Source organism: Carassius gibelio, chromosome B4 (assembly GCF_023724105.1).
Source record: "Carassius gibelio isolate Cgi1373 ecotype wild population from Czech Republic chromosome B4, carGib1.2-hapl.c, whole genome shotgun sequence".
In the NCBI taxonomy this organism is placed as follows: Eukaryota; Metazoa; Chordata; class Actinopteri; order Cypriniformes; family Cyprinidae; genus Carassius; species Carassius gibelio.
In genome coordinates this window covers 13,576,137-13,817,399 of record NC_068399.1, presented here as the reverse complement: position 1 = coordinate 13,817,399, position 241,263 = coordinate 13,576,137, and the positions used below count along the sequence as shown (strand labels likewise).

At 36.4% G+C, this 241,263-nt stretch overlaps 4 protein-coding genes and 1 long non-coding RNA gene across 19 annotated transcripts; 2 read left to right on the top strand and 3 right to left on the bottom strand.

Annotated features, from left to right (window-relative positions):
• Window positions 1-4,340: 4,340 nt before the first annotated feature.
• LOC127956482 (guanine nucleotide-binding protein G(i) subunit alpha-1-like) lies at window positions 4,341-25,110 on the top strand. Its single transcript, XM_052554422.1, has 9 exons — window positions 4,341-4,743; window positions 14,768-14,810; window positions 14,894-15,035; window positions 15,847-16,004; window positions 20,013-20,141; window positions 21,195-21,324; window positions 21,737-21,890; window positions 22,886-23,093; window positions 24,059-25,110. Exons 1-8 carry the CDS (start codon window positions 4,626-4,628, stop codon window positions 23,074-23,076), a joined length of 1,065 nt encoding a protein of 354 aa, XP_052410382.1. The 5' UTR covers window positions 4,341-4,625; the 3' UTR covers window positions 23,077-23,093; window positions 24,059-25,110.
• LOC127956483 (uncharacterized) lies at window positions 15,946-34,755 on the bottom strand. Its single transcript, XR_008153571.1, has 5 exons — window positions 34,459-34,755; window positions 30,794-30,906; window positions 29,163-29,310; window positions 26,899-27,040; window positions 15,946-16,095 (listed from the first exon to the last, which is right to left on the bottom strand). It is a non-coding gene; the product is annotated as an uncharacterized LOC127956483 (long non-coding RNA).
• A 1,954-nt stretch (window positions 34,756-36,709) lies between these two features.
• Window positions 36,710-45,813, bottom strand: LOC127956797 (nuclear pore complex protein Nup107). Its single transcript, XM_052554997.1, has 25 exons — window positions 45,669-45,813; window positions 45,027-45,112; window positions 44,714-44,806; window positions 43,851-43,960; window positions 43,614-43,743; window positions 43,395-43,498; window positions 43,054-43,181; window positions 42,775-42,823; window positions 41,341-41,412; window positions 41,167-41,255; window positions 40,803-41,086; window positions 40,511-40,590; window positions 39,804-39,863; window positions 39,586-39,731; window positions 39,444-39,492; window positions 39,293-39,362; window positions 39,091-39,206; window positions 38,777-38,966; window positions 38,588-38,700; window positions 38,396-38,498; window positions 37,758-37,918; window positions 37,539-37,664; window positions 37,343-37,456; window positions 37,064-37,231; window positions 36,710-36,928 (listed from the first exon to the last, which is right to left on the bottom strand). Exons 1-25 carry the CDS (start codon window positions 45,674-45,676, stop codon window positions 36,821-36,823), a joined length of 2,757 nt encoding a protein of 918 aa, XP_052410957.1. The 5' UTR covers window positions 45,677-45,813; the 3' UTR covers window positions 36,710-36,820.
• Window positions 45,814-47,861: 2,048 nt separating this feature from the next.
• On the bottom strand, window positions 47,862-232,887 carry LOC127956348 (membrane-associated guanylate kinase, WW and PDZ domain-containing protein 2). Of its 15 annotated transcripts, none has more exons than XM_052554195.1 (24): window positions 232,359-232,887; window positions 184,425-184,541; window positions 125,227-125,346; window positions 117,666-117,881; window positions 114,939-115,143; window positions 111,372-111,451; window positions 99,287-99,344; window positions 96,457-96,578; window positions 92,949-93,083; window positions 91,406-91,588; window positions 85,608-86,225; window positions 74,476-74,507; window positions 70,206-70,374; window positions 67,159-67,200; window positions 66,294-66,409; window positions 65,962-66,154; window positions 63,669-63,932; window positions 63,157-63,342; window positions 61,621-61,906; window positions 60,330-60,546; window positions 60,031-60,174; window positions 57,755-57,893; window positions 56,031-56,119; window positions 53,009-53,215 (listed from the first exon to the last, which is right to left on the bottom strand). In XM_052554195.1, exons 1-24 carry the CDS (start codon window positions 232,639-232,641, stop codon window positions 53,156-53,158), a joined length of 4,074 nt encoding a protein of 1,357 aa, XP_052410155.1. In that variant the 5' UTR covers window positions 232,642-232,887; the 3' UTR covers window positions 53,009-53,155. The 15 variants fall into 15 exon arrangements, with proteins under 15 accessions (XP_052410149.1, XP_052410150.1, XP_052410151.1 ...); XM_052554196.1 differs by having other exon boundaries at window positions 53,009-53,212; XM_052554197.1 differs by having other exon boundaries at window positions 66,318-66,409.
• LOC127956350 (zona pellucida sperm-binding protein 4) lies at window positions 225,493-227,507 on the top strand. Its single transcript, XM_052554205.1, has 8 exons — window positions 225,493-225,836; window positions 226,113-226,297; window positions 226,366-226,463; window positions 226,535-226,692; window positions 226,775-226,967; window positions 227,035-227,182; window positions 227,254-227,326; window positions 227,398-227,507. The coding sequence occupies exons 1-8, from the start codon at window positions 225,521-225,523 to the stop codon at window positions 227,472-227,474; spliced, it is 1,248 nt and encodes a 415-aa protein (XP_052410165.1). The 5' UTR covers window positions 225,493-225,520; the 3' UTR covers window positions 227,475-227,507.
• Window positions 232,888-241,263: the final 8,376 nt, after the last annotated feature.

Genomic DNA, 241,263 nt, shown 5'->3' with positions numbered 1-241,263 from the left:
ACAATGACCTATCTGTCTGTATTACAGTAGCTTATATTTGATTTATTTATAGAATAACTTTATTAGTGTCCACAGAACTATTATTTCTAGAGTTTAACTTCCCAGCTTGTATAGCGGCATTATTTATCGATTTATTTATTTATTAATAAATAAAACTACATTCGTTGGCTTTCACTATTGTTGAGATATGCTAATTATATTTTACCCATTTATGAAAGATTATTTATGAATACATTTATAAAATATATTTTTTTAAATGCTTACTCTTTAAAACAAGATCTCATTTGTTAATGTTATTAATACATATTTGATAATGTTAGTTAAAAATGAGCTGAAATGCTATGTTTCATGTTAGTTCACAGTGCATTGATGTGAATTTTAGTTTTTAAAAATGTATTAGTTAATGCTGAAATTTACATTAACTAAGATTAATAAATGCTCATTGTTAGTTTATGTTAACTAATATAATAACAACAAATAAAAGGGGTTATAAAGTGTCATATTATGTAAAACATTGCCAAATACAGTGTCAATCACAGTTTTGATAGATTTATTTTTTGATAGACAAAAATGTTTTTATTTGAAAATGTTGCATTTTTTTCTAAAACATACTAGCTAAATTGGCAAAAGTTACCAAAAAAAGTTTAACTCACTAATTAACACATTGTTATGTTCAGTTCCATAGTTTTGACAAACGCATTATTTTTTTTTATCACCTGCCTCGTGTACTCACTGAACTGTAGCAGACAGTCACACACACTTTGCATACAAGCTGTAATAGCCTCATGTGACATGTAAATGTGTGGGTACAGTGTTGTAACCCTTGGAGATCCAATGCAAATGCTCACTCAAAGCAGTTGTGTTTTTTCAGCAGCTCAAAGCAACTGTAAGGTCTGAGGTCACTTCCAAATTGATCTGCTTAAACCACACAGACAGTCGTGCTTGCATATTAAAAGGCTGATCCTTGACCGAGGAGTGATGGTGTAATGATTTTTGAGGCTCTTTCTGCAAGCTACGCAGGATTGTCAGCAGTGTTGATGTTGCAGTGAGATGTGGTCACAGTTCATTTGACCTTGGAACATATGGTCCATTGTGCAACTGGCATCTGTGATGGATCTAGGACAAACTCATGAAACTGAGAAGACACAACTGGGACACTGAGATGAATAGAATAGAATAGAATAGAATAGAATAGAAAATCCAGTAAACAAGCACATGAGCATGCATAATGAAATGCATAAACATGCATGCAAGAACATGCATAAAAATACTTCATTCAAAGTTTGCTTTGTTAATATATTTTAACAGCTTACAGAAACAGCTGCCAATATTTCTCCTTATGAATGAATGAATGATATATTGAATAGGGAATGAAAGGAATGAAAAACAGAAACAACAAAATAACAAATATTTGCTTTATTGTTGTATTTAAACAAAATGACTAATATTTCAAGCAAATCTACTCATTTGAAGATATAATATCATTTTTAAAGAAGAGAGGGTAAGTTTTAATGTTCTAGCTCAAAGAGGCTTACAAAAAGGGTTTTGTGATTTGGTCCCATTTACCTTCTTCCCAGCATGCACTGGAGCATGAATAATTAATATGGGTGCATTGTTTGACCACTTGACGCTTTTATTTACACTGTTGTTGATTTAGTTGCCACGTTTAGTTTACATTCCCCTTGTCAGTTTGATTACTGCACCCTTGTTGTGTTTAAGTCTTGAGGCCTGATTGAAGTAGATTTAAGTTATTGTTTTTTGTTTGTGTGTGTGTTTGATGAGTGTTTATGTGATGTTGTTACTCCATAAACCCTGACATACAAATAAATAGTAGTCAAAAAGATCAAAGACTTTGAAATGGAACTGTTTATTGAATCTTAGCTTGTTTATTGAAAGTTTACAAATGTGTGTTTTGTTTTGTATTGTATTTGATATATCAGGCTTTTATGGCCCACATGAAAATGTGGAGATTACACTCAGGGAGTAAAAATAAACATTCATTTTTATTTAAAGGCACAAACTGAGCAATTATTGTGTTTTTATTGGCAAAAAGTATAATGAAATGTAATGCAATAAAAAGATTAAGAGATAGCCCATAAATGTTACTCAAAAGCCAGATGTTTATATGTATATATATATATATATATATATATATATATATATATATATATATATAATTAAATAAATAATTGATCAATTGATCAATTATTGATCAATTATAATATACCTGTAGGCTTTATAGGGTTAAGACATGTAGCATGACTCTCAATGGCATGAGAAAACATATGATGAAGTACCAAATATTGGATTATTTAAAACCATGGCGCTGTTTGGCTAGAAACAAATTAAGAAATCTTTTGCTTGAAAATTTTAAGCTAAACAAGTAACTATTAAGGCAGGTTTTAAGTCATTAAGACAGTTTAACATGAGTTCAGCCAAGATATTTACTTAATACAACAACATAATACAACTAATTTTAACATAGTCAAACCAAAATGTAATTATAGACACCAGATATCATTTTTGATCTATATACAGTTGCAATCAAAATTATTGACCTGCAAGACGTTTTGCTACGGAGAACAACATTTTATGCAATCAATTCAACAAAGGCATCAGTAAAGTATTAGAGAAAGCTTGTTAATACATTTTTGAGTGATTCTGAGAATGGAGCATTGATGAATCGTAATAAAATTCAAAATGTCTCTAAACAGCCATGTTCAAAATTATTCAACCAACCCCCTTTGTGCAGAATCTTTTATTCTTTAAAATCTCCAATAAACGCTGTCTGTAAGTGTTCAGAAGCTTCTGTCACCTCTCTACTATAGTCTCGGCTCATTCCTCGCCTGAAAAAGCTTTCAGATCACTGATCATCTTTGGTTTCCACATTGCCACTGCTTTCTTCAAATTCCACCAGATATTTGCAATGAGAATTAAGCCTGGAGACTGAACAGGTCACTCAAGTACATTCTATGACTGATTCCTGAACCAAGGAGAAGTAGATTTGGATGTGTACTTTGGGATGACTGTCCTGAAGGAAAGACTATTGATCATCAGCTTCAGTTTTTGCACCAAAGTCATCACAATTCTTGTCAAAATGGCCTGACACTTTAAAGAATCCATGATGTCCTTCATACAGTCATGATTTCCACTTCCTTCTACAGTAAAGAAACCCCATAACAGGACTGATCCACCTCCAAGTTTGATGATGGAGATGGTGTTCTTCTGCTTATGAGCTTTGCCTGTTTTGCAGCAGACATACCACTAACTGTATGTGTAACAGCTCAAGCTAATTCTGTTTTTAATAGTTTCTAAAGGCTTAATTGTGTTTTATTCACCACCATGCAAATAAGTGATTTAAAAACAGCAATGTTGAATAGTGGTTGAATACGTTGAATGGGGTTGAATAGTTATGACATAGCAGTATTATTAAAAAATCTTATAAAAATCTTATATCATATATTGACAATAAAACTTTTAATATGCCAGTGAACTGTTATAGATGCAATTTTTATTTTATCCTGGATCTTCAGAAAAGCTTGTATTTGTAAAGTACTGCAGTCTCTGAGGGGTTGAGTAATTTTGATTGCAACTGTATATATGCCTATATACTGTGTATATATATATATATATATACACACACACACACAGATGCTTCACAATGAAATAGAATGTTGTTTATTTATTTCAGTAATTCAACTCAAATTGTGAAACTTGTGTATTAAATAAATTCAGTGCACACAGACTGAAGTAGTTTAAGTCTTTGGTTCGTTTAATTGTGATGATTTTGGCTCACATTTAACAAAAACCCACCAATTCACTACCTTAAACAATTAGAATACTATATATATATATATATATATATATATATATATATATATATATATATATATATATATATATATATATATATATATATATAATGTAAGTGTGGATAGCAAAATAGAGTAATCTGTGACATATTATACCCAGAAATTCTTCATCCTAATTTATTAAATACTTTTCTATCAAAGCTATCTGACATTATCAAGATTAAGTTCTTGTTATATTGTATTACCATTTCCTAAACTATATCAAATAAACTGTGATCATGTGAAAAATATTGAAGGTGTCTAAATAAATTTTTGGTTGACTGTTTAGGATAACCCCCCAAAAATGAATTGAATAGCTCCCATTCATCCTGCGAGTCTGTTTGAAACTGGACTCAGGCCAGAAGGGCAAAGCAGCAGTTCGCTGGCACCAAGAGATGCCCGGATCATTCATGCCATTTACTGCTGATGCTGAGGCCAAGCGCGCGGCCCCGCCTCGACACGCGAACGCGCCTGCGTGCACGAGAAGTCGCGAACAGGAAGCTGCGCGTGCCCGTGAACTGGGGAGCGGATCGCGACGCGTTTAACGTTACGGACCTTTTTTCATCCCTTTGAAGGGATTCACGGTGAAATAACGGGGGCGAACGGAGCAGTCTTGATCAAACGAGGCAAGAGCCAGACCTTATTCTCTGTCTTTTGATTTTCAAGACCCTCTTTTGCGCTCGGTTCTTGGCTTTCGTGTCTAAAGAAGGGCGTGTGGTTTCCCGGAGAGAGAGCTGGTGCATGTTGATTTAAACGGTTCGGATCGTCGCGAGGATGGGCTGCACGTTAAGCACGGAGGACAAGGCGGCGGTGGAGAGGAGTAAAATGATCGACAGAAACCTGAGAGACGACGGAGAGAAAGCGGCCAGAGAGGTCAAACTCCTGCTGCTCGGTAAGAAACAATTCAACAATACAGATATGAGAGACCCAAACTGTCCCGTTTCTTTGTTATAACCGCATTACACAGTCACTAAAACTGTATTACGCTGTAGTTACAGTTAAAAAAAGTGACGGGGAGTTACTCTTTTGATGTCCACCCTTTAGGCGACTCAACCCTTGATAGTATACTATATGGTTTTATTATGTTTATATTGTTTTATATGTTTTATAACCGTTGAAACAGTAAACGGTTTACTTTGTTCCGAATTATTTTAAATGATTAATAACAAATCATTTGGACTGAAGGCGTTATCGATCGTCCCAAATAGGCTAAATGGCCACAAAGTAACCGAGCTGTCATAGAAAACTGTCGCAATGCACTCAAAACAGATCCATACACACACCACGGGATGAACGGGAAGCTAAAAGCACAGCTTTGAATGGGCGGAAATGCATTTTTTGAAGGGTCCTGTGATGATGGTGTATATGTGGGAGGGGTCTGACAATGGCGACCTGTTGCTTCATTCTGGTCTTATTGTGAAATCATGGTAGATTTGATCATGATGTCTCACGCATCTGCGAGTTTCCTGAAATGTCACAACATGTGTTTAAAGCAGCACATGTAAATGTGATAGGTTAAATAAACATTTGAGATTAACAGCATCTATCATGGTTCATGACAGATGAAGGCAAGTCTTGTTTAAATGGGGCGTATTTGTGGGCGTCTTCTGGACTGATGTAGCAAACCCTAAAACCATACCCAGAACTAACCAGTCCCCTTAAATCTAACGTGTATCCCAACTAATCCCAAACTCTACCCATAAATATCCAACTCTAGCCTATGAATCAACTATAAAGACTGTGAGAGACTTTGGAGCCAGTTAGCTGTTCATATTGGGCCAGAATTTTGAACACATATATCATATAACCAGCTAATTTTCCTTTGAAAACAAAAAACAAAACCATTTATACGTCTGAAAAAATGTACAGCAATACATTATTATATATATTTGCAATATTAAATGGTGAATGTAAAACTGAAGAAGTTTAAATTTGAAAATGCAGCATTCATATGTATGAAAAATATTTAAATTAAATGTCAAAGTTAGAAAAGCGGAATTTGAAAATGTAGCTGTAACTGGTACAATTATTATTATTTTTTTTATAAAATACATAATTTTTCTAAACTTCTCACAAAAAAGTCGTGGTATCTGTGTCTGTAACAATCCAACCCTAATCCTGACCTATAAATACTAACACCAGCCCTCATTTATTAATAAGCTGTTAACTGTTATGGGCGGTTTTTAAGTATTCTGCTATAAAATATACATTTTTTGAAAAGCCTTTTTATGAAGCAGGGATAAAATAGCAGTATGGTTTATGACAGTCAGGCTAGCATAATAGAAACAATTGAATTAAATGAAACATTTATCTGTTTTCATCTCTTTGTACAATACACATAATTCAGCCAATGGTAGTGTGATGTATTTGAGGGCTACAAGATAATAGTTTTCTATTCTTGAGTGAGCGTGAAAAGGCAAAATAGATGGCTAGATATCACAAAGACGCCAGCCAACAGATACATCATTTGCATTTTTCACAGTGTGCGTTTGTTGCATTCATCTGTAATTTAATGTCTGAAGTCATCCTGACCTCAATACACACCGCTTCCACCGAGATGTTTGCGAGATGGTATCTCAAAAGCTGTCACTCGTCTCCAGGCAACACGCAGACGCACACACACACACACACAAACTCAATGTGTTCAAATTACCCATAACAGTGGCACCAATGGAGTCTGGTGAAAGGAAGGAACCAACACACACACACACACACACACACACACACTCTCTCTCTCTCTCTATCTCTCAGAGCATTAAATATGGAGAGCCTGTTTGGTTTGCTGAAATGACCAGCACATGGAGGGTTTGGTGTCTTCATGTGTTTGTCTCAAACACAACCGTACCAGGCACAGGGTCGTAGTGAAGCCTGTGAATATCTCGCTAGGGTTCGTTGACACCTGACGTGGTTTAGCAGCAAGAACACTCACACGATGAAGCAATCGCTCAACGTGCCGAATGTTTGGCCGTAAAATGCTGCAATATGAGCGTTTCAGTAATCGGTTCAAGTGTGATACGATCCAATAATATTGTAAATCTAATCCATTAGAAAAAAAAGAGCCGTTTTATATTTTTTTCATTCATAGCAAGATATGAGATTTTTAGGCCAGTAATCTTGTAGATTTATATGAAAGTAATTCATCATACATACATTGCACATTTGCACAAGATTTGCGGTGAATCGAATATGATTTTCTTTTAGTGTCAATAATCATATCTAGATAAGATGGTCACCGGTGAATATGTTGTTGTTTGCATTCTTTGGTGGAATATTTTAAATATTCTTTCTCAAATAATAAAAAATAGCTAAAATATAATTAAATTGGTAACACTTTAGAATAGGGACCAGTTCGCACTATTAACTACTGTAGTTGCTTATTAGCATGCCTATTATGAACATATTAGCTGTACATTAGTACTTATAAAGCACATTTTCTGCATGAGCATATTCTACATCCCTAATCCTATCCAACACTTAAACTTAACAACTACATTACTAACTATCAATAAGTAGCTAATTAGTTTATTGAGGCAAAAGTCAATGAGTTTGCTAAACACATTTTCAGTTGGTTATCACAAAATATGCAAATAAAATGTTTTGCAATGTTAATCGGCTGACTGTTTATTATAATTTATGTAAAATTATAATATATAGGTTAAATTATATAATCTGGTGATTAGTGATGATCAGTTTATTTAGGCAGTGTTTTCTCAAAATGTACTCAAAATATATATATATATATATATATATATATATAAAAACATTATCCTATTTAAAAAACAAAGGTTAGTCCATTAACGAGGCTGGATGTTTACAGAAAATTCTTAATACTTTTCAGAAGCCAAGTGTGTCCAGCTTTTGGCGGATGAGTTTGGCTGAAAAGATCAAATTAGCCAAATGCTGAACGATTCATTTTTTTTGGCTGATATGTATCAGTCTATCACCAATCTCCAGTGATGTTTTTTTCCAGTTGGTGTTTGGGTTGATTTTCATTACATGTTGTTTTTGCAGCTTTTGGCAGGAAATGGCTAGTGTTTGCACCCCATAGAGATCGGGGTGGGGTGTGTTGCGGATCATAACCTGAAGCTTGTGTGTGTGTGATAACACTAGCTGATTGCTGGACAGCTGGTCTCACGGAGGTGTGTGTGTGTGTTTGGTGTTTGGAGCTACGGAGGTGAAAACAAACTGACTGGGCCTAATGTAGCAGAACTAATGTCTAAACCATGCAAACCTCAGACCATCTCCCTCTTGATCACTTACACACACACACATACACACACACACCACTATACCCTTAAATATCTCCTTTAACGAAGAGCCTATCAGTCATGGAAAAGCTGTTTCAGTTTGGTCATTTTGTTAGTGTATAGTGTTACTATCTGTTATAGAGCAGTTACAGAGTATGTGTGGGTGAGTGAAAATATAGGTTGTTTTTGGCGCGTCACGGTTTGAGGGACTTTAAGAGGATGTGCATACCGTTCAAATTCCAATGATGTCATCGGAGGGAAAGTTCAGAGGTCAGTTCAATAAATTAACGTCACAAAGCACGTCAACACTACAACATATGAGTGTTTTGCACTAATTTAACGCTTTTTAAAGTCAGCACAGAATCAAAATCAACCCTATGATTACTTTATTTGTTCCATCAAACACAAAAGGAAATGTTTGAAAAGAATGTCAGTGACAGAGAGCATCGGTAACCAATTCATTCTGCATTTTTTTCTTCCAAAAAATGAAAGTAAATTATAACTATCTTTCTTTCTGCCTGACATTTCATTTTATGTTCACTTTTTCTGATTTTTTTAGGGCTAAGAATATAAGCATATTTGTTTGACCATTGTTCACGGATTGACACCTAACTGATGGTGTGAATGATTGCACCTAACATGATTAATTACAGAAAACTGTGATTAGTTACGTCAACGTTTTAGTTTATTTACTTCCCATTTATGCATTCTCAGCTACTGTAATGCAGTCTTTGTAAAATCGCTTTTAAGTAAAAGTAAAAAAAAAAAAAAAAGAATTCTCTTTGAAAAAAGCCAAAGAATTCCTGTGAGCGTCTGCTGTTTGATGAGTCAGTGTGTTTTGTGAGATGTGAATTCAGTGGAAGATGTTTTGGGAATACCAAAAGACATTGTTAATCCTCATTAGGTGTTTACGTGCTCAAATTAGTGTGCGCGTCATGATTTTATTGGGCTCCAAAAGAACAAGCTTTTTATCTCGGGTCGTCTAAGAAACTCTTTGTTTCAGAAATGTGTGTGTATGCATCAGTGTAGCTCTGTCTTTCTCGCTCTCGTTCCCCTGGATGGGTAGATTTATAAGTCCCTTCCGGGCTACAGGCCTCCGTGGTGAAACATAATTAAAATAATGTGTCCTCTCTATTGCTGTTCTCTTCCTTCTGAAGGAGACTCTCCAAATACAGGTGTCTGCTCATCTACGTCCCTGCCAGGTCAAATGTTTACATTGAGCTGTTACCGAAAGTAACAGAGTAGCTACAGTAGATTGTGCTTTGGGATTTAAAGAAGTATCATTTTTTTCCCATTTAAATATTGTTATTATTTGTATCCAAGTCAGCTGTTTGTATGTTGACTTGTAAAGAATGTAAGCACCATGGCTCTGTAGTGCTTTCAAAATATCGCTCTGTTTGTTTAAGCAGTTAAACTTATGATTTAACCAATGGTGTGAGTTTAGGGTGGAGCTATCTGTTTTTCAACCAATGGTAGACGAGGTGCTGGTCAGAATTTTGTTCTATTGGCCTGCCAGTGTTTTCACAAATGCTAAATTAAGACAGTTCCATCAACCTAACCAAAATGTAAAAAAAGTCTTGTGAATTTTTGCAATTCTGTTTTAATACACAAGCCATCTTTACACAATTGCCAGTGAAAATTCTGGCTTAAAATGCTAACAGATCTCACCTGCAAAAACAAGATGTGAAAAGTAAACGTATCTGCATGTAAGGTTGATTAGAAGGGCTTGAAGTGTGTAATGTAATATGTAGCGTGTGTTTGCTGTAATCTAATAAGACTGGGCAGTGCGACAAAGCATTGCATTAGAGTTGTCACATGGCGTCAGTGTGTTGGGACACGTTGGAGTTGTGTTTCACTGATAAGGCAGTGATGCAAGCCTGTTATCGATTGCTAACTGTCCAAAAATGGGGAGAGGGATCCTGGGAGGTCCAGCAAGAAATAGTCATTATGTCAGCGGTCCCCCCTCAAAATGAATATTATGTCACCGTTTACTCACCCTCATGTTGTTCCAAACCTGTATGAGTTTCTTTCTTCTGTTGCACACAAAACAAGAAGAATGCTGGTAACCAAACAGTTGCTGATAGCCACTGACTTCAATAGTATGGAAAACCAACAGCAACTGTGTGGTTACCAGCATTCTTCAAAACATCTTGTTTTGTGTTCAACATAAGACATTTAGGCCTGTACAGGTAAAAAAAAACAAAAAAAACATGAAGGTGATTAAATGTTGCTAGAATTTTTATTTAAGGAAAGTTCGTGAATGGAATATGGCAATTATGAAGCGTGACGAACTTGAGGCCTGCTATCAGTTATAGAGATTAAACTATTCATAAAATATTTGATTAGTAGACTAATCAAAGGAAAAATACTGAGTGGCTTACATAATCACATAGGAGCCGAAAAGAACAGATGTACTTTAATGATGCTTGAGGTGAAATGCAGTGTATGCATAATAAAGAAGTAGGAGAATAGATAATGTTTTTCTTCCTGCAAAAGGCGGCAAACAAGCATAACAAGGTGTGTTCCTTTGTTGTTGTTCTTAATAAAACCATGAAATCCAGACTTAATCATTACCTGCACATATTTTATTGGCAATACTTTACATACAGTTACATAAACAGAATTAGCACAAATCTCTAAACATATTTATAATTAACATATTGGCAGGTTATTAGTACTTATAAAGCAGATATTCTGCATGACCATATTCTACATCCCTAGTGTAACCAATACCTAAACTTAACAACTACTTTACTAACAGATTAATAGAGATTTTTTGAGGCAAAAGTTGCAGTTAATGGTTTGTTAATAGTGTGAATTGGACCGTAAAATGAATTGTTACTTTACTTTATACATTGGCAAATCACAATTTTTTTCTTTTTTAAAGTAGCTGTACAGCAAATCATGTCAGGTGCTTCGGGGTAAACTGTGGCAGTGACTCAAATAAAGGTGATCATGAGATTTGCCTCCAAATTAGGAAATAGATGCACTATTGAAATTTTTGAAATGTCAGAAATAATAAATCTTAGAAAGTCGAAGGTATTTACAAGTCTGCTGATTTGTCTATTACAGAATCAGACATATAATTAATATTTTATAGATAAAATCATGAATGCTTTTTTACAAAACAAGTAGTTTCCAAGACAATGTAAATGTAATAATTTTTATTTATTAAGATACTGTATGTGTATTCTTGAATGGGATCTCACCGACCAAAAAGGCATTGTGGACACTTTTTACTGCATAATTATTTCTTATTTTGTTTTCTTTAATTTTGGAGTGAAAATAACTCAAAAATGTCTCTGTGAGACACACTAAAGAAGGAAACGGTTCATCCAAGGCAGTTCCAGCATATGTTGATATTTGTTTATTATGCCTCGGCGGGCTTGCTCACAGTGTCCCGACAACTTCCACCTAATTTGTAAGTTTACAAGGTGTTCAGGTGTATCATGGTGGGTGTTCGCTTGATTTGTTCAGTCCACCAAAGGAAGCAATTCATTATCAGCCAGGCAGATTAATGTTGACATTTTCTCATTTTGGTACTGCAGTCATTTTTTAGTACCATGCAGATAAATGGCGAACCAAGTGAAGCTTTTCTGATGCTTGCTCTCATTTGGAATCTTGATGTCAAAACTCACAGCTAAAATCTTCTATTAGAACTAAATTACTAATTAATGTCCGATTAAATGTGCATCCTTTTTTATAGTTTCAAACGTAATGGTCTTATATCAACAAATCATTAAAGTTCCAACAATTTACAATGCATATTTACATCCAGACCCTTGAACGTACAACAGAAGAGGTTTATCTGCCATAATGAAATGACATGCTTTATGCACATAATCAGCAGGAAGCCAAGAGCAAGTTACTATGACAAACAGGGGGTTATCGTGCATTACTGGAAAGGCATGCATATGAGCGATACACTGCAGAGCTGCTTTTCGCTGGCAAGCGCCCATCAGGTCTCTGAGCCCTCTTTGGCAGCACGTCCTCAGAAACAGGTCTGGTTGCTATGGTTGTGTGACGAGAGTCTGGACTCGAGCATGCGCGTGTACAGATAGATGCGTTTGTGTGCGCGATCACATGTGTCAAATGGACAAAAGCTAGATGAGTGTAACTGTGCCACGGCTAACAGCTTCTCCACAGTTCATTTTCACGAATAGAAATTGGCTCGCTCCTGGTTCCTCTAGTGGCACGTTTCACTGTTTGTCCATTGCTTTATTAAGATCTCTCCCAGGTTGCTTTAGCCCTGGAGGGCTGTTTTCAGCACTGCTCATAGTTATAAAAACATGCACCTCCATTTTCCGATTCAGTGGTTTAATATAATTCTTCCTTTACAGGTGTAATAATGTTTTAGCTTTTAAAAACAGTTGGACAGAAATTAAATGTCTGTTTTGTTTTCCATGGCAGGAGCTGATTTTACACACAGATAACAGGAAGCAAAACACACAAGGGTGTGTTTTAACCCTCATTTTTTCCTGTCTAATAATTTATTCAAAAATACATTCAAATTGTAATTCATACATTCAGTGAACTGAGTTGTTATCGACTTGTTACAGTATACTAAAAGTAAAACTATATATATAAAAAAAATAATCTTTTTACTAATTGAAATAAAGCTGAACTAAAATAAGATATAATATATTTTCTTGGCTGAACTGACAATTTTAAGTTGGTGTATTAAAACTGTAACTTAACATTACTTACAAATAATATACATGTATGAATAATAATATAAAATATTAGACAATTAAAAAGACAAGTAGTAACTAAATAAGTAAAAACAAAAAATATGGAACAAAAGTAAAAATGTACACTATAAATAATATTATTTGTGTGTGTGTGTGTGTGTGTGATAGGGAAAAAAAATCAGATATCATAATGAAGAAAAGTGTTTGATTAAACAGAAAATGTAGTTGAGCATACACTTATTTGAATAATTTTTTTGTAAAATATTTTGGTCACACTTTATTTTAGGGTCCAATTCTCACTATTAACTAATCATTAACTATGACTTACGCCTCAATTAACCTCTTATTTGCTGCTTATTAATAGTTTATAAGGTAGTTGTTAAGTTTAGGGTATTGGGTAGGATTATGGATGTCATGCATTATATGTACTTTATAAGCACTAATAAACAGCCAATGTGTTAATAATAGACATGCTAATAAGCAACTAGTTATTAGTGTGAATTGGACCCTTTACTAAAGTGTTACCAATATTTTTTATATTTTAAACACTGTATTCAGCCATATGTAAATTAATTGAATATGTGCTACCTTTGTGTATTGTGTTGTACCAGAACAATTACTGTCCACAAAGTGATGGTCTATTATTTGATTCTATTGTGCTGAAATAGCAACCCAGATTGTAACCCATCACGCTTTTCAGATGCTGGCATTTGTCAAAGAGCTGTACACACTCTACTGAAAGTACCTTGACCATTTAAACTTGGTAACGTTTGAATAATAAACGCAACAATATCAGAAAAGCATGTGGTGTGGTGAATTTCATCTACTTAGAAGGGTGGACCAACCATTAAAAGTCCATTTTGACAACTATAATATCTAATTTATGTACTGACGAACACATTCCCCATCAGCCATTGGTCAAACAAATAGATTTTTTCCCATCCAAAAATGCAATTGAAGATATTTACAGAAACAGATTCTTAAAAATAAAGTTTCATTATTGGCATCTATGGTTGCATGAAGAACCTTTAACTTCACACTAAATGTAAACACAAAAAAATGGTTCTTTTAAGAACTCATCACTCACAGAATGGTTATTCTGCTGTGACATCAATGCGAAAACACCCTTTTGGAACCTTAATTTTTTTGTTCATTTAACTCTGTAGGGCTTTTCTGTTCAGATCAAGACAGCACACACATAGCTAGGGAACGATATCCCAGTAGTTAAGCTGGTTGGTTAAATTGGATTCTATAAGTGGATTCATTATTGAACTAATCAATGCAGCAGTAGGAGGTAACAGAGTTTACCAGAATTGCACATTTATAAACATACAAGGCACTTGACTTATAGGTGTGGTCCAATGATTTTATCTACTCAGCATTATATTTATTCACCCTTATGTCAAGCTCAATGCCCATGCCCAGGCCTTCTTTCTTCACAAATGGAGATTTTTAGCACAATGTTCACACTGCTCTTTTCCATACAATGAAAGTAGATGGGGACTGTGACTGTTCAACTCCATAAACATTCTTTGAAACGACTTCACGTAAGTTAGACAGCCATACATGCTCAGAATGACATCAGGAGTACATGTTGGAGAATTAAAGTTTTTAGATGAACTATTCCTTTATCCACCACTCTGAGAAGTTAATGAAATATTCAAAGGCAATAATGAAAGCATTAGAATGACTATGTACAACAATGTTCAGTGTCTTAGATCTTGTGTTTTCAGGATCTTGTCTACATCGCTCTACAGGGTTTTAAAAATTCACGCTTGCTTCTCAGCAACAAAGCACCAAACTGAAACTTTCAAAGGCTTCTGAATCGCTCTTTTTTTCATTTTCATTTTGTCTTGTGGGGCTCATACATTAACTAAGACATTTTGTTGTTCTTAAAGTTCATTATGTTCAGACACTTGCGTTACTTTTATTGTTTGTAGGCAAATAAGCTAACTCTTACACAACTGCTCTTTGACAGGTGCTGGGGAGTCTGGGAAAAGCACAATAGTCAAACAAATGAAGTAAGTGCTCTAATTAGTACGCTAATTACACTTCAGTTTTATGCTGAATATGATTTACTGGTTACTCATATCTCTTTATATAGAATCATCCACGAGGCAGGCTACTCGGAGGAAGAGTGCAAACAGTACAAAGCTGTTGTCTACAGCAACACTATTCAGTCTATCATCGCCATCATTCGTGCCATGGGGCGACTCAAGATCGATTTCGGAGATGCAGCACGAGCGGTGAGTCACAGGAATCGGTGGCCTGGTGCGCTTCATGATGCCTACAGCCCACTTGTGTAGATTCACAGACACTATAAGAATGTGAATGAACGGCAGAAACTGTAACGGTCCATTTGGAAGTTAAATAAATTAAGCATCTTTGATATTGGATGTTTAGTCCGTAAATTGCAATTGATTAAAAATTTCATACAAATGTGCAATGACTGAAATACACTTAAAAAATAAATAAAACAAGACAATTGCTATGTTTCCATCTAAAGTTGCGAATTTAACTTAAGCACAAATCTAGAATATCGCATAAAACATTTTCGAATAAATTTCATCTAGTGAGTCAAAGAGAACAAAATCATCACTTCCTGATAAACTGGCACTAAATGATAAATTAATTGCACCTCAAGAGCGGGCAAACTAAACAAAAACCAATGAGGTGGATGCCTGATGTTGTTTAAAACAATTATACAGAAATACTTGATGACAGACTTTGCTCAAGCATTTCAGAACGAACAAAACAACATTTCAAATGTTGTGACCGAGATCGGTCTGCCAGTTAGTCAAGTTATCCCTTAGTCCAAAATCCATGATTTTTTGATGCGCATTGTTGGAATTTATTTTTCCATTGTAGTTTAGTGCAAATTTTTTTCTACTCAATTGTGCACATTTTTAGAATTTATTGGCATCTTGGCATTTCCATCCAGTGTTCTTTTGATGCAATATTCCAAAATGCATATAAAAATAAGTGGATGAAAACATAGCTAATGGCAATTGAATGCATGGAAGAACTGAAATCTGCTGTTCTCTCTTTGCGTCTCAGGATGACGCGAGGCAGTTGTTTGTGTTGGCGGGCAGCGCTGAGGAGGGTTTCATGACAGCCGAGCTGGCTGGAGTGATAAAGCGTTTGTGGAAGGATGGAGGAGTGCAGGCCTGTTTCAGTCGATCCAGAGAGTACCAGCTCAATGATTCTGCAGCATAGTGGGTATCTTTGTCTTCCTCTACACATTTAAGTCCCCATTCTGTTTTCCTGTCTGCCGCATGCATCCTCTGCTTCACCTTACACCACATCCTAACCAAGTGTGAAGAGATAAAGTACAAAGCGATGAATCACCCCACAAGAAACAGAAAAACCACAACCAAGATTTCTTTAATATTTCAATTGGAGCGCAAACTGAAACTTCAGCATCTGTGATAATGAACCTAGTAATTTGTGTCTCTTCTAGGGTTTCAGAATGTATCATACAACTAGCACACCAAAGCCTGCAATCACAAGTTGGATAACTCAATATGATCTCAACTTTTCTAAATACATTCCTTCGAAACCAAATGATGAGCTATACTATCCAAATATATCATTATATGCATTATTTAATTCTTATAATGTGTCAATCGGTTTTTACATCTTCTAACAGTTTTAAGAAATTTTATCACAAATCTGCTGCCACTGTCTGAAAACAAATGACGACAAAATATTAAAATGAACGGACTGGACGAAAACGATCGCCAAAAATGCACGCGTTTGCAGCGAACACTTCTTATCAGAAAAGGTTCAATAAACTATTGTCTTTTGTTGTTATGGGTGTGTCTAAAGATTTCTTACGCATCTCACGTATATGGTTCGGCCGTTAAAGTTAACCTTTTTCAAAAAACAATTATATTCCCAAACAATGAGTGAGCTTACATATGGTGGTAAAATTGGATTTTCGCCAGTCATTCTTAAAAAACAAGCTTACAAATTTCGTAGCTAGCGTTAGTGAAGCGTTCAGGGGAATCTTTCTGTCTCCACCTAATCTGTGTTTTTAAGATGTGATGTGTATTTTTTTTTGTATATGTGTATACACATTGCGGTCGCACTTTATTTTAAGGTCCGATTCTCGGTAACCATTAACTACGACTTTTGCCTAAATAAACTCCAAATTTGCTACTTATTAATAGTTAGTAACGTAGTTGTTAAGTTTAGGTATTGGTAGGATTAGGGAAGTAGAATGTGCTTTATAAGTATTAATAAAAAGCCAATAAGTTTATAATAGGCATGCCATTAAATGTAAGGTTATAAAAATTCATCAAAACAATATGAAACCAAAATGAATACATAGGGAATATTTAAAAAAAAAAATGTTTTTAAGATAATGCTTATTTTGTAAACGTATATAAGTGTAACAATAAATTTTTTATATTTTAGGTTTTAATTCAATTACATCTTTAACAATGGGACTGTAGCTCTACACAGTCTTGTACCTTTTGTGATTCACCTCATAGCCGGTTGGTTTGGTTCATAGCCTGTAATTTTTTTTTCCATATACCTTTTTTAATATCCCAAATGGAATGAAAAGCCTTCCAGAACCAAGGCAGCTGAAAAAGCGGTCAAGCAAAGTTGCACTCTATTTGAACTGCTCCTCTCACATTGAAATCTCATTGGTCCAAAATTCAAATATGTAACATATCATGACTTTAAGTCCTTATTAGCTGTGTTTTTTATACCGTCACACTGTATTTTCTTTGGAGCTGAGTTGGAACGGAGATGAATCACCTCATAACTTTTTGTTTTTGTCTTCTACAGTCATTCTTTATTTATCTTTCTTTATCTGTCTACCTCACATACCATCCTCCCTTCCTATCTCTCTCAGCCCGTTCACCTTTCTGGGTGCTCAACCGTTCATTCCTCCTTCTGTTTTCTTGTTCCCTCCCCTTCTGTTTTTCTCGTTCATCGAACATCAGCCATTGCCAAAACAGCAAGTTCAAACAGCTTTATCCAGTACACGGAGATCTCCTGTCTTACCGTATCCAGACTCTTACTGTTTGAGCCTTGAACGAGCTTGTCAATATTTGCCCCACTGTAGCTGCCTGCTTCTAAGCACATGCTGTTACCCTCAACTCGGAAAACCCGCCACACGTTTACGATGTTGATTTCATGTGAGAAAAATGCCCAGAAGAAAGTGTGTCACATGCGACAGTTGAAGCATGCAAATATGTGTGGGTGCGTGTTAACGTTTCATGTTGCATCAAACCATTGCTAAAGATAAAGGAGTTAAAGATAGCAAACAGATAACAATTATGTAGTGTACTCAAAAATTTCCATTTCTCTTAATCAAATAGAAATGCCAGTGCTGTTCTCGTACAACTGTGTGTGTGTGTGTGTGTGTGTGTAACCATCTACTGTCTATTAGACACAGTTGACTTGCAACGTGGCTAAACATGAACCCATGAACCCTCCCCACTGCCCCGCTGACCTGCACTCACATCGTACTTTAACAGGCCTGTGCATGCTAACGTCATTACGATGCAAGTGCAAAAAAAACAGGAAGAAAAGCATTCGAGCTCAGCACAATGGAGTCATAATGGTAACTTTGTGGTTTATTATTTTGAGTGGTTTGGGGTGCTGTGACACGTGGGCCTCTTGCATGTGTAATATATGTTACTTAATTATTCTATCGCATATGTCATCCAGAATGACTTTAAAGATCTATGGTTATTTAGTTCAACTGAACCAGTATGGTATGGAGCGTGTGGGACAAATACTTTTAAGTAGAACCCATTTTTTATGATTTCTTTTTCCATTCATTCATGTTCTAAACACTTGTCTCAGGTATCTATAGGCAGGTCATTTTATTAGGAGGTTCTTTTTAATCATTTACATAAAATAACAAGGCTAAATGATCAACAGGTTGTGTAAAATAATATGGATTATGAATATTTATTATTATTGATAACGCTTTATTTTAAGATCCAATTCTCACTATTAACAAACAATTTACTATGTTTGCCTCAATAATTTATTAATTTGCTGTTTATTAATAGTTTGTAAGATTGTAGTTAAATTTAAGGATTTAGGGATGTAGAATATGATCATCATGCAGAATATGTGCTTTATAAGTACTAATATAAAGCTAAAATGTTAATAATAGTCGTGCTAATAAGCAAGTAGTTAACAGTGAGAATTGGTCGCTATACTAAAGGGTTACCATTGATATTAGTACTAGTATTGGAATAATTCAAATAAACAAAACAATTGATTTGTATTATTTTAGTATTATGTCTAACTTTATGAATCAAAGGCAAAAGCATATCATGAAAGTAATATTGAATAATTTAACACTTTAGTATAGCAACCAATTCTCACTGTTAACTACTTGTTTATTAATATGACTATTATTAACATTTTAGCGGTATATTAGTAATTGTAAAGCACATTTTCAGCATGATCATATTCTACATCGCTAATCCAACAAATATCTAAACTTAACAACTACCTTACTAACTTAATAAGCAGCAAATTAGTACTTTATTAAGACAAATGTTCTAGTTCTATCGAGAATTGGACCTTAAAATAAAGTGTGAATTTTTCTTATTGAAAATATCTATTTCTGCTGTTCTGTTCTCTCTTTACGTTTTTAGTGGGGAATTCCGGGATTCCTTCTCTTTTACAAATACATTTGAATGCGTTTTAGAATTCATCTAAAATGAAGTGCCCTATAAGGTTTCCTTTTAGAAAGGTGTTTGCGTCAGAAACATAAATGTGGGTGAGTGGGTAGCTAGCTAGGTTGTGGAACAGAGCTTCTGTGCAAATTTGTGTGTGTGGTTGATGTCTCAGTTGTCTATTTGTGAGTGCGTAATGGGGTTTGGCTTTTGTTTACGCCGTTACTTAGCATTACCAAATCGCGAGCTAAACTGTGGCCTCTGTCACACCATTTTAGTCAGGACCGTGAACATCATATGAAGTGGGCAGTTGGCAGACGTTACGGTACATTGTTTGTTTTTTAGGAAATGGTCCTGCTGACTGTTGTGCAATTGTTTTTGAGCGGCCTTGTGTGTGTGTGTGTGTAAAAATATGTTTTAGCAGGGATCATCTCCACCCAGTGATTGCCGGTCTACCCCTTTTCCCATCTTGTGAGAAACCTGCCGGGATTTTTGGGCCAAGAGTTTTACTGAAACCACAAATTTCATTTCATTTGAACTAACCCCTTACTTCCTGTTATTTCTCTACAGCTATCTGAATGACTTAGACAGAATATCGCAGGCCACCTACGTACCCACACAACAGGATGTGCTGAGGACCCGAGTCAAAACCACAGGCATCGTTGAGACACACTTCACTTTCAAAGACCTCCACTTCAAGTGAGCACTTCAGGTTGCTTTATTCTAAAACTGCCAAAAATATATTCTTGGTTAATCTTAGTTCAACCCAAAGTCACAAGAAAAATTGATTACATTTTGCACAAAAATCAAGCCTATTTCATTAAGACACTTTTTGTTCTCCAATTCACAATATTTTGCAATAAAATCTTTTTTGTTGTTGTTGTGAACGACATGAGGGATAGTACCTGATGACCATTTTTTAGGGGGTTAACTAGCCTATTCCTTTAATGGTTCAAAAATCTTTTTATTATTTTTCTTTTATATACACAAACATATATGCACACACACACACACACACACACACATGCTTCTCTTTTCTGTAACTCTTGCACATGATTGCAGTCCCACAGTATTTGCACAGTCAACCAAGATTTGACATCAAAACTCAATACAAATGTTATGAATTAGTTCCTGTCATGAAGCAAATGCATATCATAGTATATATACTATGCATACTTCATTATGGGGTCATATTTGTGGGTAAATATGCTTCATAACAGGAACTAATTCATAACATTTGTATTGAGTTTTGATGTCAAATCTTTGTAGACTGTGCAAATACTGTGTGACTGCAATCATGTGCAAGAGTTACAGAAAAGAGAAGCAGAGAGAGAGAAAAATAGAGAAGTGTCACTCTCAAACTGGCTTGCACTCTGATTCAGACAGGAAGAGGAAGTACATATCGTCAGTTTCTTTGCCCGTTTTTAGCTACAGAACTTTCAGAGTTGAAAACTGATGTCCAACTCTATATCCGTGCATATGCTCTGTATTATTATGGTTATTAGAGCATCACAGCAGAAGCATCGCAACATGCTAACACCAAACTCTAATAAAAGAAATTGTGAGAGGAGTCTATGCTATTTTTAGGGGGGCACACAGAATTGCAGTCTATGTAGAGATTACCACATCAATAATTTCTGTGGTTTCATTTCAGCTAGTAAGCCCCTTGTTAATTTAGCAAGGCAGCTCACTAGTTTCGAACTGACTTACAGAAACTTGATGATAAGCATTTTAAAATGTCATGTGTTTCAGGATGTTTGACGTTGGGGGTCAAAGGTCGGAGAGGAAAAAATGGATCCACTGTTTTGAAGGTGTAACTGCCATCATCTTCTGTGTGGCACTGAGCGATTATGACCTGGTGCTGGCCGAAGATGAAGAGATGGTACGCAAATACTTCCTGTTATTTAAAGAAAATACAGAAATACAGTGTATACAGAAAATGTGACTCTGTATTGGATGAATGAGGGGTAAACTAAGCCTGCATTTATCATATAATCCATGTCAACGTCATATTGATCCAGTTCGAGTCCTGCTTTATTACGCGTTCGCAAACATGTATTGATTGATTTAATGGTAAATGGCAGAGGGCTAAAGTACACTGCGTTGAAAGGCAACTCGATACAAAGCTCGGCATGCAGTCATTAAATGATCACTGAGTAGACCGTGTACGTTATTGTGTAATATAATATGCTGTTTAAAGATGCTTCTAAGCCAAGATGCTCTATCGACACCCAGTTTCTAGTTCACTTAGTCCTTATTTCTTTTGTTCCATCAAACAATTTCTTTTTCTCTAGAACCGAATGCATGAGAGCATGAAGCTGTTTGACAGCATCTGCAACAACAAGTGGTTCACGGACACATCTATCATCCTGTTCCTCAATAAGAAAGATCTGTTTGAGGAGAAGATCAAGAGGAGCCCACTCACCATCTGCTACCCAGAATACGCAGGTCAGACCCTGATACTGGATTACACACACACACACACACACACACACACACACACACACACACAAATATATATATATATATATATATATATATATATATATATATATATATATATATATATACACACACACACCCACAAACATATTGTTAGAATTCTATAACTAAATAGAAAAATAAAGTGCTGTTTTGTTATTTTGTATCATTGATATACTAATATAGTTTTTGTTAATATTTTGAATTAGATTTTTTTGGAATTTTTTTGGAATTTTTGTAATGTTGTTTTGTCTTTTTTTTCGTTATTTTCACATAATTTATGTTCTGACTGTTAATAATTTAAGTTCTTATTGTAATCTTAATTAAATTACAGTTGTAAGTAAACGAACTAATTAACTTTTTTTTATGGTTTTGGTTAGTTTTTAGTTGACAGTAATAACCCTGGATAAAATGTTGTATAAATTGTGGACAAAGCTCTAAATTATTATTCAGTACACACACACATATATGGGCCATTCTACAGATTTGGTACAAACTGCTGTGCCACATCCAAAAAAAACATTTAAAAACCATTTAAGTATTCAGATCCTCTGTTATATACTATTATATTAAAATTATCTATTGAAACCCATGATAATATTTAGAATACTAGTAAGATTAATATATATAAAAATCATCATTTATTGGGTACTTTCAATTGGGACGTGGCTGTCCCGAACCCTAACCCCTACATTTTCTTATAACTTTATTGTTATAACTATACAGAATTTCTCTTTTTTTGTATGAAATATATATATGTGTGTGTGTGTGTGTGTCTGTGTGTCTGTGTGTATAGTGTTAAGGGGTTGATGGCCAGAGCGAAAATCCCAACATTAATCATTATGACTGGAAAAAAATGTCTGTGTTCATTTATACATTACATTGTTTCTGGTTATTTTATGTCTCAGGAACAAGTGACATCACTTCCTCATATTGAAAAATATTTCCTGTCCATCTCACAGGGTCAAATACATATGAAGAGGCCGCTGCCTACATTCAGTGTCAGTTTGAAGATCTGAATAAGCGGAAAGATACCAAGGAGATCTACACTCACTTCACCTGCGCCACCGACACCAAGAACGTGCAGTTTGTCTTTGACGCAGTGACCGATGTGATCATCAAGAACAACCTGAAGGACTGCGGACTGTTCTAGAAGCTGGCCTGGATCTGGTGAGAATCAGCTTACTAAATGTCATGTGTGCCATGATGGCATGCTGGCCACACAGTGCATGTTTATATAATCTATGTTCATATTGCGGATGAAGTCACATACTTTTCCTGGAGCCATAATGGAAGAAACATTACAGAACAAATGTGTTTGAAGGTCAGGTGTGTAGGCTAGTTGATTCAGTGTTCTGGTAAAGAATGAACATTTTTTGGTGAACTGATTATTCATGGCATGAGTTTAGGGCCGGACTACCTCCTAAGGGGGTAACAGCTTTTTAAATTATATAATTTTATGCAACAAAGTTGAATTCAGATGATAAAAACACTGACAATTATAATAAAAAATGTTTCTTGAGAGCCAAATCAGCATATTAGAATTTCTGTAGCATCATGTGACTGTCTGAAGAATTTCAGCTTTGATAGAATTAATTACATTCTTAAAATATTATAAAACAGAAAACAGTTATTTAACAGGAATAATTATAGTAAAAAAATTCCAGCCTTAAAATCATACCAATTACAAAGTGTTGAATGGTAATCTATCAGTTATCGTAAAATTATGCTTATTCATTTAATTGAGTCAAAAACAGTGACAGCAGTTAACTAAAGATTTTCCTATAGAAAAAGAAAAGTTAATATGCTTGGAATGAATAATTATCACTGGCTCATGTCTCAACAAACCAGTTCACAAACATGAATTAGACTAGTAAAGGTTCTTTCTAGAAAAGCATTTTTTGGTAATTTCTTCAGTTGGCTCGGCTATATAAGTTCTGCGTGCAGTAAAAATTAACTAATGTCAGATTCATCCTGAATCTGAATATTTTTGCTTTTGTTTAGTGTAAAAAAATTTCTCACTTCACTTTTAAACCGTGTTGAATACATAAAATTTGCAGTAAGTAGTTTACTCTTAATGCCTTGTTTATCTGTTTAAGTCATATTTAAGTAAGTTTTTTCTCCCCCCTTTTTAGGTGAAATTGATGCCAGTTTTGATGTGCATTTTGTTGGAGAAAGATTACAAGACCAAGTATGGAGAAAATTGGTCTTGGACCAGTGCTGTACATTATGCCACTTTTGACAGCTTTATTTATGGTTTTGTCTCTGGAAATGTTAAAACGTAGCATTTAAAAATGAATTGTGTCGAATGTTCGTATAGTCCTTTGCTGTCACAGCCATGTTGTTTATTTTTCACCCTGACACAAGTTTGTTTCTTTTAAATGAGGGATTTCTTATTATTTTGCTTTCTTGCATCAGAGGAGTTCCCCTTTTACTTGTAAAATGTTTTTTTTTTTTTTTTTTTTTGCCTTTGCGGTTGTTGCTATGGGGAGAGAGGAAGATTTTGCTTCTCAATCCGGTTTGTTGGTCCTCGTGCCTTCGCATGCGTTTCTGCAGTCTTTGTCCATTTGCTTGGGTTTGCCTGCTGGATATCTCTCCAACGTGAAAAAATATCATACTGGATGTTACTAATCTGAGAGCACAAATCCTCATATGCATCGAAAGTGAGCGTGTGTGGTGTGAGAGACAGAGAGCGTGCGTGGATCTGTTTGCGTGTGTATGTGTATATAATACGCCAATGAAGTGCGAGCTAATGGTTAATACAGTGAGCGGTGGTCCAAACCTTCTGAGTCTCTATAGGAACAAGAGTAGACTAAACAGCCCCTTCAGATGGAGATGAGTCCTGTTCAGCTGTCAGGCGCTGAGACGCTCCGCACGCAGGACTTGGAATCGCTCTCTCAAGCACCTGTCATCAGACACTGGCCGCCATTTTAACGGCTTACTGCTTGGAGAATTACACGTCACCAAGGAACACCATTGTGAGACGAAGGGACTGACAAGGGGTTCGGGATTTCACGGAGAAAAATAAAACAATACGATATTGTCTGCTAACAGACATTTGAGGCAAGCGATACTGTTGAGTGATTTTGAAGAAAACTGCCACCTCTGTCTGTGTGTTCTCCATATTGGGGGAACATTTGTACACTCATTTCCCTTATTTTGCTAATAAAAGGCATTTACTTCCTGAGTTGTATTTTTTGTAGTCCCTCTACTCATCCCTGTATTCACACTGGCTTGACAAAGACATTCTACAGTACCTGCACATTGTGGAGAAAGCAATCCCGAAATGTATTGGCAGACACAATATAAATACATTTCATTCCGTACCAAAATGTATTGCTGATAGTAATGGTTTAGTGTATTTTAAACTATTGCACACACACGTGCGTCATGGTACTGTTGTGAACGCATGTCGAAGACTGACATAAAAGAAGAAATTATACTAAACGGTTCACTCCTATTGCTTATGAACGGGAGACACTGCAACATGCAATATGGCAAAACATGTCACCCTTTTAAATGAAAGAGCAAATCCTTGATTGGTAAAGACATTGTGTCACTGCAGCTGATCTGAAATATGTAATTTAATATTTGAGATTTCAGGATTCCCCCATTTATCCATTGTCTTGGATGAGCTGCCCAGATGTGTAACAAATATGGCTGTCTAGTGAACAGAATTTCCTCGAAAGGGACTTTGATATAATGGCCTTCATATCCTCATCAGTCAACATAAACATGTCACAATTCACTGTACTTTGTAAAGTGTCTTTCCGAGTGAAATGGAAAATATAATATACAATGAAGCTTTATTCATTCTTTAGTAACTGACTGGATCATAAAAAAGTGGATGTTCCAAAGAAAAATGCAGCCAGTTTTGAACAAGAGTTTGCTAAAACGATTCCCAAATAGCTGTCTCGCTATTGGCTAACATTATGACTATCTGACTAACAAGAAAAAATTTTATGAAATCAGTGTGCATATATAAGCTTCAGACAATTATAGCCCCCTGGTGCCTCAGATAAGACCCAGGGTCTTTTCCTAACCTGTTTCTAGTAAAAGCATGCTATCAAGTTTAGTTGCTGGATCCATAGCTGGGCAAATGGAAACACTGAAGATTACAAGCTACTCCAGGGCATTATGACGAAAACCTGGCATGAATATAGGTCACAAGCCAGGGGGCCAGTAGAGGAGAATATAGAAAATAGCCTCAGTTTTGTTGAACAGGGAAATCCATTTGATACTTTTTTCTTTCCGAGAAAGGGATGTACATTTCTAGGAGATTGAAACTAAAGCCGTAAATAAAATGTGCGATCAAATGTCTGTCATTTAACCAAACGTGTTATTATTAAAATGTGTTATATATTTGTTTAAATGCTTTTAAGACCCCTCTTAACAAGCACTAGCAAAACTTATATAATCATATAATAAACATATGTGAGAATATTTCGAATATATAAAATGTGCACTTTTGAGCAGTGCTGTCAAGCGATTAATTGTGATTAATCGCATAGAAAATAAAAGTGATTGTTTGCATAATATATATATATATATATATATATATATATATATATATATATAGATGTGTGTTCTGTGTATATTTATTATATACACACATACAGTATACATTTTGAAAATATTTAGATATATTTACATGTCTATATTTATATTCATATAATTTATATAATAAACGTATTAATATATACACATTATTTTTTAAATACATATACATGCATGTGTGTATTTGTATATAAATAAATTATACACAGCACACATACATTTATTATGTAAACAAAGACTTTTATTTGGAAGCAATTAATCGCGATTAATCGTTTGTCAGCACTACTTTTGATATATTTATTCTAGCCTGTCCAAAAGGTAGTGCCAAGTCATATAGTAGGCCATTGCTAACATAATGTGCTATGTATAGCTAGACGCATTGGTGCTCATGTAAATATTATTTTATTTTTGTGCTCACCTGAATATTTTCACGCCTACGTCATCTTCAAACCCCCACCTTCACACAGTCAGCTAAACCTCAGTGCAGATCCAGCTCGCTCTTTCTTCAACTTCAGGTCATGGATGACGTTCTGAGTGCTATATTTATGAGGCTTTACTGCCTGTGGAGGAAGAACAAGACAAGAAAAGATTATGCTGTATTTTTAGACAAAAAAAAAGAGCCTGGGAAATTAGTGACGTCGTCATACGTCATACACAAATGATGATGAACGACTGATGTTTTGCAGAGAACAAAGAACATTATTGTAGTGCTTTTTTCTCTCTATATATATTAGTGTGTGTGTGTGATGTTTGTTAGAGCAGTGATAAAGGGCCTTATCAGTGTTCTTCCAGCTCTGTACACAATGTCAGAGTCATGCACCTTATTTAACACAAAATGAATGCCTTTGGCCTTACTGTGGTTTCAAAACAGCTTTTGTGTGTATTTCTACATTTTGAAATCACGAGGGGGGACTTCATGTACCCGAATGAAAGACTCGTTTTTATTCGAGATATCCCTTTAAGACCCACATGAACTGCGTTATATAACCACTTTTGGTGGATCCTAACTAATTGATAGTAGTTTCTTTGGCACATGAGTGTGTCTAATTGTTGCATCTATTGAGCACTCAGTGTTCTCTGTTGAGCGTGGGAGACGAGAAGCACTAGATTTTCCATTAGTGACCTTCTCATGCATGTTGTAAAGCATTCATTTGATTAATAGATAGCACTTCCACCCAAGCAAGATGCTTTTGAGCACATCCAACCAGACAGCTCTGCGTTTGGGTTTATATATAGGCTACCCAGATCTTTTTAAACTTGATATTATTCACACAACCCTAAAACCCCCACATTTATGTCAGCTGTGTTTAATGCACGTTCAATATCTCCTCTTTCTCAGTAACCAGCAGCGTCTCTTTCATATTAACGCATGCCCCGTGATGTCATCAACTCTGGACTCCATAGCAACAGAGATATTCCTCTGGTCTTGTGATCCCTTCACCAGTCGGTTATTAATAGCTCCTGATGTTTTCACTGTGACATCGGACAATGCCTAAAGATGCACATGTATGCATTGTTCTGCTATTACAGCTCTTCTCAGAACAGATTTTTTACGTCAAGTGTGGTTCCTCTCAGTTGAACGGTGACTAATTTTGAGCATTTTTAGAAAACGGCTACTTGGAAATAGGACTGAAGAGTGCATTTAAAAAAACATAAGCATTCATCGACAGTGAAAAGAGGCTGTTATCATTTTCCACAAGCTGACAACAAACAGTTAAAGTGGGTCACAAAGCGATTTTGTCGCTCAATCTGTGATCTGTTTGTTTTTCGCACTCCCTTTATGCTCTTCATTGCTAATTTCTCACATTATGCACACATTCATCCCACATCTCGCTGCCTTAGTATGTAGTACAGAGTCAGTGCTCATATCATATTAGGAAAACTCAGCAAAAACAGTTTATCTGTACAGACATGAATAACATTTGAAAGAAAGAGTTGGACTGATACATTTTGTCTGGCTGACAATATATTAGATGAAAATTTCTCATATAAATTCTCATATAAGACTACAAGGTGGGACTTTTTGCCATGATTTATTGTATTTTACTGTATACAAAATTAAATAAAAATGTAATAACTATTTTCTATTTTAATAAATTGTCAAATGTAATTTACTTCTGTGACGGCAAAGCTGAATTTCTCTGAATGTCACGTGATCCTTCGGAAAGTACTTTAAAATACTGATTTGAAACATTTCTTATTACTAAACAAAGTTGAAAAACATTTGTGCCACTTTTTTTCCATATTTGTGGAAACTGACTTTTTTTTAGGTTTCTTTGAAGTTTTTTTTTCCAGCATTTCTTTTTATTATTTGTTACATTAAAAAGTCTTACTGTCACTTTTGATCCATTAAATCATCCTTTCTGGATATAGCAATGAATTAATTTTAAATAATTTAATATTTAATTTCAATCTTACTGACCCCAAGCATTTGAACAATTACATTCTAAAAATAAGCGTCTAAACCCTTAAAAGACATTTACTGTACGACCGACTGATTCAACCGGCACACTTACGCAGTGTTTTCGCAGTGAATGCACATCCTGCATCTTAAGAATTTCAGTCCAAGCTCAAATATGAAAACAATGAATATCTGTTATATTTATGCATTGTATCAGAAGATGAGGAGTGTCTGGATGTAGCAGCATGTGTTTGTTGGGGTAGATGTTTGTGTTTTCTCACCGAATCGAGAGATCCTGTGGGCAGAACGACGCTGAGAGTACTTGGATGAATCATCTAAAGCATGGCCTACATTTCTGAGTCTGAGTTCATACTGTGACATAAAGACACAATTCATATGCAGAGCAGCTGCCTACAAACACTCCTGCATCTGTAAACAAGGAAAAAGAAAATACAATGCTGTTACTCAAACAAAAATGGTACTCCTTGGTTGCACCATTTTAACCATGGCTGATGAATATTGAGCATGTCAGTGTTTAGCTAGCATAGTAACATCTGTCCTTCAGTCATTAAGAGTGGTTTGTTTCCAGCCCACCACAGGGAGCAGGACCACTGCTAAAGCACTTAATGCATGATGGTGAGCAGCACTCCAGCTCCGTCATATATATTTAATCAGTTAATTAGTCATTTAGACATGCGGCTTTCAGAAACTCTTTATCTAATTTATAAGATGAGAAATGCACATGCATGCTATATGTGGATGAGCATTTTTTTTTGTTAGAATGATGGTAGCTTCATTTATTTGGACTTTTTGCCAATAAATATTAATGTATTATTTGTATGGTATATATACACTACCAGTCAAAAGTTTTATGATTTATTAATTTTTTTAAAGAATTTTCTTCTGATCATAAAGCCTGCATTTATTTTATCCAGCAACAGCAGTAATATTGTGAAATATTTTTACTATTTCAAATAACTGCTTTCTATTTGAAAATACTTTCAAATGTAATTCATTCCTGTGATGCAAAGCTGATTTTTCAGCATCATTCCTCCAGTCTTCATGTCACATGATCCTTCAGAAATCATTCTTATATGCTGATTTACTCTTCAATAAATATTTGTATTATTATCAATATTTAAAACAGTTAACTACATTTATAGAAATAGAAAAATGCAAAGATAAGCATTTATTATGAAATAAAAGGCTTTTGTACCATTATAACATTATAGCATTCAAAACCTTGGAGTGAGTATTTTTTTATTTTTTAAATAAAGAAATTATAACTTTATTCAGCAAGGATGCTTTAAATTCATCAAAAGTGATGATAAAGACATTTATAATGTCACAAAAGACTTCCATTTCAGAAAAATGTTGTTCTTCTAATCTTCAAAGAAACCTGAAAAAAATCAGCTGTTTACAACATAATAATAATAATAATAATAATAATAAATGTTTTTTGAGAGCAAAACAGAATATTAGAATGATTTCTGAAGGACCATGTGAGTGGAGTAATGCTGATAAAAATCAGCTTTGAAATCACAGGAATAAATTACTCCGATAGAAACAGTTATTTTAAATAGTCAAATATTTCAAACATTTTTGCTGTACTTTTGGTTCAGATAAATGCAGGTTTGTTGAGCAGAAGAGATTTCTTAAAAAAAAAAAAATGTTCAATGTTCAAAAACTTTTGACTAGTAGTGTTAATCCATATAAAATAATCATTAATAATATTAATAATAATAATAATATTCTGAACATTTTGGCAAATTAATGTAGCCATAGGAGACAACGTTTCATATAAGCACACAACAACTGTAAAAAAAAAAATAATAATAATAAAAAAAAAAATCTAATCACTGCAAACCGCAATCGGAGAAGCTGGTGGAGTCAAAGCAATAAAAAAACAAACCCCAAGCTGTTCCGTTCTTCATCCTGATTTATTGAGTGATACACGCTGTCCTGTATCACAGCGCCACCCAAAGGACACAGAAGGAGTGACTTGTTCAATGCCTTCTTAAGGGTCTGCATACACACACAAACACACACACTTTATGAGATTGTTTTTTTATGCATATTCCTACTATAGCAGACATCAAAAATCTAATACAAGTACTCTAGGTTAAGTAATAAAGTCATTAAATAAACAAAATAGGTTAATGGTGAAATACATATTTTTCTGACAAGAGTGTGCATTCATTTAGAGTCGTGGGATAGATTAATTAATTCTCAAAGCCTCTGCTGTTTCCTGTGTGGGAAAGCAAAGCTCTTTAATGCTAACCGTGGAGTCAGTAATCAACACATTAGGCTGAGTGCACACTCATCCAGAACAGAGTGGGAGCAATCAGACGACATGATGCTGTCACTGGAAAATATCCAGAGACATATTTAGTATCTGAAACAGTACTATATGTGCAGTCTAGATGTTAGGGGGGAAAGGGATTATATTATATAAATTTGAAGCATTTCATATGGAAAAATCAACTCGAGCCATTCTAAGTATAATGCATAATATGTATACCAAAAATGACATTTCAAAAATGTATATAATGCTTATATAATGTGCGGTGTTTATTCACTGCAGTTCAAAGGTTTGGGGTCAGTAAAAAAGTGAATTAGTCTCTAATGTTCACCAAGGCTGCATATATTCAAACAAAAATACAGTAAACACACATAATAATATAATTGACCATAACTGTGGCCTATTTGAATATATTTTAAAATGTAATTTATTCCAGTGATGGCAAAGCTGAATTTTTAGCATCATCTTGTCAGTCTTCAGTATAGTGCATCCTTTCTGAATAAAAGTGTTATTTTTATTAAAAGTAATTTAAATGACCAGTGAAGCCAATTGAGTGCTGTTGAGATATTATAATGAATAGAAAAAAGAAAAGACATCACCTATTGGGACGCCTCCATTGTCAAGTGGGCTTCTGTCTCAATTTAAAATGCCTATCTGCTTTCATTTCTTCATGCACCATATATATTAACACTTTTTAAATGAACAGTCTTTACTAATTAGAGCTGCTCAAACACACAGGACATGCTTTAACATTTCCTGTGGCGAGATCAAACACATGAAGCAGTACGAGCCTTATTAACACCCAATGAAGAGCGGGAAACAGCCTTTAAAAGAGCCCTAACAAACTTGTCAAGCCTCTGCTGATTTTGAGCGAGGGAGAATCTGCTAGATTAAAGACACGCCCCCGTATATCTAGATTAAGACACGCCCCCACATGTCTATATTAAGACACGCCCACATATGTTTATATTAAGACACTACCCGTATGTCTAGATTAAGACACGCCCCATATGTCTAGATTGAGACACGCCCCTGTATGTTATATTAAGAAACGCCCACGTATGTCTAGATTAAGACGCCCCCATATGTCTAGATTAAGACACGCTCCCGTATGTCTAGATTAAGACAGGCCCCCGTATGTCTAGATTAAGACACGCCCCGTATGTCTAGATTAAGACAGGCCCCCGTATGTCTAGATTAAGACACGCCCCGTATGTCTAGATTAAGACAGGCCCCCGTATGTCTAGATTAAGACACGCCCCGTATGTCTAGATTAAGACAGGCCCCCGTATGTCTAGATTAAGACACGCCCCGTATGTCTAGATTAAGACAGGCCCCCGTATGTCTAGATTAAGACACGCCCCGTATGTCTAGATTAAGACAGGCCCCCGTATGTCTAGATTAAGACACGCCCCGTATGTCTAGATTAAGACAGGCCCCCGTATGTCTAGATTAAGACACGCCCCGTATGTCTAGATTAAGACAGGCCCCCGTATGTCTAGATTAAGACACGCCCCCGTATGTCTAGATTAAGACAGGCCCCCGTATGTCTAGATTAAGACACGCCCCCGTATGTCTAGATTAAGACAGGCCCCCGTATGTCTAGATTAAGACACGCCCCGTATGTCTAGATTAAGACACGCCCCCGTATTCTAGATTAAGACAGGCCCCGTATGTCTAGATTAAGACACGCCCCCTTATGTCTACATTAAAACAGGCCCCCGTATGTCTACATTAAAAAAGTTAACAGTTTAAGTCATTTGTGGATCAATGCTTATTGGAGACGCAAACCGTTTCAAACGATTCAGTTCGATTTGGTGAACTGTTTCAAAAAGATCCGGTTACATCGAATGATTCGTTCCCGAACCGGATATCACAAACTGCTTTGTTTTTAACTGTCTTACAACAGACCCGGAAGAGAAGACAATGCTAAATAAAGTCGTCGTTTTTGCTATTTTTGGACCAAAATGTATTATCGATGCTTCAAAAAATTCTAACTGACCCTCTGATGTCACATGGACTACTTTGATGATGTTTTTCTTACCTTTCTGGACAGTAGACCGTACACACAGATTCAACGGAGGGACTGAGAGCTCTCTGACTAAATCTAAAATATCTTAAACTGTGTTCTGAAGATAAATGGAGGTCTTACTGGTATGAGGGTGAGTTATTAATGACATATTTTTAATTTTTGAGTGAACTATTCCTTTAAGACACGCCCCCGTATGTCTAAATTAAGACACGCCCCAGTATGGCTGACACTGATCTCGATTTTACAAGTTATTTGAACTCAGACAAAACAACTGACCGGTATGTTACTCAATTCTAGCTTTTTCAGAACAACAGAACTCTTGCCTGTGAAACTGATTTTGTTTACTGATGACTTCATTAATGTTAAGAAGCGTCAGTACGGTGTATCAGCATCATGATGTCATTGACTGAACCTCACACGAATCCCATCTGAAATGCAGGTCAATCACTCATCCATCCATCCCATAATGCCTCTCTTCCACTTTTACTGGAGGGAGGGATTGATTGGTATTTATTTGTTTTGCCTAGGTTTATTAACCGATTTCTGTTGAGCAGAGCAACTCTACACTTCTACACACTGCAAAATGTGCTTTAATTTGCATGTTTTAACTTAATTTACACTCGGATTGAACTGAATTGCGGTTCTCAATCTTTTTGACTCAAAGGCTCCCCTCAGATTTTAGTATTTTTGTTGCAATTAAGACAAATCTGCTTTTTCATTCAACTGAAATTGAGAATATTGATATTAAATGAACCGTCATTTATTATACGATTACAGACATTTTTAAGAACTGAATGTCCTTAAAAAAATGTTATTTTGGGGTATTATTATTATTATTATTATATATAGAGTTAGATTATTTTACATTTACATTTAGTCATTTACAAAAAACAAAACAAGCAGTGACCCAGAGCAACCCAAGATATAATTTGATGTCGAGAAGCTAACAAGGTCAACAGAGGTATTTCCCTTTTGACGTGACTGGATCAGTATTCATGCTGCACAAATAAATACAGTAAATACCATACAGAAATAATGTGAAGGCTATATGAAAGGTGCGCTTTACTTTAAGTAATTGGTTTACTGCTGTAATTTTTTTCGAATATTGTTTCAAATAAGGTGTTTCATTTCAAAGTCTTGTGTTTGAGTGCGAAACATGGTTGTTTTCAGACAGCGTGAAGTTCAGTGAAACCCAAATACTATTACCAAAGTAATTTTAGCGTGTTATTTTTCAGTAACTTACAGATGCGGAGATAATGTGAGTTGTGTGCCATCTGCAGGTTTGAGGTCTTCTCTTTCTTTCTTCAGTTTAGTGGTCTGACTCAAGCGCTTACCTGTCACGAAGCTCGAGTCGTTTAAATTAATTAGGATTTGACGGATGAACTCGCGCCTCCATTGGACAACTTTGATAAGACTATCCAATAACACGGGTGTCCGCGACCTTTATGTTTACTTTTTTATTTCACTTTATGCCACTATGGTCGGAAAAGTTAAATAAACAACTCAGTAAAGTCGTGTGACTAGTGTTTCCTGCCAGCTGTTAACGATGCCGCATTGGCGAATGAATCATTCTTTTGAATCGATTCTTTTAATGAATCTATCATACGGGTCAGCCATAGACATCATATAAGTAGACGCCCTATTGGCCGCTGGGCGACGAGATTTGCGGCCGCCATCTTGAACCGGTCGTACTCCTAGTTTCGTTGCGTAGCAGCAGTTAAGATGCCAGAGCACTGTGCAGCATTTTCCTGTTCTTATCGGCGGAGCATCGCAAGTACGGCTCGGGATTATTTTTCACAAGTAAGATTTAACATTACTATTGTACTATTGGTTTTAGTTTGTCCTTAAATCCAGAGAATTGAGAAGGAGCAAGGATCTTTGATAGTACTGTACTGAAAGCGTAGCTAGCTAACATTAGTTAGACTATGTATCTCAACTCAAGTGTTTCTCACATAACTTACTATTACTATTCAGATCAGAAAGAAGTTCGAAAAAACACTTGTTAGATGCACGAAACTTACTTTTAGCGTTAGGTAACGTTAAGTGCCTAATACCAACACAATCCAATCTGAGTACATACATTGTTCGACAGAACATAATAACTGTTATTTGGGTTTGCGCACGTGATATCAGCAAGTAATGTATATTAAGGTTTCTTTGTTCATATTTTCTCTGTTCTGTATAGTGTATTTGAGTACTGTGTAAAGCGCTAATAAATATGCATGATTTGTATTCTTATTATAAGGTGCTGAGAGCTGCAGAGAGGGTGATCCGCCAAGCTTCAGCAATACAAGCTCCCCAGGTGTCAACAGTCACAGAAGAGAGAGAGAGAGTGTGTGTGTGTGTGTGTGTGTGTGTGTGTGTGATGGAGAGGGAGGGAGAAGAGTGTGTGTGTGTGTGTGTGTGTGTGTGTGTGTGTGTGTGTGAGAGAGAGAGAGAGAGAGAGAGAGAACCAGAGTGTATATGTCACAAATTATAATAAATTGTTTCTTCAACTTATTAAATATCTTATTTTACTGCAACTATCTGTTTATGCTTCTTTATTATATATTTATAGTGTGTGATTTATAAATATTTTACCTCACATATTTATATTTTGGGCGTCTGGTCATTTATATCTTCTATCAGAATAGAATATGTAACTGAAAAGCCTATTATGAATATTAAAATACGCCGAATCGTGTGTCCTATATCATAACTGCATGAATGACCTTTGCAGCAAAAAAATCCGCGTCAAAATCAGTTAGGAATTCAGTGAGATATGATTAATTTAATGCGCTGACAGCTCATTGCACCTGACAAACAAGTTACACTGAGTGGAGCTGGCGACCGGTCCAAGATGGCGGCTCCACGGCTCGTTCGTGCCAATAGGCAGTAGCGTTCGATGGGGCGTCTACCTATATGATGTCTATGGGGTCAGCAAACAGATTTGAATCGATTTGAGATTCAGTCTGAACGAATATATGGCGTCCTTGTGCAATTAATTTTTTTGTTGAAAGAAAAATTTGAATCGTTTCTTGACGAGTACGGTCACATTTTATTTTAAGGTCCAATTCTCGTTATTAACAAACCATTAACTATGACTTTTGCTCAATAAACTACTATTTTGTTGCTTGATAATAAGTAGTTTTTAAATGTAGGTATTGGGTAGGATATGCTCATACACAATGTGCTTTATAACAGCATATATGTTAATAATAGGCATGCTAATAAGCAACTAGTTAATTATGAGAATTAGTCCCTTTTCTAAAGTGTTACTGATTTTGTTTATGCAGTTAAATTTTAAGAGGAAAACTGGATGAAATAAACAACTTCCCTTGATACCACTGATGATAAAATAGAACTAGAAATTCAAAATAAAATGATTAAAGAATGGAAGAAATTGTCTGGTATTCTATTTAATATGGAAGACTTGACAAAAACAAAAAGGTTCCAATGGAAAGAAACGCATTACTCTTGAAAAAGAAAGATGAAATATCACTCTCCACAAACAATTCACCAGATTCAAAACAATTCATCTTTATTCCAATACAAAATTACAAAGCTTTTTTTTTTTATTCTTTTTTTTTTCTGAGCACATAAACGGCATGAGAAACAAACAGTGTCTAGGGCTGAATCTCATATCCAAGCGGATCCAGCCCTTTATCCAGCAGGAGCAGAGAGGATTCCCTCATCTTCTGGAGGAACTTCTGCAGCTCGTCTTTAGAGAAAACCTGACAAAAAGAAAGTCAGGTCAGATGAATGAACAGCATCATATTTAACACGAGCACTCCGAAGAGATCTCAAGCAAATGGAGTCAACATAGTCTTACTGACATGCAATACTCATGTCTATATTTACAATCACACCTCATAGAGTCTGTGCTGGTCAGACGCCACGATGTCAGCCAGACGCAGGCTCTCCTGGTGGCGCTCAGTGCGCTGCAGTACGGTTAACAGGAGGAAAGACATCATGGGCAGACACAAACGCCGCAGCAGAGTCATCTGATGAGCGCGCTCCGAGTCTTCCTCAGTGTCCTGCCAAACACACACACCATGAATCCAGAACCTCCTACACTCAAAATGCATTTGCTGAATTTAAAAATATGTAAACAGCCAAACCGGTGAATGAATAGAAAACATATTGACCTCTCTGACATCCACCATCCAGCCTCCATCAACAAACAGCAGCACATTATAGATCCTCTCCTTCACATCCTCTGTCAGCGCTCCCAGACGGCCCTGCCAGTTCTCATACTCCATCTGGAGGACGTGACACAGAAAAGCCATTAAAGAAAAAAGCGAGAAGTGTTCACGGTACTGTGAGAACGGTCCGTTTTCTGACCTTGTACTCTGCTTCTTTCATCTCATGGGCCACCTTCTCTGTAAACTTCGCTTGAGCAGGTGCTGTGGGTTTCACCGGAGGACAGTTCATGTGCTTGAACCACTCATTAAACGCTTCGTGAGCTTCCTGTGGGAGGGGAAAAACAGAGTAAGATCACCTCGCGGTAACTACATTCAGTACAGTGACAATTCAGTGTTGCACAAAGCAGCTGCTCCTCACCAGATAGGCACGGATGCACAGATGCTCACGGATAGCATTCTCCTCCTCTGCAGGAAGGGGCGTGTCCATGCCCTGCTCCTCCCACTGGCGGTAGATTTCCCGCATGGAATCTTCCGGCACTTTGGCGAAGACCATCTTAGCAGCGTCATGCTTCTTAGATGCTACGGGAAATGAGGAACATTAGATGTGAATAAATAAAATACCAATATCGCTAATCTAAGCTAAAGTGACCTAACTAAGACCTAGGAGTAAACTAACCTTGAAAGCTGGTTTAAACTACTGTATTTCCCAGATAATGCACATTTTTATTATTACATTCAAAAATATTGGCAAATAAACCAAAAGTACACATTAATAAACACTATAAGCATGTATTTTAATTCCCTTCGCTTCACAACAAATCGTACAATTTTAAAGCTATCTAGAATAGACCAACAATGAAAAATCTAAAGTATAAAATTACACTGCCCTGCATCATATCTGCAAAGACATGAATCTTGCCTTCCTCTGAGCCAAGTTAAAACTCTCCGTTAGATTCTCGCATGTATGAACGATCCTGAAGACATTATTTAAGGTCTAATCTGATTTCAAGGTCAGGATTACGACAAGTAACAGAGAGGATGATGCAAAAGTCTGACCTAAGAACTTCCTCATGATGGCATTGCTCTGTTTGAGGGCTTCGGCTCGCTGGGCGGCATCAAACACCAGCCAGTCAATGACATCAATCTTCTGCTGATCCTCCTGTGTAGACAGATGAAGAGTTGGGTGTTAATTCCATTGCTGATTGGATAAAGATTTATAAATGAACAGAGTTAGCAGGTCATTTGTACCACTGTTGTTGCTGCATCTAGTGCAGGGGTCAGGTCATGGTGGGAAAACTCATCTGTGTCTCTCTCTCTGATGGTCTCTACTACCATTTTTGTGATGGCTGCTACATCCAAACCTAAACTCCACAAAAATATCAATGTGTAATAAACATTTAAAAGCACAGATCGTGATACAAGACCCTTTGTCCTCACCTGCTTGGGTTGCCAGCTCCAGACAGTGTTTGCGCTGCTCAGTCTCAGTGACTTCCTCCAGGAACTGAGCATATTGGGACACGGCCATGTCTGCAGGAAGGTGACTGACATAAAACGCAATGAGGTCCACCTGCTTTTCTTTCACTAACAGTGAGATGTAGGCCTTCAGGACATCTACACACACCTCCTCCTGACAAACACAGATCATAGCGGTGAGTCTGCATCAAACATGTGATGTATGAAGCAATAAGCTAGACACATGAAGAGAAATATAATCTAAAATGAACTAAAAAAAATGCATTTAATGTACGTACCTTAAGTTGCATGCCCAAACTGCGATAAAACAACACTAAATGTGACATGAAGCGCAACAGATGAGCTGGCAGAGCTGTACTTCTTCCCAACCAATCATTGAACTCCTCCAGAAGACCTTTCAAAACAAGTTAAATGAAACATTAAAACTTTTCAAAAAGCAAAAGTGAGATTTTTTTTTAAAAATCCGATCTCAAAGCATACCATCAAGATCTCCGAGAATAATCAACTTCTGAATCAAATGGTAATGCTCCTTAGTTGCATCCAGAACCCTCTGTCGACATAACACACAAGTGTGAAAAGATTTCCATCAGTTTAGTCTCTTACAAACGAAACCTCATCCATTCACTCTTACTTTGGATTCTGTTGCTTGAAGCTCTTCAAAGACTTTCTCCAATGTCCAACTGAAAAAGCCACATGATGGAATTAATCACTTACTGGAAAAGGACATAAAGACTGTGTGTATGATGGAAATTAGAGGGTGTTTCTAGCCGTACTTGGTCTCCAGGAACTCTCTGGGCAGCTCCTCCAGCTCTTCACTGCCCAGACCAGAAGAACAGATCTCCTGCTCTACCAGAGTGTCCACCATCACCCGGAAATACGCCCACACCGTGTCCTCCCACGACTCACACACGGGTAACAGCTGCAGGGAAACAAGGACATATTCAAATAATGACTAAAAAACAAGAGTACAAACAGCTCGATGACTATTAACCTGTTTGAGGTTTCCACTCAGGGCAGCATAGATGGCTCTTTCATATTTGTTGAACTGCTCCTGAAACAGCAAAACAAAGCAGAGGCTTTCAGAACGACAAACAAAATGACTCAAACATTCAGAGAAACTGTGTATTAAATAAAGACATTTCACCTAATTTATTCATTGCTAATTTCTTGAGACTTGATGTTACCCAGTACAAGGTATAAAACATGTTTTGCTGAATTAAAAAAGCCTATGTCAGAGTACTTAAAGGGATAGTTCACCCCAAAATTAAAATTCTGTCATTAATTACTCACCCTCAAGAATTTAAATAAAAGCATGACTTTATTAAACAATTTGTCTCCTTTTGTGTCAGGTGCCAAATTGAACTGTTGAATTAAGTCGTTTGTATTTTCTTTGCGCACAAAAAAGTAGCTTTTTAAAATTCCAGTTGAACCCCTGATGTCACATGGATTATTTTACAGATCTCCTTGCTACATTTCTGTGCGTTGATCGTGTTAATTACATTGCTGTGTATGGGAGGGTCAGAGAGCTCTCAGAATTCATCAAAAAAATCTTAATGTTCTGAAGATGAACGGAGGTCATGAGGGTGAGTAATTAATGACCGAATTTTATTTTTTGGGTGAACTATCCCTTTAAAGACAAGGGGGGAAAAAAAGACATTTTTAATTTCAATTAGATCAACAGATCTAGAGTTTCCTCACCTCCTCTGCCATTCTCCAACAGCAAACCTTCCACACGCTTCGATGAGGATTCCCCTCCACCGCCTGAAGCTCTCCACCTCCTAAACACAAGGATTGGATCACATGGATTGTGCGGTTTAATAGTTGAAGCATCTGGTTTCATTAAAAATATCTCAATCAAATAAGAATGAAAGTTTAATGGCAAATGAAGGTGAGTAAATGATAACAGAATTTTCATTTTTGTTTGAACTATCCCTTTAAATCCTATTGAACTTAAGTATTATTAAGGTAGTTAGTATGTGCGTGTGTTGACCTCCGTTGATGTTGGGGTCGTGATACAGTTTCCAGCCTTCCAGAGTGGCAGCACGCCAGGCCTGACCACAGCGCTTACACAGCCTCTGAGCCTCATCAGTCATGCCAGCTCGGATGAGGTTAAAGAGGTTTTTGAGCAGGCGAGTCTCGTCCTCTCGGTCCAGGTCTGCCAGTGGTCTCTTCTGTCTGATAGGAGCATCGGGATCCAGTTCTGTGACCAGTGGCCTGCTAAAACCACCGCTGGACTGATTCCTCCTCAGCTTCAGGGTGTGAAGTGTGTTCTCCCTACACATCAACAAACCACCAGAACTCAAATCAGAGTTTTGAGATGGTCAATAATGTAAATAAGCAGTTATATCACTTACCAGTACACAGATTTGGCATAGTACTCAATGTTATCAGAGAAGTCTCCCATCTCATCTTTGGCGATACTCTCCAACCAATCCACCACCAGCTAAATAAACACACACACACGGTCCTGAGCTAAGTGTTTTTTATGCAGTAACAAGCAGGATGGGTGTAAATGGATGCATGTGTACCTGGCTCTGTCGCACCACACTGCCCTTCTGGAAGAACTGCTCCATTACTGCCTTCTCACTCTCAGTGGGCATCTCCAGAGAAAATACAACCACAAGTTCACACACAGTGGCTCCAAAAAATATACATGCTTAAGTCACCATTAAATGTATGGACGTCACTGCAATGAACAAAAAATATCTCACCAAGAGGCAATGGCACAATGTAACGACATTCTAAAAGTTTTTGAGCACGGTTTGTTCATTTTGGACAGTATGTCTACTGTTTTATCATTTAAACCCCAACATGCTACATTTTGCTAAATCTTTCGCTTGAACAATATGGTTATGGTTAAAGGTATGCGATATTGAAACAACATCTCAATATTTTCTGGGATTTTATTGATAACGATAATTAGACAATATTTTGCTGTGTGTGTTATTGTTTTCCTAAAGTTTTTGATATTCTTCAAACTCTGTGTTGTAGTCAGTTCACAATGATAAATATTAATCTTTTCCAATGAGTTTTAATTGATTTTTATCTTTGATGGGCATTTTACCTTTCTAAAGTGTGTGTTAAATTTTGAATCAAGTTACCGCATTTAATCAGTCAATTAGAATAATAAGACAATTATAAGAATAAGAAATAATAAGAATAAGAAAATTCATCTTTGCAATGCAGAGGAAACAGAGAAACTGCATCTGAAGTGGCATTTACACACTATTTAATGGAGGACACATTTGAACACATTTAACCTGCAATTACAAATGCATGAATCATGTTTTGATATATAAAACAAACCGTTGAATATTTATGGTTGAAATTATTTAAATAATAAAAAGATACTTTGAATGTCAATTAGCAGGTGGCAGCAAGTCACTGTTAATAAGCGATTCAATGCGACTGAACTGAATCATTTAAACAGTTGATTCATTCAGCAACAAAACACTGCCATGTTGCTCAGAGAAGCAAAACAGTGCTGTGGCTGGGTTTGGAATTATTTTTGTTGTCAAAATAGCGCAAAAACCGGAAATATGGTATCTAAAATGCAAGTCTCTTAATTAAAATCTTATTTATTGAACTGTTGTAAAAAAACAAAAATCAAATCAATATTACATTCGTAAGCATGGTAATTTTTTGGAGAAGAAACGGCACTGTTCATGTGAAATTGATTAACAATATGAACTGGTATAAAAAAAATATAAATTGAATTTGTGATCTTTCTAAATGCATTTTATTAGACTGAATCATGTATTGAAAGAATGCACTCTGTAGAACTGTTTTGAATGGTTTTTGAAAAATACTTGATAATAATGTCAAATCACAAATCGAGAATTACGATATCATCTCAAACGACACATACCGCACACCCCTACTTGTGCTATAAAGTTTGACATTTTGTAATATAATGCAATGACATTCATGTTTTTCCATCTATGCACTACAAATGCACTTACAGTTATATCCATCATGAAGTCTTCCTCTAAAACGGTTTGGATTCGGTCTCTGTATATGAGAGAAGTATAACAATATGTAAGCAGTTGTGTGGCTTAATACTTTAGAGCAACCCGTGAAACAATCATTTTCAGGATCTAATGATGAATAGAAATCCTTAGAAACATTATAAATGCCTGTATTGTCACTTTTGATCAATTGAATGCATCCTTGCAAATAAAAGGATTGATTTCTTCATTATACGCCGAACCCTTGAACAGCATTGTATGAGAGTGTTGCACCTGTACAGTGAAGTGATGAGTCTCCAGGTTACCATCTCTTGCTGCAGCAACCAGGTAATGCTGACCGTCTTGGAGGATTTCTGCTGACCCGGGGCCGACCGAAGAACCATTTTCTGCAACATACTAACCTACAATAAAAGTCAGCGCATTACAAATCTCGGGAAGGATTTGTTTTCAGTTTGGCAACAATTTCATTTAGCCACCATTCACAACATTCCTTTTGTTCTAATATAACTTATACTATATATTCATTTTGTATTGTAAATGATTACTCATTTCTACTTAATGAAACTCTAACTTAAATCCCATGATTCTGAAATTCCCATGAACTAGTTATGTACCTTATCTTGACAGAGAGCCTCATACTCCTCTAAAAGATCAAACACATCTGTGGATGCGCGGCGTAAATATGACTGCAGAAAATCAGGAAACAAACTGAGAGAAGCTGCGAGAAGAAAAAGGGAGAGAGAGAGAGAGAGAGAGAGAGAGAGAGAGCTGCAGATCATGTAAACCAGTCACTTCATATGTAGTGATAATGATTACGTATCAGGATTATTTACCCGCCTCTCCGGGATCATCTTCCTTTAGCATGAGAGCGCTCATGTTGACATCCTCAGTGAAGCTGGTGTCCACCAGCCCAGACAGAGGAGACGGGAAAAGACTGTTCGTCCAATCACTGTCATCCAAGTTCTGAAGTGTCAACAAACAAAACAAAACAGTTACCACTTACATCAAACCAGCTAAATATATGGAGTCAGGAGGAATAAAGGATGTTTGTATGAATTCTGGTCACTCACCATGCTCAGACTGCCTTTAGTACGGGGCGTGTTAACGAAACGAGGAGTTCTGCCTCCTGTCCCGAGGATGGCTGACACATCTGGGTTCCTGAGGGCACTTCTTGGAGTGACTGCTCATAATTAGTCAAACCCAAAAAAAAAAAACAAGATTCAGACATCAAATATATATATATATATATATATATATATATATATATATATATATATTATTTTTTTTTTTACTAGTGGCTGCAGGACACTTTATGTAAATGTGGATAGCAAAATAAACGGTGACATATTATACCCTCAAAAGTCTTCATACAGTGGACAACCAGTAAAATTTGGCTCCAAAAATAATTCAGACACTTTTAATTGACCGTGTTTTTCTTTAATTGCTAATGTGACCCTTTTTACACCACAGACTGAACAAAATCAAGCATTGCTTTGTAACTGGTCGACATAAATTAGTATTATCAAATTTTTTGTATACTTAATTTTAACAGCTGACAGTTATACAACCTAATTCATTGCATACCTTTCTATCACAGCTATCTGTCATTATCGAAATTCATTTGTTCTGACGCAGTTTAACACAGAGTTCTTGTCATATTTTATTACCATTTTCTAAACTATAGCGAATGAACGGTAATAATGTTTTGGTTTGACTCTAAAAGAGAGTTGCACATCAATACAGACCACTCTACATGAACAGAAAACAGTACTAAAGGATTCAGCCAGTTCATTCAATGCAAGACTGACTCACATCACCAATGATTGTGTTGCTGAAATTCTTTTTAAATGATTTATTGGTCATTTCTAAATTGGAGTGTTTTTGCATGCAGCATCTATATCTTTACAGACGGAGAGCAAATCGGTTTCCTTACGAGTTTGTCTGAGGAGGGATCCAGGTGTCTGGCGCAGTGGTGGTCTAGCAGGGGTAGTGCTGGTGCCAGGAGTCTCATCCTGTGCCGGTGGGACTGAACACACAGTAAAGGGAAAAAAAACAAACCTTCCTACATGTTTATAACAGTTTCAGCACAGATATATTGTTGGATGTAGGATGTATTCTGTACCATTAAAAAACAACGCTATTTGACTGTTTATCACTGTGAAGCTGTTTGAAACTATCAGCATTGTAAAGTGCAACATAAATAAATGCAAGGACTTTACTAAGGTTTGTGATTTTGGTAAGGATACACGCAACTTTTTTGTGTGAGCTCTTTCTGCGGGCAGCACGGGTCACCTCAGTGTCCCGAACCGCTGGACTCATCCAGGTCTGATTCCTGCACAAAACACACACACCACAACTACATTTTCAAGATCATTATAACATTGGGTTATTAACATTATTCATGCCACATGCTCACAGATACAGTGGAACACAGATTCTTCTGTCTTCAGACTAAAAACTGTAACATTATATATATATATATTAACAAAGACCCACACTCACACACAAACCTAAACGAACTCGACGTGGCCTGTAAAATATATTCATAATTCAAATACAGCTATTAATTAACGGTAACGTTAGCTATGAATTGTACTATTAGCTATGAAAGAACTATAACTATTTTTAAACAATGTAAAGTTCTGTCAATGCTGTATTGACAGAAAATAACATCAAAGTCACATATTGTTTAGCAATTAATAATAAATAAAAAAGCTAACTTGTGTTTTCTTTTATTTCGTGTATTATTATATGGAAAGTGTCGACTGCCATGTGGAGCCGTTCCTACGATAACGTACATTAGAACAAATCTCGAATCAAATAAAATAGCTAAAATAATCTGACATAATTCATACATCAGTTACACTATAATAAAACGTAATATTTACCAGTCCATGTTGTCTGTAAAGTCACAACTGCTAGCCAATGATGCTAGCAAACGGGATTTGCGCCTTCACTTCTGAGGCTCGTCGTTCTTCCTCTGAGCTGCGCTTCTCATTACTCCACACTGCCCTCTATTGGGGCGGAGGAACGAGTGATTACTAACATACCACCGTCTGTCAGGTGCTGCCATCTACTGGCTATAGAAGGAATCACATGCATCGCAATGGGCCTTGCTTTTTTAATTGTCACATAATTGCTATTTTAAGAGAACATTTAACATTGTTCTGTTTATATTGCATTAATATCTTTAAAAATATATTTCCAATATAATCCAATTAAACTTGTATTTATTGCATTAGTGGCACGTGACATGACAACTGTATGATGGGATTATTTTTACATTTAGGCTATAAATAACTTGAAATGTCTTGCCTCATGTCATGAGTGGTATTCGGTGGCTAGTTAACGGATTCTCCGTTCAAATGTCACGTAGTTATGAATGTCTATAATGATATGTCAAGTAATTCTTTCTCATATAAAAATGGCAGGGGTTAGTTGTAAAACCTACTCATAATTCAGTGCATATTTCTTCGGGTTTATTTTTGAAAGCCAATTTCCATATCTACATGCCTTAAAGACTTTGCACTGTTATTTTCCCTGATCGGAGATACTGAACACAGAAGATAATGAATTAAGCCTGTAATGGCTTGATGTCAATTAATGGAACCTGGAACCTTTTCAGAAAGATTTAACCAAAAAGACGACGCAAAACCAAGTCTGTGTAAATACAGCTTTTTGCTAGAGGAAGTACAATGGTTTCTTTCTTAGCACAGCTAGAGTTAGCAGGACTAAAGGATTTCAGGATGTAAGAGAATGTTCTGAAACAGAATGTAAGGACTTCTCTTTGTGATCTGAAACTTGAAAAGAAAGAACTCTTGAGTTAGCCAAGTCCACCGCTTCATTGGAATGCTTTTGTGAGATCTGAAGGCCTTTCAACCAAGACATTGACATTTACTCATGCTTTAACAAGAATATGCCTCAGCACAATAATTCCAAAGTTTGGGCTCAGTGAGGCTTTTTCAGATATAAGTGATCTCAATGTTTTCCACTCACAATTTTGAAAAATTTCCCTCCTCAGAATCGTGAGATAAGTCAGATTTGCGAGATACTAACTTGAAATTTAGACTTTTTTTCAGAATTGCATGATTTGTTCTTGCAACTTAAAAGTCAGAATTACGAGATATAAACTCGTAGTTCTGAGATAAAAAGTCACATTTCTGAGAAATAATCTCACAATTATGATTTCTAAAGTCAGAAATGCAAGATATAAACTTGCAATTCTGCCTTTTTGGGGGGGGGGGGGGGGGTTATATCTTGCAACTATAACTCACAATTGAGAGAAAAAAGTCAGTATTGCGAGATTTATATTTTAAATAAATCATCTAAGTGGTTTTGACATTTATATTTCTTAAAGAACCCTGATTCCGCAAAATATATTGAGCAGCATAACATTTTTCAACACTAATAGTAAGAAATGTTACTTGTGAGCAAATCTGCATATTAGAATGACCTTAATATTAGTCATTATGTGACATTGTAGTTATGAAGTACTAACTGCTGAAATCCAGCTTTGCAATCAGAGAAGTAAAATTGTGTTAATCCACCTTATTTTTCAATGCGGAAGTAAGTCTTTTTTTTTGTGTGTGTGAATGTGCAAGATTTCTGGTTCATTAGCCACTGTAGCAATAACGAGAAGAATAACAACATGCTGTAAATGCTAAAAATGTTTGCACTACAAACCAGTGTACGTGTGTTCATAATTAAAATAATACATTAAAATAATATGGTAAGACACCAGTTTACAGTATCAAGAAGCCAAACGAGCTGTTTTTACAGCTAATTTGTAATTAAATGTACAAATTTAAGCACCCACCCACAAAACAAAATTGTAGGTAAACTGGTTCCTTTGACATGTAGTGTTTTGCACAGTAACCAAAGTTTGGCTTGTGAAGTTTATTTTGTGTGTGTGTTTCTTTTCAGTAAACGTGTAATTATGCCACCGCTACCCTGCATACACTTCAGCATCTCCTTTCAAATAAAGACCATTTAACCACTGGTTGCATAATCACATGGTTAATCGTGCAGAAGGATAATGGTGTAGACCTGCAATTAAATAAAACACTCACAAAACACTTGCATTTTACTTTGAGTACTTTACACCATTTCAAGGTTTTATTTGACAGTATTTCAGTAAATATCATACAGTAAACAAGAGCTCTGCAAAAGTAAGTATATATCCATTGAGTTGCATTTCATAAAAATATCTCACTTACAGTTTTTGTAACTAGGTCATAGTGTCATATTTATAGTTTTTTAGCTGTATACAGGATGAACCACGCGTTTCCTTCAGTTCTACACAGTGATAGAGAGCCCCTTTTGAGCATTGCGTTGCCTCCATGGCTTTACTGATTAATCATCTTACTTAAATCATGTTATTTATCAGGTTGAATCATTTAGGTCACATCTCTTTAACATTTGGCAAACTCAAGACAAAATCAATGGAAAATCAGTGTGAAAGCACTGACACTATTCTCTCATTAAACACACTAGCTACTCTACAAAATGACAAAGGAAAATAAACCCTAACGCCAGAAACTCAGCCTAAACAAGTACATGAATGCAAATGCTGCTAACTACGCAAGTGAATCCCCTTTTTCTCGTTGTTGCATTGCAAAAGAATGCAATTCATAATGTAACACATAGCATTTTTAATTTTAAAATTTAGCGTCAGTTTTTTTTTTAGGGCCAACATTTGTAATGTAGCTAAAGTTTGAAGTTTCTGAGTTTTGAAGTCACTACTAAATTTTCAGAAAGAGAAAGACTGAAAATGGGTTAATTGTCACTAGAAGCGATGTATAAAGTTCAGCTGACTCAGAAGACACTTTCAAACCGAGCAGACTAACGTGAACCTGTCGCGAAATCTGTGGCGAAATTTTCCACCCTCACGCAAAATCCGTATTGTGTAGATTTCTATTGAAATAAATGAATTTCACCCAGAAAAATTAGCCAAAAAACTGTTTGAATGCAACTTTACAACACATTGTTCAACAGTAAAGACAAGTTAAGATAACTCTGTTGCCCCCTTGAGTACGGAGGTTTGTTAGCGCTATGACGAAAAATAGATGCTAAGGATGCACAATGAAATGTATATTTACAATGTGCTAAAATTTGTTTCTACATTCGTGTACTTGCATGGACTATGTTTTTTCTGGTCTTAAGATGCCTTGTTCTTTATTCATAAAATTTATTTTGTACTTAAACCAAATTTCTAGAGATATCACCGCGTTAGTGATCCAACTCATTCATATGCACACAAAATCTTTGCTGGCACTCTACAGAAAATACATTTGCTTTGACAATGTCATTGTCCGTCTGAGATTTCGAAAGGACGTACCACTCGGAATGTAATAGCCACAGAGGCACACTCATTTTTGGATTGCTTCAATTAATTTGTCTTTATCAGGGAAATGTTAGCACTATCTTGTAATGACTAGATCATTGTCGGCTCTCCTTGTCATATACAACAGTTGTCAAAGAGCGTCAGTGGAACCCGTCATCGCTTTATTTCTGTGGGAGATGAATATAATAGAGACGATGATATGACAATGGATAAAAGGGATGAGGTCTTGTCTGGGGTCCTTTTCACAGGAACTTGAATTGACATGTATATATGAATTAAAGTGTACAAAATTATAAGTTGTGAATAATTGTACACAGTATTGAAGGAATAATACACAATGAAGTCACAATGGGGGTTTGATGTGTGTGTGTGTGATTTCTGTGCCACTATCAGTTATAAAATCAGTATAAAATCAAACAATTAATACACTCCTTCAAAATCATGCAACTGGATGAGACCATATTGTTTTGTCAGTCCAGAACTATAGTTGGATGCCACTAGTTGCACAGAAATAATCCTATTTCACCTTCAATGCTGTAATGCTGTATATACTACTGACAGTGACATTAATAACAATTGAACTCATAAAAAGTGAATTATGAAAGAAAACACAGAATAATAATGTTATCTGAAGTCCAGATGTTAATGAAAAGTTTGTTCCATTACAGCTTAACATTCCAGTTGGTTACATTAACTGGTTACATCAATTCAATGGAGCAAAGAATCAATCTAGAGTCCTGTTCATGCCAAGAACGATAAATATAATGATAACTTAGTTAGCATCCATGTCAGTGCACAATAACATTATGTTTATTGCAAGCGTCCAATGCAGTTATGCCATCTGCTTTAAATGCTAATTCAATTGGAAAGTGGTGGATTCTGATTCTGGTTGTCAGTGATTTTATCATTCATCAGATGGAAAAATAAAAATGTGTTCTGAAAGTGATTCTCTGCGTCATCGTTATACTGTATAATTACCCCACTCTCAGAATTAGAAAGATAATTACAACTTTATAGTGATCATCATTATCATCCTTGGTTTCAACGGGCCTTTAGCCACCTTGCTGTTCCATATGAAAATTAACCATGGTTTAATTATAATAGAAGTCTAGTAACCATGGTTTTTATTTTTTATTTGTTTTGGTGAATAGGTTACCATTTTCATAACCAGAGTCTTACTTCAAATACCATGGTTAAACTATGGCTAGTGAAGCAAAACCATGGTTAAATTGTGGTTCCCATGTTTTAACTAGTAACCGTGTTTTTTTTTTTTTTTTGGTTAATTCTTTTGTAAGGGGTGTGGCGACGTTTAACATGACACTTACAGTTCAAACTATTTTAACTTTAACCTCATTTACTTTGGCCTTTTCAAAGCATAACCAAATAAATGTCAAAGAAATTCCATAATCTGAGACCTTTTAATTGGTTCTTTGTGTTTTCAGTTAGCCTTCGATTAGCAAGTTAACATCTTAGTATACTAGCTAGTAGAGGCTGATAGACTGTGTCTATGTAGATACATCAAAATACAGCACAAGATGGATAATGACATTCTAAGGAAGAAAAAAAAAACATTGCATGACAAAAGCATACATTACCTCTTTCATGTACTTTCAGAATTTGCTATTAGCAAGCTTGTTAAAATCCCCCTTTTGTGAAGGGTGCAACAAGCATAACGTTTTCACAACAAGCATGGCGCTTGTCTGGAGAGTGTTGAAGCCCTGAACCATGTGAACTAGAGACTTACCAATACACAACCTTTAATAATAAACATAGTTTCATAACAGGATTTTGAAAATCAACTTATGCAATGAATAACATGGATGCACAGCATTTTATATGTACACATGTCTACTTAAAGACAAAGTGCTCAACAAACATTTGAACTCCTGTCAAAGATATAATTAATAAATATCTGCACTTCTTTTAGAAGACTCTCACCTCTCTTTCTATGTATGAAAATAGCTTTGAATTTTATACTGATATATCTATACTGTGGACATAAACTGGTCTCTCTAGACACCAATCAGCATTCGGAGACACAAATGTAATGGCATACTTATTCAGATCTGGCATTACTTTTGCACAGTTTCTACGGAACAAGTACTCCAATGAATTTATAGCAGCCTAAGTTTTTCTTTGTCTTGATGTCATTGTCTAGGATTTAGAGCTCAAATAAAGCATCAAGTGGTCAGCATAAGGCAGGGGTGTTCACTCTGGATCCTTGAGGGTCAATGTACTGCAGAATTTATCTCCAGCCTTCCCCAACACACTTGCCGGGATGTTTCTAGTATATCCTGAAGACCTTGATTAGCTGGTTCAGGTGTGTATAATTAGTATCGGAGCTTAGCTCTACAGGACAGTGGCCCTCCAGGAGCAAGATTGGACACCCCTGGCATAAGGCACTCTGCCATAATTAAATCATTTCATCGAAATCACCTTGGACTCAAATTGCTTTGTTCATGTACTCACATAAAGGGAGAATAGATTGAGAGTCAAGATAAGGTCAAAGCCCATTGGCTCCTTCAGTTCTGTATTGAAGTTGAGTAGGAACACCTATTAGCAACCACTCAAGTTTATATCGCTGTCAGTGGGAACGCACCTTAAAATGGAGTAGGAATGAATTTTAGAATACACACTTCTAATTTACACTGTGTATGATATCAGTACTCCAGTATGGGCTCACAATGGTGTGTAAAGACTGTATTTACAATATGTCTCAGATACATGTAGTCATATAATATATCTATTTCTATATTCATTTTCCGACCCTTATACAGACATCTGCAGGTCAGTCTTTAAGGCAGAGTTCATAGTCAAGTGTCCACTCATATAGGATCTCTTTAATCATATTCATTCTTCAAATACACAAAAACTGTATGTCAGGCAACTCCTTCAGTATTCTTCATTTTTTAATGAAAGTGTATAAAAATGGCTGTAGCCACCAGTGGTGGTTCAGACTCAGTAAGTGGTTCTCTCTGCATCTACATCTCTGAGTCTTGAGTGCTTTTACCCAACAGTTCAAACAAGTCTGGGAATCTTTTTGCACGCTACATGCAGCACTCATTCTACCGTGGTTCCATTTTTGGAGTGAATGCTTCCAGTTCTTAAGGTGGTGGGTGTTGTATCTGTTAAAATAACTTAAAATATAAATAAAAAATGCTCTGTCTAGAAATGCATGGAAAGTTCTTTAGTGAGGATTGTGGGAGGATGGTACCTAGTCAAGGGTGGTACCTAGTCATCCTATCTCTTTCGAGAAGAGCAAGCCTGTGAAAAGCAATCAAGAAGAGCTCAACCAGTTCCAAAACAAGGCGGATCATTGCCAAAGGTTGGTCCAAAAGAAGTCAAGGCCGAAAGTAAGGTCTAAACTTGGGCCTGAGATCGTGATGAGATGTTATCTGCTGATGGTGGAGGTGGCTGAGCGCAAGGTACTGGGTAGCTTGTCCGTACCAGGGATCTTCCAGGGCCCTGGGGATACCGTGGTCTTCCTGCCTGATGCACAGCTGCTGGTCTTGGAGTTGTGGCTGGGACGACTCTCTTGGCTCATTTGCCCTTTCTCTGGTTCCTTTGGTAGGGCTTTGAATGGGACCAGAGCTCCTTGTTGGTTGTTGCTACCATTCAGGCATCCATTTCCCCCATTCATGTTGGTGTCATTTGGAGAAGTTTTGGGCGAGTCTTGCTTTTGAGATGGTGTATTGCTCCGCTCCCTCCTGCGCTCCTTGGACTTTGACCGGCTGCCTTTATGGGATTTGGGCTCTCCCGCAAGTTCATCAATGTATTGTTGCTGACTCTTCCCTCCAATTGAGCGATGGTTGGTTCTGTTGCCCTCCCTCTTCTTGGTCCCACCCCCAACTCCACCTGCCAGGGCTGACCTCTTCCCCACACTGGCCTGCTCCAGAGCCCTACTCTCTGGGCCTCTAGGAACCTGGGAACAGTCTAGACCTGCTGCTTCCAAGGACGATGTATGAGGTGGGTTGGTGGGTGGGTTCACATGAGAAGAAGCTGATGGATTAGATAAGCTGTCGAGGGGTGCTGCTACTTCCGACAGACTTGCGAAGGCTGTAGTGTGAGCATCCCAGGGGGCGGGATTATCTGCTGGGAAAGCATGGAACAGTCACACAAACATTTAAACCAAAACAGAAAGGAGCACAATTGGAAACACACTAGAGTAAGAATAAGTAATAAGTAAGAGTAAGAATTAGTGGAACCTAAGCTAACACTGGCAAAGAATTACTATCTAACGAACATGAACCAAACACTCCCCAAACCAGTTGAGTGCAATCCCTACCCTGCAAGCTAATTTCATCTGTCAACTCAATCATGCAGTTACCTCTCAAGGAAAATTCAGACTTCATGGATTCAGTTCAAATGGTAATGGATTCAGTGACAAACAGTAATGCTACCTATCAAAGTACCAATGATAAAATGAGGTCAGGTTTACAGTAGGTTAGGGTTAGAAACTTTTTTAATGTTGTGTAGGCAATTAGCACTATGGGCCCTATCTTGCACCCAGCGCAATTGACTTTGTACACCGACGCATGTGTCATTCCTATTTTTCACCCATGCAAAGCGCGCTTTTCCCTCCACAGAAGCACGTCGCTAAACTAGTGAATGAACTTGCGCTCCCTGGGCGGTTCAGCGCAAAAAAGGAGGCGTGTTCCGGCGCAAACAATCCCTGGTGCTATTTTGCTGTTCCATTAAACAATTGCGCCCCTGACCAGAAAAAACCTAGTCTAAAGTCAGTGGCGCGTTGCGCGTTGTTCATTATGCTAAGGGCGCATGCTTGACCATAATGTATAGCGTGCACAACGCGCATACACTTTGCTCATGTAATCTACACAGATGCAACAGTTATTTTTGCAAATCATAAATTGTTACACTAAAAAAATATTAACACATGAGATGACGGAAATCATTATGGTGTGCCACGAAGATTTGAAAAAATTGGCATAAATCTAGCTTACAAATTATTCAGGCTAATTATTCTCCCATCCCCATACAACACAACTTCTCTGTCTTTCACTGCTCTTACAAGAACATCAGTCTCCTTGGCTGTGAACCGCTCCTGGCGTGCGCCTGGTAAATACGCCATAATAATAGCAATCCATAATGGAACTTGCGCAACTGCTTTTAAAGGGAATGTTGGATGACGCTCTGATTGGTTTATTTCACGTTACGCCCAAACCACACCTATGAATAATGAAGCTACTTCAGACCAAACCATTTTAGATTTGCGTCGGGCGCAAGAGCCATTTATCCCACCGGGAAAATAGCAACAGCGACGAGACCCGCCCACAAAGTTACTTGCGCTTGGCACTTTGGTACTTGCGTTTCAGATCGTTAAAATAGGGCCCTATGAGTTACATGACAAATGAAATCGTTTGAGTGGTGGAATTTGCACTGAACTTGTTTGGGTAACCCCCCCCCAAAAAAAAATAAATAAAAAATAATAAAAAATAAAGTAAATGTCACAAAGTACGTTGATATTACCATGGCCTTTTTCTAAGATGCACAATGCAAATAGTATGGGATCTGCATTATAATAATTACACAAAGTATGTTTGGCACTGTTCCATGGTCCATTACCAACTGTGCATAATGGAAATGCCACAGTACTTTTCTTGTAAGAACTCAAAACGTCTATATGATATTGTCTGCATACAGTACATACCAAAACAACTCCCATTTCTGACAGGAAATGGATAGTTTTCAGCCAGTAAGTTAGTTTCATGTCTACTGGATGTGGAATAATCAGGTTCTCTCATTCGCTTCTTATGCTATCTGCCTAACTGCCACACAACCACACACATACAAACACAACCACATCACTTCACACCACGATGCTTATATTGGAGTGACACTTCCTCTCCTTAGACTCCCAATACAAAAGAGGGTCACCAACCTTAATATTCTCATTATACATTCCTAATCCTACCTGTCTCCTTGTATATCACAGGATACACCGAAGACTGCTCAGCTTTCTGTCTACCTACAAAGCACATAAGCGCCCAGGCGGCCATTTTAACGTGTGCAAACAAGCGCATTGGTTGGGAATTCATTAATTCAACACATGAAAACAAACACCTACAACAGCATCTCTTTATCATTAAGCTTAAAATACAGGGAAATATGGCAAGTGTAAACAATTATGTGTCATTGTGTCTCTGCATTAGTGGTTTCTTTCTCTACTGGGGTCAATTTCTCTTGTTTATATGGCCCAAGTGTAGCAAAAATCACTGGCCTATAGAGGAAAAAGATGAATCCAAACTCATAAAGGGTTTTTCACTGTGAAACAGAAGACAGGTATGGAATATAAAACCGTAGAGGCTGACACAACCATCCCATGATGACTGTATTTCAGCTAAGTTTCTGTGGCGCCACTGAGATCTCAGTGGGATACTAAACGCGTGAGAAGAGATGGCCAAGTGTGAGCGGAATTCAAAGGCGAGTACGCATAGGGTTGTTTCAATGGCTATTAGGAGCTCATAGGATTTAAGACTACAGCAGTAGGCAAGTTTTGCTTGCAACTTGAATGTTAGAGCGGTAATGCAGACATATCTCTGATTTAAATTTATTTAAAATAGCAATAAACTTGGGAAATTTGATTCATTTATGTGAATAAGTGTACTTGTTTGCTTCAAATTATCAGTTCAATAATTAATTTATCAGTCATTGCTCAAAATATACACTGAAATAACCATTTTCTCACAGCTGTGAGTTACAGTACATTCACTAACACAGATATAAAATACACAATGTAAAACTACTGTATATATATATATATACTCATAAATTTAAACAAACAAACAAACAAACAAAAAAATAGATATAAAAAACAACAATCCAAACCACAGCACTCCGAGAATGAATGATGACTGGTGTGTTAGAATGCATGCACTCTGTTACAAACCGTGTCTTTAGGATGGCCCATTAGGAAGAAATAGGGGGAACCATGGTTGTCACTTTTCATGCACATGGAGAGACTGGAAGGTACCATTCCTATAAGAGGCGAAGTAACAACCTAGACCAATCATTAGGGTTAGAACAGTAGCCACAGGCTAAGACAATATTAAGATCAGTGTAGAGATAGTATTCAGTGAGGAAAATTGAGAACGGAAGTGAGAACTATTTACTGACAGCCATAAAACTGATGAAAGAGAAGAAGACTTGCTATATCTGCATTAATACAAAGAGCATGCTGTCACAGTCATGTTAAAGAAATGTTGTGTTAGCAGGAAAATTTTCAGAGTTATTAAATATTAGTGTACAAGAGAATGGTTTTTCTCAATCGCTTGGCTCAATTCTCGAACGAGATTTTTCTCTCTCTCTCAAAACAGTAAGTTCAGATCATTGAACAGTTTGTTACTTTTACAACATTTGAATTTCTTAATAAATATGACACTAAATTATATATATATATATATATATATATATATATATATATATATATATATATAACTTTCCAGGGGTTGATCAATCTTTAATTTCGGTGCTATTAGCCAATTTAATGACACAATTACTAGGTTGTGAAGCATGAATTACATTTGTGGTTGAGTTACTACATCTTGTGTTGTCATTTCCCATAAAACAAACATTTTTGATAGTTCTACTTACAGTTTAGAGAATTTTAAAAGGGTCATGAACTGAGAAACCAAAATTCCCTTGATTTTTTAATATATAAGAGGTCATTGTACTAAAAACACATCCCGTACGTTTCCGAACTCAAAATGTTATAGTTAGTCTAAAAACAGATTATATTGAAGCCAGTCGGCCACAATGACAGCTTGGGGAATGTTCTACTCTAAGATGTCATAGTGTGAATAAGCACATCCTCCGCAGAAGAAGATCAACGTCTGCTTCTACATCACTGACTGTTTAGCCCCGCCCACCGATTCGTGCATTTAGTGTTTACTAGAAAGACTGTGAAGACAGCAAGAGTGCAGGGACAAGTTCCATCAAGAAGTCTTCCTTCTGATCCCAACGTTAGGAATGAGTGAATGAACTTTATTTTTAATGAAGATCCACACCGCGTCAGTAAGAACTTGGTCCTCTGTTCATTTCATTTTCCCACAAATTCGTTTACAAACAAGGCTCAATTCAAAGCAAGATTTTTTACAAAGACTGAATCTAAAGATGATGCTGTGTTGACAATATTGGTTCTGACAGTAATGTCGTAACTAAATTATGTGTTTTGATGCCAAAAATCTTGATAACATTATTAGTGGACCTCAGATAACAGTACAAAATAAAAAAAAACAAAGGCAGTTCATGACCCTTTTAAGAGCTAAAGCAATTGCGAAAAATTGCAACTGATGGTGACCTTTTTTTCTAAAATGATCTAACGTTACTAGAAATTCCATCGAGTGCAGAATATTAATATCAGATCAAACCTGTCACCTGCACATATTGTCCTCCTGGTGTGAATAAGTTATTTCACAACATATTTCTAAATGTATGCTGTGATCTCCTGCCAATCCGCTTTGTTATACATTTCTTTATACATTACCCAATAAAACACCACCTCCTCCAAAGATTTGTTTTGTAATCTCTTGAGGCCCTGTAAACTAAGTGAGCTAATACTGTAGACAATTGTGAGCAGTAAGGCACGTGTTCAGACAGCCAATGTAAACCTACCATATTCAGGGACCTGCCCCGTGCCTCTCTTGAGCAGCAGGCGAACTCTACGGCCACCCGATTTGATGAGCTCGATGGCCCGAGCGTGGGTCATATCCCTCGTGCTCTCCCCATTTATTTCAATGATCTGATCACCAACCTGCAAAACAGACAAGATACGACTTGAAAAAGTGTTTTTGATGGAAAATCCATTCTGAGCAAACAGCCTACTCTCCAGAACGTTTATCTAGCATTCAGATACCTAAGATTGCGGAGACAGATGTGACAGAACAACAGTAATTATTTTATTTTCAACTTTAAATTGCACCATCTCTGGTTTTAATGATACAATTAATAAGACTATCATTTATTAAGGATAATTATTCAGTAGGATCAATATAGGTCCATAACTCGTGTTGCCTGTTTCGGCATTAGCAGTCATGAATGAGTGCCTTTAACAATACATTTCAAGAAAATTACTGTCAGATCATTTGCTGTGAGCAATATTCCTGTTATTATGCATAGTCCGTAGGTCTCATTTGTGTGTGGGCTAAGATAGTTTTCATTTTTAAGTGTTATGTTAAAAATAAAGTCATTACTTTCTGTTGTGATCCTTCTAAATTTTATATAACAATGCATAATGTTTTTTTTTATTGCAGTAGCCTATGAATAGTTTGCTATTATGAAAGAAAACATAACTTAAAAAAATACTAATTATTGCATAAACATATGATAAAAAAATGATTGAGCATTAATTCTGCATCTTGGTTATAAGAGGAATATATGGGTGTAAAAAAATAATACTATAATATTCTTCCTGAAGGCTGTATAATAATGAAAATATTGGAGAAGCGTATACTGATGCTGAGCAAGTGGGTGCATTGAACTTGTCTTGCGTCTGTGGACTAATTGGCCAGGGGCTGGGGAAAAAGAACGAGCCAATTATAGTAACAAATGGAGAATTCCTCTCAAATGGTCTGGATAATGTGGAAGTCCGGGCAGGTCGCTGCCAGTGATGGGCGGCAAGTTTTTTCTGACTCGTTAAGATCTTGTTTGAATGAGGGGCAGACAGCCGTATTAACCTCAACTCTCTCATTACTGACAGAAGTGTCTCGTTCTTTTTTTCCTACACTATGTTTGGGGCCGGTTCCTCTGACCTCTGTGGTGGAGAGTGTTAGTAAAAGCATTGCTGCTAGCAGCGTCAGCAGCTCTCTTATGTTTTTGGTGTATCTAGAGGGTATGTGTGGAAATCTACAGCAGCAGCAGAGTCTGCTGGGGGCTGAATGACTTCATGCTTAATGGACTTTTTAAATACCATGGGTCTGTTTCACCACAAACTAATTATAAATTCAAAAGGCATTTTGTGCTGTGGATATATTCATGCCCCAAAAGAAGAGAGGATGACGTTTATCGTCAGAACTGAGGCTCTTGAATGGAAGGGAACGGTCACTGTGTGTGATCTGCAGGTAATGGACTAAATGTGAAAGGCTGTTATGAGAGCTAGAATATCCTAGAGGGACTGTTTTATTCACATTAGCTCTGACATCTTCATTACGGATATGAGCTGAACAAACAACAGAACAGCAGCAGAACAAGATAGATGGATGGATGGATAGATAGATAGACATAGAGAATTGGATGGATTAACGGACAGACAAACAGAGATAGACAGATGATAGATGGATGGATGGATGGATGGATGGATGGATGGACAGACCAAAAGACAGAGAGAGACATACAGATGATGGATGGATGGATGGACAGAAAGACAGGCAGACAGAAAGAAAGATGATGGATGGATGGATGGATGGATGGAAAGACAGGCATACAGACAGAAAATGGATCGATGGATAGATTGATGAACGGACAGACATAGAGATATACAGACAGATGATGGATGGATGAATGAAAAGATGGATGGATGGACAGAAGGACAGGTAGACAGATAGAGAGACAGATGATGGATGTATGGATGGATGGATGGATAGATCGAAAGACAGACGATGGATGGATGGATCGACGAATGGACAGACCAATAGACAGAGATAGACAGAAAGATAATGGATGGATGAATGAAAAGATGGATGGATGGAAGGACAGGGAGACAGACAGACTGTGGGTGGGTGGATGGATGAATGGATGGATGGACGGACGGACGGACAGATGATGGATGGTTTGATGGATTGATGGATGGATGGATAGACAGACAGACAGATAGACAGATAGTTGGATGGAGACATAGATAGATAGATAGATAGATAGATAGATAGATAGATAGACAGACAGATAGATCTCACCCTCATTCTGCCATTGCGTATTGCTGGTCCATCTTCAGCCAATCGCAGAACGAACAGATCCATCTTATACTCGCGGCCTCCACGGATACTAAAGCCAAAACCCTTCATTCCCTTTTCCAGCTCAACCGTGAAGAAATCAAAATCCTGCAAGCACACGATTGGACATCTATTATGGACATTTAATGGGCATGCAAAACACATCGTTTATGGAAATGAACTGTCAGTGCCACATAAGACATTTCAGTGATGAACATACGATATCAGTGTGCATTTCTGTGCATTCAGTGTTTGAAAGCTACCTGTGGCATCCTGTAGTCCGGTAAGGGGAAGGTGCGAGGGTCAGTGGACAGCTGCCTGTAGTCCAGCAGTGGGGGGTGTCTGTAATCAAGCGTTGGTGGCTGTCGGTAGTCTGCTACAGGAGGGTGTCGGTAGTCCACCGGGGGTTGGCGGTAATCAGTGAACGGCTGTCGAATATCAGGTTTTACATCCTGTCTTGCTTTTACCTCTGACCTGTAGCTGAACAACCAATCAGAGCAGAACCAATGGCATTTGGTTGCAAACATTTGACTTGCACTACTTCTATGGAGTGTTTATGGCAATTTTTTGTCAAACTTTGTCAAAATTTAAAATAGTATTATAGTTTTTATCAACAGCAAATGCTGCAATATATATATATATATATATATATATATATATATATATATATATATATATATATATATATACACACATACAAGAATAAGGAGATTCTCTCATAATATTTACTCTGTTTATGTCTGTTTTCCAGCGGATGCCGTCAAAACCAACTTACCTCTGACGGAGCTACAACTCTAATGAATTTTAAAGTTTAATGTAGGATAATGTTCTGTTGAAAATGGCAAAGCCTGAGGAGCTTTTGGGTGTATATTGAAACTTGAGTGAGTATGGAGAGGAAGTGAAATCATTGGTCCCTGCAGGGTGTATAAATGATTAAAAACTGTTTTAAAGAGCCATGTAGGTAAATTATTCAGTTCTGTAAGAGATAAGTGATTTTACGCAACAACCTAATAGTGAGAGAGAGTCTGTGAGTCGGAGAGGTTCAGATTCACTCCATAAATAGCGAACTTTTGCCAAGTTTAACTTGAATACAAAACAAGTTTGAGTTGAATTCACCCATTCAAATTATTAGGGATGTACAATATTTCAGCTCCATATTGATTAACAGTAATTTCCAGCAAAATATATATCCTTCATGCAGTACATAAGAATGCTGTGATGTCTCAAATCCATTAGCATTTAAAATAATATTTGAAATTATTTAGTGTACATTTTTTAAATGTTTTAATATCAGTCATAACATACAAGGGTGTGGTAACATTAGCCAGCAAAAAGAACAAGAAAAGCTAACATAGCGATTCACACTTTCAAACTAAGCAGATTTCTGCAGCAATTTTTTATTGATTTTACCCTCACACAAAATTAATGATCATACTGTATGGATTTCTATTGAAATGACTTGGTTTCACCCCATGAAATCTCACATAGCAATGGTAAAACTAGTACACCACCTTATAAAATGTAAGTAATAATGTAATTTTCTTGGTGGCTTGCCTGTTCTCATGGCTGTAGATCTGTACTGGCACTGTGGAGGGCTGGGTGGGCGGGTTCTGTTGGGTCACTGAGCTGGGCTGATTGGCTGGGCTGGTTTGAGTGACAGGGCTCGGTTGTGCTTCTGAAGTAGGCTGCGTTGATTGTGGTGCAGAGTTGGGTTGAGGAGTGGAGTTAGGTGGAGGTACAACACCGGTCTGGTTCACAGTGCTGGGTTGGCAAACTGGACTGGGCTGGGCCATTGGGCTCTGCTTCTCTGAACTGCCTGCAGAAGGTGTGCTGTTTGTCTCTGAAAAACGGAGACAAAAAGCTAAGCCATTTTCAGAGATTTTCTTTGTTACACTGGTATTTTTTTACTACTAAAGCAATAGTTTAAGTATTGCATGAGTACAGTTTGCTTGTACTGTATGTTATTTTACCACTAAATGCACTGAAATAATTATGCAAATACAATAACATCGCAAAAATGACCAAAATCTGTGAATGCAATTTGCATGGCACAAGTTTCCATTTTGGAGGCTGGTTCTGAGCGCTAGTTCATGAAGTATACAGCAGACTGCCATAATCTGGCATACTTTGTTAAACTACACAGCGTTAAACTTAAATTAAATAAGGCAGAATCTATAACAAACATAGTTTACACACAAAGGAAACATGGGTGCATGAAAAAGAATGCAATTGAGGAGTTGAAGGGTTAGTTCACCCCAAAAAGTTTTTCTAGTAGCTTTGCAAAATTGAAGTCAATCCATTGATATCATATGGACTGTTTTACAGATGTCCTTACTACGTTTCTGGACCTGGGAACATTACAGTTGCGGTTTTGTCTATGGGAGGGTATGAGAGCTCTTAGAATTCATCAAAAATATCTTAATTTGTGCTTTGATGATGAACTAAGATCTCACGTTTTTGGAATGACATGAGGGTGAGTAATTAATAACAGAATTTTCATTTTGGGGTGAAATATCCTTTTAAAGTGGATTTCTGGTGGCTTGTGCTGAAATACTGCATCTTAAACAAGCAGTGCAACCGTTTAGTACATTTGCATTTCAAAAGGATAGTTCACTCAAAAATGAAAATTCTGTTATCATTTATTCACCTTCATTTCATTACAAACCTGTATGACTTTTTGTGATTTAACATTTACCCTTTAATACAGACCCTCTAGCTTTAACACAAACTACGATTCAGAAAAAAACAGTAACAGCATTTCAAATTCTAAAATTACAACTGTACAAGGATAACTTAATTTTTACAAACAAAAGTCAGGGGCTCCTTAAAGCTACAGTACTCCTTTAAAGACACAGCCCCAACTTCTTCCATTGTCAAGAAAAACAGGTAGTCCCGCCCAAACTCACTGTTGGTTAAGACATTTGACATGTCAGAGTAATGTTCAGGAAGTCAACCAATAAATGGTTTACTTATAGCTGTCTCTGCACATTAAACTGAGATACAAGAAAATAGTTTAACATCAAAATCAGTAGCAGAATTAGTGAAGAATCAATATTTGCGGAAGAATCAGTTCCACAGGCATCAACTCACCCTCCTGAGGGATGATCCTGAGTGTGACGCTGAGTCCGGCGTCCTTGATCAGTTTGACGATGTCGGCATGCGGCATGTTGACGATAGACTGATTGTTGACAGCCAATATGCGATCTCCAACCTTGAGCTTCCCACAGTGGTCTGCTGGACTTCCTTCAATGATGCGGCCGATCTTATGAGGCACGGCTAACAACACACACACACACACACACAAATACTTTTTACGTAATACATCGAGAGAGCTCTCTATCCGCACTCTGTCCTTCCTGATAGTGGATCTCTTTTTATATACGAGCGTGGGCGTTGCATTAGAACATTGTAACTAGCCTCTTCAGCCCTCAAACAGAAGTGCATCCATTATTAATAAACCAGTTTAAAAGGACATACTGCATTTTTAAAGTCACTATGACCCTTTGGAGCAGCCAACCTGAGTGAGCTATAGCAGTAAAGGAATGTCCCAGATTGAAAATAAGTTGAAGTATGTGAAGTGTACAAAAATAATAATTCCTTACCCGCAGCAGCCGCGGTTTCAGGCCTGTTCAGGGAGCTGATAATAACGAACCCGAACCCTTCGCTTTCCTTGCGCTGGATGGTGACATCACTAGGCTGCAGATTCTGATTGGCTACATTGTCTGGAGGGGAGGAGCCTGTGGTGGATGGGGCGGAGTTTTGAGAGGGGGCGGAGTTGTTACAGAACATTCTGGAGTTGAAGTCACTCCTGGGGGAACTGTGCTGGGTCGATCCAGGGCTGCGGCCGTTCTCTGGACAGGGTTCACCTGAAGATAACAGAGCGAGAAAGAAAATTAGTCTGAAATAAAAGGAACACGGCTATATGGGTGATAAACGATTGTCCAGAGTAGATAAGACTGAGAGGATGAGTCAGACAGAAGGAAGGAAGAGGAAGGTAGAGCTTGAGAGAGCACAAAATCTGAGCCTCAGCTACACCAAGAATTAAGAGACCGAGTGGACGAGAGAGGGAGAGAGAGAGAAACACATGATAAGCAGCAGAGGTACAGTACAGTATATACAGATCCTGCTTCATTACCTCAATCACCTTTATTAACTTTTTCATGTAACAAGAATATATACTTTGCAAAAATCTATAATTGCTGTAACTGTCAGGAAATAACAAGCTTTAACCTTTAAAGGTTGTTTCTTCAACTTCAGGGAGATTCTTGCCTCAAGGGTTTATTACTATTAAAACAAATGGTCTCTTTTGATATACCAACGTAATATTAAAACCACACTGGAAACTTTGTATCATACTACCATCATTTTTTTAGACTGCCAAGTAAATAACAGTGTCAAGGTCCAGAAAGGTATGAAAGATATCGTCAGAATAGTCCATCTGCCATCAGTGTTTCAACCGTAACAATTCTCCATATAACTGTATGCTGCATATATGCTCTTATGTATCAGCCATGCCCCAGGAATGTGCTGTTTCTATGTATACTTAGCTTTGATTTGAAAGAAAACAGTGCATCATTGTTGCACGGCTGATACTGAAGAGCATACGGTGATATGGAGAGAGACAGAGGAGACTGTTGACAAAGGAATTATTGAATAAAGTTTTTTTTTTGTTTTCTTCGCTTACAACAAGTATTCTCGTCGCTTCATAACGTTATGGTTGAAACACTTATGGCAGATGGACTATTCTGACGCTGTATTTCATACCTTTCTGGACCTTGACAGTTTAATTTACTTGGCAGTTAATGGGACAGTCTCAAGCCTCCAGGTTTTCATCCAAAATATCACAAATTGTGTTCAGAAGAAGAAAACTGTAAGTGATTAATGACAAAATTTTCATTTTGGGGCAGAGTATCCCTTTAAACTATATATATATATTTATATATATATATATATAAAAAAATAAATTATTATATTTAGAACTATGACAAGCTAAAAAATAAAAAAAAGCTGAAATAAACATTTACTATTTCATTATTTATTGTATGACAACGAAAATACAAATGTTCAATATCACATATTTGTTCAGACTGAACAAATAAATAGTTGAATGTGTTTTGCTATCTTGCTTGCATGGTGTTAAAGCCCCCCCCGACTTTTAATATTATGATTGCATGTCATTTCCAGTCAAGCTGTAACATTTGTACTATTATGCAGAAAACTGTTTATATTTAAGTATTTGTTCAACTGTGTTTTTTTTTTTTTTTTTGGATACATATAATGTAGCCTTAATAAAATTAGCCTTAGCAAGACAAAGAAGTTGGCCACATTCCACTCAAAATATTAAAAATATAATTTCCACCATAAATTGCTATTAAAAACAATAGATATGACACTGTATTTAAAAAAAAAAAAAAAAAAAAAACGTTCACTGTTGGACAATATCTATTTCCATCCAAAGATTCAAATTTAACTAAAGTGCGAATCTGAAATACTGCATAAAACAGTTGCGAATAAAGCTCCGGTCAATCCAACGAGTCAAAAAAACATGATCACCACTTCCTGACTAACTGGCATTAAGTAGCACCAAGAAAAGTAGGAGAAGCCACTTAATATTATAATTTTCACACATAATAAATTAGTTGCACCTTGTGCAATGAGATTGGTCACATGACTTTTTTGATCCACATGGTTGAATTTATTCGTTAAAAGTGATTCCATCATAGTTTATTGCGCATTTTTTCTTATTGAACAAAAAGTTTATCCAACTCAATAGTGCACATTAGATTTTTATGCACATTTTTAGAATGTATGCGCATCTTGACATTTCCTTCCAGCAATTATTTGTGTGATATTCCAAAATGGGCATAAAAATGGGTGGATGGAAACATTTCTCACCTGTGGTCTGAATTCTCCTTCGTACAGTGAGTTTAACCTGTCCAGTCCGGGCCGCCCCATGCATGAGGTCAATGACGTAACGGTGGGGTTTTCCAGTCACAGGGATCCCATCGACTGACATCAGCTCATCTCCTGGTCGGAGACGCCCGTCTTTATCTGCTGGGCTCTTCTCGATGATTGCACCAATCAGGATCTGTACATGCATAGCACTGTAACTACAGACTCTCTTTAAGATGCATACAGAAACTAAAGTGGACGAACAAATGCGCTATATTAGCAAATGGCAGTGAGCTCTGGTTTAGGAAGCATGTGGTTATTCCTAGAGTACGAGCCTTCTCCTGAGCCTCCAGACTCACAGGCTGCCCTGGTTCCTCTCCGCCCAGGATCCTGAAGCCGAAACCGGACTTCTGCCTGTGCAGGTGCACCTCCACCTCCTGGAAATCTGATACTGTCAATGAAAGCACACATTTATCTCACAATTTAGTCATTTCTCCAGAATAATCTCATCCTTCAAGTGTAATTTAGTGTTCTGGATGACATTTAGGACCCCCATTTCTGTTCATCGAGTACTTATAATTTGTAAAATCATTCATTTTATGTTCTTGGACCTCATTGAGAGGTTCATTATTAAAGCAGTGAGAGTGATAAGTGGCAAAAGCCAGTAAAAAAAATACAACTATTATCTCCATTATTTCTCTCAATCTTTTTTTTTTTTTTTTTTTACATGTCACAATAGCTGTATTTAAACAAATTATATCTTAATATTTTTTATTATACAAAATTATATATACTTAGATTTTAGAGATTTTATTGGACTTTTATTTAATGTACCTATGGATGTTTTTAGTATGCAAATCATAAGGCATAAAAATATCGAACAGTTTCTTTTTAGTAGAGCTAGTTTAAATGAAAGAAATGTCCTTAAAACTCAGTGTAAATTAATTAATTAATTATTTATTTTTTTAAATAAATTGCATATGATTTATCAAAAATATATATTTTTGATAATAATAATGCTGAAAAAGAAGTCATTCTGCGGAAGACCAAACTTTATACCAAATATATATTTAAAAAAAGTGTATAGAGGTCATGAAAACTGGATATAAAAAAAATGCTTTTTAAACTTTCAGACTTTACTTTATGCAGAACTCCTTCTGTCAGATGGTTTCTGTTTTGGGTGTAGATATATTTACTCACCGGAAGGGTCAGCTGGGAGAGCTGCTCGAGGAAGCCCTGGCTCTAAGAAAGGGAGAGATACAAGGACAGCCCATAAATCACTGCTTATATAAACACACACACCTGGAAATATACGAACTACAATATATACATCACCTGTCTCACTAATATAATGCCCAACAGCTACAAAGCACTGAAGATATATGTGAATACACAGTGCCCACAAAAAATGCACTGAAAGCACACTTCATCATGATATTATTGATAACAAAATTATTGGAATTTCACAATTCTGATTGACTTTTCATTCAACTGCTGTTTTTCAGTGGATGCATGAAGTCAGTTCTCTATAATTGTACGATATCTTAGAACTCTAGTTCATCTCCTGGCTCAGAGCAGACAGGCACTGCATTTCTTCCCGAAAACCTACACGGCCATGTATTATCCTGTATGTATATTGCATTTGAACTAGGTGCAAGCTTGAGCCTGATTCTGATTCAGAAAGGGAGCCTGATCTTCAACTGCATCATTCTTGCAACTTCATCTGCATCTCTTCTAGAGCTGGTCAATATTTGCAACCACTATTTTCGTGATATCTAACCAATATAATGTATACAGTATTCTGTATATTGTGATGATTTGCATGCTTTTCATTTAACTGCAGCAGCAGGTTGCTTTTGTGCCCTCTGCTTGTGGCATGACATAAGTTCAATAGCGTTAAGATGTTAAGCTCTCTAATTTAAACCTCAGTTGCATTAGAGTTTTATTCATTTGATTCAGATGAGCTCTTTTGAAATTAATCAGTTCAGAATTAAATGATTCGTGTTCAAGCAAGTCTCCGAGAGACATTTGGCATGGTTTGAAATGTTTCAATACAACTTATGTAGTTCAATGTTGCTGTTTGTTAATCCACTGTATATAAAATGGTTAAATCATTTTCTTTGCATTCAAAAAGAAAAGCATGGAAAGCATGCTTTAAATAGATTAATGACTAATAGTTCCTATTACTGGAAATGTAGAATATAAAACCATTTCAGAGCAAAGACAAATACTGATACTGATAGATTTGTTTTTAGCCTTTTTACTGTATATATATGTATATATATATATATATATATATATATATATATATATATATATATATATATATATATATATAATATTTATCAAAGGAGTGTTGATTTTCTTTGTTGCAGTGATGAAACATGTGGTAATAAAACTTTATCATGTCATACATTTTCATAATTAGCAATGATTTTAGAAAAATAAAACACATTTACATGATGATACTGAAATAAAAAGAGCCTTAAATTTTTTTTAAATAAAATAAAAGATTAAATAATTCAAACACATATAAAAGATCACCTAAAATATGCATTAAAATAGACCGAATGTGTGTCCTTGTTGCCAAAACCTAAGCTCCTGAAATACTTGAATATATGCATTAATCAGATTTTAAAAGTTTTTATTCTCCAACTTGTCAGAATGGCAAATTTTGACAGCATCTTTGCAACATCAAATGCATATGCAAACAGCTATAAAACATTAACAGAGTTGCGACTGAACATACTCAAACACGCCTGACACCCTCAGATTCAAAACATCTCACTCAAAATAAGATGCGGCTCACAGAAAAATATACAAAATGTTATCAACCATCAAGAAGCAAGCATACTTACCTTAAAGAGAAACTAGACTGTTTGGACAACATATATTAAATCACCAGGGTATCTACAATAGAGTGTCCGTGCAATATAATAATAATAAAACGCAAAAACCTCTATGTCTATGGAGGATCACTGCACCTCAGATGAGACAATCATCAACACTAACCAACATCTCCACTGCCAACCTGTCATTGCCAGGTGTGAATACTAATGAGAAACTATATACAAAACTAAAGAGGATGTATAGACTAGGTAGCATTAATGAGGAAGAGCACACTTGCTGATTTAAAACAGTAGAAAAAAAGTTTATGCAAATACACAGTGAAGCAAAGATGTGACCAATATTGGGAGAACAGACAGAAGATGAATAGAAACTGTCTCAATTTAATCACTGTCAATCAGTTTAAAGCACCTTTAGAAATGCAACATTAACTCTATTGACATTTCAGACTTTTTTTGTTCAATATGCAGTAGATTCCAGGTCCAGTGATAAGTATATTCACATTTGTCTGAATAAATGCATTTCAAACTATTTGCTGAATTAAACATACGCTTCTACTTAAAATGCAATGAATATGGGACCTTGAAATAGTTCAGAAAGCCTGTATGTGTGGTAAAGTCTCGAAATTTAAGAAATTACCTGCATTAATAATGCAAAGTGTTATATAACGTCAAAGTCACTAAGACCACTAAAGTTTTCCCGGACCCCAGAGCAGCTCCACAGATTTCATTGTGTCACAATTCCAAACTGACAAGAAACAACAACCTCGGAACACTTAGCATGGAGGATAACATTGTTACAACAACAAAACAGTGTTTTTTGAGTCTCAGAGAGCTGACGTGAACTGAAATGGTCACTCGAGACCATGCTCAAGTCAATAACACACCAGTATAAGTCATTTTTGGTCCAAGCGGAAAGATGTAGATTTATTGAATTTTGGTAACAGACTTTCAACTACAGCTCTGACAGGATTAATATTAGCAATAACATCTGGCACAACTCAATTCAATTCAACTTCCATTTCTAAAGCCGATATTTGATGCTATGATTTCTTCTTTTGTAATGTGCAGTGGAAAATTCGGCCAATGAGATTTCACTGTGGGCGGGGCAACTTAACATAATGCTGCAGAATTACAAATCAAGTAGCATTTCGTGTCACTCATTTAAATCTCACAAACACCTTCCAAAGTAAAGATAGCTTTTATTGTGATCCGTTTTAGCACGCCGTGCCTCATCAGGACACACTGCTACATATCTTTTGCCATGTACTGCAGGGAATTTGTTTGTTGTTCGGTGTGTATATGTGCAAATTTTTGGAGTGGAAAAATACAGCAGGTAAACAGCACAGATCAGAAGTAGGCATTCATGCTAGCTTTAGCTGCTAGCAAGAGGTTACTTACGCCTATTCTCACAGATAGCCCTGGACTTCTCATAGAGGTCATAGGGGTCAGGTTTGGTCAGGTCAAACTCTGGACCTGAAGGCCAGTGCAGATATGGAGCGCTGTGAGGGAGAGCATGGAGAGATAGACTGGCTGTGGGACTGCTGTGAGGATCCCAATGTCCCAAGACCTGCAAATACACCGGCATTCAGTAAAGCGGCCAATCATCGGCCAGCACTGCGTTTATTTAATATGCTGAACCGAGTAAGCAAACAGCGCTCTTCCAGGCAACTTCCGCCTTGGAATTTCGCTGGCCGTGGGATAGGATGGTGTTTTAACAATGAACTCACTTTTGCGGTAATTAGTTTTTAAATGAAGCGTACACACACACACACAATACATGGCACGTTAGTTCTAGCTCAGCAAAATAAGGCGCATCAAGGGCTCATGAAGGACGCTTGATGCGTTTCTCTATTGCTGACAATACTGAATGTAATCTTTGTGTTTTTTCATGCTAATGCAGCTGTGGGCAAAACGTTCCCAAATTGCTTCACTACACCAGGCTCTAGCACGACACCCAAAATTAGGTTATGCAAATAGAATGTGCAAAGAACAGCAAGCAGGCATAGTCCACTTTTTCTAATATTAAGGCAAGATTCGACTGTTTGCTTTGAACCCAAGATTGTTTTCTTCATCCTCTACCTCTGCTAGTCGCTTTGTGCTTTTATACTTTTGTACTAGTTCCAATTCCTCTGAATGCTTTCATTAACGATTCTTTTAGTAGCTTTATAGAATATATATTTGAAAAAATAAAGGTGTTTTATGGCTTTATTTAGACTGGAGAGAAACTGAAAGGAAAGCTTGTCATTCAATTCTTTAAATTGCATCAGTAATTTATTCAGATTCATACTCCAATTCATCTTCTTGTCGGGTCCTAGCCAGTTCAATTCTAACTTATGAACCGACAACGAGGTGATTAAATTCTACACAACGCTGGACAACAAATGGATTGGGGTTCGTGCCAATAGCTTTAGCGTGAAAGCAAATGCCAAACAAAAGGCATAATTGAAGAAGAGGTGGAAAAATCTACAAAGAAAGAAAGTAAGATGCCAGGATGAGAAAGATGCCAAGGCTTATTAAAGGAGGTCAGTGTTAATCTGGAGGAGCTGGAGAGGATGAAGGCAAATGCCTCTGGGCTGCTGTGTGCGGCTGGGAAAAAAACAGATTAAAACGTGTCACTGCCAAGTAAACTCACGCACACGCTCACATTAGCTCATAGATGATGTTATTGCTGCCATAGCAAAGTGCTGTGACGTACATACTCTTGCAAACAGGTTTTTGCTTATAGCAATCAAAGAAGCTCATGCTAGAGGTCTGCTAAAGGACAAATCATTTTGGGTGGGTTCAAGTCAGTATTTGTATACATAACTTCAGGTTTGCAATGGGCTCAGGTTTGTGATGAATAAAAAATACAGTTTTGTTATAAATGTTTTATGTGTTCACTTAACTTGTTATATCTTTGAGTCAGAGTCTGTGAAAATGGGAGCATAAGAGTTTACGTGCTCAGAGATGAAATAAAAAGGGATTCATATCTGGTTTAGATTTCTGACAGATGTGATTTGGTCTCAAAACCAATCTTTAGAACAGACTCTCTGTAGTTTATATATACTGAGCTATTCAAAGAGCTTTTTTTTAACTAATTTAACCCATGAAAAATTTTGTTTATATAAATTAATGTATTTGAGTTCATTTTTTTTTTTAAATAAAGCCAGATCATTTCGATTTTACCATTTTTCTATAACAAGTAAGCAAAAGAATCAGGTTATTTGGACACAGATCTGCATAAGAATGTGGTTTATATGGATTTGTAAAGATCAGATATCCAATACCAGTCAAACTAAATGGATATGAGTTGTATGCACAATACTGAGACTTTGCATGTCTGAACAGGTTTCAAATTTCAGTTTAATCACCGTGCAGTACTCTAGCTTAACCTTGATTCTTTTGAGTCTAGAGATTAAGTTGAGAAATACATTTTGGTACAGAAAAGCTTTTATTTTGGGTGATATATCAGATATTTATAATACATTTCATTTTATTTTATTAAGAAGAAACTAATATTGTGACCATTTTAATTCACTGGCCAAGTTTCAGCAGAAGCTGAACAGTTAGCATGTGGTGATTCATAATTTCTATCGATTTAATGATTTAGTGCTCTGACCACATAACAGTGACATTGAGTAAAGGCTAATATTCTTTGCACATGGATAATTGCAGAAAAAGATGGACCACTTTAACATTTTCCAGTCATGAAACTCTTTCTAGCTGTGGAGATTTTCTTAAAGCAAATGATATCTAATTAAACCCCAGCGTAAGAGAGAGAGAGAGATGATAAAATCCAAGCAGCTCTACTGTACTGGGGTAATGAGACTTTCACTCTGTCCCAGTTCTGTTCCCTATAGAGATAGATACAAGGATATGTGTTGAAGAATGACAGTACAGTGGCCTGCAGCTCGAGGCAGTGCGAAAGACTCTCTGTAGAGTGAAGAAAAATCAGTCGATTTATGACCAGTCAAGCCTTTGCTATATGGAAAGAGACAGGACAGAGATCTCAAACCAAAAATAAATAAATGCGTGGGTTGGCATGTACTGATGCACTGTGTACATGTGTGTGTGTCTATATCTATGTGTATATATATATATATATATATATATATATATATATATATATATATATATATATATATATATATATATATATATATATATATATATATATACATACATACAAGCAGATATATGTGACCCTGTACCACAAAACCAGTCTTAAGTGTCATTTTTTTAAAAACTGATTTATACATCATATGAAAGCCGAATAAATAAGCTGTTAGGATAGGTCAATATTTGGTCGAGATACAACTATTTGAAAATCTAGAATTTGAGGGTGCACAAAAATCAAAATGTTGAGAAAATCATCTTTAAATTTGTCCAATAAAGTCCTTAGCAATGGATATTACAACCGTATTTTCTGGACTATAAGACGCACTTCTTTCGTAGTTTTTCGCTCCTGTAGTCTACACTGAGCAGCATAGAGCACCCTCTCGCGGCTGTAGATGGTAATGTTTTCTCTGGGTTCTTGGTTCCAAATAAATGCAACTTATAGTCCAGTGCAACTTATATATGTTTTTTTCCTTGCCATGACGTATTTTTGTACTGATACGACTTATACTTAGGTGCGACTTATAGACCGAAAAATACGGTGATCAAAAATTACGTTTTGATATATTTACAGTAGGAAATTTACTAAATATCTTCATGGAACATGATCTTTTATCCAAAGTGACTTAAAATGCATTCAGGCTAACAATTTTTACCTAACATGTGTTCCCTGTGAATCGAACCCACAACCTTGAGTTGCTAACACAATGCTCTACCACTTAAATATTTATGTAGCGAGTTACAATTGTACATTTCTAGACAACCTGAGCATAACTACTGTTCACAAAAATGGATATGTTTAACATAAAAATATAATTTTCTCTATAAAATCATTGAATTTAATTGCATATATAAATGCGATAATATACCTTATCATATACATTTACATTTACCATCCTGTGTGTAAATATGCATTACACATGGGACAGTTCAGAGTCTGAGGAAGACTTTTTTGAAGATTTAGTCAAGCAGACAAGACAGCTGGCAATATTGGATCAGAATCAAAGGACACTGCAGAGACAGACTGCTGAGGGTGAAGGTTTTGCGTGCCACATTACACAGTGCACTGGTTAGTGGGAAAACATAGTGAAGGTGCAGTGATTTGTTCTCAGCTGTACTAAGTGTTTACTTCAACTAGGTCCCCATAGCTTTCAACAAATGAATTTCCATAATCTTTCCAGTTGTAAAAAAAAAAAAAAAAAAGATTTTAAAAGAACAAATTATGCTTTTAACTAGAAAATATTATTTGCTCTACTAAAATTGGTTGATTTATTTTCAAATATGATAAATATAGCTGCCGCTAGTGTTGTAGTGGTATATCTGTAAAGCAAATTAGTCATTCTTCTTGTCCATTAAAAGACACACAAGCAGTAGCTTAGTACAATGCAGTTCGTGGTAATATGTTATAACAATACAATAAAGCCATTTATTATGCGTTGAAGCCCAACAGTGATGGTTAATAATAGATATGCTGTATAATATATAATAAGACCTAATCACTCAATACTGAGAGTACACAGTTGATGTTAGTTTATTAATTAAATCCAGAGGGCTGGAATACGGTACGTTTTACCTGTTTAGAGGTCTTCCAAGGTGAAAAGTGACCTGCAATGGAGAACAAAACCTTTAGCATGCTGGATCTTTAGTATTAGATTTGAAGTGGGAATTTTAAGCAAATCAAAACAGAAATGTATTTTGGAAACTACACAGCTGTTCATTCTTGAGGTACATTCTGAGCCAATTTCATTTATTTTAGCTAGTATTTATTATTATTATTATATTTAAATGGAGTCTGAAAGGCATTTCAGAGATCACTTGCATTTTGTAATATTCTAGCTTAATACAAAGTTTTACTTTTTGAGAGAAAGAGGGAAGTAACAACTTTTATCCAAAGAAGTTAAGACTGGCCTATTTGATTGATGACCAAGAAATAGTGCAGATTAATTATGTAATATCTAAACGCCTTTTATTTAAGACCGTCTCATTGTATATTGGTTTCAGTAAAAAAAAAAAAACAATTTGCTGAAATTGATGTGGTGCTGTGTTAAGCATCTGAATAATCCTAAGTATTTTTAAACAACAAGTAATCTTTAAAGTGCTTCAAATAACTGTAACTGGATTAGTGTGCAAATATAAATTGAACAGTGTTTAAAATCCGAAGATACAATTCAAACAGCAGCTATTCAAATATCTACTCCGTTCAGAACATTTGCTCCTCTCTTTTGAGGACAAGTGGTTATTATTTGAATATTTCATGCATCTGTTGAGAGAAAGAGAGATTTGAATGTAAAATATACAAGTTTGACCCTGTGGACCGTGTTTGTTGATCCTCTTTGATGACAAAAAATACAAATCTCCCGTTGCATTCAATGAAAGGACGCCCAAATCCAGTGACAGAAAGATGCTTAAAATGCACCGAGCAGCAACTTCACATCACATCAAATGCTCATTTCCCCCCCGGAGGGAAAACATTGGCTGAGATGAGGCGAAAGACCATGAGGCTTCTGAACTCTAATCATAACAAACAGGAAGTAGTTGCAGTGTAGAGCACCTCTTCTGTTATCAAGAGCTAAACAATACTCGCCGACATCAAACGGCAAATTCATGCATATTTTCTCTCTAAACTCCTCCTAATTCGGCCTTGAAATGCAGAAAACAAACACACGAATAAACCGTCCAGCATCTTGCATTCAACTTCTCCCTCACTGTCTTTCATGTCTTCCCGCTGATGACCTTCAGGAATGAACAAGGCGATGCAAATGACCTGTTTGGAATTAGTGAGAGAGAGAGACAAAGTGCACAAACATACTAGAGCTGCACAGTTAATCCAATAAACAATTAAGAATATACGGCTGCTGTGAAATTGATTCATCTTTTAAAAAAATGCATTTTTAATAAAAATTATTTCATTTTAATAATGGTGAGTTATGGGAGTTATATGGCTTTGTATTGGTCTCCCTGTTCTTCGAGATTGGCCATTAAAAGCCATCTTAGACCATCACCATATAAAAGCAATTACAGAAATATTTATTGTGCACATGAATGCGGCGTAATTTATAAAAATTCAGAACTTTGCATACAGACTGTCAGCGAGCTTGTGATGAAGCAGTCATGTGAAACATTTTCACTATATAGGGTTCCAGAGTTGCTATATTGAGATTAAAAAGCTACTGATGTTATTATAAACTAATATTTTCCTTTAAGGCTCTAGGTTGATTGTGATTAAAATGTTAAATCACAAACAAAATGTTAAACTGACCTTTTAGTCACTATAACGTCTGATGTATAAAATATCAGGAAAATAATTCAGAAATAATCCTCCGCTCTTTTTGGATGTGTAGCCGACATGCTCCTTCACATAAAATAAGTCTTTTAAATGTACACTAAATTGTAATCGAAGTTAATAATTCAATGTGATCTCAAGAGTATTCGCGTATGTATAATGTGCACTTTACTTATGTTTGCCTAGACACTAAAACATACATTATTCACATAATCTAAAATGTATATGAACAACTTCGCAGACATACATTTTTAAGAACCCTCTCTATGAATAATCTATGAATATTTAATTAATGGAATTAATTGGTTGATTCTATTTATGATCATTTGGATTTATGTATTTGTATTTAAAACACAATTAAACATTTGATTCTGACTTCTGAAAAATTACATTTATTTTGAACAAGAATAACTTGAAACTTTAAAATGAATGACATTTTTCATTACTTATCATTTAGCAGTTTCATTTAACACATCTTCTGTATATGCCATGACTAAAAAGAAAGCAAAAAAATACCACAAATGCACCATAAAATGACTTACAGTATCTATCCATATGATCTATTTTATTTTTGCACTGTTATCCAAATCTTCCGAATCTGTTTGATTGTCCATTATTCAATCGTCATCATTTCCATCCTTAGTACCAAGAGGTTTAGAGGTAGCAGAAAAAATAATGACTCAAAAACATCGTAACAATTTGTTGAAAAGTGGTCTAGTTTAGTTTCAGGATTAAACTTAAGGAATCTAAACTATAAATATTCATCATATAAAGGATTTGTGGATTACATATATTTTCATTTTTGTTATTGCCAGTGTGTCCACATTGCACACATATATGGAAACATGTTTCCGCCACTGAATACAAAGTAAAAAAAGGGATAAATAGTCCCAATTCTGACTTTTTTCCTTCCTCAAAATTGTGATATATAAACTCACAATTGCGATTTCTAAAGTCCAGTTCTGAGGAGAAAAAAAGATAGATATTTTCTCAAAATTGCGAGTTTATCTCTCACAATTATGACTTCACTCGCAATAGAGAGTTTGTAGAACATAATTCTGACTTAATTTCTCAGAATTGTGAGTTTATATCAAGTAAATCTAAGAAAAAAAAGTCAGAATTGTGAGATAAAAAAAGTCAACGTTTTTTTTTATTCAGTCAGTGGTGGAAACAGCCTTCCATACACATCAGCATGCCCAAGCATACAAAAAAAAATTTTTTTGTACATGTAATTGTTTCGTACAAGTACCTACATACTGTATAAACAATAAGACCAGGCTGGAAACTGGTGTTTATAATGTGAAGGTGACCTTTTTGAGTTTCTGATGTATAAAACAGAAATAGTCCTCAGCTTTTAGGATGTGTAGGTAACATAAAGAATCTGACATGTAGTTGCCTCATACAAATAAGTATTTTAATGCACACTAAATTCTAATTAAAATTAATAATCACACTCTGCTTCTTTTACAACACAAGCATAATGGCAACCAGCTGATTAAAAAAGAGAAGTGCAGCGACTGGGCATGAGTCATCAAATAAGGAGCAGAGAGTCCAACAGGCCACAACTGGGCTGCTTCAGTGAGCAAGGCTGAGCAAGAAATCAGTGACACTAGCTGAGAGGGAGGAAAAGTGGCTTGATTGCGCTTCATTTGTATGGATAGAGAAATGAATGGAAGAGTGCTCTGGAGAGCACAGATACAAGTCATATCGAGCCTCATCAAATGGATGAAAATCAAACGGTCTTCAAATGCAAAACATATTTCGCAAAAAAAGAAAATATTTGCTCAAAGTAGTGCTTTGCTAAAAAAACAGGAGCTCTTGGTGCACAGTGGTCGATAGCTATAAAATCACAATAAACGAACACAGCAAACAGAAAAGGTCAGTGGATATCAATGCTCAAATTTCGATTCCTAATGTAAAGTAGTTCACATCACAAGTCTTAATCTGCTCATAAATGCAGTTGGTAAATATCTCGCCCAATTTGAACCTGAGCTGATAAACATGATGCATATTAAGCAGATTAGGCTAACAACATTCATCAAATGCCGTGAATTTGTATGATGCAGGTGAGAATAGGAGAAAACGTAATCCAGACAGGCTTCTATCAGTAAATGTGTCCCAGAGTACATCCTGCCATCTGGCAATTATGAAAGAGCTGCCTACTTCTGCCAAATTTGCTATTCACTAATTGGTGATCACATGTCTGGAGGATGATGAGTCTGGAAGATCAATCCATCCATCTATTGATTTATAAATATATATTATATTGATTTTCTTGTACTATTGTCATTTTGTCATCTCTTTCTATCCTTCCAGCCTCTCATATGTGGCCTCTACTGCATGCTGATTAAAACAAGCTGTGGACAGTCAGGACAAATAATGTCCACTTTGCCACAAATCAGCGGCTTGCTTACCATCTAGTGCTCTCTTTATGACTGAGGTGCATTTCATTAACTAAACACGATTTAAGCAGCACCGAGATCAGATGGGGGGCATTAATCTTCATTTATCCATAATATACACACAGACCCAGCAGGCAACAGTCTCACTGCTGAGTACATCGAGGTATGAAGCTGCCAGTAGAATATGTTCAATATGTACCGAATGGCATGTACTGATTGTTGCATATATTCAACAGCAATGCTGGATATTGAATAACTTATATTTAGATGTAAAACAACAGAAATATAAAATATAAGTATACATACTATTAATATATAAATGTGGTGAATATGGGTCCTTTAGAGGCCTAATTCAACCTTTAACCTATGTGAACGACCCGGCTGATGAGATATGACCTCTCAGATTACATTACACAGCTTTTTTGGTGGAGTGATGTAAATATGGTATGAACATTTACCCTTACTGAGAAGCTAGTAACTGTTTTTGACATATTACTGTTATTTCAGTTGTCTTGTGTATGTGTTTGTGGGTGTGTTTGTGTGTGTGCGTGCATTCACATCCATTGTCAATTCCCCATGAGCTGCTTTTGAAATTTTGAAGCATGTGTCTGGTAAGCTAATGGTCCCATGCCTATATCTGAGTTAATGGGTATAAATAAGCTAATGAGAATATCAGTAGAGCCGGAGCTAATTAGCTCTTTGATGAGACACTGAGAGGCGTTTGTTTTTCTCAACCAGCTAAGAGTCATCTGCTTTTGTTACACACACACACACACTTTAGGACGGACGGACAGAGCTCTTATTAAAGAGGATAACTGATAAGCTGGATTGATCACACCAAATGAGATATTAATGCAAGCTTTGAAAAGTCATTTAAACAGTGCCCTCACATACACGCACAGCAAGCTAGACAGAACATTTCCTCTAAACACTAGCTACAGTACAACCAAAATAGCAGATGCTTAAACTGGTGGCCATGACAACAGTGAGACAGGAAGCACAAGACCGAATGATATCCACCACATTGTGTATCCGTTTAAATTACTCAAATATATAAATGTTGTCTAAGGGTACCAAAAATCCTGACAATAATTTAGAGCTTAAGTGAATAGTTTTTTCTTTCTTTCAACATTTAAATCATTTCTTCTATCCCAGCTTAATAAGCAGAGCTTTTTGAATGTTGATTTCTGAGCATCCTGACTAGCAAAACCAATGGGAATCTAGGAGAAACCAGTCTGATAAACTAAACACTTCAGCTTTAAAACCTAGTCGCCATTAGCAAAAGACACTAAAACCTTTTATTAATTACTTAATTAAAAGTGAATATAAGCTGCGTTTTAAAATTTTTGCCTCTAAATAAAAGTACGATATTACGATGTTTTCTAAAAGTATTATGAAAAACAAACAAAAATGAAATGGGATGATATAAACAATTGTTGGGAACAGATTTTGGCTTTATTTCACAGTATGTTTACTTACAAGTACTTACACTGTAGCAACCTAAGAACGTTCTGGTTACATAAGGTAACTACATGGGGTAAGGTTAGGATTTTTGCAGAATTCTGTGTTTTCAGATTCCACATGGGCCTGATTATCACAAGGAAAGCCACAAAACTTCAATTTTACAGAGTCTTCAATTAATTTGGCATCTATAATTTCAGAGATGAAGTAATCATGTTCTTCTAGAAGACTTTATCTTGCTTCTGGGCATCATAACCAATATTCTGTTGAGCTGTGTTTCATACCGAAGCTGTCATAGTGACGTTCCAAGGGATATTTCAGTGCAACAATTATCTAATAACAATAAGATCTTCACTAAATAAGCCAATCATGGGAACGGCAGATGGCGCTCTGGAAAAGTGTTTGGTAATCAATGGATTCTGGTAAAAGACGCTGATCCTGCAGCAGCTTTTCAAAGACAGATCCAACGGATAACCATTCCAGGGGAACGTGCCAAAATGCACTTAAATCAGCAGCCAAGGGCATTTTCACAAGTGAAGAGTGCTAGACATGTGGGGCAGTGAAATTATTGCGGAGACAAAGAGATCTGGCAGTAAAACCCCATCACCATCTGGACATTATGAATGAGACATTTACAAACAATCAACCCAGTGTTACACCATGGACAAGTCTTGAGATTTAGCTTTAGACTCCCACACCAGAGGTAGAAGGAAAGCAAAGATGACAATCGATCAGCTGGGGTACAGAAAAAGGGTGTAATAAAACGAGAGACAGAGAGGGTGAACCAAACTGTTCACAAGAGACTCTCACATTTGCACTAGTGTAATTAGAAAGGATGGCCAGTGTCCAGTGGTGAGACAGAGGGGCCAAATTGCGGCACATTAAGAAGTGGCACATCATTTCACTGGAGCACTGACAGTTTTATTAGGGCATATAATAGGCGCTCTAAATGCTCCTGGACTGTTCCACTGATTGGATTCGTAGAAAAGCCTTTTAGCATTGGCATTAGACATCTCTCTGTGTGAGTGAGCTACACCTCATGTCACTGACTGGATCAGATATAAAACCAAGAAAGCCTAGTTGTTAATTTGTAAACTGCATGTATATCTTGGTATAGCTCATTTCACACATGGTATAACATTTTAGCCAAGTAGGACATTAGCATTCATCCATCCAGAGTGTTTTCCTGACTATAGCCGAGACGCTGGGACAGGCTCAAGCATCCCTGCGACCCCACATAAGACATGTGATCTAGAGAATGAATGGATAGATGAACATGTTTTTCAAATTCTTCACATCCATTGTGTGCTTCATGATTCATTCACTGAACCTTAACCGGACCTCAGCACCAAAATTTTAAATCAAACGCCTATTTCTAGCCTTATCCCAAACTCATTAGTCCAACGACCTCATCTAACCTGGATCATAACTCAGCATCAACTCCTACTCCAAACTGCAACCTAAATGATCCTATTACTGAACCTTGACCCAAACAACTAAATTCAAAATCCAACCCCTATTTTCTAACCCTTACCTAAAACTCATTGCTTCTCCTCCTCTCAGTTCCAACTTCTATCCCAAACCCCAACCTAAAACCACCATGGACTCCCTGACCCTTTCACTGAACCCAGCCTCTAAATACTAAATCTATTTCTAACCCTGATCCCAAACCCTTTACTCGCATCCCTTCCTTCGTCTAACCTAGATCCCAGTCCTATCCTAGAACTCCAAACTCCAAACCCCAAATCAAATCCATCATGAACTTTCTGCACCTTTTACTGATCCTAACCACAAACCCTAAAATCCAGACCTAACCCCTATTTTCTAACCATAATTCAAAAGCCCAAACTACCACCCCATCATCTAACATGGATCTTCACCCTCAGCAACCTTAAAATCCCGACCCAAAACCTCTGATTTTATCTTAACAAATGTATCAAGTAAACTGAAAACAACAAACTGTAAATTTGCGACATAATCATGAACTAGAGTTCAGTCTTGGATCAGTTTGTCAATTAATAATTTTGAATGAATGGGATAAAACCATTCACTGAAAAGATCTTTACTCACAAACTCTGATTTTATGATGTCTAGTGAATACTGACATAAAAAAAGTTGTATGGCTTCAGAAGTCTTGGCATATACTGCATCAAAATGACTGAAGAAAGGAAGAGGTGCAGATAAATACAGATGGGAGCAGCATTGAATAAAACTGACCCTGCGACTTGGCTTGACAGAAACTGTTGGTTTGTGCAAACCATCTTCTGTCCTCCTTATGTCATTCACGGCATGTTTGAACAGAAGGATGTTAAACTCGAGTGGTAGCGGGATGCTACAGGCTGTTTAGTGTTTCAGGGCTCACTGTGCAGTCTGTCTGAATATAACGGATAAGAATGGGACAGATTGCTGACGGGACACAAGGCCAAATTCATATTCAAGTGACCATAATGACCTTCAAGCACGTTGCCTCTGTTGGTAGCACAGAAATGTGTCTACCCACATGGACATGAAACAAAACATGCGCCCTGGTTGTGGGTCAGTGGCCTTGCAAACACCCATGGCCATTTAACAGGACTTCGTTTCATTACACTTCACTTTGGTGAGGCACAAATCATACCACATCAACATCAGAGGCATGAAAAACAGATCATCCCTGACTACATTCTTTTTATTTCTTTGTTTTTTTGGTAATTTGTTATATAATGCAAATACATTTACACGTTTTTAAATGTTAATGAAGTGTCCCCATACCTTTTGGATTCAGTATAATAAGCCCAATACTAGAAATGCTCCTAACATAATTACGCATGTGTGCGCTTTGGAGTGCAATTGTGACACACACTGTATGTGAAGTGCATAGAGGCTGTAATCCACCATACTGATCACTGGGGCTTAACGAGGATTTAATGTCTCTCTCGTTAACCTTTGTCCTGCACTGACACAGAGAAGAGACATACTTCACATAAGCTCTCAAAATACTTCTCTAGATCTTTCTCTTCTTCACCTTATCTTTTCCAATTCCTTGCGATTACCCCTAAGGGATGAATTATACCATTATATTGAAAATCGAACTCGTTTTATTTCTCCAGTTCTAATTACAGTAAACAGACAGTCTAAACCTTCAAGTTGCAAAATACAGCGTCTCATTCTCATTACTGTAACATGAATATAATGTTTAAATATTATGGTATCATTTGCTGCATTTCCTTTAATTAATGATAATAACAGATTAATACATGTTTAAAAAAATGCATGCATTTCGGACAGTGTAATATCATTTAACTGCTTTGATGATTAAGGTCTCTATACTTTCCCTCTCTGTCCTGAATCTTTAATCTATATGTTCTCTCACTTTCCTTCTCCCTTTCTCTCTGGGTTATATCAGACACTCTGATTGCTACGGGTCATAAATCACACTGGCTCAAGCTGCTTTTAAAAAAGGCTTATATGTTCTCAGTCAAGGTGTCAGTTAGAGCTAAAGCCATTGAAGGGCTTTTCTTGTATTCAATACTAAAATGTTTCGAATGAGCTGCTTTTCTCCCGTATAGACAGGTGCACGTGGATCGGCTTTTACCGCCTTTTCATTTCCTATGAATGACTCACAATTAATCTAGGCCTAAAACCCCAGGCCTGAAAAAACTACTGAGTGCTTCCAGCAGCAATTAGAGATCAAATTATATGCTTTCTGGGCTCTGACATGCTGGACAGGCTGTATGCATGCATCCGATTCTTGAGCACTAAAACAGACAAACAGGCTATACTAAAAAATGATGTGTCATAGAATTAAATTGATTGATTTCAGCATCCATTTTCTTACATTTTCTCACAAATGTCTTTTTTTTTTCACCCGTCAACACATATTGCTGTGAGATATTACATTAATATTTCAAATACTTAATGAATACAGACGAATCTAGAATTCACTTCAGTGAATAAATACATGAATACCACCGAATGGTTTTGAGCACATTTTCAGCTTAGCTGAAAGAAACAAAAAGAAAGTTATATCTAAAATGATAAAAAGAAACTATAAAACCCATCAGCAACTGTATGACCTTGTTTATTTCAAAATAAATATCAAAATAAGACTTTAGGGTGACGGGTGACTTTGATACTGCCGGATTTAATAAAAATAATCATATATGTCAGTCTCACAAAAGTAGGGACAATTTCTAAAATTAATCTTATGTCAGGACACACAGTAATGTTTATTATACAAAAAATACTACAGTATATACTGTAGTATTGAGTTATGATCTGAGTTGACTTTAGGGGAAGTGAATACATTTTTTTAAATTAAATTATATTATTAAAATAAAATAAATGAACAAATAAAAGAACATTCTAGTAATCATGTAAATTGTCAAAATATCACTATTTTCAAAACTAATAGCAGATAAATTAGTCTTGTCCAAGGTCTCAAGAATCAGTGATGTATTGAAAATGACTGCAGAGCTGGCTTTTTTATTGAATACCTGAAGAAATCTGAATAAAGTCGACTGCTTGATTAATTGGGGAGAATCTAAAATCAGTCTCAGGTGAGAAACAAGTTATCGCCAGCAATAATCAACAGCACTGTAAAATAATCAGTATTGATTTACTGCCTCTTGAGAGCAAGACACTGAACCAGCAAACCATAGTTTGTATGCGAGACAGTGTAGGTGTACGTGAGTGTAGGAAGCGCTTGTGTGCTGGAAAGTGTATTACTGCGAAATGCAACGCGTGAAGCTTTAAATAGCTGTTTGGCATCCGTTTTGGGAACAATTTTGATTTCAGCTAACTTTAAAGCCAATGAAATGGCTTGATGACTGCTGTTTTCTTTCCTGGATTGGAAGTAGGACATAATCAAGGAGTCAACAGCCAGTAGCTTTTAGCCCATGGTCTGTTTCACTGAGGTTTGGACATATTTTTAATATATAAATGTAGGTGAAATCCAAAAATCCAATATCACAGTAATGCATAAAGCACACCTAAGTCACCAAGCAGCTTTTTGTTGCTTAGCACTGCAGATTTGCATGACCAGTATAAACATGAGCAAATTCTGCGTGGTGAACTTTTTTTGCCCTCATGCAAAACTCCTTACTGTGCTGATTCCAATTCCAATTCGTTTGCGAAATTTGGCCAAGCAACAGGCACTAGCTACACTAGCATATAAATTAGCCTCAGCTCCAAAATTTATTTCAGAGAGTCTTTAAATTATGCCGGTTTATGAATTTTACGTGTGTGTGTTTGTGAAAGCGAGTTACGCAACAGTCCTTGTACAGAATGCAGGATATAAATATACTGAGCACACAGGTAGTCCGTATGCATGTTTGTACACTACCGTAATTATGTGTCAGAGACTATTTTTACCCACAGTGCTTTTCTGGACAGTGAAGGTCGTAGAAAGCAGAAACAGCTTGTTCTTCAGCGTGACTCAGCGCTTTGAGAAAGCCGAGGAGTGAATTATAAAACTGCTAAGAAGGGCAAGGTGGACTAATCAACCAATTATGAGCCCTTTCCATATTTTAGGTCGTGGAAATACACACAAAACCCCAAAACATTTAAAAGCCTCCTTACCCGTCCCTCCTCTCTGCACAACCAGCGTGGCCTCCGCCCCAACAGGACACTCTTTTAGCAGCTCCACCACCTGTGTGTGTGACAGCATTAGCGCGGATTGCTGGTTAATTTCCACAATCAGATCGCCCTCGCACAGCCCCGGGCATCCTTGTGCCTCCAGAATCTGCTTCACCCGCTGTCCTCCATTACAGTCTGCTATGGTGAATCCGAACCCATCCGCCCCTTTCACCATGGTAACCGTTAACAGCTCTCCTCCGGCCGCTCCTGAAGACGCCATTGAGACGCTGTCCTCCAGCGGTCCTGCGTCCAGGTGGGTGTCTCCAGGATGGGGCTGTGCCAATCCCGCTTGCATTGGGTCGATGAAGCGAGCAGTGCGGGAGATGTACTCCATGTAGCTGTCGTAGCTATTCCGTCCGTTGACCAGCAGAGGGCGATCAATTAGGCCGAGGGGGGACAGCAAAGTGCTGGCTGCGTCCTCCGGGTCGTACGGAAGAGGGTAACCCCTGCAAAGGACGAGGGTTACACTTTGTCCGATCGGCACCGACTGGAAAAGCTTCACAACGTCAGCGTGGGTGGTGCCCAGGACGCAGACACCATTAATGTAGACAATCACGTCTCCTGGATAACAAATTACACACAAATAAAATATATATTAGCATATGTAAACTTGGGTAGGTATGTATATGGATCACAAGACCAGGCTGATTCAAAAGGTAGGCATAATAACCTTAAGCATAATTATACTTCTTTACAAGATCCCACATTCCTAGAAAGCATTGCAATGAGCAAATATAAATATAGATACAGATAAAACCATGGTTACTATAGTTAAACCATGGCAACCACAAATTAACCATGGTTTTTCAAGTCAAGTCAAGTCTGCTTTATTGTCTATTCTTCCACATGTACAGTACATACATACAGAGAATTGAAAATTGCGTTACTCTCAGACCCTTGGTGCATACAGATAACACTAACAGTACACCATTAAATACAGATAATAAAATATAAAGAACATCAATACAAATATACAAATAGGTCATGTAAAAAGAAAGATAAGTAAAGCAGAACAAGGCACATGGCAGATAGAGTGCAAGCCAGTGAGGCAAACAGTGCAGATATAATGATGGTAGTGCAAAAGAGCTTATTCAGTCTGATTTTTCTACACTAACCATAGTTTAACCATGGTATTTGTAGTAAAATTCTAGTTATACAAATGATAATCAATATGCCAAAGAACCATGGTTACTAAACATTTACCACAATGAACTGAATGAATGAATTGTTGTGCCAATAAGAATGTGGAGCCATTAGCTTTAGCAACATGCTAATATCTTTGACAATTTATTTGTGTGTGCTATGTGTTATTGTGCTTGCGAGGGTGCTAATACATTAGCTTAGCAATATGCTAATGTAAAAATATCAAGTTTGACTATCGGCTTCATTAGTTGTGACAGTTGTGTATTTTTGTGCAAATGAGAATGTGGAGCCATAAGCTTAGCAACACGCTAATATTAAAATTAATGTTTTGATGATGTGCTCCATTATTATGCTGTGTATTGTTGTGCTTATGAGAGTGATAAGTCATGCTAAAATTAAACTCGCATTTTGACCATGGAAACAGCAATTAACTGCAATGCTTGTAAAGTATTTATCATAATTTGGAACCAAGCTTACTGAGAATACAAACCCTTTAACTCTAACAGTCATATAAAATCCAGCTGGAAACACTGAAATTCCTATATTTCTTCTTTCAGAAAATGGTAAGTTTATTCATTAGATCATTTATCTTTTTTTCATTATAATTTGGAAACTTGTTTTTGAACCTTATCTTATTTGGGCTGTTTAGGACTGGTTCCAACTTATCATGAAATACCATTAATATTCTTTTAAGATTGTTTAACTAGAGGAGTCAAATCTCCTGTGTGCTTCACATGAAAAGCGCCATTTGTGTGACTCACTGCCTGTGTAGAATGTTCCAAATCAATAATTTTTCCCCACCAAAAAGAAAACTGACAGCAAAACAGCTCTAGTTTTTGGAACAGCGCCATTGAGGGGAAAAATACATTTTACCCAATAAGAACAGTCCGTCTAATCAGGATGAAAAACTTTCCCCCAATTTGCAACGATCGCAGTCATCCAATATTTATTCATGTCGTCTCCTCTGGCAACTGAGACAATTACAGGACACCAGTTGAAGGAACAATTTGAGGGACCTACTCAATCCTTTTCTCAATCCTAATGTATCGCCATACCTCAGGACTTAACGTGATCTTCAGCTATCAAGAATTTTACCAGGCCTTCCGATGTTCATTCACTCATGCCAGAATGTGAAATTGAGCTTGCGTTTACATTCACGTAGAGCATGTTTCGGGCCAAATATAGGCTTTGCCCTTCATCTGGCAAATGCTGACAAAGAATTAAATATCACAAATGCAATTATTATGGAAATGAGACGATGCTCAAATGTGGCGAATGCATTTGTTGGATAAAAATGATGACGGGGTCTCACCCGGTGTGTCTGTTGTGCTACAGGTTTCCTGGAGATATTTCATGCAGTGCCGTACGCGTCTATCGATAGGCTTGTCCCCTCCTGACTGTTGTGTGTTGTGTGCAGGAATTTTAATTAATCTCAGTAAATACGTTCGACATTTGCCTAGAGCCTCTGGTGTTCCAATCAATAATTTCACATGCTTCCAGAGAGCAAATGATATCGGTGTGACCTCGCTGTTTCACACCTAGCTTTATGTCAGCATCAATCTGGGCCGAGGCTCCTAAGGGCAAACGAGATCACTGCACTCCCACAAACAAGACATTATCATCCTCTTAAAATTCAAACTTCTAAATTCCAAATTCAACAACTCATATTATGTTCTGCTTCATTATAATAATGACACTGGACAATAAGAGCCTCTAAAATAGTGTAAATAAACTTTAAACTAAGGCTGGGTTATAGCCATCACCTTTTATTTGACTAGTATGAGAGCATTTAAATAGAGAAGTTTTAATAGTGTGTCTGATTTAAATCTTAAAAGTAAAAATGTACAGTAAGTTTAATTCATATGGTCAGTTACAATTAATCTAATTATTCATTCAGATGGCCCTTGCGCAGCATTTTTTCCTGTATTAAAATATAGTAATTATTAAAGGATATTTTGTTTTATTGCTACTTCTTGTTAAATTTAAATTAAAACACTTAATTTAATGACAATCAGCGTGACAAACTTGCCTTGAGTGATTTTAACAACATTTTTACTATATTAGTTCTTACATTAAACATTTAAATTTTTCTCAGCTGAAATGATACTTTATATAATTATTATTTTATGTCATGAAATTTCCATTTTAAGATTTTTTTCCATGTAGAAAAATTAGATTGCAATATAAACAATTTTTTGCTATTAAACTTATTAAATCTATCAATATATAATGCTGAATCAAATATACGTATATTAATTAAAAAAAACTAAACAAAAACAATACAATCTGAACTACAGTCTGGTTCTGACAAGAAACAGGGCTGTGTAAAACTAATGAAAGTGAGACAACATAAGAGGTGCTCTGGGAGCAAACGTCTGAGAAATCTTATGTCTGTGCATGCATGGAAACCCAGAGGAGCACTGCTCTGTGACTGGCATTCTAAACTAACACAATCAATACACAATCCTCTAAACATCGCTGCTGAGCCACAATAGACTTTGTATACAAATGAAGCTCTAAACATCAAATCCAGAGATCCTCAGGCAGGCGTATGACTTGTGTGCTTCCTGTCCCTCAGCAACACACTGGTGCACCTGATTCAACTCATTATCTGCTTGTTAAGTTCTTTATGAGAGAACTCGGGCATAGCTGTGAGGGGCAGAGTAAACATCACCACCGCAGAGGCATCTATAGTGGGCGTGGATGGGGCGGACGGCAGGGCTCTAAGACACAGGGAGTGAAGCATGTCACGCAGCAAATCCCAGCACTCTGCATCATAGTTTTAATTTATCAAGAAAGGACTTAGTCGGGAGGGCTATGTGGCATGTTTACGTCACATTAATGTTAAGGTGTGTATAAGGTGTTAAACAGTTATGATTATTTGTGGTGGTTAATGTTTTTTTTAACATGTTACATAACCATAAAATATGAGTAATACTGTATGACAGTGAGACTTGCCTTAATAAAAATTCCTAATGAATAGCTCTAATTATTAGAAAATCTGGTTGCAGTTTATTTTACAGTACGTGTACTAACATGTACTTATGGTGTACTTACAGTGTATTTATCTATGAAAGTTCTGGTAACACAAGGTAACTGCGTGGGGTAGGGTTAGGTTTAGGGGTAGGTTCAGGGTTAGTACCTAGTTATTACATAGTTATTGTTATTACTATAATAAGTACATAGTATGTACATGAGGAACAGGACTGTAAAATAAAGTGCTACCGAAAATCTTGTATAACAGTGTACATTCAAAATGCATAACAAATAACCAATAATTTTCTTTATGTTATGGTAAATAACTGACCAATGTTAAATCAATCATATTTAAATGCTGTGAGTCAATTCATGCCTAGATTATAATGTACAATTTTACCATTATTACTAAGGGTTTTAAAGATTAACATTATGTGAGTGTTAATTAAAAAAAGTTAACTGCATTTCTAATGTTCCCTGATTTATGTGGTCATGCAGGTCTGTTTACTTATTAAATAAGGATTTTTGTTATCTTTTGTGGTCTCCAAATAATATCTTGTGCCCTTTACATATTGTCAGGTTACCATGGTTTTATATGTCGTAGCCAACACAAAATGAACCCAAATCCATCCCTACTTGCTCTGTGAATGGTGATAAATAAGTGCAAATAATATGGAATCGCTTGTTGCGTTGACACATGTCCTGCTGAAAAAGGAAGTTTGTGTAGAACATACCAAAAACAGTCTGCATTTCATTCCCATTCTAGAGTCCATCTGATTGGATTGGATAATTCATTCATATTTTTGTCCGGTTTTTCTTGGCTAATATCTAATTTCGGAGTAAATTAGCACACAGATTAGCTTCAAAGCTATAAACTCAAATATGAATTACATGGGGTCTTCAAAAGTAATAACCCCCAACAACAGCGATGGTCGTGTTTCGTAGATATGTCCATATATGAAGGACGTTTGTGTCCGTGTTCGATTTCCTCTCCGAGCTCCCTAATCCAGCAAAATTGAATATTTCACACTGGCGTAACCTGAAGCTCCTCCACCGCACTGTCTGTGTGTGTGTGACTGCAAAGCAGAATAAGTAGGACAAGGAGTCCGGAGGGAGCATGAAGGGTGGAAGAGAGGAGCAGAAAGAAGAGGAAAGGATCATAAAGGATAATTTCCACAACTACCAACAACAATAATACAATAAAATGGCATCATGGGAGACGCATTGACTATGTTCTGCACCCTGCACTGTGGGTCCTTCTGAATGTAGGAGATATTTCAATGCTGATGTATGTGTGTGTGTTATGCTGCCGCAGTCACACTCCTACTAGGTTGTACTGGAGTTACAGGGTTCATAAAGCACTTCAGTGATTAATGGACACGCATCATGCTGTGAATGACAAACAAAGCCAATAAATATACTGTCCGTAAATGCTCTGAACCCCTGGATGTCCCTAACGCACTATCAACCAATACAACGACAGATTCACACCGCAGCCTCGGCAGTAGTGTGGGCTCTGCTGAGATTGAGAAAGACTGGCCAGGTGGAAACTCTGTTTGAGTGTGAATAGCACATTAGAGCTGTTCAAACATCGACCTGCAAGTGTGTGTTTGTGCGTTTACCTGTAGCCATTTTCCCATCCTGTGCAGCAGGTCCGTCTGGTATGACACTTTTGACCTGTAGGAACTCATCTGGTTCGTCACCCCCGATGATAGTGAAGCCAAATCCCATGCTGCTTTTCTGCAGGGCCGTAGACAGAAAGCTGCCCTTCAGCTGCGTGGGGTCCCGTGTGAACAGAGGCTTTTCTGCCGGGGTGAAGAAATGCAAAGAGAAACATGAGATTGTAATCAAGCAGAAGATATCAAGACCCAATTAATGCGTTATTTTGTAAAAGCCACTCCAAACTCATCAAAAGCAGCAGATCACATCACACTGGGGAATTGTGGGTAGAAGGCCAAGCGCTCTGCTTGCAGCCAAACGTACAAGAGCAGAGTGGAACATGATGGCTTGTTTTTTGCTCAAACCTCACTTTTGTCTCTTTAAACATACTCCAATGTTACACTAAATAGTGTTTAGCCTTGTCCAGGGCCGTCTCTCGGGACAACCAAGACTTAAGCAAAAAAAAGCCAGAAGAAGAACCAGCACAGGCAGAGCGGTTCTTCTACTCTCTCAGAGCAGAGAAAAGCAGTCTTGAAAACTGTTCTGGAGAAGCCGTTTTCGCTGTAACCACACACCAACAAGGATCTTTGTACTGAAGAGCCGCTTCTTCGAAACTGAAGAGATGCCTACTTCAGTACATAGTATAGAGTTACAAGATGCCAGCCATAGTCACTCCATCTCACTTTCCTAGTTGAGAGGTTCTTAAGTCTTTTTGATCACCATCTTAGCCAATTCTAGTCCTTTAGCAGTTTCTGCCATGCGTTTGTTAGGGACAATAGCTGGTTCAGATACCCTGCTGAAAAACCAGCATGAATTTCCATGCTGATCCATGTTTGTTTAGTGCTGGTCCAGCTGGTGGACAAGCACCAGCAAAACATCTGGTACGGCTTTGTCAATATACATAATGGGGATGTTAGTGGTTAGCCTGTCTGGATGATCTTAAAGTCAAAATAAAATGGCATTCACAACCCAAGTGTACATTGCCTTTGTCTATCGGGAGTTGATTGGATCTTGAAAAGAGTTGTTAGTGTTTGTGTAACATCTTTAGAGATGGTTTTAGAGCACTAACAGTCAGTAAGAATAGATGTGTGTATATTGCCTTCAAAATATGACATAAACCCTAAATTATGAATATATTAAACTTAATTCTAATCTTAACTGTGTTAAATATTAAAGCTAAAACTTAATGCTAAAGGGAAAAAAATCCAGATAAAAAAATCTGACTAGACGACCCTAGCGAATTAACTAGCTGGATATTGTTGGTTACTTGGTGACCAACCTCTACTAGATAATTGACCTTGTGGAATAATAGGAATATTTTATAAACCAGCATTCCAAACATATGATGTTATACTGGTCTGTTCAGCAGGGTAGGTGGACTGAGGAGTATCCTGGAAGCACAGGCAAAAATGTAAATAAAAAATCAGCTATGCAAAAATAGGCCAGGCAAATAGTCTCCTGGTGAAGTCCTATCTTGCACAAGGGGGCACCAGTCTAGGGACGTACCATGCAGTCCAAACACACCGACCCGGTACAGGGGGGCCTCAGACAGGTCAGTGAGACTATGAGAGCGCTCTGGAGGAGGACCCACGTATGCCAGTCTGGCCCTGGGTAAGGTGGCAGAGCAGGGGCTCTCCTCCACTGTTACACAGAAGAAAGACCCTCAACTCACACAGGAAATCAAGAAATGTCATTGAAGGTTGTTCTACTATGGACATAGAAGGTTTACATTTCTACAAGGATTCTTGGGTGATTTTGCCAACTTGAAAATCCTTGTTGAACCTGGAACAACTTTCCCAACACTCTGATTTTAGAACAAGGTTTAGAGCTAGGCACAGGGCTGGAGTTGGAGCATCAACTCACACAGGAAATTGAAAAATTGTATTAAAAGATACAAAGTTGGCCTACTGTAAACATAAAAGAGTTACATTTCAACAGGAAATCCAAAGTGAGTTTGCCAAGTTGAACATTCTTGTTGGTCCTGGAACAATGTTGCTAACAATTGGATTTTAGGGTTAAGGATAGGGTTGAAGCCTCAAGAACATTACCATCCTATCATTTTACTTTTGTTTATGGGGGCTGGTTATGGTTAGGGTTGGGTTTAGGAATATGGTTAGGACCGGTTCCAGGGCAAACAAAGGATATTGAGCCATGAACTTGGCAAACTGACACTCTGAATTGGTCTACATTTAACATCTGAGCATCTGAGAGACTGAACACCCAGATCAAGCATATGCTTTCTAAGTCCTCTGTGGTCCATTTATGCTAAAATCTAAAACAACTACTGAACCTCTTTCCTTTGGACACAAGATCAGACACTACATGGCCAAACGTATGTGGACACCCTCTTTAAATGAGCCACTGTGACTAGGGATCTAATGAAAATAACAGTAACAGTATACAGTACTTCAAATTTTGTGAAGGGTCCTTTTTTGCTGCAGAATGACTATGTAAGTCCACATATACATGATTCTGGTATGGGAGAACTGGATTGGCCTGCACAAAGACCAAACCTGATCTAGACACGACAGGGATGAACACAATCTGCGTTTCCATTACCCTTCAAATTAAAATTGTGAGTTAAAAATATGCCCAATGGAAACAAATACAGTACATTTCGCGAAAACTCTCATATATCGCAAAAAAGTTTTTATGCTCACATAAGGTGGTTTTCAGGAAATTCAAAAAAGGAATTGCATTATAGTATTTCTTTAATGTACTATAAGGGTGCACATAATTTTTTCAGCCTAGTTCTCATAAGAGAACCTGGATATTTGGTTTGGTCCTCACACTGCATATAGCGTGACTCATTAAATATAACTATAACAAATTTATTGATAATAGTTATAATATTATTGCACTTTATTTAGTTTTTAAAAAAATTAAATAAAATAAATAATACTGTGTGATAATATTATTAAAAATAAAAGGCAATCCTAGTATTAAATACAAATAAATTTATTTTATAATAAACTTAAAAATAAAATGCTAATATTTACTACTATTTCCTTTGTTTGCCTCTTTAAGAAGAATCACTTTATGCATTCACCAATTTTAAGTTGCTTTGGATAAAAGCGGCAAAAAAAAAATACATAAAAGCGTTTCCATCATATTCAAACTTTTTTTATTTTGCTTTTTATTTTGGCAGGTTGTCGGCAAATAATTATACACGCTTCTGGATTTAGCACTGCTGCTGATCAAAGAGCGTCAGTGGATTAATTTCACAATTTTGCATTGTGCTTTGAAAACAGCGTGGCATAGCCTAGATTTATTCTTTCATAAATCAAAAATAAAACTTATATAGTACAGTTTGTGATCTAAAATGGTAATTGTGTATTAACAGCTGTCGACCATGTCGGTACACAAATGCGCTGTCAGAACATATTTATATAACACATTTTTTTATTTTGGGCTTGAATGCGGACCTGCGGACCACTTATGTGCACCCCTGACTATAACCTCCAAGAAACACCTTATACGTGGCCTCTCTCAAGTATTAAGGGCTTTCCTTGCCATTAATGCTTGGATTATTTCTTCCATCAACATGACTTACCGTGAAAGAAAAATTAGGTTTAAGCAACACTATCATTTTGCAATAGTTCTTTTAGTGATATTTATAAAATAACGCAAATGTTTTCGCACACATTGGTAGTGGACACACAGCTACTGACATTCACTGATGCTATTTTGTGACTACACAGGAGCAAATCCCTACAGACATGGTTTAAAATCTCGTGTTTATAGAAGAGTGAGAGCTGTTAGGGAGGATCAACTACTTGTTAATGGCTATGACATTAAATGTGTATCAGTATGTGGTGTTCAGATGCCTACATGTAATACTTTGGCCATATAATGTAGGTATGTTGGAGGTTTTCAGTGCAGCATGCTCTCTCTGAAAGATGGACTGAAACAAGTTAGAGAAAGTTCTTCTTGTTTACGCCATTCTGGCTGAGTATACTCTGCCTCTTACCTTTATGTGGGTAACAGCATGACCATGCTGAATGGATTAATTTAAACAGGAATTATTGCAAGAAACACTTCTCACCATAATCAGTTCAAGGTCATATTATGAAAGGAGACACATTCTCAATGGATAACTGAGTCTCAAAGAAAACAGGATGCATTCAGGCTTAGCTCGAATAGACTATACAGGTAGATTTAGAGGATTAGTTTATGCAAAAATGAATGTCATTATTTACTCCCCCTCATGTCAATCAAAACCTAAATTATTATTTTCTTTAATGGAACAAAGAAGAAGATATTTTGAATAATGTATTGGTTGATTTTCCCAAGCAATTACAAAGAATGGAGATTACAGCTTTTGAACTTCAAAAAGCATGCAGCAGTATTGTGTAAATATAAGATCAGTCCACATGACTTGGAAATATCATGAAAGTTCTTGAGAGAATCAGTTACAGTATGTACCAAAAGACTAAATTGGTTCTCAACTTTAGTTTACTGTCTCAATGATCCAGTCACAATGGGTAACATATCATTCAAGGTGAACATAATCAGGGAATAATGACTTTTACTGAAAGACTTTTATATACTCGCTGGTAGTATATAAAATCCTATGGATACTTTTTGATATTTGATGGTGCTGTTGCATCCTTTCGGATGTCAGTTTTGGAAAAACTTGAGTAAATATTATAAAAGTAAATATTGACAGAGTTTTAATTCTTGGGTGAAGTCAAATGAATCATACTAAAGTATGGACAATAAGATTCACACACAGTGCACTACCAAAGACAATGTCTGAGCTTAGCTGTGTTACTATAGAGACAGACACTGAGCTCACAGGAGAAATACAATACTAGTCATGAATATCAAACCTCAATCAATAGTTTCAGCAGATTTGATGTTAAACATGTCATTGCATGGAGAGAAGATAAGTACTTTTAAGATGTCTTCGGTGTGTGCCTAAGCTAGGGTGGTTGGAAACACCATTATGCTTTAATCAGATTTGCATAGATCTGCATTAATACCACACTGTTAATTTTCAATAACACTTTACCTCTGTAGACTGTAGGTAGGGGGAGAGAGGACAAGCCCTGACTCTGCATCTGCTGCTGCTGTTGCAATCTTCTCTTGGCCTCGAGAACTGGATTCTCAAACTGAGTCCTTCGGTTTATGTGACTGCAATCAGAAAACCAGAAACAGAGACTCATTCAAGTGCATTTCTTGAGTGACTACTTGATAGGACATGGTTATACAATGTATGAGCAATCTAGCTAGCTGCCTTGTTGTCTACTGCCTACACAAATAGCATTTTAACTGAAGTAACTGATCTGCGACACTCTACATACAGTAGGCAGCAGCTATGAACTCCAAATAGACAATGATTATGCAAAGTGCATGGGAGACTCGACTCTCAATTGATTCTAATGTGCCTGACACTTACTGCACAATTTCCTGTGAAATCTGTCACCTCCAACTGCCCAATATCTGTAGACCGGCTTCGGCAGATTTTGTGTAGTTTATTCCAGCTAACAATATGCGAACGATTAGGGCTGGGTTTTAACACAAACTTCATAACTCGATTCAATTCTGATCTACAAGCTTGCAATTTGATCCGATATAGACTATCTCTGATATTTTAGGTACAGTACATGCCAGATTAAAATTTTCTGAGATGTACAGTCTAAATAGTGAAATAGTGGCTGTCATAAAAACTTATTCATACTATGTACATAAATTAAACACTGAAGAACAGTAAAATTGATAACGAATGTTATATGGTGCATTTTATTTAGATGCAAGGAGCTTTACATTGTTCTATTCATTAATTGAAAACAGTCAAGACTAATAAATTCTTAAGAATCAATTAAAATCAAGAAATAAATAACTTTTACCCAGCCCTACTAACAATACTGTAATTGAACTGATTTTGCTTCAGGACAAAGATGTTACATTGGACACCAAGTGGTGTATTATAACTCTAGTAAAATACGTTATCTTGCAAAAAACAAAATAAACAACAACAACAACAAAATTTCTTTAAATGATTTAAAATGACAGTAAACTGCACCAACATTGTTGACATTGGAAAATTATTTGGTAAATGCATACACTACTAAAGTGTAATCGTCAGCCTACTGTGTTATGAATATATCATATTTTAATATTTATTTATACCTTTAAAAAATGTATATTGTATGAAATATTTTTATAATCCACACTATTGATTTAATCTGCCATAGTTGATTAATTATCATATGCATATGCATTCTGGAATATTCCATTGACATTAACAATAACTTGTATGTATGTATGTATGATGCTGGTTCCTTGCTATGCACACTTTGAAAACTTCTGCAAAAACCTGCAGTATCATTTTTTCATGGTTGGCCAATGCAATTTTTTTTTTGCCCTTCCAACAATTCACCACTTAGCAAACAAAAATTGACATGAGCCATTAATGTTATGCACAATAGATGAAAGCATGAGCGTTTATTTTAATACCTTTTAACAAATCATTTAAGGCGGTGGTCACTGAGTCAAACATAATCCTAGTTAGTCCTCATCTTTGTTAAAAGAGTGATGTAAGAATGAGATCAGACAGTAATAAGAGCATCCTCTGATCTGAAAGAAAAATGGTTCTTTTGACTCTCTGTACAACATTTGCTGTCAGAATTAATTCAATCTCTTTTAAAAGGCGCTGCTGAAAACCTTGCCATTTGAGAGTGCAAAGACAATTAGGCTTCATTAAAAGGCCTTCTTTTGAAAAGAGGTCATGTTTTTGTTTAAAGACGTGGCATTTGTAATTACAGCTTTATGCCAAGACTCCACAAGGTCAATTTTTGAGACATTGGTCTTAGATTTCTTTTAAGGTCTAAAGCCTGAAATTGATTCAGCAGATCAAAGTATAATGAGCAAATGGATTCGGTCCCTAGTACTTTATCTGAGATCAGTTCCATACTTTCTTATGGAACATTAAGCCAAGGTTTAGCAAAGTGGAAACCAGCCTTGGAAATGGTTCTGGCTTGGTCCTATTAAATACCGGCTGTAAGGATAAAGTGACGACTGTTTAACCTGAAGATACAACACAAATACAAATGATAAGCTTTATGCATAATGTTCTTGTTAAGTTGTCTCCTCTAAAAAGCCACTAGGCACAGATTTATAGTAAATTACAGTCATTTCACACCAGATGCAGGCTCTGATCTTCCAGCTGTCATCTTCCACAACACAAAACCCACAGTTGTACAATTACTACCGAAGATGTGTTTTTCTCCCTTTATTTAAAAAGACAAAAGAAAAGAGTGTACACTATGTTTTGTAGCTTAAAATAATAATAATTTCTTACTAATAATACATGCATTGGATGGGCGGATGGATTGACAAATAGACAGGCAGACAGATAGAAACAAATAAAATAAATCATTAAAATGACAAATGCATGACATCCCAAAGCAGGTTTGTAGATAGACTGCTACAGTCTGATTTCAGTTCAGTGGCGTGAAGTGCCAGAATCCCATCTGAGCCATCTGAGGACATCAGGCATGGATGCAGTCCTGCATTTATGATGCAGTTTGAAAGAGTGTGCGGTTATGTATCCACATGATACTACAGCTGCATTATTGGCTCTTGTCCTGGGAGGAAGAGTAGCCTAGCATGCCATACTATAAATAGTCCCACCTCACCCCAGACTGTGCATTAAGCAAAAAAAATGATGGCACACACGCAAACACACTGCGTGCTGAATTAGGAAACAACAGAGCAGCTGTTTTTCGGCCTGGACATGGCAAAGCAGCAGTATAACCAATTAATACAGCACTGTGAGAAAACACAGGGATCCGAAGTGTCATTAAACCGTGCGTGTTAACTCAAGCGCTTGAACTTACTCAACATAGTAGGTTCCATAAACAGGGTCATCGATTTTCTCCCAGCCATAAGGAAGCTCTGAAAAACAAACAATAAACAATTACATCCGCAAGAACATTTAATTCAAAGGTAGATGTTGCAGTTATAGAGTGAAAATTCTGTTTTATTTGGATACATCGGCTCATTCTCTGGAAATGGTGCCATTTGTGGGCTATGTGTGTCCTCATGAATTACTGATACAATTAATGGAATACTGAACTTAACATTATTATTTGAAAGATTTAGTGTGCAAATGCACAATACCTTTTGAAATAAAGCGTTCATTTTATTCTTAAATGTTTTTCACAGTCTTTCACAATATCATCCAATTTGCAGGACCTCATTTATCGCCATGACATTTTAATGGGTCGCAAAGAATAATATATGTTGCTTTTATTGAAATTAAAATTTGGTGTTTTCATTGCCTGTGATTATTTTTTTTTTTTTGTCTAAGCACTTTTCTGAAAATGGCAGAATCTATATTTGTCCTTGCACTTTCTGAATAACTCTTTTATACTGACATTCCTGACTTTAAAAAATGGTTTGATTTTACTTACTGGTAAATATTGTGATCAACATTTAAATAGCAAAATACTGTTTGTTGCACAAAATAAAAATATGTGCAATTAAATATATTAAACAAGACTGACATATGGACATACATTTAAACATAGATAGAGAGAGAGAAGACTGAGTTCCCACAGTTCTGCAATAACCTTTTCAAATGTAATAAATAAATAATTGTATAACTAAATATTATTCTGCATAAATGACTAGCACAGTTTCCTCATGCTTAATAAATGAGGGTACAAGAGTTGGTGTCTTACCATATATAAGACACACAAAAAAAATCCAAATTCATTTGTCCCAGAGGCTGTGTCATTTTGCTGAAATATTATTGATATTTAGACTAAAATACGCATATACGAGTACACACTTGAATGCACACGTTCCGTATAGCATGCACACCCGCCGAGCTTCTAGACCAAAGTGACAAGAAACACAATAATTACCAGCAAGCACACACAGACTCAACTTATACAATCAGCAGCGAGGAGCAGACTCTGTGTGTACATCACACACAACTTTGTAAACTACAAGTGACAGAAAATGTGTGATGTTCTCACTTAATCCAGCTGGCACACACACACACACACACACACACAGGCAGATCAAAGCGCCATTGGGTATTACTCTACTGCTGTGCTATGGGTAGGTATTTGTCCTATTAAAATAGAAATCCACTACCGAGTGCACAGATTGGTCTTTAGGATGAACATTCACAGGGGTTGGAGATCTGAACAAAAACCCCTAACCACAAGAATTAAATGAGTGGTGTAATACTCCCCTTTGTGCTACAAGCATGAATACTGTCATCTTGTCGAGGAGAGGTGCAGTAATACTTTTCAAAGTGGTTGTACTTATGATTTATGACTTGTAGGCAAAGAGATTCTATATCCTTATACTGAAAGAAAGACCAGAGCCATACCTAAAGTCCAGAATATCACAGAGACTTTTCTTTTTCCATGACCTAGCCGCTATCTAGAGACTTCATAGAAGACACGTAGAACTTAGTTACGTGTTTTGAGTAAATCCCATCAATGCTTTCTGTTGAGACATGACCACTTGCACTCTCAGATGAGTTCTTGGCCTTATTGTGAGATTAATGAAAAACTGATGATTTCAGGAAAACTGATCGGTTGATCTCGACACTCAGAGCACAGAGTTGAACTACATAAAATGTTTTTGCATAAAAATCCCTCATTCAACCGTGAAGGTCTGTGGGTTCAACTGAGGTTTTTTAGAAAAGTACTCAGTTGACATGCAAGAAGAATCATACACACTGGCTACAACAAGTGAGCGATACGTTCAGAAGCAAAATATAAATAACATTAACAAAGTTTGGACTAATCTCACGGCCTCCAAATATAGAGTAACCCACCCGGCGTGCCCCTTGAGAACCGTGAACTCAAGCTAATTACCTTCTTCAATATTTGCATTTTGTTTGCACAATATTTAAATAATCTTGCTATTTAAAAACCTGCCTGCCCTTTGCAGTAAAAACAGGCAGCGGTTTCTTTTTGTTAAAAGCTTTGACCTTTACGAAAATGAGGGGGGTGGGGAAGAGAAGGAAGGAGAGGAAGGAAACAAAAGCAAGTATGAAGCAGAAACAACATGTTTGGTGAATCAATGTTTAAAGGCATGACCCAAAATAAATGCCAAATGTGAGTAAAAAGCGTTTTTTAGTAAATAAATTGATAGAATTTACTTGGTGACAGATTGGTAACCGTTTACTAATTGTACTTATTTTTTTTACTTATTGTACTTAATATTTATTAATTCATTTTTTTAAGGGACAAAATCACGATGTGCCCATGATGAGTCATTTTTACACAAAAAAGAATCGAGAAAGTTAGTGTTAGATGTCTTTTAGAATTACAATGCTACAAGAGTGCTAAAGTTATAGAGTCAAATAATAATAATATAATGATACTGATATAAAACTCACCAGTCATGGAATTCAAGTGTCACATAGTCAAGCATTTAAAGGTGATTCAAACCAAGGCTGAGCTGACTACGCTGCTAGATTACTAATAAAGAGCTGACAGGAGATGGAAGGATGAGTGGGAATTGGAGGAGAAAACATTGGGGCATCGGCTCTATACGGGATGGTTTGAGTGTATCTCTCACCCTCTTTTACTCTTCTTTCACTGACTCGCTCTCACCAAGCATTAAAGTTCACTGATGGATGGCGTTAGTGCATGCTATCATAAAAACAAACGCTTTATTCTGCATTGTCATCTTCAACTGTCTGCCAGATTCTATCTGCCAAAATAACACCCATCAATAATGCCTCGGTACATCTTTTGCTGATAAACACACACAGGCATACTATGAGCTTGGAAGAGAGTTGAGAACATTCTATATAAAGACTATAACGTCTTATTTCCTGGTGAGATTAATTCATGTATTCATGATAAATCATTAATGTTTATGACACTTCAATCAAAGGACAGCTTTTCTCAGCAAGAAAATGATTTGCTTTCAAATCAGAACATCGTATTTATTTATTAACTGAAATACACACAATCTGTGGTCAAATATTTTCAAGTTAAGACCATGATATAGTCCCATAAAATCACTTTCAGTGTAAATGGCTTTAACAAAGGTACAAGACTGTGTATTTTTAATGAGGGAAAGAACTCCAATCCCATGAAACATGACGTAACGGAATTAAAAATTGAGAAATTTAAAATATTGATTTAAAGTTGTAAATTATATATAAAGAACCAATATATTTTCAGCTTAAATGTAGCAAAATATACACAGAAGGACAGAGAGTTTTTGTTAAAAATCTACTTCAAAATCAAATAGAAATTTTACTATCGGCGCTCTATATAAAGTGATCATTCACATGCCATTTCACCTAACCCTAACTAAAAATGCCTGTGAAGCAAGTATTGCAGCCAACTGACGAAACATTGATAACATTGAGACGAATGGATCACTTTCTTTGGCATTAGAAAAAACCTGTTTCATCTGTTTTTTTAATCTTTGAGAGAGAGAGAGAAAAAAAGAGGAATAGGTTTGCACTGTAAAAAATTGTCCTGTAAATTAACGGTAGTATACTGGCAGCAGGGTTTCCAGCAGTGTACCGTAATTTTACAGTTTTATTACCGTTTTCTGAATTACGGCTTTTTTGTAAATTAACGGTAATATACTGGCAGCAGGGTTTCCAGCTGTGTACCGTTATTTTACAGTTTCCAGAATTACAGCTTTTCTGTAAATTAACGGTAATATACTGGCAGCAGGGTTTCCAGCTGTGTACCGTTATTTTACAGTTTTCTGAATTACAGCTTTTTTTGTAAATTAACAGTAATATACTGGCAGCAGGGTTTCCAGCGGTGTACCGTAATTTTTCAGGATCATTACTGTTTTCTAGTTTTTTTTTTTTTTTTCTAAACCGTAGAACTGGCAATTTTGCCAATCATTAACTTTATTAAAAATATCTGTATTTTAACAAATTCACAAACTGGCATTTCATTTATACTAAAAAGTGGCAGCAAATAGACAGAAAAGAGAAGACCAAGGGGGTATTTCTTATAGAACACTATTTATTTAAGTGCCCAACCAATAATTCAAATGCTTTCTCAAAAAAAAATAAGCAATCAAAATGGAAGAGTCAGTCTTTGTATGTGTTAGAGAAAGATGAGATGAAGAGAGAAGAAAATTAACCAATTTACAAAACAGACAATGTGCAAAATGAACCCTGCAGAAGTCTGTGGACATATTTAAACTAATTTAAGTTGACCATATAAAACACAAAACAAGCAGCCATTTTAGGTCTAGCATTGTGCTATGAGTATGACAATGCATGGGCATGGGCTTGGAGTGTACATTCCCCTAAAAACAGCCTTTAAGAAATGGCCAACAACTTCTGAACAAGAATCTTATTTTGGTGTAATAAGTCAAAACCTGGCAAGGATTTGTAGAACAGTCCAAGAACGTTTCAGAAGCATAAAACTGTCACCAACTCTGATGCAAGTGTAGCCAGGGAGGGGTGTAGTCTGAAACATAAACATTGAGAAAAATCCTTTTTAAGTTAAAATAACATCAGCAGAATTTTAATAGAACGTAACAAAAAACATGTATACTGCATAATAATATAAAACATTTCAGAAACTTAGGACCCTACGATTTCCACGATGTGAAAAACATGGAGGCAATCACGGAATCAAATCATGAAAACGGAATTAGGCAAATAATGTGGATTGTCACAGAATTTGTCACATTTGTGATGAATACAATAAAATGGTGTTCAAAAATACTCCTTCCGGTTTGTCACAAGTTTCGGAAAGTTTTTTTCGAGTATGGCTCTGTGTGACGTTAGATGGAGCAGAATTTCCTTATATGGGTCCTAAGGGCACTTCTGCCGGAAGAGCGCGCGCTGCCGTATAGCGAGGCTGAGCACAGACATTCCCTGATCAGAGCGAGAGCGTCGCAAAATGTCACAAAAGAAGTGTCTTTTTGGTTGCCAGGGCAAGACAACCCTGCACAGATTACCAAAAAAAACAGCATTAAGGGACCAGTGGATGGAGTTTATTTTTACAGAGCATCAACGGAGTTGTGCAAGTGTTTTTGTTTGTTCCCTGCATTTGGAAGATGCTTGTTTTACAAACAAAGCCCAGTTTGACGACGGATTTGCGTATCGTTTATTTCTTAAGGATGATGCAATCCCAACGAAAAAGGGTCACGATCGTGTGTTGGAACCGCAGGCGGTGAGTAAAACTGCTTAAAATATCTCTGCCTCCTTGTTAGTGTGTCCGCCTCCCATGCCGAGACCCGGGTTCGAGCCCCACTCGGAGCGAGTCGTTGCTGCTGCTGCTCTCGTTCAGTTTCAGCCTCAGGATCTGATTCTGGATCATAAATAAATGGCTGAATCTGACTGTTAACCATGGTTTGTTTTGGATGATGTTTTTTTTTCCTCACGCTAATGTCACAACTTCCAAACGCTCTCAATGCAAAAGCCTACTGGCGCTAGTGATTCTTTAGCTCCACCCACACGTCACATTAGTTTACAGAAAAGATAATCAATAGTTGCAGCTCTATCCCACATACACAAAAAAAAAAAAAAAAATCAAGTGTCTTCACATCAATCCTTCAAAATAAAGGTTCGGTCTAATGTGATGTGATTGTGACGGAAATATATCACTTTTGTACAGTAGAATATGTCATTTTCAAAGTAATATAATAATACAAATAAGAATTATAGTAATAAAAATAATAATAATCATTAAAAATGATGTTTAAGGAATAATTACACAATTGTTATTCCATGTTTTAATTGTAACAGGAATAAAAATGGAATTTGAGAATAAAACGTATTTCTAAAATGTATTTTAACCATTAAGATGTAATTTGAAAAAGTTAAAACAAAACAAAAAAAATTATAAAACATATTTACTTAATTTCTTCATGAGTGTTAAGTTAAATATTAAGCAGACTTTGAGCAACATTAGTGGACCAACTAAACTGATTAATAGTGTGCATGTACTCAAAAAAAAAAAAGAAATAAAAAAATTCATGTTTTAATAAAATCATTATATTATTTCAACCTCGAAATTTTTTTGTGTGTTTGGATAGTTTTTGTGTAACCTGGGACTGAACAGTCGCAACAACATAGGGGTTGTAATGAGTGCGGACTGTATCCTCTTCAGGGTAGTTCTCAGTGCCACTGACGACTTTTTTTTGGGTCAAATATAGGTTTGTGGATTTTATTTATAAAACCGTTTCTTTGCTGTAAATTATTTTATTTTATGTAATGCAAACTACAGGGACGCAACGTTAGTAACCAAAATGAGTCACACCAGTCTTTTTCAACTGACTACTTTTAAATGTTGATTTTTTTTTTGTTAAACAAGTTTAAATGTGAGAAATATTCTGTGTGTGTAAACTGTGAAATAAGTTGTATTAAGAACTGTATTTAATGAAAATGTATGTGTAACTTCACTTGCCTAGATGAAGTCCCATTTGAAGTCCATTCGATTTTTTTGTAGAGTGGCAACCTTTGGATTGACTGTAGTGGACTTCTTATTCACCACCTTCCCCGTCTTCTTGGAGACTACCTTGCCTCGGCAGGTCTTTGAGCCTCTTTCTGGGTTTATTCCATAGAATCATCTAAGGAAAGTTGCATTACACATTACCGAAGTGTATAATAACCATTTTTCAAAATTCTGATTAATTAATTTGGTTTAGAATTTAGATTAATTTTGTAAAACTTTATAATAAGTATGACGTAATAAAGCACTTATAAATCATTTGCAAACGATCTATATATATATTCTGACTCGTTTGGATTTAATGTGGATCTACATGCCTTTCTCCTATTTTCTCTGTGTCTGGCATGCGAATAAAACCACATTTGACAGTGTTTCAGATGATGAACTGAAAAAACTGAAATGGAAGAACACAAGTAGAACACAGGAGAAAGGTTGAGGTAACTAGTTTGCAAATAATTTATTACTTTACTACTGTATACTTATTATAAAGTGTTACCACAGATTCTAAGAGAGTGATTAAAACATACGCAAAAAGGAAAACACTTACCTTTGAAAAAACTCTAACGTGCAACAAGCCGCCTCTTGATACTGCAGGTTGAAGATGTAGTGCACAGCAAACACTTGCAACTGCAGTCAAAAATGTTGACTGGACACTCACAAAAAAAGAAGAAGCAATTTTAACAATTGTGCACAACAGCAATGTTAACAATTTTAGATCTCAGCCATCAGTAAATGTTTCTTCTTCATCATGTGCAATGACACACTAACCCAGCAAAATCAGATGAGGATTGGCAGGTAGATTGAGTGTCTTCTCAACCTCAGATGCAGATGCTGCAACCTGTAGAGAACACACAATACACAAATAATAATATTACATAATATAATGTGGTGAAGTGGAAAGAAGAAAATTAAATACTTACATCTGCATGTGAAACCAGTCCATCTTCATGTTCCTGGAAGTGGGACATTAACGTTAGAATCTTGACAAGCAGGTGTACCATATCTTTGTTCTCATCCTGGGACATCCTCCAACTTTTCATTAAAAACACTTAAAAATATTCTGTCTACTGCTCTCTCCTCTTCCTCTCTCTCTCTCACACACACACACACACTCTCTCTCTCTCTCTCTCACACACACACTCTCTCTCTCTCTCTCTCTCTCACACACACTCTCACACACACACAAAACTGTATTTGAGGCTGAGGAACAAGTTAGAATGTAAGTGAATGAAGTAACGTTTCCTCTGTGATATAGAGATTTGTGCCAATAAATCCAGTGCAAAATTAAAATTAAAATGTGCTCACATACAAAGCCCACTTTATTAACAAATTTAGATTACACTCTAACTAGTTTTAGATACGACTTATATTGAAAGACTAATGTGTCACTCCGAAAAAAACAAACGTTTCTCACCATAACGTTAACGCTACTCTTTCCATCTATCCAGTCAAGTGCTCATGCAAAAGGCGATGAGTTTATGCTTCCTAAGTAAAATTAAGTTTACAGGCCTATTTTCGATTTCCCAATATATAAGGATAATATATAAGTTACCAACTTTATACGCACCTAACTTAGCAACATTAATGCAAATAAAACAAATCCTCCATTTTAAACTACACTGGGTTGGCGCCAATGCAAAATGTAAATATAATTGTGCAAATAAGTGTTTCAGAAAATCAGGAAAACACACTTACTTCATATCCTCGTTATCTGCAATCTGTAATCGAGATTATATTTGAGATAATATCCGTTTTATTCACAGAGACTTTTCTCTGGTATCAGACGCTAACCGTTGCTCCCCTCCCCCACCGATCACGTGCTCATCTTCTAAAGTTGCCAAATATGTTCAATTCATATCCAATTAAATAATCAGCGAACGCAAGTATTTTATATTTAACTATTTACAAGTTTAACATTTACAGGATTTTACACCAGGAAAGAAAAAAAAACGATGCAAATCCTTCACAAACACACTCATACACACTTAACTTTCAGGAGAAATTTGTAAAAATTGCATACATGCTAGTTCACCGTCTTGGCAAGATTTGTCAAAGGTAAATTAAAATATTGTGCCCACATTAAAAAAAAAACGCTGCAGTTTAAGATAAAAATTTATTCAGACTTTGATCTGCTTACCTGTAAATGAGCCTCAACTTGAGATGAAATCCATAAAACTTTGACTGAAACCATGCTCCTCCATGCGTCAGCTAGCCTTTGGTTCCCCCTCTCCCACCGATCACGTGTGCATTTACGGTAAGAGACCGTAATTTTAGAAAACAGTTCAGTACTGTATATTTACGCTGTTAATATGCTGTAAATTTACAGAAATTTTTTACAGTGTGTCTAAAACACATGGAATTATGTGAGTGTAAGCATTTATGAAGGATAAAACCAATTCTGATGGCAACTCAACTAATTACTCATGAGAAAATGCACAAAACTAAAAGCAATATCTACTAAATAAAAAAGAAAAGAAAATGCTGTTATCAGGGGACATTTATGAACCAGAATTATCTATTTCAATTTCAATCTCAATTGTTGCTGGAAAATTAGGCTTTTCGTCGTTCTAAGAATGCACAATGACACAGAATTGCTGTGACACCTCATGCAACTTTCATGAATAAACATCTCAGGGAAAATCACACCGCTGTGTGCTGTTACGCGACTCTGTTGGGCCTTGGCGTGTACATTTTGTTCATTAATTTAGCTAATTTGTACATTATCACTGAGAAAACAAATATAATTCCTGCACTGAAACAGCTGTCAATTGATAAAGCCGCATCCATCCATCAGTCCATCCATGCATCTGTTTCTGTAATCATATCTCCACCTGTTCCCGGCGCTTGTGAATCTGTTATATTTTTTTCGGGGTCCTCGCTGACAGTGACGGCTTCAGAAATGATGAAATGCGATGAAACACGAGCGTCAGACACAGAGAGACATGATAGTTGTGCTTATTCATTCACTCGCAAACCCAGGGAATTCGCACCATCAGAGAGAAACATCGACACAGGGAGAGAGCCGAGATGACAGGTAAACAGGAGAGACGACTGTGGCACATCTACGGAAACTTCACTCCGTGCTGCGGTAAATATTCGCGGGGAAACAAACAGTCTAGGAACACGAGTGTGACAGTATTAAAGAAAACAGCAGATGACTTTGATTTGCATCCAGAGCTGTGTCTTCCCTTCAGTTTCGAAACAAAAGAGGGCGGCCGAATTACGCAACGCACGCGTCCGCGCAAATCCGCAGTGATGAGTGTTTTCACAACGCTGGCTGACAGGCCTTTGAACCGCGGGAATCCGCTGACATGTGAAATGCGCTGTCTCGCACATGCATGCTAACAAGCAGCCCCTGATGCCCTGGCACAGTTGATTATACCCCAAACATTGAGTTAGTTTTTCGTGCACGAACGTGTGAACTGGGAAGAAGGTGGTGATGAATAAACCCTACTATCAGGTAAAACAGCGGAGAATACACTTGCAGACATGATTAATTTAACAGTGTATTCACTTTGAGATGCTCCAGCTCAAGATCATTTCACAAACACACTTATGAGTGCTAGAAGTAGAGTGGAGAGTAACCTGAGGAAAAACTGGATTGCTACACTTGCTGTAGAATATGTGAGAGGTGTTTGCCAGTGCAAAATTCACCACCACTCAATGTTTTTTTTAAGCACATTTAAAGTGGCTGCTAGGGTGTATTGGGTGGTTGGTATGACATTGGGAGACAGTTGCTAGGATCTTCTTGGCTGTTCTGTGCAAAACATGCCACTACAATGCAAAGGTGTTGTGGGACATTGCTAAGGCACTGCAATGTGGTTCTTAAGGTATTCTGAATGTTCCTTTTAGCATTTATGGGAGATTAATATGGTAATGGTAGATGTTTGCCAGGGTGTTGTTATACTGCTGCTAGGCTGTTCGGGGTTGGTAGGACATTATTAGGCCTTGTCCACACTATAATATGTTTTAGTTTGAAAACATATATTTTTCTGGCATTCCATTCACACTGAGATGGCCTTTTTGCGAGTTTTGGGAAAATGCTAAATTTGAAAATGCTGTTTTTGCATTGTAATGCAGACATTGCAAACGATAAACCAATAGGCATCTATCTTTATACCAGTATCGTGCCTGTTACGTGCTACTTTAATAATTGAATGTGTTACTTAATCGCTTTATGATGTTTACATGCCAGTATATTTTGATTAAAATTGGCATATGCCACCTATGTAAATACGATTTTGCTTGCTGTGATTATGAGCTTAATCACATTATTTATATCGAAGTACTGCATTTACATGAGGTAAAGTTTAATTGCAATATTTCCAAAATTCATCATTATAATTGCATTAAGAGGGTGCTGATGCTTTGTTGATTAACTGCATGAAGGCACTGAGCTGTATAATGTCTGTTGCATAATCCTAGCACTGCTGTCCGCACTTTAACAATGATCAAATAACAAAAGATTGCACACTATTCTTGACTAAATAACTTTTATAACTTTGTAGTGGATCTCATTTGAATGTACTGCAAATTTCATATTTTCCAGTGTTTCAGTTTGGATGAGTAATTTTTGGAAAATGTTGGAAAATGCAAGTGTGGCCGCAGAGTGTTTTGAAATGCAAACCCTGTTTTCAAATGTATGTGGATTAATGTAGACGTAGCCTAGGGTTGTTGTGGTTGGGATTTCTATGGTGTTTTCTGTTGCTAAGGTAATAGTAGTGTACACCACTGCATATTTTGGATGTGTCGAATGGGTTATCAGAAACACTCAATTTAGCTCTTGCACTCTCTCTTCTTATGAGCTGGAGTGTTGAATCAAGTGTGTTAGACGATGGAGACATTCAAAATGTGCTCTGTTGAGGGGCTACGGGACCAGCTTGACCAACTGTTCTGAGTGGCTTATGTGCTTGATCACCTGTCCACATCAAGGAGTTTAACCCCAAATTTCTACAGTATGTTCACTAACCCTGCTCCTTGAGGGCTATCTTCCTGTTCACTTGAGGTTAAACCCTGTCCAACACACCTTGCTGTGATTTTCATGAATCCTGAAACACTTGATTAACTGGTATTTGTATTTGATTAGGGTTGGAGTTAAACTCAGTAGTATGGCAGCCCTGCAGAAACATGCTGGCTACCCATTCTCTAAAAAAATTATTGTCTCTAGATACAAATGTTATAGAAGTAACTTATACTTAGCAACCATAAACAGCCAGCAGTTAGGATAATGAACTATATTTATTAAAGAATTTTAGTAAAATTGGTATTTTATCAGATCAGACCTTTTCTGTTGTTTTATAAAACCAATAAGCAATATCCGCTACACATTTCATCTGACAACACTTCATAACTGTGGTAAAACTGCTAAAACACAACCTATTGTGGCTAGTTGCTTTATTTCAGTAGATTTAAAGATTTCTCTTTGGTCATCCAAACTCCTCCATTTGGAGAGTCAAACAAACAGAATCAAAACATACAGAGAGAAATGAAAGATAGCTGCACTAACCATTCTCTTTGCATTCTTCTGGGGGCTTCGCTTTCTTCGCAAGCCGGGGGTCCAACCAGGACGTCGTCTTCGTATTGTGGCTGGGGAGGAGAGAAATGGAGCAGAAAAGGAAAAGAGATGAAGACGAGAGAGAGATGAGAGTGGTGCAGACTGCTACTGTAAATCGTCATGCTGAGGAGAATTGAGAGACTGAAAGGAAGTCTCTGGAGAGCTCATCTCTAAACGAGTGTGAGAAAAAAAGTTTAGCTTAACAAAATGGCAATCGATACTTTTAATTAGCTGTAAGCTTCTCATTAGCACAGCAAGAAAGAGAGGAGGAGGAGAGAGATGGTGAAGAAGATGTGAGTGACTTATTGTATAATGGAGGAAAACCAAACATGAGCGGCGATTTTGCTAAACTATTTAAATCACAGTGTTTTTCTCCTCACAGTTTTGTTATCTGAGACCAATTTCAGCAGTCATAATAAACATTTCTTTTGAAGGATTTGGCAAAATTGTCAGTTTTCGGTGGCTTAGTGTACAATGCTTACCAATGGCTAATTAATTGTCTTTGTAATTAGTTTTAGTCTCCAACAAAGTTCTGAAAGTATCTGAAATGTTGAGTCATAGTCCTGCAGCGTGACCGCTCCTATGACGGCCATCTAGGAAAGAGCCAATGAGAGTACAGCAACTGATGATGCAAATGTGAGTGTGTGCGTGTATGTGTGAGACAGATCCTTTTAAAATGTTGATACTGCCTTCTCTCTATTTCATACAACATTAACATTTCGTTAATTAGCCAATTATGCTAATTAATGCTACATCCATTAGTTACAATTATATTGAGATAGCACTGAAGTATAAGCGGTCCACGAATTCCCTCTATTACCCAGTCATGACTCCAAACATTTCAACTTTTTTTTTTGTTTTCCTGGCTAAACACTGTTTTACATAAGCATAAGGGCTAGCATGGTTTTGCGCAACACCATTTTATTTTTGATTGTCTGTGGATGCCAGCTTTTGATATGATTTTTGATGTCAAAATGATTTAACTGCTGTTGATTGCTATGAAATGCTACAATTTAAATGCTATCAAAAATAAATGTTGCTGCATCTTTTACAGGTACAGCATAGCCTGGAGCTTTTGGGCATTGACAATGTGTGATACTATTTACAAAGTCATGGTTTAATAAATTACACAGACAACAAAACAAAATTGGTGTTGTTTTGTTAATCCATGAAACAAAACCCAAACAAAACCAAACCAAACAAAACAAAAACAAAACAAAACAAAACAAAACAAAGAGCATTTAGGCATCAACAGGTTCTGAAACTATTCATAAAGTCATGGTTTACCAAAACAGAACAAAACAAAACAACTAAAAATAACCTAAACTAAAAACAAAATAAAACAAATTAGCTTGACATGATGCTCGACAGCAACATTATACCTCCAAAAACGTATGTTGTATTATTAAGTGCATGCTGACACATTTCCGAACACAAGCAAGAAGCATTTTTGTCCATGCATACTATGTATTAACATACATTCAGTATGTTTGGGGGGCTAGTGTATTCCTCCCCTAGACTCATTTTTGTCAAAAGTAGCAGAAGAACCAGCAATGAGATCAGTGGGGAAAAGGTAGACTCGACTGTCTCAGTGATGGGACTCGACTGAAGGCACTCAGCCAAGCGACTGGCAAGAGAAATTGCAGCCAGGGGCGAAAAGATGGGGCACCTTTGATGTGCTCGCTCTCTGTGACACTCCACACTTCTGCCCTTGTGTCTCTGTCTTTCAATTTGTGTCTTCCTCCCCAGTGTCTCTTTATGATTCATCTCTCTCTTACAGAAAATGTATTTAATATAAAAGCATATCAAAGGACTTTCTATTGGCACAGTGCATTTCCGCAGCTTATGTTTGGTTGCTTTGAGAGTTTAAATGGTGACTAAATGCATGTACAGAGACATTTTGTCGTGATTAATCTGGTCCAGTGTGTGTGTGTGTGTGTGTGTGTGTGTGTGTGTGTGTGTGTGCGTGCATGGTGAGAGATAGACATATGGAGAAGTGTCTACAGTTTGCGAATTAAAGACGCTCTGTCTGTGAGGGAGCTCGAGAAAAACAAGGCGCCATTGGCTGCTTGACAACTCCATTAAATCCTCAATAGTCACACTGTGTGGGCCAGAGCAAACTGTGTGTGTGTGTGTGTCTGTGTGTGTGGTGTTTCATGAAGCAGTGACAGACTGTCCTCGCATCATTCGGAGTCACTCACATACAGCTTCTGTTATGAACGATGCAACAGAAAATAACTACTGTCCCTGTGGAAAAATACAGTACTGTACAGCCACAGTTTGAATATTAAACACACACACACACTTTCCTAGTAAGTGACATACAGGTATCATAAAAAAAAAAAAAAAAATTGAAAATTGAAAGTGTGTATATTACTATATTCTTTTTACTCATTTATTTATATTAGTACATAATCAGTAAGATACATTATCTTGATATAACTTCATTATATAAATGGCAATCTATGTATGTATTTATTAACAAATGGTTTATTCATTTATGGATGTGCCTAATCATCTGGGGTGAAATGAAAAAGTACGGTGCAATTAATGTTGCACTATTATGATTGATGGAAACAAGTGTAAACAGAGATGCTTATGTAAAATTGTATTGATCATAACAACAGTGCTTCATCTATAAATCAAATGATTAATAGAGTGTTATAACTGGGCGTATATCCAGATGTGCTGTGCGGTCCAAAACTATTTTTGCATTTAAAAGAGATGATTCAGGTGGCTGGATTACAGTGGTTTTGATCCATGATTGTGCCATTGCACAATATTTAAATATTTTCAGTGATTCAGGCTTTAAATGAACTCTATTAACTCATTTAATAAACAGCATGTGGGCAGGTACATGGTCCGGGCATGGTTAAAAAAAAAAATGAAATGAAATGAAAAGATACAAAACAAACAACCAAGCAGAGAAAGACTTGGAAATGTAATCAACAGATGTTAGAATTAGAACCTGTATTTCTTGCGTGAGCACCAAGACTCAATATGGTCTGAACAATGCATGCAAAAAACAGCTCCGATGATTTCTGTTAATTTATATTCACAGTTGCCCTAGGCCACTGAAAGTCTCAGATACTTTTCAAATAAAAGACCCAAAACCAGTCCAGTGACCATAACTCAAATATCAAAACTCATGCCACACCATAACTAAAATACACGCTTTACAGTCATTTTTATGTTATGAAAACCATAATATAGTAGTAATCATCTGTTTTCATAAAGGAACTCACAGGAGGCTCACAACCTGGGGCCTTCTCTCACTAAAATAATCATCTAGCATAGATTATACACATGCAGTACATATTATAAAATATAATTTAATATATCTAGCTGGTCAAGTGATCTCAACATGGTGCGTGATTTTACATATTTTTTCAAAATTACTATTCACATTCATTGAACTCTCTTAGTACTGAATGCACCTTTAAACAATGCTGTTGATTATACTTGACCATTCTTATTCTAATTAGCTGAAAAACAGACCGATTTACAATAGATACTCACTCTATGAAGTACACTTCTCCTTTCTCAGTGTAAGCCATCTCCCAGTTATCTGGCAGAGGACCCAACTCGTCATTCTCGTCTGGTTTGGGGGGTGATTTTGGTGGCTCTGTCTCTTCTTTAGGGGCATCTGTGGAGGTTTCGGAGGGGCATGTAGTAGGAATCTCACCTGAGGCATCCGTACTCTTGTCTTCATGTTCACTGGACTCTGAAACATTAAAAAAAAAAAAATGCTTTTAACAGTAGTCCTCGACAAAAACTAAAAACCTTGCTGCTTTTTACTTTTCACCAATATTGTAATGAAAAGTCTTAAGACAAGAGAAACTGCAGGCCTACATCTCCGATTTAAACACCGGAATCAATTAAAAAGAATCAGACAGCAGAAGTGGATAAAAAATATGAATGGTGTAATACAATTCAACAGAATAACCACCAAGAGAAGCTACGCTTCTAAAAAGAAGCTGTCAAATTTACAATAGTCCAGCGCTATATTCTGGGAGACGTCTCCAACTTTTATTGGCACGGCTGGTGAAACTCAAGAGTCCAAGACTACAGAAAAAAAACGGTGAATGTGAACGAGACAGACAGAGAAAATATTTATAAGAGAGGGAGATGTAACTGAGATTTGGAGTTTCTGAGAGAATTGAAAAGCAGGTCACTTTAAGAGGGGCTTGTTAGAAAAAGAACAACAGAAGACTGGAAGAAATGATGGAAGAACAGACAGAGATGGAGTTAGCCGCACTGAGAGCGGAGTGATTCAAATGGAGTCTGCGGTGAGAAAGTGAGAGAGAAGAAGAGAGGAAAGAAAAAAAATGGAGAGCCGAACGTGTCCTAGTTTGAGTTATGGAGGTTGGAGGTCCCAGAGGAGAGAACGAGGGGAAGAGAGAGGGAGAGACGAAAGAAAAAGACACTGAATCCCATAACATTCAGCAATACTGATGTTTTAATCAACTGAAAAATGAAAGGACAGTTTCACTCAATCACACACACACAAGCTCGGTTCTGAAACCTAGTGAGTTGTCTATCTAGTAAACAACATTTAAAACCATCAAAGGCGCACACCATCTTTTTGTCACACTTGCCAATGGTTGATACATTTAGAATATGTTCCAGGCATGTGCAAACCACCATATATATATATATATATAGCAAATACAGAAACAGTACATCTAAGATGGTTCATAACAGAAATAAAGAACATTCTTATCTCATAAGAATGTGTCCCCTCAGACATTTCATCAACATTTCAAACTGTGCTCAGATATCACAAGATAGCATGCAATGAAAAGTCAGAGATTTCACATAAAATCCCAAGGCCACATTATTTGAGCTAGCCACATTAATAACATAGTTTATTATATACTCTTACTTGCTGTCAAAATTCGTCTTATTGGTTTCTATTTCTCTATTTTAAGATAAATTTCGCAAGACCAGTGTTCAGACTTTAGCAGCTCTTTTTCTTTTTACTTTTAGATCATTCTAAGGTTAAATAAGATGTGGTTTAATAGCTACTTAATGATACTGTTTTTGAAATCAAATCTTTGCATAACTTTGACAGGAAACACTTGCATCCAACAAAATGTTGTTCCAAAATCATTTGGAAAAGTTTTTTATTCATCTTTCAAACACAAATGAAATTGAAATATGGTATATCTTAACTGTACTTGCTTAAAACACAAGAACCAATTAGGTTTCTCAAACGTCTAGCAAATATAAGTTAGTTTCCATTTACCATATTTGATTTGCTCTATTTATGTGCATTGGTTTGTATGTAAAAAAGCTTAAATTTATTGATAAAAATTCAACATAAAGGAGAAGACTTGGATTAAAGAGTTCGGTTCATATGGATTTCTGCTGCAATGTCTTGTTGTACTTTGGGAAGCATCAAAGTTTGAGTGGAAGTTCATTGGAGGTACAAAAATCTCTCAGAACAATTTTTTTATTTTTGGGTTAACTATCCTTTTAGGGTCCCCCACTTATTTTTCAAATCTCTCTTCATTATTACCATAAACATCACTATATCAACATTAACCAACATTCAATTAAAACAGGTAAGAATTCAGAAAACCTCGGAAAACCTTGCCTAAACAGCTATTTGCCCTTTGGTTATCATCATTTCCAGTCTAGGCAATGTCAACTAAATGTTTCAGATTTTTCAAATAACATGGACTGATGAATCGTGCAAAAAAAAAAAAAAAGAAAAAAAAAAGACCAGGAACTTGTATTAAGAAAGCAAATAGGGTCCATTTTGATTGCATGTTAAATTTAAGTGCACTGAGCTATAAAAAAAAGAGCTCTGAGCAATACATTTTCCTCTGGCAGTTCTTTATATTTCTACACATCAACAATTCCCTCCCTGTGTTAGATTCTAAATCACTATGGCATGCTACTGTATTTCAGTCAGTAGAAAACAAAAGGTTTTTTTCAGTACATCCAGACTTGATGCACGTTTCTGCCCCGCAGAGCCGCTCTTATGGAGCGCAAAAACAAGGAACGTGTGATAACATGCTGGCGCGACAGTTGCTAGGCTATTGCCTTGACAACAGTGGTTACTATGAGGTAATTTAGAGTGGAGGCGGTTGCTGTGATGATGCACCTAGTGGCCTCACAGTAATCATCTCTATGCTAGTAACCCTGATCTGAGGTCACAGCAGTAACTGGATTTACTACACCGGAGAGCCACACATGACAAGATCTCTCTTCGTCTTAAATTGATTGAGAGCTCCTCACCTGGGGTGATGGCCACTCCATTGCCGTTGATGACGGGCCTCTCCTCCTCTTCCTCCTCGGGCGGCTCGATGCCAGCCTTCTCCATGTTGCTGACGGACTTGTTACGTCTGCGTTTGCCCTGGGATCTGGGTGTTGCACCTGGCAATAGCTGATCAGCTACATTCAACAGCAGTGAGTTGGGCTCTGCCGGGGGCTTCGGGGTGCCGTAATAGTTATCTGCAACCAATCAGACATTTGATGCATAACAGACATTTGAAAGATTATAATGTAAGCTCTGCCACCACCATGTCACACCTGGAGGAATGGAGAAAGATGAAGCATCCTGCATGTTGTTTATCAGCCTCTCAGGCAATAAGCAAGGCACCTTTTTCCAGTGGGTGTTTACTGTAGTTATACTTTAGGGACAAAATTGCTTCCAGAAGTGAGCTGCATCTGCAGACACATCTTTTAAGGACATCCGGCAACATGACATTACATTTTTTTATTTTTTTTATTCTCAAAGTAAGAAAAAAATATATATATATTTTTGGGGTAGTGTTAAGGTCCTTGCATACTAAGTCCAAAATTTTCGTATGCGTTTTTTCATATTCAACTAAAATTCTAAAATTTGTCACACACAGAAACCTTGCACACTGAGTCCGATGTGTATTAATTAATCGGCTGCGAAAAATTTGTAATAACAGTAATAAATGGAGTCTTTAAGAAGGGAGGATGATTTTGTTGTCCTCTCGCTTCTTAAAAATAAAGCAAATATTGGTTCCATCCAAACCTGAGATATAGAGATGAAGGAGAGTTCCGCCTCCTTATTAAGAAGCAGCAGGATTATCACGGGCGATTCAAAGTTTACTTTAGGATGTCAGTGGCTCAGTTTGATGCTTGGTTAGCGATACTGGAGCCACATTAAAAAGAATACCACGAATTTCTGTGAACTCAGTTTGCAAGGATCTTCAGAGTGCTTTGTGCTGAGAGAAAAAGTAGATGAACTTCACAATCACTAGGGATGCACCGAAATTTCGGCCACCGAAAATTTTCGGCCGAAAATGGCCTTTTCGGTTTTCGGCCGATAGACTTTTATCACCGAAACAACACGGCCGAAATGTTGTGATGACGCAAACAGAAACCGCGACCTGCACGTGCAGCTGCATAGCGCAGACCACGAGCTCCATGCGACATTCACTAAACACCAGTGAGAACATTCTCTCTCTTCTTATTCCTTTATTCGCAGCACTAAAGCGTCTCCTAACAAAGAGATTAAGACGGACCACGAAGTAAAAACAAAGAAAAGTACAGTCTTATAGAGTCTGTTAGCACACGTCTCACTGAGATATTTTCGGATCCTCTGCACTTCATCGCGAATGTGCTTGATCCGCGTTATAAAACCATTACTTAGATGCGGAAATAAGGCAGCGCGCACGAGAAATGATCCAGGCCACGCTGGATGCGGAGAACCCGCGTGCAGACTGATCAGAAACGCAGAAAAGACTCTGCTAGATTTTCTGCTAGATTTCTGCTTTAATTTGATAAAAATGTTTATTTATGCCCTGGCCCTATTTAAATACACTCTCTCAAATATTTCTCAAATGTCAGGCAGATGACAAGCTCAACTGCTCAACAGCTGGTTAACTGTCTGAAGTCCCCATCCCAAGAAGTGACAAACCTCTTGCCTATACTGGAGAAGTGATGCACTTTCTAGTCCTACAGAGAACAATTTCAAATGCACTTCACCTAAATGCACTTTGTTTTTATGAGAGAACTGTTCATTTTAAAACCTTTCTGCAGGCCAGTAGGCCTGTACATTATTATTAAATATACACATGAGAGGGATACATTTTTGGTTAGAATTTTATTTTATACTTGTGCATTGTTGCAATGTGCTTAATAAATATTTGCATAATTTGTAATTATGTATTTTTATGTTTTTTTTTAATAAGTTATGTAATTGTAATTATCTTTGAAACTTTAATATTAATTTATGCAATTGCAATGTCTTAATTTTAGTAAAGTTAGTACACGGTCATAGCAATAAATGCAATTGTACTAATAATTGGCATAATTTCTTTCGGTGTTTCGGTTTCGGTTTTCGGCCTTGGTTTTCTCTTTTTCGGTTTTCGGTATCGGCCAAGAATTTTCATTTCGGTGCATCCCTAACAATCACCATTCTGGATTTTGGCGTTTGCTTGTACCGTTGCTCTGAATTGTCAAAATACCTCTTCAAAAATTGCTATGGATGCAAAAAATGAAGAAAATCGAACCTCGATATTTTTAATATCAGACGAAGTTTCGGAGCAAGTTTGCAAACGTATTATCAGTGCAAGATCGTATTTATTTTTCAATGTGCGAAAATTTTGGACAAAAATGTCTTTTGGGGGGGATTCCAAAATGACAAGACAATGTATTTTTCACTGCTTGAGAACATGATTGGTGTCGTGTGAGCACCATTGCTTGTCGGACGTAGCGACAGTAACTAAGTGGGGCGGGTCTTTGCAAGTTTGTGAGTATGGAAGTATATATAGGTCTACATATACAAAAGCTAATTTGTTTTATAATATGGACATGTACCTAAACCATCAATACCTTAATCTACACGCGTAGCAGGGTTTCCGTTGTCCGGTAATTGCCGGACATTGGCCGGAAAAAAAATGAAATGTCCGACAAAATTAAATCTCTCTGGTCTGTCCGAATAAAATTGCCTAATAATCCCGCCCCCCCCCCCCCCCCCCAACACAATCTGAATTTGAGAATAAGCCTAAAATGTATAAAGCAAAAATACACCGAACTTTGGCTATGTTATGAAGGAACAGGCTCGTTTGAAAGTTATTAAACATTATTACATGGCTTGGTTGAATTCCAATGTTGAATGCGGTCTGTTATTTCTTGATATCAGACCGCTGCGAAGCACTAGCGGCGCCAGGATTTTGATTGTAGGTGGGCCTCCAGAAAACTGGATGGGCCAGTTAAAATAAGCCAAAAAAATAAAAAATTCAATAAAAACTGGTTCCCCTTTCATCACCGTTTCAGCGCTATTCTGGGCACTGAGGACAGCGACTCAGTAGCCTACCTGAATTTAATGTGTAATTAGCATAGGTACAAAAAAAAAATTCGTTTTAATTTGTTAAAAAGACATTTCAAGCTTTCTTAAGATAGATTTCATGTCTGTGAGGCCTACGCTGAGTTTCGTTAAATTAGGATGAGATGCACTCCAGTTCACTAGCAATGCAAGTGGCCGCGAGGGCGCCTGCATGATTAGGCCTGTCGTCTGCTATATTTGCTTCTTATGTATTAAATCCAGGCAATTGCTTGATAAAAAAATTATTAAAATTAAGATACAATTTATACAAAACGAAATTCACTTCAAAAAAGTATTTCTACTAAACAAAACTTAATTAAGTGGTCAAAATCATGTCTGACCCGCTCCATGTCTCTCGATATTGCGCATCTTATCTTACTCGTGCGGTTCACTTTTCATAATCAACATAAATTAAAAAATAACATTATAATATTTTAACAAATATTAAACTAAATAAGCTTATTTAATGGCTACAACATGTATAGTAGACCTAGAATCTCTATTTGTACAAATTGCTGCACATTCATTTCATTCTGAATTTTGCACACATAAGTTGAAAGGCATTTGTTTGTGCATGCATGTAAAACATATCTGCAACTTTTATCAAGTTCACTGATAATTATGCGTGCATTTATGAATTATTATCTTAATCTATAATGAAACAAGGACGAAAAATATGCTTTGTTTGTTTAGAATGGAATGGATCGCAAATAGATCTGAATGAAAAAATGAACCATAGTAGAAAATGTTTTTTTTCCGTCTATTTGAAAGTTAGGCTAATAAACATGTTGCATTCGGTGGCCTGATTAGGTCATTTTTTTACGTTACATAGCCTGCCTCCAGTTTTCCTCACCTTGACTAATTAAGAGGTGATACTTGACCGGCATATCATCAAAATGTCCGGAAAAGGAAACCTCTGCCGGTCACTTTGACAGACACCATTTTTTTCTAGCGGAAACTCTGACGCGTAGTAGTAATAAGCTTTATATAAAAACATGGGTAGCACTTTATTTTACAGTCCTGTTCCTCATGTACATACTATGTACTTATTATAGTAATTACAATAACTATGTAATAACTAGGTATTAAACCTGAACCTACCCTTAAACCTAACCCTACCCCATGTAGTTACCTAGTATTACCAGAACTTTCTTAGATAAATACACTGTAAGTACATTATAAGTACATGTTAGTACACGTACTGTAAAATAAAGTGCAACCAAAATATTAATATATAGATATTTGGAAAATAAGTCTGGGATGTACTTAGATGACTAGTCAGATAACAAGATAAACGTAAAGTGTTCATAATATCGTACTACCCGGAGTGTGGTGTTCCCATTGCTCAGTCACTGGAAATCTTGTCTCCAAACAAACCAACAAAACTCAAAAGTCCATTCAGCCAGGACTCCGACACCTGTACAACACCACACACAAACTGTTGCTCAAACGACCGAGTGCTGCTCTATGTTTACAGACTCAGTGAAAGTGTCATGACTCCCCTGGGATGAACAGGCTCTAGAGGAGAGCAGGGCATCTGGTTGAGTGTGCCTTCAATTCTCCCTGGGTCACTACCTGACATGATGCTGCAGCGCGCAACAGCTGTAACTCATAAATATGGATTTAAAAACAATAACAGTAGAATAACAAACATCACACTGTTGAGATTTGTATTTCTGTATAATACAGATACAGTGTTTCTTCTATATGTATTTTTCTTTTATAAAGAAGTCTCTAATTCTAAAATACAGTAAACAGTGATATCGTAAATATAATATATTTCAGATATATTTAGAGTTATTAAAAATGTAGACAAATAACACCTACATTATATTGTAACAGAATGCTAATAAACTCAACACATAATCTGATGCAGTGGAAATAAAACGGTGGTAGGATAGGAATGCTCAAGATTGTTTGAAAAATGAAGTTCACAGGATCTCTCTTCATCAGTGTGTCAGTACATTTTTGTATCTAGGGGATTGAAAGACTATTTTATATATTAGATTTAAAAATCCTTTGTAAATCCATCAAAACTTCACTTATATACGCAATGTTACATTATTAATGCTGAGCTGAGAAAGACCTCTTTACTGTGCTAGTCACATTCTTTAAAACATTTTGGAGATCAAAATTCATTTAAAGAACACTGAGGAAAAATTAACACGAGCAGAAGAGAAGAGCTGATTTTCAGTAGTTTAAAGAGTCAGATTGGAGAGAAAAGTAGAAATGGACCGAAAAAGGGAGGAGGAGAGTAATATTTATTCAAGGGATGGAGTTGTTGGACTTTTGAAGTAAAGAAAGGCTAAGCTCACAAGACCCCAGAGAATCAGATTCCCTTTAGGGTATTTTTATATCATGCTGCGAATTAACTAGAGTTACCGCCAATCAGATACTTTCCCAAGGTCTGTTCTCTACTAGGGTCTCAAATCAGATTTTCGCAAAAAGAAAACAAAAAGCTTTTAAAAATGTAAAAATTGCACAAAATAAAAATGGCTTTACAACTTGTAGCCACTGGGGACACCACTCTGCCTAATTAATAAATGTAATAAATTACGTACGCAAACAAAATGCTCTGAAGAACAAATTTGTAAGCAAACGGCAAAAGACGCCTTATGACTGGGGAGTGAGAACAAGTCAGACAGTTCAAGGAGTTAAATAATAGCCAATCATATTAATGATAGGCTTTGGAGTTTAAGAATGACCATAGAAATGTTTTCTTTAGTTATCTTAGAGAATTATTCATTCATGGAACTTGTTCAGGCAAATTCACACTTTTTTAATGCACAACTATGACTTTTCTTGGTAAATGTGCTTCCATTGCAATCTATGCACTATATATAAAACTATATAAAAAATGGTTTTCATACACATGAGAATAAATAAATAAATAAATAATCTAGAATTTGCCTAAAAATGTGCATAAAAACCTGTCTGATGATATTTTCCTCCTAAATATGATACAGTTCCCTTTGTCAATGTAAATCTATGGGATTATTGAGCTGATTGTCTTTTTCACTATGTTAAAATTGCTTAGAGTAGTAATAATAACACACGTCACCCCAAGGAACTCCATGATTTGAGTATCGGTCATGTCCATAGCACAAAAATACTCTGTATTCCTGTATTCCAATATTCCACAATAGCACCAATGGGAGGGGAAAAATCTCCGTGTGATTTACCAGATAATTTTTTCATAATAACCAGGGCCCGGTTCCCTGATAATGCTCACTCTTAGCGCGCTAAGAAGACCTCGAAGGATATATCTTACCAAAGTTGTTTATGTTCCTAAGTGTGTTCCCCGAAGTGTCCCTTAGGATGCTTCTTAGCACGCTGCCTCTTACGTCCGACGTTACAAGAGCACTGTCCCAAGTAATGGTGCTGAATCAGTTGGCATCGATTGCTCAAGAAACGATTTTCTGAATTTTTTTTTTATGTAGCCACGTCAGGCAAAATGTCAAAAGGGCTTAAGTTTTGCAGAATAAAAAAATTTAATCGGACTAAACGGCTCCACGTCCGGCGCAGTCTTTGATTCAATTAAGGACACGTTGGATCGCTACCATAGTTGGTCGCTTACTGGAGCCCACCATGCTTACCTATTTATAGATCTTAGCCATTTAGAGACAAATTGTTTGCCAGATTTTCATTATCAAAAGTGACTGCCAATTTATACGCTTGAATTACATTACAAAACAGCCTAGGCTAATTACCACCATATTAGTTCTCCATAAACTCCATAAGTAGGTCTGTATCCATTGCGAACATATTTTATTATTAGTCTTAAAATGTCCATAACATAAAATCATTGTTGAGCCACAACATTGTCAACATACCATAGTTTGACTTGTACTGCGCTGCGGTGATTTCTAAAGACTGCTTCACAGTGGTGGCGACAAGCGTCTTGACCTCAAACAACGCTAAGAGAGAGCTTACGAATGGTCCAGACCAACTTTACGAAAGTGTGACTTACAGAAGATATACTTAGCGTACGAACGTGTCGGGAATTATGCCATAAGGTTAAGAGAGAGGTTAAAGTATAGGTTAAGAACTACTTAGCGATAAGAACATTTTGGGGAACCGGGCCCAGTGCAATATAACAAAAGCAGGGCAAATTACCACCTGATTTAAGACAGGCTTTTTTGGCCGTTAAATATTGGTGTAAATACCAGTAATTTGATTAGCGCAAACGTTAGCAAATCGCATTTTGTGATTCATTTAAAATACTCTACTCCCATAAATTTTGCGTATGAAAGGGAAACTCCTACAAATGCATATTCAATAAGATCAGGCGCAAAAATAACTGTTGACACATTTTTAGCACTAATTCTTCACTGTGCATCTTTAGTAAATCCTGACAATACTATTTTAAGACAAAAGATGGTTTGCACTGATGTAATCTGTTAATAAATCTGGCCCAAAATTGGATGGTTAGTTAGTTTAAGACGGGTCCACAATCCATAGCAATATGACATCGGGACAAAAACGTCAATTTACTTTCATAAGTTCCACTTTCCAGCAAAGCTCCACTTCTTTCCAATTCCACAAACCGCTCAATGGTCACAAAATTGTAGTCCACTCCTGGAACCTCTCCTTCTTTAGGCTGCCTCGTTGTACCTACAGAGAAAGAGAAAGGCGGGATTTAGTTCAGGTCAACAAGTCTTCTAAGGGGTTTGTGCCATGGGCTTACTCAGCAGCTAGAAAGTTCATCCAACAACTACAACAAAAAAGGGTTTTATAGCAAAGCTCAACATGAGCCAAACAGAACAGTTGCTTTGGGTAACTGGTTCACTCCATTTTTACACAGAGTGCCACATATGCTGTCTGACAGTCTGTCAGACACAGAAAAGAGAAGGAGGAAGGCAGGAAAACCAAATGTCAGGTTTTTGAGGTTTTAAGGAGAAAATAATGACGCAACCTCATTCATACAAAATGAAACATACAAGCCTGGAAAAATGTTGTTTTCCATAAAAACTTGTTATTTTGTTGACAAATTTCCATGAACCAAAATGTTGTAATATTTAGTTACTTTTAATGTTTTCAAAAGACTTATCATGCTCACAAATGCTGTTTTTTTATATAAAAAAAATACAGCAAAACTTTAATATTGTGACATATTTTTCAGATTTAAAAGAATTGTTCTCGGTTTTAAAATATTTTAAAATGCGATTTATTCCTGTGATGGCAAAGCTGAATTTTCAGAATATCCAGTTTCACATTATCATTCAGAAATCATTCTAATCACTCTATTAATCCCTCTCAAAAGAAGAAGAAATAATTATATTCACCAAGGACACAGTGACAATAAAGATATGTATAATGAGATTTCTATTTCAAAATAAACTTTCTTCATTAAGCTTTTTGTTAATCAGCAATTATGGAAAAATTTATAAAAATTTATGTTTCAAAAAGACTAAATATTACAAGCTTCTTAATATATTTTCAATAATAATTATATTTTAAAACATTAAACACAAACTGTTACACGATTAAAAAAAATATTTAAATACAGTAGTAGTGTATGATTAGACTTCATGTCCAAGTCAAGTCTTATAGCACAACTATAACTTTAGTTGGCATCCAATTTATTCTTGTTATAAGACTACAATGCAAAATAAACTATAGTTTAAAGTGGACCAGGGGAATACAGGTGCATCTCAAAAAATTTGAATATCATGGAAAGGTCTTTATTTTTTGTAATTGAATTAAAAACCATTCTTACATTCTAGTTCCATTGCACACAAACTGAAATATTTCAAGAGTTTTTTTTTTTATCTGATAGATAGAATATTACAATTTGAACTTGATTAGTTTTGAGTATAAATACTGGGTACCTCTTGGGCTAGTTTAGAACATGCATCCACAATTATGGGAAAGACTACTGACTCGACAGTTGTCCAGAAGACAATCATCAACACCCTCCACAAGGAGGGTAAGCCAGATAAAGTCACTGCTGAAAAGGCTGGCTGTTCACAGAGTGCTGTATCAAAATATATCCATAGAATGTTGACTGGAAGGAAAAAGTGTGGTAGGAAAAGGTGCACAAGCAACAGGGATGACCATAACCTTGGGAAGATTAATTATGAGTACACAATTAAACCTGCTTTGGAGATCTTGAACATTTCTGTTTTGTAAATCGTTTTTGATTGATCTTTGAGAAAATATTAAAAAAATTTGACATACTGAAATTGACATTTTCCTAAGATCTAAGTCATAACCATCCAAATTAAAACAAAAAAACTCTTTAAATATTTCAGTTTATGTGAAATGAATCTAGAATACAAGAAAGTTTGCTTTTTTTAAAATAAATTAAAAAAATCAAAGAACTTTCCATGATAGTCAAATTTTTTGAGATGCATCTACAGTATATACCTAGACGCCTCATTGGCCGCTCGACTGCACATCAACATCAACGTCACCGCCATATTGCTCTGGGCAACTCTCCATAACTCTCAAATCGGGACTGAATGAATGGTCATAATGACCCTGATCATATTTTCAGAGATTGCTTCTGAAAAAGGGATCGATAAATCAAAAATCGTGTGCAAACATCCAGACTACAGACAAAGTAAGCATCATGCATCATATTTTGTTTTCCAAAAGAGCTTCTGGCTCTCTGTAAGGCTAATGTTGCTAAAGCTACCATTGTCTCTGCCTGTTTTCACTAATGCTGCCTTCACCTGATACCAGAATGATCGCGAATAGGAATGTGGTAGTTAAAAATTGCACTTGGAAGCATTGTGTGAGGTCAGTAACACCATCAGCGTAACACCGGTACACCTGTGAGCATGAGCTCTTAAAGCTCCACACTCTTCTGAGAAGGGAGCAGGGTTGCCAGGTTTTCGTAACAAAACCTTCCCACGGACATGAAAAGTAACCCACGGGAACAGTGTTAAAGTAGACCAATTTGCGGAAAAACCGCGGACTAGGGCGAACTGGAATAGAGGTGGAAGTACCAGCTCATTTTCATTTAAAGGGGACATACACTTAGAGCGTTTTGGCTCATACCCTAAAAAGTGGCAATTTCAACAAGCTATAAAAAATTATCTGTGGGGTATTTTGAGATAAAACTTCACATACACAATCTGGGGACATCAGAGAACAATTTAAAATATTGTATCAATGCATTCTATGGAACCTTTCAAACCATGCTCTCTCTCTCTCTCTCTCATCTGTGCCAGGGTCAGAAATTAACTTTTCCAAGAGTTCCAGGTGCATTGTTTACCTTTGTATGGGCATTTTTTATAACAATACTATGTAATATAATTACTTTATTAAATGTTCTGTCGATTTTGTCATATAACCAGTTTCTTCAATCACAATAATATAGACTGCATTTAAAATTATTTACACAGGCTGTTTAATGCTGACCATGTACTGTATGTGCATTTACACAAAAAATGTAAATAGCCTAGAAAGGAAAAACACAGTATTCCCAAGGGAATGAGCTGTGTTCCGAACTGAAGCACAAGAAAAAGCTTAAATGTTGGGGTTGAAGACAGAGAAAGCAATGAAAAAACGTAATTTCATTTAATGTACCTTAAAATGACTTGCATGTATATATCACTACATTAACGTAAGAATTGTTAACCGAAAAAAAAGCTTTCACAATTTCTTGCGAAAATTAATAATTTTCCAAGCCTAACTAAATAACTAAAGACAGAGTTATTTTTTATCTCCATGTAGATCACAAGCCACTGAAATTAGTTGAAAAATGTAAACGTCGTTGTGTTTTTATCCAGAATAAAATGTAGCGCCAACATTAACCTTAATTTGTTTTTCAAGCAGTCTTGCCTGGATAAACATGGCGGACAAATGGCCAATGAAACATCTAGATATTTATCATATCTATGCCTAGAAGTCTTTATCACTCTAAACGTCTTGATTACCTTGTTCAGGTGAATCTAATCAGGGTTAAAGGTATAATAAGGAGAATAGGAGCACATTAAGGCATCCCTAAATAGCCTAAGGAAATCAACACACACACCACCCCCTCACTAAGCATACAGTCTATAGTCTACAGGAACACTGAGCAGCATAGAGCGCCCTCTTGCGGCTGTAGACGGTAATGTTTTCTATTGTTTCTTGGTTCTAAGTTAATTCGACTTATAGTCCAGTGCGATTTATAAAAGGTTTTTTTTTTTCCTCATCATGATGTATTTTTGGACTGATGCGAATTATACTCAGGTGCGACTTATTGTCCGTAAAATACGGTAAATGGCTCTCTTTATTAACAGGCCACTGAAGCATTGTTTCACATGATTCAATACGCAGATTAATTCAGAATCTAAACACTGCTGTTTCTTGGAGATGCACAACAATTCTGCTATGGATTCAAAGGCAATATGTTCTCTGCAAACACACATGATATTGTGTTTAAATACAACACAACATCAACTTCTTATTTACTGAACTGTAGCATAAAATCACATTTAATTTGTCATATTCAGGACAAAATCAGCACTCATGCAATAGCCTACTGCTCATGTGATATCACTTATCTAATGATATAAAAATATGTTTTGAAATATGAGAATTGAATTTTAGGGCATAACTGCATTTATGGAGTTGTTTCCCTGAATCATATTGGTCAACAGTCAATTATATGAAATGTAAGATGTTCTACAGGTCTGGGGATGGGGCCATTGTGTTAACTGCATTAAAATATTTTAATCTCTTAATTTTTTCATAACTAATTAACTAACATGTTAAACTGACAGCCCTATGTATTTACATGTATGTACAGTATGTGTGTGTGTGTATGCAATAAGAATACTACAGAAAACTAGAACATTTAAGAACTTGGCACGTGTTGAACTTTAAAATATTTTAGCGGCCATTCTTATTTATCATTGACCCTCCAAAATCTTAACAACAATTTTAAAGACCTTTACTCACCGCTTCCCATAAATCCAAGTACCAGACACGCAACATCAAAAGCAAACAGCATAGCAAATTCCTGTACCCTCTGTTAGTCCAAATACTGGCTGAATTGAATTGAATACTTGCACTACTGCTTTATTTTAATACCGCATCACATATTTTGCAAGCAACTTCGTTGTCCTTTCTCTCGAAATGGGCCTACTTTTCGCTCGCTTCATTTGGCCTGCTCAGCTAAATATGTCTGTAGGCATCTGGTTGCGTGTGTCAACGCGGCCAGTGAGTTCACACACACATGCGCGCGCATCGTTTTCTCCTCCTCTCCAAAGCGCTCAGGCAGTTGCGCTCCTGAGGTGTCTGTCGTTGCTAAGCATCTATCAGCTGCGATCTCCGTTACAACAAGGACATTTCAGTAATGGATTTCCACCACCGAAAAACCTTTGCTGTAACTTTGCTACAAGATTAATTTAAGAAGAAAAGTAAAAAACTCTGCAGTGTTTCACCCCGAAGGAAGCTGTTTGATTTGGTTATTTTCACATGATCTGGTGCGCTTGCGTCATTCTGAGAAGCTGAGATGTTTTATAACTCGGTGCGGTGCAGACACACCTGGAAAAAACGAGCGCCTCGCAACGTGTCGCTTCCAATATGAGCGCGCATACCACATCTGAAATAACGAACTTGAGCACAAAAAAAAAGACAGATATGTGAACGGCCCCTTCATCGATTAAAATGTTTACTTTTGGTTGATGGTGAAACGGTCAATATGAGCATATCCCTAACTGGCATATAAACATAATATAACATACAAAATTAACTAATTTTAAGTCACACAAAGTCAACATGTTGGTATTTCTTGCTCTGAATCTGCCAAAAAATAAAATTAAAATGTTTTGATCTTTGAAAAGGTGTACTTGCATTATTGTGCCATTATCATTATATAAGTTGAAACTGGTCTTAGAACGACAATATTATCATTTATCGCGATAATTTCTTGGACAATTTATCATCCAGCAAAATTTGTTATCGTGACAGCCCTAGCGGTGAAAATCTAATCCATTAACTGACCTAACAATTACCAGTTCACCGCAATCACGATTCAACTACAGCGGTTTAAAAACACATCTGACAGCATAGATTCGCACTCCGCTGAGACGATGGCATCAAGTGTTGTGGAGAACCCAACAGGAGCCCTGGACAGTCATCAAGTTGTCACTAGTGTTTGAAACTCACATCATCTCTCATCATCTATCAATCAATAGCTACACAATGACAACAAACCCCAAAGCTGGGTGTCTTTCCACTGTGATAGCCTCTCATTCAGAGTTATGATGGGTATGCTAATGACAGGTCACAGGAAATAGGGGCAAATGAAATGTCTCCACTCACACGACCCGTGTCTACGCAGGGCAAGATTTGACTGAAGACTGCACAAAGACTGCTTCATGACGACAACTAGAATATCTCACAATACCGTCGACTACTCAAGCATGTAATAACATAATGAAAAGAAAATGAATCCACTACGACCATTTAATCGCTTGCCAACATCGGCCTAAAGCTTAATTTGTTGATAAATCATACTTTAAATAAGAAAAGCAAATTGCTGGAAGATGGATCGATCTCCACGCTAGTGCTTTCTTCTCTGGAGAGACAGCTACTTTGGCAGAAAGGCTTTGTTGACGAGATGCACATCAATCTGTTTATTTCTCACTGGCTTTCCAAAGAATAGCAGACACTGTCAGTGACTGTTGGCTGTGACTGTCATGCAGCAAAGACATTTTTCATCAATATATGGTCGATTTTTAAATGGGAAAGGCTGTAAAGCTACAACATTTAGCAGCAAGAGCTACTGTAACATGGCTATGCTTACTCGCCAAACACTAACTATGTGTAAGTACAATTTTATCCATGAAATCTAATGTGTTTATATGATGTTTTACGGATACTGTATGTAGCGCTACTGTATGTGGGGGCATGTTGTCAGAAAGCTGCAAGCACACTGTCAATAATGGTATCAACACTGAGCCATACATCTCAGTATGTCTCGATACACACAAGATAGGTCTCTTGCAGATTTTTGCGTGTCCTACTTATGCAAATTGTCCATTAGTGCTTCATTCCAAAGAGTTCATTGCATTAGGCAATGCTAATTTGCTATGGACTTTAAGAAGTTAGTGCAGATAATAGACATATATCATTGGATAATACTTCGGAAAAACAATGCAAAATATTATCCTAGTTTTACAATCACTATTTGTTTTATTAAGTTTGAGCTTCTCTCTAGAGTGTTTTTCTTAATCAAGCTTTTATCCAATTTACATTTCATTCAACTTCAGATGGAAAGTGCCTTCCAGTTTACCAACCTCTAGAGGAAGAGAAAAAGTGATTCTTTCCACTTGAGCAATCATGGGCTGTAGCAATCTGCAAAAAAGGCACACACTTTCTCAGTGTGGTAGACGGCTAGTTATTTGTCCTCAGTATCGTCCACTTGGAAGTGGCATCATCTTCCCGTGTACAAAATGTACCTCATATCTCCTGCTGAGAAGAAGGGGGGAGGACAATACTATCTGGAAATAGCGTCTTTGCCCACTTGCTCAAGCAAGGTAGAAAACGAAGAGAGGCGTGAAGGATCTGGGCTTGGCGCGTGGGCTATATCCTGGCAAAGGTTCACAGTCTCATAAGACATGTAACAAGAACAGTATGTGCCTCATATAAAAGGTCTCAATTTCCACTGCATAGACATAATGGCACATTCTTTATGTTATTATATTTGATTCTTCATTAACAACTACTGCTCTCCACAAGGGTTGTATCTCAGTAAATGATTAACACGCTGCAACAAATGTTCCTCTTGAAACAAACAAAATGTATAGGGAAAATAGCAAAGTTACTGTAGGCATTTCTGTCTTTTTTTAGGATACATTAATTTTCTAAAAATAAGTTTTATGAAATTTTGAAAATGTTTAAGGGGTTTTGATAGTTTCACTAGGGCTTTTTTGAAATGTAATAAAACTGACCAATTTGTAACAATTTACAATTTCCCCGAGTCACGCCCACAAGCCACACCCCCTGCACTCATTACTTAAAAATTCTATTTTAGCACATTAAAAGATATATATTTTATTGTAAAAATACATACTGTCATGTAAAAAAGCAGAATTTAATAATCATGACACGATATAATAATATATTATAATAAAGTAATATAATACTGTATATTATAGTGAAGTATGTAGCATTGTTATTATTATTAAAGTACCTGCCAAAAGTTTTAAAACATAAAAATTATTAATGATTTTGTAATAACTTCTGCTCAAAGGCTGAATTTATTTCATCAAAATAAAGTGAAAAAAGAAATATTGTGAAATATTATTACAAATACAAAAAAAAGTTTTCAATTTGAAAATATTATAAAATGTAATGTTGTTCCTGTGATGCGAAGCAGAATTTTCTCTCATTTTCTACTCTAGTTTTCAGTGTGACATGATCTTTTAGAAACATTACAATTTATTTGACTCTCAAGAGTCAGATCAGTGTTAAAAACAATTTTGCTGCTTCATATCTTGTGAATTTTTAGTATAGTATATAAAGTTTAATGAACAGCATTTATTTGCATTTATCAGATATATTAATAAAATGTGTTAATGAATTTATTAAATAGAAATTATTTTAAATGTCTTCACTCACTTTATGTCACTTTCATGCATGATGAATAAAATTATTAATTTCTCTCTCTTTTTTAAATCTTATACAAATGTTTGAGTGGTATCGTTTCCACAAAAATATTAAGCAACAAAACTGTTTTTAACATTGATAATAATGAGAAATGTTTCTTGAGCAGCAAATCAGCATATTAGAATGATTTCTGATGGATTATGTGACACTGACACTTCTCTTTTTAAACAACATCATATTTACAAACGTTTCTAATGGCGAATGTTGGGTTCCCAAATGCTAATTAAAGCAACTCAAACCAAGCGCAGCACTTACAGTGAATCGAAACCAAAAACAGTACTGTAACAGCAGACATGTATCATGTCACTCCAGTCACACTGTCACACAGTAATGCATTACAATATTGCATTACTCTCTAAAAAAGTAACTCATCACGTTACTTAGTTACTTTTTATGGAAAGTAATGTGTCACATCTGTACAGTAGAACACAGGAGAACACTAATAAAAATAGAAAAAGTTTATCTAAAGTCATTTTTGCTTATTAGTATGGTTGAACTGGATCATCAAAGGTCAGCAGCAAAGACATTAGTTAAAATGGGATTAGATACATTTGTGTTTTTTTGCATATTTAATTATTGCAGGTTTGCTTCATATTCTGAGTTTGCATTTCACAGTTTTAATTCAGATGAATACTAAATCTGGTATTTATTGTTTTTATTTTATTTTTTTGCGAGTGGGGTGAATTAATGCACATTCACATTTAGTCTAGAACTACATCATGTTCACACAGTGCACACAATGCCTCTGTACTTCTGATTTCTCCCAACAAGGGGACAGGAGGCTTATCAGTCAATAAATGGGAAAATAAAGTAACTGGCGTTACTATTTAATGGATAAGTAAAGGATAAGATTGATAAAGGAGATATATATATATATATATATATATATATATATATATATATATATATATATATATATATATATATATATATATATATATATATATAATTTTTTTTTTTTTTTTTTTTTTTTGCAGTGTATTACCTACCGTACATATCTCAACAAAGTTGGCCTTTGCTTTCCATTGACAGTCATATTCCTCATTTTAAGTCACAGAGATACTAGAAAGAACATGCACAGTCTGCACGAGCACCACAACACAACGTGATGGAGCATGTGAGCCAACCGCTAGGCCACAACTCTGGTGTCAGAAAGTAATTTAAGAACATGAAAATGGATCAGTGGGTGGACCACAAACAGAATGCTTAATGCAAAAGAACATGTGCAGAATTTCATACTGTATGAGAATGTGCCACGTCTCCATTTGAGAAAAGATACGAGGTGCTTAGCTGGAAATCCATCACTTCTGGACTTTCCTCTGTAGTCTTGTGCATGTGATTATCTTGCTCTGATCCAAGATGATTACTGTTGCTGTGTTGGTAGGCACCGAGCCATGCAAGATGCCAGTACAGTCATTGTGCTTGTTCTTCAGGAGAGCTGGTAGAATGGGGTTTGTTCACCTTTCTGTGGGAAGCTTCTGTCCTTTTGCTGGGTTCCATGAATCATCTTTGCAACCAAACCAAGGTCAGGATGGAGCACTAACCAAACCCAAATGATGCCTCCGGACACATCTTAATGCCTGCAATATGGACCCTGTCTCGTTTCCTTGAACTTGATTCCTAAGTCTCTCTGTCTGGTCTTGCTGGGAGATACAGTAGATGATTCCTCTCTTGATCTAAGGACTAGCCACTGCGATGTGACAGACTCTAAAGAAAGACTTCAGGCAACTCCCGCACTGCCCCTCAAAGTCATGGCACATACAGTCGCCGTCCGAAATCATTAAGGCAAATCAGCCTTACAGCTGCCAAGGGTCCAAATCCTGTCTTGCCCATGTATGAAAGCGCCACAGCAAGTAATCCCTCGTAGAGAATGTTGCTTGTGATGAGAAAAGACAGTGACCTACTTCTTCTGCCTCCTGTTTATGAGACAATATGACAACATTGCACTGTGATTCATCAGGGGAAATTACAGCTTGCTATTAATGCCTTGCAAAAGGAACTGGCAATTGCAATCCACAACCACCAACCCATTTACTGAGGAAAGGGGGTATTATTCCGGCAAGATTATGAGATATGAACTGTAATAACGCTTTCTGTTTGGACTTCTGTGGTCTGATGAATTGAAACAGCCATGGAGGATGTACTAGAAGAAGTGAGGAGCAAGCAACTGGGATGGTGAAGCAATGAAATAGAAGAATGAGGAGCAGGCATGTGAGAAAGCGTCATCATAGGTGTGTTCCCAATGCAAAGATTTATCTAGATGACTAACACAATAAAAACAAATAAAATAAGTAATTTTTTAAAAAATAAAAAAAGTCAACAAAATATTTATTCATTTGTTCCCTCATTTTAGGAAAATCATAACTACGTTTAACTAATTCCTGTCCACAATTTCTTTTTTTGCATATTGAGAAAATACCTCAGTATGACAGGACTGTAACAGTGACGCAGCCTTTATACAATTCATTCAATGAACAGAACAGAACAGTTTTGAATAAGTAGGCCTTAAATTTGCACATGATTTACTTAAAACAAGGGAAGGAAAAAGTAAATTGTGAGCAAATTGTGCTTAAAACAAGGTAATGTTACATCTTACTAAATCATGTTAAAACTAGGGCTGTCAAATTATTAACATTTTTAATCAAATTAATCAGAATTTTCAGTGGATTAATCAGGATTAATCACTATTTGCAATTACACCTGAATCCTAACCATTTTTTTTTCTGAAATGCGTACCAAAAGATAAATAACAGGACACAGATACATAATTTTCATGTATTGATTCATCAATATGTGGTTCTTTTTTTCTGAATTTCAAAAGTTTAACATTTACTTAGATCAAATTTACCTGATCAAACCATGCCATTTTACTACAGATAGTGTAAGAGTTTTTGGTGAACCAGTGGTTAAATATAGCCACATATCTATGAAATTATGCATAGAGAAACTAGAAAGAATGAACTCAGAAACACAAACATGCGCCACCATCACATAAGCAGCACTCTGGGCACTCTTGTTTTTGGGAGGTGTTCATTTGCTCTGCCACAATACTTTAAGATCGATATTTTCATGTTCTGAAGGCTTCAAGTGCCAGTAAAACCAAGTAAAAATGCATATGCTTTTCCAAACAGCTGTAATTTTCGCTGCATTGCATGTAGGCGTTCTGCGCATGCGCAGTGTGAAACACAGGACGCTATAACAGGAAGAAGCTCCAGCGTATCAACTACCAAAGTCATCTCTGTTTATCGAGCTTGGCATGAATGTATTTGAGAGTAACTGGGGTAAAACCTTAAGCTTCTTCGGTGTTTTCGTCGCGGCGCTCGCCGCTGTTTTTTACTATCTTGAGAATTCAGAGATCGACGAGAATTTCCTGACCTGAATAATTTTTCACACTGCGCATGCGTGAAATGCGTTAAAAAAATTTGACGTAATTAACGACAAACAACTAATTTACGTCGTTAACGCACTATTTTTGACAGGCCTAGTTAAAACATTAGTTAAAAACGAGGAGACGGAATAGCAAATCGACAAAATAGTAAGTTGTGAGACCAAGTTGTGAGACCAAAGTGTAAATTTGTGACAATATAAATATTTTTTATGTCGTGTCTGGGGCTCTTTCAGGAAAATTGTGTTCAAACTTTCTTTTAATCAAAGAAACAGTACAACTATTTTCAATTATTCTTATTTTATTTTTTTTGTGGGGGGACCAAATTAACATTATAATGAGTTTTGAGGGATCATGTGACACAGAAGACTGGAATAATATCTGTTAAAAGTTTGAACTTGCCATTACAGATATATATATATAAATATATATGAAATGAATTTGTTTCTTGGTGTGATTTATCAAATCTCAAGTTAAATGTTTCAAAAACTAAAGAAATGTGTATTGATTTTAGGAAGGAGTCCCCAACGAGTGCGACCATTATTAAAGGGCAGCAGATTCAGAGGGTAGAAAAGTATAAATAGCCTGGAGTTGTTTTAGATTGAAGGTAGGATAAACGGACTCACGCTGTGCACAAAAAGGACCAGCAAAGACTATATTATCTTAGGAAGGGGAAGAAATTTAGGGTAAGCCCCCTTTTGTTAAAGGTGTTTTATAACTCTTTTATTGAAAGTGTGCTGACATTTTGTTCGGGAATGTTACAGTGGAACAAAAGAGTAGGTATGTTAAGGAAAATTTTACGTACTGTGAGTACATTACTGTATCCCTTGTTTAAAACAAATTTATCAGACTAGATGTCTTGGTAAAGCTATGCAAATTATATCTGTCGACAGGCAGATATACTTTATAATGAGTTTGAGTTTCAGCTGTAAGGTAGAAGATTTAGGATACCAGCATTTTGTTGAAGCTTTTGTTGTTTTAATAGGGAAAAAAATCTTTTATATCACAGGCAGTGGAGTTCTTAAATGAAAGATAGGAAAGAAAGAGTTATAATTTTTAAATTAGCAGGTCTCATTCAGTATTAGTATTTTTTGAATAATTGCTGTGAAATTTGTATTGTCCTACTGTGAAATTTATGTTGCATTGTCTTTTGTAACTGCATATTGAAACAAGTCACCGACACCAAATATGATAAATAAAGTTACTAACTAACTAACTATATATCAGATGAGCCTAATCTCATCTGTACCCAATGTCAGAGTTGTGATTTCTATATCATGTTGCTGCCTATAAATAGTGATCTAGACCCGTCACTTATATGGTTATATATAATTTAAGATGCTACCTTAGAGTGTTTTGCTCAGAATATTTTGGAACAAAGCTTGTGAGGCCTGTCATTCATAGCGATAATGATCTCATTCTGATCGGCTGAGGCAATGTTTTCACAGTACTACCATTTCTGCCTGTCCCATTTCAATTCACAATCCATCTGTTATCACTGCAAGAGGCCATGTCAGCGAGGTCCATTGTGCCCTACCTAATCTGACCATTAGTCAATTAGGAAGTGAAAAAGTCCTTCTAATGCCGTGTATGAGGCTGGATTACCTCCGGACACCACTAGAAATAAAAACAGGGTATATGGCACTTTTGAGATGCACAGTAAAAAAAAGAAAAAAAAGAAAAAACTTGCTTTCAATGCACTTAGCATATATAACACCCAAGCAGAGAGTCATAGATATTCTTTAAAGACTCAGTATCAACTAAAATGATGAGCATTCAGTAAAAGGAAAAAGTCATGATAATTCAGTAAAAGTAATTTATAATAGTAGTGGGCCTAATATTGACCCCTGAGGCACACCAGTGGTTTCGTTTTCAATTAAGCTAAGAAAGGCAAACAAGACAAAAGTTTGAGCTTTTTTCAAATGGTAAGAAGCCACAAATCAGAAGAGTTCAAGGACGTGAGAGCACTGTGCTTCACAGTGATTGATAGTGGACATGCAAGATTGATTTCAGAACCAGCAAATCGACCTGCTGGCCTGTTGAAACGGTAACAGCCCTACCTTCCCAAGAAATCCATTATTAGCTACACCTCCAAGAGGCATATTGACATACTGGTATTATTCATGCCAGAGAGGAAGGAAAGGAGTGAGCGAGGAAGAGAAAACATTACCGCGATGTGTCACTGTCTATTTGTTAACTCTGTGCATTTAAAACCACAGTTTAGAATCTGCCATAACAGATGCATTGATATTAATAATTCACACAGATTTGTGGCTTTTTCAGACACCCTTTACTACGACTGATAGCCTAAGGGGACTTTTGAAACGGGCAATCCCCTCAGTGGGTTTTTCAGCGGATCTCAAAAGACGCTTATCAAGCAAAAACAATTGAGACATGGGGGAATGATCATGTCTCTTGGCCCTCTTATTAAGTCATCATTCTCCTACATGCTGTCCAATCAAACAAATACCTTCACTCAGTTAAACAGGAACCCGCAATAAAAAAAAACAAAAACAAAAAAAACATTTTTGTTAATTATTAGCTACTTTATTATTTACTATGAAAATCCCAGCTGGTCTGCAGCTCTTAATCTCGACTGATAGACTATACATCACAAACAAAGACACACACATATGCACAAACACAAAGAAAATCTGTGTTACACAGTCAGAGAAGCAACATTTAACACTTTGTACCTAGGCAAAAGATTATATCTAAAAACAAATTGTATGTACCTTTATGCAGTTGCATCATGTTTTACGTCCTAATAAAACACACTTGTAGCCTGTTTGACACGCACAGCTTTTCTCCAAGCTTTCTGGTGACGGGTGGGGTGTGTTCTCTCCAATCGCATGTTTGATCTCTCATGCTTCATATCGCTCCCTTCCTTGTTTACCTTTTTGGATGTTGACAAAAAAGCTTTGCTTTCCCCCCACTTCAGAGGCTTACAAGCATCTGAGCATTCACTCACGGCTTAGTGGAGGAAAAGAAGGAACAGCTTGGAAAAAATATGCAATTTGAAGCGCTTTGACAGCAAACACATTTCTGATCTTTTCTGAGATGTAACCTCAACAATCTGTCTGACCCTCTTCCTTTAATCTCATGCCATATGAGAGAGGGTGAGAAGGTGCAGTGGGCGTCCCAGGATGTTTTCGCCTGCTCATCTGTAGATGTGGAAAACAGCAGTGCTCCGAAAGGCTACACCTATAGAAGATGGGTCAATCTACAAAATGGGTATCTTATATGCTATACTGTATGAGTAAAAATAAATAATAAATTACTGGCAAATCTACTATATGTTATACTAGACATTAAAAAAAATATATATATAAAAAAATTAAACAATGACAAAACTGGTCAAAAATTTGAGGTCTGTAAGAAGTTTTTCTTCAATTTATTTGACAATAAAACAGTAAAAACAATAATCAATACATGTTAAAGTCAAATTTATTCCTGTAATGGCAAAACTGAATTTTCAGCATTACTCCAATCTCCAGTTCCACAAAATCTTTTAGAAATCAATCTAACATGCTGATTTAGTAGCAAGTAATATTAAAATAAAGTTCCAGGTATTGCGTCAACTTTGTTACCATATTTTTTAACTACTACTCCATGAACTAAAATGTATGATAACATCCATTTATCATCATCCAAGAAGTGGCACACATTAATGTCTCCTTAAATGGACGATCTTAAGGGGTTAGTTCACCCAAAAATGAAAATAAGCCCATAAATTATTCACCCTCAAGTCATCCTAGGTGTATATAATTTTCTTCTTTCAGACGAATCCATTCAGAGTTATATAAAAAGTTGTCTTTGATCTTTCAAGTTGTTTCACGAGTTCACGCTTACATATAATTAGCTGAGGTATGGTGTGCATATTTGGCGTTTCGTCCGGGGAAGGGCTCCGAGCTCGGGAATGGCCCGAGCCTAGAGTACCCCCCTTCCCCGTCTATTTAAAAAGTGAACTCAACTTAAGTTCGGAGTTCGTGCAATATCTAAAAAAGTGTGTTCGCTTCATGTGTGTGGTTGCGCACACAGAGAACAGTGCGCGAGTAACGAATCAAGTTCCCTTTCGCATTTTCTCAAAATTCACTTGCTTGTGTAAATATGAACAAATGATAAACTTATACTATATTACGGTTACATTTTGCAATTTATCTGCAGATCACATGCATGCCGACCCATGGGGCTTGGTCCGTATGGATCACAGATCAACTACAATCCATTTAACCACTACATTTCATCATTATATCTTCCATGTTAGTAGCAAATTGACACAGCAGTATGATGACGCATTCACGTGCATTCCTCTGCTTGCAAACAAAGTGCAGCGCATCTGGGATCTGTGTAAGGATGGCAGCTCCTCCATGAGCAGCATCAAATTAATACTTTATTTTACTGTCGCTAACACACGGCAAAGACTGACAGGGAAGAGAAGGAACTGTTGAATAAAGTAATTATTTTTGCTTTCTTGCGCACAAAAAGTATTCTCGTAGCTTCATGAGGTCGAACCACTGATGTCCCATGGGCTATTTTCCTTTCTTGACTTTCAATGTGTCAGTTGCATCACTGTCTGTGCAGAGTCAGAAAAAGGGCTGTGGGATCATAATCAAAATCGTAATAAAATCGCGATTAGAGCGTGCACGATTTCTAAATCGCTTTATTGCATGATTTTCAGCCGCCCCGACCTCCGCAGTATACTATCCGAACCTATCAGGATACAGCGCAAAAACAGCACAGACTGGGCGGAACTCCAGGTTCACACAGTCTGTCTGTGATGCGTAGCCTTTTTTTCCGAGCCCATGTTAACGGATCAGAACGTTCACACTGCACGCGGTAAAAGATGAGAACAGAAAAGGTTATACATAGAAAGGTGCGAAAAGATTTAATATCTTGCGGATGAGTACAGAGAGAGTTGTGAGTGCACAGGACACAGGTTGAGCGAGAGGAGACACATTGTAAGGCAGCGTGTATCTGAGCCTTACACAGTCTATGATCTGAGCACGCGCCTCTGGTTTTGTTTACAGAGCAAAGGAAATCTGCGTGCGAGCGGATAGATTAATGCTCGGGCATTATTTTATGTGCTTTCGCATTACAATAACGCGTTGTCGCTGCTGCTTCTGAACCGCATACACATAACTTACTGTATACGCACTGCAGACGGATTACGTGTGAACCAGTGAGCAATGAGCTCTATGATCAATGCATGGCAAAACAGAAAAAAATCCCTGGAGACGGGTTTTATTTTATCTTTATTATTATTTTTTGCCATATAGACATTTTGTTTAATCTATCTTTACTTAGTGATTATTTTGACTTATGTCTGTTCTAAGACATGTTACAACTTTTGGATAAAGCTTTCATTGATTTTCTTTTGGAAATATGTTTCCAATTTATACTGAATTCATTTATGACAGTAAAGCATGTCTGTGTTTGTCAAAATCGTGATTAAAATCAAAATCGCAAAATTGATAAAAAAAAAAGAAAATCATAGGTTTTTTTTGTCCATATCGCACAGCCCTAGTCACAAAGCTCTCGGATTTCTTCAAAAAATATCTTCTTTTTTGTTCTGAAATGAACTAAGGTCTTACGGGTTTGGAACGAGATGAGGGTGACTAATTCATGTCAGAATTTTCATTTTTGGCTGAACTATCCCTTTAATTTAAGTTTGAGATGGCACAAACAATTCCTTAACAAGCTAACACATTATTTATCCAAAGGAATGCTTGAAATCACACATTTCCTTTAAAACCCACCTTATCAAACTGGAAAAGGCATCATTTCCTTAAAATGAGATGACGATGTGACTCAGAGCGAGAGGCCAGAAGAGAAAAGGATGAAAGACAGAGCGAACACAAAGAGGGCTTGAGGGAGGGATGATGTCAGCGTGTGCCACAGCCTCTGGGCATCAGAATGTGTTGAATGACTGTTGGCCTGATCCCAGATCAGATGCTTTGCTGTCAACCTAATCCTCTGTAAATATTACTGTGGCAAGGCTGAGAGAGAGAGAAAAAGAGCTATGTGACTCAATCTAAGTATCCACAGAATATAATGCACAAAGCCTGGTCAGTGACATGAGATTACAAATCATATGGTTTTGGAAGACTTGAAGCCTGAGTAATATTGCATATTTTTTTCTTTCTTTTTGAAAGCTTACAGTTTCACTCTAAGTTAATATTGTATGAAAAAAAGCAGTGTGTACATTTTTCAAAATATCTCCATTTGTGCTCCATGGAACTTGAAAACAGATTTTATGAAGATAAATAAATTGTCACAGAATTAGATTATTTATATAGTTAAGGCAAACTATACCTTAAAATCCCTCAAAGGAGTCAGCTACAACACTGAATTTCAATTTATGCCAAAAATCTCTCATCAGGTAGAAATTGTAAAAACATTTTTCAATATTCTTCTCATAAGCAACTGAGCCTTTGACTATTGTTCTTGACAATGGGGGCTTTGGAGTCAAAAAGGTTAAGAACTACTGGTATAAACGATTTAAACCCATGACAGAAAGGTCAGATATTAAAGAAATTATTCCCCCAAAGGGATAAAATAATCAAACACTTGACCTCTTTCACTCGGGAGGTGATGCTACACAGGGTTCTCTTGTGTATTTGCATCACTGAGCTTTACGAGCACAACCGTGTCTGAGTGTCTGAGGGAATTATTAGTATGTACGAGCTCGAATGTATTTTTTGACCTACGGGAGCTCCGCAGATGCTAGGAAGAAGCGAATATTAAAACCAGAGGGAAGGTGCACGCACGCAGCGAGTGTTTGTATGCTATAATAAACAAAGACTTCATTGTCTCTTCCATTTATACGTTGTCATTTTCTCCCTCTTTCAGTTAATAGAGTCACCAATTAGAGCTAAAGGCCGCCAGCCCTGCAGTCATATCCTCTTGTGAGACGATGGGAGGAGAAGAGATGAGTGGAGAGGATGGGAGGGTGGGTTGATGGAAGAAATGAGAGAGTGAGAAGAAACATCACTGAACACCACCGCAATCTAAGCTTCAGACCCTTTTCAGCATCTTCAATTATGCATATTTCAACATATGGAGACAACAAATGGTGGGGGATGATTATGCAAATAAGAGCCAATTACACATATAGGCACCCTGTGCACATATAATGAGGCTCTCCATTTGGTTCTTCTTTGTGCTTTATAATCAAGTAAAAATATTTAAATGATCTTTTTTAACTCAGATTTGACTTTACTGTTTTGTTTGGCATCCCAGAGACCTCAATGATGAAATTAAAGTCTTATTTTTCCTTTAAATTCTTATAATCTGTCCTTCTGATTTCATCAAACCCAGCAGTTATTACTGAATCTGTATAAAAATTGTTTTATCACAAAGCACTTCCCAGAAATATGACTGGGTACCATTATTGCAATGTTGTATCTGTTTGGAGCCAATCTGACCTCAGCAAAAACACAGAGTTTAACACATCAAAATAAACAACTTGTGAATATATGTGTATATGTACTGTGATTGTGAACAATTTGTGAAAACTGACTTTACATTTGTGTCTGTTTTATATCTGGGGTCTCTGAAAACCAAAAGTCATTAGAAGTACACTGTTAACGTGATTTTACAATTAATTTCAATCTATCTACTTCAACATTTCATTTTTAATTAAATGTTACTTGCTGTTACTTTGTAATTCACTAGCAATTTCTGAGTTAAAAAAAATTGTCTGTGGTGACATTTTTGCAAAATTATATTACTTTGGTTCTTACAGTACATGTTTTGCGACACTTTCAAAGTGGCGCTAGAATTTCATTGAGTTTTTTTGAAGATAGATGAACATGAATTTGGCACCATTTTTATCATGTTTTTACCAGTGCAGTACCAGGTGAGCAACCAAGCAAGTTTACTACTGAAAAAAGCCATATATAGGGAGCTATTTATGGCAGAATGGCAAAATGCTAGTTTCCAAATTATGCACTATGAAAAAAGTTTTTTTCTTTTCTTTTCTTTTCACGTCACAGAGTTGTGCAAGGCAATTTGTAAAAATTATCTTTATTATTTGATAATCTGTCACTCTATGTGTGAAGATGCAGTGTATTATATATAGCTGTTTTTGGCATGTATTTCCAACGAGCTTAGACTGATATTGTTAATGATGCTTTCCGGTTATTTATTTATTTTTCTGCTTATATTAATAGGATAATGAAAAGAGCCAACCTGATGGAGCTTGATAGACATGTTTGCCTTATGACATTTTTTTGTCCTAATTCTAAAGCAGCATCTTTCAATTCAAGATGGTGGGTGGAGTTGAGAGAAATGTTGACTAAAAATTTGGACTGTCATGTGCCAAATGTCATTTGTCACAATTTGCACATGCTTCAGTAATTGATATGCATTAAATTATTGTAAAACTTAAAGGATTTTGAATTAATTGCATGCATTTGCATGTTAATCTTCATAGCACAACCAAAAATATATTTGAAGTATAAGTTAAAGTAGTTTTACTCAATAACTGTGCTGTGTATTTGTTATGCCTCATGTTTTTAGCTAGCAACATGCTAGCACCAAACTTCACCAAAATCAATTATGAATTTAAAATATTGTGCACGTCTAATGTGAAATAGAATATGTTTGTAATGGATTGGTGGATGAATGTGCAGCATAGTTATTATCTTCTATGAAGTTTAGAAAAACATAGACCACGTGATAGCAAGGTTACTAGTTTTGAACAGAGCCTGATAGTTTAATTTAGACTCACACAGTTATCTACCACATTACAGTTCTGAGATTGGGTTAAAAATGGTTTGAATTACTAAAATATTCAGTAAACAAATCCACTTGTTTCACAGGTAATTTCACAGGTAGGTTTACAAGTCTGTTCTGTTCAAAACATGAAACTGTCTTATCCCCTCACTCCCCAAATGACGATAAACAACAAAATCTTCCTCCAAAGTCTGAAACATCACCAAAAATCTCCTGCATGATACGAGTTTATACAAAAATCATAAATAATAAAAACGCAAGGATGAATAATTCACATATTTGCCTCCTTCTGGTGCTCAGCTTCTTGCTACGGGCGAAGACCGTGCTTACAGAAAACCGTACCACCTCGGCAGCTTACTGGGAGTGCAAGATAAAGATTTGGAGACAGTGTTTATATAAATACTAATGCAAGGTAAACGCAAGTGTAAAGTGGAGGGAATGGTGCCGTGAGCGGTCTTACTGCTGTGTGAGTGCCGTTGAATCTTATACTTTATATTCTCTCAACAATGGCAACCTACATACACAGGCTCACATTTAGAAGGGAGTGCAATGTCTCCACAAATCATGTCTTTTTTAATGAACAAAGAAGATTCAGTATGATAAATTAAGCATTGACTGCTATAGGATTCTGAGTACTCACAAGTCAAAAGGGTTATGTCGAACTTTCAGTCAAAGCTCATCTAAGCGTTTAGATGCGGATGAGAGCTTCTGAGAAAACACACGTGCACACACACACACACACACACATACTAATTTACGAATTAAGTGTTTAAAATGCTGTATTTTATAAATAATAAGTTCTTATACATCTGGGGGCATTTCCTCTAAGGAGGCAGGGAGGCAAGGGAGGCAGTGCCTCTTGGAAATAAGAGAAAAAAAATGTGTACTACAAAAATAAAACAATACAAATATTACAAAATATAACATTGAAAAGTGTATAAATCACTCACTTTTTATAAGAAATACTGTACAACAGCAAAACCAGCAGGTAAATTTACAATGGTAGTCCTCTCTTACCTCCCCTGAGCCCATTGAGTTTAAAAAGACCAAATAAGCATACGGTGAGTTTGGTGGAGGCTAACTGAGAATGAATGGGGGAAAGTCGTGAGAGGACGCAATGTCTCCATTGCGATATGATTGGATGTGACTGGTTATGATCAGCTGTGATTGGTTTGTGCTTGTTTTTCATTCGCGAATCAGCCTGAATTAACAATTTAATGGTATCAATGGGAAGACTAATTAAAAAAGTAAGTAGAACCACTTTGTTACATCAGAATAAATGGTCTCAAAACATGATCTGTGGGAGTTTTTAGTGAGTAATCAGCTTGTAAATCAGCTAGTAAATCTCTGTGTCTGTGACCAATATTTACAGAGCTTTGATGCCTGCTGAGTCAAAAAATTAAAAACAGTTTAAAAAGTGAAATATTCAAAAATAAAGCAGTGTTTTGGACTTGTATTCTCTTGTTTTACCCATGTCATTGTTCCAGGTCTTGTTTTGTTTGATTGACTCATTCCATGCAGCTGTGTTCCCCTGATTGCCCTGTGTTTAAAGTCCCAGTCTGTCCAATTTGGTTTTGTGAGGACTACTTGTTGAATGTTTTCCTTGCCTGTGTTACGTCAGTGTCCTGCCTGTTCTACCCCTCAGATTGGATCATTAAAGACTACTGTTCGAGTTAACTCCAGTGTCTCCTCTATTCCACAATCTTCCCTCCCAGGGACATTGTGACAATAACTTAATCAATAAAGAAAATGTTGTTTAAATGTTACTGTGGTGAGTTACTTTGGAATAAATGTTAAATGCTTAAAAATACTTGAGATTCATACTTGACTTTAACAAATGAATACTGATTCAATGTTAATGTAAAAAATATAAAATAGTTTCCTTCTTCTCTCACCCCCCAGTCTTTTCTCTTTCAACTCTTTTAGCATGAAATGCTTGAATGTTGAAAGCGTGGACAAAACTGCAATTACTTTCTGTAATATTTTCGAAAAGATACTGGTGCACATGTAGGCAAGACTACTCTCAAACCAAAAACACTTGTACAGTTCCAAAAATATCATCAAATCACAGTTTATATTATCTCCAATACTATATCAGCTGTACTCATAGACACCACACTCTCTATAGAGTCAACCCCCCACCGACTGCGGACTGCTAACCCCACATAAAAATTAATTGGATCCCACTAAAGGTGTCCACCATGACCATTTCCACCAATGCAATTGAAGTTTTTTTCTTCTTTTCTCCCTCTCTGTTTAATGGTGAACAGTCAGAGAGATAGAGTAAGTCTCAAGCACGATGTTGAAGCTTTCCAGTTCAACTAATCCAATTTCACCCACAGACAAATCATCTTTGGCCATATACAGGTTTTAATAGGAATCTTTTAGGGGGTTCCATAAAAACCATTCACTGGTGCAGAATATCCAGTTACAGTGATTTTTGCACATGGTGGGGGGAAGACTGTCACCTTCCCCTTGGCTAAACCCTGCATGGACCGCTAATAAGGACAATGACATTTGGCAAAAAAAAAAAAAAAAAGCATTTGAACATAATAACATTTTCTGGAACACTGAGAGACAATAGTTCTGTTGCAAAACCTAATGATGTACCTTCCTAGATGTTTGGTTAGGAGATGTGAGAATGAATCTATTTTGGTGTTATTCATGTTAAACCAGGTGAGGTGTATCTTGACAAATCAAGTTTGAAACATGAATGCGTGAATGCAATTTACAGTAACAGCTGTGGCAAGCACCAGCATTTTCAGTGGATGACAAACACATTTTGCTCTATTTTTTATATGCTATAATGTATTCAGAAGAGTTGGAATAGGGTGTACTTTATCATTAGCTAATATAAAACATTAATGCAACGAACTAAAGAGCTATGAGTCTTCTGTGCATCTGTTTGTGTGCTAAGTATGGATTGGTGTTAAGAGAGTTACTCTAAATCAGTCACTTGATGTTCTGTTTTGGAAAGGGTTTTGCCTTAGAAAGTAGCTGCCTTTGTAGACAAGAAGACAATGTACTAGGGTTTGGAACAGACCCAATAATATAAATTATTCTCCAAAGAATTGGAGTATCTTCATCTGAAAATCCTGACTCTTTATAGACCTATAAAATCCTACAGCATATTAATCTCCCAAATATCTGCTATAAATTCTCCCTACAGACTAAATTAAACACACTAGACTTTGCAGCACAAATTACTTTTTCCCATATTTTTAATGAAAGCAAATTATGTTTTCTTTGTGTTGTTTAGGTTTGCAAACATCTTCTTACATATGAATATATAAGAGATATTACTGTAAATCTACCATATGTATTTACATATGCATCATATTCACTCTGACATGGCATAACGCGATTCCTGCTATTTTATGAGTCATTTCTGTAGCACGTCTGCAGCAGTATAACACAACACACAAGCTGTTTAAACACTCAAGGGAATTTCAGCAATGATTAACTCTTTCGCAATTATTAAGGGAAATCAGTCACATGAATAATTTATCCGTTTCCATTACACTCAATGAATGCTGTATGATGGACGGATGAATGGCTGGGTGGATGGCTGAAGGGATGGATGCATGGATGAACAAACTGATAAGTAGATGGATGGATGGATGGATGAACAGATAAGTGGATGGATGGATGGATTTATGGAATGATAGATGATGAAAGGATTAACAAACTGATGATTTGATGGACGCATGAACAGAAAAGTGGACAGATGAATGGATGGATGGATGGATAAACAAACAAATAATTGGATGATGGATGAAAAGTTAAGTGGATAGTTGGATGGATGGATGGAGAAACTGATAAGTAGATGAATGGATGAACAAATAAGTGGATGGATGGATGGACAGACAGTTGGATGAATGGGCAAAGAGATGGATGGGTGGATAATCGATGAAAATCCATACAAAATGATGGCCAAATGGATGTAAAGATGGATGGAAGAGGTGGATGATAGGATAATATGGATGAGTCAATGAATGGATAGATTGGATAGACAGGAGGATGGACAGGTGGATGGACTGATTGATTGACTGATGGATAGATGGAAAGAAAGACTGACTGATTGACAGGTGGTTGGAAGGATATAAGAATAGACAAATAGACTGAATGGCCAGGTAGAGAAATGGATGGATGGATGGATAGATGATGGAAGGATGTACAGATGGATAAATATGTACAATAAAAATGAACTGAACTCACCTGAGAACATTATGGATTTACTGATTCCTTGTAATGATAAAAATAGAGATTATATTTTTATTTTGTCTTCATAGACAAACAAACACACACACACACACACACACACACACATACACACTTGCTTTCTTTGGCTTCTGCTGTGCTTAATCAGGCTTTTTATAAGCTTGGGTGATCCAGCATGGCACAGTTGAAACCCCTGCCAGACAATAAGGTCCTGATTATATGCCACTGCAGTTATGAAACTCTTCTTCAATTAAACTAATATGATCACCTCTGATAATACCCACTTTTGCTTCTAATGAAGAAGAGCACTATAAAAACAAAAAGCAGCATGAACCATTTCCTCTTCCCACTGTGATATTCAGTATGCGCTGAAATGCAAACATCAAGAATATGTATGAGAAACTACATTAAGCATCAAGTGCTCTGTGTAATATATTCATTAAACCTGTGCCATATATCTCAAATACAATGGCAAATTCTTTTTGCATTGATGTCCGTTGCACTGCATTCGTATTCACAAGGGTTTGGAGACAAAAATGAATACATCACTTTGTATTTATGGATCTATGGCGGTTGACCTTGTCTCAGCCTGCATAAATAGCTTTAGCGAGAAATGGCTTTTGAGAAAAAGATTTTTCAAAACAAAATAGCTACCACCATGCTTTAAAGATGTATGGAGGTAAGTAAAAGAGCAACAACCCATGTGATTTATCTTGATCTGTTGTGGTTAACTACTATTGTGTTACACAATTTGTATTTTTGCAAAAAACTTGGGCTAGCATGATAAATTAGCATAAACAAGCTATACATGTGACAAAACTTGTTTTGGAGATTTTCTGTCGTAGATTTTTTTTTTAATGTGGTTGTATTTTTGTGGAACTTTAGTTTTTACATGTTAGAAACGCATCACAGTATGGCAAGGGATATAACATTTCCATCACATGCCTGAGGCATTCGTTCAATCACAAATCACTGGATAACTGGCCAATCAGAGCATATCTCGCTTTTCAGACTGATGAGCTTTGTAAAAAATTATGCATTTAAAAAAGGCAGGCATATAGGGGAAACAATAATGTACAGTATGTGGAAAAAGATGTTTTTTGAACCTTAAACCGCATAAACTAATTTCATTACACCAAATAATGTTTTTTTTACCAAAATCATATGACCCCTTTAAAAATGGATACTGCAAATGTGTAGTTAACTAACACTTGAAAAAACAAAGTAGTTTGCCACAAACAGGCTCGGTAGTTTGATGGCCTTGTCATACGATACACATAATAACAAATCACCTTAAAGCGTGTGCGAAAGAAACCTGTATGTGTGTGTGTGTGTGTGTACTGGAGATAAGTCCAGGAGGGTATGGAGGGTGTTTACCTAACTGACTGTTGTGTCAGGGTAATGGAGGCTCCTTATCGTGTGCACACAGAGCTCAGAGTACAGGGGACACAGACTCCCTCCTGACAACAGCATCTTCACGCGAACACACACACACCATACGCAAGCAACAGATTTATTGGGGTGAAAAACAGCATGCTGTCTGCCTTCACACGCCTGTGCGTGTGCGGAAGTTGCTTGAAGTTTGTGTTTACTTGCTCCCATGTCTTTGAGTACTTTAATGACTACATTTTTAATGACTCATGTTTTTAGCTCAAATGATAGGGAGGGGAACTTTGCCTCTTAGAAAATGCAACCGTTATCTTTATGTGCAATGAATGGTAGAACAAATGATATGAATGCAAATGAATTAGCATGTAACGTAATACTACAATTTATTGATTTTCACTTTTATTTTATTAGAACTTGATAGAAAGATCGAATATGGAAAAATGGGGCTCCTGTATGTGTAAATCTGTATGTAACACTTGACACATAGGCAAAGTCAGAGTCCACTGGTTAACAATTAACACTAATAGGCTAATAATGAGGGTGGGCTGGGATTCCCTATTTCCATCATGCCCTTGAGCGGGCCACTTAATCCCAGGTTGCATTGGGGGGACTGAACCTGTAATAACTGCACTTAATCTCGGGATAAGAATGTGTCTGCTAAATAACATAATAACAGGTCTATAGGGGCATTATGTTCAATGTCAAGCCCTATTAAGACTCTTCCATGTAGGTAGAATAGCAGTTAGCATCTACAAAACCATTGGATTCCAGGTGGCCAAACTAAGAGGAAGATGTTGGGTCAAATTGTTTTAAAATATATAGCAGGAACATTGACCAAATAATTTCTGAAGGATATAATGCTGAAGATCCAGTTTTGTTATCATAAGAACAAATTACATTTTAAAATAAATTCAAATAGAGAATAGACAGTCAAGTAAAGTCCATGCACCCAAAATACCAGCATGTTTTCTTTTTTAACCGTAACATTCTTTGTTTTCTGGGAAACCAATGCGTAAAAGCACATTTAAAGCCAAATGGATGTGGCAGAAATGGTCTCTCAGGATAATGAAAGTTCTCCGAACATTCCGTTATTGAAGGCTCTAAAAAAGACAATCATACCGAATCAAGAGCACACTCTACCTCGGTCTAAACAGAGCAGGCTATTTGAGTAAAGACGTTGCATTGGGCAAGATTTGACAGGTGACATATTTGGATGCATCAACACACAGTCCAACTCCACATTTCCCAGAGGGCCTCAGTGACAGGAAAACTCTTCTCACTGTCACTCTACTCACTCTATCTCTTTTTTCTAGGGACAAATCACATTGCCACACATACACACGCACACACATGCATCCGCACAGCTGTGGGTGAGATTGTCTGGACTAATGGTGTAGAGCTTGAGTGTGTGCTCGTTTTTCATTGTATCTCCTTAGAGAAGGCAAGATATTCTGAATGAAATGAAATGTGCACATGTGTGGGTTTAAAGGGATACTACTTCACCCAAATTTATGAACATTCTTGCATTTATTTATCATTATGTCGTTTTGAATATAACTTTATTCCATGAAACACATTTTGCAGAATGTTCATTCTGCTCTTTTGCATATGATTAAAATGGATGTCAATGGAAATTTAAAGATTTAAAAAATAATCATCAGGTAGTTCATATGCACTATATTCCAAGTTTTTCTTAAGTCATATGTAGAACTTTATTATTTGGGTCAATAAAATATAACAGTGCAAAATAAAGAAAAGGAAAAAACTTGATTTTTTTTTTTTTTGTTGTGCAATTTTTTATTATTATTATTATTATTATTATAAAATGTAATGTAATGTGGTGTAACCAAGTTGTGTAATAGAGTGTACACATCTTAATCATTATTAAAAAAGTAAAAAAAAAAACTAAGTTTTTTTTTTTACATCTTTAATGAATTATTACAAATATAATTAGGGTTTTTGGGAACTGACATTTTATCACATTAAATAACTTAGCCCTATAAAAATTTCAAATTATCAGATTTTAAATGGACTTACTCATCTGGACACCAGTTATTTTATATTCTAGTCTTATTGTATTTATTAATATGTTTGTATATTCAGTGTTTTGTCACACAAAAGTGTTTAAATCATGCATGTTTGCATCTTCCATATTGTATCACGGAAATTGTACTGCCCTCTCAATATTGACTTTATCCCTCTAAAAACATCAGCATTAATTTTAGTTACATTTGTATTCAAATCATTGTATGAATTAAAAAAAAAAAAAAATGAACCCATTAACGCCTGTGCTGTAGCTCTCAATTCTTCTTAACACTTATGCATGTTACATAATAAAGTCTTCTATAACTAAAGTACTGTTCCACTATGGCGCAAGACATCCATTTCATCTTGAATTCCAGAGGACTAGTAGTAAATGAACTACAGTGTTTCCATTGCACTGAGGCCCTTCACTTACTGCATTCAGAGTCAGTAGCTGTAACGTCTGTGTGTCTGCGCTGATATTTAGTCTGAGCCTTACAAAACTTTGCTCCTGTTTCTACCTATCTGAGAAGAACAGGCCTGCCTCTGGGAAAGGAAGCCAAGCAGTAGTCACAGAGCTTAGCATGAAAGTTTGTGAGGATATGGGAAACAGAAAAGAATTACAGCTTATCCACTGCAAAATCCAAATTCACAGACTGCGAATATGTGTGAGGCTATCAGGACTTTGAATACAGCAGACCAATACAACATTATGTATATGTGTGCTATTAGCATGAGCACCATCTACAGCATACACACATTTGAATTTGGATTTCCTTTGTCTCATTTTCAGTTTATTCATCAAAGTATGTGTGTATCCACATTTCAAAAATGCCACCGTACAACGATGGTCTTAGGAAATGTTCCATGGTAGTGCCACAACACTCTTTGAGGAAAGAAATCAGCTTAAAGTGGTCTCCCATCCTGGCCAAGCTGCTAAGTCTGGTCTGTTCTACTGGTTTTAGACGGGTTTCGTGCACTTGTGTCAGCTGGTCTAACTGGCAAACTTAAGTGTTCAGTTGGTTAACTCAGTCAGCCAACTGTCTTCCCCAGCTGAAGTCCAGAAAAACATACCAGCCTAACCAATTTGGCCAGGATTTTGAATAAAACCATTCAGTTAATAAGGATTACTTTAATAATATCTTAATGATAACTTTCTGAAGCATTGGTTAATTGGACTTTTAATGGAGGGACACACATCTCTCAGGTATCATATCTTGCTGCCACCAAACATTTGTTTGTAACATTGTGTCTACACTTGACATGAGCGTTGCAACACAATGCATCAAAAGCAAATAGAAACCATTATAATCAATAGTTCTGCCTACACAGGATTTGACATGACAAGTCACTAATAGTAAATGGATACTAAGGTTCTGAGTTACTCATATGATTGTGGTACTTCCAACAACGAGATAAAACGATTTGGAACCTTCACTTTGACATGTCCAATGTAGACAACTTCAGGGGCCATTCACACTGAACACATTTTTCTGCATTTAAAAACATGAAAGTGAAAAAAAAAGTGAAGTGACATTCAGCCAAGTATGGTGACCCATACTCAGAATTTGTGCTCTGCATTTAACCCATCCGAAATGTACACACACAGAGCAGTGAACACACACACACACACACACACTGTGAGCACACACCCGGAGCAGTGGGCAGCCATTTATGCTGCGGCGCCCGGGGAGCAGTTGGGGGTTCGATGCCTTGCTCAAGGGCACCTAAGTCGTGGTATTGAAGGTGGAGAGAGAGCTCTTCATGCACTCCCCCCACCCACAATTCCGTCCGGCCCGAGACTAGAACTCACAACCCTTCGATTGGGAGTCCAACCCTCTAACCATTAGGCCACGACTTCCCCTACATAAGGCACAGTTTAATGGAATAAAAAAAATGGTGTAGACGTTTGTTTTTAAGTTGAATTTCTTTTAACTAAAGCTCCGCAGTTTTAGAATGGCGTATCGTGTAATAAGCTGCAATTTACATTTTGCAAGTGTCATGCAAAAACAAATTTTTATGTGTTTAAAGTTGAGACACATGGCAGTGGAATAAAAAAAGTGCGAGACATGGCAGCAGTCAAATATTTCCATTGAGTTACATAGAAAACAATGGAAAAGAAGAGCAGGTCTGTGTAAACGATCACTGGACCTGTTGTGTCACAACACCATTCACGCTCAGTATAACTGTTAACATTATTAAGGGGTGCTTGGATTGGACATTTAATTATTTACCTGATATTTAAAGTGCAGAACATAGCCCCATTGGACTTTAGCCTGTAAGCAGCCACTTCGCAACCTCATGTAAACAACCATTCATAACTACATACAAGTACCACTCAAATTTCTTTGAAACTTCATGTGAGCTTTTAAACTGGACGATTACACACAAACACAGTCACACACACTCACAATGCTCATTAATGACAGTAAAATACTATGGCATTTAAGAGAGCGCAGCTCTTTTAATGAGATGTAGCAGGAGACACTGTGCTGCAGTAAAGGTTAACGACTCCTGTCCAGATATCAGCAAGAAAAAACACTGAAAATGAAGAAGAAAAAGGAAAAGAGGGCAAACACATCAAAGTATGTTCAGCCTTATAAATGCTAGAGTGTGAACTACTTTAAACTTTGCCTTTAAAATAGAAATAGGAAGAGAGATGAAAGGAAATAACAGCATAGGGCTTTTATCTACACACCAATAAATGGGGTCAAGTCACGTAGTCTTACCCAGAACTTTCATAAGTAATCCCTCTTCAAAAGAGAATCCCATAGATTAATGAACAGCAGATAACTTAGACACCTGTAAGACGCTTATGTCATTTTTCACAAGATATTTTTTGAAATGCTACTGGGTATCAATAGAGCTCTAAGGTGACCGCATACTTTTCTACCACGACATGGATTAGACAAGTATATTTCCATTCATTTTGTCTCTGGTATTTAAAAAAATGTTCAAATAAAGAGCTTTGAGTCTTGAACCAAAAGCAGCCATTTTTTAGATAAATGAAAAATCTTTTGATCGTTTGATTAAAAAAACAAAACAAATTATTATTAAATAAAAAAGTAAGTGTGACTTTTTTGGAGGGAATGAATGAATTGCTCATCCAATAAAGCACAAAGAAATGGCCTTTTTCATATAATTTTGAAAGTAATTGTTCACCTAAAAATGTACAATTTTCATTAGTTTATTCACCCTTAGAAGTAGATTACTTCTTTTCTTTTTCTTACAGATGATTTTCTTCTAAAATGTAAGTCAGTGGGTTTGATCGCTTTAAAAGTAAAAAAAAAAAAAAATGGTACAAATTTTGTCAACTTCTAACTAGGCCTATTTCTTTAATATATTGGAATGTTACCTTGCAGATAAGTTTGTTTATAGGTTCTTTGATTGTTGCAGCTATAATATTTGCATCAAATAAAAAGTAATCAGGTTAGATGCCACATTAAATTAAACAAGGATGAAAACAAAACTGTGAGGGACAGTCTTTAGCACATACTGTGTGAAGATCCTAGATTACATTTTTTTTTTTTTTTCACTTTAAAAACTTAACAACAAACTAATTTTATGGAGTTTTGGACTGAAAAATGTGTTTGAAAAATATATATATATATGTCTTTCCACTGAACATTCAGTATCTTATTAAGCAGTACAACCCACTATCCATCACAGCATTGTTTTCATTCCTGTCATTAATTTTTCATTTAAAAATTGAATATAGCGCAACTCAGACTAAGGTCTATAGTCCCTATTTGTTTCTTTGAAGTAGCAACAGATTTTTTTTCTGTAATGTGACATCCGATTGTGGATTAGCCATGTATTATTCTTCAATCTTTTTTTTCTTTTTTTTTTTTTAAATGCAGGTCTATAAATCCCAAACTACAAAATGAATCACAAGGACAGCTAAATTCCTTTAAATCAATACTTCTGACTTGAAACAGACACGTGAATTAAAGCATTGTGTAAGAAATAGACCTAAATTTACATTATTATTCACTGCTAATCTTCCCCTCCAGTGAGCTGTTACATTTACATTTATTCAATTATCACATGCTTTTCCACCCAAAAGGACTTACAAACCTAACCAATTTAAAATGTTCATTAATAAATCAGACATTACTAATTCTTGAACCACCAAGGATAAACTAATTCAATACATGTATTCATATTGATTTTTTTTAAATAGATCAGGTACTGTCAGATGCAAACCAAATCTAAATACAAATGCATTTCCAATTTCATGGAAAAGAACAACCAGTACAATATTAAAAATATTTCGTTTTGTGTTTCACAGTTTTGAGACTGCATGAGCGGGAGTAAATGATGACAGAATTTTCATTTATGGGTGAACTATTTCTTTAAAGGTGCCATAGAATGCAAAAATCACTTTTATAAGGTGTTTAAACACAGTTGTGTGGCCGCACTGTGTGAAAACAACCAGCTTATAATCTTAAAAATCCACTCATTTATTGTTTTACAATTCCAAAAAATCATAAACCGTCTCTCTACACAAGCAGTTCCAGACTATGACATTTTAGTCGGTGAAAGTCCCGCCCATTTGTGACACTCTCTGCCCTATTAGCAAATACACAGCCCTGATTGAAAAGCAGTGGTCCGCCATTACTGTTCTCTTGCTGTAGCCGCTGGAGGTACAATGTCGGCGCCAAAGAGCAATTAAAAGTGTTGTGTGTTGGGATCCAATGAACATAGAAGTCTCAAATAGATTGCTGAGGACAAGGTGGTTAACTTTGACATGCAGATGAGTTTTAGTTGAACACTTTAGAATCAATAAGCATAATTTCAGTTCAGTTCAGGACTTCTTACAAAGAACTAAATTCTTACGGGGGGTAATAATAGCTTTCAAATATTTAACAATTGACCGTTTGCTAATCTCTGCCCCTTTGGTTGTTTTCTCAAAAAAGCTTTCAAGAAACTCCCATAGGTATGCATTGGACATCTCTGTGAACAGTGCAATTTTCAGTCAAATGTGCTCATAAAATGGTTAGATTATTCTTAAGTGGGCGAGAATGAAGTGTGACATCATAAAGCATTTATATCTGCCTTCTTTAAAGAAACTGCAAAATAATAGCCTAATGTGACTAAAACTGCAAGATATAATTGAGTTCGAAAGGAACAAGAGAATAGAACTGTCAAATCTTATTGTAAGGTGGCAGGAAAGTTCTATATAATTTATGTAATTGGTGTTCATTGGGATTGAATGAACAGACAACCAGATCAACCTTGCTCGGATGACTCCTTTCTGTCTAAATGTTTGGTTCTTGGCCAGGATAACCTTCAAATCAAAAGTGTGGCTATGTGAGGCCAACACAACCCTTTTTTTGTTTGACTGACAGGGCACATGAATGAACGATTGGCAGAAGGTGATGAGATGTATCCTGACTGACCTTTAATCCTAACGGTTCCACAAGGTTCCTTCCTCTTCATGACAAGTGACTGACCCTTCCTTCGACCTACAGTGCCGACCTTTCCCAGTTCATTTACTCATGATTCACTTCTTTTCAAAGCAAGGACAATATGCCCATTTGAGTTTATCACTCCCTTTGACTGCCTTTGCCTTAACTGCACCTGACTTCCCTTTGTATTTAGGCTATATTACTTCCAATTAAAGGATAGTTCTCCCAAAAATGAAAACTCTGTAATCATTTATTCACCTTCATGTTATTCTCAACCCTATTCTTTGCTGACTGGAACAAAAAGTTGGTAAGTTTGGATCACTGATCATTTAAAGGCATTAGATACGTGTGTAACAAATACGACACGGTAGGGTTTATAGGGTTAAGCTCTAAAACTGACCAAATAAAAAGCACCTTAAGTGTTGTCCATATGACTTGCACACTGTATTTCAAATCTTCTAATGTTGAATGTTAGCTTCTCCTCCAATGAGCTATTAACTGACAAAAACTGCTGTGGATTCAGATGAATAAAACTTAAAAATCATTCTGATCCACGAATAAACCATTCAGTTCAAAGTGTAATTGGAAGCAGTTCCCAAAAACGTAGTGTAATGTTGCTAACATTTTTTTAAAATGTTGACTTAAGTTAATGTGGTATGAAAAACCAATAAGCCAATGGGAATTCTGAATGAATCTGTGCTCATGTTTACAAGGAATTGATATTCTGTCTGAATGTAAGGAGATACATGATATCAAACAAAAGCATCATAACTCAGAAAACAAATTGTTGAAAACAAAAGTCAGTGAAGACAAGCACGTATGACTACACAGTAAGACACACACACGCACGCACACACACACACACACACACACACACACTCTCTCTCTCTTCATCTTTACGCCTGACACACAAGGGCAAAAACTGATTCATCTTCCACTTAAACCCTCTCACATGAAAAAAAGAACATATGACTCTGTGAGCAGACGAGCTCTTTCAGAGAGAATTGAAAAAAGAAACACATCCTTTCGTCTAATTTTCCATCTCATTTCACACCTCAGAGAAAGAGACTCTATTCAGCAATCCAAATGCAGCCTCTGAAAGGTGGGTTGAAATTTACCTCTGCATTTCTTTTACTACCAGTAAATAAATGTTTCATATTTTTAATATGCAATTATTCCTGCTATATAACACTGATTTAACATGGATAAGATTTAGGCATTAAAATGATTGGTTCAAATATTACAGGGCAATAACATCTAGTGCTGGAACTTTCCACTAAAAGGCGTTTTTTTTGTTGGCTAATGGATACGTTTAAATAAATTATTATCCAACATAATACTAATCTAGTATGAAATTCTAGCTACCTTTAATTACAATAAATGTCTGTATCCCTCTGCATCTGACCAATCTCAGCTGGCTTAGTGTTTTACGATTCGCTAAACTGCCTCTACAGCGCATCTGAACATCCCGCCCCTCAAGCTCAGAATGTGCTCTGGGTGTATTGTAAACAATGACGTCCTCTATATTGCTTATCAATTTGAGCCCGATTGAGACGCAGAGAATATTAATGAAGAGAATCGCGCAGAACCTGTGCAAACACGGCTCTTAATGGTATGCTTGTAGATGCAGAGCAGGGCGACACAAGGAACAGGATTGAGAACGACGATTGTGAATCCATTATAATCGTTAGAAGACAGAATCGCGTTTATGCTCAAACAGCAACATTACACACTAACTAACATGAAATCGCAGTCAACCACCTCTTTAAGTGTGTGAAACAGAACTAAATTAAACTAAATTCAAGTGAAACTTGCAAAAATAGCAAGTCTGATCAATAAATGTAAAATAAAACAGCATAATATAAACACTTAGTAATAAAGACTTGACTACATTGACTACCTCTTGTATTAATGTTTCTGAAACTTTCTGTCATATTCACACAAACTCACAGTCACCACTTATAAGCTACTACTAAATATTGTAGAAACTTAATTTTCTGTAAAGTGGCTTTGCAATGATTTGTATCGTGAAAAGCGCTATACAAATAAACTTGAATTCAACTGAATTGAAATTATCTAAACGTTATTCATTTCCATTAAAGAGTTTCAGTCCATTTTTCTACCCTATTCATGCAACGTGTTAGTTAATCTAGTGCCTCAAAGTCCCGCATCGGAAACTCTTTCCTGCTTCCTCCCTTTTTTCATTTTGCTCTATCCTCTGCCTCACTCTTTACCCCTCACCTCTCCTTCCCTCTGATAGTCAAGAATACTTGGCAGTGCATAAGTGCCCCTCTGACCGTGGCTGCTCTCCAGGGCCGCTCGTGCTGTTGACAGTGAGAGATCTTGACTTTAGAGTCAAGTATCCTGCTGAGGGCACCACAGAGGCCTGCAGGAGCAAGTCAGTATCACGTTGTTCAACTACCCACTTTCACAATATGCGTCAAGATCTCAGGGTTTTGTCTTTGGCCTTATTTGTCCACTTTTCCACCTGATTCTATATGTTAGAATGAAAGGTGGTTAATATAGCACAATATAAATTAAAATGGATCCTACTTTCTAAAAAAAACACTTTTCCTTCATATGGATGCTCCACATAGTCAATTGCTCTATCATAGATTTCTCTAGCATATAAGAAAGAACAAGTAACCCCAAAACAAGAAAAAGAGACTGAATTGAAGATTGGACTGATAGATAAATATTTCAAGCGACTGGTACAAAAAGAAGCGGAAAGAAGCTTTTGATCAAAATTATAAAACAATTGTTAAATACCTAACTGAGTCATTATACTCTACATGGCAAAGGCTAAAATAGATCCTTTACATACAATCTGCTACCAGTCATTTACTACATGGCACAAGTTGTTTGGCATCTGCTGATTTTTCAGTAAATGAGAGCATGGGAACATTTAAATAGTCTGTTTCAGTGTTTGCTGTAAGCTGGTTCTATTGCATACTATCAGAGCTTCTCTGAAACCCTCCACCTCCCCCAGCTCCACCTGTCTAGAGCTCTAAGGGATTTATGCATGCCTTTTGTTGCAGCAGCAACAGCATATTTTATATGTTCACAGCTATTGGCAGTAAAAAAGTCCATACAGATAAATATCAGTGCTGGGTATCGCCAACTACCTCATCATTCAATACTCATCGCAATACAAATTTTCACAATTTACATAATGTTATCATCAATAGCATATAAAAATACAGCTAATACAATTTAAGTAGACAAAATGACCAAAATGAATGAAGGTGAATGGTGATTATTGAATGTTTATTTTTAGGTGAACTATTCTTTTAAATTATTTTCTTTTTTTATTATTATTCTTGTGTCTTTTTTTATTTTCACAATTCCTGCGTTCTCACTTTCTCTCTACCTCTCTCTCTCTTCCATATAGTTCAGTCATTCAAAACTCCCCTCGTCTGCCTTTATCTCTCCTTTCTCAGTTGAATTCAAGCTTCTCTCTCTCTCTCTCTCAGCGTCTCATTGGTTCAGCTGTGTGTGCAGTGGTGTGAGAAGCTCCTGTTTGGAGAGCAGGCGGGGGGGGGGGGGGGGGGGGTGATCAGCCTGCCTGATGTTCTTATTAGCATTACAGAGAGCTGCGCTCACTCATACAGCCAGACACTACTGGAGCTGCACCTGCAAGACAGGGGCTTAACACACACACACACGCATGCAGGAACACACACATGCATGCACACACACACACCCTTCAACTGCTCTTAAATGGTCTACCGTAATGTTAATTTGAAGTAGTATGTTAGTAGAGCTATGTGAGTAATGTGTCATGATCTTTTTAAAGACGTTAAAGGGATAGTTCACTAAGACTACAAATTCTGATACTATTTACAAACCCTCAAATCATTTTAGACGCAAAGAGTGTAACTTCATGCAGCTGTTTCTGTACAACAGCAACAAGTACACAGTACAAAATATTTGAGAAAAAGTAATTTTAAGATATTAACTGAATATTTTTACTGTAATAATATTACATGTATTTACCAAATTTTATTTGACTTCTTGTGTGTTTTACCATTGCTTTGTTTTGATATGTAGACAAATAAATCTAATATAAATCTAATATTACTCTAACTGTGGGGATAACTACAGTACACTTAACTGTTTCAAAGTCAGTAATTTTTTTCAGTTAATACTTTACCATTTTTATTCATAAGGACTTATATTTAGAAAATGTGACAGTAAGGACTTTTACATTTGCCGCGTTTCCACCACAGGAACTTTACCCAGGAACTAGGGACTTTGGCCTGGTACTCAGTGTGTTTCCACCACAGGAACCAGGAACTTAATAAAGTTACGGGTAGAAAAATGCCCCTCAGAAAGTCCCTGCTGGCGAGGTGGTACTTTTTCAAAGTTCCAGAACTTTCGGAGGCGGGACTTGATCGCTAAACATCCTGATTGGTTGAGTTCACGCAGCATTGGTTGAGTTCAACCACCATTTATTCGGATCATTTTCAAAATATTACTGTTATTGTGTCATGAAATGTAATTTTAAAAGTATTTCAAGCGAGAATGTAGTTGTTTAAAACTCAAATCTGTGGTTTATTTATAAAGACATCACCTATTTAAAAATGTGTTTCGCCGATCTCGGAGACATGAGCTCCACGCGATCAGCGGGAGCTTAGTGATCATGTATCCGCCGAGAGCAGCCTCACCTCGGCTAGACCTTCTGAAATGTGCCGCTGGTTTTGATGTCTCTTTAGTGGTTAAACATGAAATATAATACGTTATGGGTAAATCTAACAGGTTATCATTGGTCTATATTCAATTTATTTATATGTTAAAATGAAAATAAAAAAGGCAAATGTGTATAATATTTTGTTTCATTGTAATGGCTGCATATACACATATCCCTGAGTTAAGTACATGTCTGCAGCTGTTATTATGTTTAAATGAAAATGAAAGGAGGCAGTGGTATTTGATATCCTATTTCGTTTTATTGTAAAAATACAGAGAGGAGAATTGAGCCAAAAGATGACTGATGTTATCAAGTACACTGCTGTTTGCAGATTTACCGGACTTGCGTCGTCGTGGACATCACACTCCTGAGTCGAATAAGCTAAGTCTGAACTACCGAGGATGCACGTCCAAAATCAGCGTACTTTGTATTGAGAAACGCGCACAGACCTACGTCACCAGTCTGTTTGCCTAATCTTCCCGGTACTTTACACTGCGGTGGAAACACAGAAAGCAACAGGTCTGGGGTGAAAAAAGTTCCTGGGAAAAAAAGTTCCTGGTACAAATGTTCCGGGATAATTTCGGTGGAAACGCGGCAATTGTAACAAACATGCAGTTCTTTTGAACTTTCCATCCATCAAAGAATTCTGGAAAGAAAATTAATTTCATGGTTTCTACAAGAGCATAATCATATTTGGTTTTAACAGATATCAAAAACCTGAGTCACACACTACATATAAGTTGTAATACAGGGAATGTCTCCTTATCAAACCTCATATTATTTGTGTACAGATACAGAAATAGTTCACCAAATTTAATGTGACTGACCACAAACACCGTTAGTGTGTTGTAACCAAATTGTGTTCCTTGACTGAAACAACAAGGGGTGTGTTAATAATGAAAGAATTTCCATTCTTGGGCGAATTGTTCCGATATAAGCTGCCTCGAAAACCAATACAAAGATGGATTTCGAATTAACTAGATGATACATGTCCTCCTCTAAACATGGACCGAACATGATACTCATGATCAGAACTCCCTGCTGATTGAATATAAAGGCATTTGTCTCTTTTGTAAAGACAGAAACCTTGAAGCAAGCTCTGAGCAGCAGCACAACAAAACGATAAAGACAAACAACAGAAAAACAACCTCACTCTCTTGCCATTAAAAGCTCACACTTCCTTCAACTTCCTGTCGATAATGATGGTTCAGGTGATCTATTACTAAAGCCTAGCTGCCCTCTGAAGAGCCTTTTAGACCACGTCAACTTTGTCAGTACAGAGGCTGAGACCTTCAATCCAGCCAGCTGCAAAAACAAATCAATGTCTAAAAGCCTTTTATATCTCTCCCCTCTGCTGTTAAATTCAAAATAGCAGAGCAGAAAATAGTGAAAAACAAGGGAAAATAGCATTATTTGGAACACTTGGAGAGAGGAAGTGAATGCATTTAATTTTATTCATTTTTTTGATGAATTGTGATGGGAGTCAAATGTTCACAATAGAGAGCTGCAATATAAACAGGAATCTTCTATAGCTACAAAATGGTAAATCCAAAAAAATTGTGATGTTATAATGTTATACACTTCTGTAGCAATTTTTTACTTTTTATATTTAAATATTTAGTCGTTGATTTTCTCTTATTTCAATTGTTGTATGTATTATTTCAGACACATTATCAATATTGGTCACCGAAATCCATTTAGCTCAACTATGGTTACTGTCAAGGCTTCTAAAAGTTACATTTAACAGCCTTAAAAGTAACTATGGGTCAGGGTGTCTTGAGTCCCATTCCTCAAGACACTTTCATCCATTACAAGGCATAATCCAGTCCAAATATGTTTAATTGAAGGAAGTGGCTCTTTTAGCAACCTAAATCTAACTGCTGACCTCAAAGTAGAGCGTAACAAAAAGAGCTATTAAGTTTAGAGAGCTAAAAAAAGGATGCAGAAAGGAAAAAGGGAAGGAGATGAGGGCCAAGTATTGTTTTCCTCATGCTGGGTCGACAGCCTGCTCAATTCTCTGAAGAAAGTTCTAGAGACAGGCCGAGAGAGGGCAGAGACATGGTAAACTGTCCTTGCATTCAGAAGTACGCAGCTACGTGAGCTGAGAAATAAAACAAGCACGGATCATTCACAAGAGCCCAGAGAATAACAGGCCATTTCCAGGAAACCAAATGTAACAGAAACCAATTACAGGCATGTTTATAACATAGTAATATCTGTGTTATAAACATGTAACAACACTGTAATAATCCACTCAGCACTCTGATTAATTCCAGTTGTGTTTGTTGAGACACTAGCACAAATTTTGTTGGGAATTCATCCATGTTATGCAATAATAACACCCACCATTTATGCAACAAGGGTCCAAGACACATTTAAATTGCTGATTGTTTTTAAATGTCAGTGTGTTTAATGCCACACTACTGGCTATTTTTTACAAGAAGATAAAATGCTGGAAGACAGGAAGACGTCATTTGAGGGGAATTAGAAGTTGAACTTCAGAGGGATATGGCAGGAAAAGTGTTGCATCATGTCTAGAAAGGGTCATGAAACACTACAAGGCATTTATGAAATGTTTACAGATTTGTTGTTCAGGATGGAAATTGGTGATAGCAACCAATTTATTGAATTTTAAGAGAAAAGCAGTCAATTAGGATATTTAGGACTATTACTACTAATTTACAGGCTTATAATAATAATAATAGTGTTCCTGTAGCTCAAGTGGTAGAGCATTGCGTTATCAAGCGTTGGGGGTTCGATTCCGGGAAACACATGATAGGTCAAAATTGATAGCATGAATGCACTGTATGTCGCTTTGGATAAAAGCGTCCGCTAAATGCATAAATTTAATTTAATGTAAGTCCTTTTATATAGTTATCAGACTCACATTTCTGCTTGTACTGGACCTGGGATATTTAAATCAGTGCCACAAGTGTGTGATATTTTGATGTACTAGCCTATAGTTCATAGTGTTTATTGTTTCATAATCATTAGACTGTGTTGTTTGGCCCATGAGAAGGTGCTGTCTCATCATTATTCATGACACCACGTGACATTTTGCTATGAATGGAGCATAGAGAGTTGCGTTATCTCTCGTTTCCCTTTATTCAAAACCATGGTGTGAACTGTCTTCTAATATGTGGGGTTTCATGACACTTAATGTGCATTCACACATAAGCACATTTGCTTATGCATAAATAAATACTCGAAAATAAAGAGGAGTGATTGTTTGGTTGGTCGCCCCATCTCAGTGTTGGTATCATGCCCAGATCAGTTCATCAAACAAGCATTTGAACAACCAACTGGTCTATTTGTCGAACATATTCCCGCTCAACACACACACACAAGTCACTCGAAGTCTAAAAAACACTGCATATACACACATCGTGGAACTTCATCCTTCAATAATCAGCAATGCCACCGGGCTGACATCATGTCTGTCTCCATGGCGACGCTTCTGCCGGTCGGAAATCCGCTAGGAGAAAGGCTGCGGCAGCCGTGAATGTCAGGAAACAACCGGCACGGAATACTAAGCATGCTGATGTTAATGTGTGCACACTTGCCTATAGGTGCTCACGGAATCATGCGTGAATCAACACACATATGTACATTTCGCTTTATAAGCTCGGAAGCTCAAGTCGATATATATATGTATATATATAGCTGTGAGAGAAAGCACAATGAAAAGAAGCAATATAGATATAAACTCCAGATATAGGCTGTCTAGACTTTTAATGACATTCTAGGTGAAGTGCATTAGTCTCATTTTTCTGAGCTGAACAAACTCTGCCACGCCGTCCAGCTCTGGTTCTCTGACGTTTGGCACTTGATCTGTCGGCTCTACTGGGACATTCTTGTATTTTTAACTTCCTTCGACCCAGTTGTGACAAAGAAGTCAAGTGGCTATTTATAGCCACACAAAAAGATAGATTTGAACGCCAGTGAATTCTGATTCGCTTCAAATTAAATCCACGTTCAAGGGGAATGTGCACCGCTGCTGATCAAATTAGCAGTCTGCAACAAACACACAGATGCATACAAATTAGCTGTGGCTTCAATTAGCAGAAATCCATTTGAAAAACCTTACACAGAAAGATGTAACATTTATACAGACCAATGCGTGTGCAAAATTCATCACCCACAAAGCTGCACTCTTATTGTTCTTGACTCTTGACATTCCAACTGGTCTTTCATAGTGATCCCATAGAAAAACCTTTCTGGTTCCTCAAAGACCTCAAAGTTCCTAGCTTTTTTTCTCATAAGATCAGGTTGAAAGTTTTCTTCACTTTAAGAAAAAAATGGTTCTTTTAACACCATGGTTCATGGTCATTCCTAGAGAACCAATTTATCCTCGCACCGGCAGCAAAAACACTTGAAGCAGCTTATTTCGTTTTTTTGCATCGTTTACAAATGTCAATAATCGGTGAATGGAGAACGCCGTAGATCAGAGCTGTTTTTGTTTTGTGTCTTGGTTTTTGACGATGATGGAGATGGAATGTAAATGCACAATTTATGTGATTGAAAGAACATGAATATCTGACTAAATCTACTATGACAACATGCAGTATTAAATATAATCGAGGTCAAGAAAAGAACACAACCCTGCAGACAACAGGCTGTTATCGTTGTTTTCCATGTTCGTGGAGTAAATATGTTAACATGTCTTTTTAAAAATGCTGGGTAGCCAGTGTTTAGTACACATTTGGCTAAACAGCATAGACTTGTGTCTCTTGTAGTTCCTATAGAACTGTTTTAGATCTTACACTGATCTAGGAGCTAATTTAGGAAACTTTCCTAGTTCCTGCAGTGCTAACACGCCAAAAAGCGAGAAATTCCACCTGTAGTTCTAGGAAATACGAAAAGGTTTCTCTTGTGCGAAAGCCCCTATAGCATAACTATATAAACCCCCTTTTGGAACCTTTATTCAAAGGGCTTCAGAATGATTGTTAGCATGTTGGTTTGTGGCTGCTTTGGTGTTCTGGACAGATATTCCTGTCGTTAAATATGCTCCCTTGGATTTTTTTCATAGTCTGACAGGCAAAACTCATAAGCATAATTTGAACAAACACCATTAATTATTATATTCTCACATCATTTCTCTCGACCTGCCCTTACAACACAGACAGACAGGTGAACAGGCAGAACAAGCACACTTTATAACTGCTGCAGAGCTGTCCAGCTTTTGATTAGCAATGCAATTTTTCTGGGCTCCCCGGGCTACGCTGGAGAGCCTGGTTCAGTGGTCACACGCTCAGGCGGTCACATGCAGAGGCTCGTGAACCTGCGGGCTTCAGATATGGCTGTAAATATTCCTCAAAGCGCAAAGTCCGCACCAAGTCCTGACTGAATCACCTCACTCGTTCTTTCTTGTTTGTTGTCCTGATATTGATCTCCATCTCTCCCTTTCTCTCTTGTCCCAGTAAATCTTCACTAAGCTTTAATGCTTTAATTGGAGGCAGAGGCCATTGTCTCAGAATAGGCTAATTTGCCAGATGCTTACAGCAGTTTAAAGAAAGTGGGTTAACCCAAAATGAAAAAAAAAGAGAGCAAGATTAAAGCAGATTAGGGATGATAATGCATAGTTGATAATTTGATGTAAAACATTATGACCGTGGAAACTCACCTGCTGTAGTTTGATGAGGAAAATGCATGGTGAGATCCTTGAGGTTACTCAATCACATCTACACGCGGTCAAATATAAGCATCTGCTGAGAGAAGACACTTGCAACTCACAAGTATCAATCTTGAGACTCTAATTACACTGATCAAGATAACAGGACTTTAATTGCCACTTGAGATCATAAACTGATTAACTCACAATTCTACTGGGCATCTGCCCATGGCCATAGGCTAGAAGGGGGCGCTCATGAGCAAAATCAAATATTTACATATTTATTTACACATTTGTTTATTTTATTACAAATGTATTTATGGATCTATACAAACCTAAACCCACTTTGATTGAATTAAGATGTTTTCAATTTTAAACAGCAACTGAATAATGTTAAACAATGCTAAATGATTGCATGCTATCATGATCTGACCAGCATCTGTCAAAACCTATTTGATTTAGCATTGTCTCCTGAAAAGTGATACATCATCATATTATCTTCACTAACGCAATCTCTTTTTCTCCTTCGCTCACCCTTCTTTGTTTATTTTCCAGATCGTGCTTAGAAGAGCTCCTGGATAAATGTTCATTACTCAAGCTGATCCCACACAGCGCTGCCCATACAAGCTCATTCAGCAATGCCGTAAATTGGCCGCAAAGTGAAAAACACTGAAACAAACACGCAAAGCTGTGCCTCAGTGGTGCTCATTCAACATCATAAGTGTAAGTGACCCAGTCTCAGCCAACAACCCTCTTAAGCAAAACATCACACACTTTAATTTACTTACGCTCCGATCAGCTTACACACCCACTCCTCCCATAAGTACATACTCACTCACACACACTATACACTCAGCATGAGCACATTCAGAGCGTCTGTTGATCCACACACTCAAAGATGTCTATTTGCGTGGCATTCATTCAACAAATTGATAGACAAAATGGTTGTGGTCCTCCTCTGATGAACAGAACACCTGGAAATAAAAATGCTTATCTACTTGAAGGGCAATGTAAATTAGTATTTTATATTTCGGTGAATTTGTGAGGACCTCATATGGATTTGTACATTTTCATACAGTCTGACCAAGTGATATTTTTTCCCCCTGAAAAACTGACTTTTTTGCACGAATTTGCAACCAATTAAAATAGTCAATTCTCATAGGTTCTCATGGGATCGTTTTTTTTTTTTTTTTTTAGGGATCGTTTTTTTCATGGGATCATGATGGTATACACTTCTGTAATCTGCCATATTAATGAATGAAATAGGGGGGGGAATTTTATACCTGATCAAGAATCGTCACAAATCAAGAATTTATTAAATAATGCAAAGGAAGCATTACAAACAAAATCTCTAAAATCTCTAATCAGAATTAAAATTCTGATATATCAAATGATTCTTTTGTCATCTGGTGAACATTTTCCAGTTGAACTCATAAGAACTTCCAGACAGAACCATTGTTGTGGCTGTGTGAAAAGTACAACCTATTTATTATATATAATATATTTTTAATTCAAAATATGGACAAACTCATGAACAATTTCGAGCAAGGTTGTACGAATTTGTATGTTTTGTAAAAAAATGGTATGTATTTTATGAGGTGCCAAATTTGTAAGAATTAGTACGAATGATCACCCCTAACCCCGCCCCTTAACCTACCCCTCACAGAAAACTTTTAAAAAATCATATGAGTGAAGTCGTACAAATGTGTAGAAATTAGCCACATCGTAAAGCTGACCTCACTGATAACTAAAGCATCACGCTGGAATTCACACTTACCTTCTGTGAACATTAAAGCCCATTTTCGTTGATTTGAATGGCCCTCTCGATAATTTTTACATTGACTCGCACTGGACCTCGCACTATGCTTGCAACAGCTCCGAGTATTCACAACTTTGTAGAAACCAGCCAATCAGATTAGAGCTTGCAACTTTAGCCAGCTTGTGCCATTTTTTTGTGCAATCCGGATCAGAGGGTCTTTGAACTCGCTGTGGGCATGGTCCAGAGTCCGAGACTACCTTCTCAGAAGCAAGAAGATAAAATATTCTGTTCTTTAGGATGCTTTCTCTGCCTTACAATCATTCATATTCATCACAAGCCTGTCTTTAAAGTCTTAAAGTCACTGAGCTAACTTTTAAGTGCCTGACATTCATTCACAGAGCAAGCCTCTCTTTTCCAACTCCTCAAGTTTTCTCAGAGCTTATGAATATCAATACAGCCCTCGGGTAACTGAAATCACTTGAGCCGTGATGGCGCTGTTTGTCTGGTAAGTTTCAATTAACACTGTGGGCTATTCTTTAATAAACCCACATCCTGAGTCACACTTTTTTTATCCCGTAGTAAAAGAGTAAGTTAAGAATTACAAATCTGAACACCCTCCAAACCCTAAATTTGGGCATAAATGATACCTTAGATCATGTACCGTAGCTTAATGAGGGGAGGTGCTATTACTTTTTAAGCCATCCGACTTGATGACAAATAAGATGACAGCGAGACATTTTTTTTTTAACAGTCTTATTCAGATCTTGTATATGCACTTTATATACAGTACTCATTTGCAGCGATAACATTTTTAATAATTTTATATATATATATAGAATGAGGGAAATAAAATAGAATGAGGGAAAAATACAGATGAAAACAATTATAAAAAACAACGCAAAAATCTCAAATATTTTTTCGTTTTGGGCTGCAATATAACAAATGTAGGAATTGATCCTTTCAAAAAATAACAACCGCTGTTTTTTTTATAATTTACTGTAAAACAACAAGAAACAGGAAGCACAAATGTTACCAAAAAAGTTCAATCTCTCACCACAACCGCTCACAACACCCTAGTATTGTGGCGGCGAGTTCTGCCAGAGAGATAAAGTCGCAAAAAGTTTGACTATGATCTGCACGCAAGAATTAAATCAGTCCTGTATCATATTCCACTGAAATCACAACAACTAATCAAAGTAATGAAGTAATCAAAGCTGCCTCATCCTGTTTTGGACAATCAAAGCACTTCCTTCCACCTTTCACATGCTCAGCTGGCTTACTGATCTCCTCCATCGCCGGTCCTGCCATTTTCTTCCCGTGGGTGCCGTCATAGCACACAGTTGCAGTAATTACAACACAGAGATGTTATAGTAGCCACACTCACTAAAGCCCAACACCCTCTCGAGGTCTGACTCACGCTTTAATTAGACTAAAGAAAGACGCAAGGGACCGACCACCCTCCAACTTCCTCACTTCCTTTCCTGCTCTCTTCTTTCAAACTTCATGACTGGTTCATATATCTTCTTTTCTGACCCTCTTGGCTTTTTCTCTCGAGTTCCTGCACATCTCACCAGGTCCTGGCAGTGAACTCACAGGGTTTAGTAGAGTGCTGTGGGGTTGTGAATTGATTTGGGTTTTGTAGTTCAATGAGTCACCAGTATTCTCATGCAGAGATGTCTGTGTGTGTGGGTGGGTGAGTTGCTTAGCTATACTTCAGGGACAAATTGGCCACAAGAAGTTAGCAAAACCTCTTTTTGGGGAAACAATGAGAATGTGAAAAAAGGATTGAAAAATGATGTATTTATATAAATAGCACTTATTTGTATTTATTTATTTTAAATGCCACAAAGCATATTAATTTCTGATAGTTTTCTCATTTAGATAAACAAAGAAAACATGAGCGTGTGTGTGTGTGTGTGTGTGTGTGACTGTTTTTAGTTTCTTTTGAAATTGTAACTATAACTGATATACAAACAAAACCTGTCAGGCATATTTAGAACAAGAATCATTTGCTGACATATTAAAAGACTCTATTTAAAGATCACAGTGCAGCCCTAAAATACAAATTCATTTTGTAATTTGAAATCTTTTTACTTTGTCACTATCCTTCAAACCAATAGGTTTTACCCATTTGTCAGCATGACGTTTTTTAAAGGAAGTGGAAATCATTTAAAATAAAGTAAAACTAAGTATGATGACATAGTCTTTTATACACATAATCTTAAGTTTGTTTCTCTGAATGAAGTTTTGCCAAAATTATTAGTTATTGCAATACAGTATTCTGTACCATTAAATGTGTTCAAATAATATTCATGAGTATATGACCGCAGCAGCAGATGTTGAAAAAAATATTTCACTCTTCTATTTATCTTAACTTGTCACTTTACTTCTGATGTATTTATGCTATGAACACTTTCTGTTTGCCAACATAAATGATGTTATCAGTCAATGACATTTTACTTTCACAAATGCTATTTGAAACATCAAAATAGACACTTTACTTGAATTTAATATGTTTTCTATGCATATAAAATAAATGTAATTTGATCCGGACACTAAACTGGTCTTGCCTTTGATCCATATATATATATATATATATATATATATATATATATATATATATATATATATATATATATATATATATATATATATATATATATATATTACAAAAACAAGTCATTTTAAGAAGGGTATTGATACAGGAACTGCTTGGAGAAAACAGATTAATCATGATTAAAAATAATGATTCTAATTATTATTAATTCTATGCTTAATCTTAATTCATTTTTGACATGATTTGTTAAATTCTCTCATTATCTTGAAAAAGTTCAATTGAACTATTGAAGTGTCAAGCTACTTATATCAAAGTCCTACATTGACATTTCTTGCTACATCGGCAGAGTTCACATTAGTTCTGTAGTCCCACTCAAGGCCGTCTCCACATAAACTCTTGCTTTTCTCTAGTATTCCCACGAGGAGACAAGCTTAAATGCGTGTGTGTTTGTGAGCGAGTGTGTTTGTTGTGATTGTGTGAGTGCATAAGCACAGGTCCAGTGGCTTTGAATAATGGATGGCGCTCGTGTTTGTTTGAAAGTGCGCCATTTCTCCTCGGCTGAAATGCGTTGCTGCATGAATATTAAATACAGCGGAGTGTTTTGTCCATCTCTATGCTGCCGTCCCACTCCGAGCAAATCACTCGAAGATGCATTAAAAACACGCAAAAATATCCCAAATGTCCACCATCTATAGATGTATACTTTAGACTTGATATTCACAATACACACTATGCTAAGTTTTACATAACCTTCTCAAACAGCTGGAAATCACAAGGGATAAAACAATTTGCATACATCTGAAAATATGCACAGTGCAGACTTTAGACTGACTTCAAATTAAGACCTGGAACACCTTTAAGTTTTGGGAAGATTTCAGCGACTCTGAAAGCTGAGAATTCATTAGAGATTTGCTGGGAGTGGGACGTTGTTTATATGATTATGTTATTAAAAGACAAATCCTGCCCATTTCCTCTGAAATTATGTCCACTGAAAATAAATGGCGAGCGGCTGGCGCTCTGTGACCCCTTTCAGTACAGACCCAAACTACAAGTAAATACACAGTTGGTGGAAAAGTATTGTTTTGATATTGAGTCTTTCAATGTGAGCCCAATGCTTCAGATAACACAGAGTTTCATGTGACTCTACTCAGGGCAACAAACACACCACATGCTCTTGTCACTAAAAATCTGACTCAAATAGGCTAGTTCAGACTTTGTGAAGTTCAGTGCTCACTCACCACACCGCCATTCAAGAGTTTTCTTTTTCTACTTGATTATATTTTATGATAATAATTCATATTTAATAATTTATTCCTGTGATGCAAAGCTGAATTTTCAGCATTATTCAGTGTTGCATAATCCTTCAGAAATCATCCCGATATCTAACTTTGCTGACCAGAATTTTTTTTTTGTATTATCAATGTAGAAAACAATTGTGCTGTTTAATATTTGTTTAACATGTATCACTTTTGATCAATTGAATGCATCCTTGCTGAAAAAAAAGTATTAATTATGCTTGACAAAGGCATTTTGCCTCAATAAACTCCTCAGTTGCTGCTTATTAATAGTTAATAAGGTAGTTGTAAAGTTTAGGTATTGGGTAGGGTTAAGGATGTAGAATCCTAAATATGTGCTTTATATATACTAATAAACAGCCAATGTGTTAATTATAGGCATGTTAATAAGCATCAAGTTAATAGGGAGGATTGGTCGCTGTACTAAAGTGTTACCACAAATGTAGTATCACAATTGTTTCCACTAGCAATTAATGAGCAATGCAATTAAATGATACACAAATGAATAAACATACAAATTATTAAACCAATAAATACAGCTTTCTCAACTAAGAAAAACATTTCTTCTAAAATACTTGCAAGACCAAATTCTATACTAGCCAAGTTCATTTTATATGGTCTAACCGTTGATATGCAAGGTAATCACACAATCGTCTTTTTATTTATATGTTCTTGGAGAAACATTTGAGACAAACTGGCATATCTAAACCTATTTCAATATAAAATGAGCTTTACAATGAGCCTCCAATCAATTTCCAAAATAAACCATCCAAGAGGCATATACATGACTGCAACAAACAGTCCCCAAAAGTTGTTAAGATATGGAATGAAAGTAACAGCAAAGAATACAAATCCAAGGACATCCAATAAAAATAAATGTAAAAAACTAGATACATAACCGGAGGAATGTGTTGTTTGGAGGTTTTCTTTATGAAAGGCTATTTGAGGTTCATGTTCTAAAGGATCATGGGGGATCTGTGCTGAAGTTGGGGCTGTGTGTGTGTGTGTGTGTGTGTGTGTTTACTCCAGGATGGCTTGTGTTGTACTCTGGAGATAAGGAGATTATAATTGGCTCACTGAGTGTGCTTTGCATTCGACACTGACTGCAGCTGTGCCACGCAGACTTCAGAAAGCCAGAGATGAGATGTATATGAACACATTAAAGAGCGTTTCGAAGATCTGTAATGAAGACTAGGACAGGAATACTATGATAATTCCTAAACCGCGTGAAATCGAAACCAGAGTTCTGGCCAGCGTGCTAGCTTTGAGGCTATACTAAATGTCATCAAAAATGAACTTTTAACACAATCCTGTTTCAACAGAAAAACATAAAACAACAACTAACTGTCCACTGACAGTGGTATTTAGAGAGTAAGTTGCAACAGTAGAAAATGGAAGATGTACGATCTAATTCTAACACCATTTGACATGCTGCCACCCTTCCAGACCTTTCACTATCTCTCTTTTTCACAGCTACAAATAACTATCTGTCCTCTGGCTACACCAGCCTACACAGGGACCGTTAATGGAACAGGACATTGAAACGCGATCGTCCAGCTGGAAAAGGGAAAGGAGACTTGAGCTTTAAACTGGAAAGAAACTGAGATACTTTTTGACGTGTATGAACAGGTTACAAGGTATAATCTCGTAAAAATGTATCCGGATCAAATTCAGTGTTGTTATTGTAAACTAAGACTAAAAATACATAATAAAAAGACTTATAAATAAGGCCCATTCACACCAAGCACGATAACTATGAAGATAATGATAAAGATATAGTTCTGAAAATCATGCACACCACAACTATAACAATAAAGGCATAAAGAAACGGTATTGCTGGAATCATTTTCAGACCGACTTTTTTCCGGCTGATGAACTATACAAACATTGACAGCCAATCAGAATCCATCCAGCTATAATGAGCTCGAGAATTTAAAGCGACAAACGCACGTGCACTGAGAATAAACAGATGATATCGTTCGATGGTGTGGACGCTAATATTGTTATCTTTATAGTTATCTTTCTTAGCGTGAACGGGCCTTAAAACATACATAATAAAAATACATATAAATAAACAAACAAAAGAATAAATCGATAAAAAAATAAATAGACAGATAAATACAAATGAATAATGCTTTGGTCACTTAAATATTTCTGAAAGAAAATATAGAAATATAAGTGTGATTGTGATTGCATCACATAATAATTGCTGTTAATAATGTTCATTGTCTGACTATATCCTGTATTAATTTTTCTGAAAAATCCTGTCATCTGCGCACAAACTGACAGTCACCACTTATAAGCTACTACTAAATATTGTAGAAACTTAATTTTCTCTAAAGTAATGTTAAATTCTCATAAAGTAATGATTTGTATTGTAAAAAGCGCTATACAAATAAACTTGAATTGAATTGAATTTATATATGCAACCTGCAACTGGCTGAAATAAAATAAGAGTAGCACTAAAACTTAAATAAAATAATAATAATAATAATAATTATAATAAAAGAACATTTGAAAACTATTAAAAATGACAAAAACACTTTTTTTTACATTCAATTCAATTTTATTTGTATAACACTTTTTAAGATACAAACCATTGCAAAGCAACTTTATAGAAAATGTATGTTTCTATAATATTTAGTCGTAGCTTATCAGCGGTGTCTCAGTTTATGTACATATGGCAGAAATTTACGGAAAAAACAATTAAAGACGTAATCAAATTCAAAATATTTCAGCTACATCTTAAATATTAATAGTAGGATATAAATAATACTGAACTCATTTCACACCAAAACAGACAAAACAAAAACAGAAGAGAATAAATAAACATTTTAACATAAAAATAAACCAGCTGTATGTTTAAAGAAAACAAACTGATGGAACAAAACATGTATGATAATGATTTAAAGAAAATATTATTATTATTATATAAATATTAGTGTGCTGGAGTTACATATTATTAATTTTAAAATAAATAATTAAGAAAATAAGAAAGTTTTCAAAAGAAAATTAATAATAATAAAAAAAACAATCCTTATGTAAATTCCAGCAATTTTCTTCCCATTAGAGCACAAATTATATATAAATAAGTCCTAAAAATTGTCTTTGTGCAATATACTGTTTTTTCTTTTCTTCTTCCTCTTCTTCTTCTTTGTTTTCTTTTTTTTTGTTGTTAAAATATAAACAGTATAAGGTTTCATGAGAATCACCCACAAATCTGAGTGCAGAAAAATAAATAACTCTGAAAAAAAAAAAAAAAAAGGATTCATTCTCTGAGGTGTGTTTGAGTGCATCTGCTCTAATGCATCTCTATCTGGATGTCAGCCATGTGGCATCAGAGCCACAACAGTAAGACAAAACAACTGACCCCTTAGGAGTCCACAAACTTAAACACAAACACACACACTTGTCTCTGGTCTTATTCCTTGGCTAGTTCCTCACTGACCTCGTCTGCAGTCAAACGCTTCTTCCTCTCATGCCAGAAGCTCTCAGCAGAGTCCCGTCCTCCAATCAAAGCACACAATGCACGTGCAACCTGGCCAATTATAACCTTGTTTCGTAAGAGCTCTACAACAGCAGCCCCATTTCCTGGCTTCCTGTGTATTCATTCATATCAAGGATGGAGGACTGGATGAAGGAATGAGGTGGAGGGGGGACTAGACGTCACTGGCCTGACGCAGACTGCGGGGGGTGGGAGACGACAGTCACCATGGAAACCTAGTCAAAGCCCTCATCATGGCGCTTATGTACCACAACCGAGACAGAGACGGAAACAGAAAGACATACCAAAAGAGTTCAGACAGAGCTAGAAAGAGTGAAAAGGGAAGAGAGACTGACATACAGATAGAAATCAGATAGAAAAAAATAATAGAGCCATCAAACGCCTACTAGAGAGACTAGTCTATAACCAATATATATATATATATATATATATATATAGAGAGAGAGAGAGAGAGAGAGAGAGAGAGAGAGAGAGAGAGAGAGAGAGAGAGAGAACTGGATGTAATGTTTAATAGTTTGGAGTCAGTATGATTGCTTGATTGATAGATTTTTTTTAAAGAAATTAAGACTTTTATTCAACAAGGATGCATTAAAAAAGTAAAAGTAAAGTCATTTATGTGACAAAATTGTACATAATACACATAAATGCTGTTTTTTTTTTTTTTACTTTATTTTTGTGAAAGAAGCTTGAAACCTTCCTACCATAATTAATCAGAACAACTATTTTATCTGGTGATAATGAGAAATGTTTCTTTAGCACCATATCAGCATGAACGAGCATGCAACACTGAAGACTGGAGTAATGATGCCGAAAATTCTGTTTTGTAATAACCGGAATAAAATAGAAAAAATAGAAAAACTGTTATTTTGAACTGTAATAATATTTCACAATATCACTATATTACTGTATTTTTATTCAAATAAATGCAGTCTTTGTAAACATATAAGCCTTCTTTCAAAAACAGCTCTCTTTCTTCCGTAGAACAAAAAAAGAGAAACTTTGCAGAATGTTTGAGCTGCTCTTTACCATATAATGAAAGTGCATGGGGACCAAAGGCTTTTAATTTTCAAAAACAGATTTTCAGAGGACATATTTTGAATAAATGTTATTTTTCTCACACCATCGCATATTGTTTATGTTTGTTTTATTCATAAACCTTAGTAAGTTTATAGAGTTGTTTAGATTTACGCATCTGACAAGAATATTGCTAATGATGAAAGCATAACAAACTTAACTTCTCTAAAAACAAGCATTAAATAAATGTTTTAAGGATGTTTAGATATCAGTAGTAAAAAATAAAATGTAAAAAATACTTAAGATACTTAAGAAAACCCATAAGATAAATATATAGTAGTAACTTAATTTTCTGTAAAGTTGCTTTGTATTACGATTTGTATCGTGAAAAGTGCTATACACATAAACTTGAACTGAACTGAATATGATTTTTCCTGTGAAGCAGTGTGTGCAACATTAACCAACAGTTGAAAAAGTCATTTTAGAAGAGAAGCAAGTTATTAATTTCTGATGAACTGTGCACTATAAGACCAGGAATGTGTATTAAAGTTACTAGGGTCAATTTAGATTTTATGTTGACTTGAAAAAAATTGGATCCTCCATATCCATGACAAATATAATGAAATCCAATTCAAACAGATCATCTAGGGAATTAATTCATTGCAACAATCTTGACTTTAATAACGCAAAGATTAATCTCTCCAAGAATGTGAAGGCAAAGCCTCAGAAGATATATAATGTAGTTGAATCTTATATCCATTTTTGATAACTGGTATGATGAAACCGCTCCTTCAGACATCAAAGATTCAATTCAGGAGTTCTGAAAATGAGATTTCAGGCTTGTGTGGTCCAGCATGTTGTTTAAAATCAAATCAGAGCCTCTTGCCTCTTTGGATTTTAGGGCAGAAACTTTCACGTTCGAGTCTTGCCGTAACGAGGGAGTTATGAGAACTCTGGGTCCCTTCAACTGGCAATTCAAGCTTGTTCAATTTTTCAGGTATATGATTTTGCTCTAAAAATGTGTCAGACAGTTCGCCGTGGCAGGCGCTTTGGAAAAAAGCCTGATCCACATTTCTGTGTTCGGAAGTGAAAATGAGACCTGCTTCAGTCTTGTTATGAGACTTCAAATATTCCCTCAAACATACTGGATTTACAGACTCCTCAGTGAGAGCCTGTCGCTGACAAACCCACCCTTAAAAATAATTCACCAATATTTCCCAAAATGAAAAGACATCATTTTTTTATCTTTTTTTTTTTGTCCTTTTTGGAACTTGTCCTTTTTGGTTCCTGGTCACTAAATGCATCCGTTGTATGGAAAAGAGCAGCATGAACATTATTCAAAACATCTGCTTTTGTTTTCTCCAAAATAATTTGGGTTTTGGAACAACATGAGGGTGAGTAAACATCAAAAGTTCCATTTTTAGACTAATTTAATTAATTGTCAGATTAATGACAATGTGCGCAGTGGTCAGCATGGACATCTCTGGGACTCTTCTTAGATATTAGGGGACACTGCGTCCTTCTTTTATAATAGTGTCTCAGTTCTGGAGAGGTTCAATGTCAGCACTAACAACCCTGTCTCTCCCCTGTGTGTGTGGCAGGCGTACCCTGTCATGGCACCCTAAGCTGTAATACATCTGCTGCATAATTCATGAGACAGTTCTGTGATTATGAGCATTACTGTCATTACTCAGCAAGCAGCCAATCACGTGACTGATAACGTGACGGCAACGGGGACACATCCTCACCTTCCTCTGGAGTGACCCCCTCTTAAACACAAACTCAATTCTGCAGTAATAATATTCAGTGAAAAGTAAACTCCAAAATATAGTGAGCTTCCTGGCTGTGTACCGCTAGCATTGGCAGCTGCATTTAAAGGCAAGATCCAAATCAAAATTGATAACCTGATCCCATGAGAAAATGTAAGTGTGCAGTTTCTTATCATTTACCTTATTAGTGGCCGATTTGGAACAATCTACATCTAACAACTCAAAAAGAATCAAAAGAGATGAAGTACATTCTAAAATAGTTTGACAATAGCATTTTGCTAAATTGCAAAAAAAATGTGAATATGCCAGACTAGCAATGTAACATTAGCATATTGCTAAGCTAACAAATGAAAAAAAAAAATGTAGTGACACAACAAAAAACGTGCATTATTTGGGCATTTAGAAATTTTGTGCCACACAAAATAGAGCTCCTCGCGTTTAAACAACTGATTCCAGTGTGAAGTTAGCATGGTGCTAATCTAAGATAACAGATCAAATAATATGTCTTAATTTGGGCATTTGTGATTATTAGCATGTAGCAGACAAAACAGTGCTTCTCAGGTTTATCAAACAATTGATTCCATTAGCATGGTGCTAATCTAATACCTAAAATTTAATCCAACAGAATGTGACTTTAGCATGTTGCTAAACTAGCAACATGAGAATCAAATAGTAACACTAAAACATTTCTGGCTGATATTTGGTTATTTTGAGATTATTGGTATGAGCAACACAAAATAGCGCTTCCTCACTCTTATTAAACAAATTATTTCATTAGCACTGTGCTAAGAAAATAACCTGACAATATAAGAGTAAATAGATGGATTATTAGTCTGTATTTGGGTATTCTGTAATTACTAAAATGTGGAAGACAAAATAGCACTCTTTGTATGAATCAAACAAGCATACTCATAATTAATTTAATAAAGTGTGCCATTAGCAATATCGCTGTGCTAACCACATGTCAATTATTAACATCCAATGGTATATTAAATTAACTATACCTAAAAAATCACATTTTCTATCAATTTTTTTTTTGTGTGAAATTAAACGATATAAACATCCCTTACAAAAATTAAATGGTTACTATAGTTAAACCATGGTAGCCACAAGTTAACCATGTTTTTGCTACACTAACCCTAGTTTAACCATGATATTTGTGGTAAAACTGTGGTTATATAAATGGTTTCTACATTTTTACTATAAAAAAACCATGGTCAATTTTCATAAGGCATGTTGTGTACCTCTTATTAGCTGTCATTAAATTGTACATTGTATCTAACAATACACATAACAATTAATAATACACTAACACAGAGTACAAACCAATGACTCTGACTAGCCAAATGACAATGTCTACCCAAAACAAAGTTTCTTAGAAAGCAGCACCATGCTTGTAAGGACTGCATATTTGATGCTCTTACATTTTTTCTATGTAGACAGCTCACTAGATTTTGGAATAGAGCAGTCCCATACAATTACATTTGTATGCATGGGTTTTCATACTATGCAGTCTTTCTATCTCTCTACCTCAATTTTGCTCGATCTTCTTATTTCAAGCTATCAGTTGCCTTGTTTCTTTTTCCTCTTGCAAGTGTTCAGTGAATCTGACATTTGAGGCGTTTTATCTAGGGTCCTCACACTTCATTCTCATTTTTTTTCCCTAATCTCTGTTAGTCCATCCCTCTGTTTCTCATCTGTATTCTCCAAACCTCTCTCTTTCTCTCGGGTACGGATCTCACGTGTGGCTCTCTGGTCTAATGGAATCACAGCTCAGTCTCTCAGCTGGACAGTAATCACTCTCTCTCTCGCTCTTTCACTCACTAGCTCGCTCTCACACATAACACAAGGGCTTCACTTGAGCAAAAGCCTCACGGAAATCCTTTCAAGCATCAGTGCAGTCCAAAGACAGAGCATACCATGTATGATATCTTCAAATGCTTCAAAACACCTCTTTGGTTTTGGACTACAACTCTCAGTAGCCTATACAGCTACAGACATCACTTCATAAAGACTTGCGATTGTAAAGGCTAGCAAAGTGGTTTCTTTTTGAGGGAATTTTTAACCACAACTGGGCAGTCAAACTAGACTTTTTGTTTGATACACTTCCATATGTTACTAAATACTAAGGTTTGGTTTGGTTAAAAAAATGGCTGAAAAAAGCTAAAAGTCAATGCAAAAATAAATTGTAACACTTTACTTTAAGGACCTATTCTCACTATTAACTACTGTAGATTTTTATTAGCATGCATATTACTAGCATACTGACTTTTACTTATAAAGCACATATCAATGCATTCTTCTGAATGACCATATTTAAGATCCTTTAATCCTGCCTCATACCTAAATGTAACAACTATCTAACTAACTATTGATAAGCAGCAAATTAGGAGTTTATTGAGCCAAAAGTCATAGTTAATAGTGAATATGTGTGCCGTATTCTAAATTGTTACTAAATACTTAAATAAATAAATCCATGCACTTTCCATTAGGACTATATGATATATAATACGCATTATTTCTGATAATATTCCAATTTAAGCAATTATTTACAATATTGCATAAAATACTAGGGCTGAACGATATTGGAAAAAAAATACATTTCGATATTTAATTTTTCTGCGATATATATTGCGATATGAAATCTAATAAAAAAAATTATTGCAAACAAAAATGGGGTGAGCACACTTACATTCTCATTTTAAATGATTTAAACATCGACACCATCGTGCCAGTTGATTAATATGCACATTAATATGTGTGTGTGTGTGTGTGTGTGAGAGAGACCCTGGACCACAAAACCAGTCACAAGGGTTTATTTGTATCAATAGCCAACATTACATTGTATGGGTCAAAATTAACATTTTTTCTTTTATGCCAAAAGATCATTAAGATACTAAGTTTAAGTCATGTTCCATTCCTTGAAGATATTTTGTAAATTTCCTACCAAAAATATAACAAAACTTGGTTTTTGATTAGCAATATGAATTGCCACGGACTTCATTTGGACAACTTAAAGGAAGATTTTCTCAATATTTTGATTTGCCACCCTCAGATTCCAGATTTTCAAATATCATTCTCTCGAGCAAATATTGTCCTATCCTTACAAACCATACATTAATGGAAAGAGTTATTATCCACTGCAACAAAATACTAGACATAAATCATAAAACACGTTTTTTTAGGGTAGAAGGGGCGAAAATGTCCTTTAAATGGAACATTTCCACCACTGAATGTAAAATTTTCACATACAAAATCCAATCATTTTAATATGAATCCCCATGATCAGGAATTTTGCATAAGGTTTAATTATTTCCAAAAACTGCTTTAAGTTGGCCTCTTCAAAATTTGCAGTGTTGACCAACAGAATGTTGCTTGATTTAAAAGTCAGCAGTGTATTTATGCATGGTTACCTTTTTTTTTTGCACTGCAAAATTAGCATATTCCCTTAGGTGACCGCACCTTAACACTGCTAGAAAGCATACAGCCTTGCAACCAACACCATACCAATGCTTTCTCAACCACCCTAGCATAGGTGCAGGGTTTGAAACAATTTCATATTTATAGAATCAAGTGTCACTGCCCTGTTGCAGTGATCGAGCAACATCAGCCAGGACTTAATCAATAAAAAGTCAGTGGCCTGGCATAGAGGAACAAGTCAGTGAGGGCAGCAGTGTCAAAGGTTAAGGAAATCATGGTAAAGAGTTACTCACAGGGTACTGTACGGAGATAAAGGTTGTCCCGAATTATTTGTTGGAGCTCATGGTCCAAAGAGCCCTTCTGGAAACGCAGGTTGAGATATCGCCTGAGATCTTTATCCACAACACCTCCTGTAACACACATACAGACGTTTAGATGACCCTCCACGATACAATCTCATCTGATAACAGGCTCCTTGGCGTTTACTTCCCATTTACAATAAACTCTGTGAAGAAACGCCTTTGTGTGCAGTTTTTCAGTGGTAATAAAAGACTCCGTTACGTGAAAGTGTGTGGAGCCATTCTAAGGACAAGGCCTGACAATACTGCAGCAAACCAAGATTTAGCCACTCAAAGAAAAACCTGACCTCAAAGCGATCGCCTGAAGAGCTGCGAGAATATGTCTGTGATAGTTTCCACTTTGTTCGTTCTGTGGTCAAAAAGCTTTTTCCAGCACCTTAGAGGCTCCTTCCTTCCTGTTTAGCTTGCTTCTCATCGATATAAGCACACAACACTGCTCATACACAAACACCTTCATATTTTTCCTAGTACACAGAAATGATTTCTGAGTTACTATTGTCCGAGTAGCTATTAACCATTTACTAAGGATCTGTTTGATCATTTATTGATGCTATCTTTTAAGATAACTTAGAGAGATTTGTAAATCTTTAGCATATTAATTAATAATCTTAACTGAGACTTGTTATAACACTTATATATCATTGCTCTTTTTGTTGTTTTTGATTGCTTCCACTGTCTTCATCTGTAAGTCGCTTTGGATAAAAGCGTCTGCTAAATGAATAAATGTAAATGTAATGTAAATGTAATCATTTGTGTACATATTGTGTACAAATCACTTATAAAAATATTAAAGGGTTAGTTCATTGAAAAATGAAAATTATGTCATTAATGACTCACCCTCATGTCGTTCCATACCCATAAGACCTCTGTTCATCTTCGGGACACAGTTTAAGATATTTTAGATTTAGTCTGAGAGCTCTCAGTCCCTCCATTGAAGCTGTGTGTACGGTATACTGTCCATCTCCAGAAAGGTAAGAAAAACATCATCAAAGTAGTCCATGTGACATCAGAGGGTCAGTTAGAATTCTTTGAAGCATAAAAATATAAAAATAAAAAAATAGCAAAAACTACGACTTTATTCAGCATTGTCTTCTCTTCCGGGTCTGTTGTAAGACAGTTCAAAACAAAGCAGTTTGTGATATTCGGTTCGCGAATGAATCATTTGATGTAACCGGATCTTTTTTAACCAGTTCACCAAATCGAACTGAATCGTTTGAAACGGTTTGCATGTCTAATACGCATTAATCCACAAATGACTTAAGCTGTTAACTTTTTTAATGTGGCTGACACTCCCTCTGAGTTCAAACAAACCAATATCCCGGAGTAATTCATTTACTCAAACAATACACTGACTTAACTCATGTCAAGAGAGAACTGAAGATAAACACCGAGCCAAGCCAGATAACAACAAACGATTTACTTGTTCTCGAGTCAAGAACCATTTCTGTCAGACGCCTCCGATTCGAGAACCGAGGAGCTGATGATACTGCGCATGTGAAATTCAGTGTGAAGCAGACTGAATCGTGAAGCAGCGTCTGAAACGAACTGATTCTTTTGGTGATCGATTCTGAACTGATTCTGTGCTAATGTTATGAGCGCTGGTAAACCAAAGGATGATTGGTAACACTTTAGAATAAGGTTCCATTAGTTAATGTTAGTTAACTACTTTCGTTAACATGAACTAAGCAAGAACAATCCTTCTACAGCATTTATAAGTCTTAGTTCATGTTAATTTCAACATTTACTAATGCATTATTTAAATCAAAAGTTGTGCTTGTTAACATTAGTTAATGCACTGTGAATTACCATGAACTAACAATGAATAACTGTATTTTCATTAACTAACATTAATGAAGATGAATAAATACAGTAATAAATGTATTATTCATTGTTTGTTCATGTTAATTAAAACATTAACTAACATTAACTAATGGAACCTTATTCTAAAGTGTTACCGGATGATTTAAGGGCAATCATCGCCAATGATGCCATTACATCGAGCGCAAAAGAACCGGTGAACCGTTTTCTTCAACCAGTTTATTGAATTGAACTGTCCGAAAGAACCGGTTCGCGGAAAAGAACCAAACTTCCCATCACTACCGGTGATCCGAAAACCAATGCACGCGGATCTTGACTCGAGAACAAGTCAATCTTTCGTTCGTTATCTGCCTCGGCTCGGTGTTCATCTTCAGTTCTCTCTTCACAGCAGTTAAGTCAGTGTACTGTTTGAGTAAATGAATTACTCCGGGATTTTGGTTTGTTTGAACTAGGGCTGCAACTAACGATTATTTTGATAATCGATTAATCTGTCGATTATTTTTACGATTAATTGGTTTATGTACTTATATTTTAGTTTTGCCCATTTTTCCCCAAGTAACTTATTAATAAAGGGTCTTTATCATTCAACAGACTTTTTAGAGATTTGAACCATTTTGCATTGTCATATCCTCATCAAAAATATACCTGGAGTTGTTTTATTATGTGTTAGTAATCCTTTGTCGATCTCTTCTGCAATCAAAACACTGACCCATATGTACTCTAGCAAATTCCACAAGGAGATTTCAAATAATGTTTTCACCATGGCAGTCCTTAGGGCTCCTAAAGTAGTTTAACATCCCGAACAAAGCTTATTAAGGAATCTTTCAGAACATATTTTCACTAAGAATAAGAATAAAACAGAATAAAATTGCAGTACATTGCATTTTATTATTATTTTTTTCCTGAAAACACAACTTATACCTGGGAAACAGCTTCATAGCTTATGCTGTGAAATTGTAAACAATCATTCGAATAAAGTGCCAATGGCATGAAACCTGAATGGAACTCACATTTTTTAAAGTAAAATCCATCAGAAAAAAAGTATTGAAAAAATATGAAAAAAAAATTGGACACACAAAAAACTTGCTGTATGAAAAGAGCAGTGAATACTTAAACATTTACCTCTCTTATTCAGTCATAATTAGGCTGCAAGACTGAATTATGAACTGGTAAACGAAAAACTGATCACAGAACATGTTTGTAAAGCTTTAAATGTTAACTGTTAAAAAGCAATGTAATCAGCTTTTACGACTAAACATCTAAACACTTGCAAACAACATTGTACTGGAGAATCTGAACATATAAAAGTCAGCTCAGTAGTGCAAAATTTAGAGGTTACTCTTTTTTTTTTGAAGGCTCAAAGTAAAGTACTCCCACACTTTGGATGACTTCGTTCGATTAGTTTTATCTTCCGCTTTTTTCTTTCTCGAGCTTACTCCACTTCCATCTGTCTCTACCATCTCGCTGAATGTTGCAGAGAGATGTTTGGGAAGCACGTGACATAAAACGAGGCCAGCTATTGGCTATTCCCTACTTCTCCTGCTGTACTGGCTGAGTAAAACCTCTGGTGGCTTATTACTGCCACACTTTGGTCACCGCAGATTTAAAATATGCACAAAATTAGCCACTTACGGCAAATAAAAGTTATTTAGCAACTAATCGATGACTAAATTAGTTGCCAACTATTTTAATAATCGATTTTAATCGATTAAATCGATTAGTTGTTTCAGCTCTAGTTTGAAGTCAGAGGGAGTGTCAGCCACATTAAACAAGTTAACAGCTTAAGTCATTTGTGGATTAATGCTTATTGGAGCTGCGAACCATTTAAAACGATTCAGTTCGTTTGGGGAACTGGTTCAAGAAGATCCGGTTTCATGGAGTGATTCGTTTGCGAACCGGATATCACTACACTGCAGTGCACGTGCTCACAACAGACCGGAAGAGAAGACAATGCTGAATAAAGTCGTAATTTTTGTTATTTTTCAACAAATTCTAACTGACCCTCTGATGTCACATGGACTACTTTGAAGACGTTTTGTATTACCTTTCTGGACATGGACATTATACCATACACACACTTTCAGTGGAGGGACAGAAAGCTCTTGGAGTAAATCTAAAATATCTTAAACTGTGTTCTGAAGATGAACGGAGGTCTCACGGGTTTGGAACGAAATGAGGGTGAATTATTAATGACATAATTTTCCTTTTGGGTGAACTAACCCTTTAATATATCATTTATTTATTATTTAATTTTGTCCCTATCCACTTTCAATAACAACCCCAGTCCCCATCCACTTGAAAATTAACCACCATTAGCTATCAAACAAGATTTTCAAGTAAAAATATCTTACATTTCAATCTGTTTCTTACACAAAGCTATCATATGACTTTTATAAGACATACAACTCATACATACTACTTTTAGGGGTTTTGTTTTTTATAACTTTTTAAGAGCACAAAATCTCCAGCCCCATCCACTTTCATTGTATGGAAAAGGGCAGCATAAACATATCTCGAAATCTCTCCTTTTAAACCTCAAATGTCCTTTTTTGGGTGAACTATTCCAATATTTGAAGCACACACAGTCTGGCTGAAATGCAAGACATCACCGGCGCAAAGTCATATGTCATCAAAAAGCATGAGCACAGTACTGAAAAATACGTCATACTTAGTAACTATGCTCGTGTGGGTTTCAGAAACCGTTTTTTAATGCTTCAAATGTGCACCCTAAACACTAAACATATATATCATCCATTGAATCATGCATGGACTCATACACACACCGGTGGATTTTAAAACTCCATGTAGAGCAAGCCCAATGTGTCTAGAATAACCTACTTCAGACATGCCGGTTAACCAGACATGACAATCATGCTATTTACACACACACACACTCAGTTAAAGAAAACCTCTGGTTTGCAATCAAATCACATAGACATCACATTGGCACACAGTTCTGTTCGAATGTCACAGGACAGCAAATTAACGCCAAATGACACACAGATTAATGACTCTCGCACACTCTGCTCCTTGGAGAGAAATATATCAAGACTGCAGACCCCAAAGCCTCTTTCAAATCCCTAGCATACACACACACACACACACAAACACGATTCGTAAGTCGACTCACAGAGCGCAATGGAACGGCACTTCTGTTGCACGGCTCAGCCAGATGTTGCAGGCGATGATTTGAGCGTGTCTGTGATTGCATGCGTGTGTGTGTGTGTGTGTGTGTGTGTGCAGTCCAGGTCTCCACAGGTCTACGGCCACAGTGTGCAGGTTCCTAGCAGTGTTAGATGGGTTCAGTGCTACAGGCTGTCTCTCTGCACGCTGCCGTAACACAGAGTGTCGCTCTGCAGTGACCGAGAGAGAGAGACAGACAGAGAGAGAAAGAGAGGTTGAGCACCGGGACGCTGCAGAAGAAACGTGCCTAACAGTGGGAACCTATCACAAAGCTCTCTCTCCCTGTGTACGAGATGGAGGATGGCAAGAGATTCATCGCCCTCTATGGGTGGTCTGGGGACTTACAGCAAAAAAATGTTTTATCCATTTTTCAAAAAGTCAAGTACTATGTTGTGTCACCTAAATGCCTAAACGGATTTAGCTTTTTGGTGTTTTATTACACTGCTAATAGTATAACATTTTAATTTATTTTTCATTTCTTATCCAGAAAGACCTTCACTCCTCTTCAGAACACAAATTAAGATATTTCTGATGAAATCTGAGAGCTCTCTGACCCTGAATAGAACACAAGGGTACTGCCACTATGACCGCACATCGAAGACTGGCATATAAGAGAAGAAATAGTTTTTGTGTGCAAAGAAAACAAAAATAATGACTTCATTTAACAATTCTTGTAGCTTCATAAAATTAAGGTTGTAGCACTGAGGTCATGTGGACTATTTTAATGATGTCTTTACTACCTTTCTGGGCCTTGAACTTGTCAGTTCCCTTTCTGTCTATGGAGGGTCAGAGAGCACTCGGATTTCATCAAAAATATCTTAATTTCTGTTCCGAAGGTATTACAGGTGTGGAACGACATGAGGGTGAGTAATTAATGACAGAATTTTCGTTTTTGGGTGAACTATCCCTTTAACTGGATCTTTTTAAAGATTTGATTGAACTGATTACACATTCTACTGTATGTAACATGGAACTACAATAATACCTTTAATTACTTATTTCATTACAAAAAATAAAATAAAAATGCTGTGTAAGAATTTTGGGTACAATTTTAAGTCATGTCGCAAATGGGTGAATCTTTAAATCAGAAACTCTCTTTAAAAAAAGACCATTTCTTTAAGAAAAGGTCAGGGAAGGTCTGATATTTCTTCTTACAAGAACTACACAGTCAGAAGCTCAACTTGGTTTGCCAAGTTTCAATACATTTCATAACAAACCCACACAAAATGAGTAAGTGAAATGTTCAGGGTGCCATTGCCCTTGAGTGAGCACAGAGCACATGATGAAGAACAGGTGCCATCAGAACCCCCAGAGAGAGAGAACAGACTGTATTGAATTCTCATAACGTCCCACAGCTGCTGCCTTCAAGGACCTCAGTACCAGAAGAAACATCTTTAACTTTTTTGAGAAAAGAGCAATTGTATATACAATAAAAACAGATATCTGTGTCATTTGCCTCATGGCAAGTAAACTATTAAAAGATAAATATATTTCAAATGATTAAATATGGATATATATATTAACATAATATAAACACTTACATAGTAAAATATAATGCAGAACAGTTTAAATATGGTCGTCACACTTTATTCTTGCTATTTACAAACCATTAACTACAACTTCTGCCGTTCAAAACTCCTAATCTGCTGCTTATTAAAAGCTAATTAATAGTTAGTAAGGTATTTATTAGTATTTATTAGGTTTAGGTACTGGGTAGGATTAGGGATGTAGAATATGATCATAACAGAAAATGTTCTTTATAAATACTAATAAACAGTCAATATGTTAATAATATGCATGCTAATAAGCATCTAGTTAAGTGTGAGAATTGCTCCCTGTACTAACATGTTACAAATATTGTACATAATACATGAGAATACAGAAAAAATTTATAGTTTACTTTAACTTATCTTTTTTTGTACATGTAAATCATTATATTTTGTAATGGTTAACAAGGTTATAGGTCTGCCTATAACTGTTTTTTTTTTTTTGGTTTCTTACAACTTCACTGACTAATTATATATACACTTGTGACTCATTTTGTACCTGACACACTCTAAGGAAGGCTGGAGGCCGAAATGCATCTGTGTGCAGTGTTTTAGTCATTTTTGATATTTCTATTGTAAGCTTTTTTGGACCTGAAGATTCCTTTCTATCGTTAACAAATCCATTTATTCCATCACACCTGGTTGGATCATTTTGCTAACACTGAACAGGCTGTTTTTGATACTGTACCTTTAAGACTTCTAAATTTAAATGACATTGGTTATGAACGGTTGACATATAAACATATGTAGCAGCATCAACACCAACACTAAATGATTTAATATAGAACTGCACTGACATGTAAACAAGAACTGAATGACCTCACAAGGAAAATAGTATGGACACCCCCCCCCCCAAAAAAAAATAGCAGTCCTTTAATTAACTAATATAAACCAGCTAATGCAGACCTACTGTAGTTATACATTTGGCTAGTGGCGGGCAGCCAGAAAAACTTACATAACTCATGTGTGACCATTTTCACAAACAAAAACAAGTGGGAAACATCTGGCGAGTTAACATGTTTCACTCTCACACTGCATTCAATCATGAAATCATTATTTGCTACATGCAGCAGCATTGCACCTTTTAGCCCAGCAGGCAGATGTAGCACTTTATTATAGTTTAATATCTCAGTAATGACTCTCTGTTTGTGTGTGTGCGAGCTTCTGTGTGCCCCCATATTTGGAGTGGGCATCAGCAAGACAGCTGTTTAGATAATAAGCCTCTAATTAGGAGAGAGGGACTGAGCTGAAACCAGTGAGCAGACATGCTCATTTAGAAACCTGCTCAATGACTGTTAAGGATTGCATCGTCTAACAATGTTGGGTAAATGTCCTTGTTACATGTTACATGTAATTTCTCTAGCAATAGCAATAAATTATGTTTAATTACATAATATAAACAAAAACCAAACCCTAATCCTAACCCTAACCCTATACGGTTCAAAAGTTTGGTATCAGTTAGATTTCAAATATTTTTCAATGCGTTAGCTTAATTAATTAGTTATGAAAAAAATACGCAATTAAAATATTTTAACACAATTAACGCACTAGCCCCACCCTCGAACCTGTACGTCATCTTACAGTCCATACAAATATGATGCAGGGCAACAACTCCATAAATGAAGTTATGCCCTAAAATTCAAGTTATTGGGGCAAAAATGCCCCTGTATGAGCTTTTGTCATCACAGGAGTGCTGTTTTTGTCACAAAGAACACAAGTGCAAATGTGATTTCATTCACAACAGTTAATAGAAAGTGGGTCCTAATTTTTTTTTTACTAATAATTACAGTTAATATAAAGAGACACTATAGGACTGTTACCAATCACATGAAATCAGAAATTAACAAAACAGATCTTTCCACTGCAGACTAAAGGCAGCTGAATTGGGATTTTAGATTCATTTTTACCATGGACTGTATAAAAACATGGACGTAGTCTCCATGACTACGTTTACATGCAGCCAATGACCCGTTTAAAACCCGGATATTAGCAATAACCCGGTCGCGCACGGCCATGTAAACACCGGCAAAAACCCGGATATGCTCATATCTCGGTTTTTAGGATACAGGAAGAAGAATCGGAAATGACGCATATTGCGTCTTCCGTCCAGACGCTAACCGTGCGTCGCCGTGTAACAGAAATGAGTCGAACCAGACAAATTAAAGAGTCTATCAAAGCGATGTTTGAAACACGAGAGCCGAATTCCTCAGGAAGTCATAAATCAGTTCTAGTGCCACAAGAACCAAGCAAGATGACCAACCAACTTGTTCACACAACAGCTTTCAACATTAACACCACTGGAACAATTATTTACAATTTCAATTCAAAGAAGAGAAATTTGGTGCCAAATGTGTTGTTCGTAATGGAAATGCAACGCTGGACAATTTTTTACGTGCATTGGGTCTCATTTACCAAGAAAATGAAATCTTCAACAAAGAAAAAATCTAAATTCTTATTCTGGACTGACATGTTCAACACACACCTAAGCAAAACAAAAAAAACGACAACAAAACAAAAAAATCTAAACGAGTTTTGTGTTAAAATGTTTAGATATTTCATTTTAAATTCTATATATTTCATAAGAGTAATGAAAGGCTGTAAAGCATTTTTTGTGGAAAGCCTTATATGGAGTTGGTTTGCTTGTGTTTATGCAAATTACTTACCTCAAGCACATGGTTGCTCATTTAGAATACTTCAAATGCATTAGCATTATAGCATTAGAACAGGTTAAGAACAAAATTCATGTGCAGATGCAAGTGTTGTAGTGAATTTGGTGGAAATTTTTCAGGAGAACTTATTCTGTGCATGTAAATAAGCTTAATCCACGCATTTGGATGAGACCCGCTGTATGTTTACTAAACCTAAATAACTAAATTATTAATGAATCATTTAATAAAATAATAATAACAATACAAGTCAGATAGTTGACTCTAAAGTAGCATATTTTCCTGTGATAAAATGTCTTATCTGAGACATGTCAGTCATATAGGGTAGTCCAGTAGTCTGGCGGAATGTAGAAGTAGTCTATCAGAGTTGCATCTAACACACACAATCACACATGAGCACACACGCTCATCTCTCACACTGGGAGTGGTGTTAGAGCGGCTAATAGAAAATGTCCATCATCCTCAGAGCCGTAGAAGGAGCTGCAGCCTCCATCATTTACACAACACACACACACACACACACACACACACACACACACACAGTCTCTCTGTTTCTCAGCTCATTTTACAGATATCACACAATGACAAGTTTATAAAAGATGAGTGATGTCTTTGTGGAGAAATAAAGATCTTGTGTGCAGTGTAATAACCCTGAAGATTAAAGGGCAGGAATGTACTTCTAACTGTCAAATTTGTCATAAATGATGATGGTTGTTTAAAGCTCTTACAATGGACACAATAGTTAAGAGTTATTCATATGTGAAGTAAATATTTTAGTATGCTTTAATAATGAAAGAGGACATTAAATAACTTTCTAACAGCATTTAGAGTGTTCAACTCGAAATCCAAAAAATTACCAGAGATACAGATAAAATGTATGAGGAGACTTCCAAAAAGCGATAAACCCTATTTTTCCAGCCAAAATCAGTATTGTATCTGGTCGGTATTGAAAAGTCAATGTTTTATTTTAAGCAAAATGAGATATTCGCAGAGTTATTAGATCATGTTTTCTCCATTTTTTTCCAAACCGCGACAAACCCCACTCTCCCTTTTTTGCAGAATGCGATATATTCTCTCAACCAATCACAGCACTTTAAATACACCCGGCAATCCTAGTTTTCCTCATGTACTTTGTGATCAACAAACAAGGGCTTCACGATAAATCATATGTGATAATCATGCGCATCTCATCAGTAATGCTGGTTCTGTGATTAATAGTACCAGTTAATCTCCTTACATGCTTTCAGTTGGAAATTATTCAGTTGAATTTAATACACACAGCCGTAGATCACTGACAAGCTACGCTATATCGCGTATGCTATATCATAGATGAATTGCATTTGATTATGAACGCGATATTGCATAGCTTGTCAGTGTTAGTGTTCTTATTAATGCCATTTTTTTTTGTTAATATAGCACATAGCACTAGTCAACTAAATAAATGTAACATGGCAAAGATTAATGCACTTTCGGAAGTTGAATGTTTAGAATGTTTTAATTTCTGTGTTCTCATGTGATGTTGTTCATGTTCTTGTTCATGATGAAATTACTTTTATTGCTGTAATTAATTTATAGCATTAACACGGTGACCCGCTGAATTTTGGAAGCAATGACTGATGAATGTATTTTTAGTCCAGTGCCTGTATATAAGATTAGTATTAACCAAGTTCAGAGGCTGTCATATGTGGATCAACTTTACTATGTTCGTTTACTATGTTCACTGTCAATACGTTTCATTTAATTCATGTCATTTTTCTCTCATTTGTTCCTAAAATCAAAAACGTCAGTCTTTTCAATGCACACTGTCTCAATTCAGTACAGCTCAGTTTAGTTTAGTGCAGTTCAGTTCTATGGGGGTGTTTCCCAAAATCATTGTTAGCCAACTATTGTCATTTGTCATTAACGAAAGAATTTGAGACCATAGCTACTTTTTTTGGTAAACGCACCCCTTATTAATTCCGCAGAGGAATTAAGTTAAACTCTCTCAGTTCAGTTCATTTCAGTTTAGTTGTGCCCACTTCGGTTAGTACAGCCCATTTTAGTTCAGTTAAGGACAGCTTAGTTTAATTTAGTTCAGTTCAATTCGATTCAATTCAGTGCTTGGTTTAGTTTAGTTTCATTTCGGGTCAGCACATCTAACTTTAGTTCAGTAAGGTTCACTTCACTACAGCACAATGTCTAAACTCAATTCAGTACAGCTTAGTTTAGATTAGCTCAGTTTAGCATGTTTCAGTTCAATACAGCTTAGTTTAGTTGAGTACAGTTCAGGTCAGTACACTAAAGCAAAACATATTAGTTCAACTCAGTTCAGTACAGATCGGTTCAGTACTCATCTCAGCTCGACACAATTCAGAACAGCTTGGTTTAGTTTAGTTAAATTCAAGTCAGCACAATCCAGTTCAGCACAGCTCAGTTTAGTTGAGTACAGTTCACTAAACATCTTAGTTCAACACAGTTCAGTACACCTCAGTTTAGTTCATTACAGCTCATTTCACTACAGCACAACATATCAGTTCAACTCAGTTTAGTTCAATACAGTTCAGTTAAACTTGCAGCTTAGCAGTTCAGCTTTCTTTAGGTCAATTCAGTTCAGCACAGCCCATCACATTTCAGTTAAGCTCTGTTCAGCAAAGTTTAGCTCTGTTCAGTTCAATAAGGTCATTGAGTACAGTTTAATCCAAATTCATTTAAAAGGCTGAATCAATTCCAGCAATGTTAAATTAGCACGTTTGTTTATTGTAGTACTGTCAAGCAATCTCTTGTTTTTCTCGTCTCTTGTCTCTGAGATGTCTGATTGTAATTGAGCGCAGTGGAGTGTAGTTGATTACCATGTGCTGTCTGTTACTGCAAGAATGGCTTTTTTAAAAATGTACCACAGCACACGGCATCTGGCTAGCCTGCCTGCCTTCCATCCTTATGAGTTTAAAGCCTTATGAGCTCAAATCCCACAAGCATCACCAGCCATAAGAATACTACCGAAACTAAAATTCGTATCTTCACATCTGTTGCTGTAGAGCACAGAGAGCGGTATTATCCTCGTTCTGTCTATCTGTGTGAGCGTGTGTGAGCTCGAGCTGATCAAAGACAGTTTATGTGTAGAGATCAGGGTGGAGATGCTGTAGTCGTAGCTATCAAAGACCTGTCTCATCACATGACACACGTCGCCCAGCAGACTCTCATTAGTCTCGTCTAGTCAGACTTTTGACTTAAGGCAAAAAGGTCTGGTCCTCAGTTCAGCTCACTCTGGACAACATCCACCCATTCAGACAGGAGGTTCTGACAGATATGTAAACTGGGCAAGAACAGTTATTTTTTGTCTTTTTGTCTTCAAGTTTTGTTTATGAAATAGGCCTTTCCCATTAAATAATGATAGACTGACATGCTCTTAGAATTGGTATGCTAATCTCCATAATACAATAGAAAAAAAAGTTTTTACATATTTGTATATATCACTTGACATTCATAAATGAATTTGACAAACATTTTTACACAGAGCAGTTTTTTAAAGATTCTATTTCATCTTGAAGATGTCTTCTGCTACCCTACATGATGAGAACCTATTGATCCATTTTTTCTCATGTAGAGAGAGAAAAGGAAAGAATGAGATGGATTAGGAAGAGAAAGAAAGGGGAGAATCAATGCAAAGCTTCTAAATTAATCTTTAATATAAAGGTGAGTTTTGTTGCTGAGTGCCACTGTGAGATAAAAAAGTAATTAGTAAGTATAAAAAGTAAGTAGATATCCATAAAAACCAGCTAAAATAGAGATACACCTCCTCTATGTATAATAATTATGGATTTATTACAACGAGTCAAACTATGACTGTTTGGTTAATCCTCATAGTCTAAGTAACAAATTCTAGACAAGAATCATTTGTGGACCTGACTTTATGCCAACAGTCAAAAGTCTGCTTACTTGACACTTAGTGATTTCTTAGACACCAATGACTTTAGATTTAATGTACTCTAGACAAAAAAAGAAAGAAAAGGTAATCTTGTTAATATAATCCTATTTTACATGTGTACAGTAGCTGGTCCAATTTGAGCACAGATTCAAAGCCAATTAGAGCAGAGTCACTGCTTCCCAGATGTTCACTCTGCCGCTGAGAGGTCCTGCTGACCAGCACATTAGCAAACAGTGACCACAGGATATACAGCACAGTCTGTAAAATCAGCCTCATTATCTCTGCACTGCCACCCCAAAGAAAGAAAGAAAAGAAAGAAAGAAAGAAAGCATCATAAGAAAATTACAGTTGTGCCATCATTTGCAAAAAGGGTAAACTATCTCTTTAAGTAAATGTTGTAGGTAACGAAGCATTTTTTTTAAATCTTGCCAAGAGCTAACACATACAATGATATGCCATGTGAGGTAGTGATGTCACAGTACCAAAATTTCAGTATTCGGTACCGATACCAGTGAAGATCCATGGTTCTCGGTACCAATTTCGGTACCAAAGCAAAACACAAAAATATGCTTATTAAAAAAATTAAAAAATTTTTTTTTTTTAATAAAGCCAGGATAACACTCATTTAACATACAGCACACAGAGAAAATTATATAATTATAATGAAAATGGCAGTGGGCAAATACATAGAGCACAGCATAATTTGAAATCATTAGTTTTTAAGTTTAAAGCATTCAATTAAGTCGGACTGACCATCACAGAGAAAACGTAGTTTAACCGTTCTATCTGATTATTAGACTTCTATCCATATTAGACAGAACTGTTAACAACGACAGTGAACAAGACGGAGAATGTGAGCTGTGTGCACTCAGGTGCTGCACCGTCAATATAAAAGTCCTGACTCGAACACATCGGCCAAGCAGAAAAACCTATCGGCCGATAATGATATTTGAAAAATGCCAAATATCTGCCGATATATCGGCTTTAACGACCACTTGACACATTTAAAGCACAGAAAGGTAGCAAGGACATCAGTGGTTCAACAGTAATCTTTTAAAGACAAGAGAAAACTAAAATACTGACTACAGTCTCCGTAGCGCGCTCACAACAGTACGCAAGTATATTTGTAGCTTGGCATATCATTTCACATCCAGAAAGCACTTGAATTTCATCAAAAATATTGTGTTCCGAAAATGAACAACGGCCTTTTGGGTTTGGAACGACATGAGGGTGAGTAATTAATTACAGAACTTTCATTCTTGGGAGAACTATCCCTTTAACAATCAGGGGGAACAGCCTACTTTACTTCTTTAATACATTACAGCTTCTTTAAGGGAACACTTGCAGGTGTCCCGTATAGCGTGAGAGTCCATTAGCTTTCTCTAACCATGCATTGTTGCTGGAATCTCATTAATCGAGACATAAAGCGACTAGCATTGATTGGGGATGGTGGGTCAGAGCAGGCTAATTTTAAATTCAGCCATAGTTAGCACATATCCATTTGTCTAGAGGTAATTAGGCCATTCCAAGACGAGGCTTTGTGCATCCAGTCAGACACCATTTGAGACGGAAGGCCTCAAGGAACACCAACACTATAATACATTTTATTATGAAGCAAGGAAATAATTTGATCTTCATAATAAATTCATCCGCAAGGTTTCTACAAACCTAGTAGAAGACTCCATCTGCAATATTTTGTCCGTCGAGATTTATGTGGCTTTTCTGTAGTTGTTTTTTTCCGTTGTTTCATTTTCTCTTTCCAAATAATTTATAAAATAACAGTTTCCAAAATTAGGCCTTTCCAACACCTTCCAAATTTATCTCAATCAAGCCTAGTTCCATACTGAAAGCAAAACGTGGTGCATTATGGATCTTGTGCAGAGGGATCAATAGACACACACTTGTTATTAAATCAGTAATGCCACCTATATTGCCCATCAGCTTTCAGGCCATCACAAACATACATTAAAGGATAGCTGTTTGTTCTTAGAGTGCCAGGAAGCATTTAATGGATTTAGATATGAATCTACACTCCTTCTCAGTTCATGAAACACTCATGCACTACCTGAGGAGCGTGTTGAAGTGTGTGTGTGGCGAGGTTTCATCAGTAAGAGAGGGTGTAAATCACCTATCATCTATATGCAGATGAAATCAATTCAACCGCTGAACCTCACGCCTGCTGAGCATCATCTAATTGATGTTCCTCTGTAATGCCTGCAACGACAGCCTGATTCACTCCGTGCGCTCGTGTATGCACACACACGTACTTAAGTGTACCGAAAACAAACACACCACAACGCAAAGCAAAAGACTTCCAAATCTGAGAAATAATTAGAAGTAATCAGAAAGCATGACAGATTCTGAAACGTGCTCTCAAAAACTCTCACAAACACATGGTGGTAGATTAATAAGATACAGAGGTAGCTGGCTGAACAGATGAAAGGTGCTGTACGACACTAAATGCCATGATGATACTTGTATTGGTACAATAATGGAAATATTGCCAGTTTCTCATGCAGACATGCACCATTTGCATGAATTAATTCAAGTAATATTCTAAAACAGCTCAGCTATGTGTCAAACAGGCGTATTCCTCCATGTTTCATAAAATCTGCTGAAGCGCAGATAAAAATCACCATAAATAAGCACAAATATAAAAAAATTGATGAATAAATGTATAGAAATATTCAAACAAACAAATTTCTGTGACATTAAACAAAACTTCAAAAATAATTGTAACAGCCATAAACAACATTAAGAATTTTGTGATATTTGCTTTGCACTATAAGTGATTTTGTGTTGTGATAGGGTACATGTATATTTTGTGTTATTTGTATTGTATCACATGTTTACATTTGCATATGGTCTTTTGACCAGGGGATGTAATTTGACAAAGAAAAAGTCAAGTTTTACACTACAAGTTATGAATCCATGCATCAAATCATCTGTGCTACACAAACTAAGCAGTTACTGCCGTCAGGTCACAATAAAATTATCATAATTACAAGAAAACTAGATAATAATGTTATAGTAAGCAGTGGGAAATGATCAGAGCTATGACTATATTGCAGGAGAGTCAACTGAAGAATTATGGCAGAAGTTTATTGGTTATGGTAATATTTAATTTGAGAATACTGACGGAATTAACTTGCACACACTTCGTGTAGAAGATGCTAACCCTTTAGCCAGTGTATGAGAAAACAGTGCTGAACTAAACTACATTTACCATCTTATTGGCACAACAAGAATAAAATGTATTATTTGAATTTAATTATTTAGTTATTAGAAAAAAGCCATAATTAGCATCCTGTGCTCTTTACTTTGTTATAATTCTGCTTAAAAAACTGCCTTTGTTGGTAAATGAAAAAGACTGTCCAATGTCTCCAAATAGTTAAGTTGACTGCTAAATAATGACTTTTTCCAAACAGGTTTCCTGAACACTCCTCTTCGTTTCCCATTGGTTGAACACACAGTTAGCCCCGCCCCAAACTCACACCACTGGTTGATGGTGCTGTGTCAGGCTAGTGAAGTATGATCATTTAATTGTAATGCTGTTTGCAGGTTTAGAGGATATAAATGTACAAATAATTGTCTTAAGCCAGAATAGAATAAATCATTTAAAACATTAAAAAATTACACACTTCACCTTTAATTATCCTTGCAGTGCTCGTGTGATGTGACTAAGATCTGTTTAAATTTCTGTAATTCACACAGTGCTGATAGAGTCGTGACCCATGTGGGATTGAAGGGGCAGTTAATTTCACCTCATTAGCAGGAAACAGTCACAATAGATTAGCCTCTCTTCAAATGATGTCTTTGTTTGATTACCACACACAACAGCAGCAGAAATCCTCAAGGGAGATGCTGCAAGGCTGGAATCAATGATAGATTCACTCTTGGTTGACAATCTTGTATAAAGTAACTCTGGTCATGTCAATTCCTCATATTCCTTTTTAAATCGTCAACTAATATAGTCTGGGTAAGAAGTCTGACAAACACTGTCCTGCAAAATCAGGGTTCTTCCTAACCTTTAAACCAAACTCTGGGAGATTGCTTTTCTATTTATCCCATTAAGGGTTAGACTTCTGCCCTTGTTCATGTGCACTATTTGTGATAAAGGACATGCTTGAAAAGAGGCCACGGTCTCAGAGGGTTTCCTGCCAAAGCCAACATAAAGGTTAAACATAACTATGCTATTTCCCTTGCATGCACTTTAGTTTTTATCCTCATGGATTCAACATTTAGTACATTGTTGTTTGTTTCTCTGTTTTAGATCTCGTAATAGTCACTGACCCACTTATTGACTATCTGATGTACTGTATGCTGCACTACAAAAACTGGAAAGAACCTGCAAAAGATTTTTCTTTTTTTCTTCGTCCTTGATAACGGCCGAAATGTCAACTCTTTCATCTCTGCCAAAGTTTTCATCCCTTTAAATGTGAGTGCTGCACCTTTTTCAATTAATATGGCTTTTTGTTGCACCTCTACTGTTGGTAGAGCACTTCCTCTCAGTTATTTTCATACAAGTAATGCCCTTGTTTGAGGAAAGTTGAGGGCTGGAAACCTGGGTTGTGAAAGATAATATCACGTTTTGTGAATAGATCAATACACTACTGATCTTTACCTGAAAATAAAAACAATCTCTAACGATAGTACAAAATAATTTTTTTTTAAAACCTTATAATGTTTTATTTTCTTTATTGCATTTGTTTCTATAATCAAATGTCCACACTCTCTTGGAGTGCATTATAGACTCCTGAAGTGACTGACTGCTGTTTTCAGTTTGGCTATTCCCTGACATAGTATGAGTCAGTATACACTTCTGTTTTTTTTCTGTTTCTGTTTAATTATTTTTCTGCCCATTGTTGCTTCAACTTGACTCCTTGATCTATTTTAAACACATCTTTGAAATTGTCTTTGAAGATGTTTTATTATGTGTTTTTTTTTTTTGTGTTAAGTTTATAATTTGTTTTGTTTTGTTTTGCTTTGCTTTGTAAAAGTACTTTCAACCCTGCTTTTTAATTTTACCATTTGTGTGTAGATTTCTTAAGAATCTGTTCTGTTTGTTTGGGTATCTGCCATGTAAAGTTTTGTCTCAATCTGTGCTGTGAGTTTGGGACGGCATTTCCTGTTTGGTAAACATCACTATTTTTTTTCAACTCAATTTATTGAGTTGAAAAAGCAACAAGCAAATAAATGGCACATATTAACTTTAATTTCATTTTATGACTTATTTTTTCTCTAATTTATGCTTTTATTATACATTGAAACAAAATGAGACAACTCAAATTTAAAGCATAAGGTGAGACGTGTAGATGAAAATACCTTTGACGCTTATTCTCCAGTTTTGTATTGTTTGTGTTGATTTTTGTAGGGATTCTGTCTAGATGCCAGTACAGATGATTTCTTTGTGAATAGTTCAATAACTGAGATGAAAGATTTATGAAGTGGCATCTATTGGCATCCCCATATGTTTTTCATCTCCCTCTCTGTTTCTTCCATTCTGTCTCTCCCTGTTTATCTATCTTGACATCCCTCCGTTTGGCTCACTTTCTCTGCATCCCATGTCTTGATTTTCTCTTCATCTTTCCCTCACTTTCACTCTCATTAAAACTCTGGCCATGTTCTCTCATTCACTCACATCCTCTTTCCCTCCTTTTTCTCCATTTCCTCTCATCAACAGTGTCTTTTTATACACATGAAGCGGTTCTCCTCTGCTCAACCATGACTCAGTAACACCTCCTACTGGAGGCACACGCTCAATGCTGGGGTAAGAAGGTGTGAGAAGACATAAACAAAAAATCCCAAATCACATCTCGGTTCTTTCTCATAGACAGCAGTTAGTTTTAATGGAGATCAAATGGAGACCTTTGCTTAGAAACATAAGAGAATCAGAAGATACCTCTTTCATCTCATACATATCCTCTAGTTAAGAGATCTTGAAAATGCGTCAAACTCTTCTCAGGAGTCCAATCAAAAGGGATTTCAGTACATTTCTCATCAAAATCTTCATTTGATACCTCTACGCTTCCACTATGTTGTCGACATTTGTCTCATTTGTGTATATTCTAAAGTCTCCAAAAAGGAATTTTAGGAGAAACATCTAAGATAGCTAAAATAAACATAGCTAGAAGCTACATTATGCCTTGAGATCTATGAAAGACCAACTTCTGAGCAATACAGTCTGCTTTAACCTCAAGGGGGGCCTGAATAATTTCATATTCCAGATGTATTCAGCACCACAGCTTTCAATGGGTCACCAGAAAGAGGAGGAGAAATAGAAAAGAGATGAAAGAAAGCTCAAGTAATTCTTCTCTGATTCAGGAAACTGTCCTTTTGTCATTCCACTCAGAGCACTTTGGCATGCCGACAGAGACGTGATAGGGTTAACATTCTGGTCTTTAATACACATCACACACAGATACTGCATCCTTTAGTCAGCCTGCTTAAAGTTTTCATAAATTGCACATTATGTTAGATTAAATAAAGGCAGGTGCTGCCTGTGAACTCATTTAGGGAAATACTATTCATCGTTAAAACTAGAACAGATGTCCTCTATGGATGCTTTAAAGGGGGATTTAGTATCTATTGAGCTATACAAATAAAAGTGGTGGAGTAAAACAATTGGCTTCATAAATACTGAGCTGCATTTATGAGACCATGGCAGGTCCCTGCATTCTAATTTAATAATCTTCAACCAGCTGGCCCGGGTAAAATATTTATTATAAGATTATATGATCAGAAAGAAACCCATCCTATATTTGACCTCATGTCATTTTAGTAAACAGTGCCATTTGTGTGCCTCCATGACTGTTTTAATTAAATCTAGATTTAAGCCTGTTTGGTGTTTAATGCAAAATAAACTTTAAAATAAAACAAATGTATTATTTAAAAATAAATTGTCAAATTTTAAGAAAGATTTATCTAAAAGAAATGTATGCACTATACACCTAAAGGGAAAATTCACCTCAAAATGAAAATTACTCACCCTTATGTTGTTACAAACCCGTAAAAACTATAACATACTTTGTTACTTTAATTGCTTGTTATATAACTATAATAAAAACTAGTGCTGTTAAACGATTAATAATGATTTTTCATATCCAAAATAAAGTTTTTGTTTACATAATATACGAGTGTGTACTCTCAATATTTATTATGTATATATACATACACATGCATGTATATATTTAAGAAATATATGTTCTATTTATATAATAAACATATTTGTATATAAAATAAAATATAATAATATAAATATAAAAATGTATATACATGTAAATATTTTCAAAATATATACGGAATGTGTTGGTATTTAGAAATAAATAGTAAATAAACAGTACACATACATTTTGTAAAGAAAAATGTTTATTTTGATTGTGATTAATCGCAATTAATCGTATGACAGCACTAATAAAACTAATTATTATTAAACTAATTATTGCTTGCAATATAACTAAATGCAGGAATATATACTGGTAAATTCACTTGTCTTTTAAGTTATCTGTTCTTAAATAATTACATACTTTAAATATTTCATTTAATGGGAAGACTACATTAGGCGAACTTGATAAAACAAGTTTCGTTAATGCACTATTAAAGTGTACAGTGTGGGAAATATAGAATTTGTTGTTGGTCCTCATTTTTTCTTCAACCCTGCTGTGACTTCCCACTTAGAAAAAGTAATGGTTTGATATTTTTTGACATAAAAAATGGATTTTGTATTTGGTCCATATGGCTGTATTAAGGACTGTAGGTTGAGAATCAGTCATTGAAAAAAAAAAAAAAAGTACTGACCATTAATCTGAATATTATGGGGCAAAAAACACTGACATTTTGGACCTAAGGTGGGAAAATATGATTCCAAGAAAGGTCAGCAGTAACCTTTTGAAATGAAATGATAAAAAAATAAATACATTCCTGAAATTTCAGGCACAAATGAGACTGCAGCCATTCTCAGTGTGCAATCAGTTATAATCTTTCATAACTATAAATTCCAGAGTGTGAAGAATTAGAAGTAATTTCCCTATCTACTGATGTCTCCCCGAAGCTAGAAGTCTCCCAAAGCCTTGTCATATGGACTCTAGTTCTGAAGTTTAATAGAAGACAGAAGACTGCATTTTAACAATCTGAAGAGGACCAATAGGGCCTGTCTGTCAAGTAATCCCCTAAAAGACTTTGAAATGTGATGAATTATTTCACAAAGCGGTGAAAAAAAAATACACTACTAAAAGTAATGGCAGACAAAAATAATCAACCCCTAATAATTGGATTGGATGTAAAAGAGGAGATTGGGGAAAGAAAGTTTTTTGTTCTGAAAAGGATCTCAGGTCTTCTTAGGTTTGGAATAACATGTGGTTGAGTAAATGATGACAGAATTTTCATTTTTAAGTTAGGTTTCCCATTAATATACAATGTGATGGATACAGCTCACAGGAAACTCTTTTCCCCTCTTTCCATTCTCCCCTTCTTTTCCTCTCTATTTCACATAAATTCTTGGCAAAACAAACCACTCCATTCTATGGCATGTACTGAACATCACTTTCAAACAAGTGAGAGAAATTGTTAGTTTGGACCAAAACAGAACTTTGGGCCTTTCGACAGTCAAAATCTCCCACTCGTTTAAACTGTCATTTCCTCACTTTAATGCTCTAAAATATCTCTCTCCATCCATTAGTCATCATTTTTTCAGGCACCTCACAGCAGCACACAACCCCCTACTGAAACATACCATACAACTAGTCACCATTTAAAGAAGACTGGCATAACTTATCTTTAGACTCTTCTATGGGGAAAAAAGGGTCTGCGGATTAAGAGTTTTTCAAACTTGTCGCTCACATCTTGAAAATAAATAAACAGGAAAGCTCATTAGAGGTATCTGCTAATGCTAGCATCCCTATTTCTATTGCTGAAGCTTATTATAAGGTATTTAACTTAATATTTAATTTGGTGTGAAAGTTGTCATGCACCATTTTGTACTACAAACATCAATCGAATGAAATTACGTCGCTTGTTAAGGAAAGAGATGTAAGTCTACAGTTTGTTTCATTACCTGACTTAAAATTTTGTAAAATGCATTGATATTAAATGCACTGACGTCTGGCTAATACAAATAAGCCCATTATCATTTTCAAGTTATGGCAATAACCGATAATTGACCAATATACAAATTCTATACTATTTGTGACTCTGGACCACAAAACCAGTCTTAAGTCACACAGATATATTCGTAGCAATAGCCAAAAATGCATTGTATGGATCAAAATTATATATTTTTCTTTTAGACCAAAAATCATTGAATATTAAAGGGTTAGTTCACCCAATTTTCAGAATTATGTCATTAATAACTTACCCTCATGTTGTTCCTAACCCGTCAGACCTCAGTTCATCTTCAGAACACAGTTTAAAATATTTTAGATTTAGTCAAAGAGCTCTCAGTCCCTCCATTGAAGCTGTGTGTACTGTATACTGTCCATGTCCAGAAAGGTAAGAAAAACATCTTCAAAGTAGTCCATGTGACATCAGAGGGTCAGTTAGAATTTGTTGAAGCATCGAAAATACATTTTGGTCCAAAAATAAAAAAAATGATGACTTTATTCAGCATTGTCTTCTCTTCTGTGTCTGTTGTGAGAGAGTTCAAAACACTGCAGTGTAGTGATATCCGGTTTGCGAACGAATCATTCGATGTAACCGGATCTTTTTGAACCAGTTCACCAAATCGAACTGAAATGTTTTAAACGGTTCGCGTCTCCAATAGGCATTAATCCACAAATGACTTAAACTGTTAACTTTTTTAATGTGTCTGACACTCCCTCTGAGTTAAAACAAACCAATATCCCGGAGTAATTCATTGACTCAAACAGTACACTGACTGAACTGCTGTGAAGAGAGAACTGAAGATGAGCCAGATAATGACTAGTTTTTGATAATGGGAGTTTTTGAGAGTGCCTGAACTCTGGCTAGACTGAATGAAAATGTTCTTTGCTCTCTGTAAAATGAAAGCGTTGTAATTAGCAACTTTCAATACTGTTATTAAATCCACATTAAATACAAAGTTAGTCATGTTAAAAATATTTATGGCATGACACCCATATCTGGTACCTAAGTAAAAAGTCTGGTTCTTATGTGTAGTTAATAGATTACACTATTAGACTACTTTACCCATCACAATTTTATTGATCAAATAACAAACTATAAAGGTGCAAAACATATTTACTTACACGTATTTGCGAAACGAGATATTTCCTGATATAGTTAGCACATCTGGAATTGTTTTGAATAAAAAGGAAAAATAAATAAATAAAACATAAAACTATATATGAAATACAGTGATATTGTGACTGCTATGTCACATGACACCACTGTTGGGGACTACCAAAACCAAAATATAAACCTTTCACTTTCATTAATCTGAATTTTACAAAAATGTACCCATATAATGTCCAGGGTCACATTTGTCTAAATAAATAAATAAATAATTCATAATAATTTATTTGCATTTATGTAGCACTTTCCTCATTTAATTATTATGAAGTTGAATTTTTTTTGTTTTGTTATTGTAATAATATTTCAAAATCAGATTTTACTACATTTTTAAATCAAATTAAATTAAATCCAAATTTAATCAAATAAATCCAAGCTTGGTAAGCATAAACTACTATTTATGTTAGTTGTAAAATGTAAATTAATTAAGCCTATTATAAAAGTAGAGCAAGAGCAAAGACTACAGCTTTCAACAACATCTGCCATCTTGAAACATCATTTAGTCATTAAGATTTCTCTAAACATTTATTTAGAGCAAAGAGACATCATTGTGTGCCAACAGAAGAAGTAAACAAAGGAGACTGAAGCTAACGAGTGAATTAAGGCCAGAACGTCATAACTAGAGCATGTCTTACACAGTCTGTGCAAAGGCATTTGAGCTTCTGTGAGCCTGGCAGCTTCATGCAGTGAGAACATGGCCGCCGTTTGACTTCTCTGAATATGTAAATACTGAATCTGGCAGGGCAATGGGTTTGAGAGTTCCTCTACTGAACAAACCCAGCCGTTTCATTGGCACATTCCTCTTTCTGTGGGTTTGAGTGCCAGAGAAGGTTAAAGAGGTTGGCAAACTGAGGCCATAACACAACTTTCTACACAAAAACACACCCACACATGTACCACTGAGACACATATACACATTAAAAGCATATACCGCAGCTGGCATAAATTACGGATTTCACAGCTTTGACAAGTTACGTGACTGTACACATTTTAGGTGCAGCCATAAGCAGATTTGGTAGTCAGATAAAAAATGCATTGACAGGGAAATGCATGCGCTAATTTTCACAAAGTCAAATGTTAAAAAGATAGCAAAACCATATTCACCAAGTGACAGCCTTTGCTGAAAACAGCTGCGACATTATTGTAACATGTAACAGTTCTTTGTGCATTGATATGCTCATTGCCATTAGAAAACAGACAATAGCTCTTTGTTTCTAGTGATTTTGTGTCTAATTTTGGCATCTAATGATTTTCCCTGAGAAGGAACAGGCTGCTAATATTGCTACAAAATAATTATCTGCATGGCTGAGACAGCCCTGAATTAAACCATGTGTGTTTGACAAAGAGAAATGAGAGGGAGGGAGGTGTGTGTTTGTGTGTGTGACAAAATAAGCATTTAAAATAAGCATTTATGGAGTGTGTTTGTGTACATGTATTTTTGAGTATGAAATAATTATTTTAATGTCAGATTTTTCTTCTTGAGTGGATAGATAAAGTAGAAATCGAAAACCTGGCATCTAGATATTTTGGGCTCAAAAATATGGTTCGGTTTTAAGTTTATCAATAATTGCAAATTTTGTCACCAAAGTATCAATAAAACTAACACTAGCCAATTGCTTTAAAAAACTAATCAAAGACAAATATGGAAAATAATATTCTATTAATAATACACCTCTTCCAAAAAATCATGCAAGATGGCGAACGTGTTGAAAAAAAAAGTTAACTATAAATGTACTTAATTTAACACAAAAAAATAGTTAATCCTAATAAAATAAAATAAAACGTGTATATATTACATATTTGTGTGTGTGTTGTAACAATGAGTCAGAGGCGTTCGGATCCATGTGCAGAATTTTATTAAGAGAATGGTCATACAGGCAGAAATCAGGAATGGCGTCAGGTGTGTTAGGGATATCCAGAATCATTAATGGTAACAAGCGGAGATCGTGGCAGGCAGCAGAGAATCAGAGTCAGTAACACAATCCAAGATCAGAAACGGGAAAAACAAACACAAGGGAAACCGCTCGTAAATGCTAGACAAGCTAAACTAGACTTCACAGTGAGTGAGAGTGAGTGTGCTGCTTTTATGTGTGTGTAAATGAGGTGCAGGTGTGGCAAGGAAATTGGCTGATGAATGAGGTGCAGGTGTGGCAGGGTGATTGTGATGCAGTGACTCATGGGGAATGTAGTTCGGGTGTGGTGCAACAGATGAGAGGTGCTAGAGTCCAAGTGACATCTGGTGGTGGTTGGGTGGAATGGTGCTGAGTGGAGTGCCCTCTACTGAAGTTCATGGGCACTCCACCTAATGATCGTGACATGTGCAGTGTACACTACCATTTAAATGATTAATTAATAAATAAAATAAAAAAGAGATTATTTAAAATATTATTCATGCATGTTTGTACTTTTGCATTTTCTGTAAATCAGTTCTGAAAAAGTATGGTTTCCACAAAATTTCTATACAGCACCGCTGTTTTTAATGTTGCTAATAATAAGAATTGTTTCTCAATCAGCAAATAAGGACAACAGAATGACTTCTAATGGATCATGTGACACTGAAGACTGGAGTAATGGCTGTTGAAGGTTCAGCCTTTTCTACATTAAAATAGAAAGCAGTTCTTTTAAACTATAATAATGAAAAAGGCACACACTGAATTATACACACAGTGCCAAGTAGAGATAACATTATCTAACACATTTAAACCCTACACATGAAGACGCACTGTGAGCTGCCTATGCTAGAAGCCAGCACTTTCCAAAACAGAGAGACCGGCCAAAAACGGCTCCAGACACTTTCTCAGTTGGCCAACTTTTGCTATGTGTCTACTGGTGGTGCTTCACACACAACTGAATCATTTACACCATTAGCTTAATGGCAGTTTTAACCTGCACCATGACTACTAGAGTCCCAGAAACACAGGGAGCGTATGTGAGGTGTCAGAAGGTCGTATTTACTTTCATCATGTACACAGGTCCAATAAGATATCAGGTAATATTCCACTGATTTAACCAATACCATTGCAACAGATACACAAATAATTCCACAAACTGCTGGCCGGCTCAAACTGAGTGAATAATAAATGTTGCCATCCTCGGTATAATGATCGCCATACAACAAAAGCTTTCATTCACTTAAATGCAAAATAGGAGCCATGAAATAAAGCAAAGTCCATGCATTTTAATGGAGTGCTATATCGATATAGTTGTTGTTGAACAAATGTGGTTTTGCTGTGCTTGTGGGTACGTTTGACTGAATGGTCATTAATCAACTGTGGACGCCTTGAAAAAAAGAGGACAAAAGCATATTCCTCACAAGCAAATAGCATTGCTCTAGAGAGATAGATGGTGGCATGAGTGTTTTGAGTAGGTCTTTATATTATAGAGTGGTATTTTCCCAATGTAAGTGGATGTATTTGTTTCATCGGCTTGTCTATCTATCTAGTGCACCACATTTCAAGAACAGTGCTGTGCCAGGTGAGCTAAGCAAGTTTACTATATTAGAAAAGCCATGAATATGGAGCTGGTTTAAGTATCAATATGCATTAGTTAACAAAACATGCAATATAACAGTGTTTTCAGGTCCTAACACAGCAATGTGCAAGGAACTGTGTGAAATCAAAGCTAAATTAATAGATAAACAGCCTCTAATTTGTGTGAAAAGTTGTGTGTTTTACTGCAACTAGTGTTCAATTCAACTGGTGGTTGCAGTGAAATCTATGTATACAGCAGATATGCTTCTGGAGTTTTGCAAAAATGTAATTAAAGGCCTGTAAGCCTGGGTTGGTCATTAGGTTCATTTAACGGAATATAGCTTAATTATTTAAAACAGTTTATGGTCTCTGGTGAGGCTGAATGAGGAAGGACCTCAAACTGAAAAATACATTAAATAAGAACTTTCTAATTCAAATTGTTTCCATATTCTTTGTTGCATATTATAACACTACAGCACCTTCACACATATCAGAGTCTGAACTATGCACAGTGAGCAAGAAAAGGCAACAATGACAAAGAAAAACGTCCTGAGATGGTTGGAACTGGAAGGAAGAAAGGGGAGCACATCCAGAAGAGAGAGTGTTTGATCCACTGCACATTGCAATTATGGATTACAGTGTGTCCAACTACAAGGCAATTCCAGCTGGGTGAATGTAAAATTAAATTGTGCTACAAATAAAACTGCCCAGCTGTGCCAAATATAACACTGTGCCAAAACAAATACATTGTGCCAAGAGAAAATCCCACTAACGCATTCAATCACTAAAATGGCGTCACAACCAAAATGAAATGGAAAAAAAAAGAATGAACTGTTTCAAAAGGTTTCAAAAGTTACCAAAAACATAATATTCAACTGGCAAACCATAATCCCATATAATTTTCACCCATTACATTATCTTTCCTTTTATTTTTTTAAACATCAGAAATGAATCATTTCATAGAAATTTCATTTTTACATTGACTGCATTCTTCAATTTGTCAATTTGTTTAATTTATTTTATTTTAATGAGGAAGAATTATCTATTTTTATGGTCCCGTTGTGTTCGATTTTCTACAATTTGCTAATCTTTTTATCTTTTTATTAAATTGCAGAATATCAGTCACACAGAGCACAGTAGGCAGACAGTAATTTCTTCATTCTCTCAGCCCAAATGAGCTGATGAAATTAACAAAAGGTGTTGGGGATTGGAATCGCTCTGATCAAAATGAAAAATAACACAGAAAGCAGCTTAGGAGCTTGGCAAAGATAACAGGTAACACATAACACGCTGTTTGTTTATGCTTAAAGCGAATGGTTTCCCCTATTTCTTCTCATTGTTTTTGATTTTGCAATGCAGTTTTATCTTGAGGGGTACAAAAGGAGAGAGTTATTCAATCCCTGAACAGAGTCTGAAGGATACGTCCTTTAAGTAAAGTCATTGGTGGCCTTGGTGGTCTCTCTCTATTGACATAAATTAGCATTAGCACCAGAGGGCTGTCATTCAGCTTAGCAGGTAATTGTTGTCATCTATTCTGATAGAACAAAGAGAAGGTCTCAGGTCTCTGCGGTTATTACTCAGGCCCCAGACCTCAGCTTTGTCTATTTTAAGACCTGAGCTCTCCAAAATCTGGGACTAGCTGCTACATCTGAGAATCTCAGTAGTTTTTAAGTAGATTGTGTGATTTTGTTGTCGTAATACTCTTCCGAATGGGTTTTGGAACCCATTTGTCTTACTCTTGACACTTGTGTTCCTGTGGCTCAGTAGTAGAGCATTGCATTAGCAGTGCAAAAGGTTGTGGGTTTGATTCCCAGGGAACACAGGTACAAGTTAAGATGTATAACCTGAATGCACTGTGAGTCGCTTTGGATAAAAGCATTTGTTAAATGCATAAATGTAAATATCTTGACATAACAGATCTTAGAATATATATTGAAATCAAAAGCCACCTTTTATAATTTAATGCTGTACTAATGAGCTACAATAGTTTAATCTTTATGGATTTTCTGCAATTATTAATGCAATATATATATATATATATATATATATATATATATATATATATATATATATATATATATATATATATATATATATATATATATTAATCTCAACTCATGCATCTTTTAACAATTATTGCTTCATTATAAAATGTTTTTTATTAATACAGGATGCTAAAACTTTATGTGTCTACATGTATATGAGGTATTCCTGAGAGCGATAGTTCACCTAATATTCTGTCATTAATTATTCAACTTCATGTCATTACAAACCCGTAAGACCTTCGTTCATCTTCAGAACACAAGTTAAGATAAAAATAAAAAATAAGATAAGAAAAATAAGAACAAAAATAACATAATTTATAAAAAAAATTCTTCTCCACCAATTATGTCTTCCGCCATTTTGGAGAGTATCCAAGAACGTATATTCGACGTAATCAGCATTGTTTACATTCGGGGGAAAAGCACGCTGGAACATAATCTGTGTCTTCAGAGTTATTTACGCTTAGGGTAAAGCATGCAAATGCGTTGTGATAGTCTCTAAATTGGCGAAAGACAGTAATTTGGGGGCGAATCATTTTTTAATAAAGTCTTTTTATTTCTTTGTGCACAAAAAGTATTCCCGTAGCTTCGAAAAAAAAAAAAAAAAAAAAAAACTAATAAATTTTGTCTTTTTAAATATGGTAATAGATATCGTATTGTGGACTTCATATTGCAATAATATCGTATTGTGGAGATTTTGATAATTACATCTGTAATATATATATATATATATATATATATATATATATATATATATATATATATATATATATAGTGACAATGAGCAATGGATTTCATCAAAATTTCACTAATATGACAGCACTTTTACTAAGGTCTGAAGCCCCTGTTTTTATGTAATGGACATATACAGACACGAAAAAAGGGAAAGCTATTTAATTGACCTCTTGTTGACTTTGAAACTGAGATGGTCTGTGGACATGCACACTTATAAACGCTTTCAGTCAGCTCACAAAGACCCTGGCCTAGTTTCTCAGTGCAGAAAGCAGACCTGAGGGGGTTACTTCAGTCCAGTCTGAAAGAAAAAAAAGATAAGAAAGTAGGAATAGGAAAGAGGTAAACTGTGCTATACATCTTTGAGCTTAGATTATTTCGGACTACAAATCAAGGCTTGAACAAGGTGTAGAAACATAGAAGGGTAATGTTGACATCCCCTTTTACTTAACCGTCTTCTCATATTTGTGGACTGATGCTGCAAGGACTGCAACGCTACAAAATCTCTCACACCTGCATGCTTTCACGAACCGCAGACACACAGGTCCATGCAGTTCGACACTACTAAGAGCAGAGAGCATCCATGCTGTAGTGAAGCTAAAATTAGCAGCCAATCTCCCGAGCCTCTTTTTCACAGTGGCACACATTGAAGAGTCAATGATTACAGCCTGTCTAGAGTCTGAAGATGCTGACGTTGAACTCCTCGAGCGGTACATTAAAAGTAAGCTGGAAAAAGAACAGCATTTCATGACTAAGGAAGCAAGTGCAGTACAGTACTGAGCATGCAAGACAGGTGCAGTGGTTTTTGAAAAAGCACTAGAATTAATGTTATATTGTTAGTGTTTGTTCGGGGCATGTGGTGCTGTTTCCAGCTTAGACAGTATAGAAGGCTGTTGCACAAGGCAGCCAGTAACATTACACTGTCTAAATTCTAAAGCAGTTTTGTACGAATCCTTCAGATACAGAGCAGTGATGCATTCAATTTACTCAATGACTTGAGTTTAGGTAGGACCTGAGAATATAGCTGTTTAATAGCGGAGCAAACAAAAACACATAAAATGTGTAATTGCATGTTAATGTTTAGTATAGGATAGGCTAACAGGCTAATACGCATTCCAAAAAGTTATGACAGCTAAAAATGCCTTTCTTCTCATTTAGGTCTTGTCCACACTAATACATTTTCATTTTAAATTGCACTTTTTCTCTTCGTTTTGGCCTTCCGTCCACACTGATATGGCATTTTTGAAAAACTGAGCTTTTTGAAAATGCTCTCCAAAATGGATACATTTGAAAACGCAATTTTCGAGTTGTACAGTATGGACTGTGAAAACAGAGGCTTTTGAAAACTATGACGCATGTTTAGTCATGTGACGCATATTATATTGATATATAGCTATGATTATACCGGTATTATGCCTGTTATGTGGTATTCACTTTCACACTATTGCTACAGATGTGTTACTCTGTACACTCTTCATATCACAGTCCTGCAAAGATGACAGAAATTTTACTCGCGATTGCTGTTTGCAGATATACAATCGTGAGTGAATGGTACCTGAACGCGTCAATGAATGGTGAGATGTTTTCCTAAATAAAATGATCCTGCCAAAAGAATAGCATGAAATGTATAATGAATATTCCAGGCTATACAGGCTTTACACATGAAGTAAAACAAAAAGAATGTTTTCTTACGTGGATGAGAACTTTTATTTTGGAAAATGCTTAAAAATTCTAGTGTGGCCAGAGAGTGTTTTAAAACAGAAACTAGGGTTATGGCTATATTTCCGCTTTATGTAAGTGTCAACTACTGCCAAAAAGTAAACATAAATGTTTTGTGTTGAACATTTGTGTTGGTAAGAACTGGCCTTGTGACTTGCACTTTTAGTTGGAACACCTCCTCAAGTCAGATTTTCAAATCAGAAACCCAGATTTCAGAATCCAAAATGGCTTTTTAGCACATTAACAGTAAGCGAAAAAGTGGTAATATTTTGTTTATTAACACTTCTGGTTGTTTGTGTCTCAATGAATGCACGATACCATCCAGCCTCTATCTGTGGATATGAAAATTTGGTATTATGTGTATAAAATACTGCTTTTTATGTGTTTTAATCAACTGGCATTGCTAACAACAGACACATCCATTTTGGTTTTCCAACTCATGTACTGGAACGTGATCAACTCGGTGTGACGAGTTCCGACATTTGACATTCCAAGGTAAATGGAATGCAGCATTTGTTGACAGTGTATTTTGTTGCTGCCCATGTGGATCTTTCATTTCTGTGCTGTTTACTAATGGGCTGTTCACTTTGACAGCAATGTGCTACAATGAAGTGATCTGAATGAATGACAAAGACCATAAGATAAAGTTAATTTAACACAAACGCATTTTGTTTAAAAGTGATTTGTAAGTGCCCATTGTTGCCAAAAACATCTTTAACATTTCGCATTGCGCACTTATGAAGTTTCTGCAAGATGAACCCTTTGATGGTATCAACCAATTATATGTTTTAACATTGTAATACAAAGTTTAATTTCTCCTTCTGTTTATAAACAACAAACCAATACCTCCTCATACCGGATAAGACTCCCAGAGTGTTTTGATTTAAATGTTGGAGTCTATAATGGTTACGCTGCAGTGCATTTACTGACAGCAACTTGGGGAAATTTCTCAGTGTACTTCAAAACCTCAAACTCTCGGCTTGCTTTGCATTCCATCCTTTCATCTCCTGTAGGACGCTAAGCACTGGGACCAGCAATGCGGGAAAGATTATATTGTTTTTTCGAAATTACAGCGGCCTTCAATTTGCAGAGTGTGTGTGCACATGCATCCACACACATTTAGACAAAGGGCTCCATCTCAATAAAGTGAGATCCAATTAAACCTTCTGACCTACATAAGTCGATGGCTGAACTTCTCTACCAGCCAACAGCATAGAATATAAATTTCAGACCTCGATTAAAGGAGCATGAAAGAGTGAGAGGCTTAAAAAGAGGAAGCAAGTGAGAAAAAGAGACATTAAAAGACTCAGAATTTAAAAAACAAGCTCCACCAGAATAAACTGCTTGCTTGTGTTTTGTCTACTTAGCTCTAATTGATCATTTTCAGCCATGTAATTTGAGTATATATTGCACTTTTATTATTTATTGTTTACTGAAAGCAATTTTTATTTCTTACTAAATCCCTCAAATGTAGCAAATGTTGTAAAGTCAATGTAAATTGCCACCTATTGTGTTTTTGCAATGTTTAAGCATTTTGAGTAAAACAATGGGAGCTATGAACCAAAACTGATTCAGACTTAAAGTGAATTGATAAAACTATGCAGATATAGCTAAGTGGAACAAACTGAAAAGGAACGTTGTTTTAGAAGAAGTTGATTGAACTCTACAAAGGACAAATCATTTTCTTTAGAATACTGTTCACTAATGAACCACAAACATAAAACCAATGACATTTACATTAACAAAGTAAATTGGGTACTGTACACCTATACTGCAAACAGTTATATTCACATACAGTACAGGGTTCACAAAGAGCAGCATATCTACAATGTATAGAGGAACGGGGCAGAGAGGTAAAAGAAGGAGAGTGATCCCCTTTCCCACATTAGAATAACTGTGCATTCCTTTCATGTGAGAACAATGACGGCCCATCTTTCACGGTAATGTATGCAGAGAAGTGCTCCTCACATGGGCCCAAAGGCCTAAATACCAGTCCACCCATTGTCCCACTGTAGACCACAGACCCATCCTGAAGCCCTCATCCAACACTCCATACCCTACACCATTCATTCAAAGTTCGTTTACATAGATTTTGATTAATTAGACAACCACAAATCATTTAAAGTGCAGAATCTCTTAGCCATTCATGGCTGCCATTCATTCAACCAAATATCACTATTGAAAGCAAACGTGTGATACAGTAAGGCTATTACACCAAAATAATTTACATATATAGATAATACTGGATATTCTAAAATGGTTTTACCTGTTTTACATGAAACATAACACTCAAAGCTACACTGAAGCTTTCTTAATCAGTGCTCTTTCGGTGAAAGAGACCTATTCTAGGTACAAATCTTGACATCCATTCAAGCCCTGACCTCCAATCAGACTTGTTTTGTGCTTTTTTTGAGTTAATCAACTTATTTAATCACGTGAGCTCTCAACAAGCAGATACGGCTCTGGTAAACAAAGCCTCCTCAGTTCCATGCCAAGCCAACAACAGGACTCACGTACTTCAGATAATACAGTAGGCATTAATTAAAACAGACAGATGCAGGGAGGAAGTTAAGACGTGTGGGAAAGAGGAGGAGGAGAGAAGAAGCTGACAGTGAGTCAAAGGGAAGATAGGTTTTATTTGTGAGTGGACACGATGTGGCACATGAAGGCCCTTATCTGAGTCTTTCTGAGATTCCGCAGAGGAAGAACTGTACTCCTTTAACTTCTAATTACTGAACACTTTCTTCAAAATCACCCTAAACACACACACATGATGTTTCCATAAATAACATAACATAACAAAACATATATTTGAAGCCAAGAAATCAACCTTTATATATATATATATATATATATATATAAAATAGTCCAATAACAGAACACCCTGGAAGTAAACTATATTGATTTAGATGGAGTTCTTAATTACATTCTCAGTTATGGTACATTTATGTATGGAGCCCCTGAAGGTACATGATGATGGGGAAAATATGAGATTGGACGAAAAATGATATTTCAATGCTATTGCAATTTCTCAAAAAACTTCTGCATTCCCTGGAGAGAGTTTGCGTTCACTCGCAAGACTCTTGTGATGGAAATACTGTAATATAAGGTGAGCAGAAAAACGATATTTCTTTTGCGAGCAACTGAAAAGTTTCTCTGGGAAAAGTAAATAGTTTTGCGAAGGCACATAAAAAGTTTTGAAGGCAAATGCAAGGTATCTTGGGGAACGCAATACTTATGTGAGAGCGCTCGAAAAGTTGTGCAAACAAATGCAAAGTTTTTCAGAGGAACACAAAACGTTTTTGAGAGCACGTGAAAAGTTTTATTAGTGAATGCAAAGTTTCTTTTATGTTTGCGAGAGAAAGCAAAACTTCTGTAAGTGAACACCAAAGCACTGAAAAATTATCCATTCATATATTAGCCATTTTTTCCCCATCATCACATGCCCTAGTTGACTCTAAATTTAGCTATCAAAGTTGTCTCATATGTTTCTCCTATAATTTGTAAGGCGGGACAAATCAATAAAAATGCAACATTGCTAATTCATTTGGTCTTGAAAAACTATTTTTATTGCTTCAAATCAAATGTTCTAATGTTATTGGCTTGGTTGGTTCATAATTAAGAACTCTCTGTTGAAGAATTTTTAACCTTATGAGTTTAGAATCACATGACTGTGCTGATGATGTCAGAGGTCAAGCTTTAGATGTTGCTGTTCTTCATTGGCAGGCGTTGCTGACCACAAACAGCTTGATGCCAGAATGGTGGAAGTACTGCGAGAAAGCTGAAAGTAGAGCAGTCCTAAGTTATTTTTCTTAACAAAAGAAGTCTACATTCCACTGAAGATAAATCTTAATAACCCACATGGTAACAAGAGGTGGGCAGATTTTGATAAACGACATCTTCACTGTGAAAGGGTGTGATTCATAGAAATGACGACAGAAAACCATCTGCCTGAAGCTCAATTTGAGCAGATACAAATGAAAGAAAGAACAAACAGCTCTTTTCTACATCAACCTTTTTTTTTGTGCAGGGTTAAATAATTAACAATTTGAACATCAAATCCTAATCTGAGAGCAAGTGGGCAAACATTTTTAATTCCAATAACACTAACAATTAAGCTTGTCACATCTACCGAGTTATTAATCATAAACGTGTACACGCTGAACGAATTTAAACTAGAGGTCACATTTTGTTTTCGCCTCATACCTTGAGGTGTAAGAGCAGAATTTAATCAGTACCTATTGTGCTCATTCAACATTATGAATAGAAACTGTTCATTACATTATGTATAAATATTCAAAGAACTAGTCAGGTTCAATGGAATACATCTTAATTGTGTATAAAAGTTTGAGTGCATAAAAGAAGTCCATCTTCCTTTGTCCATGGCCTTCTGCAATTACAGTTGAAATGAATAAGAGACAGACTCCCTGAATCACACACACATATTTTGTATTGATTGTGGTCGATCTTTTTCCAGTGAATCATCAAAGCACTTTCTTGAGCTGTTTTTATTTATATCTCCTGATATCTGTCTTTTGGAAGCAAATACAAGCACACTAAATACACAGATACTCTATAACACAATTTTAACATGTTTAAAGGGGTCATATGATGGGATTTCAGGTTTTCCTTTCTCTTTGGAGTGTTAAAAGCTCTTGGTGCATAAAGAAGATCTGGAAAGTTGCAAAGACTTAAGTCTCAAATCCAGAGAGATATTCTTTATAAAAGTTAAGAGTCAACCACACCCTCCTAAAACAGTCGTTTTGACACGCCCCCACATGTTTAGGTCACGGTGTTGGAAGATTTGCATAACACTGGCCAAATGTTCATGCAAGGAAAGAGGGAGTAACTTTTATTCTCTCTGTTGCCGCTGCTCCCACGTCGTGGAGACGCTGTGTGTCGTTGTGAAAGCGAAACTACTTTGTTTGACCTTCCAAAAGAGGACACAACTAGAAATCAGTGGATAAGTTGTATTTCAACAATGTTCCAGAACAGTTCAAACTAAATATTCAGATGTGTCAAGTGCATTTTATGGAGGATAAGGACCGTTTCCTTTTTCCATACCTGTATAATGCATTCTCTTCAACACTGCATATTTTTACACAAAATAGGTCATTTTCAGCACACACTGAATGAAGTATGCTACAATTCTAAACAAAGCCTTCATCTTCACATGCAAGAAAAATCATATTTCCCATGACACTTCTGGCACACAGTTTTGCTAAACCATTAGCTTCAGTCAGATGCCAAACTGTTATGCACTAAAAGCACCCTTGTGGGAGGAGGTGCCACACTTTCATTGAGAGTTTCAGAAATTAATTAGTTTTGATCGCACAAGCTTTAGGAATAACAAATTAAAGCGGAGGACTTCAGATCCTTGAATGACATCCTCATGAGGAAATATGAATCATCAACCACAAATACAACCGCACAACCGCTTTCCTCAACGAACATGCTCCTCACAGGAAGCTTCACCCAAAATTATCCTCTCTCTCTCTCTACAACACTGCTTATCACTGATATCCAGCAACACGAGACACAATAGATATGGTGCTTGACTCAGACATGTCTCTCACAGAACTGGGATCAGATCTCTTGGCCGAGAAACAGCTTTTTCCGTGTCTGTCAAAAAAGTTCCACTCAAAGTAAACTGTCCCAACACAAGTAAGGCATATGTCTTTCTCTGCAGGTGATTTAATTTCAAAATCGACCTAAATGTACCTGCTAATCGGATAAATTCAGACCGATGAATCATTCATCCTTGAGCAAGGGTATGTGAACAAGGAGACAGCCATGGAGGAGTGACAAATTGACATGGCTGTAAGGAAGCAATGGAGCTTCTCACACACACGCACACACAATTCAACAGCAGCAGTAGGACACATTGTTCTATCTATCTATCTATCTATCTATCTATCTATCTATCTATTAGGGGTGCTCCGATCACGATCGGCCGATCGTTATGCGCATCTCGTCACTTAAGCCGGTTCTCTAATCAGCGGTTAATTCCATCAGGTGCGTGATTTCACACAGAGCAGCTGTTACTACACAGAGCCGTTGTTAACTGAGAAGATGCGCCAATAAACGCTGAAAATGAAGTGGATTTGCGCATCTTCTCTATTAACAATGGCTCTGTTTAGTGACAGCTGCTCTATGTGAAATCACGCACCTGATGGAATTAACCGCTGATTAAATAACCGGCTTTACTGACGAGATGCGCATAACGATCGGCCGATCGTGATCGGAGCACCCCTACTATCTATCTATCTATCTATCTATCTATCTATCTATCTATCTATCTATCTATCTATCTATCTATCTATCTATCTATCTATCTATCTATCTATCTATCTATCTATCTATCTATCTATCTATCTAATCTATCTATCCCCAGTGCTGCTATAATATCTTACAATTCACTCTATATGATGGCAAAGAGAATCTCAAGTCAAGTGTTTTCAGATCAAGTGTCAGTCTTAACCTCTGGCAGAAAATCTGCTTGATTTGTTGGCCCACTCAGACACGCTCTTACTGGATTACCCTTTATTCACTCAAGATTCAGTCTCACACAAATACTACGGCAGCCACAAACAAATTATAGGCAAATCCAATAAGCCACAGGGAAACCACCTGAAGCCCTCATACAATACAAAATAGACTTAAACAGCATATTTAGTTAAGACACATACTATTGAGTGATCCTGGTTGAGAGAAGTGCTCCATGACAGGAGAAACTATAGAGGACTAAAAAAAGGATTTTTAAAACTCATTCATTAAAATACACCATAAAAAAAACATGGTCACACTTTATTTTAAGGTCCAGTTCGCGTCATTAACGAACCATTAACTATGACATTTTCCCTCAATAAGCTCCTAATTTGCTGCTTATTATTAGTTAGTAAGATAGCTGTTAAAATTAAATATTGCAGGATTAGGGATGTAGAATATGATCATGCAGAATATGTGCTTTATAATATTAATAATCAGTAACTATTTTAATAGGCATGCTGATAAGCAACTAGTCAATAGTGAGAATTAATCCCTATGCTAAAGTTTTGCCTGCTGTGTCCTTGTTTAGTGTTTTTTTATGGTTTAGAAACAATGGCAATTGTAAATAAAAGCTATTTATTCATAATTTAATTATTAAATTGATCAGTGACACCTATGTTATTATTATTTTTTCACTAAAATATTAAAATATTAAAGAAGTAAAACTTCTTTACTTTCTTGTACTTGAATAGAAAAAATATCCCAGAAATCCTAATGAAGTGGAAAAACGTGACATGCTTTGTTGGTTATAAGGCCTAAGTGTAGATGACTGGACAAATAATTTAAATTTCTGGTAACTTTTTAATAAGCTTTCACCAGTTGCATACAAAAATGAAGTGAGAAAATGGTAAATATATCATACTGCTCAATGGCACTGGCAACATTTATTCTACATTAAAAGGGGCAATGCAATAGCCATCCTTCGGGCAAATGATGAAGTGAGCTCTTTAAGCTCTGAAATGTCATATACAAACGAAATGGAACAGAACAAGAGTGCGTAAGAGAAAAAGTGAAAATATAAGGCTCACTGCATGCTCCTATAGTAAAAAATCCACAGCTGGCTCCCTTGAGTGAACGTTCCACTTGAACAAAAAGAGAAAGACTAAGATGGAGAGGAAGTGTTAAAGAGTAATGACTCTCCATTTTCACAATCTCCGACCCCTCTCATGGGCGTTGCACCATGCAGACCGACAATAACTAAAGTGCTGAGGGTGAAAGACAGATTCAGATCACCAGATGTCCAGTATTTCCTGACTGCTGTAGGATTTCTGGGTGACTGCACGCACATCGTTACTACATGAGTTCCAGTATGCCATGCATTTACCTGGGGGACACTATTAGAATAAACATATGACAAGACAAGCATTCATGGGCATGCTGCTATAGAGCTTGAGACTGTAAATGAGATGCATCAATACATTTTCACTCGTCTAGACAGGGTGGAACCCATTCCTGCCTTTCCTGAGGCTAGAGCCTGCTCAATTCCCACAGATATATCATACACTGCAGTTGGTCCTGCACTTTCATAAACAAACACTGCAGTGAATCCACTGCAAATAAACATAAACTAGATGCGTTCGCACAAACTCACCGACACAATGGTAGGATGTTGCTATGCAGTTACAAAGATGTTCTAAATCTTTTTAGGTGTTTTATAGGGAGCTCTGGGTAATTTCTAGCTGTTCTCATTCTCAACATTATGGCATAAAAAGACATAATTATGACATAAAAAACAATTATGACAAAATGTGATTATAAGATAAAACAGTTATTTATATATTATAAAAAGTCATAATTATACAGTTGAAATTATTAGATAAAAGGTTAGAATTAGGAAATTTTTATTATGATTGGTATGTCAATTTTCTAAATTATGTACATAAGTCATAATTATGATATAAAAAAAAATCATAATTATGACAAAGTTGAAATTATGAGATATTGGCATATTTATGACACAAAAAGTGATAATTATGAATTAGTTTAAATGATTATATAAAAAGTCAAGTTTCTAACTCGATTTGGACTTTTTATCTAATTATCATTGGTATTCAATTTAAAAAAATAATGCTTTGTTCAATTATAATTCGACATACTTAAAATTATGATTTTTTTTTTCTTTTTATGTCATGATTGTGACTTTATCTCAGTTTTGACTTTTTATCTCATGATTGGAATCTTAATTTTGAAATTATGATAAACATTTTTGACAAATATAATTATGACTTTCATCTCATAATTATTTTTATCTCATTATGACTTTTTCATAATTTTGAAAATCATGCTTTGGTAAATCATAATTCTGCCATAAAAATCCTATTTACGATTAAGTATCTCATTGCTTTGATATTTTCTGCCATAATTATGACCTTTTTATGTTATGATTAAATCTAATTTTATTTTTACAAGCATTTCTTACTTCAGAAAAAGGTGATGGTTGTAAATAGGTTTAGGTAATTAGAGACAAAAAAAAAAGCCTTGGTGGAACCTCTGATAAGAAACATATTACAATAATTAGTTCAATACATTTATGAGGTATATAATTTCCTCATGAGTGAAGGGCTAACCTGCACCCTGGTAAATAATATTTTTGTCTATACCTAAGTATATTGATATTGCAGTATGTGCAGTATATTAAAATCACTTATATTATAATATGTAATGTAGAATAACTGTAATTTAATTATTTTAATGCAACATTTAATAATAGGGCAGCTTTTGCTGGGACAGGATTCAAGAATTACTCAAAGCTTCAAAGTTATCATGAGTGTGTTAAAGCAACTTTCTTTTGAGTAAGTCCGAAAATACTGGCCTGTAAATTCCAAGACGTGTTTCAATTCATAATTGTCAAAACATTTATTAAATTAAATTAAATTCAGCTAATGAAAGATAAAAGCAAGGCTGAATTCAACATGGCAGAAATAATACTAGTATTCTACTTTCAATTAAGCTCAAGTTTGTGTTTTTATGTATGGACAATTGAATCAATGAGATTCACCCAGTTGTGCTCCCATTTGTGCAAGTCTGGAGAAACATGACCATTAATGAAGAGGGAGGGACTATCGTCAATTAGCTGAAATCAGTAGAGTACAAAAAGACCAATTGGGCAGTATCTCAATAGTAAGACAAACTGTTGAATGATGGCTGTAAGGTGGTGTTTGGTTCAAGTCCTGGCATTGTGTGCTTTCTGCCATGCTGGTCCACAGTGGCGTAGTTCACCCCAGAAATCTCAAGTTCAGATGCTTCAGCAAGCTGACAAGCGACTTCAGAGTAATCAGCAGTATTCCCACAGGTTTCCACTTCAGAAGCCAGTGGCACAAGCAGAGCCTCTTGATAAATGTGCTGTAACTGATTCTGAGCAGATCCAATGTGGACAACCTGGCATCAGTGCTACTGAGTGTGAAGCTATCAAATGCTGCTCTAATGGACAGCAGTGTTACTATGGGAAGGCAGGTAAGCATGTTAAGTTAGTGTTATCCTATTTTATTCTTAGAAAAAAAGGTGTTTCACGATCCTGTAGAACTAGTTTTTGTCTAAGTGATTCAATAAAGAACCTGTTAAACAAAAGCTTTGAGAAAAGATTCTTTAAAATAAAAGAGGGTAAGCTGGTTCTTTATGGAACCAAAAATGATTCTATGGCATTGCTGTGAACTTGAGCATCTTATTTAGAAGCGCGTTGTTTAAATCGATTTCTCAACCCTAACCAGCTCTTGTGCCTTTTTGTTCCAGTGACTGTCCAGTGTATAAGAGATGGTCAGTTTGTGGTAGTGGTAGCTAAAGATACTACACTGCCACGACTGAGTCTGGATTCAGTCCATCTACTGGGAAGTGACCCACCATGTGCTCCTGTGGGATCCACAGCTTCCTTTGCTATATACCAGTTTCCTGTGTCTGCCTGTGGCACGAGAATGATGGTGAGTGGTCTGCTTTTATTCTACATGGCTTGCCATCTACTGGATTTCAACAGTGTAGCTGTTTGCAGGAGGACAATGGTTATGTCGTGTATGAGAACCAGATGACCTCCTCGTATGAAGTGGGGGTTGGACCACTTGGATCCATCACAAGGGACAGCCATTTTGAGTGAGTGATCAATGGCTTTTTGTAAATGTTAAACTGTGACACATGGTCCAAGCTCACTGCTTGTGGTCCAGGCTTCTCTTTCAGTGTAGGTACTACGGTAGTTCTGTGGAAGCTCTAGTTGTGGAAGTCAACACCGTTCCTCCACCTCCACCAGTAGCTGCCCCTGGACCCCTCAGGATGGAGCTTAGACTGGCCAATGGCCAATGTGTCACTAAAGGGTGTGCAGAAGGTTAGTGCTTGTTCCATGTGTTCCTAAAGTCTTAAGACTCCAGGTTGCAGGAGTTTCTGGTTAAACCAATGGTGTTCCTCAGGGGATGAGGCCTACACATCCTACTACAGTGACGCTGACTATCCTGTCACAAAAGTCCTGCGAGAGCCAGTGTATGTTGAGGTGCGCATTTTGGAGAGGACTGACCCCAACATTGCCCTGATGTTGGGACACTGCTGGGCAACTTCAACCCCGAGTCCACTCAGTCTGCCCCAGTGGGACCTTCTGGTTGATGGGTGAGTGTAATGGCAATCTTTATCCAGTTAGTCCAGGAGTCCTCTTCTGATGGGTGTTCCCTTTCAGATGCCCCTACCGGGATGATCGTTACTTGACCACGTTGGTGCCGGTGACCGGATCATCTGGTCTTCAGTTCCCAACACACTACAAGCGCTTTATTGTGAAGATGTTCACATTTGTAGATCAAACCTCAATGGCTCCTCTCCAGGAAACTGTATGCCCCCTCACTAAAGCATTTAACTCTATTCCTCAAGGATTCTGATTTTATCCTATTTCTTTCGTCAGATCTTTATACACTGTAGTGCAGCGGTATGTCAGCTTTCTTCTGGCTCCTGTCAGCAAAGCTGCAACCGGAAACGTGAGTTCTTCTATTCCCTTGAGTAGAGGAACTGAATTTAAGTGGCTTTAATACTAACACTTCTCTTACAGGCAGAGACACCCATGACAAGACCATCTCTAGTGAGCAGACCGTGGTATCTAGCAGAGAAGTTACTCTGGTCCTGTAAATCTAGTGGTTTCAATAAACAGGGAAACCCTAAGATCATTTGTCTGGCATTTACTTCTTGGTGTCCATTACATGCTCATTCCCAGATTGCTACTGCCACACTAAACTGTCTGCATAAGGTTATGCATTGAGTCACTGCTTCTGCACAAGCATTAGAAGCTAATGACTTAACCTGGGATACCACACGAAGTATCAAATTATGGTTATGTGATTGGTTAACTTTGCCTTCAGTCAGGACAAAGCCATGGAGCAGGCTGCTTACTATGTCACAAGCAAAGGATTTGGTGTATGGATTTTTTTTATTTTAAAAACCACCTGCAAGACTTTAGCACCTAATGTCTTTAACAAGTGTAATTCAAATCATGTGGAAATGAATGCTGGCTGTACACTGTAAAATAACTGGTCTACAGAGTTCTAGTGACCTAAGTCTTGTAAAATATTGTACCTGACCGGCATCTTTTTAAACTGGTAAATGCGTCGCCCCTTTATATTTAGTTACTTAAATAGGATATAGCCTACAGGATAAAAGCTTTATGACCACGCACAAGGCTTGCCACTAGAACCAGTAAAGTGGTGATTATGAATGTCTAAATTAGCAAGGAGACATCTAATTGTTTAGTAATAAACTGGTGTTTTCTGTGTCGCTAAGATGAAGTTGACGATGCGGAGTCCCCATGAATGCCAGAGATTGAGATGGATTACATAATCCGAGAAGCCTATTTATTTTGGTTTGAATATTTTCCGTTTAAAAGTAGACATTTCAAGCTTTCTGTAATCTATTGCCTATATTCGTTTTTAAACCCACCGACTAAAAGATTAAGACAATGTCTGACCCAAAATATCACCCAAAGTTTTTACAGCTTTTTTTCTTAGCCATTTCAGAATCTGGAAAAATTACTGGGGCAACTTGTTACGGCGGTCAGTAGAACATGTAATGTACGGCATGATAAATACTTGTCACCTCTGCTGCTGAAACTTTGTCAGTGTGTGGTTTATTAAAAAGATTGCACTGATTTGCATGTTTTTTTTGATGAGCCACACTGGCCATGGCTGCTTAACCGGACCGAACAACTTGAGCACTGTTGACAGATTGGAAATGTCCAAGTATCGTACCAGAAGTTCAAAATGATCGTATTTATCTAGTCTAAACATTTTGACACGACCTGCAAATTGCCACAATAGATAGGTGTATGCTTGGACGGAAGCAGTGTGACGAAATACTATCCCATTATAGTCAGTGTCAGTCTGCTTTGCAGCGCATATTAACATTTAAATTATTTTTAACACTTGCTTTGTTGCATCCAGCGAAGAAGGAATTTAGCTGTTCATGGAACGCAACATAGTGCTCGTTGGATGCATCCGTGTATTTATTAGACAGGGTCGAATTAAAAAGTGGGACAGATTCTCAATTTGCGTGAGGCGGGACAAAGGGTAAAATTGCTGTACTTTACAACGTAAAGTGGGACAGGTGGTCACTCTATTCAGCCAATAAAGTGTAGGCCTGTGTATTTCAAAATTGTGTCTAGTACTATATAAATTACAAAGGTTTAATTGGCATCTTTATTTCAAACGACCCGACCGTGATCCGAATATCATAAAAAATATTTTTGGATTACTCATTTTGGATCAACCCGCGCATCACTGGTGTATGGTATACTGTCCATGTCCACGATGTAACCGGATACATATGTTTTCAAGGGAGGGACAGAAAGCTAAGACTAAATCTAAAATATGTTAAACTGTGTTCCGAAGATAAACGGAGGTCTCACGGGTTTGGAACGATATGAGGGTGAGTTATTAATGACATAATTTAAATTTTTTGGTGAATTAACCCTTTTTTTTTTTTTCGTTTTCTGGTTAAGGTTGCCATCCCCTATGCACAGAATACTAGAAAATGTGCACTTGCTACTTATGTGACATCACATCCTGGTTATACAGACCCCTTGTTGTGGTTTAAACAAGCATGTGGCCTACAGCTGGCCATAAAAGGTTTATGAAAGTGGCAGGTCAGGCAGTGGGTGGAGGGAGGAACATGAAACACAGAGTCCAGGGTCAAAGGAAACAGGAGGAAAAAAAGACCAGAAACATTGCACATTAACACATTTCAACTGACATGATTAGAATTACATATCCCATATTAAATTTACAATTATAACTGGATGATCATAAAGAGATTATCATTTATGTCAACCTCATATCATCCTACCTCAAGGGGATAAATGAAACATAAATACAATAATGTGCTGTGCAATAAGTATATTGTAACAAAAAAATTTAAAGCACAGCTTGCAGAATTTCAAAGTAATATTAAAACTGATTTTCCCAACCGGTCTCACTGATATCTCAAAACCCAGACATCAAAAAGTTGCCCAGGTCATCCCGGGAGGCTGTGTAAATGTGTGTGTTTGTGTTTCACAACCTGTTATTTCACAGATGAATGCTACAGACATCACATCTTAGGGTACTTACCTAGGCATCTGACCACACCGACCACAGTTGTGTGTCTGCCCTACTACTGGGTCCCATGAATATCAAGTAGGCCCCTGCTACAGCACTCGAAAAAGAAAAATATTACATGAAATGCTTCGACAAAAATGTGAACTTTTTTAACTACCAGTGTGGAAACACTGATACTATCTACACCACACACACACACACACATATAGTCCGACTGTGCCGTGCTCTTTAGATATTATCCAGATCACCCAATGAAAGACCCACATCTTTTGACCAATAAATAAGTGTCTGGATGTCAAAAGAGTGAAAGGCATGATTTAGACATAAAAGCACTGCATAACAGAGTGTTACTTCCCTATCCAAATGATACAGCACATCCTTGACCCTCTGTAAAGCTGAACAAGCATTGCTCTGCTGAGAGCAAGGGAGGGCAATTAAAATCTCTTCCTTGAAACTGAGTGATGTAACTGAAAGTGCTACATGTAAGCTATTGATCTCTTGATTTTGTTGGGCCTACAGAAAAATCCAAGGGTCATGGCAATGAAATAAGGTGGCAGTGTCAAATGTGACTTCTCTTTGAAAAGTAGTGCCTCTGACTTCAATCTCAATGTTCAGCGATAATTCTCACAGGCCAAATATACAAAACAAACTATTTGAAAGATTTCAAGAGCACTGCTCACTAATGGGTCTGTTTTGATTGGGTCATGGACAATAGGGGAAAGAAGCTAATACATCTGATAAAATACAAGCATATACTAATAATCATGCATTAGAGTTGGGTTGTTTCCACATCAGTTGAGTGAAAAATATTATTCATAATAATGAGAATTTTCTTATAATTATCTCTTAGCACTTTTTTTCATAAAACAAATTTAGCATATGATCATCTCATTGTATTGAAAAAATAATGAGAAACCTTATTATTTGTATTATTAGTTGTTGTTGTTGTCTTCACAAATTTGGAAATAATATGGGGAAAAAAATTATGAATTGGTAACAATGACTTGAAATCTCATAATGGGAGACTTTCTCAAAATAAATTAATAATAATAAGGGGCTGGGGAGTTAAAGAAAAAAGTTTATTATTATTATAAAACATTATCTTTATTATTATTATTAGAACATTTATTTTTATTATGAGATGTTAGCTCTTATGAGACATTTTTATTATTTGACATTAAATAAACATTATTATAAGAAAAATTATAAATATAATGAGATGCTAAGTCACAATTAGAAAGTCCTCAGAAAAAGGGAAGAAAAAAATAATTCTAATATCTAGAATACTCTAGTTGGAAAGCATGAGATTAGACTTTATTTTGTTTTAGAATATTTTTGTTGTTACTGTTAAAAACTAGTGTTTTTTTTTTACAGTAAGACGTAAAATCCTGTCAGCAAGGGGGCCCTTCATGTGATCATCATAGTTGGTGGTTTCTTGGGATCAAATCATTCTATACCCCCTTCTCTTGAAGATATTTACAGATGGCAGGTTTTATAAAAAGCAACATGTCAAAGCAAAGGAATGCCACGCTAACATCCTAAACCAGTAATCTTAAAGAAGCTAAACTGCTTACAAATAAGGGTCTGTAACTAAACAGAAAGCACAAGCCGCTCTGCTGAACTAAACTGGCATCACCCATGACAGTGTGATTGTGAGGTTCAGATACAGGCCTACTGGGAAAATAGTAATGTCATGTTGTATCTCAGAACCGTGGCACACCCGCAAAGACCTGATCACAGTCTGATAACACAAACTAAACTGAAGGATACCGGAAAGATAACCCTTCATTGTCAACAAAGAAGCTCAATTTAGGTAAATGTAGCAAAAAGTTTACAAACACTAAATAGTATATGGCATGCAGCGCAGTGACGTTGTAAACGTGACGATGACGTAACATCACCACCAGGACGCGCTCCTGTGGCACGCCCCCCCCTTTCCAGAAACACACCGACTCCGCTTCTATAGCAACAAACCAACAACTTTCACACGCGAGTCTGAGCAGTTTGTAAACTCGAACAACGCCACTTCTATCTTCTTATGTTACATTTGGATGCAATGTGATACATAACATATGCAAAAGTTCCCGCTCACGTGCAAATACGTACACAAACAGGAGTAACCCGACAGATGTTCACAATAGTAATTAGTAACCATAATTTCTGCCATAACTGCATAATATGTACGTTATTGTTACAATAAAAGTGTGATAACGTGTTTAAAAAAAAAAAACTAGCGCTTGTTTGCTTCCTATTTGTGTACATTTAACAACATTTAAATACATAAAGTCAAAATGTTTCTGGAAGCGTCATTAACTTTCATGTAAATGCTTTTTACAGTAGCAATAATAAGTGTAGTAGGCTAAGTAACGTAATGCCATTTTTTTTTAAACTTTAAATGAACTTACATTGACATGAATGTTTAACTAACCTTGTTTGACACACTTGAGGCGGACAGGGTCTTTGCAGTGTCTGACCACAGCCCACACATCCCGGATGGTCAGTCCGGCCACTGGAGTATCATTGACCTCCAGGAGTAACTCGTCCTGGTGCAGCTTGCCCCTGTCCGGTTTCACCGCTCCAATAACGGGGAACTGTCCGTTCTCCGCGCCTCCCTGCAGCTCGAACCCCAGCTCTCCACTCGGACCCCTGGATAACACGACCTCGTGGACTCTGTTAGTCCAGTGGTTTTTCTTCTTAAGGCTTTTGGACATGTTTGGAGTTATTAATGTGACTGGAGAGCCCCCATGAAAGCGAGTAATCCGTTCCGTCGGCTCAGTAAAGTTGCACGCTCAGTGTCTGTGGATGGTAAGAGTCTCCATATCAGCAGCAGCCTCTTAAAACTGCTACACTCACTGTAACAGTGATGCCCGATTCGCGCAGGAGCGGTTCTTTTGAACTAGTTCTTTATTTATGATTCTTCTGAACCAATCCGCAAGCGTTTGTGAATCACTCGGCTGTGAAGTGAACTATGGGCGTAAAATTACGACATTATGAAAGCGTAAATACCACAATAAAGCTGACACCAGTAAAGTAAACAAATGTGGTAAACCTTTATTTAAATAATCATTAAAGAAGAGTTTCATTAAACACGTTTTTCATAACAAAAATAAATAGGCTAAACAAAATGCTGACTAAAATTCGGTAAATATTTTAAAGATGGTTCACTGATACTTTCTACATTTTGAAAAGGCCACAACAGGACGTTTTCGAACTTACAGACAACAAATCATATGAATCAAATGAGTTGTAGTTTAACGAACCGTCCCCGCGAATCGATTCGCTTACAGGATTCGGACTTCCTAACGCTGCACTGTACAGTAAGCGAGTCCAAAGTGCTCGGGAAACTGAGCCGGATGTGATGTGAGAAGGAGGAGAGAAGAGACGCTTCCCGCTGGAGAAGAGAAGAGAAAAGAAGAGAAGGAAAAAAGAAAGTAACGGAACTTTCAGCCCGGGGCAATTTGTCCATAATAAACGACTGCTGTGCCGCCTTCTGGAGAAAATGCAAAATGGAAGTAAGTTAGATATAAAGTTTGACTTTTTTTCTTCTTCTTCTGCAGCTGTAGTGCTGTCGACAAAAGATCACAGTTTTAAACACAGGGACTTGGAGACAACACTTTTTAAATTAACCTGCAAATATTTCATAAAATCAGTGGAAATGTTAATAGGCCTGTTATTTTTAGAGCATTATATATATATATATATATATATATATATATGTATATATATATATATATATATATATATATATATATATATATATATATATATATATATATATATATAATATTATTAGCATACAGTTGATTTTAAGGATCATGTTAAACTGTCCTTAAGATAATAATAACTTGTTATTGTTAATCAGAATTTGATAATGTACTCAAACACATGTAAACATCCAGTTGACCCAATGATGAATATTCTGTTTTCATTGACTCTCATTCTTTTTGTGGAACACAAAATAATTAGAATGTTTTGTACAAAGTTTAAAATCATTGTGAACAATGGTTAATCCTACATAAATTGTATATACTACTACTACTACTACTTTGTCTTATCACTCAACTTCTCTAAACCTTGAAGAGATTTCTGACATTCTCCATGAAAAAAAAAGGTGGGGAAAAGTCTCGATACACTTTATAATTCATTTTTCCTTCAGTGATTGTGTTTAGACCCCGAGGCAGCAAAGCAGTGTTGAACCATGATGCTCCGTCCACCATGTCTGACAGCAGAGCTGTGGTTTGGAGTGGGTATGCAGTACCCTTTTTCCTCTAAACAAAATGTTCTCAATTGTCCACAGAACATTTCCCCAGAAATGAAACAACCAGGTAGCACGGAGACATGTCTCAATAATTTTTTGAGACAGCAGTAGCTTCCTTAATCCTGTCCTGTTGTCCACATGAACACATATTTTAAGAGTCTTTTGCTGTAATAGCTTTCTTCGCACTTCTTCTAGGATTTCCTGGTGTGTTGATCCATGAACACCCAGGTCTTTGACAATGCTTTTCTAGCTTTTTCCAGCTATGTGTTTGGATCACAATATTTAAACTTTCCTTATAATAAATGTATCAGTAACCAGGCTTTGTGTGCTTATATTTAAAGTGTGGGGGGTTTATTCAAACCACACTTTCAATCCCATCCTCTTAAGTGACTCCAATTAGCTCTTTGAGAAGTCGGAAGTTGAGTTTCACTTACATTTTCCCACCTGTCCTTTCAATGATCAATTTCAATGATTAAATAGAACTGTGACTTTGTAACTTAAAAATCTGATCAGGTTTATGAGTACTCAATTCAGAAATGCAGATATTTCGAACGGTTCGCAAACATATTCTTGCCACCTTATGCATTTTCATATACATGCCCATATCATGGCAGTACAGCTATTTTAATCTTGCGCAGTGCAGTTCTTCTTGTTAGAGCACCAGGTTTTCAATTAGATTAGCTACAGAGCAACACAACATCATTTTATGATCAGGCGAGGTTGAAACCAAGCCAAATGAGTTTTAAGTTATTATTTGTTTTGCCATAATCCATCATCACACAAAACTTGCTTTCAAGTCGGCACTTTGTCTTCCAAGACAGTTCCCCTGAGTCGCTTTAGAAATATTATTATGAGGCATTTAACTCCATATTGAAAAAACTCCCTATTATCTGTAAAAGAGCCAAGCCTGCTTATTTCACCGATATCTGCAACACTTTATCTTCTATTCTCAGACTGTATTTGATTAGATAACAGACTTCCTGCTGTAAATGAACTGTGGGTGAGTGGTGCTAGTGCATACAGCACGCGGGCTTAATGGCTTTCTTATTTCTGAAAGGAATACATAGGATGACACTTAGATAAGTGAAGTTTAGAGGACATGGCAATGGCCAGACCTGTAACCTTTGCTCCCTGAGACAGAGGAGCAGCTCTCTGCATTCCTCCGATGGGAGTATCGAGCGCTGAGTGAGAGTGGGAGACAAACAGACAGTGAGCGGGAGAGGGCCAGAAAGAGGAGAGTGTTTTGACAAGACAAGAAGAATTGTTTGGCAGGAGGTTTTAAACAAGTTTAGGAATTCCCTGAGCAAGGCAAAAGAATACTGAGGAGTAGGTGCTGTTAAAATGGATGTCATGTCCACATAAAAGACGCTTAAGCAATCGAACCTATCACACGAGACATTCAAGTAATTCACACAGAATGCATTTTGAAAGTTTTTAAATTCCTTATTCTATTGTTTTATTGTTGTGGAATGCAAAAAAGCATTCTGTTGGATGTTTTGAATCTCAGTGTGGACTAGCATTATTACTAGTTTGCTATTGCTTTAATAAAATATGATCATAAATCCATGAATTTAATATGAATTTACATTTCAGAAATGCAGTTCAAAAGTCAGAGCATGATCAGCCATTGTATGTCTACAATCAACACAGAAGCTCTGTGTGTTTCGTGAGTTAATGAGTGCGAACAAATTGGTTAAGAGACTTATTCAATGACTCACGTGTGATACATCTGTTGACCCTACTGGCGTTCACACTACACTTTTCATTTCATTGACTTCCATTCGTACGCATCTGAGAGACCGCAATGGAACACAAACTGAATTTTGCTGTGTTACAAACTTTAAGTTTATGAGCACTGCCCTTTGGATTCTTATCATGTGAAAGAAGTGATACTCTAAAATAAAAGAATACAAAAATTATAAATGCAATAGATGCATAACATATATACTTTTGAATGTTTTTAAAATAAGATGCTGCATAATGTGACTATTATGACTGCTGCAGTGCTCGTGTGACTGTGGCTTCAGTGTTTCTGAGATTGACAGCTGCATTCGACCGCGGTAATGGCTCAAATACAGTCTGAATAAACAAGTAACCAAAGTCAAGCCTTACTTAGAAGTCACATGTTAGCATAAGGACAACAAGCCATGTGTTTCGAGGTATGATTTATGCTCATAGCACAAACAATGTGTCCTGAAGTTTAATACTCAGAGTTAGCGGTTTGTTCCAGTCCCTAAACCCAAGTATGAGCAGTATGCAGTTCTGCTAGGTCAGAGCTTTGTTTTGTACATGTACTCTCCATCTCCTATAAACAGACTGCTGGAGCTTGTTCCAAATCTGGTTCATGTTCACACCCACACTCGCACACTTTCGTCCAAGAGAAAAGTGCTCCCAAAACCGAGACTCTCCAAGCCTGCTGATACCTCAGAGAGCAGGTGGCCTTGCTAAACAGGACAATCGAGTCAGAGATGCAAAAGCTGGAGGAAGCAATCTCTCGCTCCCACAATGCACTCCACCAGATGGGAGTACATTGGTCCTGACAGTGATGTCGCTGTGGGGACTGCAACATATTGCTAGGTAACATGATCTAATGATAATTTTCAGCCAATTTAAAGCCATCCAGGAATGAAGAGGCAGAGCCTGATGGATTTAACAGGAGGAGAAAGGGATGCAGATATAGCTGTTAATGGCTGTTGTGTGTTATTTGGGACGGCAATATTCTGAATCTCTGCAGTTGGTTGAGTCTGTATGAATTTCTTAGTGGTGTTCGTTAAGGCAAACATATTATTACTACTTGTAGGGTTAGGGATTTTAATAAAACCTTAACCATATGTGTTGAACTTAACTCGTAACTCACTTAGCAAAGCAATGCCCAACCACAAACAAGCAACACTGACATTCATTTATTAAAAAAAACTGAAAAAACACAAACAAAACAGAAATGTGTTCAGTAAATAAATATGTTAAGTATGTATCCGTATATCTGAATTAGAAGGACAAAACCTGCAGAAATTGTTTTAAAAATGCTTATATGTGACCCTGAGCTCAAAACCAGTCATAAGTACCACCAACCCGATCTCACGGCAATTCGTAAATTTTTCACAATGTGGCTTATTCGTACGAATACGTACGAACACACTCGTACAAATTCATGTGATTGTTGCCAAATCGTACGTATTTTACGAGTTGCACAATTCGTATGAATTTGTACGAATGACCTACACCTAACCCCGCCCCTAAACCTAACCGTCACTGGGGTCATATAAAATCGTACGAGTGAGGTCTTACAAATTCAAATAAGCCACCTCGTAAAATACGTACGAATTGGTCGTGAGATAGCGTTGGTACCACATGTATATTTGTAGCATTAACCAACAATAGAGGTCAAAATTATTGGTTTTTCTTTTATGCTATTGTGAATACGCTATTCACAATGTAGTGTTTATGGTGCATCTGTGGCATGTGGACAGACCTCAAGGGAGTCTTTTCCTGCCAAAATATCAGTTGCTGGATGATAAGTTACCTTCAAAACGGTTTTAACTGCTTTCAAATTCTAAGCTTGAGAGTCACTCCCCTTCTCTTCCTGTAAAGCGCTCTATTTGAGTCCAAGGCTGGAGTGTCAGTAGGAAACACGGAGTTACTTGCACGCATCCATCATGAACATGACAGCTGCAACATGATGATGGACTCCAGTCTAAATCACCTGTGGCTGAGCATACTGTATGTGTCAGACTCCATGAGCTTATTGGAACAGAGCCACCGTCCTGCTGTCACTGGGTTTCACAAGAGTTAAAACTAGTTAGGTTAGGGATCAGATTGGAGGATAGTGGAGGGCAGTCATTTCATAATTTTATTATATTAAAATGATTTCAGTTGGTTTTTCCCAATTATAAATCAAGTTATCCCAATATTAAAATTATATATTTACACACCCTCACGTCATTCCAAATCTGTTTAATGACAAATGAGAGCTTCCACAATAAAGAACAGAAATAATAATTAAAAAGAAATGCAATACTTAAAATATTTTTTTTTATTTATCTTTATTAATGTGGGTTCCCTCTCGAGGCGGTAACTCAACATTACTATTATATATATATATATATATATATATATATATATATATATATATATATATATATATATATATATATATATATATATATATATATATATTATTATTATAAAGTTCTGGTAATACAAGGTAACTACATGGGGTAGGGTTAGGTTTAGGGTTAGTACCTAGTTATTACATAGTTATTGTAATTACTATAATAAATACATAGTATGTACATGAGGAACAGGACTGTAAAATAAAGTGCTACCCATTTTACTTATACCATTTTCAATCAATCAATCAATCAATCAATCATCAATCTATCAATCGATCAATCAATCAATCAATCAATCAAAATAAAAAATCAAAAAAAAAAAAAAAACCCTAATGACTCAAATGTCATATGGTGAAACCATGGAACCAAATCTAAAAAATATATATATAAATGATATAAATGAATAAAATAAAAAATATATTCCTTATGTTTTGAATGAATGTGAGTGTACTTAATCAAAATATTTCCCATATTTATTTATTTATTTATTTACTTACTTTTTAGTTATTAATTTATATGTATCATAAAATTTTTGTGGAGTCACACCACATGATTTTTTATTTACTAATTTTTTTAATAGAAAAAAGTAGACAGGCAAAAATTATACTTTAGTTCTTTCCATGGATTTAATATATATATATATATATATGTTTTTTTATGAGACTTTTTTCGTCATTATGACGTCAAGACAGTTGCACCACCCTGACATATTTGACTTTACGCCCTGCAAAAATATCGAAATTAATTTAAATCAGAAATGATAAACATCCTGGCGGCTCTTTTCCTAACATTGAAAGCACTGTCAAGCAAAAATGGTCTTTTGAAGCTCATCGTAAAGAAGAAGCTGACATTTATTTAAATTTATTGATGAAAATCTTGCCATTCATGATAACTCTTGAATCTTATTTATCCTTGTATATACTGCTCCAGGGTTTGACAAATTGCACAAGGTCCGAGGGAAAGATTTTTATTTAATAATGACTAATGAATAATTTATTGTAAGACTTTGGAAGACATTCAATATATTGCACCAGTTTATGTAGCTCTTTCATTCATAAATGGAACTCAACTATTATTTTAACAAGACAACTTTAGATTTTATACACAAGTGCGACTTCTTAAAAGCACACTCCTATCAAAATTCACCTATCAATATATGCAATATATAGAGCAGCAGGATCAGTTACTGCAAGACAATAAGGGGAAAAAAAAAAGACATGAACCATTTTCATGAAGCACTTCTAAACCTATCATTGTCCTGTAATGCTCTGTATAGATGTTAACATGGTACTCAATGCTCTGAATTCTCAGAATCTTTCTTGCTTTTTTACATGAAATGAACCCATAATATCACACACTCTTTGGACTGAGAGTGTTATGTAACCCTCCCACTTCAGATGTCGGCCTCCATTCTTTATGTAATGAAGCAGGCTGCAAAAGGCACAGCTAAAACATTTTAAAGCGCACTGACAGATGTACAGTTTAAGATGTCAACTGGCTCTATTTTGCAGCATTTAGATGCCGACCAAGCCTTGTCAGGTGCAATTTATCCAAAAGCAACTTCACTTCCAGGTGCTGGAGATGTTTCTTCACTCATATGTGTGGATTTATCAGGCATTTGATGGGAAAACCAACCCTGAATGTGTTAATTGCGATGAAGGAGGTCCTAATAACTCATGGAACCTAGCTTTTTGGGTTTAGGTATATTTATGCCATCTATCAACAGATGATGCCATATTTTTTATTTATTGGTTTGTGTGTTTCTAGATATATTAATGTAATGTATTCACAAATACATACAATGAAACTATATATTCTATGAGTAACATGTCTTTGTTGATCCGAGAATAAACATAGAATATAGCATAACACATCTAATCCACTACAGATGTGCAACAGCTCAAAAAAAAAATAGATACTTTGCATTCGAAAAGGACCAACACTGTAAAAATATAATAAAGGCAGATGGAGCATAACCATGTTCAAAAAGTGCAGTCCAGGGTCGGCAAGTCAAAAATCAACCTGGAACTCTTTAAACGGTTGACGTGTATGAATTAGCCTGTCAGTTTTGCCATTCAAAGTCACAAATATGTTGTGAAAGCCTGTCAACAACCTGACACAGGGTTATTGATAACTTGTTAGAGCATGTTTTAGGGTTGATTTTATCTACTCACGCTGTAAGCATAGTCATTTTCTTTCTGTTTCACACCTACACGCCATGTGAGCCTCACACAGTTTGATAAATATTTTCCCTGGCCAATGAAATTCAATTATTTCACATGACCCAGATACTAAATCATGCTTGTTTCTCTGTCCTGCATGCCATGAGCTCTGGGTTTTGCACAGAGGAGAAAAGCAAACCCAACAGTGCCACCAACTGTTCTTCTTGGGTGAAGAAGACGCTAATGTGAAGGTTTCATATACATTTGTCTAAGATTGACTAATCAGAGACGACTTCAGAGTCAGAGATGGGACGTTTCATTTCTGTTTGATATCTCAGATTTATGGCTAAAGTCCAATACACAATTATGCACTGACTGATTTAACCTCATTTACATTTTCGTAAGTTTGGGATTTCCCAACTTTTTGACGCTCTCACCACTTGTTCTGCCCTGCTGTCAGTCCCCTGAGCAATCCTGCCCCTAGCTCCTACAGAGAATTAATTGAAAATGTCAGCTCATGCTCCGCTCCTTCTGCGCCAGTGGATGTGTACTGTGAGAAAAAGAAAGTGGATTTGATAGGCAAGATAAAGAGGGTGATAGGTCCAATCCCTCACATGGTTACATTTTCCTTGGCACCTAGGGAAGAACTTAAAAAAAAAAAAAAGTTTAACTATATAAAGGTTTTTCATATCTGTAATCATATGTGGTTACTGAAAGATTTATCGTGTAACAAACAGCATCTGATGGAATTTAGAGATTTCTGAGACAACAATTAAATAGGAATTATATATTAATATATAT

Coding starts and splice junctions, on each gene's coding strand:
- LOC127956482 (XM_052554422.1), top strand. CDS start 4,626: ATGGGCTGCACGTTAAGCACGGAGGACAAGGCGGCGGTGGAGAGGAGT. Junction 4,744..14,767: donor GGTCAAACTCCTGCTGCTCG/GTAAGAAACAAT, acceptor GCTCTTTGACAG/GTGCTGGGGAGTCTGGGAAA. Junction 21,891..22,885: donor CTGCTACCCAGAATACGCAG/GTCAGACCCTGA, acceptor TCCATCTCACAG/GGTCAAATACATATGAAGAG.
- LOC127956797 (XM_052554997.1), bottom strand. Junction 38,967..39,090: donor GTTTGGGCATGCAACTTAAG/GTACGTACATTA, acceptor TGTGTTTGTCAG/GAGGAGGTGTGTGTAGATGT. Junction 37,919..38,395: donor CATCATGAGGAAGTTCTTAG/GTCAGACTTTTG, acceptor CATTTCCCGTAG/CATCTAAGAAGCATGACGCT.
- LOC127956350 (XM_052554205.1), top strand. CDS start 225,521: ATGATGGCTGTAAGGTGGTGTTTGGTTCAAGTCCTGGCATTGTGTGCT. Junction 226,298..226,365: donor CCTGTGGCACGAGAATGATG/GTGAGTGGTCTG, acceptor AGCTGTTTGCAG/GAGGACAATGGTTATGTCGT. Junction 226,968..227,034: donor TGGGACCTTCTGGTTGATGG/GTGAGTGTAATG, acceptor GTTCCCTTTCAG/ATGCCCCTACCGGGATGATC.
- LOC127956348 (XM_052554189.1), bottom strand. CDS start 232,641: ATGTCCAAAAGCCTTAAGAAGAAAAACCACTGGACTAACAGAGTCCAC. Junction 91,589..92,948: donor CGGTGTGTTTGGACTGCATG/GTACGTCCCTAG, acceptor TCACCCCGGCAG/AAAAGCCTCTGTTCACACGG. Junction 61,907..63,156: donor CAGGATCATCCCTCAGGAGG/GTGAGTTGATGC, acceptor TCCGTTTTTCAG/AGACAAACAGCACACCTTCT.